The sequence below is a fragment of the Eumetopias jubatus genome, unplaced genomic scaffold (assembly GCF_037043125.1).
Source record: "Eumetopias jubatus isolate StellerSeaLion01/CBP00866 unplaced genomic scaffold, mEumJub1_p1.0 scaffold_3, whole genome shotgun sequence".
NCBI classification, from domain to species: domain Eukaryota; kingdom Metazoa; phylum Chordata; class Mammalia; order Carnivora; family Otariidae; genus Eumetopias; species Eumetopias jubatus.
Genome location: NW_028274809.1, coordinates 69,557,156 through 69,845,513, shown reverse-complemented (window position 1 = coordinate 69,845,513; position 288,358 = coordinate 69,557,156). Strand labels below are relative to the sequence as shown.

General features: G+C 35.2%; 1 protein-coding gene and 2 pseudogenes across 3 annotated transcripts; 2 read left to right on the top strand and 1 right to left on the bottom strand.

Moving 5' to 3' along the window:
- Positions 1 to 72,022: 72,022 nt before the first annotated feature.
- On the top strand, positions 72,023 to 281,839 carry SLC4A10 (solute carrier family 4 member 10). Of its 3 annotated transcripts, XM_088022143.1 has the most exons (26): positions 72,023 to 72,103; positions 98,818 to 98,899; positions 125,156 to 125,302; positions 143,070 to 143,208; positions 151,722 to 151,882; positions 173,848 to 174,036; positions 183,697 to 183,788; positions 184,753 to 184,842; positions 189,885 to 190,042; positions 193,323 to 193,410; positions 201,179 to 201,325; positions 210,777 to 210,877; positions 214,137 to 214,311; positions 214,896 to 215,029; positions 215,428 to 215,673; positions 239,906 to 240,011; positions 245,458 to 245,619; positions 247,263 to 247,376; positions 248,421 to 248,582; positions 256,549 to 256,800; positions 258,046 to 258,114; positions 263,574 to 263,747; positions 264,502 to 264,624; positions 273,478 to 273,545; positions 276,024 to 276,140; positions 281,773 to 281,839. In XM_088022143.1, the coding sequence occupies exons 1-26, from the start codon at positions 72,023 to 72,025 to the stop codon at positions 281,837 to 281,839; spliced, it is 3,444 nt and encodes a 1,147-aa protein (XP_087878269.1). The 3 variants fall into 3 exon arrangements, with proteins under 3 accessions (XP_087878269.1, XP_027968860.1, XP_027968862.1); XM_028113059.1 differs by lacking the exon at positions 184,753 to 184,842; XM_028113061.1 differs by lacking the exon at positions 72,023 to 72,103 and having other exon boundaries at positions 98,824 to 98,899; positions 183,700 to 183,788.
- Positions 201,597 to 203,274, top strand: LOC114216471 (UBX domain-containing protein 8-like; annotated as a pseudogene).
- On the bottom strand, positions 231,281 to 232,072 carry LOC114216472 (ribulose-phosphate 3-epimerase-like; annotated as a pseudogene).
- Positions 281,840 to 288,358: the final 6,519 nt, after the last annotated feature.

Genomic DNA, 288,358 nt, shown 5'->3' with positions numbered 1-288,358 from the left:
AGAGTACTCTCTGTTTAAACTCCTTGGCTTAGTCCTATTAAACACTAGCTACATTTCTTTGTGATGTTCTTCAATTTTAGCAGTTAAATTTAATAATTCCTTTAAGCCAAATGGACTTTTAGGGTGCTAAAACTAAAAAATTTCCCTTCAACTTGTTTTTATCAGTTTGAATTTTGCATCAAAAATATATGAGAAATATTTTGATGTTGTGAAGCAGAAAACATTAGGCTAAATTAATAGTTTTCCCATTATAATTCCTGGTAGTGTGGAAGACATTATATACACATTGGAGCTCAAATTCATACTTTTACAGACCATTAACTGATCTGGAAGTTCTATGTGGGAATCAGAAGAGATTGGAGGATATGTTTTCAGTATATGTGCTGCTGAAGCGAGCACTGGAGGATATGTTTTCAAATGTCTAAATAAGTAAATATATATTTTGTAATCAGCACTGCTGATAATGCTGTAAAATTTTAGCTAGCAAATGCTTTCTCTCTTGTAAATTAAATTAGTTCCTTCAAAATCAGACATACGCAATACCACAGATATTTTTCTTTGATATATTGACAAAAGCTTATGGAAAGCCTAGCTACTATGATAAAAAAGACATTTTACATTTGTTGAAATTCTTCCTTTTGCCTGGTTTTTCCATGTGTTTTTTCTGGAATTTTCAATATCTTAGGTAACAAGACTTTTATGATAACATAATTTCTAACTTTTTCTTCATTTATTCACTGTTCTAAAATAGGTACTATTCTTGTAGGGGTTGCATATCTTTTAGGCTCAGATTTTAGAACAGCTTTCTAAAAAATCAACTTTTTCTTTTTCTGGAATGATTATACAGGATCTTCTTAATTGAAGACTTAACAAAATCTATTATGGTTGTTCTTTCACTTGGAGAGATGAAATTACTCTGATTTAACTTTGAAACTAGGTAATTCTTTAAATGTCCTTGGAACCAAGTAGTTAGCAGCATTTATGTGCCTATCATGCTTAATCGGTTATAATTCTTCAAACAATCAAACTAATTTCAGGTATTTCAACATCTGTTAGGATGATTGTCAAGGAACATATTTATTTTCATGTCCAAATTAGAGGTGATTAAACCATGAAGAATTTGAAATATTAATTGATAATTAAGATGATAGTCTAAATCAGTGTTACAAGCCTCATTTTTTATGTACATGACTATAATAAAAGGAACTTTTGGATGTTGCTCGATCAATATTTGAGAACATTTAATACAAAGTGATTTGTATTTTTACACTAGTGTAGCCAGTCACCAAAATCTGAAATTAACTTCGAAGTCAATTTAAGATAAATGTATAAATTAATTTGTCTAAGAAAAGAACTGGAATAAGATGTAAGCACTACATAGTTAAGGGAATGATTAGTTATCTACTGTGTTGTTAGGGGAAAAAAGGGAAACCTAGGTTTATTGAGTTAAAAATGAAAGTGTTAGTATGGCATTATTGACATTTACAATAATCCTCTTTCAAGCTGTTTTTTTCTAGATTCAATTTCTTTAAAATTTGAATATAAGTAATTTCTATTTCTGGATTTCATACATTGTAAAACTTCTTTCCATCATCCAGACATATAGATAAGATGGTTGAGTTAGAGCAGTGGGTCTAGTGTCTTAGACCCACTAATAGTACTTGGGGCAGAGCAATGATACCAACCCAATTAAACAGCATGATGACTGTTTTTAAAAAGTTCTTCAGTTCTGGGGCACCTGAGGTGCTCAGTTGGTTAAGCGTCTGCCTTCAGCTCAGGTCATGATCTCAGGTCATGATCTCAGGGTCCTGGGATTGAGCCCGGTGTCTGGCTTTTTGCTCAGTGGGAAGTCTGCTTCTCACTCTCACTCTCTGTGCTCTTCTTCTCTTTCTGTCTCTCTCAAATAAAGAAATAAAAATCTTAAAAAAATAATAAAAGCTCTTCAGTTCTTTTACAAGAGCATCTATGCATTTTTCAAAATATTATTGTATCTATGAACTCATTTCTGCCTCCTCTTTCCATATATCTCTGAAGTAAGTAGCATAGGCAACATTATTTTCTAGAAAATGTGATCAACAAATTCAGGTTCAGTTGAACATTTGACCATCATGAAATAAGTTAATGGAAGAACCAGGGCTAGAACCCAAATGCCTTACATCTTAACTTGATCAAAATTTTTCTGTTACTCTGTGAAATGACAGAGTTCCCTTATAATTTCCTCAGGTGAGGCTGCAACTGTATTTTCCAAAACAAGTACCTTATGTCGTCTACTCTCTCACTCATTCACTTACTCATTCAGATATTTATCGAAGACAAACAGTATGTGCCATTGGGTGTTAAAGACTTGGCTCAGCAGATTTCAGTTTTGCGTGTAAGCTTGGTGCTTCCTTGGCAAGAACTTTGAGGGGATGATTGTGATATTTATTGGAGTATTGTTATTGCTGAGACTCTAATAATTGATAAGTAGGACTAAAAATGTTCTTAAAAACAAGACATTCTTCAAGCTTTAAAAAATTAATGTAATGAACTTGTAAAAACATAAAATCTAAGATTTCGACTGATCACCACGCTGACTGCTGGCCTCCTCCATTCTTCGCAGAAATAACCTTTGTTTTCAGTTTGGTGAGTATGCTTCCTGACCTAGCATGTACCCATGGATAATACATGACATTATGCACGTTTCTGAAAATGATATCATGCTATCGCCTTTATACACTGCTTTTTTATTTAAGCAATATTTTGGAGATCTATGCATGTTAGGTGATTGATCTACCTCATTGTTCATCTGTTGCATATTCCATAGTCTATGTAACTATTTCCTGTTAGGGACATTTAGGTTGTTTCAAAATTTGTTCCCTTTTTAAACAATGGCTCAGTAAAAAATTTATGTATGTTCTCTGGAGTAGGTGCTGAGATGTCTATTTGCATTAAAATTTTTAATAAATACTGAGAAAATTATGCTTCAGATTGACTAATCCAATTTTTATGTGTTCTTTGAGATATTTTGTTAACCTATGCCTTCTCTGAAATGTGATATTATGTAAAGAATTTATTTTTCCCATTTAATGGGTTAAAATATGTGATCATTGTAAAATTTGTATTTCCTTAGAATATTATTTAGAGATTTTTTTTGTTAACCCATGCCTTCTCCCGAACATAATATAAAACTTTTTGTTTTGCCAATCTAATGGATAATTTTTAAAAATTTATGTTTCCTTAGGATATATTTTTAAGTTTATTGTTCATTTCTTCCTTTGTGAATTGCCTATTCATACTTTTTGTCCACTTAAAAAAAGACTTTATCTTTTTCTTGTATATTCTTAAAGAATTCTTATAGATTCTAATATTTGTCTATTAATTATATTACACATTTTATTTTTCGAGTTTTATTTATTTGTGGTATTCTTTCTATAGAAGTGTTTCATTGTGATATACTCAAATTTATTAATCTTTTCGTTTGTCAATTTTTGCTTCTTGTATTTAACTGAAGTACAAAAATAATTTTTTTGTGTATCATATTAAAATTTTTTTGATCTTTAACCTAATTATACTTTTTTTGTAGGCTATGAGACATGTATTTGTCTTTATTATTATTCAAGCCTAACATTAAAAAACTAACCTTTTTATTTTGGAATAAATCGAGATTTACAGAAAAGATGCAAAGATACAGAAACTCCATATACCCTTCATCCAGTTTCCTCTAACATCATACGTGGCACATTTGTTAAAACTAATAAATTAACATTGATATATTAATTTCAACTATATTGCAAACCCTATTCAAGTTGCCAGAGTTTATCCACTCATGGTCTTTTTTTTGTCCCGGGATTTCATCTAGGATAACACATTGCGTTTAGTATTCATATCTCCTTAGTCTCCTCTGAGGAGACTCTCTTTCCTTGTTTTTTTTATGACCTTGATAGTTTTGAAAAGTATGAGTCAGATATTTTCTGGAATGTCCCTCAATTTGGGTTTGTCTGATGTTTTCCTATGATTAGACTGGGATTATGTGGTTTTTGGGAACCTCACACAGAGGTGAAATGCTTTTCTTATTACATCCTATCAGTGGTACATGATATCAACATGACTTATCACTGATGATGTTAACCTTGATCACTTGATTAGAGTAGTATTTGCCAGGTTTCTCCATGGTTAAGTTACTATTTTATTCTTTACATACTTTAGTTTTTGGAAGCAAGTCATTAGGTTCAGTCTACATTCAAGAGAGGAGGCTCTACTTCCTGGGAGGTAAGAAGTATTTATACATGTTATTTGAAATCATTCTTTAAGAAAGACTTATCCTTCTTTCCCATTTACTTATCCAGACATTTATTTATATTAATATATACTCATGCATATTTATTTTATACATTGGATTATAATACAATACTATATTACTTATTTTGTTGCTCAAATTGTTACAGATTTCACCATTGGGAACTTTCAGGTTGGCTCCTAATAACTTTTTGTTGTTGTTGTTAGAAATCATGTTGAATTAAGGGAAAAGATACATATGTACGTCACGGATTAAAAAAACTCAAAAGTAATAACATACACAAATATACCCATTTTTCCAACATATTGACATTTGCCTTAAAAATATTTAGAACTTTAGGGGTGCCTGGGTGGCTCAGTCGTTAAGCGTCTGCCTTCGGCTCAGGTCATGATCCCAGGGTCCTGGGATCGAGCCCTGCATCGGGCTCCGTGCTCGGTGGGAAACCTGCTTCTCCCTTTCCCACTCCCCCTGCTTGTGTTCCTGCTCTCCCTATCTCTCTCTGTCAAATAAATAAATAAAATCTTTTAAAAAAATAAAAACAGTTAGAACTTTAAGTAGTAGAGGACATTTCATTTTTCAGAATTCTTTTGTATTTTGGCAAGTCCCTCTGTAAAATTGTTTCAACTTATTACTGTCTAATTATATTTTAGTGACAGTATTAAATAGTGAATGATCTGTTTACTGTTTATAAAAGTTGGTAGATTAAATCAAAATATCTACAAACAAGAAATATAGGAAACAATGTTGCTTATGAATTATTTGTTTTTAAATAAGTGAGGATGTCTGGAATATATTAAAACAAATGTGACCACTACTCAATAATTTATTCAGAATTTTTGAAAATCTCTCACCTTTGAGATTGCATTCTAATAATATGTGTAAGAGTATAACTCATATATAATTGAATACCATTTTTGCATAAAAATGATAACTTTGAAATACTGTTTGGTGCATGAGTCACCTGTCATTCAAAAATTCCTAACTTGATGCTAAATATTCAAGCCAATAAAAGTTAGGCCTCCGAATTAGAGCATTCTTTTGTAAGAATTTTTTTAAAAAATGCTTTGCTTTATAAATATACAGCTATATTTTGAAATGCATAGATTTACAAAGATTTATAATTTGCTGGGTTCTAAGATACAGCATTTCAGATGATATTTGATATGTATTTGATGATTTTCTTTCTATTTCAGTTACTTAATTATCATTAAAATGTTGTCTAGGCTTAGCAAACTATGATAATAAAAACAATAAATTTGAAGCATTATAGAGTAAATGAAGTTCCCCTCTATTTTTTTATTAGTCAATCTATATGGATATATGGTGGAAAGATAAAGGACTCTTGTGTTAACTAGGTTACTCTGAACCTCAGTTTATGTGTCTGAAAAATAGAGCTCTAATAATAGCTATTTTGCATGGTTTTTGTAGGTATTTTATATGGCACATAAAAAAAGATCCACAAATGTTAATTCCTTCCTTTTCTGCTACACCATACAAGATTTATAAAAATAAAAATGTTTCATAGTCTATCCAGATTTTTTCTAGAGTTCAGCTATTAGTTGAGTAACATTAGTTATAACATTCCCTATATTTGATCTACTTAGAGCACTAGAATACATATAAAGAATCAATAAGAAGAAAAATTCCATAGGAGTTACTATAATTATTACTTTTTTTAAACAATGGGGTAAATGTTAATAATTGGTTGGGAACATGTTTTATCAAATTATAACACCAACTTTCTATTATTTATGATATGAAAATAGACATTTATAAATCTGTTAAAGTTGTTTCTGTTATTTGGAGATTATTAACATGGGGAACAAATAAGATCTTTCTATGACTCTAAAGAGCTATCTTAAGAAACTAAAATAGGAAGTTATAATAGACATGGGGTGAAGATGTAATGCTCAGGGCAATTGACATAAAGTGACAGAGTATTTGACATATTAATAACATGATACCCCACCCCATTTATGGTGAGCTTATGCCATAATTTCTTATATATTTTTTCTTTCCCTGCAAGCAATGTGTGGCTTTTAGATCTTATTGACTTGTTAATTTAGAAGGTAGTCATTCTGCTCAACAGATGTTTACATTTCTTCTGAGTTATCCAATTTTTTGGCATATAGTGTTTATAGTAGTCTCTTATGATCCTGTGTATTTCTGTAGTATCATTTGTAATGTCCACTCATTCCATTTCTGATTTTATTTGAGTCTTCTCTCTTTTCTTAGTCTAGCTAAAGGCATGTCAATTTTGTTTATCTTTTTGAAAAACCAGATCTTAGTATTGTTGATCTTTTCTATTGTATTTCCGGTCTCAACATATGTTTAGTGATTCCTTTGCCATCTTTACAAGTTTCTTAGTTGTTTGGTCTTTTGTTCTTATTCAAAGTTTGGGCTTCTTGAATCTGTGATTTGATGCTTTTCATTAGTTTTGGGAAATTCTTAGCAATTATGCCTCTTTTATCTTTATCTTTTGTCCTTCTAGAATTCCAATTCAAGTTACACTATCTCACCAGATCTGATGTCTCCTTACTCTTTCTCCTGTACTTTCTATAGATTGCTTCTTTATCCTGTTTTCTAGATAATTTCTTCTGACCTATCCCCCATCCAATGGGGACTTAGTTTCAGTCATGGTAGATTTTGGTTTCATATTTCTTTCTATCTAGTTAAATCCTTCATAAATATGCAATGTTACTTTTTATAATTCTAGTTCCTTGCTGAAAATAACATTTTTACTTTTATTGACATAACTGTAGTAATTATAGTTTTTTAAAAAACATTCTCTGATAATTCTTTTCCATGGGGAAATGATGGGTCTGTTTCTGTTGTCTGTTATTTATGGTGGTTCTTATTCATGTTATTATAGCTCTTCTTTGTCTGGTTAGGTTTGATCATGTGCTAAATATTGTGTTTATAAAATTATTCATAGAAATAATTTAAGGTCTAGGATGATGTTGTCTTCCTTCTGAGATGATTTTTTTCCTCTGTCACTGGCGGGCATCCAACGAAGCAGCAATTCCGGATGGTCTTAATACTATTTCAATATGTGAAATTTTCTGTGCCACTCAGATAACTCAGTGCATGACCGAAGTCAGTGCGAAGGCTATTTTACTTCTAGTTTATCCTTACATCTAGGTTACAGTCTTTTGACATCTCAGTCGTACCCACAAGTCCTCCAGATCTTGCCCTCTAATGCCAGGAGGTTACCAGGAATACAGTTGAGTCAATCAGATCAGAGCAGCTCAGAGCAGTAAGTGGCCTCTGGACTCACCTGTTTGGTTTAGAGTCTGTTTTTGTTAGTAATTCCTTACTGTTTCCATAGCTCTTCTGTGCTTTTAGAAAGATGTTAGTTATAGTTCATCCAGATTTTTTTAAGTTCATATAAAAGATTTTAGAGTTATCAGTGGGAGGGTTGGTCTGAATTACCTAGTGCACCATTACCAGAAGTGCAAGTCCCTTTACAATGCTTGTTTACACTGAAATGAAAATAAATCTCTAGGTGGTTCTTTGCAGGAAAACATAGACATAGACATAAAATTTTATTCTGTATTGAAAATTAAAAACAAGTCCCATGGCTATTTTTTTTTTTTTTTGCTGCTTCTTTGTTAGTTCAAATTAGGATCTATTCTGACTCAGTGTCTCAGAGGAGATGATTCCATGTGAATGGAAGGCTTTACAGGAATCTGTGTATCTGATAAGTAGTTAACTTCTAAGGCAAAGCATTTGTGGGTATATAGATGACCATGCTGTTCTGATAGAAATAAAACTTACAACACTTGTTTAAAAATTAGAGGTAGAGGGCGCCTGGGTGGCTCAGTTGGTTAAGCGACTGCCTTCGGCTCAGGTCGCGATCCTGGAGTCCTGGGATCAAGTCCCACATTGGGCTCCGTGCTCAGCTGGGGAGTCTGCTTCTCCCTCTGACCTTTCCCCCTCTCATGTGCTCTCTCTCTCTCATTCTCTCTCCCAAAAAAATAAATAAAATATTTTTAAAAATATTAGAGGTAGATTTGAAACCTTCTTTGCTCTGAAACTTTTTTAAAGATGAAATAATGTTGTGTCAGAAAATAGCATTACAGTAATGAGATTATGTCTAATAAGAATTTAAAAGGTTAGTTTTTGTTTAAGGTGTAAAATTTGATTTTACATCTTCCATTTGACAGCAATCATCCATGTGCATTGTAGCTAAAATGTCAAGGTCGTGATAAGCTACAATAAAATGATGTATTTAAGTTTTTAAAATAAAAAAAAGTTATAATTTACTTCCTAACTTGTATAGGCATAGGAACAATAAGCAAGAGTGAAGGAAATAGTGTGGTGTCTAAACGGGGTGTCTCTCAATTGGATAGGAGCTCCCAAATGTGGGTCATGATCAGGTGGAAGCTGGTGGCACGATAGGTGAAAGAATTCACCTGAGGCACAACAAAGGAGAGAGAAAGTTTATTGAATACATGGTAAGGGAGCCTTGGGCAGGACAGCAGAGAGACTATCTGCAAAGAGGCAGTGGGTGGGGGCTGCTTTTAAAGATGGAAGATGAGACAGTATGACCACATATGGAATTCTCCCTTTCTGGGCAACTGTGCCTGGTTGTAAGTAGCCCATTGGTTAGTTAGGACCTATGGATATGTTGAGGTGGGTCCCATGATGGACCTTTTCTACATTCCATTGCTCAAGCCTATCTGCCTGAACGCAGCCTCCACAAATGGTTCCTTACATGGTGTTTGAGAGAATCCTATTTGTTAGCTGTAGAGGGAGAATATCTTTAAATATAGCTTCATCATTTATTGCCAAGCCTTGTGCTCATTTGTTCCCTCTCCTGGGTCACACGGTTACCGTATATTTAGATTTTCACAGTTTTTTTTTTAAGATTTTTAAAATTTATTTATTTGACGGAGAGAGACACAGCGAGAGAGGGAACACAAGCAGGGTGAGTGGGGGAGGGAGAAGCAGGCTTCCCGCGGAGCAGGGAGCCCGATGCGATGCGGGGCTCGATCCCAGGACCCCGGGACCATGACCTGAGCCGAAGGCAGACGCTTAGCGTGACTGAGCCACCCAGGTGCCCCTGACTTTCACAGCTTTATGCGACCACACCACCTATCTCCGCTAGCAGAAGTGATTCTGTTGATGATCATATAGGGCAGAGGCAAGTCAGTGAAAAGTATTTTGGGTACTTTTCACAGGGATTCAGTATTGCTCGCTGCCTTGCTCGTGGTACTTTTGTACATTCTATACTTATAATGGGGACCAGGGAGTAGAGAACCAACTTGAGCATACAAAGAAAAGATTAGCAAGTGATATTAATTTGATAAAAGCTTAGTTGGTAAATACTTAGGCATTTAGGGAATATTTACCATTTCAAACATTCTAAAACCCATTTATCCTTGAATAACAAAACATTTGCCTTTTTGTGTTTCTTTCTCCTTTTCTTTTGTTCAGAAAAAAATAACAAGTTAAAAACATTTTAATGCTATATTACAGATAATAGGATTCCTGGGGAACTGAGGAGGGCTTCCAGAGCCAAGCACTCTTAACAGAGTAATCTGAATCTTTATAGGGAAAAAGGATAAGATAATGGAGTAAGAGGTTTAAAGGAGGAGTTAGAGGAAAATATGTAGCAAATAGGAAGGAGAAATATTTAAAAACAGCTGTGGGTGGTTCAGTAATTAGCAAAAGCATACAAAGGGCAAGAAGATTAGAGAAATTGGGACAAGCAGATTTGTGTGTCATTTTTGCAGAAGGCTGAGAGGAATAAAGAATAACAAAGGCAAAGGATTATGCCAGTGGATCCTCAGGTGACCAGGTGACATATCCGTGAATTACATCTACTTTTTCAGGATTACAAAGAAAGAAAGGACAGCATAGACTGTTACATAGACAAAAATTAGTGACTGATGGAAGTCAATAAATGTTCGATTGCAGAACTTAGGGCTTCATCACTACACTGCTAACTGTAGGGAACAGCTGCAGTCGGAGCTACATATATGTTTTCTTTTCCTTTTTCTCTTCCCTCCCCTCAGTTCTGTTGTTGAAGAGTATTGTGGAAAAGGTAAGAGGTATTCAAAGGGTGGGGTCTTGCCCTCCTTCTGTAGTTGAGTGGAATGTTAACCTCTGAATGGTAGTTTCTGTAGCTATAAAGTGGAAACAACAGCTACGCTGTGACGAGATGTTTTTGTATAAGCTGAAATATTTTTGAAAATGCTTTGAAAAATATACAAAATGTAAAGTTTTATTTCATTAATGATTTATGAGCAGTATGTTATTATTTAGAGTTTTAGAGATCTAAGTGTAAATCCTGGCACTCCCCTGTACACGTAGGTCTACTTACTCAATTGCTCTGATAAGAAATATTCTTATTTATACAGTAGAGACACAGTAACTCCCCTCACCAGATTGTGAGAATTAAAGATGGCACTGCATGGGAAGAATTTGTTGCAGAAGCTGGCACACAGTAGGTGATAAATGTGAGCTCCTTCCTTTACATAGTGACATTAGAAATCTGTTCCTTGGCCATCAGTCGATTTGTGTGGATCCATTTCCTTACTCATTATATATACCTACTTCATTTGCACTATGATATAGCGTGTTTTTATGTTCCTCGTAGCTTATATGCCATGAAATAATGTCTGGCTCTGCCAGTAAACACTAGGCTGCTGAAAGATGTTCACTTTATATTCTCCATCATGTGTAAATCATAGGCAGTTTGTTAATAAATGTTCCCTATATTAGATGGGTGACCAATCAGAGTCTGAATGAAACTTCTGTGCCTGGTAGTATCTTCAGTTTGACTCTAAAGAATAGGTAACATCTATACTACACAATGACGGTTATTTAGAAACGCAAACTTTTTTTATTTATCTACTTTCGGATTTTGTCATCAGGCATGTACATGTATGCAGTGTCTTCAGTGGACAGAGTGAGGTACTGGGCATCTTTGTAGTGTTGCTGCTTTGAGTTTTTCCTCTCTACATCCTCTTTTAAAGGGTTCACTTGAGGGCGCCTGGGTGGCTCAATTGCTAAGTGTCTGCCTTCACCTCGGGTCATAATCCCGGGATCCTGGGATCGAGCCCCGCATCGGGCTCCCTGCTCAGCAGGGAGCCTGCTCTCCCTCTCCCGCTCCCCCTGCTTGTGTTCCTTCTCTCGCTGTCTTTCTCTGTCAAATAAATAAAATCTTTTTAAAAAAAAGGATTCACTTGATCGGGTCAGGCCTTCCCAGAATAATTGCTTTTGATTAACTTATTATTAATTAGGGGCCTTAATTACTTGTACAAAATCCCTTCATCTTTGCTACATGACATAATCATGGGAGTTACATTCCTTCACTTTTGCCTTTTTTTTTTTTTTTGCTTAGAAGCAGTTACAGATCCTGCCCACACTAAAGGGGAAGGGATAACACAAAGATATGACTAGCAGGGGGTGGGAATCATGGGGGCCATCTGAGAATTCTGCTTACCACAGTGTTGATGTAATTTTGTTTCTCCAATTGAAAATAATATTAACAAATAAGAACTTCTATGACTTGAATTCAAGTTTGTGAATGCATTGCATTTTGCATTAGAATTATTTAGACTTGAATCTATTACCTTTTAGATTCGATATAGAACCCTGACCCAGAAGTAAAAAACAAAAAGCAATCAATCTAAAGAAAAATCCAGATGAATAGAAACATTTAGAATAAAACAAATGGTAGTGTTTGCCTTGTAGTTTATTAGGTTCATGCCTTTTAGGTTTATTTTAGGGAGCAGGAGATAAGAGTTTTTGAGGAACACCTGGGTGGCTCAGTCAAGCGGCTGCCTTCGGTCAGGTCATGGTCAGGTCAAGGGTCCTGGGATGGAGCCCCTTGCTCAGCAGGGAGCCTGCTTCTCCCTCTACCTGCCGCTCCCCCTTCTTGTGCTCTCTCTAGCAAATAAATAAATAAAATCTTTTAAAAAAAAGTTTTTGAAAAATTCCTGGTTTTGCTCTCTTGAAACTTGAATCTGGTGATCATTTTAATGGATAGTAATTTCGATTGACGTCAAACAGCAAAACAGAAGGGGAACTGGAATTGCATGTAGTATGGTGAACATTACTTTTATTGATTATCATAACCACCAAGAAAAGGAAATTGGGCACTTATACAATGCTTTTACTATGTGTTTAAGAAAATACTTTTATATAACTTTTTTTAAAATGAGTATTCAAAAATGGAATTGCAAAAGAAAACATATGCCCACAGAAAAACTTGTACAAGAATGATCATGGGAACATTATGCATAATAGATAAAAAGTGGAAAGATCCAAATACTTGTCTGTTGATGAATGTGTAAATAAAATGTAGTATATACATACAATGGAATATTATGTGGCAATAAAGAGGAATGAGGGCCTGGTACATGTTACAACATGAATGAACCTTGAAGATATTATGCTAATTGAAAGAAATCACAAAACACCACATATTGTATGATTCCATTTATATGAAATGTCCAGATTAGGCAAATCCATAGAGACAGAAAGTAGATTAGTGGTTGCCTAGGGCTGGTAAGGGGAGGAAGGTTGGCAGGGGAAGGAAATTAACAGCTAACAGACACAGGGGTTTCTTTTGGGGGTGCTGAAAATGTTTTGAAAGTAATTATGGTGATGGTTGCACAACTCTGAACATACTTAAAGATTGTTGAATTGTACGCTTTAAATGAATGGATTGTATGGTATGTGAATTATGTCTCAATAAAACCAAAAAGCATGGAATTGTATGGTGTTCTAGCATTTTGATGCAACCGATGTATTTACTGCTCTCCTTACCTCTCCTGAATTTGTTCTGAGCATTTTGTGTGACATGTTCCATCTGCTAAGGCCTGTGTATCCAAAATTGGAAAAGTGTAATTCTGTATTGATGAATTTTCAGTGAGAATGAGTGGAAGTATGTGAGAGCATAATTGTTGTTCAGGGCTTTTATCATATTTGGTCAAAAACAGTATATAATCCTCTTTGATGAAAGTAAGAACAAAAGTAATTGTGTATTTGTTAAATACTTCAGTACCTATTTTTATTAAATTAAATTTATATATAAACTCTGATTACATGGATAAGATTTCAGGTACACCCCATATCACATGTTGTCAATTCAAAATTGTAACCTTAACAATTTTTAATTTATGTTGCATATAATTTTCTTTTCTCACTACTGCTCGTTAGGAGCTTTTAATTTAATTTGTTTCTCTTCTAGTATAAGCATAGGAAGGCAAATAAAAATAATATTTAAGGACAATGTTGATGAAAGAGAATGGGTGGAAGTCTTTCTTCTGACTAGATTCAGAGTAGAAATCTTTAACACAGTCTGAATACTTACCTTCTGTTTGAAAATGCTTTGTGGAATTTTCTTGGAGATTTTCTTAGAATGCTTTTGAAAATATACTGCTTTGCCCTTTAGCACTATTTGTTTATGGATCTCTGAGGAATTCATTAATATTCTATTTGCTGGTTTCATTCCCATTTTGCAGATTGAATTACTTAAACTGCATAGCTAACATGATTTGTCCAAAACTGAGTAGGCAGTGGAAGTGTTGAAACTTAAGCTTTCAGCCACAAATGATGTTTTTTCACTATAAATGAATATTTTAGTACATTAGGATACTTTATTTCAGGCAACAGAATTGTATTTAAACTTGCAATATTCATAAAGCCAAACACAGGACCCTATCTGTTACTTTTAAAAAGTAAAAGTAGTAATCTTAAGAAATATGATTTATGGAGATAGTCTATTCATTAATAATTATTTTTAAGTGAATAATATCTTGACTCTATAGAGTCTTTAAGTTCTTCCCAATGCTATGACCTAATATGAGTGTATTGAGTGGTGTGTACATCCTTGATATCATAGATAGTTGCTAAAGAGACCCTAAGAGACCATCTAGTCTTTTGCCTTATCTCTGGGTAGATTAAATCTAAATTGCTTTAGAGATTGTTTTTTCTGTGGTAAAAAACATTGCTTACGTGTTCATTTTTTTCAAACTGTATATAAAATAACCAAACCTCTTTATTCATTGTTTGGAGGAGACAAATACAGAGTGGCTCTCCAGCCTCCTTAAAATTCTAATTTATTATAATTAGTTTGTATTTAAAAGATATTTTTCTCTAAGGAGATGGCAGTTTTGTTTTTTTAACATTATCTGCCAATAATTCCTGTGACTGGAAGTCATTCTACCCTGTCAAAGTAGGTATGCTGTGTTACAAACATGACATAATAATAGTAGTAATAAAAACCAACTACTTTCCACTTGTTCCTAATTCCCTTGTTTCTCTGTATTGTTCCCCTCAGACATCTTGAACCATGATTAATCAGATTCCCATACGATCTGCTAGTCAGGTGGAGGCTTGTATAGTTCAAATTGAAATGAGTACATTTCAGCCTTGGCCACCATAGGATCTTTCAAAGCCATATGCATATTTTAAAATTTAGCTCTTGGTCTTATTAAATCCGTAATCCAGTTTCTTTATGCAGGCAATGAACCAGTGAACAGATGTTCAATAACAGTTACCTATTGGTCCCTACACCGACAACTCATTGTTACCGCTGTATGTCCTAATTAAAGCTTCCTGGAAGTGTCTATTGTGTTTTGAAGTGGATATTAATGATAAGTAAAAAGTTAATGAGGATGATTGTGAGGTTGACAAAATGTTTCTCTTTAACTTCCAATTTAGAGGAAAGAGAGGTGTGGACCTGGTAGTTTTGGTAGTGTGTTTCTCCCTCTGCTTAGCTATGTGTCCTTGTGAGAGCCCCGGTTGCTACTCTCATAATTTGCTCTTGCAAATTAGATGAGAACTACAATATCATGCATACTGTTGCTCACAGTGCCTCACTTGCCTTTTCCGGATCTCCTTACAACAGTTTATTTTTAACTACTTATATCCTGTTTCGTTTCTGAAGGGACCGAAACAATTTTTAAAATACTGGAACTAAGTTTTCCAGAGGAAAACAGCCACTTAGTAAACCAATTTAAGAGAAATAGGAGTATCCTGCTCCCTCTCCCCCTGAAAAACCCCACGAAACACTGAAGTAAAGAACAAAATGTTTATCTTTGCTTATTTTGTGCTTACGCTCACTCATCTTTTTCTTTGGTGGCTTGGTGTTAGAATTGCATTTTTTCTACAAGTATTTTAAGGGAGTATTTCCCACTATTTTTGTTCCTTCTGGATTCTTGCTTTACCTTTTTAAAGGCCATATGTTAAGTTGTGGTATAATATAATATTGTAATTATTGCATCCCATTAGGATGTAAAATCCAACACTCCCTTTTCACATATTTGAATATAGACTTAATCCTTGTTAATGGACAAAGATGATATAAAGTGGAGGAAAATGTAGGTTACAAAAGTAGTTGAAGGAGGCAGAGGCCAGGAAAGTTGGAGGCCAGGTGGTAGTATGGAAGAAGCAGGAAACTCTTTGAACATATGATTGCATTATCTCTGTTGCAAAGTATTACAGAGTTGGAACAGTAATAAAAATTTGTTTTATCTGTACCTTATTTTTGTTTCAATTTGTTTCCAGAGATGTTGATAAAACAGCATAATATTGTCAAATTATTGCTATACTGTAAAGTGAATTTTTTTAACATTGTTAACAGCTGCTGGTTTAGTAAGAGACCTTGACATTTATGTAGAAATGTAAAGGCTGTATATTCCATTATTGTATGTGTTTTTGGTTAATAGAGAATTATAACATTTTTTTTCAACCTACCAAGAAATTTTTTGAGGCAAAGGAACATGATCTTAAAGAGCATTTCTTAGTCAGATTTGCTTTATTGCACTAGTGAAATGTTAAGCTTCATTTAGGGAATATTTTTAATAGTGGCTGTGGCCTGTTGGACATAGAAAAAGTAGAAACAAGTTGCTCTGGGATTCTAACTCTGATTCTTCATTTTTGATATTGCATGTAGTACTCTTTTCTTAATAAAATACATGAGAATTTTGGCTGTCTCTATGACTTAGTCTGTTTGAGCTGCTGTAACAAAAATACCATAGACTGGGTGGTTTATAAACAACACAACTTTATATCTCACAGTCCTCCTGGAAGCTGGGAAGTCCAAGATCACACAACACTGACAGAGAGTCAGTGTCTGGTGAAAGCCTGCTTCCTCGTTCATGGAGAAGCTGTCTTTTTGCTACGTTCTTACCTGGCCACGGGGTCCTGAGCTCTCAAGTATCTTTCATAAGGGCGCTAAATCCCATTCATGAGAGCTCCACCTTCATGAGCAAATGACCTCCCAAAGGCTCACCTCCAAATACCCTCACATTGAGGATTAGGTTGCAACATATGAATTTTGAGGGGACATAAACATTCAGTCTATTGCAATGATGGTGTCCCAAAAGTTAATATGAAGCAATAAACAGAATAGTTGAAACTTTTTTGCAGTTATTGACACAATACTTAAAAGTTACCTGGGCCAGGAAATAATCAGAGTAGGATTTGTGTTTAAATCTTGGTAAATTATAATGTTTTACAAGGTAAAATTGGATATTTGATGTCTAATGAGTGAACCAATAGGAAAGCATTTTTAGAATTTGTAATCAGAGATAATGATTCATACAGGAGCTATTATAGATCCCATTACAGTGACTTTGTGTAAATAAACTCCCCTTAGTATATTTAGAGACTATGATATCTCTTGCTAGGCTAAATTAGATCATTTAGATTTGTAGTTCACTTTTGAAATAGCCTTTTCCTAAAATATTGCTCTTTTGAAATGTACTGTGTAGAACATTAAGGATTTCAAAAGAAAATGAAAATATAAATGGGAAACATTGACTTCTTATTGTCTAAATTTAGTGGGGATTTTTTTTCTCCTTAGGTCTTTCTAATTTTTTAGGGGAGTAAGTTGATATAACATCAGAAAATTATATAGTTGTTTTTATAGGCAAAGTTAGGTCTGTTAGCTGACCTGTATTTCGTATTAATGTGGTTTTATATTTACACACGGTTTCCTTAGTGGAAACATTTTTTTGCGTGTGAGATTTTGAAGGTTTGAGAAACAGTCTAAGAAGAAGAGACAACACCAAAACATTGTATTTAATATTTTGACATTTATTTCACTTTAATGGATATACTACAATTAAATCTTGAAATCTATTCCTGGAAAAGTCTGTATGATGTTTCATTTGCAAATTATTTCAGAAACTTAAGAATGTATTTCTATAAGCCAAATTGTAGGAGCATAACTGAAATCATCCCATGAAAGACAGGTTTAATCCCACAATAGCAGCAGCTTTTGGTAAATGCTACTTAGAATGAGTACATTTTTCACTTAGAATTGACGATAAAGGAAATAGTCTTGCACTTCAACTTTTCAAAAGAGGTTATTTTATTTATTTTATTGTTTTTTTTAAGATTTTATTTATTTGACAGAGATACACAGCGAGAGAGGGAACACAAACGGGGGTGGGGGGTGGGAGAGGGAGAAGCAGGCTTCCGGCCGAGCAGGGAGCCCTAGGCGGGGCTCCGATCCCAGGATCCTGGGATCATGACCTGAGCTGAAGGCAGACGCTTAATGGCTGAGCGACCCAGGTGCCCCTTATTTTATTGTATTTTACTTTACTTTCCAGGACCATATATCTGATGACAAAGGTAGAAGATCAAATTTTAGCCTGGGCTATGGCATGGATAGATTCGTGTTTTAAATGGAGCCAGCTGTGGTGTTCTGTATCACTAAGTATGATATATATGTTCTAATCTTGGTTGAATCATTTTGTTTATGTAGTTAAATTCTGTGTGTAAAGTGGCAATTATTTTCACAGAAAGAAGAGGAAATTGGGGAAAACAACATAGGTGAAGTCCTAGGAGAAAGGAAGCATGTTTGAATATTGGTTTCAACTTGCACGTTGGGTTCTAGCGATTCCAATTAAGGACTGAATATATCATAGTAGATACTTAATTCTCAAAGAAGGACCAAATCCTTATTTTTATTTTTGTGAATAAACTCCATTTTAAAATAAAAATTAAGGATTCTGCATATGCAAACTTTCACATTTAACAATGAGCCATAGAAAATTGGTTCATGTAATTTAAACAGTCAGGTTTGAGGTAGCTAGATAAAACTAGAAGGAGCTCAGAGGACTTTTTTGCAGTACAGTTTGTCTGTTGGTGTGTCATGAGCCTCCAAATGCTTGCTTTTTCTTTGTTCCAATTCAGATCTTTCTGTGGAAAACCCTTAATATAGCCTTTGAAAAGCTACTTTGTTTATGAAAATTATTTTATTGAAATAACACTATTTGTGATTTTTTCCCCCTGATCTACAAATAAACATTTATGCTCTCAGGTATCTCAAATTGCAAGGTAAAAAAAAACCCAAATAATAAACAAGGACAAGCATCATATCCTTATGATATAGGCAGCTCTGAATTGAGATAAAAAAAGCCGTGTTACCGACAGTAATTGGTAACAATGAAATATTTTTGAGAATATCAAAATTAACCTGAAGTTTTCTTATGACAGAATATTGTACCAAAGAAAATTTTAGAAGCTTTGAAATGATACTCTCTTTGTTAGAGTGCCAGTTCCTTTGGTATGTGTTTCCTTTTGTCACCTGGGGCAATTTTTCCAACACGTAACACATGTGATGTTTTTTTCTGCATTTGGAATAATCAGCTTTTCCCTGTGCTCATTAAAGGGAAAAAAAAAACTGCAGCCAAGGTATTAGCACAAAGCAAGGTATTAACAGTGCCCAATCTCTACCAAATACCAAGTTCCTTTGTCTATTACCTAATTAACATACTTTAATGAGTTCACCAAGTTTAATGAATACTTCATGTAAAACTCAGCACTTCCTACCTCCTAGATTAATCTGACACCTGATGTAACAGATCTGGCTAGATACTATGAATAATTCATGATCTAGTATTTCTCAAATAACAAATAATAAAGAATATGAAACATTTAATATGGAAGGAATTCTTAAAGATTTGCTATACACTTACTTGAACATAGTATAATTCTTTCCAGCATCTATTGAAATGCATGCTCTAGTTAATAATAGCTTGAAAGAAACAATGTAGTTTATGTAAATGTATTTCTGTTCATGCTAATGATTTTTAAAATGCAATGAACCATTTAATAGTAAAACTCACTGCTTATAAGTTATATTCTATAAATAGACTTGGTTACTTCGACACTATTGGGTTTGTCTGCAAAGTGTTTTAGTTTTGTGATGTGAATAATAAACATTTCTTTCATAAAAAATGACTTTTTGAACTGTTGAAGTTGGACAGAATATTCATAATGATATTGATAATTTTTATTGATTTGTACTGACATGTAGTTTGTATATTCATATCCATGTGAAGCATTTCATTTACCATTATATTTGAGGGTATAATAGGTCTGAGAATTTTAAGCTCCCATCTTAAGGTAACATCTGGATGTTATAATCTTTTCCCCCCCATTTTCTTCGTCCTACTGAAAAAAAAAAGAGGGACTGAGAAGTATGGATAAATTGTTTAATTTTATCATGTTATTTTTGCAAATATTAAAAATATTAGTGAGTATTATTATTGTGTTCCAGGCTCTATTCCAGGAGCAGGTGAAACAGATGAAAATCAACCTCTCTGTCCTCAAGGAGCTTAGACTCTAATAGGGAAGACAAGTTAACAAATAATTGCAACACAGTTTGACAAGACCTATGGAGGTTGTTAAATGTACAATTATTTATGATTCAGTAACAAGAAGAAAGGTCTAATTTGACCTTGCACAAAGTGGAATATGAAGACATTTTGACATCCCTACTTACCTTTTCAGCTATATGTTCAATATAATCTATAACCATATGCTAAAGTGGATTTTTTAACATGTCAAAATATATCTATCACAATGTGTTGATATCAGTTACTTTGAGGAAAAAAATACATTCCAATAATACTGTCACCATTCAAACCACTTTCGCTCTTCTTTTGAACTTGTATTTGAACTTGTATGGCAAACTATTTTGACTGTGTTAGCAGATTTTCATGCTTTGAGGGTATTTAGTTTTTAAAAAAGCCAAAAACTATCCAGAACATATATAGTAGCTAACAATGCAAAATTATTTTTGTTGTTATTTAAAATAATAGACTAGAATAACAATAGAATAATAAAATACAATAATAGATACGACAGTCACACGAGAGTGTGACTATGAGGCAATGAGTCTAATTTTCTTCTCTACTGGTAAACTGACTCACAAGGCAGTTTTGAAAAGGGTATTATCAACATATATTGCACTGTATCAGCATTGCTGATGTAAGTTGCTTTAATAATAGAAAATTTATAGTTGAGGTATGTATATGTTAGTTGACTAACAAATAGCTCTATTTACAAAGCTTTAAACTACTTCACTGATTAGAGTAAGGAGTGTCAGATTTTCATGAGCTCTGTTCTGGTCTGACCATATACCTGGACTTGAGCATTTAAGAGGAGGGCAGCCCCAGTTGAGGAGTATGCCACTAAGGAACGGGTGAAGAGATGAAGAAAATTTCGTCTTGGGAAGAGAGAATTTGGAAAGGATATGATAGCTGTTTGGAATTATCTGAAGGGCTTTCACATAGAGAATTAGGTTTATTCTGTGTGTCGCTAGAGAACAATGTTAGAGCTTTGAGTGGTGTTACAGAGGAAACAGCTCCTCCCTAAGAGGAACGGGTGGCTTCAGAAGCATTGAGTTCCTCATATTGGAGGTATTCAAGTAGAGAACACATGATTGCTTGATTATACTGAGAAGGGAAGTGAAATATTAGATAATGGTGTTTTATCAACCCTGTGATTCTATCTTTGACAGCTGAAGATCTTCCTTTCCAAAATAGATTTTACTGGTGCAAGGAACTCATGACCTTCTTTTTATATGTTTCAATTCTCATATCTTGTTATAATACAGTCTTTTGGAACACATTACTTGATTTCTTTTTATCCACAGTGAATATGGATATGTCTATTTTTTCCCTTTGTAGAGAAGTTTTTTTATGAAAGATTTCCAAATGGATTAATTTATCCTTGTTCCTGGTTCTCTACATCTAGTTTGTGCACCGAGAAACAGACTGCCATTTCACCTTTCAATTTATTTCACTTTGAATGTTCTACAAGATGCCACCTTTCATTATTAAATGAAAGCATTGTGTTATGCTATCAAGTTCTAGCTTTTCATGCTTTATGCTAAGAATTTTGTGTAGAAGGGCTTTTCCCCCTTTTGCATGAATTAGTTTATATCTGCTTCATGTTGAAGCTTGCCTTCTGTCAGTATTTGTGATAAATTAGCTTCTGAGTATCACTTGGAATCCTTGATATAAACTATATGACTATAAAACAATTTCCATTTTATCAGATGCAGCAATTTGGTTTTAACCCACTAGGTTGACTGTCTCCCCCCCCCCCTTTTTTTTTTTAAGAAACAAGCTAAATTCAATGTCTCTGCTACCAAGTTGCGATTATGGGACTGGGTAGGATTTATGGCATTTGTAGACAAACATTTCCTATTCAGGAACACTAAAGGATGGATCCAAGTGAAAAGGCACTTGGTCTCTTTCACTTATTTGAGGTTATATATTTAAAAAATACAGATTGGTGTCTTTTTGGACTGCCCCTTTTCAAGTCTAAGCAGGTCAGTTTGGTAATTAAATGTGCCATGGTTACTTTTGGTGCAATTAATTTGGCATTCAGGTACTGTTATCATACAATGTGAATGTGATTTGGATTTAGAGATCATTTTATAATGATAAATACCTTTAATAGTGTTAAATTAGTAATAAGAATATCAGAATATCATATATATGTAGATATAGGTTGATATTTTAAAATATGATTAAACTTCACTATTCATCTAGAGGAGGCAGAGGAAAGTATGTTACTCTTATTTTTATTTTAAAGATGAGGCAACTGAACATAATAATAATAATAATAATAAAAAGATGAGGCAACAGATGCTCACTGTTGCTGTCACTGTAAAATAGTAGGGTGGTGAGTCATCATTTAGATTACCAACCTAGGCCTCCAGCTGGGTGGGTGGCTCAGTGAAATTGACTAGCTCATTCTGAAGCCATGGTCTAATGTGTTCCCCACAGGCTGACGGAAACCATGACCTCCTTTTCACGGATATAAGTGCAGGGTTTGGAGTCAAATGGTCTGAGTTAAGATCCTGGTTTTACTGCTTAATGGCTGTGGGTGTTTTGCTGTCTCTCTGATCCTCAGTTTTTGTATCCATAAATTTGTTGTAATAATTCTTAGGTTGTGGTGAGGATTAAATGAATTAATACATATAAAGTTTAACAGTGTCTGGCGCACAGTAGTAAATGATATTATTTACTATTTCATACTCCAGGGTCTTTCACAGTATCTAGTTGTCTGAGAAAAAGCTTTCTAAGTTGCTACTATTTAGAGACCTCCCTAGTTCCCTCCTTACCAATTTCCTCCCTCCCTCCCTCCCCTCTCTTCCTTCTTCCTTTCCTTCCTTATTTTTTTTCTTATTTTTCCTTCTTTCCTTACTTCCACAAGCATTTATTGAGCATTTACTCTGCTTAGGTATTGAATATGAGGGGAAAAAATTTTTCCTTACGCTGTCTGTTAGAGTGAACAGTTTGCTGGTGTAGACAGCAACTTGCTTTGAGTTATTCAGCACTTCCAAAATGAATGAGGCAAGGGTATTGCAATCTTTGATCCCCCAACTCTTCCTATCTTTCAAGTTTTGAGTCCTTTCTGCTCTTGGCTAGATTTTTGTCTTACGTCCACATAATTTACCCTGTCGCTATCCCCATTAACCTTGCTTTTAGATAATAAGGTCTCAAGACTAATTCTGTCTACAGAGTTTTTACAGTCTGGTCCAACTCAATTTCTCTTCCTTAGTTTTCCAAAAATTGTTTATTTCTCTTGAGCATGTTTGTGTCCATGCCTTTGCTCACATAGTTCCTTCTACTTGAGTATAGCATTTCCTGTAGTCAGGACATTAAATTCTCCAGAGTCCAGTCTTCTGTAAAGCTTTCTCAGACCATGCTAAGTCTAAGATACCTTTTCTTCCTCTGGGAGCCTGTTGTATTCGCCTGAATCTCCTTATGGTCCTTGCTGAGTATCCTTTGAATGCAGGAACCATTTTAATAATTCTTTGTATCCTTTCTCCCAGCATTTGATACTGAAGAGGTACAATGATAATAAATCTTCAGTAAATATCAGTGGATTCTATTTGTTGACACAGAGGGCAGTTTCTTTATATTACATATCTCAATGTAAATGTAAATGTAAAATATAATGTAAATTTAAAAATCATCTGAAAATAATTGAACTATGTGAAACTTTTTCATTGCATTTCAGAGTTTAGGGAAATTTTACCTTTTAAAATATAACCATAGTGCTAGGTACTGGGTGGCAGGACATGTAGATAGATAAAAATGGTCTCTGATCTCAAGGTACTTGCAATTCAGAAATGGAAAAAAAAAAAAAGCATAAATCAAGGCAGAAGGTAATAAGCTCTAAAGTGGTAATGTGTTTTGGTGGTGTGGGACTATTTAATTTTGGTTGCGTGAATTAGAGAATGCTTTATCAGTTAAGCTGAAAGAGAATGGGAGTGTGGACAAACTGTCATGAGCAGAAGATAGGGTAGTTGGTGGGATGTGCTGAGAAGGGAGGCAGCTGATGTAGTTTGGAATCAGTTCATTAAAGACTTGATGCTTTTGAGAAATGAAAATAACATGGGTCAAACTGTTTAAGTAGGATAGCCCTGGTGGCCTTTTTAGAGATAAATGAGATTTGAATTATTTGAAAAGGAAACTTTAATTTTATAATAAGTTTTTCTGGCTTTATGCATTTTTATAAATGTTAGAAAAATCTGAAGAGTGCCTTTCAAAATTCAATGTTGATAAAAACCCAGAATTTCTAATAAGAAATGAAGTAACAAATGTCCACGCCCCTCACTTGTTCTGATTAGAGACAGCACTCTTTCTGATTCACTAAGTTCTTTCTTTGCCTTACTGATTTTCTGTATCATCTTTCACTTTGAGGTGTGTTAGAAATATGGAAACATTTTATGATTTATTACTTAGCTTTTTGCCTATAGATTTGTGTCATTTCAAGATGATATATAAAGAAGCAGTTCACAATTCAACAAAGTGAAAAGCGGCACTTAAACTTAACAATTGAAGTTAATAGGCATTAACTTCATGATCCAAATTGTTGATCTACCTCTCAGTCAGAATTAAATTCTAATGCTGAATTATACCAAAGGGAATGTGTAATTTTATACTCCTTTAAGTATAAAGAATGCTGTGAAGGGATTTTTCACTTAAATGTAGTTATTTTGGTTATTTTAAAAATATGTGCTCAGAGGTACAAGGTAAAGGAAAACATCTTGGGATGGCGCAGTTCAGGAAATGAGGGCAGTTATTTTAGGTCATCAAAAAAAAAAAAAAAAGGCAAAGTACTGTGGAGTTATCTGTCTCAGCCCAATGCTTCTATCATCTGGGCGTGTTAGTGTAGTGTTATTGCACTGGGAAACTGCCTTGGGCAGGGAGCCGAGGAATGGACTGTATACTAATTATACACTAAACTGCCCAGGTAACATGGAGGAGCCATGGAATGACTAAGAATGGAATTTGCACCATGGAAGTAGCTATAGCATTCCTGGATGGATGTCGAAAGAGTCTGAGGTTCTATCTGGATTCTCCTTAACTCACTGTACCACCCTGAGATTTTAGTTTTCTGTCTTTAAAATAAAACACAAAATAATGGATTTATTGTGAAGGTCAGTTTCCTCAGGTCAGTGTACTTTGAAGTATTTGATAGACATACATTAGTGAAATTATATTCATTCTTTTGAATATTAGTAGTACTTTTAAAAAAGAGAAATTAGCATATATTTTGAACAAATGGCTGGACTTGGAGGGGGGGAAGAGGAGAAACTTTTTGTCAAAATTATATAAAACGTGAAACTTGGTAAGATTTTCCTAGCAGCAATAAGACCATCTACTTTGACAGATTAAATAAATAAAGCAACTTTGCTTCTATATTTCATTAAAATGCCACACAAAAAATTTTAAAACTTGCCTTGAAATGTGAGAATCTTGGATATAAAGTATTTAGGAGAAATGCATTTAAAAAGAATGAGGATTAGAACTTCATTGTTTTCCAGGTATGTTTGAAAAAATAGAATCTATATTTTAAAATAGATAAATTTCAACAAAATGATCACATTTATTATCAGATGAAATGGTTAAAAAACATTAACTGGATAAATATTTATCAGTGTTTCCTAAAGAGGCAGTGTGGTGTACTGAACGAATGCGGAATGTGGCAGGTCTGAATTAAGGGGGTGTGAATTTGAAAACCAGATCTAATATTCCTGGATGTGAGACTTTAGGAAAAAATCTTAACTTCTCTGAACCTTAGTGTCCTTCTCTGTTAAATGGGATAAAAATTCCTTCCTACTTCACAGAATTGTGGATTATGCATAGCTCATTTAAAGTGCCTGGTACCTGGTAGGTACAAAATGAGCGATGTCTTAGAACGGATATTTGATAGATGGCAAATATTATAAATATTTTCTTTGTTGCTGCTGCTAACCATTGTACTAGTAGTTGAAAATAAACATCTTTCTGTACCAAAGGGAAAGGATTTCCTTTCCTTTTTGAATACACTGTTCTAATGAAAGGGGAGATACCTCGTTGATCACCTAAAATTATATCACAAAATGTTTTAGTTCTCATAATATGATTGAACATAGCATTGTTGTCAAGAGAAGAAATATATACATAGCCTGTTTATGTATACCTTAATTTGAAAAGAAAATAGTCTTCCTCCCCTCTTTTCAACCTTGCTCTTTCCGACAGATATGTAAATGATTTTGTTGAGCACCTACTCCACACAAGCTAGACACAAGGGTTCTGTCCTGGGGCTATATCAGTGAACGAGACAAAAATGACTCCTGCTAGGAAACAACCTATTCTAATGAGACAGATAGATATAAAGAAGTAGGGGAACTAATTTTGTTAAGTTAATTCAAACAGTAAAAAAAATAAACCAAACACCTTTCAGCATGACATTTCTCAAAATGGGCAAACATCTAGTGCTTGTTTCTCCTTCCAAGTTATAGCAGCTTAATGGGACTTTTAATAAAAAGTTCTTAACACAGCAGACCTATCCCACTTCGATGATCTTAAGAAAATAAAATCCATTTCAAGATCGGAGAGGTGGAGTTGCAATGGGACCAGCTGACCGTAGCTGTAATTAACTCTGCATGACAGTGCCCTGTAAGACCAGAGCCTGTGTTACGTGATGAGGGGGTAACTCCCACTTGCCCACTCACTTAATTGTGCCTTTGAGCCCTTCTTGAAACCTCATGAATTTCCTCTTATTCTATTTTTAGATTTGATTTTCTTTACCATATGCCAAAGATGACCGGCATCGTGGTGAATATCTTTCTGACAGAAGGAAGCACACCTAAGGCCAGGCCACACAGTGTATGCCCAGTTTAGAGGGCTCTGAATAGCAAATAGCACAAACATGGCACCCAAAGGTTCCCAAGACCCTTGTTTTGCTCTGGTAGCTTTTTTCAAATAATTTTTACAAAAATAAAAGAAAATCACCTTCATTGCAGTTTGTTTTGTATATATATAAACTATATATATATATAAGAACATCTTTTTTAAAGATTTTGTTTATTCACTTGAGACACAGAAATACAGAGAGAGAGAGAGCATGAGCAGGGAGAGAGGCAGAGGGAGAGGAAGAAGCAGTCTCCCTGCTGAGCCAGGAGCCCCATATGGGGCTCAATCCCAGGACCCTGGGATCATGACCTGAGCCGAAGGCAGACACTTAACCATCTGAGCCACCCAGGCGCCCCTGTTTTTATATTTTATTTAGAAGACAGTTAAAAGATTTAAAAAACTAAGATGCAAGGAGTGCCTGGCTGGCTCAGTTGGTAGAGCATACAATTCTTAATCTCAGGGTCTTGAGTTGAAGCCCCACTTTGGGCATGGAGCCTACTTAAACAACAACAACCACAACAACCACAAACCCAAAAAACTAAAAAACAAAACTAAGATATAAAAGTAAAGAAACCATAATATATGCTACACTTGTTAGCTATGTGACTTTAGGCAAGGTTCTTAACCTCTTAAACTCTCCGTTTTCCTCATCTATAAAATAAAAGGACTCACCTAGATCTTTTCTAAGCTCCTTCTTAAGTCTCAAAGAATTTTATATTTTTATAATTCCATGAACTCTTTTTTTCTTACATTTTCTTTTACATTTCTTCATTTTATTTATTTAAATATAAAATGGTTATTTTTCTGCTCCAAATCACTTTTACTAAAAAATCATAAAAAATGTGTAAAGCATATACTGTTTATTTAAAAGATTTGTTTTAAAATAAACACCACATATCTGGATTTGCTCTTCTATACTTATTTTTTTATTCTTCTGTCACAACTATTTGAGTCCCTCAATGAAATAATGTATTTTTTGAATTTTTATTCAAAATTAGGATTCTGTTTTTGAATTATACAGTCTGGGAAAGTACCCTTTGTGTTAAACCTCTAGACTAGAACCTGAGGGCCAGAGATCATGGATGGGTTTCAAAGGTTCCATGAATTACTTGAAATTGTAGGTATAACACTCAGTGGATGTGCCTTGTATACTTATATGGGCAGAGAGCTATCATCAGATTATCAAAAGAGCCTATAATCCCTCCAGATTTAAGAACTACTTACTGCTCCAGGTAGATCAGCAAACAGTGTTACTTTGAGAAACTCCTGGTAGCATTTATAACACAACCATGGGATCAGGGTGGATAGGAATGATCAGCATAAGTCCCTTTTGAGAAGAATATAGGTTCCGTCATGGAACACAGATACAAATGCTGAAATGTCACTTAAAGGTAATTCATTGCCTTTTTTGTTATTCTTTTGTTGGTGTTGGTGTGTCAAACTCCTTTTTTCCCTTACTTTCTCATTCATGTGTGTAGTAGCATTTGATGTCTTTGCTAAATAAGAAACTCACTTGGTAGCCATTTTTTTTTTTTTTTTGAGAGAGAGAGAGAGAGAGAGCAAGAGTAGGGGAGGGGCAGAGGGGAAGGGAGAGAAAATCCCAAGCAAGTTCCACAGCCAGTGCAGAGCCCAGTGTGGGGCTCGATTTCATAACCCTGAGATCATGACCTGATCTGAAACCAAGAGTTGGATGGATGCTCAACTGAGTGATCCACCCAGGTGCCCTCTTTGTAGCCATTTTTGATTTTAATTTTAACACTTTTAATACTCTTATAGAAGTTATATATTCTAGAGGCTAAGACATTTAAGTTTTGAGAATCACAGTGAAATAAATTGAGTGTGACTAAATATTACAAAGTAGAATGATCTGTCCCTGTACTTTGGAGAGTTTAATTATATATAAGTACTGGGCTGGGGCTGGGCCCTACGGCCAAAAAAACTCTAAAAAACACACAAACAAAAAAATGATCATGAAATATGATGTCAAATATGTTGAAAAATACTGATATCAGAAATTGACCTTAATTCAGAATTTCTGGGGATTACTTTTACCTTGAGTTGCTTCAGAAAAAATATTCAGATATGTTTGGAAAATGCTGGGCTACCATGTTCTTGCACTGATGTTTGTAGTTCTATGTAAATGGTGCCTTCTGGAGTTGTGCTGTGTGGTAACCATGGGTAAATGCCATATACATCTCTTTTAGTCTTTTTAAGGCTCTGAGAAACCCTACAGTAACAGTTCTAATTTTGTTTATTGATTACACAACTTAAAAAATTTGTATCTGGTGAGGCTAGTGTTCTGAAGAACACCAGACAATTACTACAACTGGATTTACCAGACAATTTACTTTTGATGTATAGAATGCTATATACCTTGAATTGTTCAGTTCAGTTTAATGGATTGGGCAAATTTTCCCTAGACAATTTTCCCAGAATTACTATAAATTTTTGGTCAAATAGTGGTAGGTAACATTGATCAAGCACTTATTATGTATAAGTCACAATCCTAGTTACCTGAAAGGTGCTTTTGCTATTTTTATTTTATATATGAGAACACTGATACATAGAGAAATCAGATGACTTGACAAGATTTGGCACAGTTAACCAATGGTAGAGGCAGAAATGAACCTGGATGGTTTCACTATTATACATGGAACATAATCTATTTGTTTTCCCCCCAAGTCTCTAATGCTTACCATGGCAATACAATGCTACTTTTAGAGGAGGTCATGGATGCAGGGTGGGCAAAGGGTATGTCCTGAAATAACAGTCTTCCCTTTCTCCATTTACCTTACTCATGGCATTTCTCAGTTTCCAAAGGCTTCGATGGGAGGACTTTTTTACTCATTATCTTCAGCCATCTCATTTTCTTGCTTTTCTCTTTTTTTACTGTACACTGTAAAATAATAGTTTTAGACAAATTCATCTTTCCTTATAACCTGACTTCCTTTAGGCCCAGCTGAATTCCTTCAAGGACCCAGTCAGGATGATTGGTTTAGATAATGAATGGGGCGGGGTGGGTTGGGAGATGACTGTACATAAAATGCGAATGGAGCATTGCATTCAAGCTCTGAATACCTCCAAAGAGATGGAGAAAGTGCTTTACCTCCTTAGAACCTTGCTCACTTTTGCCATTTATAGAGAGGAAGTACTGGAGTATATGTAACATGATGCTCATCCATTCTCCTCAGATGTGACAAATTGTTTTTATTAATGCCAAAATGAAGGATTACACAGACATTTCAAAAATTTTACTGAATGTACACACAATAAAAGTGTATGGATCTTGAGTGTGCAATAAGTGAATATTCACATATACATATACCTGTTTAACCACCACTCTGATGAAGATCTACAACTTTTCCAACACTTTGGAAGGATTCCTCATGCCCCTTCCCAGTCATTGTCCTCTTACACAGAGGTAAATGTCCAACACCATAGATCAATTTTACCTGTTCCTGAGCTTTAAATTGAAATTATTCAGTATGACCTTTTTAGTGTCTGACTCTTTTTGATTATCATTATATCTGTGAGATTCATGCATGGTCTTGCATGTAGCAATATTTCATTCTTTTTCTATGTAGTATTCCATTATATGAACATATACTACAGTTTACTTATTTATCCATTTTACTATTAATGGATATTAGATTATTTCAATTTTTGTCTATTATGAATAAAACTGCTATGAACATTCTTACATATATTTTTGTAGACATGAACTCCTCTCTCTTGGGTATATAACTAAGAGTGATGTTGTTGGGTTGTAGGATATGCATACATTTTGCTTTAGTGTTTTTTGCTGAAGAGCTTTTCAAAGTGGTTTTTATTCCCACCAGTAATATGTGAGAGTTCTAGTTGCTCCACATACTTAATAACTCTTGGTATTGTCAGTCTTAAATTTTAGTCATTCTGGTGATTGTTTAGTGATATAGATATTTTATGCACAGTGAGGAATTCGAGACTTGTGTCTTCAGTTTGTTTTTCAGTTAAACAAATATTTATTTTGAGCTTATGTTCAAGGTGCTCAAATGTACTTAGAGCAAGCTTATGGTCTAAAGTAAGTCATGTTTTGCTTGATGGAGCATAAAATCGCTTATTTTGTAGATTTACTAATACTTGCTAAGCACTTAGTGTGCTTAGTGCTGGGAAGGGTATAAAAAGTAAAAGTAGAGGCCCAGTCCTTGCCCTCAGTGATTGTGTAATTGTAGGAAAATAAAAACAATGCACCTAAAATGAAATATCCAAAATGACATGATAGCATCTAAATGCTAAATTGTATGTGATGGACTGTAAGTAGTATGGGAAGAAGGAATTGACGGTGTTCCTTAGGTTACCATTGGAAGCTCTCTTCTTCAGCTTCACATATTGGATCAATCATTCAGTGCTTTCAGTTTTACTTTCTAAATATCTGGAGTCTATTTGCTTCTTCTACTGCAATGGCAAGTCAACATTTTTGATTTGTTTGTTTGTATGTAGTGTATTAACTACTGGGCGCCTGGGTGGCTCAGTCAGTTGATCGTCTGCCTTTGGTTCGGGTCATGATCCCAGGGTTCTGGGATCAAGTCTCACATGGGGCTCCCTGCTCAGCAGGGAGTCTGCTTCTCCCTCTGCCCCTCCACCACTCTCCCCTGCTTGTATGTGCTCTCTCTCTCTCTCTCTTGCAAAAATAAACTAAATAAAATCTTAAAAAAATAAAACTTCCTTGTAAGTGGTCTCTCAGCTTTCATTTTTAGTCCTCTTTTATCCATTCTTTTATCAGAATGTACTTCCTATAGGCTAGGTTTCATCACTTAAAGTTGTGCTCCTACTTAAAATTCTTTAATTGTTTCTCATTATTTTGGGGCAAAATCATAAGTCTTTAGCATGTCACCTAAGACTTTATTATACTCTAGCCACGGCCAATATTTCCAGCTTCATATTTTGCCACCTTTCACAGGTATACATACAATTTTCCATACACCCTGAATTACTTCCATTTTTCTGAACCCACTGTGACATTTCATACTTTTGCATTTGGTATTTCCCTTTGTATTTCTCCTCATTAAAGACTTCAAAGAAGGTTTACTTCTTTTAAGAAGCCATTTCTGATCTACCATTTATGTCTGTGCTACATTACTCGGAATTCTGTGCATTTTGCTCACAGAGTATTGTAATTGTTGGTTCATTTATTCATTTTCTCTGTTAGACTGTGACCTTCTTGAGGACAGAGCTGTTGTCATTCATAAACAGATGGTCAATAAATGTGTAGATTAGCTGGAATTTTAGCCACTCACCATATAAGATTTTTATAGGTGAACAGGATGGGATAATGTATTTCTGAGAGGTGGACCATATAGCAAAAGCCTGGAGGTGGAAATTAACATTGTGTATATGGAGAATAGGAGAAATTAGTAGAAGGGTGTTCAGAAGGGTGACCTCTGTTGCAAATACTTACTAGAGCGGATAGTTTATGTTGAAGAATACAGGAATAGAGACTAAACAAGTGGGATGAGGTCTGGTTATGGAGGGCCTTGAGAATCTGATAGAGATGGTTAGGCTTGATCTGGATAGCAAGAGGTTGTCATTATAGGTTTTCAAATAAGGGAATAATGTGATGAAAGCAAGCTTAAAGACATATTATTTTAATAACAATCTGCAGAGTGGATTTTAGGGGAGGGATTAGAGTTAGTGAGATGAAATAGAAGGCTTTCAAGATAAGAAGGGTGAGGTGAGAATTTAGACAATGGTAACGGCTGTGTGGATACAGATGAAGAGATAGATACACATAATATTTTAAAGGATGCATTGATCTGACTTAGCAATAAGTACATGACTTCATTTTTTAAAACCCTCCTCAGTTCAGTAAGAAACCAGGGGAATTGGCTTTCCCAGTTTTACTTAAAGAATATCAAATTGCAGCCTTCTCTCTCCTTCATCTTGTGTGAAGTTGATGGCACTTACTTCAAATCCTTATTATCATTTACTATCCACCCAAATCCATTTATAACTATCATAGAGAGCATAACAGACTCACAGTCTTCCTTTCCCTGCAGTTGGCTGCTAACATTAATGCTCATGACTCATATAATTCCTCACTGTCAGCACTTCACATCAGCCATGCACTGCTAAAGACTTAATCATCGTGTGGCATAAATTCACCTAGGATTAGAGGCTCACAGAATTCTGAAACCAGAAAGGATTACATATATAGTTCATATTCATTTTGGAGATGAGAATCTGAAGCCAGAAATATTAAGTGACTTATCTAGCATAACATAGCTAGTCAGTTTAAGTCTTTTGAATTTTAGTCCAGTATGCCTTCCACTAATTATATCATAATATATCTTGCAATCCTGAATTTTTGTGTTACAAAACATGATTAGCTTTTTCTTAGATCAAAAATTCAGCAACTGCTTTTTGTAGTCCTGTACTCACTGAACAATGTCCTTGTCTACCAGGATTCCTATCTTCAGGAGCTTCTTTACTCCATTAAACCCCTTCTTACTACATATGACTGCTTGTTTGGTCTGTAGGACATTTATGGCTATTTTAATACTTTTCTTACTGATATACTAGGATTTCTCATCTTTTTTTATTTTTTAATGTGATCACTATGGCTCCTTTTTCTTCCTCTCAATTTCTGTATTTCTGTTCTTACAATGCAGACCTAATGAGAAAAAAAAATCATGCAATTATGGTGACATGAACAACTACAATTTTATGCTTTTGGTTCTTAGAATTGTCATACTTCCCTATCTCTATTTTAAGCTAATACTTCTATTTTTCTCTACTTTTTATTAAACTATAGTGTACATAAAGAAAAATGTACTTTTGACTTTTGAGAAAAGGAAGACCTTCAGGAACAATCAAATGTTTCTTTCTTTCTTTTTTTTTTTTGAACTTAATATGTCTCTTTGTCCTTTGTCCATTTTCCCAAAATGTATTTTGTAAAAAACTAGTCTTACTTCATGGAAAAGAGAATTCCGTGTTGAATATATTTTAGAAATACTCATTTTGTATTCCTTTCTTGAATTTAACAAGCTCAATTACAAAGTCTCTAAAAAAATTTAATAAAGCAGTTTTATACTTTTACTTAACGAGTGTTTTTCAAATTTACTTGTCTATGGAACCATTTTTATTCTAACATTCATTAATATCCATCAGTACTAATATGCCATAAAGTGAGTGAGTGTAGATGATGTTTTTAGAGCTCTGTACTTGTGAGAATGGTGATTACTACAGGGAAAAGAAAGTTGGTTGGATGGAACTTGAGTGGGAAGACAGATGAATTCAGTTTTTAGTTCTGAGATTGAGGTGATGACATATTCATGGAAGTTGACAGGATTTAAGTCCAGTGAGTTGCTGTTTTGTTGACCTAATTCTGCAAAACATACTACCCCCAAGTAATAAACAATCATTTTATTTGCTCATGATTCTATAATCTGGGCTGCTTATCTGGATGGCTCTTTGGCTATTCTTGAGGGTTCTCATCTGGAGTTAGCTGGGGCCTGGGCTCAGCTAACATGCTGGTGGCTGGCTTTTTTTCTTTCTCTCCTCCACATGGTGTCTCCTAATAGTGTTTCCTTTAGGGCAGACAGACTCTACATGGCAGTGCTTGGTTACCAGCAGCACAAAAGTGGAAGCTGTCAGGATTCCTAAAGGTGTTGTCTCACAACTGGCACAGCATAATTAATGCTGCATTTCATTGCTTCAAAGCAAGCCACAGGCCTAGCTGAGATTCATGGTGAGGGAACTACAGAAGGTTGTGGACACAGGGTAGCATGGGTGATTGGGCGTCACCATGCAGCTGATTGCCACAGATGCCATATAGCAAATACAATAGAGAGTATATCAGCTTGAAAAAGAAGTTTTAAAAATTTCCTATTTAGTTATCGGTTTCTTTTTTTTATTATTATGTTATGTTAATAACCATACATTACATCATTGGTTTTTGATGTAGTGTTCCATGATTCATTATTTGCGTATAACACCCAGTGCTCCATGCAGAACGTGCCCTCTTTAATACTCATCACCAGGCTAACCCATCTCCCCCACCCCCTCTCCTCGAGAACCCTCAGTTTGTTTTTCAGAGTCCATAGTCTCTCATGGTTCATCTCCTCAGTTTCTTATACTAGAACATTGAGGCAAGGACTGTATTTGATTTACTATGATATTCCCAGCCCTTTGCGCAGTGTGAGGTACTTAGGAGGAATTCAATAAACTTTTGTTTAATAAATGAATATATATATAAAGAGAAAAACAGAGGGTTAAGTACTGAACCTAGAGAAATGATTCACAGAGTGGGGTATATAAGGAAGAGTTAGAGAACCAACCAAAGGGAGAATTTCAAAGGAAAGGACGGTGGATAATAGTATTTATTATAGCAGAAAAGTCAAGGAGAATTAAGGTAGAGAAAAGCCCAAGGGCTTTTATTAGAGTTCTTTGAAATTACAACTATCATCCTTTATTTTGTCTTCCTTTGTTGGTTGGTTGAAATGTTTTTAGAGATCAAGTTTTTAAATCTCTAGCCAAATTTTATGCTTTCAGGCAGTGTAAATTGTAATGGCCCCACTGAATTGGTATTATGGTAATTAGACTGAAGGAAGAATAATGCTTGACAAGTAACTAAAATTTTTATAAAATGTTACCATTCTATAAGATCTTTAATATATAGGGAAAATAAAAACTATTAAGATCGGAAAAGAAAATAGGCTCTAGAGTTACTATCAGAAGTAGAAATCATACCTATTTTTTAAAATTGAAGTATAATTGAGATACATTATATTAGTTTAAGGTGTATGACATAATGATTTGACATTCGTACACTTGCAAAATGATTACTACATTAAGTCTATTTACTATCTGTCACCATACAAAGTTGCAGCATTTTTTCTTGTGATGAGAACTTTTAAAAATTTATTTGCTTTGCAACATTTGAATTTGCAATACAATATTATTGACTACACTCCTCCTGCTGTACTTTACATTCCCATGACGTTTATTTTACAGGTGGAAGTTTGTGCCTCTTGATCCCCTTCAGCCATTTTGCTTAACTCCCCTCTACTGTGGCAGCCACCAATCTGTTGTTCTCTGTCTATGGTCTGGGTTTTGTTTTTTAGATTTTGCATATAAGTGAAATCATGTGGTATTTGTCTTTCTCTGTCTGATTTATTTCACTTAACATTGATACCCTCTAGATCCATCCATGTTGTTGCAAATGGCAAGATTTCATTCTTTTTTATAGCTGAGTGGTATTCCATTATATATAGTCACCATATCTTCTTTATTCACCCATTGATAGACTTTTTGCTTGTTTCTATATTGTGGCTATCATAAATAATGATGCAGTGAACATAAGGGTGCATATGTCTTATCAAATTGATGTTTTCATTTTTTGGAATAAATACCCAGAAGTGGAATTGCTGGATCATATGATAGTTCTGTTTTTATTTTATTTTATTGAGGAATCTCTGTATTGTTTTTTTATACTGGCCTCACCAATTTACTTTTCTACCAACAGTGCATAAGAGTTCTCTTTTCTCTACTTCTTTTTTTTTTTTTGTCCAAAAGGTGGACTTCTGATTGGCTTTATTTATTTTTTTTAAATTTTATTATGTTATGTTAATCACCATACATTACATTATTAGTTTTTGATGTAGTGTTCCATGATTCATTGTTTGCATATTAACACCCAGTGCTCCATTCAATACGTGCCCTCTTTAATACCCATCACCAGGCTAACCCATCCCCCGCCCCCTCCCCTCTAGAACCCTCAGTTTGTTTCTCAGAGTCCATAGTCTCTCATGGTTTATCTCCCATCCAATTTCCTCCCCTTCATTTTTCCCTTCCTACGATCTTCTTTTTTTTTTTTTAACATATAATGTATTATTTGTTTCAGAGGCACAGGTCTGTGATTCATCAGTCTTACACAATTCACTGGGCTCACCATAGCACATACCCTCCCCAATGTCTATTACCCAGCCAGCCCATCCTTCCCGCCCACCACCACTCTAGCAACCCTCCGTTTGTTTCCTGAGATTAAGAATTCCTCATATCAGTGAGATCATATGATACATGTCTTTCTCTGATTGACTTATTTCGCTTAGCATAATACCCTCTAGTTCCATCCACATCATTGCAAATGGCAAGATTTCGGTTTCTTTGATGGTGCATAATATTCCACTGTATATATACACCACATCTTCTTTATCCATTCATCTGTTGATGGACATCTTGGCTCTTTCCATAGTTTGGCTATTGTGGACATTGCTGCTATAAATACTGGGGTGCAGGTGCCCCTTTGGATCACTACATTTGTATCTGTGGGGTAATTATGCAGTAGTGCAATTGCTGGGTCGTATGATAGCTCTATTTTCATCTTTTCTCTAGTTCTTAATAACACCTGCTATTTTTTGTCTTTTTGATACTAGCCATTCTGACAAGTGTGAGGTGATACCTCATTATGGTTTTGATTTGCATTTCCCTGATGATTAGTGATGTTGAGCATGTTTTCATGTGCCTATTGGCCATCTGTATGTCTTCCTTGGAAAAATGTCTATTCAGATCATCTGCCCCCTTTTTAAATTGGATTGTTTTCCTTTTTGCTATTGAGTTATACAAGTTCTTTATCTATGTGGGATATTAACCCTTTATTGGATATATGATTTGCAAATATTTTTCTCCCATTCGGTAGGTTGCCTTTTTATTTTGTTGATGGTTTCCTGTGCTGTACAGAAGCTTTTTAGTTTGGTGTAGTCCTTGTTTGTTTGTTTTTGCTTTTGTTGCAATTGCTTCTAGAGTCAGATCCAAAAAATAGCACTAAGACCAATGTCAAGGAGCTTACCATCCATGTTTTCTTCCAGGAGTTTTTAATGGTCTTATATTAAAGTCTTTAATTCATTTTGCATTAATTTTTGTGTATTGTGTAAGGTAGTGGTCCTGTTTCATTCTTTTGCATGTGGCTATCCAGTTTTCCCATCACCATTTATTGAAGAGGTTGTTTTTTCCCCTTTATATATTCTTGCCTCCTTTATTGTAAATTGTTTGACCATATATGTGTGCATTTATTCCTGGGCTCTCTAGTCTGTTTCATTGATCTAGTGTCTGTTTTTATGCCAGTACCGTACTGTTTTGACTCCTATAGCTTAGTACTATAGTTTGAAATTAGGTAGTGTGATGCCTCTGGCTTTGTTCTCTTTCATGAGTGCTTTGGCTATTCAGGATCTTTGTGCTTTCATACAGATTTTAGGATTGTTTGTTCTAGTTCTATAAAAAATGCTATTGTAATTTTGATAGGGATTGTATTGAATCTGTAGTTTGCTTGGGTGACATGGACATTTTAGCAATATTAGTTCTTCCAACTCATGAACATGGAAAATCTTTCTATTTGTGTCTTCTTCAATTTCTTTCATTGATGTCTTATAGTTTTCAGCGTACAAGTCTTTTACCTCCTTTGTTAAATTTATTCTTAGGTATTTTGATGTAATTGTAAAGGGAATTATTTTCTTATTTCTCTTTCTGATAGTTTATTGTTAGTATATAAAAATGCATCAAGTTTTTTATATTGATTTTATACCCAGTAACTCTTTTGAATATATTTATTAGTTCTAACAGTTTTTCAGTAGAGTCTTTAGAGTTTTCTATATCTAAAATCATGGCGGGCTCCTGGGTGGCTCAGTTGTTAAGCATCTGCCTTTGGCTCAGATCATGATCCCAGGGTCCTGGGATCGAGCCCCGTATCAGGCTCCCTGCTTGGTGAGCCTGCTTCTCCCTCTCCTTCAGCTGCTCCCCCTGCTTGTGCTCTCTCTCTCTGTCAAATAAATAAATAAAATCTTTAAAAAAAATAAATAGAATCATGGTATCTGCAAATATGGACAGTTTTACTTTTTATTCCAATATGGATGCCTTTTAGTTATCCACCGCCCCCCCCCCCCCCCCGCCTAATTGTTCTCTCTAGGACTTCCAATACTCTGTTGAATAAAAGTGGTGAGAGTGGGCATCCTTGTCTTGTATCTGATTTTAATGAAAAATTTCAGCTTGTTGCCATTGAGTATGATATTAGCTGTGGGCTTGTCATATATAGCTTTTGTTATGTTTAGGCATGTACCCTTTATGCCCACATTTTGAGAGTTCTTTTTTAATTGTAAATGGATGTTGAATTTTGTCAAATGTTTTTTCTGCATCCATTGACATGACCATATGATTTTTTCCTTCATTTTTTTTTAAAGATTTTATTTATTTATTCATGAGAGAGAGAGAGAGACAGAGGAAGAAGCAGGCTCCCAAGGAGCAGGGAGCCCGATGCGGGACTCGATCCCAGGACCCTGGGATCATGACCTGAGCCGAAGGCAGATGCTTAACCATCTGAGCCACCCAGGCGCCCTTTCCTTCATTTGTTAATGTGCATCACTTTGATTGATTTGCAGTTATTGAACCATCCTTGCATCCCCAATTAAATCCCATTCAATTATGCTGAATGATCCTTATAATGTATTATCCACTATGGTTTGTTAATATTTTATTGAGGATTTTTGCATTTATGTTCATCAGGGATATTGGCCTATAATTTTTGTGTGTGGTATCCTAGTCTTTTTTTTGTTGTTGTGGTAATGTTGGCCTCATAAAATGAGTTTGGAAGCACTCTCTCCTCTTCAATTTTTTTGGAAGAGTTTGAGAAGGATAGGTATTAAATCTTCTTTGAATGTTTGATAGAATTTAGCAGTGAGGCTGTCTGGTCCTGCACTTTTGTTTGTTGGGAGTTTTATGATTATTGATTCAATCAACTTATCAGTAATTGGTCGAATCAGATTTTAATTAATTAATTAATTAATTAGATTTTAAAATATTTATTTATTTGAGAGAGAGAAAGCGCACATGTGAATGGGGGAGGGGCAGAGGGGAGGGAGAGAAATCCTTAAGCAGATTCCCTCCTGAGGCCGAAGCCCAGTGTGGGTCTCAATCCCGGGACCCTGAGATCACGATCTGAACTGAAATCAAGAGTCAGATACTTAACCAACTGAGTCACCCAGTTGCCCCCAGATTTTTTATTTATTTATGATTCAGTCTTGGAATAGTGTATGTTTCTAGGAATTTATCCATTTCTTCTAGGTTGTCCAATTTATTGGTGTATAATTATTTCTAGTAGTCTTTTATGATTCTTTGCATTTCCTTGGTATCATTTATAATTTCTCTTTTATTTATTTGAGACTTCTCTCTCTTTTTCTTAGTGAGTCTACCTAAAAGTTTGTTAATTTAAAAAATTTTTTCAAAGAATCAGCTCTCAGTTTCATTGATCTTTTCTATCATTATGTAGTGCATATCTTTGTCTTTCATTACAGTCTTTATATTAAAGTCTATTTGTCTATTTTGTCTGATATCGTTATAGGCACCCCTGTTTTCTTTTGCTTTCTATTTGCATGGAACAACATTTTCCATTTCTTCACTTTCAGTAGTGTAAGCAGCATATAGGTGGGTCCTGTTTTTTAAATACATTCAGCCACTCTATGTCTTTTGATTAGAAAATTAAGTCCATTTACACTTAAAGTAATTATTGATAGGTATGTAGTTATTACCATTTGTTAATTGTTTTTTTGTCTGTATGGTAGTTCCTCTTTGTTCCTTTCTTCTTCTTTTAGTTTCTTCCCCTGTGGTTTGATGACTTTCTGTAGTGTTGTGCTTAGATTTTTTTTTTTCTTGTTATCTTTTGTGCATCTACCATGGATTTTTGTTTGTGGTTACCATGGGGCTCATATATAACAGGCTTTATATATAACAATTTATTTTAAGTTGATAGCAAGTTAAGTTTGAATGCATTGTAAACTCTACATTTTTATCCACACCCTCTTGATGTTTTATGTTTGATGTCACATTTTACATATTTTTATTTTGTGTATTCCTTAATTAATTATTGTGGTTATAGTTATTTTACTAATGTTTTAACCTTCATACTAGCTGACAGGTGACTAATCCATTGTTTTTATTGGTAAGATTTTTACCTTTATCAGTAAGATTTTTAAAAATATTTTTCCTTGTTGCTAATTAGTGTCCTTCCTTTTCAGTTTAAAGAAGTTCCTTTAATATTTCTTGTAAGGCTGGTTTAGTGCTGATGAACTTTTATAGTATTGTCTGTCTGGAAATCTCTCCTTTAATTCTGAATGATAACCTTGCCTGGTAGAGTATTCTTAATTAGGAGTCTTGGTCATCCAGCATTTTCAAGCCATTTTATTCTGGTCTGCAAAATTTCTACTGAGAAATCTGCTGATCATCTTATGGGGGTTCCCTTATACATAACAAGTGGTTTTTCTGCTGCTTTTAAAAGATTCTCTCTTTATCCTAAAGTTTTGATATTTTACTTATAGTGCATCTTGGTGTGGGTCTCTTTGGGTTCATCTTGTTTGTAACTCTATGGGCTTCCTGGATCTGGATGCCTGTTTTCTTTACCAGGTTAGGGAAGTTTTCAGCCATTGTCTTCAAATAAGTTTTCTGCCTTATCCCTCTTTATTCCCCTTTTGGCACCACTATAATGCAAATGTTATTTGCTTGATGTTGTCCAAAAGTCCCTGAAAAAGTATTTTCATTGGCTAAAGAATTCTTTTTATTTTGTAGCTCTATTTGGGTGAGTTCCACTTTTCCGTCTTTTAGCTCACCAACTCTGTCTTCTGCTTCATCTAGTTGGCTGTAGAATCCCTCTAGTGTATTTTTCAGTTCCAGTTATTTTATTTTTCAGCTCTGCAACTTCTCTTTGGTACTTTCTTATATTTTCTATCTTTGTTGAAGTCCTTGTTATATTCATTCTTCTTCCAAGTTTAGTAACCATCTTTATGACCAAGATGTTGAACTCTTTATCAGATACATTATTTATCTTTTCTATTAGGGTTTTTGTTTCAGAGGTTTTATCTTGTTTTTTTCATTTGCAACCTGTTCCTCTGTCTCCTCATTTTGTTTGACACTCTGTGTTTGTTTCTAGGTATTAGGCAAAAAGACTATTTCTCCCAGTCTTGCAGGAATGTCTTTATATAGGAGATGAAACTATCATTCAATCTTGCCTTAGCTCTTAGTAATCTCTCAAACCTTTGTGATTGTCTAAGTAGCCTGATTTTTCTGGGTAAGTCCCAGTTGTTGAGGGTATGACAAGACCTGTGCATTTTCTAGAGTGAGGGATCTCAGTTGAGATCTCATTGGAAGCTAGACCTTAAGGCAGCAGCTTTAAAAGTATGCAAATATATATAGTACTATGGGATCACAATCATAGAACTTGCTGGCCTCCAGACCAAGTGGTTTGGAGGTGCCCCCTTAGCAACTGTTGTAAAATCTGGGCTCTTTTTTTTAAAATTTTTTATTGTTATGTTAATCACCATACATTACATCATTAGTTTTTGATGTAGTGTTCCATGATTCATTTTTTGTGCATAACACCCAGTGCTCCATTCAATACGTGCCCTCTTTAATACCCATCACCAGGCTAACCCATCCTCCCACCCCCCTCCTGTCTAGAACCCTCAGTTTGTTTTTCAGAGTCCATCATCTCTAATGGTTCGTCTCCCCCTCCGATTTCCCCCCCTTCATTCTTCCCCTCCTGCTATCTTTTTTTTTTTTTCTTAACATACATTGCATTATTTGTTTTAGAGGTACAGATCTGTGAATCAACAGTCTTGCACAATTCACAGTGCTCACCATAGCACATACCCTCCTCAATGTCTATCACCCAGCCACCCCATCCCTCCCACCCCCCACCACTCCAGCAACCCTCAGTTTGTTTCCTGAGATTAAGAATTCCTCATATCAGTGAGGTCATATGATACATGTCTTTCTCTGATTGACTTATTTCACTCAGCATAACACCCTCCAGTTCCATCCAAGTCCTTGCAAATCGCAAGATCTCATTCCTTTTGATGGCTGCATAACATTCCATTATATATATTATATATATATATATATATAATATATATAATATATATATATTATATCTATTCATCTGTCGATGGACATCTTAGGTCTTTCCACAGTTTGGCTATTGTGGACATTGCTGCTATAAACATTGGGATGCATGTACCCCTTCCGATCCCTACATTTATATCTTTGGGGTAAATACCCAGTAGTGCAATTGTTGGGTTGTAGGGTAGCTCTATTTTCAACTTTCTGAGGAATCTCCATACTGTTTTCCAGAGTGGCTGCACCAGCTTGCATTCCCACCAACAGTGTAGGAGGGTTCCCCTTTCTCCGCATCCCCGCCAACATCTGTCGTTTCCTGACTTGTCAATTTTAGCCATTCTGACTGGTGTGAGGTGGTATCTCATTGAGGTTTTGATTTGGATTTCCCTGATGCTGAGTGATGTTGAGCACTTTTTCATGTGTCTGTTGACCATTTGGATGTCTTTGGAAAAATGTCTGTTCATGTCTTTTGCCCATTTCTTGATTGGATTATTTGTTCTTTGGGTGTTGAGTTTGATAAGTTCTTTATAGATTTTTAGATACTAGCCATTTATCTGATATGTCATTTGCAAATATCTTCTCCCATTCTGTCGGTTGTCTTTTGGTTTTGTTGACTGTTTCTTTTGCTGTGCAAAAGCTTTTTCTCTTGATGAAGTCCTAATAGTTCATTTTTGCCCTTGCTTCCCTTGCCTTTGGTGATGTTTCTAGGAAGAAGTTGCTGCGGCTGAGGTCGAAGAGGTTGCTGCCTGTGTTCTCCTTTAGGATGTTGATGGACTCCTGTCTCACATTGAGGTCTTTCAACCATTTTGAGTCTATTTTTGTGTGTGGTGTAAGGAAATGGTCCAGTTTCATTCTTCTGCATGTGGCTGTCCAATTTTCCCAACACCATTTGTTGAAGAGACTGTCTTTTTTCCATTGGACATTCTTTCCTGCTTTGTCAAAGATTAGTTGACCATAGAGTTGAGGGTCGATTTCTGGGCTCTCTATTCTGTTCCATTGACCTATGTGTCTGTTTTTGTGCCAGTACCATACTGTCTTGATGATGACAGTTTTGTAATAGAGCTGGAAGTCTGGAATTGTGATGCCGCCAGCTTTGCTTTTCTTTTTCAACATTCCTCTGGCTATTCCGGGTCTTTTCTGGTTCCATACAAATTTTAGGATTATTTGTTCCATTTCTTTGAAAAAAAGTTGATGGTATTTTGATGGGGATTGCATTGGATGTGTAGATTCTCGAGGTAGCCTTGACATCTTCACAATATTTGTTCTTCTAATCCATGAGCATGGAACGTTTTTCCATTTCTTTGTGTCTTCCTCAATTTCTTTCATGAGTATTTTATATTTTTCTGAGTACAGATGCTTTGCCTCTTTGGTTAGATGTATTCCTAGGTATCTGAAGCTTTTGGGTGCAGTTGTAAGTGGGATTGACTCCTTAATTTCTCTTTTCTTCTGTCTTGTTGTTGGTGTATGGGAGTGCCACTGATTTCTGTGCATTGATTTTATATCCTGCCACTCTACTGAATTCCTGTATGAGTTCTAGCAGTTTTGAGGTGGAGTCTTTTGGGTTTTCCACATAGAGTATAATATCATCTGCAAACAGTGAGAGTGTGATTTCTTCTTTGCCGATTTGGATGCCTTTTGTTTCTTTTTGTTGTTTGATTGCTGTGGCTAAGACTTCTAATACTATATTGAATAGCAGTGTTGATAGTGGACATCCCTGCCGTGTTCCTGACCTTAGGGGGAAAGCTCTCAGTTTTTCCCCATTGAGAATGATATTTGCTGTAGGTTTTTCATAGGTGGCTTTTATGATATTGAGGTATGTGCCCTCTATCCCTATACTCTGAAGAGTTTTGATCAAGAAAGGATGCTGTACTTTGTCAAATGCTTTTTCTGCATCTATTGAGAGGATCATATGATTCTTGTTCTTTCTTTTGTTAATGTATTGTATCACGTGGATTGATTTGCGGATGTTGAACCAACCTTGCAGCCCAGGGATAAATCCCACTTGGTCGTGGTGAATAATCCTTTTAATGTACTGTTGGATCCTATTGGCTAGTGTTTTGGTGAGAATTTTTGCATCCATGTTCATCAAGGATATTGGTCTGTAATTCTCCTTTTTAATGGGGTCTTTGTCTGGTTTTGGGATCAAGGTAATGGTGGTCTCATAAAACGAGTTTGGAAGTTTTCCTTCCATTTCTATTTTTTGGAACAGTTTCAGAAGAACAGGTATTAATTCTTCTTGAAATGTTTGGTGGAATTCCCCTGGGAAGCCATCTGGTGCTGGGCTTTTGTTTGTTGGTAGATTTTTGATGACTGCTTCAATTTCCTTAGTGGTTATAGGGCTGTTCAGGTTTTCTATTTCTTCCTGGTTCAGTTTTGGTAGTTGATACATCTGTAGGAATGCATCCATTTCTTCCAGGTTATCTAATTTGCTGGCATAATATGTTCTTATAATTGTTTGTATGTCTTTGGTGTTGGTTGTGATCTCTCCTCTTTCATTCATGATTTTGTTGATTTGGGTCATTTCTCTTTTCTTTTGGGTAAGTCAGGCCAGGGGTTTATCAATCTTATTAATTCTTTCAAAGAACCAGCTCCTAGTTTCATTGATCTGTTCTACTGTTCTTTTGCTTTCTATTTTATTGATTTCTGCTCTGAGCTTTATTATTTCTCTTCTCCTGCTGGGTTTAGGCTTTATTTCCTGTTTTTTCTCTAGCTCCTTTAGGTGTAGGGTTAGGTTGTGTATTTGAGACCTTTCTTGTTTCTTGAGAAAGGTTTATATTGCTATATACTTTACTCTTAGGACTGCCTTTGCTGCATCCCAAAGATTTTGAACAGTTGTGTTTTCATTTTCATTGGTTTCCATGAATTTTTAAATTCTTCTTTAATTTCCTGGTTGACCCATTCATTCTTTAGTAGGATGCTCTTTAGCCTCCGGTACTTGAGTTTTTTCTGACTTTCCTCTTGCGATTGAGTTCTAGTTTCAAAGCATTGTAGTCTGAAAATATGTAGGGAATAATCCCAATCTTTTGGTATCGGTTGAGACCTGATTTGTGACCTAGGATGTGATCTATTCTGGAGAATATTCCATGTGCACTAGAGAAGCATGTGTATTCTGTTGCTTTGGGATGGAATGTTCTGAATATGTCTGTGAAGTCCATTTGGTCCAGTGTGTCATTTAAAGTCTTTATTTTCTTGTTGATCTTTTGCTTAGATGATCTGTCCATTTCAGTCAGGGTGGTGTTAACATCCCCCACTATTATTGTATTGTTGTCAATGTATTTCTTTGCTTTTGTTATTAATTGCCTTATATAATTGGCTGCCTCCATGTTAGGGGCATAGATATTTACAATTGTTAGATCTTCTTGTTGGATAGAACATTTAAGTAGGATATAGTGTCCTTCGTCATCTGTTATTACAGTCTTTAGTTTAAAATCTAATGTCTGATATAAGGATTGCCACCCCAGGTTTCTTTTGGTGTCCATTAGCATGGTAAATGGTTTTCCACCCCCTCACTTTCAATCTGTAGGTGTCTTTGGGTCTAAAATGAGTCTCTTGCAGACAGCATATTGATGGGTCTTGTTTTTTAATCTGATCTGATAGCCTGTGTCTTTTGATTGGGGCATTTAGCCCATTTACATTCAGGGTAACTATTGAAAGATATGAATTTAGTGCCATTGTATTGCCTGTAAGGTGACTGTTACTGTATATTGTCTGTGTTCCTTTCTGGTCTATGTTACTTTTAGGCTCTCTCTTTGCTTTGAGGACCTCTTTCAGTATTTCTTCTAGGGCTGGTTTCGTGTTTGCAAATTCCTTTAGTTTTTGTTTGTCCTGGAAGCTTTTTATCTCTCCTTCTCTTTTCAGTGACAGCCTAGCTGGATATAGTATTCTTGGCTGCATATTTTTCTCATTTAGTGCTGTGAATATATCATGCCAGTCCTTTCTGACCTGCCAGGTCTCTGTGGATAGGTCTGTTGCCAATCCATATCTCTTCTCCTGAGCTGCTTTCAGGATTTTCTCTTTGTCTCTGAGACTCTTAAGTTTTAATATTAGATGTCGGGGTGTTTAACTATTTTTATTGATTTTGAGAGGAGTTTTCTGTGCCTCCTGGATTTTGATGCGTGTTTCCTTCCCCAAATTAGGGAAGTTCTCTGCTATAATTTGCTCCAATATACCTTCTGCCCCTCTCTGTCTTTCTTCTTCTTCTGGGATCCCAATTATTCTAATGTTGTTTCGTTTTATGGTATCACTTATCTCTCGAATTCTGCCCTCGTGATCCAGTAGTGTTTATCTCTCTTTTTCTCAGCTTCTTTATTTTCCATCATTGGGTCTTCTATATCACTGATTCTCTCTTCTGCCTCATTTATCCTAGCAGCTAGCGCCCCCATTTTTGATTGCACCTCATTAATAGCCTTTTTGATTTCGACTTGGTTAGATTTTAGTTCTTTTTTTTCTCCATAAAGGGTTTCTCTAATAACTTCCATGCTTTTTCAAGCCCAGCTAGTATCCTTAAAATCATGATTTTGAACCCTAGGTCCGACAACGTACTAATGTACATATTGAGCAGGTCCCTGGCATTCGGTACTACCTCTTGTTCTTTTTGTTGAGGTGATTTTTTCCATCTTGTCATTTTGTCCAGAGGAGAATAGATGAATGAGAGAACAAAATGCTAACAGGGTAACATCGTCCCCAGAAAATATACTCTAAACAAATCAGAAAAGACCTGAAGCCAAGGGAAAAGAAAGGGAAAGGAAGAAAAAAGAAAAAGAAAAAAAAAAAAAAGAAAAAGATAAAAACAACAAAAACAGATCAAAACAAAAAACCAGAATATGATCAAATATGATCAGGCTGGTGGATAGATCAGTGCCACACCCTAGATTTTGGGTGTATTTTGGTCTTTTATAAGAAAGTGCTTCCCAAAATTTTAAAGAAAGAAAAACTTATATATGTACAAAAATAAGGGTTGATACGATGAAGGGATGGAATATGAGTGTAAAGATGAAAATTATAAAAAATTTTATAAAACGAATTGATAAGATAAGAATTGTTTGAAAAAAGAAAGAAGAGGATTTTTAAAAAAAGGAAAAAAAAGGAGAGAATGTGATCAGGAGGAGACTAGAACAAAGCCATACACTAGTGATTTAGGGTATATTTTGATCTGTTATAAGAAACTGTATCTCAAAATTTTAAAGAGAGAACAACTTATATATATATATGCCAAAAACAAGGGTAACTACTATGAAGGGATAGACTATGACTCTAAAAATGAAAAATAAAAATGTTTTTTTAAAGAAGGGATTGATAAGATGTTGGTTGAAAAAGGGAAAAAGAAAAATTAAATAAAAAAGACAGTTAAAAAAATTAACTTTGAAAGACTAAAGAATCATGGTAAAAAAGTCATGGATTCTATGTGCAGTATTCCCCTAGCTCTGGAGTTCTGCCATTCTCAGTGATCGGTCAACTTGGTCTTGTCTGGCTGTTCTTGCTGATCTTTTGGGGGACTGGCCTGTTGCCGTGGTTCCCAAAAGTCTTTGCCAGAGGTGGAATTGCCCCGCCCTTGCCGGTTCAGGCTAAGTAATCTGCTCGGGTTTGCTCTTGGGAGCTTTTGTTCTCTGCAAACTCTCGGTACAGCTTTGGAGAACGAGAGTGAAAATGGCGGCTTCCCAATCTCCGCCGTGGAGGAGCCGAGAACTCGGGGCCCCGCTCCTCAGTGCGCCCCCAGAGAAAAGCAGTCAATCACTCCCATCTCCCCAGTCTCTGGCCGCACTCCGTGCTCACCTGGCCTGTGACTGAGCATTTCTATCCCTGGCACATGACCCTGTGTGGAGTCTCCAAACCCAGCAGTTCCCTGTGGTGTGCTCCCGTGCCGCTCCTCCCGGGGGAGGAAGGGGAGTCTCTCCGGATCTGCCACTTGTTGGGTCCCTGCTGGAGGAGCAATTGCCGACTGTGCTGAGGATCACGGTTTATGGGAACCCCGAGCTGAGAGCCCAGTTCTCAGCTCCGTCTCTGCAGCTGGCTTCCCTGCTCCGATACCTGGGAGCTCTGCTGCACTCAGGCACCCCCCGTCTTTCTGTGACCCCGAGGGTCCTGAGACCACATTGTCCCATGAGGGTTCCACTCCCTGCTTAGCCACTTGAGCAACATCCCTCAGCAGAGCCGACTTTTAAAAGTTCCGGTTTTGTGCCCCGCTGCTCTATCACTTGCCAGTAGCGGCTGACAGAGGCCCCCTCCCCTCCCGTATATCTTCCTGAATATCGCCTCGGATTCACTTTTCCCCACGTCCTACCTGCCAGAAAGTGGTGGCTTTTCTGTTCAGAGAGTTGTTGCTATTCTTTTCTTCGATCTCCTGTTGAGTTTGTAGGTGTTCAGAATGTTTTGATCCTTATCCAGCTGAATTCCTGAGACTAGACGAAATCTAGGCCTTCTACTCCTCCGCCATCTTGCTCTGCCCAAAATCTGGGCTCTTGATGAGTTTATGAGCTCCTTTCTAGGAGGTACCAGTGAACTGTAATTCGTCCACATGAGAGCTGTAACCTCTTGATGTGTGGTAAACCTGAAGACTGCCTCTCAGGCTGAAACTCCAAGTCAAGTAGATATGCCTTTTACACAGGAAGACTCAGAGTATATTTCAGTCTGCTGTCTGTGCATTGCCCTGGGGGTGGTAGCCTGTCAAGAACTTTCTGCAATTGTTTTGGATTTATAGGGCCCAGAAATTCAATCCTTTTGGCCACCACAGCCAGACACTCAAGGGACACACTCCTCTGTGTGTGTTGCATATCTTGACAGGGAGAGATCGGGTGCTCACCCAGCTGGCTTACGCAGCACTGCAGGGAATGGCATGTGGGTGTGAGTTGTGAACACTAGGGCTAGCAGGTTAGAGATGGAGCAAAAATGATGTCTGCTAGTGCCAGTGCTAATAGGGTAAATGGAGAACATCAAAATGACATCCACCAGTATCTTTGTCCCCAGAGAGAGTTCCAACAGGGTCCTGCCCTTCCAGCAGATGCTTTAACATTAGCAGATTAATCTCCTTCACTAATGGTCTAGGCAGTATTCAAACTAATGCTTCTGCACTGGGTCTCAGGATGAGTGAGTCTGCATGTTGAGCCCCTTAAGAGTGGAGTCTCGATTCCCTACAGCCCCAAGGGTTTTCAAAACCAGATGTTTTGGGGGCTCATCTTCCCAATATAGGTCCCAACAGTTGGGGTGCCTGATGTGGGCCACAAACCTCTTCATCAGGGAGAAATTCCGTATTTGTGAGATCTCTCCCACTGTTGGTTGCAGGATCATGGGTGGAGTTTCTGCCTCTCCTACCTGGTTCAATGTGGCCCTTTTATTCTTTGTTATGGAGGAGCTTGTTTAGGGAGTTTTCAGGTCTTTTTAGAGGGAATTTGCTATATGTAGCTGTACATTTTTTTGTGTCTGTGGGAGGAGGCAATTTCAGGATCTTACTGCATAGCCATCTTAGACTGCCAAACTTCCCCATTTTTTTTATTGTGGTAAAATCTACATAAGATAAGATTTACCATACAATCTCACACTAGTCAGAATGGCTATTATCAAAAAGAGAAGAAGTGTAACAAGTGTTCGCAAGTGTGTGGAGAAAAGGGAACCCTTCTGCACTTGTTGGTGGGAATGTAAATAGGTGCAGCCATTATGGAAAATAGTATGGAGGTTCCTCAAAAAATTAAAAATAAAACTACCATATGATCTAGCAATTCCACTTCTGGGTATTTATCTGAGGAAAATAAAAACACTAATTTGGAAAGATAGTATGTACCCATATGTTCACTGCAGCATTATTTACAATAGCCAAGATATGGAAGCAACCAAATGTCCATCAGTAGATGAATGGATAAAGAAAATATGATACACACACAATACAATATTACTCAACCATAAAAAAGGTGAATTCTTGCCATTTATGACAACATGGACAGACCTAGAAGGTGTTATACTAAGTGAAATAAGTCAGAGAAAGACAAACATTGTGTGATTTCACTTATATATTGAATCTAAAACCAAAACAGATGAACAAACTAAACAGAAACAGACTCATAAAGACAGAGAATGCACTGGAAGCTGCTAGAAGGAAGGAGAGTTGAAAGATAAGTGACTAGGTGAAAGGGATTAATAGGTACAAAGTTCCAGGTATGAAACAAATAAGTCATGGGGATGTAAAGTACAGCATAGGGAATATAGTCAGTAATATTGTAATAACTATGTAAAGTGACAGATGATCACTAGCTAGACATTGTGGTGATCTTTTTGTAATATATATAAATGTCAAATCATTATGTTGTACACCTGAAACTAATATTGTATGTCAACTATACTTCATAAAAAGGATAAAATATATTGTTTTAACCTGTTTGAGTGTACAACTCAGTGGTGTTAAGTATAATCACATTGTTTTTTTTTTGTCATTAAACTTTTGTTTTAATGGGTCTCAGAATTCTGTGACAAATTTTGGTCAAGTTGTTTCCATTAAAAAGTACTGATTTTAAAAACTAATAACTTAAAACTGCCACACACACACACACAAAATATGGTCCACAAAACATTCTCCTTTCCTTCTGAAGGTTTTACCATTCTTTTACTATTAAACTTAAATGGCCAATTGACACAAACAGTTCTGAGACCATTCTTCCACCACTGATTAAGACTGGGGTGGCAGGTATTGGGGATAATATTCATTTAGCCTTCCGAGCTTTCTGGGCAGACTTGGTGACCTTGCCAGCTCCAGCTGCCTTCTTGTCCACTGCTTTGATGACACCCACAGCAACCGTCTGTCTCATGTCACGGACAGCAAAACGGCCCAGAGGAGGATAGTCAGAGAAGCTCTCAACACACATAGGCTTGCCAGGAACCATATCAACAATGGCAGCATCACCATTTTTCAAGAACTTGGGACCATCTTCCAGCTTTTTTCCAGATCGACGATCTATTTTCTCCTTCAGCTCAGCAAACTTGCAAGCAATGTGAGCCATGTGACAGTCCAGCACAGGTGCATATCCAGCACTGATTTGGCCTGGATGGTTCAGGATAAACACCTGAGCCGTGAAGCCAGCTGCTTCCATTGGTGGGTCATTTTTGCTGTCTCCAGCCACATTGCCACGATGAACATCTTTGACAGATACGTTCTTGACACTGAAGCCCACATTGTCCCCAGGAAGAACCTCACTCAAAGCTTCATGGTGCATTTCAACAGACTTTACTTCAGTTGTAACATTGACTGGAGCAAAGGTGACCCCCATCCCAGGTTTAAGAACACCAGTCTCGACTCGGCCTACAGGGACAGTACCAATACCACCAATTTTGTAGACGTCCTGGAGAGGCAGACGCAAGGGCTTGTCAGTTGGACGAGTTGGTGGCAGGATGCAATCCAGAGCTTCAAGCAGTGTGGTTCCACTGGCACTCCCATCTTTACGGGTGACTTTCCATCCCTTGAACCAAGGCATGTTAGCACTTGGCTCCAGCATGTTGTCACCGTTCCAACCAGAAATTGGCACAAATGCTACTCTGTCGGGGTTGTAGCCAATTTTCTTAATGTAGGTGCTGACTTCCTTAATGATTTCCTCGTATCTCTTCTGGCTGTAGGGTGGCTCAGTGGAATCCATCTTGTTAACACCAACAATTAGTTGTCTTACACGCAGTGTGTAAGCCAGAAGGGCATGCTCACGGGTCTGCGCATTCTTGGAGATACCGGCTTCACATTCACCAACACCAGCAGCAACAATCAGGACAGCACAGTCAGCCTGAGATGTACCTGTAATCATGTTTTTGATAAAGTCTCTGTGTCCTGGGGCATCAATGATGGTCACGTAATACTTGCTGGTCTCGAATTTTCACAGGGAGATATCAGTGGTGATACCACGTTCACGTTCAGCTTTCAGTTTATCCAAGACCCAGGCATACTTGAAGGAGCCCTTTCCCATCTCAGCAGCCTCCTTCTCAAATTTTTCGATAGTTCTTTTGTCGATCCCACCACATTTGTAGATCAGATGACCAGTAGTGGTAGACTTGCCCGAATCTACGTGTCCAATGACGACGATGTTGATGTGAGTCTTTTCCTTTCCCATTTTGGTTTAGGTTGAGCGGTGGTTTTCACGACACCTGTGTTCTGGCGGCAAACCCGTTGCGAAAAAGTACAATCACATTGTTATGTAACCATTGCCACTGTTCATCTTTAGAACTTTTCCATAATCGCATTCTGAAATTCTGTAGCCATTGAACATTAATTCCCCATTTTTCTTTCCCCCACAATCTTTGGTAATCACTCTTCTACTTTCTTTTTCTATAAATTTTATGACTCTAGGTTCCTCATAGAAGTGGAATCACAGTGTTTTTTCTTTTGTGTTTGGCTTATTTTATTTAGCATGTTTGCAAGGTTCACCAATGTTAAAACATGTATCAGAATTCTATTCCTTTATAAGGTGGAATAATCTTCTATTATATGAATATATTGAAATTTGTTTATCCATCCACTTTTGATAGGTTTTTGGATTGTTTCTACCTTTTGGCTATTGTGGCCATTTTTTTTCCTGCTTGGGAATCGTGATTATCCATTTTTCCCCTCCTTACAGTCTATTTGAGTTCTCCATATTCCTTTTTTTAGTTCTGCTCCTTCAGAAAATTTTCTGGAAAAGTGCCCTGCAGAGAATAATGAAAGATATATTCCCAGCTACAGCTAGAAAGTAGGGCCATACTTGAAGGGCTTGAATAAGGATTTGAGAGAAGATGATGTTTGGGGATAGGGTTTTATAAGAGGAAAGAGAAAGAATTTTGCCACTTAGGTAGCTGTGTGATCTTGGATAATATACTTGATCTATCTGAGCCTTGGTTTTTCTCAACTGTAAAATGTAGAAATAATATCCATCTCATAGGTTTATTGCAGGGATTAAATGCTCAGAAGAGGTTAGTAAATAAAATGAAGTTTCTTCTGTGTCTTTGTTCTTACATCATGCGTGGTGGTTTTTTACAAATATAAGCCAAAGGCTTGGGATGCTATAACCTAAAATACAGGTTTTTTACATAATCATTCAGGGTGCTGGGGAGAGGATAATAGAAACAGGTAGTCATCTTCCAGAATTGCTGATTATGAGTTCCAAAAAGGGGCCAGTTAAGGAGTCATATGCTATACATGTTAAGATGCTATAAGGAGAGAGGGTAAGCAACACATGGACTCCACAGAGAAACAATTGCAGGCATTGACTTGCAACTGAGCTTATCACCTGGGAAAGTCAATTTTGTTAGATCCATGGTGATTACCAGCAGGGATTTATATATTCATTTATGGTTAATGATTCTTTAAAGACACAGATCAGTTAAAAACTACTACTAATAATAATAACTAATAACAACTACCATTATCGAATGCTTACCATGTTCTAGATTCTGTGTTAAGTGCATTACATATGTCATCTCATATAATCCTCTCTATCATTCTGTGAGGTATATAGCACGACTAATCCCATTGTACGGATAAAGAAATTAAAGTTTAGAGAGATTAAATAATTTGTCCAATATTACACACTAACAAGTGGTGAGGTTGGTATTTGAGCTTGAGCCTTTGACTTAACTGTGCTTTTAACTACTACACAAAAATGAATTTTCACCTTTCTTTTATATCCTGATAATTATGATCCAAGATTCCAATTACATTTACCCAAAACTTATCAAGAACTTTTTCAATTACCTTATCAGGAATTTACTCAATATAGTCAAGTTATAAAAGGTATAATCAGGAAGCTTAAAATAACTAGACTTATTGTGGTGACCATTTTGTGATCTATACAAATATCAAATCACTATGTTGTATACCTGAAACTAATACAGTATTGAATGTCGGGTTATTTTTTAATTAAAAAAAGAATCAGTATTTTACTTAATGTTAATTTTCTTTTTGATTAGAAAAACTAAAGAACTTTCTACATTTCTAAGTATACATCAGAATGATTCAAGGTCGAAGATATTGTGGTTTGAGACTGGAGATGTTATGCAATCACTAAATATGATATTTTTCAAGCAATATTTTTGTTATTAAGAAGTTTTTTCCTCTGGAAACTTGAATACCAGAGCACTAGAGTGAAGACATATTCTTTAATTCATCTGGTATATATTTATTAAACATCTGCTAGAGATTATGTACTATAATATTAAGAAAGGCACATTCTTGTCTTCGTGGAGATCATAGTCCGATGGTGAGAATGGACAAGAAAGTACCATAATAAAATACAAAGTCCTGAGAGCACAGGAGGTAGGTCTCAATGAGAAGGTGGAGAAAGGAAAGCTAGAAGAGAGAGAATCTGTTTGAAGCTGAGTTACCTGAGGTTCAAGGGGGAAATTATTAAAAATAGAATAAATAAAATTAAAACTCAAATGACAAACTTGGAAAAAGATTTACAACATATGTGCTATCAAGGGTTGATATTTTTAGTACATAAAACACTTTATAAACAATCTTCAAATCAAATCCCTTAGACTTGAGACTTGAGAGAGGAAGTTTACAAAGCACATTGTCAATGTCCTTGTGGAAGAATAAAGAGAAAAAGCAGTTCTCAAAAAATTTGCAAATAGACTCAATAGCAATAGAAATAGGAATAGTAAGTTAGTACAAAATTGAGATATATTTTTTTCAAATATCAACTTGTTAAATATTAAAAGATTGATAATAACCAGTACTGAGGCAAGGGTAAGGGAAAGTGGCGCTACCATTTATTTACTTACAGCTACCAATTAAGTAGTTTCATTCTTCTTAGAAGATGCCTTGGCAACATGTACTGGAAGTGTTAATTTCTTCTGTCAGAAAAATTTTACTTTGGGGCACCTGGGTGGCTCAGTTGGTTAAGCGACTGGCTCAGGTCATGATCTGGAATCCCAGGATCGAGTCCGGCATCAGGCTCCCTGCTCAGCAGGGAGTCTGCTTCTCCCTCCGACCCTCCCTCCTCTCATGCTCTCTCTCTCTCATTCTCTCTCTCAAATAAATAAATAAAATCTTTAAAAAAAAAAGAAAAATTTTACTTCTAGTAATACTTTTAAAGGAAAAAAATAATCAGAAGACTGAGCAAAATTTTGAGTAGGGGCTATATCATAGCAATAGTATTTACATCAGCAAAATAATGGGAAATGATATTGGTTAATTAATTAGGTATGTCCTTGTGATAGATTGATGTGTTGCCATTAGTATTAGGTTGGAGAAGACTTTTAGAGAAAATGTCAGAAAGCATGTATGATGAATTCCTAAGTGAAAAAAAAGGTTACTGGGGCGCCTGGGTGGCTCAGTCTGTTAAGCATCTGACTTTGGCTCAGGCCATGATCTCAGGATCCTGGGATCAATCCCCCTTCAGGCTCTAGACTCAGCAGGTTGTCTGCTTTTGTCTCTCCCTCTGCTCCTCCCTCTGCTTGTGCTATCTCTCCAATAATAAATAAAGTCTTTTAAAAAACTTACAAAATTCATATATATTATGATTTTGTGTATTTAAACATCATAATGTTTGCAGCGGCTCTCTGAATGTGTTAAAACTGTAAATAAGTTTTTCTTCTTTGTGCTCTTCGTTTTTTCATGTTTTCTGTAATAAGAATATTTTAGTAATTAGGAAGAGATATGATTTTAAAATAATATCTTGGATTTATAAATTGAAATGAACATATAAGCCAATTTTGCAAGTGCCAGTTTATTTATGTAGTAAAGTGAATTATAATAATTTAAAACTTTAATATAGCCTTTCCTAATTTCACTGGTTTTCTCTCTCTAATCTATACTTTTTCCAAAGAAAATGCCTTGTAGATATTTATTAAGCAATGTTTTCATGTTAAGAAACATGGTAAGCAATGTTCATCTTTCTCCCAATGTAATTATTTTTTATTGTTCATAAAAAACAACAGTATAATTACATTTTATTTAGTGATCAGAATGAAAGGAAATGTGCTTAATTATAGTAAGGAAGTTACTTATAAACAAAGTTTAAAAGATTTTTGTTCTTGAAGTAAACACTAGTTACCAAGGAAAAAAATCTCCATTTTCTATCCTGTCTAAAAATAGGTTAGAAAAATTACCTGCTTTAGAAGGCTTAGGTGTTAATCCTCACTGAGGTAGAATCATTTGACTTAGTGACCTCTTGCTATTGCTTATAATTTTGTCATTTTAAAGCCTTGAATAAAGAATATTTTCTTCATTTTTTGTATCTAGGATAATGAAAAGTATATCATAGAGTAAGGATTATAAAGTTATTGACCCAAATAGAGTCTCTATATCTATCTCCTGTGTGAAGTCTGAAATGCATTAGCACTCACTGAGGTTTAATAGCTAAGACCAATAACTGCTATATTATTTCACATATTTTCCTTAATTTATTAGGTAAACTGTTTTATAATCAAAACTACATTTCAAAAATTATGTTTTAGAACTATCTCTTTAGTATTAAGGAAAAAATATTTTTATTGAGTAGAAGGTGACTAAAATATCTCTTGGTGCTTTTATGTCCTTTCTTTAGTCTTTCATTTACAACTAAAGAATAACTTACATTCACAATGTTGTGAATAGAATTTAGTGGTTGGCTTCATTAGTTAGGGAAAATTATGAAAACAAGTTAAGTACTGCCCTACCAGCGATTATTGATTTTCTGGTCGTTAAGATTTAGATATCATAGACTTATAAAAGCAAGATCTTTCCAGATGTTATAGTATATTTTTTATTAATGTTTTGAGGTACCAAATTTTTCTGCTAGTTAAATTAACATTGTGGTGGTGTGGTGGGCAAGTCAACTATGCAATAAGTATGGCAGACTCTTGGCAAAATCGTGAAGTAAAACAAATACATCTCTGCACCTTTTTTCACCTTTTCTTTTGTTGCATTCCCATTCAGATTCTTATCCAGGTTCTCTTTGGCATGCTCTGCTCTGAGCACCCCAGGCTACTTAAAACTTTCCTGTTCTCCAAAGAGAGTAGTGGATTCATGGCATATACTAATCTTCAAAATAAACTTAAAAGTTTAATCTAAGCAACATAATTTCTTAACCCAGTAAAATATGGAATGACAGCTGATACTGAGAATTTCAGGCACATTTGACATTTTTCTTGTGTCTTAAATCATAGTGTGTGAGCCTGCTTAATCTGTCTGTGTTGTCCCCTAACGACTAATACAGAACCTTGCTTATTTGGTGTTTTTTATACTTATGGCAGGTGCCATTTGTATACTAAAAGGTCTGGGATCAACACCATAAAATGAATTCTCTTATACTGGAATTTGAAAGAGGTAATAATCATATTAATATAGATATTAATTTTATTTCCATGTGAATATAGACTATATATATGTTTGTGTGTATATATAAAGACTATATATATTTTAAATTGTGCTTCATTTTCTGCAATCAGATATGAGGAAGTGAGATGCAAGTATAAACTGTCATTGTACATAGGAAAATGAAAAGTACATTTATACAAATTTAGCCCGAGTTTATTCTCTTAAAAAAGAAAAAATGTTTTGAATTTAATTTAAAAAATTAGAGTCTGTGTTCCTGTGGATATGTAATTAATATTATCCTCATTAAGAAAAAATAAATATTATTGAGCTTTTATGCACTCAATTCTATGATTTTAAAGAATCCTAAAACATATTTCCTGCTCTCAGGAGGTTTATAATCTTATTGAGGAGATAGCCTTTCATTCCCTCTCAGGAAACATTAATTGAATGTTTGTTAATGCAAATTAAAAATCCTTTCTCTTGAGGAGTTTATAGGCTAAGAAGTAAAACATGTACATTAATGTTATGAAACAAATTCATCAATGGTAAACTGGCCTAATAGAAATTCAAATAAAATGTTATGGGTTTGGAGGCCACATGAGTGGAGTTAATGACACAGAGCTCTAGAGAGAAGAGGAGTCATCACCTAAGTACAGGGCTGTTGAGGAAAATTTCACTTATGAAGTAAGACTTAAATTCTCCTTAAAAGAAAAGAAAAAGCTAAGTGGAGTCTACATTAACTCCAGAAGAAGGACTTGTAAACATGTGGTTCCACACATAGGAGTCTGACCTTTTGCCTTTTTATAAATCAGCATTTTTCAGAGACTTTAACAAATTTTATGTAGGTATACAGAAATATAAAATAATATAATTACTTAAAGAAAAAATATGCAAATAGTTAAATATTGTGGTACATTTTCCTATAGGCTAAAATTTTGAGCGTTGAACATATTTGACTCATCCCATTGTGAGAAAAATAATTCTTATGTGCATTATGATAGAATTTTGTTGCAGTGAGTTGCACCCTGAGTATTGAGTATAAGGAGGTGACCGTGCCTTGTGAGAGTCAAACCTTAAAGCCAACACAATACATAAAGATATGAAACATTGCTTTAAAGGAACCAAATGGATCCCAAGCCTAAAAAAGTTTATTAAAACCAATCTGAGTATTAACATTGCTAAAGAAGAAGGGGAAATAGTTGGCAGCTAGGAGAACATGGACAAAGGAAGACCACTAAGGCAAATGTTGATAGTTCCATTCAGTTCAGTATAGACAGGCAATTGAATGATTCACCTATCCAACACCTCCAGTGACCTACCTAGATATAGAAGGGATATCTTTACACAATCAACTTTTTTAATCTTAAAGCTAACTCATCTAGGTTTGGTGCTGTGCTTGTTAAACAAACTTCTCATTGCAATTTGGCTTTTCATAGGTGATGTACTGGAGACAGTACCTCAGTAGCTATGTATTATATACTAATAGATCTGAGCAAGCAAACAGAATTATATTTCTAAGGGTGCAAGTTTAAGAGAAATACTCAAAACTTGACACATTTACTAAGGTAATGCCAATCTTTGAGGACTTTTGAGAGACAGCTGACTTTTCCAGGTGACACCTTCTTTCCTTTTATTACTCACCTTTCCTACATTCTCCAATAATTTTGTTTAGAACACATGTGACTTTGAGACACATCATTTATTACATATGACCTGATATTATAGCTGCTTAGTGTAAATAAAAAAGATTTGTCTGGGGGTCAGTGAAACCAATAATTTGAACTTAGAAATTAACCATGAAAATCTTCATGAGAGTTCAGACCCCTCAACTCCCATTAAACTTGTATGTACAACTCATATGTTTGTACTATTCTTATCTGTACAGTTTTTTCCCTCAAATATACTTCATGATGCCTAAGGCCTGACCCATCTTTTACTTCTTATAGACTTCATGGTGTTAAAGCAGCACACCATAAAATGAATGAAATTCAAAAACTACAGCAGATTGTTAAAAAAAAATAGAAGACTAAAAGGAGTAGAGCCTTTCTGTTTCTGTGTATACTTTTTTATAGGAAGGAATTTATGTTAGAAGGAAAAGGAAAACCAAACATGGTAAGGACAAAGACCTTAACAGAGAAACATGGAAATAAAACAACTGTTTTGTTTATGACTGTGACCAGAATAATTCAGATTCTTCTTTGATCTGAGTTTGCTACTTCACTTAATTAATTTGAAACAGGATTTAAAACCTTCTTAACCCAATTTGAAACTTAAAAGTAACCATCAGTCAACAGAAAATAAATGTGCAGAATTTCTCTTTATCCAGATAATTGTTTTGGTTTAAAATTGCTGAATGTTAATGATATTGAGATGGCTTATTTAAAAAATCTTAGTATGTCAACGCTAAATACTTTTTGTATTTCTGTATTCAAAGTCATTGTGGCTTTTACACTAGAATTCAGTCATCTGTTTAAATCTCCATGTGTTTATACATGAAAAGGATTGAATGTGAAATTGTCACTAAGCAAAAATATTTGTGTATGTGAATATGATGTAGCAATTACTTTTTGTCCTCAAAGCAGTAACAGTAAGATATCTGGAGTTCAATAAAAATGGAAACTGAATAAATATTGTAACTTTCAAATACAGAGAAATTAAGAATCCTAAGGTCAGTTGATTGGAAAAAAGATTGTTTTTCTTCCTTCCTTATTTCCTGTTTCTGAAGTCTTCTGTGCCACAGACTGAAATTGCATACCTGTAATCAGCATTCATTTTGATGTTATTTACAAAGGGGCTCTTGTTGCTAAGGTTTTATTTATACTGTTTTATTTGTTCTTGTATACCCAACAGTGATTGCTTTTGGAGGGTAAGAGAGGAGTAGTGCTGTGATTTTTAAATTTAAAATTGATGTTTTGTGTTTAGTTTCATTTTCATCACTTAGGAGAAATAATTTTGGAGAAAGTCCTCCTTGGCCATCCTCTCCAACTAAAATCCCAGTGATAATAACTTTTAGCAATTTAATGTGCTCCCTTGAGGACTTTTAAGTACATATTTAAAACCATTTATGTTTAATTTTAATTTTTTTAAACATTTATTTATTTATTTGTGAGAGAGAGAGAGGATGTGCACAAGCAGGGGGAGGGGCAGGGTAGAGGGAGAGGGAAAGAATCTCAAGCAGACTCCCCACAGAGCATGGAGCCTGATGTGGGGTTCGATCTCATGACCTTGAGATCATGACCTGAGTCAACATCAAAAGTCGGATACTTGACCAACTGAGCTATGCAGGTGCCCCTAAAACTACGTTTATGTTTAACAAAACATTTATTAACATTTAGAGTTTTCCCAGTATTTTGCTATTATAAATACTGTTGCCATAAATGTCATTGCCTTTATATCTTTGTGCTCTCATTCATTAGAATATTTTTATAGAATATGTTTCCAATAATTGAAATTTAAAAGATTATTATGGCTCTATTTATAGTCAGGCTTATGGAACACGTTTTCATTAAATTAAAAAAAAAAAAGAGCTTCTTTAAAGGCTAACTCCTGCCTTCCCAACCCATAAGCACTAAAGAGAACTAGAATTTAACAGAACAAATATTTGGTGACAGCAAATATCATGGCTGCCATTTATCATATTTCCCTTGTTTGAGTCATCTTTGAAACTGTTCTTCTATTTGCCACAAGAGTACCAGTTTTGAAACAACCATCCCCAAATAGGTGTATTTTAGTGGTCTGAAAAATGACAATTAGACTTCATTCTTTCACTGATTCTATAAATATTTTCAAGTACATATTAAGTCAGGGAACTATATTAAGTGTAATATGAAAATGAATCATACACAGATTTTTGTTTTAAGGAGCTTAATAATTGAGAATGAGAGATAAAATAAGGCCATACATAACTCTAAAAGAAAGCGCAAATGCTTCAGAGAAGTCAGGAAGGAAAGTTGAGAATTCAAGAGCTGAGAGAGAGGTAAGACCAAAAGCATGTGATCAGGAAGGCTTCATGGGTGATGTGTTTTCCTAAACTTTGATCAATAGGTAAGATCTAGATCTATGGAATGAAGGAAAAAGCATGCATTTCAACGACAGCAACAGCAGTTGTTAAGTACTATGTTGTAGGTAGGCACTGAGTGAATTAAGCACTATATGTTTTTAATTCCTCTAATCCTCAGAGAACACTACGTAGATAGGTACTCTTGTTATCTCCACTGTACTAATAAGGAAATGGAGGTCCATATAAGTATTATAAGTTGTAAAATATGCCACAGTTAAAAAATGACAGCACCGAGATCTGAACCAAGATCTGTACTTAGAGGGACAAGCAAAGCTAAAGGCTTTCAAGTACAGAATGATCACTGGGAATGGTGAGCCACTGGATGTAATAGAGTAGCAGACAACTAATAGAGAAGACTGTTAAGATTGGAAAGATCTGGCAGCATGAGACCATAGAGATCATAAAATGCTAGAGTAGGACATTTGTAAAGCGTTTTTGACTAGGTAGTAACAGTAATTTTAGATAGGTTGAAAATAATAATAAAGACTAAAAGAAGTTGCTGGATTTGGTAACTACCGAATTTGGTCATTAACATATCGATTGCATTTATTTAGTAATTACCCTCTGCCAGGATTGTGAGGCAAATGTTGCCAAAATTGAGAATAATGAGGGTAGAGAAATGGCCACTGGATATGGTAAGGGGAAAGGAACTTGTTATATTCTATTATGTACTTTACCCCTAACTTTAGCTTATCAACTTTCTCAGTGATTCATTGATTCTTCTTTCCCCTGTCTTGATCTTTTATATTGGTAGACTATGCTAATTGCCTTATACATATTTTCTTATTTAACCTTATAAACAATTTTATGAGATAGATAACATTATTAACTATATTTTGCAGATGAGAAAACTGAGGCTAGGAGCTTAAGCAACTTGCTCATGGTCACTAATTGGTGAATTAAAGATTTAATCAAAGTTTGTCTGACTCCCAAGCTGGTATAGTATAAAATTTGTGTCATATCCCGAATTAAAAAAAAACATTCTTCTGTGTCTACATAGTTATCTGAAGTGTCTGCATTGCCATCTTCAGGTCTTGAAAACTCTACTCAGTTATGTATATACTACTGATTGTTTCATGATCTTATACCATTTTTTCTTTACTTTGTTGTCTTTTTTGGGGGGAGAAAGGGAATACTAAAACAAGCCAGCTTTCTTAGAATAAGAGCAAAGATTTATTCAGCAATTAGTCTGTGCCAGGCACTGTTTTAACTGCCTCACATATATTAATCACAAATAATTCTTGCAACAACCCTAGGAGGATATACATTATTTTACATATAAAGAATGAGGCAGAGAGTACATAGAGAACCCAAGGTTATAGAAACAGGATTTGAACTTCATAGTCTGTTTCTATAGCGTGTGCTTTTAAACACAAACCTATGTGTCCTTTAGACAAATAAAGGGTGAGCTGTAAGCTGTTTTAATTTTTTTCAGTATTTTTTTTTTTTTGCTGTTAAAAATTGTATTTAGGGCCACCTGGGTGGCTCAGTCAGTTAAGCGCCCAACTCTTGGTTTCAGTTCAGGTCATGGTGTAATGGGTTGTGAGACTGAGTTCCCTGTCAGACTCCATGCTCAGCGGGGAGTCTGCTTAAAGATTTTCTCCCTCTGCCTCTCCCACACTCACACCTACACACACACGCTCTGTCTCTTTCTCTTTAAAATAATAAAAATTTAAATTCAATTAATTAACATATAGTGTATTATTTGTTTCAGAGGTAGAATTCGGTGATTCATCAGTTGTATATAACACCCAGTGCTCATTACATCATGTGCCCTCCTTAATGCCCATCACCCTTTTACCCTATCCCTCCACCGTCCAGCAACCCTCCAGCAACCCTGTTTGTTTCTTATGGTTAAGATTTTCTTATGGTTTATCTCCGTCTCTGATTATGTCTTGTTTTATTTTTCCCTCCCTTCCTCTAAACTCTGTTTTGTTTCTTAAATTCCACGTATGAGTGAAATCATATGATAATTGTCTTTCTCTGATTGACTTATTTTGCTTAGCATAATACACTGTAGTTCTATCCACATTGTTGCAAATGGCAAGATTTCATTTTTTGATGACTGAGTAGTATTCCATTATACATTATATATTATATATTTTATATATATATATACACATACACACACACACACACACACACACACACACACACACATATATATATATCACATCTTCTTTATCCATTTATTGGTCAATGGACATCTGGGCTCTTTCCATAGTTTGGCGATTGTGGACATTGCTGCTATAAACATTGGGGTGCAGGTGCCCTTTCAGATCACTACATTTGTATCTTTGGGGTAAATACCTAGTAGTGCTGGGTTGTAGTGTAGCTCTATTTTCAAAATTTTTGAGGAACCTCCATACTGTTTTCTAGAGTGGTTGCACCAGCTTACATTCCCACCAACAGTGTAAGAAATTTCCCTTTTCTCCACATCCTCACCAACATCTGTCCTTTCCCGAATGGTTAATTTTAGCTATTCTGCCCTGTGTCAGGTGGTATCTCATTGTGGCTTTGATTTGTATTACCCTGATGCTGAGTGATGTTGAGCATTTTTTCATGTGTCTGTTGGCCATTTGTATGTCTTTGGAGGAATGTCTGTTCATGTCTACTGCTCATTTCTTGATTAGATTATTTGTTCTTTGGGTGTTGAATTTGATAAATTCTTTATAGATTTTGGATACTAGCCCTTTATCTGATAAGACATTTGCAGATATCTTCTCGCATTCTGTCAGTTGTCTTTTAGTTTTGTCGACTGTTTCCTTTGCTGTGCAAAAGCATTTTATCTTGAAGTCCCAATAGTTCATTTTTGCCCTTTCTACCCTTGCCTTTGGAGACATGTCTAGCAAGAAGTTGCTGAGACCAAGGTCGAAGAGGTTGCTGCCTGTGTTCTCCTCTAGGATTTTGATCGATTCCTGTCTCACATTGAGGTCTTTCATCTATTTTGAGTCTTATTTTTGTGTGTGGTGTAAGGAAATGGTCCAGTTTCATTCTTCTGCATGTAGCTGTCCAATTTTCCCAACACCATTTGTTGAAGAGTCTCTCTTTTTTCCACTGGACATTCTTTCCTGCTTTGTCAGAGATTAGTTGACCATAGAGTTGGAAGTCCATTTCTGGGCTCTCTATTGTGTTCCATTGATCTATGTGTCTGTCTTTGTGCCAGTACCATACTGTCTTGATGATTACAGCTTTGTAATATACCTTGAAGTCCAGAATTGTGATGCCACCAGCTTTGGTTTTCTTTTTCAACATTTCTCTGGCTATTCGGGGTCTTTTCTGGTTCCATACAAATTTTAGGATTATTTGTTCCAGATCTGTGAAAAAAGTGGGTGGTATTTTGATAGGGATTGCATTGAATCTATAGATTGCTCTAGGTAGTGTAGACATTTTAATAGTATTTGTTCTTCCGATCCATGAGCATGGAACGCTTTTCCATTTCTTTGTGTCTTCTTCAATTTCTTTCATGAGTGTTCTATGATTTTTTGAGTACAGATGCTTTGCCTCTTTGGTTAGGTTTATTCCTAGGTATCTTAAGGTTTTTGGTGTAAAATAAATAAATCTTTAAAAAATCGTATTTATTTATGGCCTTTGACCCAGTCTACATTGAAATTAAAAAGGACAGTCTGTCTTCAATTTTTTGTAACTGTCCCTTTATATACAATTTTAGTATTAACAAAATGACATTTTAATAATGGGTAAATCTATTAGAAAATTTCACTCAAAAGATCATTATTTTATTGATTTTTTTAAAGAGTGAAATCTTTTAAAGATCAAGCACATTGTGAATTTTTATTTATGTTCCCCCCCCCCCCATTTACTTAGGCCTGGAATAAATGATGCTTGGAGAGAATAAGTTTACACACACATAAAATTTGTCTTTACACATAGTATTTTCACTTCTCCTGAGTGGTTTCTTGGTTAAAGGTATATTTAATAACCATTTGAAAGATTTCCTAAGGCCACAAAAATCCATCTTTCTGTTTGTATGTTTGTGTGTCATATTTTGGAAGAGTGCAATAGCATTGCACTGGGTGAATGATTCTTCCTCTCTAGATTCATTTATTCTATAGACGTCACAGAGAAAAAATAAAGACTAATTTCCTATTTATAATTGCATTTTTAAAATTGAAGTATAGTTGACATAAAATGTTATATTAGTTTCAGGTGTACAACATAGTGAATTGACAATTCTATGTGTTACACAGTGCTCACCATGATAAGTGTGGTTACCATTGTCACCACAAAAGGTTATTAGGGTACTACTATCGACTATATTCTCTATGCTGCATTGGTTTTTATTTATTTTTTTAATTTTTATTTTTTCCTATGCTGCACTGGTTTTTATTTATTTTTTTAATTTTAATTTTTTCCTATGCTGCACTGGTTCTTAATTAGTTAGCTTTGCCATATTTTAGTACCATTTATTCTAAGGTTATTGTTTTTGCTTTACAGTCATTGGATATGTTCCTTAGGGACCAGTGTTAAATCTTTGTGTATATGTATAGAAACAGGGAAGCTTATTTTTTCTAGGTTTTTGTTATTGTTGTTAGAAAATGTATAAACAAAACTGTATTTTGTTTAATTATCCTTAATTTCAGCTTTTGTCTTAATGAATGCCCAGTTTTCTGTTATTTTGATATTAACATATCGAGACTATTATTCTACATAAAGTTTATGTGATAATACCCAGTTCTGGCAAGGCAATGAGGAAATAAGATATTTTTGTTGGAGAATGTAAATGGATTTAATCCTTATGGAAGGTAATTTGGCATTTTTTATCCAAAACTTCAAAAATGTTTATATTCTTTGATACAGTAAGTTTACTTACTGTAATTTATCTTAAGGAAATAGAGGATATGTATAAGGCTGTTTCCAGAAAGATGCTTATTATGCTATTATTTATAATATTTAAAAATGGGAAAAAAAACCTGAAATGTCTAAGAATAGGGATTTGTTCAAGTATGGTACCTCTATTTGATAGAATACCATTTAGCCATTAAACATTGTTATAGAAAATAATTTTTCATTTTTTTTCATATAACATTGAAGTTGGCGTGAGATCTGATTTGCCAGAAACAGTCTGTTCCAGCATTAACCCAAAAGAAATAGTATGAAAGTAAACAGTCACATGCATGTATAATAATAAATGATATGCAAGGCACATCAATAGTTTTTTTTTTAGAGAGATAGAGAGTGAGAATGAGTGGGGGAGGAGCAAAGGGTGAGGGAGAGAATCTTAAGCAGTCTCCACACCCAATGAGGAGTCCACTGTGGGGCTCCATCTCATGACTCTGAGATCATGACATGAGCCAAAATCAAGAGTTGGATGCTTAACTGACTGAGCCACCCAGGCACCCCTCCCCTCAAGAATGATTTTTAAAGTATAGATAATCTAATAGAAAGAGATTTGAAAATTTTCATTAAAGTAGAGCAGAAATATGAGTAAAACATTAGGAAGACTGAAATTTGAGGCATAATTTTAGTGTTAAGAGGGAGCACATGAGAAACAAGAGTAGCTGTTCAACTTTAAAATCCCTTTCAGAAACTTTTCCCTATTTTTTATTAGAAAAAACTTGAACTCTGGTGTATATATTTGTAAAATGAGTCATATTGGGGGCTGTCTTTTAAACTTCACTATTTCATCTATTTTTTCAGTGTATATTTACATAGTTGTAATTGTACCACATAAATATATCTGGAGTCTTGTTTTTCACTTAATATTCCATGATCTACATTTTCCTCTGTCATTAACATCTTTCATTCATAATATTCAGTGGTTACATGGCATTTCATTTTTGTTATATGATAATTTACCTTTTTTCTTATATTCCTGTTTTTTCTTCTTCTATTATAATGTGGCACCAAACATCTTTGTGCATAAACCTTAATCTGCATTTTTTACTTTGGACAAATTCTCTAAACTGGATATACTGGAAAAGATTAAATATTTTTAAGGGCCTTAACACACTTTGCCACGTTTCTTTGAAAAGATGAACTAATTAACACTTTTTAAAGCAGTGGTATTTAAACAAAGTGAATTACTTAAGTTTTTCAGAGGTATTCTTTGAAATAAGTTATCTAAATAAAAATAAAAAATAGATGCTTTATGATAAAAATAAACTTTAATATAAAAAACTTGATTCTTATGGATATGTTTCTGAAGTATTTACTGTTTCACAACTATATATCAAAAATATATGAAACAATATTAAAATGGAAGTTATTTTAATTAATGAAGATAAAGTATATTACTACAAAGATATAACTGAAAGACAGTGATTTTATTGTGGAAAATGTGAAACTAAGAGACAGGAATTCTGAATTCTGGCCTTGGTTCTGCTATTAACTGACCTTGGACAAGCCACTTTATTTCTCTAAATTTCAGTTACCTTATCTGGAAAATGAGGGCGTTGGATCACATGGTCCCCGAAAGGTGAAAAATAGAAGCTAAATATGTGTTAATTATTGTAAAGCTCTTGCTGTTTGTAAGATGCTGATCCTTTATTATTTGGTATAGTCTGATACTCAACAAATCATTAACTACATAAAGTTACTTTTGATTTATGCTTTTCACTGTTTGTTTTGGTTCTTTCTTCATTCAGACCAAGGGGTTCCTTTGTTATGCTTTGGCTGGTCTTCATCCCTTTTATCAAACCTTTGTTAGAGAGATTTCTTAGGGAAAATGTAGAAGCATTGTGTCTTACTATTACAAGAATACCTTTAGAACACTGCTAAGAGTAGAACATTGTATGAATAATTTTTTTCACAGAGCAATGGTCGTCTAAAAATGGGTATCTATTAGTTTTAAGTGGTTAGTCCATGCTAAATTATTATCAAGTAGGTCAAGTAATGAATTATGAATACATAACTTTTCCAGTTAAATAATTTCACCAACTAGGTGGTAGAGAATATGAAAGCTTTTTTTCCAGATTTTATATTTTTATTGCAGAGATTAAGTGTGTTGGCAAGAAAACACTGAAGAAAATTAGATTATATATACTAATTAATAATGGCCATGAAAACAAAGTTTATATCCATGTTATGACAAAATATGTGAAAGAAAAGCTCAATGTTCTGTTTATTTCTCATTTATTTAGTTATTTATAGTAACTTTGTAATGAACATTATGAGAAGACACAGAAGGAAAATAAAATGAGTCTTTTCACAATTTTCTATTTTATAAAAACCAGACATATACAAATGAAAAAGATAAATAACAATACAACAGAGCATGTGATGAAAGTATATTGATTGTCAAAATGAAACCTGTAATAACAGAGGAGGTTAGGGACCAATCTTACATTTCTTCCTCCTGCATTTTTCACATTCAATCCCTTAATCTTATCCCTTTTAACTAAAAAGCATATCTAGAATCTCTCAATTTCTTTCCATTTCTACTGCTACCACTTTTGTCCAGACCATAATGATCCCCTGCCCCAAATTATATAACTTGTTTTTCTTCCTCCAGTTTTGTTTTACACACTTGTTTCTATGCCATAGCTAGGGTAATGTGAGACTACAGGAGTGGTTATGTTTGATAACTTCTCGTTCCCCTAAGGATAAAGCTCAATGGCTTCTAAGTTCTAAGGCTTCCCATGCTTGGACTTTGGCTCATTCTTCTAGCCTTATCTCTCCCTTCTGTCCCACTTGCCCTTCGTGGTCCAACCACCTGTATTTACCATTCCTTGAAGGTGACCCTGCTTCTCAGTTTCAACAGTACTTGCTTGAGATACTTTCTGATCTCTAGACTGGGGTCGGATGCCCTATTACTGTTCTTATGTGGCCTCCTAATTCTTCTGTTATAACAAAACATGTTTAAAACTTGTTTAATTATCTGCTTTTGTGATGGCATATTTTGTGTTGTCATGGCACCTATACAGTGTCTGACACATAGAAGGTGTTTGATATTTTATACATTAAGGAATGAATATAGAACGGGAGATGATGTAGTTTAGGAGGATCTTATTGAGAAGATAGATCTTCAAGAATGAGTTCCTATTTTGATGACAAGAGAGGAAATACTGCACAGATAAATCATGTTTCCCGACATATAATTTTCATCCAGGTGTGTGATTATATACATAGAGCCAAAATCCCAAATTCTTTGTCTGGACTTGTGCAGTTAGAGGCAGTAACTTCTCTAAAGGAATAGTGTGGATCGGGCTATCAAAGAAGCCTAATTTCTGTCTTTATTTTTTACAAAAAATGTATATTTTTAGATGTGATAACTGTTTTCCCCGTATATATTGAGATATAATTGACATATGGCATTGTGTAAGTTTGAGGTATACAACATGTTGATTTGATACACTTATATGTAGCAAAATAATTACCACCATGGTGCAACTTTCCAGTATGTAATACTGTATTATGAACAATAATCACTATGCTATACATTAGATTCCCAGGACTTATTTATCTTCTAACTGGAATTTTCTACTCTTTGACCAACATCTCCCCTTTCCTCCCAATCCCCCCATCTTTTCCTCCACCCTCCAGCTTCTTAAAGAAGCCCAATCTTTAAGATTCATTTTGACTAGTCCCCACAATAATACATATTATGCTCATCCAATGTCATGAGTGGGAGAAGGGAAATTAAACTGAGTTATTAGTCTACATTGATCCAAAACATTTTCTGTAAGCACTTAAACTATCATTAAATTTCATTTAGTTTATTTCACAGGTATATAAACAAACTTTCGTAGGTCTATAAATAAAGTGTTCATTAACTCAGGCTATACATAATGTGAAGGATGTTTTAGGATGATAATACATTGTACTTGGTGTCCTAATTTTGAATTCAGTTAAATTGATTATAATTTTAGCTTATTTTTTGTTTTATTTCTAAAACACAATCTTTTGTCACATGGTAAAGAAAATATTTCCATTTATAATTTTAGAGGATGTTGTTTCTTTATCAGACTACTTTACCAATCTTAAATTTCATGATTCCACTATGTTGTGGTGAAAGAAAGCATTATAAGAACCTTGCTGAACACAAATAAGACGCAGTGAAAAATCACAATCAAAATGCCAATAGCTTACATAGGTATCGTTCCTATGTTTAACCATGCTGTTTTGGAATTTGACAATAGCACATTGTGTATGTGAAACTCTTTAGAAGAAGATATTAAAATATAAAAGGTATTTTGATTTGAAGCATGTTGGTCTAAAGAACATGAAATAAAAATGAAGTTCTTGAGGGGCCCCTGGGTGGTGCAGTCAGTTAAGCGTCTAACTCTTGGTTTTGGCTCAGGTTGTGATCTTAGGGCCATGGGATCGACACCTGTGTTGGGCTCCTCACTTGGCATGGAGCCTACCTAAAAGACTCTCTCTCTCCCTCTGTGCACCCCCCCAGCTCTCTCTTTCTCTAATAAATAAATAAATCTTTAAAAAAATGAAGTTCTTGAGAATTAAAAGTGAATATGCATTTACCTATTTGTCAACTGTTAAACACAGTTTTCAAAGATTGCCAGAATAAAAATTCTTCATTTTTAAGGACTTCTAATTTTGATGGGTTGGATGAATAATGATACATATGGTTTGGAGGGAAGTTTCCTTTAAAAGAGAGTACAATTTGCTTATTAAATCATTATACTAAAGCTTAGTCATGTATGAAGAAAACTGCCTAATAATTAAGAATTGATATTTTAACATGGCATTTGCAGCAGACATATTGGATACTTAATTAAGTAGAACATTGCTTATTTTTTAAAGGATTGACAAAATCAAACTCTTTTTGGCAAGTGAAATTTTTGTAGTAGCAGAAGTGGGAAACCTAAAGGATGTGGCTCATTCTCTGTTTGGATGATGCAGAATTGCTCCAAGCAGTAAGCTTACTGTTTTCAGACAGCATTAGCAGCTTCAGCAAATACAACTGTGTCATCGTCCCTTAATACGGGGTGTTTGTAACTGCAAAGGGGAGACGATAAACAATATATGTGATTTGATATCTTCTTGATGGCTTAAATAGATACTGATGGACAGATCTGCTCTTTGATGTTTTCTTCACTAGCCCTGAAGATGCTGAGACATAGAGATGCCTGTGATTATCTTTTATAAGACAGGAAATGCAATCTTTAGGGGTTTCTGGAAATAGAAAGGTCATGCAGTCTGGAACCTGTGAGCCTTTTCAATCTCTAAGTCATCAGGTATGACCTCATGAATTATGATGATACTATTAGATTGTAGAGTTATTGCTTTTTCTAGCTCTTAGTCATGTAGAATATATTAATCAATGTAATTATTTATTATTATCAGATTTTTCTTAGGATATTTGAACAAGTGATATTTATAGTAATAGATACCAGCTGAACAATATGAATTTTAGAAATGCATATGTGTGTTTTTGAGTTTGTGTTTACTTGAGCTTTCTTTTTTTGGGAAGTAGGGAGTAAGGAAAGATTCTTTTTTTGTGATTAAAAGCAAGGTTTGGGGCTCTCCAGATTTTTCCAGATTAAGCCTGAACGCAGTCAAACTGCATCTCTTATTTCAAATGATAAAAATTGCATAATTTGTTCAAACTGATAAGGATACCTCGTAGCAAGCTGCTTATAGATAGGGACATATTAAAAAAATTTTTATCTGGAATTTCGTAAGCAAAGAAATAGATGTTGCTACCATTGTAGTGTGCAACCACACAGCAATACAAGTTTGATGAGTGAAATCATGTTTACCAGCATCTGAGCTATAAGCTGATTTCCTGAAATTTGTGTTTCAGTATCTGAACTGTTTTAAAAGGCATAAATTTAAATTATTTCTCCGATCTCTTGAGATAATGAAGCTCTTGGTCCTCTTAATGTAGATATCTGCTTAAGGCATTGCTTATAGCTGAAAGCAGATGATAAATCTGTTTTTTTGTTTTTGCTTTTGTTTTTTACAAAGAATGCTTGTGACATTTAAGCTTGTTTAAGATTTTTTGATCCAGAGATACTCTGCATTAGCTTACTTTCATTTTCAAAATGAAAAGACTTGACTACATTAAACATGTTAATTATAAAGAGTAGATAATCATCAAAGCAAAGAAATTGGATTCATATTTCCATTTTATCCTGAAGCTCTGCTATTTATTTTAAACTATTTTATCAAGTTATAATGCATTTAACTTTATTTTGTTATAGCATTCCTTCAGAATGACGTAGTAGGGCAAGAAAATGTGCCTGTGTTTGACATTCCAATTTTGAAGAAAAGATTTTTTTTATATTATGCATATTTCTTTCTTAATTTTAGAGAACTTGTTAGATATTTGACCAGGTATTCCATATTAAATGAGCAAAAAATGGTTGAATGTTACAGCATTTCTCATCAGAAAGATAGTTTTGTCTTCATGATTCTGTAGTATAGTTAGGACTTAGTGCCTCATCAGGGTGATGCTATAGTAATAAAAATGAATATGTTTAGCAGAAGACAGAATTTGGAGTCTAAAACAATGATTTAATTCAGTTAAGGGGTTAGTTTCTCCTTTTTAATTAAAAAGACATTAAAAATTATACCTACTGATATTGGCTATAATTTATATGTTATTCAGGCTACTTAGCCAGCTTATATTCTTATTAGTAGGGAAGATTGCCATATTCTTAAGCTTGATTAGTTTTGGAATTATTTGAATATACCTTTTAGTTGCAACAAAACCTGTTTAATCTGTTAGAATTTATTTCCAGTATTTGCATGTATTAGTCACTATGAGTACATTCTGTTTCTTGGCATTGCTTTGGGATTCCTCTAGGTATTGGTTTTACAGCATTTTGCTATTTTTCACTGTATTTATGGCCTTTCAAAGGAACCAAACCATAAAGATTTTTGATAACTTTCCTTTAGTGGCACTTAAAGGATATCTCAATAATTTTGTAAGGTGAAAAAATTACTGCCTTAGAGTTGTTATTTCTTTTACAAATTGAAGAAAAATTTCTTTCGTTGCTATGTCAAAATGCATTACCTTAAAAAGTAGGGATTGTTCAGAATGTCACAGACAGTTAAATTTAATGTCAACCTTTTTCCCTTTGTGGCAAGATGATCTTGACCTTTTGAGTGGAATTGATTGTAAATCTGCCCAGTAATGATTGGTCATCTGCTTTTTACAATGGCTGCCTCTGTTTTTGCTATTTTACACAGCATTTCATTTTACATTATGAAGGTTTCTAAAGCTAAGCTGTCTATAAGTAACTGAGTATTGTTCAGTTCGGTCAGCATTATGTGGAAGCTGATCATTTGCACAATACTGTGTTTGGTGTTGTGAGAAATAAAGAAAAGAAAAAGTTGTTTCTTCCTTTCAAGGAGATTATGAGAAAATGTACACAATGAACCATGTTTACGTTTTGAATTGACTTTTCAAAGATGGTATGTACAATCAGTTTTAACCTCATGTAAACTGATGAATCCTTGGATAAGTTACATATAACTCTTTTTCTTTTCATGTAAATTTCTTGGAATTAGAGCAATAAAAGATTGGGTCAAAGTGTATAATTAAGCATTTCATAATTTTGACAACTGCATTAAATTCTTTTATAATGTGTAATTTGTTGTACCAAGGCATTATAAACTGTGAATCAATAAAATAATTTTGTATGTTTTATAGGCCATAGTTGGCAACTGATGTTGAGAGTAAGATGGATCTAGTCCGTTGGTAGGAAACAGAAGCAGGGACCTCAAGAATTAGCTCAAAACAGAGATGTGACCAGTCCAATCTAATTCTGTATTATGGAAGGGGGCTTTGACTTCATAGAGATTAAATTTTGGAAATAAAGAGTAGCAAGTTTGGGAATGTTTGATGCTAACTAGGTCCCTGGGGAGTTTTTTCAATAAAATCGGGGGACTAGGATTTTCTTCATGCTTTGAGAAAGGGGACTGAGAGGAACTTGTATGGATGTAGGCCTTAGCCAGCTAGCTGTTGGACATCCAGACACCACTTATCTCTTTCATACCAGTATGCTGGCTGAAAGTAACAGGGAGGTGGGTAGAGCAGATGGAAAACCCTTGTTTCCTCCAGAATCCTAAACTGGGGCATGCTGCCCAATAGTGCCTCCAAAGTACCTGTTTTCTTATATTAGAGTAACAAAAAAAAAATGATAAGCAAATTTTTCTGGTTTGTAATAGCTAGCTGGCTGCAGTAAGAGGTGGTGAGTACGGTGGTTAAGTATCTGGGCTGCCACATTCACTGGGTTCAGAGCTTAGCTATACCATTTACCGGCTATATGATCTTGGGCAAATTACTTAACCTTTCCGGGCATCAGTTTTCTTGTTTGTAATGTAGAGATAATAATTGTACCTACCTCAAAGAGTTGTTGTGAAGACCAAGTGAGACAATGTATATAAAACATTTGTAAGACTACCTGGTATATAACAAGCACATTATTACAAAAATTATTTGTTGACAAGACATTAGTATATACATTCTGTGAGATAAGATGGGCTATTGGCAGGTGTTGGTAATGGTAGTCATGCAGGTTAGTTTTGTTCTCTCTCCATTCTCCTTATCAAATAAGGAATTCAGTTAGAAACAGACTATACTGAAATAAAGATGGCTATAAAAATGCAAACAAAGAAAAACATCCTACATCTGATTAAATTCTAACATTTACTGACTATAGGAATTGTGATTTGATGAAAAGTGTTGTGTTTCAAATTATTTTGCATCTGCTTGCTAGGCTGACTTAAACTTTTATTAGTAGTCTATGTATAGATTCTTTGCTTTCTTATGTTATACCAACTACTTCATTCATGACAAAAAAGATTACTGGACCTTGTCAAGTCTTCTTTAGTTGTAGTTGAAGATTAAAATTTAGGAGTAAAAATCCAGGTTTAAGGAAAATAATAGAGAAGTTATACAGCTTAGATTTAATGATCTGCATTATTTTTAATCATTAAAAATGTCCAGGGCAAAAACCTTCACTGAAAGTTAAACACAACTTGTTTTGTTTTAATTTTATTTGTTAATGAATATTTTTATTCTAGATGAAAGACTAAAATGACATTATAAATAGTAGTGTTATAAATACAATACTGTATATGAATAGAACAATTCATGTTCCTATTTGATAGAGTATGCTATTTTGAATTAGTGGCTTTATTAATGTAAAAACATCCATAGTTGACCCTGGAGCAATGGACGGGTGGGGTTAAGGATGCTGATCCCTTGCACAGTTGAAAATCTATGCATAACTTTGACTTCCCTAAAACTCAACTACCAGGAGTCTACTATTGACTGGAAGCCTTACTGATAACATAAACAGTCAATTAACACCTCTTTTGTCTGTTATATGTATTACATACTGTATTCTTACAATAAAGTGAGCTAGAGAAAAGAAAATGTTGTTAAGAAAACCATTAGGAAAAGAAAATGCATTTAATGTACTGTACTGTATTTATATTTTAAAAAAATCCACATATAAGTGGACCTGTCTGCTTCAAACCCATGTTGTTCTGTCAAGCTCCAGAGTCCAAGTGAGTAATTTGATATTTGGATGAAATGTAAATGTTTAGGTATTACATTTTAGTTCTCTTTTCTTGAGCAATTTTCTCAATGTGCAAGTATTTCCCCCAAATTGGCACAGGGTCAATCAAATCTCAGCACAATGCAATTTTTTCAAATAAACAAACATACAAAATCTGGTGGTGTTCTAGTAAGCACAGTACGAGGCAAAGATATAAAGACCAATAGGCCCCTGCTTCAGGGAGTCACATTTAGTGAGTCATAAACACTAAATACATGTAATTGCAACAGAATGTGGAAAGTAGTGAGTGCCTTGGGGATTCAAAAGAGAGAAGAAAGAACACAAATCATTCTGCTGTGAATTCAGTGGGCGGAATATTTCAAGCTGAGTAGGGAGAAGAGAGGAGAGAGTAGATGAGGAGTTAGGGAAGTACAGAAAAGGTAGCACTTGAGGTAGACCTTGAAGACTGTCCAAGATGGGTAAAGGTCATTTTGGGCAGAAGAAACAACACGAACAGAGATAGGGAGACAGAAAGCAAATAATATGTTTGAAAAGTATGGAGTAGTTCATTTTGGCTATAGCCTGGTGGCGTAATTCAGGCTAACACAGGAAGGTTTTTTGGGACTAGATAGTATAGTCTTAAATTTTAGATTATGATTTCTAAACTGAGAACATTTCTGTGCTGATTTACTTATTCTTGGAAGAAAATAAAATAAAAAAACAAAAGAGCAGCACCTATATTTTGCAGTGCTTCTTAGAGCTCTAACCCTCTTGAGACTTTGAAAATGAAAATTAAATTCCTGAGTAGATTTAGTAGTTAGTAGACAAGGTAGGGGGTAGAAGCAAAATGAAGGATTTTAATAAAATTCTCTATCAAAATTGCATGTGAGAGCATTTCTGTCTATCCACAATCACTCAGAAGTCCTAGATTTCAGATCCTAAGAGACCTCCTGCTTGTCCCTGATGTAAACTCCATTTTATTGGTAGGTAATCTGATTTAGCTTTGGCTTTATTTTTGACATTTCCTAGATCAAGGACAATCTAGCGGGATCATTTTAATACAATGACTATACATGTCACTATGGTGAATATTTGGATAATAAGGACTTTGTCTTTGGGAAAATTGGAAATAGAAATGCTGTTTATAATCATGGAAATCGTAGGGTTATTTTAGCTTTACTCTTTGTTCATTTAGAGATGATGAAGTAAATCATCATTGCTAAATACTTTTAATATCGCTTTTAAATCTCCTCCATGCACCAGAAGCGTTTCGGTATTTCCTATGGTTAATAAAAAAGCTGGGTAACATCCAAGAGCAGATTTCCTTTAGATGTGACAGCTGGGGTGTGACTTTGTTATCAGACCCAGGAAGATGATGTTTGTGCATGGGAATTGTGAAAAAATTGGAATTGAATACTCTTACTAGCACATTATCTATACAAAGTATGTCAGACGTGAAACTCATGGAATACCACAAGTGCAAGTAAAAATGAAACCGGACACAGTAACTCTTTTGGCTCTATTTTTAGCAGACCCATATAAGTGAGAATATTCTGTTTCTTCCTATAGAAGTCTGAATTACTTGAAAACCCCATTTTTCTAGTTCTTGTGAGGTTGTTCTTATTAATCCTTGTGCTTCACATTGCCTGGAAAAGAGTTATATTTATAGTAGGGACCCAACAAAATTTCAGTACTTGTTTTAGCATCGTAGATCCATTTCTGGGAGAAACCTTGGAGATCATTGGGCTTTGGGTTACTTTAAAACTTTAAAAATTTGAACATGTTTTTCTCAAAAACAAGTAAGTAAAAGACATTTAGTGATGTGATCCTTTCCACACCCCACACCTTTCACCAAAAATGATAATATTGATATTTATATTGATAATGATATTGCTTTATCAAACTCCTCTTTCTAAAAGGCGAAAGAGCCTGGTTTCAATGAAGTACATTGCAAAATGTGCTGCATACAAATGTGTACATCTATTCCTATCCATCTATTTTTTTTTAAGATTTATTTATTTATTGTAGAGAGAGGGAGAGCACGAGTGGGAGGGGGAGAGAGAGAGGGAGAGAATCTTAAGCAGACTCCATGCTGAGCCGGAGCCTGACACAGGGCTTCGTCTCACGACCCTGAGATCATGACATGAGCCAAAACCAAGAGTCAGTTGCTCAACTGACTGCACCACCTAGGCGCCCCTCCATTTCTTAAAAAAAAAAACAAAACATTTATTCAGTCTCATAAGAATTTGTCTATTGCAAAGTATAGAGGGAGGCAGTATAGCATAGTAGTTAACAGCTAGTTATCAAGCTGGACTCCCTTGTTTGGATCCCATATCTTCTACTTCCCTGGCATTGTTTATTTTAGGAAAATTACCTGATCTCCATTTTCCTTGGTATTGTCTTCTGTAAAATGGGGGTGCTAAATTGCTAATCTCTAGAGTTCTAATGAGAATCAATTGAGTTAATCAATTAATACAAGTAAGGTACTTGAAACAGTGTATTAGAATTACTTCCCACTGGAAGGAACTTACATTATGTATATACACACATATTTAGCACATGCATATATACATACATACACATATATTTAGTACATATGTGTGTATACATACATATACATTATACTTTAATTATATACAGTATACTAAGTAAGACACTAAGTAGCTTGCCTAGGATTAAAATTACCAGCAAAGGATAGGATGATATGGGACTCAAACCCGACAGTCTAGCTCTAGAGCTCTTGCTCTTAACCACTGTGTTTGCTTAGGGTTATATACACTTGAATTAGATAACCATGATTAAGTTAGTATAGTCTAAATGCCAAATTGAGATAAGAGATGTCAAGGCAAACTGAAACTGCTGTGGAAGACTTCATGGAGGAGGTTTTAACTTACTTTCATTATACTCTTTTTTGGTTTCTCTTCCACTACAAAAAATACATGTAAAGTCATTAGCACGGTTCCTACCATAGAGCTCAATAAATTATAGTTATTATTGTCATAATCTTTCTGATAATTTCTTCTCAATCTCCCCTAGTTGGTGCAATCTATTTGAAAACAGTATTCATTTATACTCATGACTTACATTACCGACTAGTGATTCTTAATTGTGACGATGCATCAGAATTGAATGTTTAGTTTTCTAAAAACATTGAGGCACCAAGCTTATCTCAGAAGTACCAAAGTCTTCTGCATTTACAAAAAGCTTTCCAAGTGAATCTCATGAGCAGCCAGAATTGAGAACTGCTGCTTCACTTGGTGATTTCAGAGTAGAATAGAATAGTATTCCAAATCCATAGCTCAAATCTGCATCTTAACCTCATTCCAGTGTTTCAGACATTGCATCGTTAGACATCTCTGCTCATTTATTTTATAAATATCTCAAACTTGCTATATCCCAAACTAACTTATTACTTTCTCTTCAAAACCTTTTGTTTTCCATAGCATGATGACCTGATCATTTTTTTCAACTTTTTTTATCCTAATCTTAGATTCAATTACTAACCAAGTTATGTAGATTCTTTCTGCTAGGGAGTCTAAAGTTTATTCCTTCTTTCCATTTCCCATTGTCTTGACCTTAGTATGAATTCATATTCATTTTTCACCTGAACTATTATAATAATTTTTAACTGATATTTCTTTTTCTTCCCATTGCCCATCCCTAAAGCAACCTACTCATTATCACTCAGCTACCTTAGTACTCTTTCCAGAATGTGAACCAGGAACAGGCATTTGCCTACTTAAATTAATTCTAAGGCTCCTCATTACTTTCAAGATAATTTTCAGAGTTCAGATAAGTGAGAACAAACAGTATTTGTCTTTCTCTGACTTATTTCACTTAATACCCTCAGTCCATCCATGTTGGCACAAATATCAAGATTTCCTTCTTTCTCATGGCTGAATAATATTCCATTGTATTTATTTTGTCCATTTATCTACCTTTGGGCAAATTAGGTTATTTCCCTATCTTGGATATTATGAATAAAGTGACAGTGAGCATAGGAGTGCAGATAGCTCTTGAGATCGTGATTTTATTTCTTTTGGATATATACCCAGAAGCAGAATTCCTGCATCATATGGTAGTTCTATTTGTAATTTGTTGAGGAATGAGGAAGTGACATTTAAACTTAGCCATCTTTAGTTAAATTTAGTCTAAATTCTATTAGTTAGATAGAAACCTTTTTTTTTAAAGATTTTATTTATTTGAAATACAGAGAGACAAAGTGAGAGAAGGAACATAAGCAGGGGGAGTGGGAGAGGGAGAAGCAGGCTTCCTGCTGAGCAGGGAGCCCGATGTGGGGCTTGATCCCAGGACTCTGGGATCATGACCTGAGCTGAAGGCAGCTGCTTAATGACTGAGCCACCCAGGCGCCCCTAGATAGAAACCTGTTAAAATGCTGTCCTTTTTGCATATAATGTATTTGGCCCCTCATTTCTCTTATATTTGCCTGGCTCACTCTTTATTCTGCCTCAAGATTTATTTAGATTAAGCATTTGCCTCCTACTGAAACATTCCCTTAATTCCTTCAGAGTGAATTAAGTGTTTTTCCCTAATGTTCCTCTGGATTCCAGTATTTACCTTAAGTGAAGCACAATACATTCTATATTGTAGCCATGATTTTTCTTGTCTTGACTCTGAACTATTTAAGGGCAAAGGCAGTGTCTTATTTCTTTAGAGCTAACACAAATACAGTGCCTGGCATATGGTAACTATTTAATACATTTTTGTTGAATAACAGAAAGGGGAATTAGTATGAAAAGTTCATGGAAAATATGACCTGGACACATTAGGAATTCATATTACCTGAAGTATATAAGTAGGGTTGAACCAGACTATAGTTTTTAAAGTTAAATTAAGGAATTTTAGGTTTTATGATTAACTAATATAATGCCTTTGCAGTGTAGCATATTGACCTGCCTTCAAACCAGTCTCTACCCCTTAATAGTTAAGGGTTCTGGGAGAGTTTCTGAGCCTCTTTAAGTCTCAGAATACTCATCTGTTTTTGAGGATTTCTAGTGAGTAAACGTCTGTAGAGTTCTAGCACTGTGCATGGCACATTGCAAGCCTTACAATGAATGTTAGGTCTTCTTCTTCTTCTTCTTTTGTTAGTTGTTATGATTACTGCGATTATATGGAACACTGAGAAAAGTCAGACAGCTGAGAGACTAACGATATCAGAGTGCAGAGTTAGAATTATCCAGTGATTGACCATTCAGATTGCCATCAGAAAAACAAAATTTTAGTTTTAATTCTTTAAAATTTAATTCTTTAAAATTTTAGTTCTAATTCTAGCTCTACTATTGCCTTATTGTAAAGCTTGAATGTATCTGAATTTCCTCATACAAAATATTACAATAAAAGTAATAGTATTAATGCTTTCTTCACCAGGATGTTATAATCATTTGGGATGTCTAAAGAAAAAAAACCTGTCAAATTAAAAATAGTGGGGATTTGTATCTTTTGAAGTCACAGATATCACATGCTTTTGTATAAGTTGTGCCATTTGCTTGGAATGCTCTTCTTTTTATTCCTTGTAATCTTATTTGTCCTTTAAGATTCAGTTTAAGCATCAGTTAGTGGTATTATTGCATTCTCTCCAATATAATTAATATGTATGATTAATGTATATTATTATATATTATTCTCTCCAATATAATTAATATATATAATTAAGATAATATTAATTAACAATTATAAAAATTATAAAAATTGAAATTGTTCTGTAGAACACCTGTGTGACAAAATTAGGAACAAACACAATAAAATTAAGTGAGGATAGACACTAAACACTAAATATTGGGCTACAAGGCATTGTTTCACATATAAATTATGGCTTTTTGCTTTAAAGATGTATCTTCTTCAAACCATAATGGCAATCAGTACTTTTCAGTTACTTGATGTTAGGGTAGTCATAGCTAACTGTATGTGGCTGCTTGCCGATCATTTGATTGACTGAGTCAATCAGTATTATAATCAGAAATATTGTAATATTTCTGTAGAATTTGAGGTCATATCTTTCTTTGTTCTTCCTATTCCCCTTCCCTCCTTGAAAATTCTCTAGAAACTTGGAAATAAATGAGATATACATATATAATGCATGTTAAAGTATTATTTTCCAAGTTACTATTATTTAAGAAAATAAATTCTTATATAAGCTTTCATGTATATAAAATTCATATTTTATCTATTAAAAGGACTTTTATTCATTGGAGATGACCAGTTCATAATTAACTGGATTTTCTTTTAAATGTTTTCACATTTTTATTTATTTTTTAAATATTGTATTATTTATTTGAGAGAGAGAGAGATTGAGTGTGCACAAGCTGGGGGAGAGGAAGAGGGAGAAGTAGATTCACTGCTGATCCCAGGACCCAGAGATCATGACCTGAGCCCAAGTTAGATGCTTAACTGGCTGAGCCACCCAGGGCCCCTAAATGTTTTCACATTTTAAATTACAAATGCAACTACTACATGGTCAATGTTAATGGATTTTTCATCTCAAAAGCAGGCAATTTAGCAGGCAATTGTGTTCCTTTCTCTGGTCCTTTTTGTTGTCATCATGGACTTATGAAAACTGATTATTTGCCTAAAATGAGAAAAGCTTATCTTCAATGTCATATTAATTCATTTCTTGGTTTGGTGTGTGTTCTCCAAACAGACTGATTTCTTTCACAAACTTCAGAAGATGGAGGAATCTGAAGTAGAGAGGAAACGGAAGCCGTGTTGTGTGATTAACTGAGATTTTTGTTTAAACATTGTGGTGTCCTGAGTTTTCTCATCTTTAAAATGAGAATCATGGATTGGATGATTTTAGAATCTTCCCAGAAGCCATATTTCAAGTCCATTATTCTAATATTTCCAGTTTTAAAGTTTTAAGTCAATATTACCCTTTCTTTATTCACATACTTAAAATTACCTGTTGGGGGCGTCTACATTTTTTTTTCATTCTTTCCTTGTAACGTGGACCCTTTCTTTTAGACATTTTTCATTGTTTTTTCCTCACAGTTCCATTATTTTCATCCCTTTTCATTTTAAAATCTCTGCTCTCACTTAGCTATTTCTACACCAAAGAATATGTTCTTTACTCTCTGTTTCCTTAAGTTCTTCCTTTAAGACCTTTCTTCATTTCATACAAAAGCACATTCTATCATTCTATTGCATTTTAAAGGACTACTTTTAAATGGCCCAGACATGACACACCATAACTTTTGCTTATGCCCCTTTGGTCAACACTAGTTACTACAAGTCCCTGAGAAATGTATAATATTTTTCTTGTATCCAGGAAGAGAAAGAGGACAACACAATATTGTGAACGTTAGTAACAATCACACTTTAAGATTAAAAAATCAAAATATATAACTGTATATGCATATATATTCTTATATAGATTAGAGGAAAATGTAGAAAATTGTAAAATTTAGAAAGAAGCTTGAGTGCCATTTAATTTTTTTCCTAAAATATCTATTGTTACTGTTAATGTTATTTATGTGGTATATTAAAATTGGGAGAAAAATGGCTAAGTTTTGAGAAAATGAAGCAGTATGTCACACAGTAGAAAGAACATGAATTTTAAAGTCATATAAAATTTGATTCAAATCCTAATCCTGTCTCATATTAGTTGTGCAAGTTATACTCTTGGGCAAGTCATTTAGTCTATCTTAACTGAGCTTCAGATTCTTCATCTTTGAAGTAGGGATAAAAATATTTACCTTCTGAAACCATTGGGAGGATTATATAAGATAAAGTGTATTTATTTAACTAATACTAATGTAGAACTCCCAGGTACTATTTTATGCAGGTTAGCAATATGTAACTCATTTAATCTTCGTAAAAACCATATAAAGTAAATACTGTAATCCCCATTTTGCATTTGAGGAAACCAAGACAGAAAGAACTTGCTCAAAGTCAAATGGTTAAGTAAGTAGTAAGTATCAAAACTGGATATAAATCCTGGTTGTCTGGTTTTAGAGATTTTCTTAGCGACTACTCTGCTTCCTCTTACGGACCTTTTCTAAGTGCCTATCGACAGAATGAGTTTAATAAATAAGAAATATTTATAGCTATAATGCTAGGTACAAATCAGTTTTGGCTGTTTCTATTATATAATAAGTAGAGGAACAGATTATTCACATAAGTTTCTAATAATTGGGCTTTGGTTCTTCTACATAGAGGAAATTCTAACATCTCAATTGAACATCAATAATAGTCTTTGGTCTTGTGAAGGGAATAAGTAGTTAAGCAAATATAAGAAGTTATTCATCTTCTTAAGAGAGTTGAACAATGCAGGGGTTGGGGTGCTAACCCCCACACACAGTTGAAAACCCATGTATAATTTTGATTCCCCCAAAACTTAACTACTGATAATCTACTGTTGACCTGAAGCCTTACTGATAAGAGAATCAATTAATTAACATATTTTGTATGTTATATGTATTATATTCTGGAAAGTGCTATTAAGAAAATCATAAGGCAGAGAAAATACACTTAATGTATTTATTGAAAAAAATCTGCGTATAAGTGGACCCACACAGTTCCAACCCGTATTGTTCAAGGGTCAACTGTATACATTTTTATTCGTCCTTTGCCTTTTTCACATTTCCCATTTCTAATTTAATTCCATTTCCCCCCACATTTAGGGTTTTTAATTTTCTTTCTATATAACCCTTGAATTTTAAAATTTTGAGTTAAAGAATTTAAGAACACAGGTTGGTTGGTTTTGTTCTTTTTTAGATCTAAAGGGGAAAGTAAATAAAATGGCCCTCTCTTCTCCATTTCTCACATTTTTGGCATTTGTATAGGAAAATCACTTTGCTTAAAGTTGGTATTAAATATAACAGAAGTCGATTTTTTGTAACTGCATCACTAATCAGGTTTCTACCACTTTATTAATGATACTGTAGAGCATATCACTAATAAACAATCACTGAGGTTAAAGAAAAAAATCACCAAACTGCTTAGACTAGCTTATTTTGCTTTTTAAGTATTTAAACACTACACTTTTCATCACTCATGGGTATACTCAAAGTATCTCCTTTCACTGCTTGTTTTCTTATCGCTGAATTTCATCTTCTAATGTTTTATTTATCTCACTCCTCAGTACCATTTTATTTACCTAAAAATATCTTAAAATTTTTCTGTTTATTTAATCCATAATGCCTTATAAATATTATTTTATTATCCCCATTCTCTGGCTTGGTTTGGTTTTGCTTATATTAGGAAACTTCTTTCCATCTAATTATTGAATATGCAAGCCCACTTCACCTATAAATCATTAAAATACAGACACTATGAGCTTATTTCTGTTTAAATAATTCATATAATTTACTATTGTGTATGTAGGACAACTCAGAACTGTCCTAGTTTATGATGAGAAGGCCAAATACTTCTGTAGTGCTCGAATTGTGTAGATTCTTACTAAGTTGTAAAGAACAAGTCCTTACTGTGGAAACGGTAAAAATTACTAATTGGGGCTTCTGGGTGGCTCAGTCAGTTGAGTGTCTGACTTCAGCTTGGGTGGTGGTCTTGGGGTCCTCAGATCAGCCCTGCACTGGGCTCTGCACTCAGTGGGGGAGTCAGCTTTTCCCTCTCCCTTTCCCAGTGCTCCTCCCCCTCCCCCTGCTCATGCTCTCTCTCCCTCAAATAAATAAATAAAATCTTAAAAAAAAATCAAAACCACAATGAAATACTACCTCACACCAGTCAAATTAACAACTTGGGAAACAACAGATGTTGGTGACAGTGCAGAGAACGGGGAACTCTCTTACACTGTTGGTGGGAAAGCAAACTGGTGCAGCTCTGGAAAACAGTATGGAGTTTACTCAGAAAGTTAAAATTAGAACTACCCTACAACCCAGCAATTGCACTACTAGGTTTTTATCCAAAAGATACAAACATAGTGATTCGAAGGGGCACATGCACCCCAATGTTTACAGCAGCAGTGTCCACAATAGCCAAAATATGGAAAGAGCCCAGATGTCCAACAGATGAATAGATAAAGAAGGTCTGGTATTAATTATATATATATAAAATGGAATATTACTCCACCTACAAAAAGAATGAAATCTTACCATTTGCAATGACATGGATGGAACTAGAGGGTATTATGCTAAGCAAAATAGGTCAGTCAGAGAAAGACAAATATCACATGATTTCATTCATATGTGGAATTTAAGAAACAAAACAGATGAACATAGGGGAAGGGAAGGAAAAATAAAATAAGGTGAAAACAGAGAGGGAGACAAACCATAAGACTCTTAACTCTAGGAAACAAACTGACGGTTGCTGGAGGGGAGGTAGGTGGGGAGATGGGGTAACTGGGTGATGGGCATTAAAGAGGGCACTTGATGTAATGAGCACTGGGTGTTATATGCAACTGATGAATCACTAAATTCTACCTCTGAAACTAATAATACACTATATGTTAATTAAATTGAATTTAAATAAAAAATTTTAAAAAAGAAAAAGATTGCTAATTCTAAAATGTATACATATACTTTATCCCCTTCTTATAATTGATACTAATTGATACTATAAGTCTATAGTATATCAGTAAAACTATCAGGATTTGGGGTGACAGCAGTGGAGAAGGGTGCTGATATATGGAAGAGTTATAAATGTTATTGTCTTAGGTGAGAGCACAGATAGCTACATGAATGCAAACCAAAAATGACCCTTATTTACACTGAAGTAGAAAACAGTATAAAAATAAATCAGCTATTGTACAACTAGAAAGGATTCTAGAAATCATGAAGTTGGTTTTTAAACTCATTTTTATTTTCTTTATATTTGTTCATGTCCTTCAGTTTCTTGGCTCAGGATTCCTTCTTGCATCTCAGACATCCTCTCTGGGATTATTGTTTTTCTGAAGTATATACTTTTAAATCTCTTTACAAAGTATGCCTTAGTGATAAATTCTCACAGTTTCTGTTTATCTGAAGTGGGTTTCTTGAATGATAACTTAGCTGGGTATCCACTTCTAGATTTACAATGATTTTTCCTTAGCATTCTGAAGATATTATGTTACTGTCTTCTGGCCTCTATTTTTGTTAGTTTGTCATTCCTATGTAGGTTATCTTTTCTTTTTCCTTTGCTGCTTTAAGATGTGTCATTCTGCAGTTGCACATGGTATGTGGAGGTGTGAATTGTTCTTTAATTATCCTGTTTGTGATTCATTGTGATTCCTGAATCTGTGGATTCATGTGTTTTATCAATTCTGGAAAATGTTCACCTATTATTTTCAAATAGTACTTCTTCCTCATTTTTTCTATTCTTATCTTCTAGAAATCCATTTAGATATATGTTAGTTCATCATATTATCCTCATTTTTAAAATTATCTATATTAGGGACACGTGGGTGGCTCAGTCGGTTAAGCATCTGCCTTCAGCTCAGGTCATGATCTCGGATCTTGGGATCAAGCCCCAAGTTGGGCTTCCTGCTCAGCAGGGAGTCTGCTTCTCCCTCTCCCTCTGCCCCTCCCCCTGCTTGTGCTCTCTTTCTCTCTCTCTCTCTCCCTCTCAAATAAATATATAAAAATCTTTTAAAAATTATCTATTTCATATTTTTCATATCCTTATCATTCTATGCTATGTTCTGTGTAATTTTTTCAGATCTTTTTGCCAGTTCCCTAATTTGTATATCATTTGTCCAGTCTACTTGTTTTACTCATCTATGGAGTTTTCAATTTTAAGGATTATATATTATATATATATATATATATAATTTTTCTAATTTCTAGAAGTCCAACTTTTTCATATTAAGATTTTCAGTCTTGTCCTGGGTTTTAGAAGTTTTCTTTGCAGGCATTTGGATTGTTAGGAGAACAAAATCAGTAGCTTGGTAATTTAGTATCCAATCTTGCTCTGGGTCCAACTAATATCTTTCACCCTTCTTCAAATAACCAGGATCTTGTCTTGATACTTGTGACTGAACTACTAATTTGCCCCCCTTGTCTGCCTGACAAAGATGCAGTGATTTTTTAAAAAATCAGCTCAAGTGTCCCTTTCGATGGAGTCTTTACTGACCTTCTTGGAGAAAAATAGTAACTGTTATGGTTGAATGTCTCCTATATGAATTTCTTTCATAATGCCATTGTTGTTATACTTAATGTGAAGTCTGTAAGCTCTTTGAGGGAAGCAACCGTGTTTTATTTATTTTTGTGGCCCTAATGATACAAATAATCATAAAAATAACATAATAATAAATAACATTTACTGAGAACTTGATTAGCAAATTCAAGAACTTTACATGTATTAATAAGTCACTCGACATACAGATTACATAAGATGCCTAAAATCACACAACTAGGAGTTAACTGAAACAACACTTAAATTCAGGTATAGTCCCACATACAAACCTCAGTGTTTATCCAACACTGCCTTTCTCTTGACCTCCTAAATGGGAGCATCAGCAGTAAAGGGATAGCCATACCAGCAAGAACTTGGACCTGAGCACCAAACAAGCCCATGGGGATGTGTCAGATGCTTAAAGAAAGACACAGCGGGACAAATGAAGGAAGGCCTACAAGACAGATGGAGCCTCGTAGGACACTTATGAGCAAGCAACATGAAGAGAGAAAAGACAGAATGAAGCAACAATAAGGAAATCTAGCAGCCGTTAATATCATTTTCTGGGTACCAATTGGGTTCATATGCAGAACTGAGGCTCTAGAAGGACTCTTAAGAAAAAGGCTGGAATCATCCACAATTCAAAACAAATTGGGGGCTTCAGGTGGACAAAAAGGCAGGAACTCAATTGCACGGGTATTAGTGCCTTTTAAAATACTATCGGCTAATTAAAACTGGTCTTAACTTCTCAAATACTTTTTATCCTTAAACTTTCAGATGTTAGGGGTGCCTGGGTGGCTCAGTCGTTAAGCGTCTGCCTTTGGCTCAGGTCATGATCCCAGGGTCTTGGGACTGATTCCCTCATCGGGCTCCCTGCTCAATGGGAAGCCTGCTTCTCCTTCTCCCACTCTCCCTGCTTGTGTTCCTGCTCTCGCTATCTCTCTCTGTGTCAAATAAATAAATAAAATCTAAAAAAAACCCCACAAACCCAAAAAAACCCCATCAGATGTTAGGACCAGTAGGAGAGATAGTATTCTTTGGATTACAGTGGCAGTAATAATAATAATACTGTATGTGCTGATGAAGTTTATCCTGAGCCAGAAATAACTTACCATTGGAAGGTTTTAATTTACTGACTTAACTGTGTAGTCTACCAACTGGTCTTTAAGGTTTACATGGGTGGAGTGTTCCAAGTAAATGAGATGAGAAAAATCTTGAAATTTTTACATGATGATTTAGTTTATGCCACTTAGCCCTATTCCTCTGATAGCATTTTATTCTCCAATTCTTATCCTCAGTTCCATTTTTTTTCTTATATGCCTAAAGATGAAATAACGGGGCACCTGGGTGGCTCAGGTGGTTAAGTGTCTGCCTTCGGCTCAGGTCATGATCCCAGGGTCCTGGGATTGAGTACCACATCAGGCTCCCAGCTCCGTGGGGAGTCTGCTTTTCCCTCTCTCCCTGCCTCTCCCCCTGCTGTGCTCTCTCTGTCTCAAATGAATAAATAAAATCTTAAAAGAAAATAAAAAAATAAAAATGAAATAGCACATTTATTTTGTATAAGTAAATGAAACCTAACTGCCATCTCCCCAACTCAGTATTTTGGAAAGGAACTCAACTGACTGTTAAAAATACAGGGGGGAAAGAGTGATTTATTGGGCTATTTTATTTTTTAAAAAATATTAAAAAGATTTATTTATTTATCTGAGAGAGACAGGGAGAATGAACAGGAGGGGCATAGGGACAGGGAGAGAGAATCTCAAGCAAACTCCATGCTGAGTGCAGAGCCCGAGCCTGATGTGGAGCTGCATCCCAGGACCCTGAGATCATGACCTGAGCTGAAGTCTGGAGTCGGATGCTCAACCAACTGAGCCACCCAGGTGCCCCTGGGATACTTTAGAGTAAATGTTTCCTATAACTCAATTAATACAACACATAAGACAGATTTAACTTGTATTACCATGAGATAGTATAGTCTACATTTTAGAGTAGATACCACACTCTACCTAGTTTCAAAGCAATATCCTAGTAAATAGGTGGGTTTATTTATTTTATGAAAATATAATAAGCTAAATGAAATTTAAAGTTAGGCTTGGCTTATGCTTAGATTCCAGTTTGGCTAGCATTTATTGAACTCCTATGATACGTTAATTTCTGACGATGCTTTCATATCTCTTGTCCTATTTAATATAGCATAGTAAAATTAGAGATTAAATGGTTGACTTTTTAATACTTGTATAATACTTTAACTTACATGGTAATGAAAAAATAGCCTCTAGAGTAAATACAGATGCATATATTGAATATTAATGTTGAATCCAAGTGTTAATGTTCAGTTTTCTTAGTTTCATAATTTAAAGTAAAAGATAATAAAAATAACAAACACTTAAAAAACTAACTCTCAGATCATGTTTATAAAATATGTGTGTCTATATATTTCTCCTCATTAAATCAGTAGTGGAAAATGTTTCATTTATATTAGCCAAGATATTAATCCATAGGCTGAGAGAGACCCTGTAAACTGAATTAAAAAAGTACTTTTTTTCTCCATCAGACTTAAATGGAAAAGAGGAAAAATTAACTGTTTGCACTAAAATGTTTTGTTTTGTTGCAACATAGAAAAATAACCAAGCACAATATTCCATACTTTTTATTGATTTTTTTTCTATCTGTACCATCTGCTATATTCATTTCTCCAATCTCACACCTACCTTGATGTGGGAGTGGGGGCTGGAGTTAGAAGGATAATCTTATCAAAAGGCACCTTGGTGCATGTGTTAGCTCACTTTGTTCACGAAAATATTTTATGATACTAAAGAAAATATTTTGAAATGGCAAAAAAGGCACCTCATGGGTAGAAATGTATACATACATTTCTTGAGTTATGGGGAACATTCTTTGCCAGTGTAAAGTACTCCTAATTGATTATTCTTTTTTCACTCCCTCTCACACATCTAGAATTTTATTCTATGTCCTCTTTTCATTTCTTTCAGAAATTAAGTATTCTTGAATTAATCATGCCTATTGAGAGTTCTTTGATGACTCAGAGTCTGTTTCCCACCATTTTATCCTCTACCCTTCATTCAACAGTATTTTTTAATCAGTATTTCCTAGTCAAAGTTTTGTGCATAGGTTGCCATTTTGATTATATGTCCATCTCCACAAAATTTAATGTCATGGATTTTATTCACTAAACATGACACATATATATAGGTTAGGGTCACAGCAGGAAAGAGTCACTTGAAAAGCATGATAAAAAGTTTTAATGAAGGGACTATTTTTTAAAGGCATAGACAGGATAAAGGGAAATCAACAGGGTTGATGAAATTTCAGGAACTTGTAGCAACAGAAAACTGTCACTATTTCTAGGCCTGAAGGCACAAGATGTGGGAACAGTTAATGCAAACTGGCAAGATCTAGAGCTATAGGGGAGTCAGGTGACAAGATTTTGTCTGTGATAGAGAAATACAGCTATTGCCAAATTATGGCTCAACAGGGCCCATATCTCTCGCTCCCATATCCAGTCTCATTCTCTCTCACTGGCTGAGCTCAATAGGAAGTTAGATTGCAAGGGAACCTGGTGATGCAGTCCACAAAGATACAGAGAGCATGGTGGAAAAGAGTGGAAAGTGGTTCTGTAATGGCTAGTGGAGTATATATAGCATACCATATTATCCTAATACCTAATAAAAAGTCAGAAAATGTTGTTGCTTTTTTTAAATTTGAGTATAGTTGACACATAATGTTACATTAGTTTCAGTGATTCGACAAGTTTATACATTATGCTATGTTTGCTGCAAGTGTAGCTACCATCTGTCACCATACATCCCTATTACAATATCATTGACTATATTCCTTATGTTGTGCCTTTTATTTCCGTGATTTATTCATTCCATAACTGGAAGCCTGTATCTTCCACTCCTCTTCATCTCTTTTGCCCAACCCCCACCCACCTCCCCTCTGGCAACCATCAGTTTGTTCTCTGTATTTATAGGTCTGATTCTGCTTTTTGTTTGTTTAGTCATTTTTTTAAAGATTCCACTACAAGTGAAATCATATGGTATTTGTCTTTCTTGGTCTAACGTATTTCATTTAGCATAAATACCCTCTAAGTCCATCCATGTTGTCTCAAATAGCAAGATGACCTTTTTTATGACTGTGTAATATTTCATTATATATATACTATATACCATATCTTCCTTACTCATTTGTCTATTGATGGACACTTAGATTGCTTCTATATCTTAGTTACTGTACATAGTGCTGCAATGAACATAGGGGTGTATATATCTTTTCAAATTAGTGTTTTATTTTCTTTGTGTAAATACCCAGTAGTGGAATTACTGGATCATATAGTAATTCTATTTTTAAATTTTGGAGGAATCTCCTTACTGTTTTCCACAGTAGCTGTGCCAATTTACATTCACATCAAAAGTATATGAGGCTTCTTTTTTCTCCACATCCTCTTTAACACTTATTATTTCTTGCCTTTTTGATTTTACCTGTTCTAACAGGTGTAAGATGATATCTGATTGATTTGCATTTCCTTGATGATTAGCTATATCGAACATCTTTTCATGTGTCTGTAGGCTATTTGTATGTCTTCTTTGGAAAAAATGTCTATTCAAGACTTCTGCCCATTTTCTTTTAAGATTTATTTATTTATTTATTTGAGAGAGAGAGAGAGAGAGAGAGAGAGAGAGAGAGAGAGAGAATGTGTGAGAAGGGGGAGGGGCAGAGGGAGAGGGAGAGAATCTGAAGCAAACTCTCTGCTGAGCATGGCCCAACATGGGGCTCAATCTCACGACCCTGGATCACGACCTGAGCCAAAACCAAGAGTGGACCCGCAACCAACTGAGACACCCAGGTGCCCCCTTTACCCATTTTTAATCAGATTTCTTTTCTGGTGTTGAGTTGTATAAGTTCTTTATATATTTTGGACATTAACCCTTTATTGGCTATATCTTTTGCAAATATCTTCTTCCATTCAGTAGGTTGCCTTTTTGTTTTGTTAATGGTTTCCTCTGTTGCACAAAAGTTTTTATTTTGATGCAGTCCCAGTAGTTTTTTTTGCTGTTGTTTTGCTTGCTTAGGAGACATATCTAGAAAAATGTTGGTATGACTGATGTCAGAGAAATTACTGCTTCTGTTCTCCTCTAGGAATGTTATGGTTGCATGTTTCACATTTAGGTCTTTAATCCTTTTTGACTCTTCTAGGATTTTTATGGTTTCATGTCTCACATTTAGGTTTTTAATCCATTTTGAGTTTATTTTTGTGTATGGTGTTAAAGGTGGTCCAGTATCATTCTTTTGCATGTGGCTATCCAGTTCTCCCAGTATCATTTATTGAGGAAATGGTTGCTTTTTAAAAATTGATATGATAAATAGTTCTAGGGAAGAAAGAATACTGAAATGAAAATGAACTGCTCACTCTTCTATTAACCCAATCTCAAATGGGATGAGAATTTTCAAAAGGACATGAAAAGTTTGAATTGTCTTGCTAATGGGATTACTGTTAGATTTTGTTTTATAAAATTAGGAAAGTTTATTTCTGTGAAGACTGTGCTCAAGAGTTGTGGTAAATCAGAAAAATATATGTTTTATACATTTATAGAGAGCTTAATGGTATTTTCAAACAATTCTAGAAGAAATTGTTGATATATCTTTATCTGACTATTTTAACACTTAAATGTGCTAGCTGATATTAGTTGCTTTTTCACGAGAGAGTGTACTTGTTCAAGGTCACTTCAAATGTGAGAGCTGAGCTAGAAAGCTCTTTTTTCTGCTATTGCTCTCTAGTAATTGTTCAGTAAAAATAATGACAGCAAAACTCTTCCCTCTAAAAACTTTCCTTGGGGGTAGAAATATTCCCAATTTACATTTATATACATTTGTATTCAAAACACAAATGTCTTAATGTTTAGAAGTAATCATATTGTAGAAAATTATAAAATGCATTTGGATTATGCCAATTATATGGTGTTTGCCTTTAAAATAGCTGGGGGTGCCTGGGTGGCTCAGTTGTTAAGCATCTGCCTTTGGCTCAGGTCATGATCCCGGGGTCCTGGGATTGAGCCCCTCATCAGGTTCCCCACTTGACAGGAAGCCTGATTCTCCCTCTCCCACTCCCCCTGCTTGTGTTCCTGCTCTCACTATCTTTCTCTCTGTCAAATAAAAAAAATAATATAAAATAGCTGAATACAAATTCAATTTAGTCATAAGCAGGTTTTAACTGGAGAGGATCATAGATAATAGTATTCCTTCTTTCTTGGGAAGACATGGAGAAAAGTACTTAAGTCGAACTAGGTAGAGCAATTACTTTCCTGGTGGAAAGAAAAACAAAGTAAAAATAGTTTAGCAAAAGATATGTAATATATGTAATTATAATAATATATCCCTACACTTAACATGACAGAAATTTCAAAAATTGAAAAATATTGAATTGAAAGGTATAGTATTATTGTTTGTTCGATTGGTTAGAGTCCTGTGTAAATGGATTTAAGATGTGATTTCTGTGTGACTTAATTCCTGTTACGGTTTCAGGGCCATAGTTTGTATCAGTGTTTTTCAAATTGCAGGTCACAACTCATTTTTAAGTACTGAAATAAATTTAAAGGATAGTGACTAGTATTTTTAAATGAAATAGAATACCCTGGAATAGAAAATATCATACTGCATTGTTTATAGTTAGAATAAATGTTGGAAATCGAAGGGGGAGATGAACCATGAGAGACTATGGACTCTGAGAAACAAACTGAGGGTTCTAGAGGGGAAGGGGCTGGAGGATGGGTTAGCCTGGTGATGGGTATTAAAGAGGGCATGTAGTAAATGGAGCACTGGGTGTTATATGCAAACAATGAATCACGGAACACTACATCAAAACTAATGATGTAATGTATGGTGATTAACATAACATAATAAAAAAAAGAATAAATGTTGGTTTGTGAAAGTTTTGTTTTGTTTACACATATATAAATATGTGACTGTGTTGAATGTATATTTCTCACCATGGGTCATCCCCCCCAACACACAAATTTTAAAACATTGTTTTATTCTATTTACTGGAATAAATCATCTTATAAATGTTCACCCAATAGTGTAACAAAGGTCAATTGTATTGAGAGGCAATGTAATAGATTTATGTGTTCTCTCTCTACATGGTGATAAAATTTGTTCCAAGTGAGTAAATACATATGGACATTAGGGTACATTACTGTATTTGATCTTCAACAAATCCGAAAAGGGGCAGTAAAAAGTGAAATAAAAATTTTCTTACTAGTGTATTTGGGATTATTGCACAGCCTGGATTCTCTTCATCACACCCATGTTTACTCGCTCTTGGTAATAAGGAGGAAGGGAAGTACTCTATTAAAAATTCTTTAATAATATTGAAATAAGCTTTTGAACTATAACCAAAGTAGAGGAATTTCAGTATATGTCTTGGTATTAAGTTGTATCTTGGGAATTTTCAGGATAAAAGATCATGCATTTGATGTTTCTCTGGCCTATCTGGAGAGTATTTACAGTTATTTAAAACTGCAAAGTGAGTCACTTACTTTGAGTTACATTCATATTCTAGTTTCAAGTTCTTTCTTTTTAATCAATGAAACATTAAAATTAGGGCACTTCTACTTGTAATTCATATTGTAATTAAATAATCAACTATTTCCTATTTAGATTCCACATCTACTTCTGCTGCAAAATTTCCTTTTATCTCAATATCCTTTTTTTTTTAAATTTTATTTATTTATTTCAGAGAGAGAGAGAATGAGAGATAGAAAGCACGAGAGGGAAGAGGGTCAGAGGGAGAAGCAGACTCCCCGCTGAGCAGGGAGCCCGATGTGGGACTCGATCCCGGGACTCCAGGATCATGACCTGAGCCGAAGGCAGTCGTTCAACCAACTGAGCCACCCAGGCGCCCTATCTCAATATCCTAACATTAGCTATTGTGTAGAATTATTTTTTGTGTGTGGACAGTTTATATGCCATATAAAAATAAGAAGAAAAACCATTTTGTATAAGTTGAAAATTGATTCAGGCCCTTGAAATAAGAATTAAATATTTTATTGTATAGGGGGAAACATCTTCTTATATTTTATATAAACCTTTCCATTTTGCAATTGTTTTAAGAGGCTGCCATTATGAGATACAGTGGAATAGTGCTTCTTCTGACCTCTGAACATGGATGCATGACTTAGTTTTTGGCATTCTTCCTAATAACACTCCAGAGGGCAGAGATACATTCCAATGTGACATATATTTGAATATGTCCTGTACAGAGGATAAATGTGATTTGTAAATGAATCAAGAATAGATTCTCAAGAGGCTGAAACTTGCATTTGTCTGGTTCAGGAAAATTATATAAATATATAATTCTGTAGTTTTTTCTATTGCTATTTTGCTCAGACCAACAGATTTTTTTAAAAGATTTTATTTATTTATTTATTTATTTATTTATTTATTTTTTGCGAGAGAAAGAGAGAGTGAGCACAGGCGGGGGGAGGTTCAGAGGGAGAAACAGGCCCACTGTCGACTGAGCAGGGTACCCAATGTGGGACTTGATCCCAGGACCCTGGGATCATGACCTGAGCTGAAGGTGGACACTTAACTGACTGAGCCACTCGGGCGCCCAGACCAACAGATTTTTAAAACTTTGCTAAACACAAGAGCAGTAGGCTCAGAATCCTATCTCAATTTTCATTTATTCCTTCATTTGTAGTATAGGTTTCTTTCACTCCAATTTCAGACACTTTGCCCTGACCTGTCTCAGCAAATTCTGAAAGACACAGGACTATAGGGTATAAAATATGTTATTCTACTTATGTTTTGCTGCTTGTGAAGCACATAAGAGCTGATATTTCTAGGTTGAAATATGTCTGTAGTCAGTAATCCTACAGTTGACAATACTGATTTGTAAGACACGGAGGCCAAATCTTTATCAAGATTATGCCTGGGAATTAAAAAGCTTTCAAAGAAGAAAGAGAAATCTATAATTTTTCTGCTAGTCAAATACTAGAACAGGCTTAGAAATAGATGTCGGAAGATTCATTCATCTTCAGTCTACCTTTTCATTTCTCCTTTGTGTTCGGTGTTCACTTTTAAGGCAGTTTTTACATAGGTGTTTGCAATCAAAAAAATTTGGAAATAATCTGTATTTCACTTTGTTCAGTATTTTGTATCTTGTTCACTCCTGTATGGTTAAATGGATTATACTTATCCCTCCCCCATTATTTTATTGAGTACCAAATGAGTGAGTGTATCATTTTGAGCATATGTACAATGTTAAGAGTCTCCATCCAGCCATTTTAAATAAGTAAAATATACATATGTATATACATACTGAATGAAGGCTTAATGTATATGATTATAATTAAAAGTTTAGTTTGAATAAAATGTATTATACTGAAGCAAAGTAATTAAAATTGTAGTTTACCTAATAGTTGCTACTAATTGCTTTCAAGAGATTAGATCCCCCCAACCTCATTTTAAATGGCAGTGGAATTACTTCACCTTGCCATAGCATTAGTAGTGTTAATACTAATGATTTCCATATTTTCCTTGTAGAGTTCAAAATGCCATCTTGTTAATGAGAATTCTTTATCAGAGATAAAAATGCATGTTACTAAATTGTCAGGATAACTGTTTTCTGTTTTACATCTCATTAACAAATGATGGCAACTGGAATGTATGACTACCTTTGATTTCATGGAAAATCAAATGACATTCCTTCTCTGAATATGTGGTCAATTTAATTTTAGTCTCTTTCTTTTTAAACTAACAATTGATAATCAAATAGAATAGTTGTGTACAAGTAGGTTCAAGTGATTGAATTAAATCCCTAAAATATTAGATTATATTATTGTTTATTCTCTGAAATTAAGAGAATATATGTATAGTAGTCCACTCTTACCTGTGGTAATTGACCTGAGGTCAACCATGGCCAGGAAGCAGATGATCTTCCTTCTGACATACCATCAGAAGGTCGATAGTAGCCTAATGCTATGTCACAGTGCCTACATTATTCACCTCACTTCATCTGATCACATAGGCATTTTATCATCTCATATCATTATAAAAAGGGTGCGTATAGTACAATAAGATATTTTGAGAGAGAGACCATGTTCACATAACTTTTATTACAGCATATTGTTTTAAGTGTTTTATTTCATCATTATTATTGTTAACCTCTTACTGTGCCTAATTTAAAAATTATACTTTATCATAAGTATATATGTTTAGCAAAAAACATAGTTTATATAGGGTTTGGTACTATCTGCGAGTTCAGGCATCCACAGGGGGTCTTGGAAAGTATTCCCATGGATAAAGAGGAACTATTGTAATATCATTTAATCTTCTTTCTTCCCATTCTACAGAGAAATGATGAAGAGGCAGTTGTGGATAGAGGTGGAACTCGTTCTATTCTCAAAACACACTTTGAGAAAGAAGATTTAGAAGGTAAGACCTTTTCTCCCCCTTGGGATAGTTTTGGTTACGCTTTCTTAAAGTTTTCAAAGAAACTTCAAAGAAAAATCTTAAAGATCTCAAAGAGAAATATGAAATTTGTCTCAATCTGGAGAAATGCAAATGTTGATAATCGGAGTAATGGTGGTGGTGGTGAGTTGTGGATATGATTGCTTTGATGCAGCCTAAAATGCCAACGGGAAGACCTACAAACATTCATCCAACAGACATTTATTGAACATGTACTATCTTCCAGGAGCTGTGTTGTGTGCCAGTCTTTCAATAATTATTGTGTCAGGAATTACCATCAGTGGGGGAAATCTATGACAGACCAGCAGGTTATGTGCTACGTGAGAGAGGAGATTAGGACAGGAAGGGCATTGAATCCTGCCTATGCTGTCAGACTAGGCTGTCACTGGAAGAGAGTTAAAGACAACGGGCATTCGAGTTTTACTCAGATACATGTGAGAGAGAGGTGGAAGCACCATTTGAGTATGTTCTTTTCAATAGAAAGAAGGTCAGATAAGTCAACTAGGAGGTAGTATGATTTAGTAGTTAAGTGTACGGGGTCTGAAACCAAACTGCACTGGATTCAAATACCGGTTCTGCCCCTTATGTGCTATGGAAACTTCAGCCAGTTAATTTCTCTGCACCTCCGTTTTCTCAGTTGTTAAGATAAGGACAACAGTGAAATAAGTCAAGCAGAGAAAGTCAGTTATCATACGGTTTCACTTATTCGTGGCACATAAGGAATAGCACGGAGGACATTAGAAGAAGGAAGGGAAAAATGAAGGGGGGAATCGGAGGGGGAGATGAACCATGAGAGACGATGGACTCTGAGAAACAAACTGAGGGTTCTAGAGGGGAGGGGGTGGGGGGATGGGTAAGCCTGGTGATGGGTATTAAAGAGGGCACGTTCTGCATGGAGCACTGGGTGTTATGCACAAACAATGAATCATGGAACACTACATCAAAAACTAATGATGTATGGTGATTAACATAACATAATAAAATTAAAAAAAAATAATGTAGTTGGACTCTCCCTAATTCTACAAGGGGCAACTGAGAGGAAGAGAAGGGGCATGATGGACCCAAGGTCACTCAGGCAGCTGGTGGCAGAACTGAGACCATAATCAGGGTCTTTTCCAGATGTAGTCCACTTCCATGTCCCCCAAAACTGATGGAATTTGGCAGAGGTGGCACCAGGTAAGATTAGTGAGGCACTACCTTCTAGTGTAAAATGTAAAGGGGCACGAAGATACTTGGCAATCAAGATTAATACTTGAATTTTTTAGGTCAGCAAACTACAGTTTGTGCAGCCAACCATTTTTGTAAATAAGGTTTTTTTGAAAAAAAAAAAAAGAACAGTGGCCAAGATATGGAAGCAACCTAATTGTCCATCGATACACGAATGGATAAAGATATCACACACACACAAATATTACACAGCCATAAAAAAGAATGGGACCTTTCCATTTGTGACAGTATGGAGGGACCTAGAGGGTAAAAAGTGAAATAACTCACACTAAATAAGATATGTTTTCACTCATATGTGGAATCTAAAAAAACAAATGAATAAATAAGCAAACAAAAAGCAGAATCGGAGCTGTAAGTACAGAGAACAAACTGGTGTTTGTGGAGGGGGCAAAATGGGTAAAGGGGAGTGGTAGATCTAGGCTTTCAGTTATGGAATGAGTGAGTCAAGGAATAAAAGGCACAGAATAGGGAATATAGTCAATGATACCATAATAGCATTGTACGGTGACGGTTGGTAGCTATACGCATAGCATAATGTATAAATTTGTCCAATCATTATGTTATAATTACTGAAACTAATGTAATACTGTGTGTCAACTATGCTCAAATAAAAAAATTTAGATTTAAAAAATAAAATAAAATAAGGGTAACAATGGAATATATTTCATAAAGTTTTTATAAGAATTAAGGGAAAAATACTTAGAATAGTACCTGGCATAAGACTCACATAAGTCTTGACAGTTACTACTGAACCACAATTTAATGTATACATGTTATTGCTTCATTTTAATTTTTAAGCAGAAATTATTATTAGTGGGATACAAGGTATATGATATTTTTCATCTTTTGGTTAAAAAATAAAACCCAGGTAATCTTAAGTAAAAATAATCAGAGTTAGTTCTTAATAATCCACCACAGCTGAGAAGTAAGGAGTAGTCCTCCTAAGAATCGTCAGGTAACTAATTAAATTACAGTGAAATTCATAGTTCTTAGGTCTTATCTTTAGCTACAACAATTAAACAACAGGAGAATTGATACAATATTTAGAGTAAACTTTCAACAACTGTACCTACTCAGTACCTGACGTTTTTGCTTGGTGCACAGAAAATATGCAGGTCCAGGAAGGTTATACTTACTGGGTGGGCATAGAGATTTGCTATGCTATCCATATGCATTACATAAATTTAAGGGAGCAGAAACTTGAAAAATCTAAACTGATAATGGAAACTATAAAGATAATTTCTCCTTGGATTTGAAATGCCATTATATTACATTTTTTCCCCAGCAGCATATTTACCTTCTTACTTAGGTCATGTCATGGCTTAAGCTATACTTGTATTCAGTAAGCACATGTAAGAAAACTCAATAAAGCAAGAAGTTATTCTAAAAACATAATTGCAGGAAAAAGCCATCTTGGGTTTAAAGATTGTGATGGATAATCTGCACACAGATTATTGAAAGTTAACAGTGGATAATTTATAAATAATTACAATAAAATATTGAATTTTCCCTTTGGTTGGAAAATACATAGTACAAAAATAGGATTTAATATGTTTATTCTAATTATTATATCAACATGTGTTACATACATTTTCTCTTACTGGGCATGGTACTCAGGTGAGGGTATATGATGCTTATTAAAATAGATTTATGATTGGCAAACACAACTGGATAAGTCAGATTTTGTTCTGTTTATTGATGTCTATAGTGGGCATTTTAATCCCAGAAGTGAATAATTGTTACTAAGCACTAAGTCACTGGCGATTAAAATTAACATCATAGAATGGAAATGTAACATTACATTTTAGAATTTTGAACTAAAATAGGAAAAACGTATTTATTTTGACTTTCTCAGTATTTTTTCTGCTCCCAGACCATACTAAGTAGATAAACATCCTAGCATCTGAGGATGCTATCCAGGATTCTGCTGTGATGCACACAAAGAATTAATAGATCTGTTAGTGGTTCCTGGATTGATTACTCTGAATCAGAAAATAATGCAGGGACAATGTGTTGAATATCATGATTCAGGAAAAAAATCAACTGACAGCATAATATAAATTGGGTAAAGGGGAGAGTGCCAGTTAGAAAGACAGCATTGCTGAGTGTGATGTGGGCAGGAGTTTCTCCTTTTTTGTAATTAAGGAAAAAGACCAGAATTCCACATTTTAAGAACTCTTAGTAGTGTATACAAAACATACACATAGATATTTATTTTAAATAAAATAGAGTTAGGAATTGCTGTTTAAGAAAAACACATTTTATAAACTCCTCCTTCAATTAAGATTTTAAATTTGAAAATTAGTGTTTACAGGACTTAATGGATATATAAGAATTATTAATAGCTAATAGAATTATGAGTATACTTTAACATCCTGTGCACAGCTTGTAGAAATGCTAGGTGGTTAAAAATATCTATAAAGTCTCAGGTAAATATGTTTAATGGAAAATGATCACTTGACCAATATCAACAGCTTGGTATAGTATATTAGTTAATGTATTCACATATATTATACATTCGGATGAATAGAATGTCAAATGTATAATTTCTCCCTTCAAACCTATTGGTTTTGTTTTACATGTATCTTTACCATATCCTCTCTTTTTTTTCCTGTTACCTAAAATCAAGAACATACAATTTTGTTAGATACTGTTCACCTCCTGTATTTCTGTATCATATAGTTAGTAAATTCTCTGAATCTATCTCAGGGGCGTCTCTTCTCCTTTCTTCCCTTTCATTCCCACTGCCACTGCTCTAGTTCTTTCCCTGTCTGTATACTGTGTGCTCTCTTTCCCACAATCCGCCCTCCTTAAAACTGCTAGTGTTCTTTCTAAGCCTATTTCTGCTTCCTATGGTAAAAAGTAGTGAGCGGCATTGAATCCCTATAATTAGACCAAGTCAGGATTGTGAGTGGAACAAAAATTGTTGAGGTTAACCAATTTTTATTTTTGGTCTCTCATGTCCATGTGGGATTACTACTGTACAGAGTATAAGATTACAAAAGGAGAAATGCATTAATCCCCTTGAAATTATTTCTCCTACTTGCCCTTTATTACGTGTGTAGTGGACAGAGTGGCCAGATAAAATAGACAATACTCAGTTATATTTGAAATTTAAGTAAGTAACGAGTATCTTTTCAGTATAGGTATGCCATGCGATATTTTTATTTATTGCTTTTTACTTGCCAAATCCAGCAACCTTAGTAGTGGATGTTACCACTAACCACCAAAATCCCCTCTTAAGGATGGTGGTGCTTATTTCCCCAGTTGCTGTGGGTGTTGCCTGCTTTGCCCCACTCCTGAGCTCCTCCCCAGAAATTTCCTTCCTCTGAAAGGAGCTGCCTCTTGCTATGGGAGCTGCCTCCCCTGGGGCACACTGAATTCAATGAAGAAAGAGAATAAGGGCCCGGCCCCTTTGCCTCAATGTGTTACAACTCTGAAGGGTGGTCTCAGCTTCAAAGCCCCCTGTGGAATCAGCGGAGGCTTTCACAGCAACTGTACCATAATTAAACTTCCTCTACCAAATGCTGCTGCCGGTATTTCTGCACAGGTGTTATTGCTGACAGCTTTCTTCACTAAACTCTCTGAACACAGATCTCTATCTCAGAGTCTGTTTGATGAGGAACCTGACTCACTCATTCATCATTTTCCTGCTCCCTGAACAGTACCAGTAGACATACATACTTGGTAACTGGCAGGACATCCACATTACATTGGTGTCTTAGCCTATGAGGCTAACAACTATTGTAGTGGGAGAGAAGGCTCCCAAACTACTTGCCTTGGCCATGAGAGTACATGAAAATCAGTATTGCACGTGACAGAAAGTGGCAGAGATTAGTGTCATCTGTATTTACTTGTTTGTTTGTTTATTTTTTAGAGTGAGAAAGAGAGAGCATGAGCAGAAAGAAGGGTTAGAGGGAGAGAGAGAATCCCAAGCAGACTCCCTGCTGAGCGGGAAGTCCGATGCGGGGCTCAATACAATGACCCTGAGATCATGACCTGAGCCAAAATCAAGTCGGATGCCCAACCGACTACCAACCAGGTGCCCCTAGTGTCATCTTTAAAAACCTAAAGTATATACCAGTCTAGCTATTGCAGAAATTGTCAAATCATAGAGGATGGTAGTGGGTGACTACAAACTCAGCCAAGTGGTAGCATCAATTGCAATTGCTCTGTCAGAAATGGAATCTTAGAGCAGGTTAACATGGCCTCAAGTATGTGGTGTGCAGCTCTTGACCTGGCAAATGCCCCTTTTCCTATTACTATCAAGAAGGACTACCAGAAGTATAATGATATACATGTATGGTCTTGCTCCAGAGCTGTTACAGTCTCCTACCCTTTGTCATAATAGAGTCCAAAAAGACTTGAACTGAGTGTATACTCTACAGAACATTACATTGTTTCATGTATCCACAAAATGAACAAGAAGTGGCAAATACGTTGGCGGTCTTGATAAGACAGATGGGTTCCAGAGTCTGTTTCCAGTGAACCTGTTGAAAGGACAATGTGAGAGTGTCAACACTGTACTGAGTCTGAAACTCCACGATGGATGGATGGATAGGTGGGGTCAGTTTCCACAGGCACAATAAAAGTAACCAACTGCCCCTTCAGTTACTCTTACTCACCTTGATTCTCTCTTCATGGTGTGCCCTGGTTCTGCTTTTTTTCCCAATTGATGCCTGCACTTTTTAAAGATTTAAAAATTTTTTTTCAGATAAGACCATTGTTGTATCTTCTGCAAGTGTAAGAATAAATTAACGGCAAACCTCTAAAAGTAGCATGTCTTGTTAATAACTAGATGATAATAAAGAGAAGAAAGTTTAGTAGCTAAAGATGACATGCTATTATTTTAGTAATTTTGACTGAACTGATCAATTTCCAGTCAAGGCAATACTACCAACAACTGGATTGTCTTTTGCTAAAATTTTTTAAAATGCTTTTCTCTTGCTAAAAGAAAAGCATAACATAGAATTTACCGTTTAACCATTTCTAAGTATACAGTTCAGTAGTGTTAAGTATATTCACATTGTTATGTAACCAATCTTCAAAACTTTTTCATCTTGGAAAATGGAAACTTTATTCACATTAAGCAACTCTCCCATTTGCTCCCCACCCTATCCTGTAACAAGCACCATTCTATCTTCTGTTTCTGTGAATATGACTACTCTAGAGACCACATGTAATTGAAATCATTCAGTATTTGTCTTTTTGTGACTGGTTTATTTCATAGCATAATGTCTTCAAGGTTCATGATGTTGTAGCATGTTAGACTTTATATCCTTTTTAAGTTTATAATACTCCATTATATGTATGTACTACATTTTGCATCTGTTGATGGACATGGTTGCTCTTTATCTCTTGGCTATGGTGAATGGTGCTGTTATGAACATGGATATGCAAATATTTCTTTGAAATCCTGCTTTCAAGTCTTTTTAAATATATAGCCATAAGTGGATTGCTGGATCATGAAGTAATTCCATTTTTAATTTTTAGAAGAACTGCCATACTGTTTTCCATAGCAATTCACAATTTTACATTTCCACCAAGAGTGCACAAGGGTTCTAATTTCTCCACATGCTTGATAAAACTTATGATTTTCTGTTTGCTTATTTGTTTGTTTTTGATAAGCAGCCTTCCTAATGAGTATGAAGTGATATCTCATTGTGGTTTTTACTTGCATTTTCCTAATAATTCGTGATATTGAGCATCTTCTCATATGCTTGTTGGCCGTTTGTTCATCATTTTTGGAGAGATGTCTGTTCAAGTCCTTTGCCCATTGTTTAATTGGGTGTTCTTGAGTTGTATGAATTGTTTATATATCTTAGATATTAACCCCATATCAGATATATGATTTAGAAATATTTTCTCCCATCCCATTGGTTGCCTTTTCACTCTGTTGATTTTGTCCTTTGATACACAGAAAATTTTAATTTTTATGTAGTCTAACTTGTCTAGTTTTACTTTTGTTGCCTGTACTTTTGGTGTCATATTCAGGAAATCCTCATTAAATCCAATGTCATAGTTTTTCCCTATGTTTCCTTCTAATTTATAGTTTTGGGTTTTACATTTAGGTCTCTGACCGTTTTGAGATAATTTTGTGTATGGTGTAGAATGCTTGCACTTTTGCCTTTCATATCTCTTTGTTGCCTAACATTCTACCTATTGTCCTCACAGGTTAAATATTTCCCTAAATCACTGATACATAAAGAACCTATTTAGTGAGAGACTATTGTTTTCCATATTTTTAGCGAGTATTTCTATTTTTCTATAGTCTGGGGACATAGAAGACACAGTAAAACCTCAGGGATATTATTCTATTTCATTTAAGGCCTTTTGGATTGCCCCAAATTGGAGCCTTCCCATCTCCACCATTTGCTAGTGATTTCCTTCCACACAGAAATAGAATGCCCATTCTTCCTATCCATTAGTGTTACCTGATCCCTCCTAGAAGAATAATTATTTTCTTCCTTCCTCTGAGTTTACATCTATTTTATATTATTGTTATGTATATGTGTATATATATATATTTTTTTTTTTGAGAGAGAGAGAGCGAGCACATGAGTGGTGAGGGATGAAGGGCAGAGGAAGAGGGAGAGAGAGAGAATCTTAAGCAGGCTCCATGCTTAGTGTGAGCCCAACATGGGGCCTGATCTCATGACCCCAAGATCATGACCTGAGATGAAATCAAGAGTCAGCTGCTTAACCAACTGAGCCACTCAGGCACCCCATGTATATATTTCTTATCATTTTATTATAAGCTTGTTGAGGGACAAATTGTCATCTTACACATATTTGTGTTCTCCCATGTTATCTAGCCCTTTTTCTTGAATTAGATAGGAACTAGGAATGTGTTGCATTGAATCTCGTTTATATGTTATTCAATAATATATCACTAATCATGTAAGAAGTTAAATTTATGTAATGTAATTAGGTGCATAATTAATGCTCATCAAATATTTAATTACCTTTGAATTACATGTAAATACAGAAATTTCTAATTATATTGCACTGCACTAAGATAAGTCAATCTAGTTATAGTTCAGTGATTTTCAGGAATTCATAAATTTAAAACTTTAACAGAACAGTTAAACTCATCTTTAAATCTTGGCCTACAAGTTAAATCAAAGAGACATTTTCTTTATCCTATATTGATTTTAGCAGACAGTAAAATACTTTTCACTCAAGGATTTAATAAAGAAAATTATGTTGCTATCTTGATATTCTTTTGCTCATTCCATTTGGGGAAAAAATGGTTCACTAGTTTATTTCCTTTGGGGACCACTTAATAGATTGTGAACCCAAAATGCAAAGATAAGATAATGTAAGTAAAGCACCTAGCACAAAGTGAACATACAACATAGTTCTGTCAATGGTAGTACCCTCCCACTTTCTTCCTTTCACCCCATTCCTGAGCTCTTATGATAACTGAAATGGTTTTCTGACTATAATCATCATAATGTCACAAGTGGTTTCCTCTGAAAAACTAAAGATAATGAGTACAGGTCCTATATTTATGACACAGTATTTTGCCACCAAGGTAAAAAGTAATTGAAAAAAATGAAGACAAGAAAAAGCCAAAAATTAGGCCTATACCTGTTCTTTCTAAACTTTTATCTCCAAAAATTGCCAAGCTTTAAAGGATGAATGGGGGTTCTGAAGGCAAAGAAGGAAGGATCTTTTATATTCTGGAATAGTTAATATGGTGTGGCTAATGTGCTGGAATTGTGTGCATGGGGGCAAAGAGTGACTGCAGATGAAGTTTAAATATTTTCATGAGGTAGTGGAGAATGAATTAATGCTTGAAATTACCAAATGAGCTAAGTACTATAATGATCTCCATTTTACAGTTAAAGTAAAGCACACAAGATTAACCTTCCCAGGCCTAAGGACTAGCAAGTGGTAGAGCAGGGATTCAAAACCACCAGGGTCTGGGCCTTTAACAACTATACTGTAGAATTAAAGATGATGCTCAGTTTTATGTTGTAGGGGATGGAATGGGGCAAGGTGATTATTAATTGAAAGACCTGGGCATATTTCCTCACTTGATCATGACTATATATAAAAAAGTGAAGACTTTTATGTCCTATTATGAAACAATACTGAATTAAAAAATCAGTACCCATATCACAGTTGTTTTCCAAATGATTTTGCAAAAATGTGAGAAGCTTTGTAGTTAGTAAATCCCCATTAAAGAGATTCATTTCCACAAATAGGAGAGCCTTTCTCCCACTGGTAGCCAGTTATATTATAACCCCATGTTCCCCTATTTTAAATTCTCATCTCTCTGCACCACATAATGAATAATCTTATTGTTTCCTTATTCCAAATGTCTTTTCTTTGAAAAAGATTCATTTTTTCCTACCATTATTGGTTGATCAGCAATTGATCTGTGCAATTTTGTGTTGATATAGGCTCAATGTCAATTGATGGGGCAATTCTAAGTGATATTTGGTCCATTGGTAATGAGTAGTGAAATTAGTTAATTACACAGGATCCATCTGAAATTGGACATTTTGCTTGCCAAATACTTTGGATTTTTGAGGATGGGAATTAGGCATATAGACTAATACTGAAGATTTCAGAAAAAAATAGTCAATATTAAATTTCATTTCCTTATTGAGCAATCTTTGCCACCTGAGCACATTTCATAATGAATGGTTGTATTTTCCCCTGGGTATCCTAAGAATAAGAAACAAATATGAGAATATTGTTTTTAATACTTTTATTTCTAAAATTAACTGTCAGGTGAGCTATACATTGTGTTCCATATTTCTTCATTTTAGGCATTTCCTGTAATTTGTATATGTGACCCACATCAGTATATTTTGATATATAATTTATTTATGATATTTTATCTATTTGAAGTGAGTGGTGACTTGATAGTTATTTATAATCTGTTTTTATAGTATATTGTAATTCCAAGTAAATTTGAAAGATCTTAAAGTATTTTTTAAAATTTGGTTGTGGTTTATTTGACCATTTATAAACAGTTATAGACATGTGTTTGCATCATGAGGGCAGTCACATATATTCTAATGTGTATATGTGACTAAGAAATCCTGTAAATTTATGGTTTCATAATTTAGGGGTCCTGATTATACATTTTGCATCCGTAGCTTAGGATGTCAGTTTTTTGGTAGCTGATTTTAGAATAAAAGCCCTTGTTTTTAATCTCCCTTCACTATTCTTGTAAGTCAAGCTCTGTTTAATATGATTTTCTACCATCAAAGATATGGTACAGCATTTAGGCTATTTGCTTTCTTTTTTGAGGGAGGAGGAAGGTATTTGCTTTCTAATGTGACTTAAATATATCATCTGTGAATGAGTAGAATTGTGTGTTTGTGTGTGCATATGTAACATTTTCAATCAATTACTATTTCAGAGATATAATAGATGAAAAGAAATTCCTTTTCATTACATTAAGTATAATCCTATAAATATTAAAAGAAGGAATTTTACAGTAAAGAAAGTATTCATTTAATCCTTAAATATTTGAATCCTTAAATATTGAAAACTTTGAAGACAGACCACAAATGACCAAAGCTTCTTAGTATATACTACATAGGTTTATATTAATATTATACTTTTGTTTTGCATTTTCCAGACATCTGAGACTTAAGGGTGTTCATTATTTAGTTACACAGTTTAATAGTGCAGGACTAGTACTATTAAGGTGACATTTTGAAGTAGATGAACTTAGTCTACTTCTTGATTAAATTCTTAAATCTCTACTTCAGCTGCTAATCTTTCCCCCAGAACTATCCAACTTTATTTATTTATTTTTAAAGATTTATTTATTTATTTTAGAGAGAGAGAAAGAGTGTGAGCCGGGGGAGGGGCAAAGGGAGAGGGAGAGGAAGGGAAATCCTCAAGCGGACTCCCTGCTGAAAGTGGAGTCCCACCCCCGCTCAGTCCCAGGACCCTGAGATCATGACCTGAGCCAGAATCAAGAGCCACCCAGGTGCTCCGTAGAGTGATCCTACTTTAAAGCTCCCAAGCTGCATGTGATTGCAGCCTCCTCAGGTTGTCGCCTTTCTATAGAATTATCTCTCAGTAGTACACTCAGGGATAGGTTACTCGTCAGTTAGGATCTTTCTAGGGATGATTGTCATCATTCGCCAATATTTAATTAAGTGCTCATGTCTACAAACACTGAGCCATTTTCTGTTTTATGCTCTTCATTCTCTAAGGAGGTTTAGATACTGGTGCCACCAATAGGGCACTTCAGTCCTACATCCCTTTGGAAAAAAATGTCAGTGGCCACTTTGCACATAAATGTTTACACTAAAATACAAATGGGTATAAATAAGGATAATAATAAGTATTAAATAATAATTGAAAGAGGTGATGTTCTTAATTTTTTGGATAATGCACACCTATAATTTAGTAGTACTAGTATCACTGGTACCTTAATAGCATTAATTCCATTTTGGGTACCAGTATGCTGAGTATTTTTTTGAATGCTCTTTTATATTTTCTCCCAGTAAGCTTGTTTATGTCATTCCTATTACCTTTAATGTATCAGAACTGCTGAAAGCACGATGAAAAAAATCGATTCTCTTTCTTTCCTTTCTCCATCATTTCTACCCCTTAATGAGCTTCAGGTGGAATGATAAAAAGGAAACAAAATAATTGAAATTGTGATTAGAAGAAAGTAAAATTTTAATATTCTGCTGGTAAATTAAGCTTTTGTCTCTGAGGCAGGAAGATTATGAATATTCCTTTTGACTACTTTCTTTTTTTTTAAGATTTTATTTATTTGACATAGAGAGAGACAGTGAGAGAGGGAACACAAGCAGGAGTGGGAGAGGGAGAAGGGAGAGGGAGAAGCAGGCTTGCCGCCGAGCAGGGAGCCTGATGCGGGGACCTTGGGATCATGACCTGAGCCGAAGCCAGACGCTTAATGACTGAGCCACCCAGGTGTCCCTCCTTTTGACTACTTTCAAAACTGCTCTGAATTACCTTAGGAGCATTTGTAATAAAAGTATTACAGTCTTACTAGCAAAAGGATTTCTAATTTCTAGCTAAATTATTTAGAATTATGCCTATTTTTTCCTTTACATAACTCAGTTTTTTTTTCTTGTGAAGACAATTGCCATGATTTAATTAGACGACAATATAGCCCAAAAGCATTTTATGACATCACAGTGATTAATACAAAATTATAGTGTCAGCAACACCAATGCAGTTAATAACAGTGATCATGAAAACAAAAGTCTTGTTCAGTAAGTTGAGATACCGACTGTTTATGTGAATGGCTTATTTCTCTCATGCTAAGATTTATCAATATGTATCCTATCTATTAAAAAGTGCTCTTAATTGCCAACTGTAATGGCTCTCCGTCCTCATTCCTTTTGAATTCTCTGTTGCTTTTAGAACTCTCACTGTGCCTTAGTTTTTAGACCGCTCTTCTCTCATTTCTGTTCCCTTGGCTGATGATTTTCTCAGATCATGGCTTCCTTGATATTTTTTGTGTTTTACCCACTGTCCCCTCTTACTCTGCCTGACATTTCTCTACTTTTTTTTCTAAAATTACATTAATTTTAGTGTTTTAAAAATTATTAAAATAGGGGCACCTGGGTGGCTCTGTCAGTTAAGCATCCATCTCTTGATTTTGGCTCAGGTCATGATCTCAGGGTCATGAGACTGAGTCCTGTATTGGGCTCTGTGCTGGGTGTGTAGCCTGCTTAAGATTCTCTCTCTACCTCTCTCTGCTCCTCCCTCCCCAAAATAAATTAAAAAATAAAAATTATTAAAATAATATGTATTCCATTAGAAAAATCCAAGAAATATAAAAAGTATAAAGAAGGCAAACAAACAAAACAACAACCCTGAAAACCCACCACCTAAAAGTAATACTATTAATAGTCTGAGCAGAATAATAATGGAATTAATATTATGAACAGAATATTAATTAAATCATGTGTCATAAACAGATACATGATTATAACTAAATTATATATAAGTGGAATTATGGTACCTTTTAACTTAAATTCCTCTCATTTCATTAAAAAACATCAAGATCTTTCCATGTTATATAGATACTATTCATATAAATTGCTACTTAGCATTTTATTGAATGGCTGTAACATGCTTTATTTAACTAATTCTTTATCAGTGGAAATTTTGATTATTTCTCATTTTCCTCTTTTAAACAAAGTGGTTATTAACATTATTGTATAGGTATTTCTGTATGTTTGACCTTCCTGATGTAATTCACAGGAGCAGAATCACTACCTCAAAAGGTTATTAAATTAAGATTTTGATACATGTTTTTATATTGGCTTCCAGCACTGAAATACACTCCCATTAACATAATGTGAGAAGTTCCATCTATTTCTTCAAACCTTTGACAATTACAATTCTCATCTATCTTTGAAATGTTGGTTTCCTTCCACATCTATTCTTGGTTCTTTTTTCCTTCTTATTCTTCATACTTTCCCTGGATGAGTCACTTCCTGGAATATTATTTCCACCTATAGGTCCTGTAGGGGTCTATATGGTCATAACGAAAATGCTCCAGATGTGTCCTGTGGACCTTCATACATTGACTACATCTAAGGTAGACACACTGGAGAAGATGGATTTGACCTCAGGAGAGGTCATCTCATACAAATATTAGTTGAGGAAAATGCTAACAGAATACTTACAAGGAACATGACTGGTAAATTAAAGTATTCAAAAGATTGTTATATAGAAGATGAAATATATTATCATTTTATCTTCTATGGAAATAGTAGAGTTTCATATAAGGAAAAAATGTATTAAGTTGTTAAAATTGCCCTATTGGATATGGTTATTTAACAGTGTTTAGTTTTAGAAATGTTGAGTTAACTTCTTCAGCTCCTATTTATTTTACATGTTAAAAAGAGATTTTAATCAGATGATCACTGAAGAATTTTCCAGCTCTAAATTCTGTGATCTTTAAAGTGAACTTCTAGAGTATGCTCTAAAATATAAATTCCTTGTTAACTTTGCTTAATATTTAAATACCTTGAAGTTTTTAAGTTTTCTGACTGAGAAGAAAAGTTCATTAGTTTTAAATTTGAAAAGGAATCCTCATTCTGTATAAATGAAGGGGTTAGAAATGTCCTAAAAGTTATTTAAAACCATAGAAACTTACTTTATACCTCTCTTGAGGAAGAAAGTAATTTGAAGTAGAGTAATGTGACATTATATACCTGATTATACAATTAGTTGCTTGAATTGAAATTTTGAAAAGTGTTATAAGGAAGTATAAGGTGCTAAGAGAGTATACACTGGCAGTTCTGTGTGGTACAATTAGGCAGGTTTGATAGATCTGATTACATGGTAGCATAAGAGTTCCCAGAAACAACAGCAGGAAAAGCAAGTGTACGGGTACTCCCCAAGCCTTTGTATCACATTTGCTGATGTCCCAGAGGTCAAAACAAGTCACACACCCAAGCCGAGATTCAAGGATTGGAGGAATAGATTACACCTCAGATGGGAGAAACTGCTAAAATATTTGTGGCCATTAAAAAAAAAATCTACCATGTTATCTCTTATTTGTAAATATCTATACAGAAGTGCCAGGTTTTTTTTGTCTTTGCTTTCCGATGTTTTATTACTTCAGTTCTACACTTGCATCCCACTCAACTTCCTTCATGGAAATGTCCTCTTTGTCTTCTCAATGACTCTTTGTTTTCCCAAGCAAGCCTCTTTGTCCTTAATTACCATAATTCCCAGAATGAGCCACTTTCTACATGTGCACATGTCTCTTGGATTAACACAATACAAAACTAAATCTGGAATATCTTACAGTTTTACATTTTTGCTCATTTCCTAAACTGTTTCCCTAAAGCAAAGTGGCAGGGCTGTTCAGAAATCATAAATTAATTAAAATGGGTTGGGGAGGTGGGGAGTACCACCTTCTCTTTTGTGTTCATTTTTTAAAGTATCCCAGAACATATGTTGATCTATTTTCTCTCTCTTCCTTACAAAATAAAGCAGCAAACATAAATATTTTAAAATAATAGTGAAATTGATGGGGCACCTGGGTGGCTCAGTCAGTTGAGCAACCGACTCTTGATTTCAGCTCAGGTCATGATCTCAGGGTCATGAGATCAAGCCCCACCTAAGTCAGGCCCTGTGCTGAGCACTGAGAATGGATGGAGCCTGCTTAAGATTCTGTCTTTCCCTCTCCCTTTGCTGTATCCCTCCCCCACTCCTGTTTGCGTGTACTCTCTCTCTTGAAAAATGAATAAATAAATAAAATAATAGTGAAATTGCAAGATCCTGTGATCATAAAAGTATTCTATCCTACCTTATTTTTTCCCGTCTTAGCGTGTACCTCACATTATCCCCCAAAATTGCTCCTCTGCTTTCGCACACATTATCCCACTCCGCTGCTAATGTAAAACCTGCTTATTGTTTAAGACTCAAGTCAAGTTCTATCTTCTCCATGCAACTTTCCTTGATTGCTGAAGTTATGATTGATTTCACTCTAACACAAATTCCTACAGCATTTAATGGCTGATACCACACAAGAACATTCGCTTTAATGCAAATTGGTATTGTTTCCTGCTTTTTATTTGTATTCTAATTTGTATATTTGCTGCTGTTTTCTTCACTGGATTTGAGTCCTCCCAATTGGATAATTATCTTTTAAGTGCAGGGATCATGTCCTCTAAGCATTCCTTATTATCCCATTTCTTGATTGATTTAAATTCTAGCCTCTCTTTGAGCACTGTAAACATCCAACATCAAGCTGTTTTACAATCTACCAGAACTGGGAATTCTCCTGTTTTTTTTTTTTTTCCTTAGAAAATACATATTATTAGGATTCATTCATTTATTCGAGAAATGCTGAAGCTTATGTTGAGGCTTTTCATGTTCCAAGATGAAAAATAACATGGCTATCTCAAGATACAAAGTAAGTTAGTTGCTATGTTTTGCTCAAGACAATGTTATAAACTTATAAAAAGAATTTTTTTGTTTTGTTTTTTTTAATGTCACAGTAGTAAACTAGTAAATCTCAGATTGTGGCTTTTTTGTTGAGTAATATTAGCACAAGATTTCAGGTTTTTTTTTTTAAGATTTATTTATTTGAGAGAGCGAGAATGAGAGAGAGTACATGAGAGGGGAGAGGATCAGAGGGAGAAGTAGGCTCCCTGCCGAGCAGGGAGCCCAATGCGGGACTCGATCCCGGGACTCCGGGATCATGACCTGAGGCGAAGGCAGTTGCTCAACCAACTGAGCCACCCAGGCGCCCAGGTTTTTTTTTTTTTTTTTGATAGAAGAGTCACAATCATGTGACCCTTTGTTTTGCAATGATTACAAATATAGCCCTGAGGTCGGGTGACTGTGACCAGCACTGGTTTGACACTTTTTTTTCTTTCAGTGAAGCAGTCCAAGAAACAGCAGTGCAATAGCCCATACACACACTCACTCACACTTTCTTGGTCTCTTTCGTTCTATTGCTCTCCCTCAGCAAAGAATTTCTGTCGGAATTAGAATTCTTTGATATATTATGATAAATGATGGCTTGTTGTGTTTCCTGACTCTGTTAGAATCTCCATGGAATTAAAGATCACATGCTTATTCAGCTTAATATACTTGACCTTTTCCCATGATTGACACATCTTAATGGCTGTAGCAACTCGGTAATTATGCACCAGCTGTGTTATATTCATTTCATGGAAAAAAAAAAACAAACCCACAGTTCTCTTCAAGAGTAGGTAGCTTGGCCCCTTCTCTCCTAGCTAAAGAAGAATAGTTTATTAGTATGATTATTAATTATAGTAGGAGTCCATTCCATTCCCAAATATACCTCTAATCTCACTGCATTTGGTAAACACTAAAAATGCTAGGACCACAGCCACATTGAGTTGTTTCAGTACTGATACCTCTTACATATGAAAATATCTACAGTAATTCTGTATCTGCTTAGCAAGATTGTATCCACACAATTTAAGTGTCAAAAATCCAGGATTTGTTAGCAAAATTTTACTCAGAAAGCAATGTTACCTTTAATGAACCCTGTTTTTCTAATGGGGAAATTGTGTTTTCTCTCAAGTGACATATAGGTAAATTCTGAATAAATTCTAGTGTTCTGTGCTTACCTCCAAAAAAATCTTTTAATAGCACTGTCCTATTCTTACTAATATTTTTGAAACATATTTGTATCTAAATGATTTTGCATTTTTATTAATTTTGGAGTTTTGACGTGATATGAAATTAATTATTGACTATTTTGATTAACTTAAGAAATGTTCATTTGAGTAGATTCCCTCTTTTAATTAAATTTTTGGACTTTGTATATCACAAAATAAAATTGTTCCCTATATAATCTTAAAAATAGTTTAGGTTTAATAATACTCAAATGATTTCTGAACAATGACATTTATCATTATTCGGATTCTTTGTCTTCTTAAGTGATGTCTCCTAGGATGGAAAATTCAATTTTGGATATAATGTTTTTGGAAAAATTTATGGAAATGTTAACCTGGAAATTTTATTTGTATACTGTTTTCCACAGGATCTAATGTGATTCCCTAGTTGCTTAAGCCAGGGTTATTACAGTTGGGATTAGAAAAGCTGGCAATATAGAAGGAAACGGGAAGACAGTGAGATACGACAGGATAATTTTATTCTGTCTTCTTATTCCTTTGAGCCACTGAGGGGTGAGCAGTATGAAGGGGAAAGGGAACTAACAAGTATGAGTGTCTGCTGTGTAATAGGCCTCATGTTTAATATTTTATATCTATTATATTCTCATACAGTCTTTGTAGAAAGTCTCTTAAACCCATTGATGTTTTTAATATCTACATCTATTAATTTTGTTCTAAAAGCAAACATAAGGTGGTTTCTGGATTGGAGGCTGTTACTACTTATAGCAATAACCACATTGGTTCTTCATGCCCCCTTCTTTCCCTTTAAGGTGATGTGATGAGAACCAGATTGTTATATACCCAGGAAGGGAGCCCTAAAATTATGAATCTGGGAGTTTATATAGGAATTTATCTACAGCTGCCTTTTCCCCTCCTGAGAGAGAGAGAGAAATCTTATCTACCTTATATAATCAAATCTCAAGGAAGAGAAGAGGAAGGTCCCTAGTTTAAACCCTTTGGAATATAAACCAGTTGCTTTGGGGATTTATTATTTTTTGCAATGTAAAGACATAAATCTGGAAGATAAATGTCTACATCTCTTTAGAGGTCTCTATCTTTTAGTCAAAGTTTAACCTCCAAAGCTTGTCCTTTAATCCAGATTCCAGTTTTCTTTGCTTTAGAAGTCTAACCATGCAGAAATAGGAAATATTTTCTCTATGGTTTCATAGCCATAAATTGTGACCTTTTCATTACTGTTGCTTTGAAATCTGTGGCCATACCTTTTTTTCCCATTAAGTTTTTTAATGTGTTTAGTATCCGATGCATTATTATGTCTGTTATCTATATATTTCACTTAAAAATATCATCTCTATTTTTTGCAAAAGATTTATATACTCAATAAGAACTTATTGAGCATCAAGAACTATCAAGTAGTGTTCTAGGTACTTTTGGGATACATCAGTGAAAAAATGAAAAATCCCTGCTCTTCTTATGTTGAAAAACTTTGGAGGGGAAGTAGAAAGTAAACACTAAATATAATAAGTTAATTACATGGTATGTAAATGCCACAGAAAAAATAAAAATAGAAGAGTCTGAGAAGCATAAAGGGTCAGAAAAGGTAGGGTGTAATATTAAGTAGGTGTTTAGTGTAGGCTTTGCTGAGAAGGTGAAATATGAACAAAGGCTGGAAAGAAGTGAGGAATTACCTAAGTAGGAAGAATATTTCAGGTAGTGAAAAATACAGAGGCAAGTTCCCAGGATGGGCAGTGAGTACAGCAAGGAGGCCAGTGTGGCTGAAGTGAATTGGGGTGAGGAAAAGATGAGCAGGAGAAGAGATCAGAGACCTAATAGGAGTGGGGTGTGCAGATCACACAAGTCCTTGGAGAGCCCTAGAAAAATCTTGTCCTTTTCTCTGAGTAAAATAGGGTAACATTAGAAGGATAGATTAATGATATGATCTAACCTGCATTTTAAGAGGACTACACTAGCTATTGTGTTTGGTGCAGACCATGGGGCTAAAGGTAGACTCACAAAGGCCTGTCAGGAGACTGTTGCAGTCATCCAGGTTGGGTATGATGTGGCCCTGACCCAGGGTGGTGAAGTGAAATAATAAGTGGACAAATTCTGTATATATTTCGCAGGTTGCTCCAATAGGTTTCTTGTTGGATCAGTTGTAGGCTTAAGAAAAAGAGAGGAGTCTACAATGACTCCAAGACACTTGTTCTGAGCAACTAGAAAATTGTTTTGTCATCAACTGAGATGGACAAGATTGTGGGGGAGCAGTTTATAGGAAGGAGTTGGGATGGAGAAGAATAAGAGTTTAGTTTAGTACGTGTTGATTTCCAGTTGTATTTTAGGCATGCAGTGGAGGTGTCAGATGATTGCTTGGATATGTTAGTTTGGAGTCTGGGAAAGAGGTTTGAGATGGAGACACAAAATTGGGGGCTACTTACCAACAGGTAGCCTTAGGGCAGATTTAGGTTTTGTGGGGCCTAGAGCTTATGCATTTTTGAGGGTTCTCTAGGGGGAAAAAAGTCAACATTTGAATATAAAGTAGGTACAAAAGTAGATATTTATTTAGAATGAGAAAAAAATCAACAAATACTTATTTGGAAAGTGATAAATAGCACAAAACTGTACCATTTGGAGAAATAGCATACTTTTAAAAATGAACTGACATACCTCTGTAATACTTTTTCCCCCTACATTTTTGACCCCTAATGTCAACGATTTTTAAATATCATTTTCTGATGGGGATATGGAAAATTAACTCTATCCTTATCATTATTAATTTTTTTAAATTTATTTATTTGACAGAGAGAGACAGCATGAGAGAGATCACAAGCAGGGGGAGTGGGAGAGGGAGAAGCAGGCTTCCCGCGGAGCAGGGAGCCCGATGTGGGGCTTGATCCCAGGACCCTGGGATCATGACCCAAGCTGAAGGCAGTTGCTTAATGACTGAGCCACCCAGGCGCCCTTTATCATTATTAATTAAAATTTATTTTTTACTAACGTAGTCTAGAAAGGTTTCTTTCATCTTTACAACTTATTTATAATTTCACAAAAATTTTTGGGGTGGTCTTAAAATTTAAGAAAACTTCTGTCAAGTTTCTTGTATATATAACCTGTAAGATTTAGAATTTTCTGGAGATGAACTCTGGCTCTATACAATTGAAATTTTGCTTCTTCTCTACTACTCACATACTTCCAATGTGAGGAAGATTGTGATTCTCTGCATCTTGTAATACCACTTCAGCCCTGAACCTTGGTGTCACGATGTCAGGTGAATTTAGCACAGTGGGTACAAGGAGTATTCCTGGAAGCTATTCCAATTCTATGATAGCTAACAATAACTTACTCATATATGGAGGTGCCTGCAAATCACGTAAATACATTCCATTAAATCCAACCTAAACGTATTTATGCCTCTATTTCCTCTTAGTTGCTCAACATGTCCGCAGACACTCAAGTATCTCCCATCATGAAGATATTTTACATTAATAAATTTTCATAAAATATATTACCATGAGAACACAGTGTTAGTCCTCTCCCCCCTTACATGTAATTTACTCTGAGCTATGAGTCTTGACTTCTTTTTTAATTAAAAAACTATTTTTTAGAGCAGTTTTAGGTTTGCGGAGATAGTGCAGAAAGTAGAGAAAGTTCCCATATGCCCTTCTCCTCCCTGCACACGGTTTCCCCTATTACTAACATTTTTCATTAGTGGAATACATTTGTTACAATTGATGAACCAGTATTAGAAGATAATTTTTAAATACATTTCATAGTTTACATTAGGGTTCACTCTTTGTTTTTTTATATTTCTACGGCTTTTGACAAATGTGTAGTATTACATATCCACCATCACAGTATCATACAAGATAGTATCACTTCTCTAAAAATGCCCTGTGCTTTACTTAAATATCCCTACCACCTATCCCTGAACCCCTGGAAACATTTGGCAGTTTTACTGTCTCTATAGTTTCACCTTTTCCAGAATTTCACATAGTTGGAATCCTAGGGTACATAGCTTTTTCACTGACTTCTTCAATTAGTGATATTGATTTAAGGTTTCTCCATTTTTTCATGGTAGATAGCTCATTTCTTTTTATTGTTTAATAATACTCCATTGTATGCCATACCATAGTTTGTTTATTCATTTAAAGAACATCTTAGTTGTTTCCCATTTTTTGACAATTATGAATAAAGCTGCTATAAACATTTGTGTGCAGGTTTTTGTGTGGACATTAGCTTTCAACTCATTGGGGCAAATACCTAATGAGTGAATTCAGTATTTAGATTAGAATCTAGACAGAGATCTTAATACCTTTCATAAAAATTAACTCAAGATGGATCGTAGACCTAAACGTAAAACACGAACTTGTGCAACTTACAGAAAATAACATAGGAGAAAATCTAGGTGACCTTGAGTTTGATGATGACTTTTTAGATACAGCACAAAAACACAATTCATGACAGAAAAATTGATAAATTGAACTTCGTTAAAATTTAAACATACACTCTATGAAAGACTGTTACAAGAATGAAAAGATAAGCTAAAGAGAAAATTTTTGCAAAAGACATATCCGATAAAGGACTTATATCCAAAATATAAAAAGAACCCTTAAAACTCAACAATAAGAAAACAAAAATCCAATTACAAATTAGGAAAAAATCTGAACAGACACCTCACCAAAGAAGAAATACAGATAGTAAATAAGCATATGAAAAGATGCTCAATATTGTATGTCATTAGGGAATTGCAAATTAAAAGTGAGATATCACTACACACCCATTAGAATAGCTAAAATCCAAAATGCTGACAACATCAAATGTTGGCAAGAATGTGGAGCACCAGGAACTTTCATTCATTGCTGGTTGGGATGCAAATGCCACTTTGGAAGACAGTCTGGCAGTTTCTCATATAGGTAAACATAAGCTTACCATGTGATCCAACAATTCAATCATAGTTATTTACCCAAGTGAATTTTGATATTTTAACCAGCCTTGCAAGATTCTGCCTCAGGAAACTCCTTCAGTTTGGTCTTCCTTGCATTTAATGTCCTCAAGACATCAGTTCAGCTGTGTGTCTTGGCATCCTTTTATCTGATTATGCTTGGATGTGGTTTCAGATGGTTTATTTTAGCCTTGACTTGGCAACTTTTTAGGATGTTACTTTTGGCACATGCCCATCAAATCTACATTTCATAAACAAAGACAATATTCACTATACCCAGCCAGGCCCTCTGGACTTGCCCTAAGGTGCCTGGTGCCCCTTATCTTTGTCCATCTGGGGAATGGTTATCTTAATCAGTAATTATTAGAAACCTTTGCAATCTTGAGATTTAGTTCAAGTACTGCCTTCTGTAAAGCCTTTATTTTCAAGTCTAGGAAATATTTATTGCCTAAACTTCCTCAATTTTACTCATTTCCTAATTCACTGAAGTTACTTTTATGAAGGTAACAGATAAGCATTAATTTCCAACTGTAATGGCTAATTTTTAGTCTTAATCTTGTTTGACTCCTTTATAGCACATAAACTAGTAACTGTCCCCTTCTTGAAACTCTCCCTCTTTGGTTTCTTTAATTTTTTTAAATTTTGAAATGAAACATACATGCAGAAAAGTACAGAAAGCTTATGTATAAATTTTAAGTATTATTGAAGCAAAAACTTGTATGAAGAAACAGAACATGTCTAACACCCCAGAAGCTCCTCATGTGCCTCTCCTCAGTCACAGGTCCTATTCACCTTTATGCGAGAGGTAACAAGTATTCTGACTTTTGTACTGATCTTTCCTGTGTATGTATCTCTGAGCAATATATTTTAGTTCTTCTATTTTTAAAGCTTTATAAAAGAAATTCTATTATATATATTTTTTTGCTCAATAGTATGTTTGTGAGATTCATCTATATTGTTATGCATATCTCTGCTTTGTTCATTCTTGTTATGTATATCCCACTGTGTGAATATCTCCTTATAAATTTTGTTAATGGATTTTGGGGGTTGTTTCCAGCACTTTGTCTTTATAAGCAGTGCAGCTGTAGAGATTCTTATACATGTCTCTTATATTTTTATACATCTTCATGCAATTCTCTAGGATTCAAGGAAATTGCTGGGTTGTAAAGAATGCTATTTTCAATTTCAATAAAGAATGCTATGCAGTTTCAAAGTAGTTTTGTATAAGACTACTGGTACTATATGAGAAACTGGTCTGCACCACACCAAGACATAGAATTGTCAACCATCTCAATTTTTGCCAAGATGGTGGGAGTATAGAGATATCTCATTATGGTTTGAACTTCTGTTTCCCTGAGAACTAGTGGAGTTGAGCACCTTTTCCTACATTTATTTGCGATTTGTATTTTCTTTTTTATTAAGTGCCATTTAAATTTTTGTCTATGTTCCCGTTGGGTTTTTATCTTTTTCTTAGGATTTGTAGGATTTCTTTTTATATCTTGTTTATTAGTCTTTTATCAGTTATTTGTGTTAGAAATATATTTTTATGCCTTGTGGCTCCCCAACTCTTATAATGAAGAGAAGTTCCTGACTTAAATGTAATAAAACTTATTAATCATTTCTTTTTTGATTAGTGTTCTTTAAGAAATTGTTTACTAACTTGGCATTAAGAAGGCAATTTCCAGAGACAATAGAGATAAAAAGCAGATGTCTAATCTCCCATATTTAATTGGAAGTCTGTGACTTCATTTTTTTTTTTTTTTACTTTTAAGCATTTAATTTCTTTTTCTTTCTCTTAAATGTTAGTTTTACACAAGGGTCCATCTGAATTCTCTTTCTTGCTCTGCACATTCCCCCTGATTAATAACCTTCAACATATTAGAAAATAACAATGTAGTGATGGTCCAAGTAATTTGACATTACTAACATTTAAGATGCCAAAATTTGTGAATTATTTTAAGTATACAACTTTGTAGTATATCTTGATATTTCATAAGGTAAATTCTCTCTCCTTGAACTTCAAGATGTTATTGGTTATTTTTCTTTTAGTTTTTCCTTATAGATTTTAGATTGTTTGTTCTAGTTATATTGAAATAATAATGTCGGAAATTTGTGATTGTGTTGAATGCATAGGTTAATGTATGTTTGTTCTGGGGTTCACATCTTCTCTTCCTTTATAATGATATGTTTGTTCAGGGAAGAGATACCCAGGACAATAAATCACACTTGTGAGTCCCACTTTTTACATAAGTTGGGGAGGGCTGAAACCTGCTGACTTATAAAAATAAAATAATTTCTTGTTTATATTTGTATTCTTGATACCTAGCATAATACCACTCAATAAAATGTTTGTTATTTCAGTAAACATTTGTTAGGCATCTGCTGTATGCCAGGTACTGTGTCAGGTGCTAAAGATACAAATGAAGTACACAATGTCCTTCTTGGGGAAGATTTGTAAGAAGAATACTTTAAGGTAAATAATTACAATCAAGAGTTATTAAGTACTAGAGGAAGTACTTAAAGAAGAAAGTGGTCAACTGTATTTAGAGTGAGAGGATATGGAAAATTTTATAGGTGGCATAATCCTTAGAGACCTGAAAGGTGAGTAGGTATTCACCAGATAGTTAAGAAAGACAAAGACATTTCCTACAGTTGGAAGAATAAGAATAGTATTAAGTGAAAACAGAGTTGAGAACATCTGGCTAAAGGGATTAAGGGGCTCACACTGGCTTATAGTATGTGAGGCAGAGTATATTTAGAAGCCTGGCCAGATATGTAGGCAGAGGTCAGATTATTTGGCTTTAAAGAGTATTAAAACTTTATCATATAGGAAACAGAGAACAATCAATGGGTTTAAAGCAGGGGAGTAATGTAGTCACACTTGCATTTTTAGGGAAAAAAAAAAAGCCATCAGCATTCAGGATGGATAAAAGGTGGGACAAGAGTGTGGTTAAGAAAGAAAAAAAAATCCGGAAGGAGAATGTTCTTACAACAGTTCTGGTAGGAAATGATCAGAATCCAACTAAGACAGTAGCACTAGGGATACTGAAGAGGGAATGGATTCTAGAGATATAAAGGAGAACCTGGTGATAAATTAGATGGCCTTCTGGATAGATGGCACACTTACTAAGATATATGATAATGGCTGGTACTTGGGAGTCAAAGAAAATGATGAGTTCCATGGACGTGTTGAGTTTGACGTGCCCGTGGGAAGGATACGCAAGTAATATGTCTAATAGGTGGATGGATATATAGGCCTGCAGTCCAAGAGAGCAATCTGTCATTAAGTTTTAGGCCTCAGAGCCTGTAATAAATATGTATCAGCTGAAATCGTAAGGTCAAAGATAGAGCCTGGGGATCTTCGACCTTGAATGGGTAAATAGAAGAAGAACCAGCAAAGGAAACTAATATGAACAAAACAAAGGAGAAGAAAGAGTACCAAGAGAAAGTGGTCATAGAGAAGGGAGTGGTCAATTGTATCAAGAGCCACAGAGAGAAATAATGGAACGAAAAAAATTCCACGGTATTTGGCATTACTACGGACATTGGTGAAACCTGTTTTATGGGATAGTGATTGTTTCACATACTTAACTGTGAAGGGAAGGGAACTGGTAGTATAATACTGTTGAGGGTAGGGAGAAAATAGAATAAATTTTCTTAATGAGAAGAGTATAATTCTAACTATGAGGAGTAGACACAGAGAGATTAAGACAATTAATAATTTAATGGTGATTATAAGATATATAACCAAATAATTAGTATTGTAAATGTTTGTGATAGATCTGTGGTATATTTCAATAGGTCTAAGTGCCAAAATAAATGCCAAGTTGCAAGCTTTACATACCATAAACACTCAAAAATGGTTTGCTGGATTGAATTGAATTGAGTTCCATTGATACGTAAATCATCATCTTCTGTGCTTTGGAATAATTCAGAGTTTAATTCATGCATTTGCTTCTGATGAAGGTCATCGGACACTATTTATTGGAGTTCATGTGCCCCTGGGAGGAAGAAAAAGCCATCGACGTCACAGGCATCGTGGTCATAAACACAGAAAGAGAGACAGAGAGAGAGATTCAGGATTAGAGGATGGGAGAGAGTCACCTTCCTTTGGTAAGAATCTTTCTTCTTGTTTTTTATTAAATTTACAATGGTAATAATATTATACTTGCTTAAATCCATAATTAGCAGTCATACCTCATACTCATAAAATTGTTTATACTTTATAAGAGACGCTGGTTGGTCCGATGGGGGAGAAGTGAGAGAGAAAAACCAAACCTTGTTTATTCTTCTTGAGTTGTGCTTTGTGAAGGTGAGAATTGGCTTAGATTTGTGATTGAGGAAATACACATAAATTGTAAAACTTAGTTGTATAAACTATTGATAATATATACAAATAATAGTCATTTCTCTAAAACCCTGGTGTTGGGGGGAATGCCTTTATTAAGTTCCCACATACTGTTGCTGATGCTGGCCAAATTTCCCCCTTAGGATGTGGACATTCTACTATTTTGAATGTTCTTCCTCTGGAAGTAGATACAGAATATCAAAATATAGCGATACGGTAGTTGTTAACAATTTATGAGTGCTATGAAAGCCTGTGTCCATGACATAACCAAGAACCTGGCTTTCAGTTTCTTGACACTCCCATCTCCTATGACCCTCTCCTTCATTGCACCTAGCTCCCTTCTCCTCGGTAATTACTGTGCCTCTGAGGTAAGTGCATTCGCTTTGCTTTCTGACCACGCATCTCTCCTGCTTGCCTGCTCTACTTCTTTCTGTCCATACTATCATCTTTCTTTCATTGTTTTCTTAGCCTACTCTGATTTCATAGCCTATCATTTTAGTAATACTTCTGCTAATATTCTAAATATCATAGGGTCCCTGTTTTAATTTTATTCATACCTTTACTCCCACTTAACCATACTTATGTTGGGGTCCCTCTGTGTTCCTACTTTTCCTATGTAGCCCCAATGGGCACGCTGTGCTGTATGTAATCAATCATTCAACAGGGCAGGTTGTAACTATTTAAATTCATGATATAATTGACCTTCAACAGCACCTATTGAGTTCTACTACATTTCTTTGATCTTTAAATTAACTGTTTTTCAAACTTTTTCATCATTCTCTACCATCTTTTTTTTAACCATCATTTAGCAGATGCTTTCTCCTTTGCAGGGAAAGTAGCTCATCAGAACGAACTCATTCAACTTCTCTCCTATTAAACATACCTATGTGCCTACATTTAAAACTTTCTCTTGATGCAATAAGGGAGTTTTTCTTTTCAATTTTGTTTATTTCCTGTTCCCTCCCATTTGGAAGTGTACACAATTTATAATCTAGTTGGCTTCTTCCTCTCAACTGGATTTTTCTCACCATCTCTTAACCATGATTGAGTCTCTGTCATTTTAAACAGTCCCTGACCTCCCACAAACCCACAGTACCCCTTTAGTCATTCCCATATATTCAGATATGAAGTTAGTGGCATAGCAAGTTTGGGGTAACAATTTTACTTTTAATATTCTATATATATTGCTTTATTCAATATCTGTTTTCAGTAAGTGTTGCAGAGAAATCTGTAGTCTCTATTTTTTTTTTCATTTTTAAGGTTATATCTTTTAAGCCTGAAAGCTTATAGACATTTTTCTGGGTCCCTTTAATTAAGAAAATTGCTAAGACAGGCCTACTGGTGGGTGTCTTAAAAGGCCTTTCCAATGTGCATACACTGGTATTTTTCTGCTTACAGCACATTTTCCTGTTTTATCTGATTCTGTTCCACTTACTTTGTTATCTTCTTTGTGAATATTAATTATCTACATGTTGGAATAGTGATATCTGTTCTTTGTCTTTTTCTTTTGTAGTTTGAAGTTAGTTTCTCATATTATCCATTTGATTCTCTGCAATATCAGTTCTGCATTTTACTATTTCTATTATTAGTTTTGATTTTGTGGTTGCATTTTTAATTTTCTTAAAGTTCTTTCTTATCTCATACTATTTTCTTTATATTTCTTCCCATTCTTTCCTAATTAGTTTTTCTTATTCTGCTTGATAGAGTCTCTATTTTTATAGTCTATTGATGATTCCCAGCTATTTCTGGGCATTTCCTTTCATTCCCGAAGTAGATAATTTTCAGAGGTATGATCTTCCTTTGGGCCATTGAGATTATTTTGATTCTTCACTGATTTGTAGTATTTTACAGTTTCCCAATTATTTTTCATAGAGAGGCACTACCATCAGTATGCTCCTTGTTTCAATCACAATAAGTACAGTTAGGGCATTAAGCTTACTCAAATACCATGTACTTCTGCCAGAGGTAGAATGACTATTGTCAGGACTGTGTAAAGAAAATACTCTTGTGTATCTTCGCCTGCATGATACAAGGATGGTCGTCTCTGTGTCAGTGGATAGAGAGTGGAGGTGTAAAAGTGTCCTCGATATTTTCAGGATTTTTTTTTTTCATGAGGTGGAGTCTGGGAATGTAATAAAGAGACAATTAGGTAGATTTTTCTCATTCAATCCTTCATCTGCTTATAGTTAGTCCAGATTCCCTCTTAGATTCTGAGAATGGATTACATATGTTGGACTAAACCTTAATGGTTACTTTGAATTTTCATTATCTTCTAGTGTTTGAGAAAATATGTTCACATCACCTGACAAATACTTAGTAAACAAACATAAATAAACTTGTTCCCTCTGCTTCTGACATCTTTTTTTTTCCCTCATAGCTGGATGCAGTGTGTCAGTTTTTCAGAACAGTGGTTCTCAACATTGACTATATCTAAGAGTTTTAAGAACATAGTGATGGCCAAGCCCCATACCAATCAGAATCTCTGGGGGCAGGGCCTAAATGTAGGTATTTTTTTAAAAGGACCACCGGGTAATTCTAATATGCAGCCAAGCTTGAGATCCATTGTTCTAGAAACTTTGCTATTTAAAGTGTGATCCAGGGCACCTGGGTGACTCAGTCAGTTAAGTGTCTGACTCTTGGTTTCAGCTCAGGTCATGATCTCAGAGTCAGGAGATGGAGCCCCACATTGGGCACTGCGCTCAGCGTGGAATCTGCCTGAGATTCTCTCCCTCCCCCTCCTCCTTTGCCCCTCCCTCTCTCTCTCTCTCTCTCTCAAATAAATAACATTTTTAAAAAATATTTATGCTGGACTCCACCCTTAAAGACTTTAATTAATATTTGGTGTTTACTTAAACACTGGTATTTTTTTTTTTTTAAGTATCCCAGGTGATTTAATATCCAGCTAGGATCAAGGGCTATTGATCCTGAGAAGCTTCTGCCTCTTTATTTAGTGAAACTTGGAAATAAGTCAGGTGGCCTAGATTCTCCCTCTGATGTGTCAGCCACTATTTTTGGATGCCACCTACTATCTTTCCTCCTCCAACCATCTGAGTACCTTTATTGAAATTTAGACCTAAGGTCTGTTTTATCAGGGACAAATATTTGGCACCCTGGTGGTCTCTAAGCGGTAGAATTTCCTAGATTTCACTTTTTTCAGTAACTTCAGGACAGTCATCTGTCTTTATTCCTAATCCACGGTCAGTTCAGGTGCCTTGATAATCAAGTACCCAATCATATATTGAGACTGAAACCATGTTATAAACACCATCCCACTTGATTTGGGCTTTGGTATTCTGCATAGTGAGGCTATATGAGATTACTATGCTGAGAACTTCAAAGAAAATTTCTGAGAATATTTATTAAGCATATTTATTTTACTTGAAAGGATTTCAAAGAAAATATTTCAAAGATGTTCTTATAGGTGCCTGAGAATTCTTCAGAATTCAATTTCCAAAGAGGAATAAGATAAAGGAGGATGTGAGGAAGTATCACGTTCTCTATTGGGAACTTGGAGGTTTAAACTGTAAATTGGAGTATGGGTCTGTGAAGACATGCAATAATTTAGGTCTCATATTTCTGGAGCAAGCAACAATTTAACAAAAAAGATTTTTGGGGAAATGTTTGAATTTTAGTACTCACAAAAAGTTTTGTCACCCCAATATATGAGAAACATCAGCAGAATCCTAGTCTATTATATGACCCAATTGTGTATAAGGCAGTGTTGTTAGGAACCTGGTTGTGTTAGTGCATCCAGGTAAAAGTGAACAGGTCTTTACAGTAGACAGAAGAGATTATGCTTATATTGCAGACCTGCAATGAGAGGTTCCAGTCTGCCAGATTCAGTGATTGGAATGTGATTACTAGAGAGTCCAAAGATAGAGCCGGCTTTACAGCTTTGTGCTAATGGTGGTGGTGATGCTTTGATTATACAAAAAAACTTTTGATGCCAGCAAATAAGTTCAACCTATTTTTGTTACAGTATTTAATAAGCATGAAAGTTCGTCTAAGAATGTGATGATTATTCTCCTTCCTATTGCAATCAATCCTGATATTAGAAAACTGCTAAAATTTTGCATCTTGTTATTTTTCATGTCATCTTTCACTTACCCTGTATAATTTGAAATTATATTTTCAACTGGGAATAAATGAGTTGTTTGAAAATGGTAAGTTTGAAGCATAAACTTGAAGTCAGTGAAAAAATGAAAGATAATGAGGGAAATTCAGAACACTTTAATGTTTATTTGTTTCTCAGTCTCCCAACAAAGAATATAACAAGAAAGATGATAAGAATAGATCAATTACAAGTAGTTAATCTATAAGCAGTAGAAATAAGTCTAAAAACCATAGACTCTATTAAATGCTTGTGTAAAATATGGGACACAAATGTACTGTGTAAATTAGCACAACCCTGGAATTAAACCTAGGATTTTTCTAGTTTTAGATAGTATATTGTACATATGCTTCAGGAAAAATGAAATAAATATAGAACACATGACTTCAAAAAGCTATTTTTTGATGGGCAGTGGCTTTCTGTTCCTATTTAATTCCAATTCCCGGTGGCTGAACTCTCCGGTGACGGCACGTCCGCTCTTCTTGTCACGGTGCTCACGTGCCCCCGACCCACGGCCGGGCTGCACCTGGCAGCCCAGGCTCCACGTGGGGCAAGAAGCCTGCGCGTCTGGAAAATCCCTGGGGCGTCTGCCGTCCTTAGGGCCGCCCTGAGCAAAGCTGGTGACAGCGGGGAGCGTCTTGTGAAGTGTCAGACTTGTTAACATCAGAAGAACCCACAATTAAACGTCCCCCTGCTGCAAAAAAAAAATTAAATTATGTTTAATATTATTTTATTAATATTTTATTTTATATTAATATTAATATTTTAAAAATTATGTTATTGCAAAGTATAACACAAGTATTTATAAATGTTAAAACATGGAAACATAAATGTACAACTCAATGAATGATCATCAACATGTGTGTAACTACCATCTTGATAGTTAAATTCCACAAACCCCTCTGAGTGCTCCTTTCTAGTCACTATCTACCCCTCCTCCCCAAAAGGATCTCTAGCTTGTCTTGTTACACTGGGTGTTTTGCCAGTTTTTGAATTTTATATAAATGAACTCATATGGGGGTGTTTGTGTCTTTCTCTATTGCTCAATATTGTTTTTTGTGGGATTCACCAATGCTTTTGGTTATAGCTTTAGTTTATTAATTTTCATTTTTGTGTAATATTCATTTGCTTGTAAATGCTGTGCATTCTACTACTGATGGACATTTGGATCATTTACATTTTGAAGCCACTATGAATGATGTTGCTGTGAACATTTTTATATGTCTCTTGGTGCACACATGTAGTTCTCATACCTAGAAATTATTGTTGAGTGGTAGGGTATGCATATTTTCAATTTGAGTAGATAATGCCAAATAATTTTCCAAAGTGGGGTACATATTTATTCTTCCACCAGAAAAGTATGAGGGCTTATGTCATTTACACTCTTGTCAACATTTGGCATTCTCTTAACATTAGCCATTCTGGTAGGGTGTATAATGCCATTTGTTTTAATTTACATTTCTTGAATACGAATATGATTGAACAACTTTGTGTATGCTCTTTGGCCACTTGGATAGCCTCTTCTATGAAGTGCCTATTTAAGTTTTATGCTTTAAATTTTTGAAAATTTAATTAAAATTAAATTAATAAATTTTAAATTGAAATTGAAAAAAATTTTATTGGATTTTTTTCTTATTGATGTGTAGAGTTTCTTTATATATTAGGAATATAAGTCCTTTGTTGCTTTTACGTGTTTCAAATATCTTCTCACATTTGTGGCTTATCTTTTCACTATTTTAATGATGTCTTTTGATGTGTCTTGCATATTCCAGAATAGACTACTAAAAGCCTGAGACCTTTATTCCTTAGTGTAATTTTATCCATGCTTTTATTTATATCCATTATATATTTTAGTAAATATAGAAATAGACCCATATTTTGATCCTCCATATTCTTGGCTACAGTTTTTATTATAATGCTCTATGTTCTCAGTTACCATCTTAAAAATAAATAAAATATCTATCAACATAAAAGAAATATTTATGCCTAGAAACTTCTTTCTGATTTTGGTAGTACTGTAAATCACGATTTCTGTCATGCAATTTTAAGGTGCATAGACATGAAAAAATAGTCATTAAATAACACATTTGAACATTTTCTGTATTAAAATATAACCTGAGCCTCTCGTTAAGATGTTAAAAGTATCTTGGTAGGATAATCATGAAAAGACTTCTGTGGGCATAACCTAATACCTATAAAATCATTTCTACTTTAAAGAATGAAAAGCCAGATACAGGAAGTCATAAGTTATTTTGAATCCAAATAAAATACCTCTTGTCCTTGACAGATTATCTTACTTTAATAAATCATCATTTCCTATACTATTATTGTTATCAGTGTGTTTTAGAGAAGTCTTTAAATACCTAGTACCCTACCTCAGACTTTCAAATTCTCTTCATTCATAATTGCCCTCATGTTTTTTTATGACTAATATTTTAAAGGCGTGTGGTGAGTGGTCCTCATGCTTTATGAAGGGAAAGACTAATAAGTCTTAAATATATGGTTCATGAGCACAGCAATTGAGTTTTCGGGGCTGGATGCATGGTATTATAGATCCCTGGATTACTGATGCAGAGCAAACTGAAAAAAGTCATTGAGAACAGCGATGAGACAAAATGTTTCAAAAACAAGAGGAACAGTGTTGAGGCATAGCTGCTCTGGGATGTGGTTGCTGACAAGTGAGTGAATAGTTAGAACAGATGTGATGCAACACAAAATGACTCTATCTCCTCACTCTGGGTAGGTCTAATGGAAAGATTTAATTGATTTCTTAGTGTAACTCTAAAATTGCAATTTATGCTGTTTTTTTTTAATGGCATTCAAAGTACTGATTTTTTTTTTTTTTGGTCCAAAAGAGCCAGCCATAAAAATAACAGCTAATTAGAAGTATTTTATTTGATTCTGATAAGATTTGGTTTCGTAGGTATTAGATAACTATCACCCAGATTGTGTACTTTTAGGAAAAAGACAGTACCAGGTTCTTATTTAAGATAAACTGGATCAGAAACGTACATGTTGCACTGTTGATTTTCTTAAGTACATCTGATGTTTATAGGAATTCATCAGTCTCATTTCAAATAAATATTCATGTTCCATTCAGGAAATTGGCATCTTCCTTTGAAGAGGTAGTGAAGCACAAGATTTGGCTATTGACTCAATTCTTGTTCATTTTGCTGTAAAATTTAGTTTGACAAACTTCCTAAAATATTTGGTAATAAAACCAAACCTCACATTATTAACATTCTAAAAAAAGAAATAATGTCTGAAGCAAATATGCTATATAAATGTAATTTCTTTTTTCTCCTTCTTCTTGAATGTATATAACCATGTATAAGATATAGGCTGCATATTGGTGTGAACAATAACATTTAAAAACTGAGATGCCCTATTTTTTAAGACTTTATCTTTTAGAGCAGTTTTAGGTTTAGAACAAAACTGAGAGGAAGGAATAGAGATTTCTCATATACTTCCTGCCCCCACATATGCAGAGCCTCCCTCAGTATCAGCACCGCCCACGAGAATGGTATATTTTTTACTGAGGATGGGCCTACATGAACACATCATAATCACCCGAAGTCCAGTAGTTTACTTTAGGGCTCACTCTTGGTGTTGTAAATTCTGTGGGTTTGGACAAATGTGTAATGGCATATATCAAGTTATAATATCATACAGAGTATTTTCAATGCCCTAAAAATCCTCTGTGCTCAGCCTGTTCATTACCCCTCATGCCCCCTACCAAACGCTGCACATTTTACTCATTCCATAGTTTTGCTTTTTCCAGAATGTCATGTAGTTGGAATTATACACTAATATAGTCTTTTCAGATTGGCTTATTTCACTTAATAATATGCATTTGAGTTTCCTTCATGTCTTTTCCCATCTTTTTTTTTTTAAGATTTTATTTATTTTATTTTTTTGACAAAGAGAGACACAGTGAGAGGGGAACACAAGCAGGGGGAGTAGGAGAGGGAGAAGCAGGCTTCCCGCTGAGCAAGGAGCCCGATGCGGGGCTCCATTCCAGGATCCTAGGATCATGACCTGAGCTGAAGGCAGATGCTTAACGACTGAGCCACCCAGGTGCCCCACCCCCCTTTTCCTATCTTGATAGATTATTTTTTTTAGCACTAAATCATATTTCATTGTGTGGATGTACCACAGTTTATTTATCCATTCACCTACGGGGCAACTTGTTGGTTTCTTCTCAGTTTGGGCACTTATGAATAAAGCTGCTAAAAACATCTGTGTACAGGTTTTCTGTGGACATAAGTTTCTAATTTCTTTGAGTAAATACTAAGGAATGTGACTTCTGGATAATATGGTAAAAATATATTTAGTTTTTTAATAAACCTCTTTTAGGTGCCAGTACCATTTTGCATTCCCACCAACAATGTATGAGACTTCCCTTTGCTCCACACCATTGCCAGCATTCAGTGTTTTGGCCATTTTAATAGGTGCATAATGGTATCTTAGTTGTTTTAATTTCACTTCCCTGATGACATACGTTGGGGAGTTTTTTCATATGCTTATTTGCCATTTGGTGAGGTGTCTGTTAAGATCTTTGGCTCATGTTTATTTGTTTATTCATTTATAGTATTCTTCTTTCTTTATTAAGTATTTATTTTATTTCCAGTATAGTTAATATACAGTGCTATATTAGTTTCTGGTAAATGATATAGTGATTCAACAATTCCATACAATACCCAGTGCTCATCACAACAACCCCTTACCTATTTCACCCATCCCCCCACCCACCTCTGCTCTGGTAACCATCAGTTTCTTCTCTATAATTAAGAGTGTTTCTTGGTTTGTTTCTCTCTCCTTTTTTTTCCCTTTGCTCATTTGTTTTGTTTCTTAAATTCCACATATGAATGAAATCATATGGTATTTGTCTTTCTCTGACTTATTTTGCTTAACATTATACTCTCTAGCTCCATCCATGTCATTGCAAATGGCAAGATTTCGTTCTTTTTTATCAATGAATAATATCCCATTGCATATACATACCACTTCTTTATCCATTCATTTATTGTTGGACACTTGGGCTGCTTGCATAATTTGGCATTGTAAATAATGCTGCTATAAACATAGGGGTGCATGTATCCATTTGAATTAATGTTTTTGTATTTTTTGAGTAAATACCCAGTAGTGCAATTGCTGGATCATAAGGTAGTTCTATTTTTAACTTTTTGAGGAAACTCCTTACTGTTTTCCACAGTGGCTGCACCAGTTTGCATTCCCACCAACAGTGTAAGAAAGTTCCTTTTTCTCCACATCCGCCAACACCTGTTGTTTCTTGTATTTTTTATTTTAGCCATTTTGACAGGTGTGAGGTGTTATCTCATTATAGTTTTGATTGGCATTCTCCTGATGATGAGTGATGTTGAGCATCTTTTCATGTGTCTGTTGGCCATCTGAATGTCTTCTTTGGAGAGATGTGTGTTTGTGTCTTCTGTCTTTGGCCCATTTTTTAAATTGGGCTGTTTGTTTTCTTATTATTGAGTTTTAAATGTTCTTTGTATATTTTGGATCATAGCCCTTTATCAGATATGTCTTTTGCAAATATTTTCTCCTAATCTGTAGCTTGTCTTCTTATTCTCTAGACATTATCTTTCACGGAGCAGAAATTTTTAATTTAATTTAATTTTTAAACTTTTTTTAGAAATTTTTAATTCTAATGAATTCCAGCTTATTAATTCTTTATTTCATGGATAGTGTCTTTGATGTTGTATCTAAAAAGGCACCAACATACTGAATATCATCTGGGTTTTCTCCTATGTTAACTTCTAGGAATTTTACAGATTTGTGTTTTACATTTAGGAATATGATCCATTTTTAGTTAATTTTTATTAAGGGCATAAAATCTGTGTTTAGATTAATTTTTTTGCACGTGGATGTCCAGTTGTTCCAGTACCATTTGTTGAAAAGATTATCTTTGCTCCATTGTATTGCCCTTGCTTCTTTGACAGAGATTAGTTGACTGTATTTATGACATGGATGGAGCTGGAGAGGGGGTCTATTTCTGGGCTCTCTATTCTGTTCTATTGATCTATTTGTCTGTTATTTTGCCAAGATCACACTGTTTGGATTACTGTCACTTTATAATAAGCATTGAAGTCAGGTAGTGTCAGTGTCAGTCCTCTAATTGTTCTTCTTTTTCAATATTATGTTGGCTAGTCTGGATCATTTGCCTCTCCATATAAACTTTAGAATAAGTTTGTTGATGTCCATAAAATAACTTCCTGGGATTTTAATTGGATTACATTGAATCCCAATCACATTGGGAAGAACTGACATCTTGACAATATTGAGTCCTCCTATCCATGAACATGAATGTATGGTTTTTTAGGCTCCTTTATTATTTGCACTGAATTTTAAGATTAATACCAGTGCTCTTTCAACTAGGTTATTGTAAGACATAGAAAAGAGAGTATACGAAAATAACCGACCCATAGAAGGTATTAATAAATTAAAAATCTGTTTTGTCTTTTTTCTCTTTTTATAATCTCACTGTAGTCAACTACTATTTCAATAAAAGAGTTTAAAGGTTAATGGTCCATTTATGAATATCAAAAAATTATGATCATTTGTAAGATTCTTGTAACTGTTATATTGAATGAATACTCCTTGTGGGATTTAATCATAACTATTGTAACTATTTCTGTCTTATACCATCTCTTTGTATTTATTCAGTGGGTCTAATTGTTATTCTGCTCCTGAATGAAAACACTGGTAGGCTCCCAGTTTTTCTAGTCACTTTTAGGTAACTCAAAGTCCTCTAATCGGTAATTAAAATATTTAGTCTCATGTAATAGTGAAAGTTTGAACTTGGCTTTAACCATAAGGATTTTTCCACTTCTCTTGCCCAGGCCTGCTGCAGTTGAGTAAAGAGGCTGTAGTTGCCTTTTTTTTTCCCCCTCCGACCTTGAACTTCTCCTTCTTCCAGATGCTCTATCATTGTCTTAACTCTGGTCCCTTTAGATTTGGAGCGTAGGAAATGAAAAGAACTAGAGGGGGTGGGGCAGGAAAGTTTTGATTTAACTAGTACAATTGCAAGCTGATATCACACTCTAGGCTTAATAAGGATTTGAAATTACTCATTCTCCCCTGGAGGGTCTCTCACCTGCACTCTCTTCTGCCTTATTGTTTATTCCTCCTCATCCCCTAGGCATTCAGCTATAGCGACATAGTCTCTCTGCTGAAGTCTTGTTGCTGCTGCATGAGAGACTCTTGGACAGAATCAAAGATAAGCCCACATTCCACATTCTCTCTCTCTTCCTCTGGTTCTCTGTCTCTCTCGCTCTCTCATGTGACCCATATATGATTCACAGAAAATACACACACTCTCACTGCCTTGATAAATACTAGAAGAGTATGTTATTTAAAGCAGCAATCTCAGTCATCAGTAGCTGGGCAAACTTTGTGTTTCTCAGGCAGAAATCATACTCCAGTCCTTTCTAGGAGGCATATCAAGCCCTTCTGATGCCCTTGGAGCTCTACTTGCTTGACTTGAGGGAGGGGCAGACACCCCCCGTCCCTATCTTTGTAGGGGAGCAAGAAGACTTGGGACTCACACTATAGCTTTCTCTGAAAAAGTCCTTTCCAATATGTGTCTATGTTTTCAACTTATGACTCTTTATAGCCTTAGTGTGGATGAGGAATTAGATAACTAGGTTTTCAGGAACATGGTTTGTAAATTCTGCATCCTTCTTACATCCTCTTTGGAGAGAAATACCTATTGGTTCTTGGTGCTTCAGCTGAAATATTTATTTTATTAATCTGTTACCTTAGAATGAGCTAATTAGCATTAGTAGCAATAAATATATTATTTCAATTATGTAAATGAATTAAATGTAAGACTGTAAATGAACAGATTGTATATAACTTCAAAAAACATGAGCAAAATTTTAAAGTTCAAATGAAAAATGGAAGATATTGATCTGCAGAGACTGAAGACATGAATTTGAAACAGAACCATTAAAATAATCACTATTTAACAATTTCATGATATAGGTTATCTGAATATTGATTTACCTAAAGTGCAACAAGGATAAAGAGGAAGAAACAAGAATACAGTAATTCAGAAATGCATAATGGTAAACATTTCATTGTGTGAATCTGCTTCCTTGAGCTAAATGTTATAGTGCAAGAGGCTTCCTGTCTTCATGACAGTAAGATCATCTATGTAAAATGCAAATTTTCCGATTCACTTCTGTCATTGTACTTGTTATGTTGTTATAAAAAATATATTTCTCAACATATTTGTTGACTACTCCAGAAAGTGCCTAAAAAATAGAGAACTTTGGAACGGGGCCGACAGAAAGGAGAATATTTTCATTCATTGTTAGGAACAATGTACTAAAGAACCTGGTATTAATATGTAATTATAACCATATAATAACATGGCTAATAATGGAAAGATGAAACTTTGCTAAGGAATTTGTTTATTTGCAATTACAATTCTATTAGGGGTTTTCTTCCAGTAGTGTAACTATGTAAGTTTGATTTTCTTACCAACCATTTATTGAAAATATAGTATATATTCGAAATGGAAACAGCTTATTTATTTCTTTCTGATTGTAAAATAATACATGTCCTTTGGAATTCTAGTGCTAATGTACATTAGACAAGCCAAATCCTGTAGTTCTTATTCAGTTCTCATCATTGATTTTATAGCATCTGACATTATTGACTTCTTGTCCTTTTGAAGTCCTTTTCAAACATGGCCCCTGTTATATTATTCTCCATCAGCTTCAAACATGGGCCCCTGTTATATTACTCTCTCCATCAGCTCTACGATCTATAAAGGCAGAGATTTTTTTCTGTTTCCATCAGTCTAATTCACTGCCTAGAATAGTACCTGACCTATGGAAGGTACTCATTAAATATTTAATGTATTGATTCTTTTACGTATCTATCTATTCTTTTTCTGATTCTTTTGTTAACTCCTCTTCCTTCTCCCAAATCTTAAAGCTGATTATTTCCCCAATGTTGAGACTTTCTCTCCCTACTCTTTCATTTTTGAGTCCTCATTCATTATAATCATATGACTTCTCTAAGTGCCACCCATGTCTCTATCACTTACCTTGTCCTCTTTTCTAGAATCAAATCTCCAGGTTCCCTGTGACTATCTTTATATGTTTGTCCTGGTCACCTCAAATTTAGCATACCTAAAATTTGTTTTTTGAGCTCCCAGTCTGTGATAGTGGTTCTCATTCTGACAACCATTTTTTTCTCCAGTTTTTTTTTTTTTTTGAGAAATAATCGACATATGTCACTGTGTAAGTTTAAAGTATACAGCGTGATGGTTTGATTTACATATATTGTGACATAATTACCACAGTAGGTTAATCAACATCCACCCTCCATTATCTCATATAGATACAATAAAAAAAAAAAAGAGAAAAAAAATTCTCCTTGTGATAAGAACTCTTAGGATCTACTCTCTTAACAACTTTCCTAAATATCATACTGCAGTGTTAGCTTTAGTCATCATGTTTACATTACATGCCTGGTACTTGCTCATCTTATAACTGGAAGTTTAAACCTTTCAACCACCTTCTTCCAATTCTCCCAGTCCCCACTCCCTGCCTCTGGTAACCACAAATCTCTTTTTCTGTGAGTTTGGTGGGGGCTTTTGTGTGTGTGTGTGGATTTGTTTCTTTGTTTGTTTGTTTGTTTTGATTCTACAGGTAAGTGAGATCATATAGTATTTATCTTTCTCTGTCTGACTTACTTCATTTAGCATAATGCTTTCAAGGTCCATCCATGTTACAAGTCTCTTTTAATCAATGACACTATTATTTTCTCATTCTCCATACTTCAAATTCTTAATCATTTTGGCACACCTATATTATCATTATAAACATCACCACTACCATGATCATTAGCATCAATCATCCTCCGTAATATTTATATAATGCTTTATAATCTGAAAAGTAGTTTTGCATGCATAATTTTCTCTCTTGGGAATTGTTCCTAACTTTTTCTAAGAGACTAATTTTGACTATTTAAAATATTTAATTTACTATTGTGCAATAAATTTAAAATTACAATCAAGGAGAAGTAAAGAGTGCTGTGAATTGGGATAACAGATGTCTAATTTAGTTGTGTGCATATGAATGTGCTCATACGTGTGTTTGTGTGTGTATTTTGCAAGGCTGACTGGATAGGCTTGCTGAAGTATATTACATTGAAGTGGAGGCTGAAAGATACACAGGGGAGCTAGAGAAAACAGTGAGTGCAATGACCCTGACATGGAAAGGAACATGGTATTTTTAAGAACCCAAAAGAAGCCTAATGAACCCTGAATGAAATAATAAGGGAAAGAGTGGCAGAAGATAAGGCTAATGAGATAGTCAGGGTTCAGGGCCTCACCACAAACATTTATTTATATGGAAAGTATGATGCTATATTATATTTTATGTTGTATGTATATTTTTCACTTTTGACTTCTGAAATCCTCTCAGTTGTGACTATTATAACCTAATCTTTTAAATAACTGATTAATTGGTTTATTTTCACAAAAATATTTAATATTATAGAATTCAGTAATCATTGTATGTTTGTTACTGATTTACTCATTCTTGTGTTTTATTTATTTATGTTAAAGATTTTATTTATTTATTTGACAGAGAGAGGCAGAGGGAGAGGGAGAAACAGGCTCCCCTCTGAGCAGGGAGCTTGATATGGGGCTCGATCCCAGGACCCTGGGATCATGACCTGAGCGGAAGGCAGACGCTTAATGACAGAGCCACCCAGGCGCCCCTTGCTTTATTTCTTTAGAGAAGATTACTTATTTAGTTGACAGGGAGAGTGAGAAAGAGAGCATGAGCAGGGGGAGCAACAAAGGGTTGCTTGTCTGCTTCTCAGAGACAAGCAGACTCCCCGCTGAGGAGGGAGCCTGACAGTGGGTTTGATCCCAGGACCCTGGCATCATGACCTGAGCCGAAGACAGATGCTTAACCGACGGAACCACCCAGGTGCCCCTCTTTTGTGTTTTAAAAAAATATTTGAGAATACCAAATGTTTTCTTGGAATACCATTGAATTTATGGGTTTTTCTGCAATTGAATGCCTTTCCATTAGTATACATTCATTCATTTAAGTCTACTTTTATATAATTTAATAAAGTTTTATAATTTTCATCACAAATGTGTTGCATAATTTAAAAAATTTATTCCTAGGTAACCTTATATTTTTGCTTCTAAAATAAATGGAGATTTTTTTTCCTATTAGGCTTTTAAATAATTTTTACTATAGTATAGGGATAGAATAGATTTTGTAGTTTGTGTCCAGCAACCTAGTAAAGATCTCTAGGTAAACAATCAGATAATCTTTTAAAAGTATAAACCAAAAAGGAGACAATGAAGGCAAAATCCCCAGGCATCCTTTTTTTTTTTTTTTTTAATTCTGAGAGTGAATTAAAGAATGGACAAATAAAGTTGGGAATATTTAGAGTAGGGGATAATTGGAAAGGAGGTGAAGTTATAGCTACTGGAATGGAACACACTTGATGAAGGGAATGGAAGTGAATTTAATGATCTTTCAGAACTTCCCCTGGAGTATTCCTAATAAAAGAAAATACCTTGATGTGGATCGCAAGCTGTGACAAGTGCCTTAAATTTAATTGACTGCTGGCTTGCCATTCTCTGCTAGGTGACTCTTATCATCAATGCTTTTAACCTTAAGTTTATCAGAAATGCAGGGATGAGGGATGTGGTATATATATATATATATATACATATATATATATATATATATATATATATATATACACAATGGAGTATTATGCAGCCATCAAAAGGAATGAAATCTTGCCATTTGGAATGACGTGGATGGAACTGGAGGGTGTTATGCTGACTGAAATAAGTCAATCAGAGAAAGACATGTATCATATGATCTCACTGATATGAGGAATTCTTAATCTCAGGAAACAAACTGAGGGTTGCTGGAGTGGTGGGGGGTGGGAGGGATGGGGTGGCTGGGTGATAGACATTGGGGAGGGTGTGTGCTATGGTGAGCACTGTGAATTGTGTAAGACTTGAATCACAGACCTGTACCTCTGAAACAAATAATACATTATATGTTAAAAAAAAAAAAAAGAAGATAGCAGGAAGGGAAAAATGAAGCGGGGGGAATCGGAGGAGGAGATGAACCATGAGAGACTATGGACTCTGAGAAACAAACTGAGGGTTCTAGAGGGGAGGGGGTGGGGGGATGGGTTAGCCTGGTGATGGGTATTAAAGAGGGCACATTCTGCATGGAGCACTGGGTGTTATATGCAAACAGTGAATCAAGGAACACTACATCAAAAATTAATGATGTAATGTATGGTGATTAACATAACAACAACAACAAAAAGAAATGCAGGGATGTCCTCAGTGCCTTCAACTCCTACACACAAAAAGAAAACCTATTAACAGCTTTGGATGTCTTCCCTACCCTCTTTTCTGTAGCCATCACACAGTGGAATGCCACCTCATTTATAGAATGGGCAAATAAGTCAGATTAGACTAACTGTCCTCAAGCAGTCCCTCTAAAAACAGGGTCTAGACCCAGTTAACCGAACTGGAAACTCTAAGGCCAAATAGCTGGACTAGAAGCCTTGTAGGAAACACTGTCAATCTATGTCCCCAAATTATATAGGTCTCTACTTCAGAACCCCCCAAATTGTAAACAACATGTTCTTTCTAGGAACATCACGTGCACCCTTGAGATTGTGTGTCTTGTGTCCAAACCACACATTCTCTTCCTCCCTTACCAAGAACATAGTGACTTGTGCCATAATCATGGTCACAAGAGATCTTTGAATGTTTAAGCAAATACTACCAGTAGATGATGTAGGGCACAGATGATTTGGGGTTTGGTTTCCATTTATATAGCATTCTGGAAAAGGCAAAACTATAGCAATGGAGACCAGATTAGTGGTTGTCAGGGGTTGGGGAAGGGGCAGAGGTGTGACTATAAAAAAGCATCACGAGGGGGAGTTCATGGTAAATTACACTCAGTGTAAGTGAATTTTATCATAGTGTGTTCTGAATATTACCATAAAGTATAGCATATATGATGAGAGAAAATGTGTGTATGTGTATGAGGGAGATACAGAAATAGTTTCTATGATGAGTCCTATAAATAATCCAAAAATAATCATAACATTCAATATTATTTTTGATAATGTATATATCCGATATTTACATTTTAAATAATTATCTCCCAAATTATACTATACTTCATGTAATGCTAAATTTAGTTTTAGTTTTTGTTTTTTTCTAAATTTAGTTTTAATTTCCCAACTCTACTCTGGATGATTGTCACAGTCAGGGGCAGGGAAGTGTGAATTTGGAGTGGTGTTGAAGTTGGTGACCAGGAAATTTTAAGCTTGAAGTCATGGTAATGCATGTTCATGTCTCTCACTTTCTATAGACACCCCATCACAGCGAGTACAGTTTATTCTTGGAACTGAGGATGATGATGAGGAACACATTCCTCATGACCTTTTCACAGAACTGGATGAGATTTGCTGGCGTGAAGGTGAGGATGCTGAATGGCGAGAAACAGCCAGGTGAGGATTTTTGTTGAAGGGTGAAGGTATACTAAATAATGTTCATGCTATTGGAAAAGAGATTTGTAAAGCCACGATTTTGCAAACATCCGTGAGTGCTGTTGATTTCTGAAATTGCTCGTCTGGCCTGGGCATATCTTAAAATGGGATATGGGTCAGAATGAAATCTGAAGGCAGCAATTATAGTAAACAGTGATGCAGAGCCAGCAACAGCTGCAGCCTGAAAGATAAACAGTAGCATAATTTGTGTGTCATCGGGAAAACAATAGGAATCTAAAAGTAATTTATTTCTGTTTTCAACTGTTGGCCTGTGCCCAAACTAGGGATATTATATGATAATTTGAGTGTTGGACTTTTTTAAAGAAAGGGAAAACATAAGAGTCTTTAGGTATACTCCTGGATTTATTTATATACTACTTGATGAGGGTAAAAATTTTTTGTAATGTGTTTCTAGGATATATATACATCTAAGCATAGGGTTTTTTCAAAATAACGTCTCAAAAATTACTTTTCTGTCAACTGTAATTTTTCTATATTGCCATATAATTGATGAATTACTATGAAAGAATAATAAGCTAAATTTTGCATTTGCTTTTCATTTATTCATTCTTACCTTTTTGCTCATTTATTTAACAAACATTTCTGAATATCTGTTATGTGCCAGGTATAACGGATAGAAAACAACAAAAATCTTAGATCTTGCCTTTAACAATCTCACAGTTTAATGAGGGATTTAGACAAGTAAACAAAGCTGTAAATACTGTATAATGAATGCTGTGACACACGTGTGCACAAGGAACTGGGCACACTGAGGGTTGTCCTTTAACCACTGCTTCCCAACTTTTAATATGAATGCAGATCACCTGGGGTCTTGCTGAAATGTAGACTCAGTATGCCTCAGGCATGGAATCTCAGATCCTGCATTTCTAATAAGCTTCCGGCTGATGTCACACCAATGTTTTTGGTTTGAGGATCACATTTTGAGTAGAAAGGATCTAAACCACAAGGGTGAAAGAGAAGGGATCAAGACAGCTTTCCTGGAGGAGGTGATTCCTGAGCTGGCTCTTGAAGGACGAGTTAGAACTAGCTAGGAAGAAAGGCAGAACGGGCGGTACGCTAGGAAGAGGAGGCGGGATATGCTTGAACACGTCCGTTGACACAGGTTTGCCTGTTTTGTTAGGTTATTCCTTCCGTGGTCACACAGCTCTCCTTGTTAGAAATTCTTTCTGTTGGCCGTATTTGTTTGTGGCCCAGGGACTGACAGCGCTTTAAAAGCCACAGTACACCACTGGATCATATTAAACTTGTGGTTGTATTTAATCATTGCCTTAACTCTACCCAGGGTTAGTGTGAAATTAAATGTTCAGTCATGATATTATAAATAATAGTTAATTCTTCTTTGATGTATTTTGAATGGTCTTTACAGGTCCCTTTTACTTAAAAAATACTAGAAGTAAATAGAAGAAAATTAAAATGGCTCTTTTACCTAGTTCATCTCTCTTAACATTTAAAAAAATAAAATGAACTGCTAGAATTTAAAATTCCAAAAGTATAGGGGCGCCTGGGTGGCTCAGTTGTTAAGCGTCTGCCTTCGGCTCAGGTCATGATCCCAGGGTCTTGGGATCGAGTCCCACATTGGGCTCCCTCCTCGGCGGGAAGCCTGCTTCTCCCTCTCCCCCTCCCGCTGCTTGTGTTCCTGCTCTCGCTATCTCTGTCTCTGTCAAATAAATAAATAAAATCTTAAAAAAAAATAAAATAAAATTCCAAAAGTATAGAAAGATAAAAAAGCAAAAATATCCTCTACTCTTGTTCATATTACCTCTCTTCAAAGGCAATCACTGTTCTTGTGTCTCTTATAAAAATTTTAATACCTAGATCTGCATGAAAATACAATAGGGATTATATACAATGTTCATGCCTCACTTTTTCACTTAATAATATATTTGGACCATTTTCTGTATTAATACAGATTATTCAATCTTTTTAATGATTGCATTACATTTAATAATATGAATGAACTTTATTTAGCCACTCTTGATAAGGATTTAGGTTGTTTTATACTTTTGCTACATACAAACATTGCTGCAGCGATCATTCACATGTATGTTTTGGGTTATTTTGTAGGTATTTAGGTAGGAGTTCCACTTCTACCAGTGGAACTTATGTACCAATGAGAGCAGGCTTTCAAATTTTGATAAGATATTGCAAAATCGCTTTTATAAAATGTTTTAGTAATTCATATTCTATGAAAAGTGTATGAGAGTGCTTATTTTCCTCAAACCCTTGTGAGACTAAATCATCAAACTTTTACATTTTTTTGCTAATTTTATAGATGAAAAATAAATCTCATTGTAATTTACATTTTTAAAATTATTGGTGAGATTGAACATATTTTCAAAAATATGCTTTAATTTCTTTTCCTGTGAACTAAGTGTTCATTTCCTTTACCTATTTTATGTCAAATCATTTTCTTTATTTGCCTTTTTTAATACTTTAAGTTAATGTTGTTATTCTGTCTGCATTCCCCTTTTTAGTGAAAAAATCATGTAAGTTAATCATTTTCTTCCTGAAGCTTCCTATTATAATATTTTAAATATAGAACCAAACTTGCAATAGTTTTTATATGACTTGGTAGATTTTAAGATTAAGAACCATCTATCCTGTTTTTTTTCTTCCAACTGCATCAAAAACTAAATGCTTTGGACTTTTTCATGTATATAATATGAATGCTCATTTTTTTTTGATGACAAAAAAACAATATATGATCTTCTCCCCCAATTAGCATTATAACTTTTGCTCTCTCATGATTGAAGAGTTGTTGATAAAGGAATTTAAAGTGCAAACCTCCCTGTTTAAGGCTAGAAGCATCTGTCTTCAACTGGTTAGAAGAAATACTAGGTATTCCTGGATGTCAGGAAGAAGGGATATCTGCTGGGTATGATGACTATGAAGCTCTGGTTAGTTTGAGACTCTTTATTGCTGAGAGGTACTTTTTGGAAGCATTTCTTTTATATTCCTTTTTTCACTGTCATCCTACATGATAGAACTGAGAAGTAAGATTGGAATGTGTATTTTGTCAGGAGTAACTCCTTTATTCTTAAAATGGCTGGCGGTTTTTCATCCTCCAGATCAAATAGTGATCTGTTCCTTTTAAGCAGTAACTTCCTTGTGACTTGCTCACTCTCATGAAGCTCTGTTATGGCAGAGCTTTCTCTTTATCATAGTTGAGCAGGTAGGATTTTATCATGCTCTCATGGATTAACCTGTACAACATGTTTATCCCAAACCAATGAAATATATTGCTGTTCATTTATAAAGAACAGAAGAGTGATCCAGTTAATTATTCGTATTCTCTAATGTTATTAAATAGGACCTCTGTTCTTAGCCATGCTTCTGGAACCCTATGCATGGTACAGCTATTTGGGGTTCAAGGAGACATCTGATGAGCAATCAAAACAGTAACAGACATTGAAGAGGAGGGTAGATGAATTTTGGCTGAGACACAATACGTCAGGGAAGAACAGAGTGTATTTATTGAGGACTTAGAAATGTAGTGAGTTTTAGAGTGGCAGAAGTAATTTTGTTCTGGTTGCCCTAGTTCATCTAAAAAGACTAATTTTAGTTAATTTAGGACTCCATCTGATTTTCCAAATGCAATAAATCATTAGCATAACTATTTGAAGCACTTCTTTCTTTTGATTAGTATTCCAGTGGAGATTAATAATTTTCTACCCTAAGAGTAGAAATAAAAAGGATATTTTATCAGCACATTGCACCTGTCACATATCACATCTTGAATAATTCATGCCCACTGTTGTTGCCAAGCAAAACTTAAGCAAAGTTTTAGATTTTGAAACTAAATTTTTGAATCATAGTTATTTAATAAATGTTTGTGAAAACCAGCAGTTCACTTTTAAAAACCCTAAAAGAAGCCATATGAGAAGAGCTAATGAAATCAACACAATTACAATGTCCTGCTTATAATTCTATTAATGTTATTAATAGAAAAGCATGCAAAGATACCACAGCTGTGCAATTATGAAGACAACATATTTGACTCACTGTGGTTGCCCTTTAAAAGTGCTTCCCACAAATGAGCTCAGAAGAGACAAAAGCAGGGGGTAGCAGTTGGCCTCTGATACATACATGGTAGTGTCAAAAAGGATTATTGCATCAAAACAGTTGTATTGGTTCTGTGAAGGCATTTGATATTCAAAATTAGGAAAGGTTAAAGTCGTCATTAAGATTTTCCCAGGAGATGTGAGATGTGAAGATAATATGGATTAAGAACAGCGAGGGGAACCTGGGTGGCTCAGTGGGTTAAGCACCTGACTTTAGCTCAGGTCATGATCTCAGGGATGGAGCCCCTGTGTCAGGCTCCCCTCTCAGCGGGGAGTCTGCTTGTCCCTCTGCCCCTCCCCCTGCTCGTGCGCTCTCGCGATCTCTCTCTCTCTCTTGCAAATAACTGAATAAAATCTTGAAAAAAATCTCTGTAAGAACAGCTAATATTTCTAGGTTTGGATATATTTCACTTCCCCTTTCCCTTTAAAATAGGCACTTTATGGGCGCCTGGGTGGCTCAGTTGGTTAAGCGACTGCCTTCAGCTCAGGTCATGATCCTGGAGTCCCGGGATCGAGTCCCACATCGGGCTCCCTGCTCAGCAGGGAGTCTGCTTCTCCCTCTGACCCTCTTCCCTCTCATGCTCTCTATCTCTCATTCTCTCTCTCTCAAATAAATAAATAAATAAATCTTTAAAAAAAATAGGCACTTTATGATTACATATGTTATTGTCTAGCCTCCACCCAAACCATGTCCCTCCTCCACCATCTGTAGCCTCAACTCTACCCAAAAGGGGATGTTTTCTCTTAAGAGTCCATAACTTCTCCCAAGGCTATAATTTTGGATGATATTTTACTTTCTATTTGGGTAGAACCAGAGAATAAAAATTCCTAGAAAAGTTAAAAGGAATTAGTAGGAATAGAATAAACAGAAGGAGTTAATTTCTGAGGAGAACATCTATTTCTAATTTGCAGAAGAATTTTATTTTGTAGATTTTTAATATGAGTATTGTAGAAGAGATTATCATTTCTTAATCCTCAAAGAATTCATGAAACACCTATTTTATGTTGCTGCTGTTTAGTAGAAGGAGATTCCAATGTGTTAATCATGGATGAAAACAGATCCAGACACACTGTAAGAAAATCAAATAATCTCAGAGTTTAAATCCGCCCCCCAAGGAAAATGTCATACAATTGGCCTACAGTTTTTATTTTTTTCATTGTTCATTACGTCTCATTCATGCCTGTGAGACGCTTGTTTGCTATTCAAACAAATGTCAGCTGAGTTTATTTGAAAACTGGAATAAATTGCAGCACTTTAGGTCATTAACTGCAATCAGGCATTTTGCAACTGACTGTCTATTCAGTGACTACAAATCTTTAAACAGGATTTGGTGTGTTACCAGACCTCTTAATTTCGATCTTTGAAATATGAAATGTAATAAAGAAGCAGAAAAGAGAGATATACATATGTATTTGTGTGTGTGTGTGTGTGTGTGGAGAGAGAGAGAGAGAATACATGTATAGGATATATACATATATATTTTTAATATATATGTCTTTTAAAAATAATTATTTAAACAGCTCTTAATGCTTTTGGCATCATTCTGGAGTTGGCCTAAAGCACTGAATCTTGAAATGTTTAGACTTGATATTTGTAACTTGTGAGTTTCTTTTTATGGAAAGTATCTTATGCTTCTTCCTATAATATTCATAAAATCTATGGCTAAATCAAGCTAACATCCATATATTTGGTTACCTTAACTATCAGACTGGAATTCCCAGATATTACATTCTTCTTTTCTAAAGGACTAAGCTTCCAATCTGAAGGAAATTATGCTAAAGGAAGGACGATACCTTTAGGTTTGTTTTTAAAATTTTTTTCAGAGAGACATATAAATCAATGGAATAGAATAGAAAACTGAGAAAGGCCAACCCAAGTACAGCTACCTGATTTTTGACAAAGAGCAAAAGCTATTTAGTGGAAAAAGAATTGTCTTTTCGTCAATGGTACTGGAACAATTAGAGATCTACAGGTAAAAACATTGATACCTCATAGTGTCTACAAAATTAATTCAAAATAAATCATAAATCTAAATGTAAAACATAAAGGTATACAAATTTGAGAGAAAAATATAGGCAAAAATCCTAGGAGGACCTAGGACCCAGATGATGAATTTTTAGACATGATATCAAAAGCACAAACCATAAAAGAAAATATTCATAAATTGGACTTCACCAAAATTAAAACCTTTGTGCTGTGAAAGATCCTGTTAAGAGGATAAGGACAAGCTATAGACAAGGATAAAATATTTGCAAACCGGGGCGCCTGGGTGGCTCAGTCGGTTAAGCGGCTGCCTTCGGCTCAGGTCATGATCCCAGGGTCCTGGGATCGAGCCCCATGTCCGGCTCCCTGCTCAGCAGAGAGCCTGCTTCTCCCTCTCCCTCTGCCTGCCACTCTGCCTACTTGTGCTCTCTATCTCTCTGTCAAATAAATAAATAAAATCTTAAAAAAAAAAAAAAAATATTTGCAAACCATATATTTGACAAAAATATTATATATAAAAGATACAAAGAACTCCCAAATTTCAACAGTATGAAAACAAATCAATTAGAAAAATGGGCAAAAGCGCAGTCTGGAAGTGACACACATAATTTCTGCTCACATTCCTTGTCCAGAACTAGTCAATAGTCATATGGTCTCACCCGGTCAAAAGGGAGCCAGGTAATGATAACGTAGGTAGAGAGGGACAACTAGTTGATGAACAGTGCTAAAGACCATCACATGATTTATGAAATATTATGGCCCTATCAAAGCCTGAAAATCATTAAGAATCACTAATATGAAAAATTCTCAACAGTATACACAAAAATATTCTATAAAATTGCCAGCATGAAGAAATATTGTCAGTGATTTGGGGCTTAAATGCAAGTTTTTTCAACCTTCAAGTGTCTTATAAACTCATGATAGGTATTGGTATTCCCTGTTTGTCAACTGTTGGCAGGCATACATATTCTTCCCTATTGGTTTCCTTTTCATTTCGTGACAACTTTTTTAAATTTTTTTTTTATTTTTTAAAGATTTTATTTATTTATTCATGAGAGACAGAGAGAGAGAGAGAGGCAGAGGGAGAAGCAGGCTCCCAAGGAGCAGGGAGCTCGATGCAGGACCCGATTCCAGGATTCTGGGATCATGACCTGAGCCGAAGGCAGACACTTAATGATCTGAGCCACCCAGGTGCCCCATTTCCTGACAACTTTTTGTTTCCTGAACAGTGAGGATGGATACATAGTTTTCTTTTTCTTTCTTGGAACTTTGCACATTAATCATTCTGATTAATCCTTTTGGTTGGTTATTTCTGGCTGATCCACCGCTTCCCTAACTAGTTACTGCTGGAGTTAGATCATTTGATTACATACAACAATAATATAATATTTTATAGAGAACCTGAGTGGTATTGCATGGAGAGAGGAAGTTAGAGCAAAAATGACGAAGGAGAGGAGAAATGAGAAAAATGGTGGAGGGAATGGGAGGAAAAGCAATTTAGGCTTTATTTAGGGTTCATTAAAAGTGGTGGAATTAAACTGGTCATCTATTAGGATTAGAGAACAAGTCTCTAAAAGAATAAGAGATTTATTTAGTGCTTGTGCCAGAGCAGTGGAATCACTGGTTTCTTTTTATTCCTTCCATTTATCTTAGTTAAACAAACTCAGATATTATTAATGATTTCACTCTAAGAAGGCAGTGGTCTCCCATTTGGCATCTTGACATCAAGGCTCTTCTGTTCTCCATCCGGGCAGCAAGGCCCAGGGATTGGAGGCTAAGCTCCATTCTCATAGGATTCTGTAGTCCCTAGGAAATTACTGCAATCACTAGATTTCATCCAAGCAGGCCTAATGAGTATTTTTCTTATAGAATAGGCCCCAAATTATACTAGCCTTCCTATCAAATGGAAAAATTACCAAGAGACTCAAATATTCCATTTTGAGACCTCCCACTGGGGAAAAATGAATACTCTTTTCATTTTCTTTTGCATCTTTTCCAATTGCCATTTTTCTTCTATGAAGTATATTCTATTAATTCTACAGCAGATTCATTTTGACCACTGAATAAACATTTATATTAAGATAAATCACAGACCTGTACCCCTGAAACAAATAATATATTATATGTTAATAAAAAATTTAAAACTATTTTTTCAGAGCTCAACAAACTAATAAAAATAACATTTGAGTTTTTCTTTGTCTTCTATACAACTTCCAATGACGAAAAGAATGCTTGTTAGATGGAATTAAAATGAAATAAACCAAATGACTGGGCTAGTTTTTATTTCCAAACCCACAAAACCAAGAAGGAATATGAATATCTTTCTGTTTCTACTTTTTATTTTTGGGACAAAGGATCATTCATCTACAATATACTATTCAATGTGCTGATAATGTTTATTTGTGTAGGTGGTTGAAGTTTGAAGAAGATGTGGAAGATGGAGGAGAAAGGTGGAGCAAACCCTATGTGGCTACTCTTTCCTTGCACAGCTTGTTTGAGCTGAGAAGTTGTATTCTGAATGGAACTGTGTTGTTGGACATGCATGCCAACACTTTAGAAGAAATTGCAGGTATATCTTTTTTTTTTTCCCTTAGTCTATTTCACTCATATGGGCATAGCTGATTTCTGTTATTCCCTTTTCCTTATAATTCTCTATATGTGTACCTTTGGAAAATTAATTCTATGATCAGCATATGAGACCTTAAAAATAACTTTCTCCTACTCCCTTATTTAAGGTAAAAGAAGTTGAATCTCAGAGAAATGTGGTCCACCTTGTCAGTGGCAAGTCTAGAACAAGAACCTAGATTTCTAGAACCTAGTCTAGAACAAGAACCATTTAATACATATTGTTTTTCTCGCAGAACACTACATCAAAAACTAATGATGTACTGTATGGTGACTAACATAACATAATAAAAAATAATATATATTGTTTTTCACTACCATGCTTAATTAAGCTGTCACTATTAGGAAATTGAAGAAAAAGAATTCATAAACCTAGAGATGGATTTTTTCAATATTCAAATGCATGAAATAATCAAATAAAAAATCAGTAGGTAGGGAAAATCTTAATGTAGAATAGAACAGAAAGATATGGTCATTTATTTTAAACCGAAATAAAACTCATGAATTCCAGAGGATGCCAAGCAATGCAGTTGAGATTAGTTTGTTATTTAATATTATGACTAGCCCCTGGGATGAAGGATTTGTATTAGAAGCCTATTATGTCTATATAACACAAGCAGTTATGTTTAGGAAGCATCTTACTGTTACTCTAGAAATAGAGGAAAGAACTCCTGTATCTTTTGATCTGGAAGACAAACACATTTTAGTAAAAACAAAATAATACAAAAAGAGTTTTGAAAGAGTATAAATGAAATAGTTAATGGAGATTTTAAAAATAAAAATAAAGCAAGGACTCAGGTGGTTTTTAAAAAATTTCTAGTTTGGAAAAAAGAAATAAAAGCAGTTCCATGTAGAATTTATTTGTAAAGTAGAAGGACTTAAGGGAAACTTTAATGTCTAAATTATATTGTAGAGATGGGAAAAAAAAAACCTCAAAAACTCTGTGTTTTTTGGATTCCATAAGTGAAAGAATATTATACAAAAAAAATAGACATAATTTAATCTTCAGAGTAGTCTCATGAAGTAAGTGTCATTCCCATTTTCAATAGGAAAATAGACATTCTGAGACTTTCAGGGCCCTTGTTCCATCTAAAGGCGTCTGACTGTAAGCTGTGTGTTCTTTATATTACACTACAACTGCTGTCTGAAGAAAGAGAATGGCTTGAAGTGGATGTTGCCCACATTTTAATGATAGTTTAATTATTTTAAAAATTATTTATTTGGTTATTGGAGCTGATAGGCATGTGTACATTGCAGTATGTGTGGAAAGGAAAGTAAGTATGGAAAGATATCTTGGCCTACAATATTAAGCAAAAACAAAATCAAAACAGAAAAAATGGGTTAGATAAGCCTTCTTTTCCTTCTTTCTAGAGTTTCATACTACACCTATAAAGAGCTTTCCCTTTAAAATACATAACTAGAAAAAATAAAATAAAATACATGAGTAGAGCCAAAAAGACTATATAAGTTAAATACAGTATATTTTTCAGAAAAACACAGGATACAGTGATGGATAACACTAAATCAAGACTTTGAGAAAATGGTTAACTTAGGAATTAGCAAATTTCTTGTGAATGCTGGAATAATAGCTACCCAACTTAATTTCTTAGCTTTACATTATGGGGTCCTGCGGATAGCCCATAAACATTTTTATGTTTTAATTAGGAACCAAGTGACATTTTCATTGGTACTTTGCAATTTAGGAAGCTCTTTTTAGTAATTCCCTGCTATCTTTTTGATATTCAGAACAAAATTGGAGCTTACTATTATGATTGTTTATCCTTCATAAATGAAGAAACTGAGATTCAGAAGGTTAAAGGTCTTGCCCAAAATAAGTTTATTTCTTAGTATTATGATTGTGTATCCTTACTTCATAAATGAAGAAACGAGCTTCAGAAGGTTAAAGGTCTTGCCCAAAATAAGGAGTTTATTTATGTCAGTGATGGCATTACCTTTGAAAATGGATTAATCCAAATGATTTTTGGATTGGCTATATCTAATGAGACTGTCAGATTCTTCAACCTGGAAAAATTAACCTCAGAAAACACCCTTCATAGTTTTACCAGGTTTTAAATTTCTTAAAGCATGTAATTTCTAATGCTTTCTTTAGAAATTTACTTCTACCAGGAAATATCCCATGAATTTGACAGAAACTCTGTTCATCTTGTCACCTTAGTTCAGTTTTATTGTCTAAATTTATGTTTCATTTTCCTACTGCTGCCCTCTTCCCCAAGCTGAGTTCTATGGAATATGGGAGGGTTGTTAGCTGTGTTAATTCTTGCTCTTGAAAGCAAATTACATTTTCTGAGTCTATCCTTACAAAGGAAAGTAGTTCAATGGAAGTCTTGATACCCCAAATAGCTTTTATTCTTTCTGCTCGTCTAATTAGTCTGTATCTTTATGTCTCCAAAGTAGCTCAACTTGAATGTCCCATTTTTCAGTGTAGAGCAGTCTGTAAAATGCCATTCAGAAGATGTCAGTAGTTTAGAGATAATACCACATTAAAAAAATATGATTAAAAATACTTGATCATTATTACCTTAAATTTCTTTTCACACATTAATGAGAAGAAATTTCTTCTCTTTGAGTAATTGTAATGTGACTTATTTAATACAAAGGTATTTATTTCTGGCCTCAATAAAATCTTATTAAAACATTTTCTCCCTATAGTTCGTAATTATTTTCTTGCTGTTTACTTATTGCTATTTTTACTTTGTGACAATGGAGCTGTATTACTAAGTGTGTATTAAGTATACTTTACATTTTTAAGACTTCTAACTTTGTATTTTCACATTCATTATATTTTATTATCACAGTAACCTTATGAGATAGGGAGGAGGATATACCCCCTGTTTTATAAACAGATAAACAGAAAGTGATGTATCATAGGTGATACTTGCAGCGATGGGAATAATTTCTTTTATTAACCTATAGTCATAAGTTTTGTTTTATTCTATTTCAAGATAACTTGTGACCATAGTGATTAACAATAGGACCGGGAACTCTTCTGCACCTCTTATTGATCATGTTTTTCTATATGTTAGGCAGTTCCTCACATATTAGTCACTAGTTTCAATTTTCTAAAAGCTAGATATAATATCAATCTTTAAGGGCTCTAAACTCTTAAACTTTGTGAATACATAGGTTCTGCAGCATTAATATTTTCTAAACATTTTCTAATAGAGAAATATGACCCAGATATTGTTTTAGAATAATCAAGGATTTTTATATCAGTATTCTGATATGTTTTTAATAGAGTCTTAGATAATTCTTTAAAGAGATTTTTGTAGACTTAGCAGGAGAAAATCCCATTTGTATCTGGCAGGTTTGTCAAGAATGTCTGATATAATTAAAGTAGGATTTTCTTTTGGACAAAGTTCATTTAAAAAATGTCTATTTCCCAATGTTTCAGGGAACTGAGAATAAATTTAAACTTCTTCCTTCAAAATATTATTTAACCTTTTCAAATCCAAAATTCTTCAGATACGTTTTTTTTACCATGATTTATCCTGATGGAGATTAATTGTATTTAAAATGCTTCTTAATTATATTTATATAAATTAGAGGCGATTTTATGGTCTCTGTCAATCTCTTTGAAATTCAGCACTGTAAAGATTAGTAATGGAAATATTCTCTCTGTAGTTATATGCTTTAACCCAATTCTGTCAATTGGAGTAAGAAATGAAAACCAAACCAAAGTTAGGACCATGGAAAGATTATCAATCATAGCTCTCCACTCATTTAAACAACTTTTGTTGTTGAAAATATTCTACTGAAGGAAAAAAATCGAAGTTTGTTCCACTGAGTGCAATCTGCAGATTTGGGAGTATAGGAATACTCACTGATTGTTTAACATGTCCATACTATTACCATCCATGTTCTGGAAAGTAAGTATTCTTAGGGTAGTTTACAATTTTCATATATACACTCCTTTTAGTGCTGTCAACAAAACTGCTGAATTTAGACCCTTCTTATTTCTCACTCCCCCTCCCCCTACCCGCAGCATCTTTAAAGTTAAGGCAATGGGTTTTTAGGACAAAGAATGTATATGATTATCTTCTAAGAGGCAGAGATTTCTATAGAATCTGTAAAATCTCATGATCTCTGGAGGTTTTCATTCAGTGCTCAGGATGGGTTGATCATGATAAAATAATTGCCTGGTTAGAATGAAAAATAATTTTTCATTTTTTGAGGACTTTTTACAGAAATGCTACCAGCATTCCTAGAGCTGGCTTGGTGCTAGAAGAGTGTGACCTATTTATCCTTCTTGTTCTTGCTTCTCCTGCTATCACCCAGATCCTGGCATTGTGCTTTGGCAGGCTAGACTCTGTTATTTAGACATCATTGCTGGCTGAGATTGTAGGACTTGATTTGGGGCCCAAAGCCATTATAGTTCATTATCCTTTCCTACTTTTCAAGGTTAATACTAATACATATTATAGTGGTGAAGAGAACAATGAAAGTGATTAGTGAATCAGGCTCCCCGTGGTACTTAAATCTCACCTCAGTATAAGTTATATTCTTAAGCAAGATGATTAACTTTTCTAGTTCATTAAGATATATTTGATGCAGTTATACCTCAGAGGAGTTTACTGTGTATTTCTGTGTGTCTAATGAGCAGATGAGCATTTTTTTTTCTATTTACTTTCTCTTTTGTAACTGTTTCAAATGAAGACCTTAATTCTGAAAGACCGTGAAGCTAGTGACTTATGGGTTTTTGTAGTGCTTAAGCCAGGAAAGACTGTACTTTGGTAAGAACTAAAAATCATAACCATGTACCTGGGGTTTTATATGATTCATTTGATTTTGATTAGTATATTGAACTGGGGCTATACATTACGGCTTACAGATGAAGCTGTGGTACAGTGGTACCCTTCTGGTGTTTTAATAACCTACTTTATAACTCCCATTATGAAGTACATGTGATGTATTTTTTTAAATTTTATTTTATTATGTTATGTTAATCACCATACATTACATCATTAGTTTTTGATGTAGTGGTCCATGATTCATTGTTTGCATGTAACACCCAGTGCTCCATTCAATATGTGCCCTCTTTAATACCCATCACCAGGCTAACCCATCCCCCCACCCGCCTCCCCTCTAGAACCCTGTTTGTTTCTCAGAGTCCATAGTCTCTCGTGGTTTGGCTCCCCCTCCGATTTCCCTCCCTTCATTTTTCCCTTCCTGCTATCGTCTTCTTTTTTTTAACATATAATGTATTATTTGTTTCAGAGGTACAGGTCTGTGGTTCAACAGTCTTAACACAATTCACAGTGCTCACCATAGCACACACTCTCCCCAATGTCTATCACCCAGCCACCCCATCCCTCCCCCCGCCCACCACTCCAGCAACCCTCAGTTTGTTTCCTGAGATTAAGAATTCCTCATATCAGTGAGATCATATGATACATGTCTTTCTCTGATTGACTTATTTCGCTCAGTATAATATCCTCCAGTTCCATCCACGTCGTTCCAAATGGCAAGATTTCATTCCTGTTGATGGCTGCATAATATTCCATTGTGTGTGTGTGTGTGTGTGTGTGTGTGTGTGTGTGTGTGTGTGTATCACATCTTCTTTATCCATTCATCTGTCAATAGACATCGTGGCTCTTTCCATAGTTTGGCTATTGTGGACATTGCTTCTATAAATATCGGGGTGCATGTACCCCTTTTTATATACATATATACATATATACAAGGTTTCAGTGTAAAGTCACATATGTTGGCAATTTATCATTTCTTTTATTTCAAATTAATTCAAGGATATTATAACTATTCATCTCCAAAGAAGTGAGGTATAGATTTGAATGTTCTATGCTATAAATATTTTCAGAATTGAAAGGGACTTTAGAGGTAATTATAGTGAATGTTATGGCTGATTCCTGAACATACATTCTACCTCTTTCCATTGTAAACAGCAAAGTAACAGAGCAAAAGTTAGCAAATTATACTCAACCACTATCTGATTTTGTCAGGCCTATGAGCTAAGAATGGCTATTACATTTTACACAATTGAAAAATAATAAAGAGAAGATTAATAATTTACAACATGAAAATTATATGAAATTCAAATTTCAGTGTCCATAAAAAGGTTTTATTGAAACACAGCCATGCTCATTTGTGTATGTGTTCTTTATGGCTATTTTCATGCTATAATGGCAGAGTTGAGTAGTAGTTACCGAGATTGCATGGCTTACAAAACCTAAGATTTTTATCTGGCCCATTACAGAAAAATTTGTTTACCTGTGGTTTAGAGAACTGATTCCAGAGCAAAGGATAATTCTTGATCAGCCTCGTCCAGTCATAGGGGTGCTGTTCCTTTAGCCAGGGATTGTCTCAGCGTGGGCAGGGCTATGCCAGTTGGATTTAAGAGAATTTTTCCTCGGTAGAAGAAAAAGAACTTCCTTTTAAGAGAAAGTCACAAAAAGTCAAAGAATATATGGATATCAACAAAGATATGTATTTCTTTGCTACTGTTGGCACTTAACTTTGTGACCATAAGGAAAATTAGCCTTAGGTTAAACTCACACCTAGGAGGTGGAGGAGGAAGCTGATAGAGTTTGAGGAATAGAATTAAATCCAGCCTAACTTTGATTTTCTGTTACGTGAGCCAATGAAATTCATTATTTTATAGCTTGATTGGGGTTTCTGGTTTTTCAAATGGAAGTATTATGGCACACATATTAGTTTCAGGTGTACAACATAGTAATTTGACATTTATATACATTTTGAAATAATCACCATGTAAGTCTAGTTACCATCTCTCTCTATATAAAGTTAATACAATATTATTTATGTTCCTTGTGCTATATATTACATCTCCATGACTTATTTATTTTATAACTGGAAGTTTATATCTCTTGATCTCCTTCACCAATTTTGCCCTCCTCCAACTTGCCTTCTCCTAGGGGACTATCAGTCTGTTCTCTATATCTATGAGTCTGGTTTTGTTTTGTTTTGTGTGTTCATTTGTTTTATTTTTTTAGATTCACATATAAATGAAATCTTACAGTATTTGTCTTTCTCTGTCTGACTTATTTCACTTAACATAATACCCTCCAGATTCATCCATTTTGTCACAAATAGCAAGAGTTTGTTCTTTTTATGACTAAATAATATTCCATTATTCTAGATAAATAGATAGATACCATATCTTCTTTATCCATTCATCTGTCAATGGACACTTAGGTTGCTTCTGTATCTTGGCTGTTGTAAATTATACTACAATAAACATAGGACTGACTATACATTTCTGAGTTAGCGTTTTCAATTTCTTTAGATATATACCCAGAAGAGGAATTGCTGGATCAAATGGTAGTTGTTTTTTTAAATTTTTTGAAGAATACAGTTTTCCGTAGTGGCTGCACCAATTTGCATTCCTACCAACAGTGCACCAGGGGTCCCTTTTTTCCACATCCTTACTAACACTTGTTATTACTTGTCTTTTTGATACTAATCATTCTAACAGATTTGAGGTGATATCTCACTGTGGTTCTGTTTTGTATTTCCTGATGATTAGTGATGAGCATCTTTTCATTTGCCTGTTAGCCATCCATATGTATTTGGGAAAATGTCTATTCAGGTCTTTTATTCCATTTTTTAATTGAATTTTTTGCCTTTTGCTATTGAGTTATAGGAGTTCCTCATATATTTTCAATATTAGCCCTGTATCAGATATTTGGTTTGCAAATATTTTCTCTCATTCAGTTAGGATGTCTTTTTGTTTTGTTGATAGTTTCCTTTGCTGTGCAAAAGCTTTTCAGTTTGATGTAGTCCCATTTGTTTATTTTTACTTTTGTTGCCCTTGACTGAGACATAATCTAGAAAAATGTTGCTACATCTAATGTCAAAGAAATTACTGCCTAAGTTGCCTAGGTTTTCTTCTAGAAGTTTTAAGGTTTTAGGTCTTACAGTCAAGTCTTTTGAGTTAATTTTTGTGTATGGTGTAAGATAGTGATCCAGTTTCATTCTTCTGCATGTAGTTTTCTTAACACAATTTATCGAAGAGATTATTTTTCCCTATTGTATGTTTTTGTCTCATTTGTTGTAGATTAATTGACCATGTATGCATGGGTTTATTTCTTGGTTCTATTCTGCTACATTGATCTATGTGTCTGTTTTTGTGCCAGTACCATGCTGTTTTGAATACTATAGCTTTGTAGTATCATTTGAAATCAGGGATGATGATACCTGTAGTATCATTTGAAATCAGGGATGATGATAACTTTATTCTTTCTCAAGATTGCTTTGGCTTTTGGGGTCTTTTGTGGTTCCATACAAATTTTAAAATTACTTGTTTTAGTTCTGTGAGGCCATTTTATTTTGATAGGGATTACATTGAATCTGTAGTTTGCTTTGGGTAGAATGGAAATTTTAACAATATTAATTCTTTCAATTAATGAGCATGGTATAATTTCCCATTTATTTGTGTCTTCTTTTTTTTTTATTAATGTTGTATAGTTTTCAGAGTATAAGTCTATACCTCCTCGGTTAGATTTATTCCTAGGTATTTTATTCTTTTGGATGCAATTGTGAATGGGATTTTTTTTAATTTCTTTTTCTGATAGTTTATTATTAGTTTATAGAAATGCAACAGATTTCTGTATCCTGCTACTTTATTGAATTCATTTATTAGTTATAATAGTTTTTGGTGGCATCTTTAGGGTTTTCTACATATAGTTTCATGACATTCACAAATAGTGACAGTTTTACTTCTTACCAATTTGAATGCCTTTTATTTCTTTTTCTTATCTAATTGCTACGGCTAGAACTTCCAACACTATGTTGACTAAGAGTGATGAGAATGAGCCTCCTTGTCCTGTTCCTGATCTTGAAGGACAAGCTTTTAGCTTTTCACCATTGAGTATGATGTTGGCTGTAGGATTGTCATATATGGTCTTTATTATGTCAAAGTACTTTTCCCTATACCTACTTTGTTGAGTGTTTTTGTCATAAATCGGTGTTGTATTTTGTCAAATACTTTTTCTGCATCTATTGAGATGATCATATGATTTTTATCTTTCATTTTGCTTATGTATATCACTTTGATTGATTTGCAGATGTTCAACCATTCTTTCATTCCTGGAATAAATACCAGTATCTTTTAAAGTCATTGGTGTATCTTCTTATCCATTCCCAGCCTGCCCTATTTTGTAATTATTCTCTATTTCTTTTCTCTTTTCTTGTTTTTTTCTCCCTTGTGATTTGATAGCTTTCTTTAGTGTTTATATTCCTTTCTCATTATTTTTTGTGTATCTAGTATAGTATAGGTTTTTGGTTTGTGGTCATGGTGAGATACATATATAATAACACATATATGGCAGTCCATTTTAAGTTGATAGTCACTTGAGTTTGGCCACCTTCTAAAAGTACTCTATTTATGCTCCTCCCAACCTGTTTTATCATTTTGAGATCATATTTTACATTTTGTGTATTTCTAAACTATTGTAGATAATAGTTGATTTTACTACTTTTGTTTTTTAATCTTCATACTAGCTTTATGAGTAGTTTATCCACTACCTTTACTATATATTTATCTTTACTAGTGAGATTTTATTTTATATATTATTTCTGGTTATGGCCTTTACGCTTTAGCTTAAAGACGTCCCTTTAACAATGCTTCTCAGGTCAGTTTAGTGGTGATGATGAACTCCCTTAGCTTTTGCTTGTCTGATAAACTTTTTTTTTTCCAATTCTGAATTATAACCTTGACAGGTAGAGCATTCTCGGTTGCAGTTTTCTCCTTTCTGCATTTTGAATATATTATGCCAGGATCTTCTGGCCTGCAAAGTGTCTGCTGAAAAATCAGCAGATAGTCTTATGGGGTTTCCCTTGAATGTAAATAGTTGTTTTTCTCTTGCTGTTTTAGGATTCTCTTTTTATCTTTAGTTTTTCGTGTTTTAATTAAAATGCATTTTGGTGTGGATCTTTTTGGATTAGTCTTATTTTGGACTTTTTCTGTTCCTGGACTTAGAAGTTTGTTTCCTCTCCCAGGTTGGGGAACTTTTCAGCCATTGTCTTTTCAAATAAGTTTTTTTTTTTTTTTTGTCCCTTTTTTTCTCTCTTCTCTTCTGGGACTCCTATAATATGAACGTTAGTATGCTTGCTGTTGTCTCACGGGTCACGTAAGCTATCGTTATATTTTAAAATTTCCTTTTTTTCTTTTTGCTGTTTTGTTTCAATGGTTCCCACTATCCTGTCTTCTAGGTCACTGATCTGTTTTCCTGTGTAATCTAGTGTGCTTCTGATTCCCTCTAGTATATTTTTCAGTTCAGTTATTATATTCTTCAGCTCTGTGAGTTCTATTTAGTACTTTCTTATATTTTCTATCTCTTTGTTGAAGTTCTAGGTGTGTTCACTCATTGTTCTCCTGATTTTGGTGAATATCTTTATGGCCATTAATTTGAACTCTTTATTCAGTAAATTACTTCTCTCTGTTTCGTTAAGGTTTTTTTCTAGGGTTTTATCTTGTTACTTTATGGAACATGTGTTCCTGTTTTTTCTCATTTGGCTTGATTTTCTGTGTTTGTTTCTGGAGTTATGTGAAACAGTTATCTCTAGCTGTCTTGAATGAGCAGTTCTGTGTAGAAGTTGAACCTTGTCATTTAACTTTACCTTAGTTCTTGGTTGACTCTTGAGTTGTCTCTTAGATTGTTTTAGAACTTTGTGGTTCAGAAATTCAGTCCCCCTGGCCACCTGAGCCTGCCACTCAAGGAGTATCCCTTATGTAGGTTGGTTGTGCCCCTTGGCTGTGGTGGTGCTGGATGAGCAGCTGGGGGATGTGGGGGGGCCAGGGCTGCTTACTTCTGCTGTTAGATCATTAGAGTGAGGGTACAAAAGTGGCACCTACCAGTGTTGGTGTCAGTAAGGTAGAGGGAGCCAATAACAGTGCATCTGCCAGCATACCATCCCGGAAGAGAGTCCCAACAGACTTCTGCCTCGCCGATAGCTTTAAGTTTAGCAAGTAAATCTCCTTCACCTATAATCTAGGCTCTTTTTTAAAATGCTGCTTTTTATGCTGGGTCCCAAGGAGTGTTGTTCTGCACATAAGCCCTTTGAGAGCAGAATCTTCATTCTCTATGCCTTGTGTTTCTCCTGAACATAATCCCCATTGGTTTTCAAAGCTGGGCATTTGGAGCTTCTTTCTCTGGTGCAGGACCTGAGGGTAGGGGTGCCTTGTGTGGGGTATGAACTTCTTTCCCTTAGTGAGAAGTGATCTATATCTAAATTTTTTTTTTATATCTATAATGAAATATGTGTGTGTGTGTGTGTGTGTGTACACACACACATATTTTTTGAGCTCCCTCCTGATTGTGGGTTGCCCCTCTGGGGGTGGGGTCTTTGGTGAGAGCATGTCTCTGCCTCTCCTACCAGTCTTGATGTGGTCCTTTTATCTTTTGTTGTGGAGCAGGTGTTCAGCTAGTTCTCAGGTTCTTTTAGGGGCTATTTTTCCCATATATAGTTGTATATTTTTTTTGTCCATGGGAGGAGGTGAATTCATATCTTCCTACACCACCATCTTGAACTACTTCCTCTGAGTTTTTTGTTATTTATAACCCCGACTTTGTCTCCACTTGATATACTGTTATAAAATAAATGTGAGTGCATTAAAGCCACCACAAACTCCAAACCAGGGACCCATAACCTACTTAATGGAAATTGCAAAAGAAATCTTATACTGGGAACTATTAACTGAGGGTCTCAATATTCTGATCAGTCCATTAGGTGATTTATGTCCTTAGGACTACAACATATGAGATAGATATTATCTCCATTTTATAAATAAGAACCCTCAGGTTATCCAACTTTACAAGATCACACAGCTAGAATGTGGTACAGTGACCCAAGTCTGTTTCCCTAGTCCTTCCCTTTTATGCTGAAGTAAACATTGTTTGTACGGGAGAATTCTGCTAATATTCAATTTTTTGTTGCACTCAGTATGACTGTGGAAGGCAATTAATTCACTGTGATATGCCTGCTTTATATAAGGAGTTAGTGCCTCAAAAAATTAAATAGAGTTAATATTTGATCATCTGCGAGCAGATTAATTATACTGAAGTTGTTTTTAAATTATGAATTTAGTTTTTAGAGCAGCTTCAGGCTCACAGAAAAGTTGAGGGGAAGATACAGAGATTTCCTATAAACCCCTGACCCCACACATGCATAGCCTCCCTCTTTATCAACATCCCTCTCCAGAATATTATGTTGGTTACAACTGATGAACCTACATTGACACATCACTATCACATAAAGTCCATGGTTAACATTAGGATTCACTCGGAGTGTTATACATTCTATACGGGTTTGGACAAAAGTATGATGACATGTATCCAATATTATGATATCATGAAGAGTATTTTCACTGGCCTAAAAAATCCTCTCTTTCATGTATTTCTCTCTTCCAAATCCCCTCGTTTTGAAAAAGGAGATACTTTTGGATTGCTTAGTGTTCTTTAATATTTTTTATTACATAAAACTCCTCATGCAAAAAAATAAAATGTTATGAAACTGCAGATACCCGTTTTTGACTTTCAAAAATGGCAGTTTTATATGGTTCAATCTAATTCTAAGGCCAAACTTTAGTTTCTCTTTACTCCTACCCCTACCCATTCTTACACAATTTGGTGTGTATCATTACAGTGTTCTTTCTCTGCATATGAGTATATGCCATAAATGGAATTATACAATATAAATTCTTTTGCAACTTTGATTATTTCTTTAAAAACAGAATTGACTATGTTTTTTAAATTAAAAAAATTAAAAATTATTATTGAAGTATAAAAATTATTGAAGTATAATTGGTATACAATGTTGTATTACTTTCATGTGTATAACTTATTGATTCAGCAATTCTATACATTACTCAATGCTCACCCCAATAAGTGCAGTCATTATCTGTTCCCATACAGTGTTATTACAATTTAATGATTATATTCCCTACATTGTACCTTTCATCTTCATGACTTACTTACTTTTTAAGTAGAAGTTTGTACCTCTTAATTTCCTTTATCTATTTCATTCATCTCTCTACCTACCTCCCAGCTGGCAACCAGCAGTTTGTACTCTATGTTTAAGAGTCTATTTGTTTGGGAGGAGGAGCAAGATGGCGGAGGAGTAGGAGATTTAAATTTCGTCTGGTCTCAGGAATTCAGCTAGATAGGGATCAAAACCATTCTGAACACCTACGCACTCAACAAGAGATCGAAGGAAAGAATAGCAGCAACTCTCTGAACAGAAAAGCGACCACTTTCTGGAAGAGTCATATTCTATCCCTTCATAGTAGTTAACCTTATTTTTGGTATATATATATATGTGTGTGTATATATACACACACATATATATATATATTCTCTTTTTAAAATTTTGGGATAGAGTTTCTTCTAACAGACCAAAATATACCCTAAATCTCTAGTGTATGGCTTTCTTCAAGTCTCCTGCCTGATCACATTCTCTCCCCCTGCCTTTTTTTTAAAATTCCTCTTCTTTCTTTTTTCATCCAACTTGTTATCTTATCAATTCCTTTTATAAAATCTTTTGTAATTTTCATCTTTACAGTCATATTCCATCCCTTCATCGTATTTCCCCTTATTTTTGTACATATATAAGTTTTTCTTTCCTTAAAGTTTTGGGAGGCACTTTCTTCTAACAGACCAAAATACGCCTAAAATCTAGTGTGTGGCACTGATCTATGCACCAGCCTGATCATATTTGATCATATTCTGTTTTTTGTTTTTTGTTTTTTTTATCTTTTTTTTTCTTTCCCTTTCTTTTCCCCCGGTTTCAGGTCTCTTCTGATTTCTTTAGTGTCTATTTTTCTAGGGTCATTGTTACCCTGTTAGCATTTTGTTCTCTCATTCATCTATTCTCCTCTGGACAAAATGACAAGATGGAAAAAATCACCTCAAAAAACAGAACAAGAGGCAGTACTGACTGCCAAGGACCTAATCAATATGGACATTAGTAAGATGTTGGAACTAGAGTTCAGAATGACGATATTAAAGATACTAGCTGGACTTGAAAAAAGCATGGAAGATAATAGAGAAACCCTTTCTGGAGAAATAAAAGAACTAAAATCTAGCCAAGTCAAAATCAAAAAGGCTATTAATGAGGTGCAATAAAAAATGGAGGCTCTAACTGCTAGGATAAATGAGGCAGAAGAGAGAATTAGTGATATAGAAGACCAAATGATGGAAAATAAAGAAGCTGAGAAAAAGAGAGATAAACAACTACTGCATAACGAGGGCAGAATTCGAGAGATAAGTGATACCATAAGACAAAACAATATTAGAATAATTGGGTTCCCAGAAGAAGAAGAAAGAGAGAGAGGGGCAGAAGGTATATTGGAGCAAATTATAGCAGAGAACTTCCTTAATTCGGGGAAGGAAACAGGCATCAAAATCCAGGAGGCACAGAGAATCCCTCTTAAAATCAATAAAAATAGGTCAACACCCTGACATCTAATAGTAAAACTCACAAGTGTCAGAGAAAAAGAGAAAATCCTGAAAGCAGCTCAGGAGAAGAGATCTGTAACCTAAAATGGTAGAAACATTAGATTGGCAACAGACCTATCCACAGAGACCTGGCAGGCCAGAAAGGACTGGCATGATACATTCAGAGCACTAAATGAGAAAAATATGCAGCCAAGAATACTATATCCAGCTAGGCTATCATTGAAAATAGAAGATAAAAAGCTTCCAGGACAAACAAAAACTAAGGGAATTTGCAAACAGAAACCAGCCCTACAAGAAATATTGAAAGGGGTCCTCTAAGCAAAGAGAGAGCCTAAAAGTAACATAGACCAGAAAGGAACACAGACAATATACAGTAAGAGTCACCTTACAGGCAATACAATGGCACTAAATTCATATCTTTCAATAGTTACCCTGAATGTAAATGGGCTAAATGCCACAATCAAAAGACACAGGCTATCAGATTGGATAAAAAAACAAGACCCATCAATATGCTGTCTGCAAGAGACTCATTTTAGAGCCAAAGACACCTCCAGATTGAAAGTGAGGGGGTGGAAAACCATTTACCATGCTAATGGACACCAAAAGAAAGCTGGAGTGGCAATCCTTATATCAGACAAATTAGATTTTAAACAAAAGATTATAATAAGAGATGAGGAAGGACACTGTATCCTACTTAAAGGGTCTATCCAATAAGAAGGTCTAACAATTGCAAATATCTATGCCCCTAACATGGGAGCAGCCAGTTATATAAGCCAATTAATAAGAAAAGCAAAGGAACACATCAACAACAATACAATAATAGTAGGGGACTTTAACACCCCCCTCAATGAAATGACAGATCATCTAAGCAAAAGATCAACAAGAAAATAAAGGCTTTAAATAACACACTGGACCAAATGGACTTCACAGTTATATTCGGAACATTCCATCCCAAAGCAACAGAATACACATTCTTCTCTAGTGCCCATGGAACATTCTCCAGAATAGATCACATCCTAGATCACAAATCAGATCCCAACTGGTACCAAAAGATTGGGATCATTCCCTGCATATTTTCAGACCACAGTGCTTTGAAATTAGAACTCAATCACATGAGGAAAGTTGGAAAGAACTCAAATACATGGAGGCTAAAGAGCATCCTACTAAAGAATGAATGGGTCAACCAGGAAATTAAAGAAAAATTTTAAAAAATTCATGGAAACCAATGAAAATGAAAACACAACTGTTCAAAATCTTTGGGATGCAGCAAAGACAGTCCTAAGAGGAAATATATAGCAATAGAAGCCTTTCTCAAGAAACAAGAAAGGTCTCAAATACACAATCTAACCCTACACCTAAAGGAGCTGGAGAAAGAACAGCAAATAAAGCCTAAACCCAGCAGAAGAAGAGAAACAATAAAGATCAGAGCAGAAATCAATGAAATAGAAACCAAAAGAACAGTAGAACAGATCAACAAAACTAGGAGATGGTTCTTTGAAAGAATTAATAAGATTGATAAACGCCTGGCCTGACTTATCCAAAAGAAAAGAGAAATGACCCAAATAAATAAAATCATGAATGAAAGAAGAGAGATCACAACCAACACCAAATAAATACAAACAATTATAAGAACATATTATGAGCAACTATATGCCAGCATATTAGATAATCTGGAAGAAATGGATGCATTCCTAGAGATGTAAAAACTACAAAAACTGAAACAGGAAGAAATAGAAAACTTGAACAGACCTATAACCACTAAGGAAATTGAAGCAGTCATCAAAAATCTCTCAACAAACAAAAGCCCAGGGCCAGATGGCTTCCCCGGGGAATTCTATCAAGCATTTCAAGAAGAATTAATACCTATTCTTCTGAAACTGTTCCAAAAAATAGAAATGGAAGGAAAACTTCCAAACTCGTTTTATGAGACCACCATTACCTTGATCCCCAAACCAGACAAAGACCCCATCAAAAAGGAGAATTACAGACCAATATCCTTGATGAACATGGATGTAAAAATTCTCACCAAAATTCTAGTCAATAGGATCCAACAGAACATTAAAAGGATTATTCACCACGACCAAGTGGGATTTATCCCTGGGCTGCAAGGTTGGTTCAACATCCACAAATCAATCAATGTGAAACAATACATTAATCAAGGAAAGAACAAGAACCATATGATCCGGGCGCCTGGGTGGCTCAGTTGGTTAGGCGACTGCCTTCGGCTCATGATCCTGGAGTCCCGGGATCGAGTCCCACATCGGGCTTCCTGCTCAGCAGGGAGTCTGCTTCTCCCTCTGACCCTCTTCCCTCTCGTGCTTTCTATCTCTCGTTCTCTCTCTCTCTCAAATAAATAAATAAAATCTTTAAAAAAAAAAAAAAAAGAACCATATGATCCTCTCAATAGATGCAGAAAAAGCATTTGGCAAAGTACAGCATCCATTCTCGATCAAAACTCTTCAGAGTATAGGGATAGAGGGTACATACCTCGATATCATAAAAGCCATCTATGGAAAACCCACAGTGAATATCATTCTCAATGGGGAAAAACTGAGAGCTTTCGCCTAAGGTCAGGAACATGGCAGGGATGTCCACTATCACCACTGCTATTCAACATAGTACTAGAAGTCCTAGCCCCAGCAATCAGACAACAAAAAGAAACAAAAAGCATCCAAATTGGCAAAGAAGAAGTCAAATTCTCACTCTTTGCAGATGGTATGACACTTTATGTGGAAAACTCAAAAGACTCCACCCCAAAACTGCTAGAACTCATACAGGAATTCAGTAGAGTGGCAGGATATAAAATCAATGCACAGAAATCAATGGCATTCCTATACACCAACAACAAGACAGAAGAAAGAGAAATTAAGGAGTCGATCCCATTTACAATTTCACCCAAAACCATAAGATACCTAGGAATAAATCTAACCAAAGAGGCAAAGGATCTGTACTCAGAAAACTATAAAATACTCATGAAAGAAATTGAGGAAGACACAAAGAAATGGAAAAACGTTCCATGCTCATGGATTGGAAGAACAAATATTGTGAAGATGTCAATGTTACCTAGAGCAATCTGCACATTTAAAGCAATCCCTATCAAAATACCATCCACTTTTTTCAAAGAAATGGAACAAATCATCCTAAAATTTGTATGGAACCAGAAAAGTCCCCAAATAGCCAGAGGAATGTTGAAAAAGAAAAGCAAAGCTGGCGGCATCACAGTTCCGGGCTTCCAGCTCTATTACAAAGCTGTCATCATCAAGACAGTATGGTACTGGTACAAAAACAGACACATAGATCAATGAAACAGACTGAGAGCCCAGAAATTGACCCTCAACTCTGGTCAACTAATCTTCAACAAAGCAGAAAGGAATGTCCAGTGAAAAAAGGACAGTCTGTTCAACAAATGGTGTTGGGAAAATTGGACAGCCAAATGCAGAAGAATGAAACTGGACCATTTCCTTACAGCACACACAAAAACAGACTCAAAATGGTTGAAAGACCTAAATGTGAGACAGGAGTACATCAACATCCTAAGGGAGAACATAGGCAGCTACCTCTTTGACCTCAGCCATAGGAACTTCATAGAAACATCACCAAAGACAAGGGAAGCAAGGGCAAAAATGAGCTATTGGGACTTCATCAGGATGAAAAGCTTTTGCATAGGAAAAGAAACAGTCAACAAAACGAAAAGACAACTTATAGAATGGGAGAAGATATTTGCAAATGACATATCAGATAAAGGGCTAGTATCCAAAATCTATAAAGAACTTATCAAACTCAACACCCAAAGAACAAATGATCCAATCAAGAAATGGGCAGAAGACATGAGCAGACGTTTTTCCAAAGAAGACATCCAAATGGCCAACAGACACATGAAAAAGTGCTCCACATCGTTCGGCATCAGGGAAATCCGAATCAAAATCTCAATGAGATACCACCTCACACCAGTCAGAATGGCTAAAATTAACAAGTCAGGAAATGACAGATGTTGGCGGGGTTGTGGAGAAAGGGGTACCCTCCTACACTCTTGGTGGGAATGCAAGCTGGTGCAGCCACTCTGGAAAACAGTACGGAGGTTCCTCAAAAAGTTGAAAATAGAGCTACCATATGACCCAGCAATTGTACTACTGGGTATTTACCCCAAAGATACAAATATAGGGACCCAAAGGGGTATGTGCACCCCGCTGTTTATAGCAGCAATGTCCACAATAGCCAAGCTATGGAAAGAGCCACGATGTCCATCGACAGATGAATGGATAAAGAAGAGGTGGTATATATATACAATGGAATATTATGTAGCCGTCAAAAGGAATGAAATCTTGCCATTTGGAATGACATGGATGGAACTGGAGGGTTTTAGGCTGAGTGAAATAAGTCAATCAGAGAAAGACATGTATATAATCTCACTGATAAGAGGAATTCTTAATCTCAGCAAACAAACTGAGGGTTGCTGGAGTGGTGGGGGGTGGGAGGGATGGGGTGGCTGGGTGATAGACATTGGGGAGGGTATGTGCTATGGTGAGCGCTGTGAATTGTGTGAGACTGTTGAATCACAGACCTGTACCTCTGAAACAAATAATACATCATATGTTAAAAAAAAAAAAGAAGATAGCAGGAAGGGAAAAATGAAGGGGGACGGATATCAGAGGGGGAGACGAACCATGAGAGACAACGGACTCTGAGAAACAAACTGAGGGTTCTAGAGGGGAGGGGGGTGGGTGGCTGGGTTAGCCTGGTGATGGGTATTAAAGAGGGCATGTACTGAATGGAGCATTGGTTGTTATATGCAAACAATAAATCATGGAACACTACATCAAACCTAATGATGTAATGTATGGTGATTAATATAACATAATAAAATAAAATTAAAAAAAGGAAATATTGTTCATTTCTTTTGTTTTTTAAGATTTCACATGTAAGTGAAATCATATGGTATCTGTCTTTTCTGACTTATTTCCCTTAGCATAATATCCTCTAGGTCCATCCATGTTATCACAAATGTCAAGCTCTCCTTTTTTATTGCTAATATTCCATTATATATATATGTGCATATGTGTGTGTGTGTGTGTGTGTGTGTACCACATCTTTATCCATTCATCTATCAATGGACACTTGGATTGCTTCTATATCTTGCTTATTGTAAATTATGTGGCAGTAATCTTGGGGAAGCATTTATCTTTTTTTTTTTAAGATTTTATTTATTTGTCAGAGAGAGAGCACACAAGCAGGGGGAGCGGCAGGCAGAAGGAGAAGCAGGCTCCCTGCTGAGCAAGGAGCCCGATGCAGGATTCCATCCCAGGACCCTGGGATCATGATCTGAGCCAAAGACAGACGCTTAACTGACTGAGCCACCCAGGCGCCCCAGCATTTATCTTTTTAAATTAATGTTTACGTTTTCTTTGGGTAAATAGCCATTAGTGGACTTACTGAATCATACGGTAATTATATTTTTAATTTTTTGAGGAACCTCCATACTGTTTTCCACAGTGGTTGCAGCAACCTACAAACCCACCAACAGTGCACAACATTCCCTTTTCTCCACATTCTCTCTAACACTGGTTGTTTCTTGTCTTTTTTGATACTAGCCATTTTGTCAGGTGTAAGGAGATATCTCATTGTGGTTTTGATTTACATCTCCTGATATAGTGATGTTAAACATCTTTTCCTGTGTCTGTTGGCTACCTGTAGTCTTCTTTTTAAAAAATGTCTATTCAGGTCCTTTGTAATCAGTTTGTTTATTTTTTTGGTGTTGAGTTGTATGAGTTCTTTATGTATTTTGGATATTGGCCCCTTATTAGATCTATGATTTGCAAACATCTTCCACCATTCGGGAGGGTGTCTTTTTATTTTGATGATTTCCTTTGCTGTGTAGAAGCTTTTTAGGTTGATAGAGTCCCATTTGTTTATTTTTGCTTTTGTTGTCATCGCTTCTGGAGTCAGGTCCAATCAGTAACTGCTTTGGAGGGTTGCCTGCAGAGGCAAGAGGGTTGGGTGAAGTGGATCCACATGAGAATGCTCAGGTGGGGAACACAGTGCTAGCAGGGTAGATGGAGAATAGAGAATTGGCTCCCACAAATGTCCTGCTGGAGGAGAGGAAGAGAAATGGCACCTGCCAGCACTTTTGCTCTCAGAGAAATCTCCTGTAGATCCCTGCTTCTCTGGTATACTTTCTAAGATTAGTCAATAAGTTTCCTTCACCTATACCCCAGGCACTTTTCAAAGTGTTCCTTCTGTGCTGTGTCTTCAGCTCAATTATTTAGTATGCTGTCTCTTTAGGAGTGGGGACTCAAGTTCCTTATTGCCCTCAGGCTCCCTTGGAATTAAGCCTGTTAATTTTAAAGCTCCTAGGGTTAAGCCATGCTGGTTTTCAAAGGCAGAAGTTAAGAGGACTACTCCTCCCAGTGTGGGTCCTCAAGTGCCAGGAGTGCCTGGTGTGGGGTCTGATCTCTTGCATTTCCATGTTTGTGATTTCCCTCCTATTTGGGATTAATACTGCCAAGGGTTTGGTTCCCAACAACGTCTCTGCCTTTCTTACCCTTTTGTATGTGGCCTTCTCTCTATGACTGGCTATGGAAGGTCTGTTCTGCCAGTCTTCAGGTCATTTTCAGAGTTAGTTGTGTAAATGTAGCTATTGCCTTGATGTATCTGTGGGACCAGGTAAGCTCAGGATCCTCCTACTTCCCCATCTACCCTCCTTCTCCCTACAATGAGGTTTATTGAAGTGATTTTGTATTACCAAGAAACTTAAAAGTCCTTTACTCATCTACTTATTTTATAGGCATTTCTGACACTACATATGGTAAATATCAATCTGCTTAATTATAGCCTTCTGAAATCTCACCTTTATTCTTTGTTTTATGGTTATAGAAGACCTTTTTAATATAAATACATTTTCAAGGAAGTTTTGAGAGGTCTGACTTTATATCAATGTAAGAGTTGTTTACTCTCCAAATGCAACCAACTAGATAGCTGCCTAAGCCTCCCTGCATCAGATTTTTACAGATGGACTTCTTTTTACTTAACGAGGAAACATGGAAATCATTTTCTGCTAGAAAAAGGGGAAAAAACATTAAAATATAAGTATAAATCACTTTACAATTTTAAACATACTAATTATATTGATATTACCCCTGTTACTCTTTCCTCCCATCAGTGTGAATAATTGAGAAAATAAAGTGCTTGTTCTCAATGCAACTATGTCCATTTAAAAAATAATACTTCATGAAATTATTACGTATTTAAAATTGAATGGTTTATAGTAAAAATTTTCCCAAGTCTTTTTTTGTGTGCAACATTTTAACAAAAAGTCACAACTTTTTGAGATTTTTAAAGGAATTCATTCTATTTTAAGATGAATCGTATTATCTCGGGTAGTGTGTTTGGACTCAGTGGTTTGCTGCTTGCATACTATGCTAATCTACTGTGCTAATCTTTTCTTGCCTTCCTTCTTCAGATATGGTCCTTGACCAACAAGTGAGCTCAGGTCAGCTCAATGAGGATGTACGCCACAGGGTTCATGAGGCACTGATGAAACAGCATCACCACCAAAATCAGAAAAAACTCACCAATAGAATTCCCATTGTTCGTTCCTTTGCTGATATTGGCAAGAAACAATCAGAACCAAATTCCATGGATAAAAATGGTAAATGTTTCTTAATTGTACTCTTTGTGTTTATTATAAGCATCTGAAATTTCAAAGTGCTTCTAAATTCTTTAAAACATATTTTATTTGAAAATTATTTATTGAAATACAGATTGTTGTCGTAGAATTATTTCTTTTTTATACGTATATAGACTGATTTTCAAGCATCAAATTGTAGAAATTTTAACAAAGAATTTAAATTTCCTGAAATTCCCATGAAAGAATGCAAAGGAAACTTATCTAATAAGAAGTTACACACTCAAATGCAACAAACATGAACAGCATCAGTTGTATCCCAGTCAAGGTCCTAGTCTTCATCCCACAACCTGAGAATGTAATATAATGGTTTGAATTATGGCTTTTTAAAGTTAAAATGAATAAAGATCACCAATTACTGTTGGTAGAAAAAAGATATTGATTTCATGTTATTCATAGTCAACAAATTCCATGAGAGATTATGATTGAAAAGACCAACCAGTGCCTTACTTGTGGCTCTACATATGTGAAGCCTGATTTCCAGTTCATAGCTCATTGCTCTTTGCAGGGCTACATCTTCAGTGTCCATGGAGCCACGGTGTACTTACTATCTTTGCACGCCAATCACTGTTTTTTAGCAATTGTGACTTACTCTTTATGGCTTGTGCTTCAGACTGTTTTATCATTCTTTTGTATTTTGTTCTCTCCTTGCATCTATTTGAACCTTCATCATTTACCCTAAAGAAGTTGCTTAGGAACCTCTCATTAGATCCATCCTTTCTACTAGTATTGTGAAGGAAAATAAAATTATCGTGAGGATGATATGAATTTGTTAAACTTTCATCAGCTATAAAAATTCCCCGTTTTAAAAGATAAAAATTAATGAAAAGTAATTTCAAATGCTGTACTAGAAAGACTCTGACTTGCACAAATGCACTAAAGCATGTATATTTCTGCATGGACTATTTTATGTCATTTCACTCCTACTTTCAAAAGCTGTAGTGATGCCTTAAATACAAACGCATGAAAATGAGTTTTCTCCACATTGTGCTTTAAATGGGATTTTTAAACCAATTCTCCTACTACTGAACCAAATATATACATATAGAAGAAATGCTTTAATAAATCAATGAAGATGATTAGATGTACTATTTTTTCAGAGCACGAAACCAGTTCTTAATGGCAAATGATTTTTGAAATACTTACTTGATTTTTTAAATCATTGCCGTTATATAGCAGTCTGTAGTTGTGCATACACAGGTATCCCCTGCTTTCTGAAAATTCACGTTATGCCACTTCACTTTGGTTCTTTTTAAAGATTTATTTATTTGAGAGAGAGAGAGAGAGAGCATGCACGTGTGGATGTGGGGGGAGGGGCAGAGGGAGAGGGAGAGAGAGAATCTCCAGCAAACTCCCTTCTGAGCATGGAGGACAATTCTGGGCTCAATCCCATGCCCTTGAGATCATGACCTGAGCTGAAACTGAGCTGGTCGCTTGACCCACTGAGCCACCCAGGTGCCCCATGCAACTTCACTTTTATGAAAGACCTGCATTAGTACCTATTTTCATTAACCAAAAGAAATCCAAAGAGGATTTTGCTTTTACAAAAAAAGCTGTTACTGTACTCTTGTAGGTCTTAAAAGTGAAGTGGCATAAGGCAAACTTCCAGAAAGTGGGGGATACTCTTCACTTTGTGCCATTTTGGCTTATGAAGGGTTTCATAGGAACACTACTTTTGTGTAGCAAGGGAAACCTGTAGTCAGTTCAGTTAAGTACTTTATAACATATACCAACTTGTATTTGTAGATTCCACTGAGGATTTTGAGAATTTATGACTTGCTTTAAATCACATCATATATTCAAAATATATTCTAAGTCACAATTTGCTTTAAAATATGTTATACATAAAAATGACAAAGTGAAGGTTTTATATTCTGAGACTTAATCTAAATGTAGTACTTTTATTATGCTTATAATACTAGAACTTATTTGGGTATGATGATATTAAAACAACAGATTCAGATATTTACTAATTTTGACATTGGGCTTATGTCTACATGATTCTGAAGACCTTATTAAAATATCTCTATGAACTAACTCTATGAATGCAAGCACATTTTTAAAAATTCTGCTTTCATTTAATTACTTTTAATAGAAATCATATAATAAAATATATGTCTTTAAGAAGGATTTGTGTTTGTTTAAAAATGCAAGGCTCATGGATTGTGAACTAGCTGTAATTTATATTTCAAATTTCAATGGGAATAATGTTTACCATAAAAATAACGTTATTGCATTTTATTCATGGAGGGAAGAAGGTAATGAATTTACTGGATGACTAATTTATTGAAATATCATGTAGACCTAGACACAGTATTTGATACTGCTTTAAACTTCTGGTAAACGTAAGAAGAAATGATAGAAATATAGTCTTGAATCACAAGTCTACATATAGATACATAGAGATACAAAGTTTTCTGAAAGCCTACTTTCTGCCTTACTGAGGCAAATGCTTAGTTTTTCTGAAAACTAGAATGTGAGTAGTTCTGAAGTGATTCTGTCACCATCTGTCTAATCAGCCTTTATCTAAACATGTAGAGATCTTTTTGAGGCACACATTAGGGTAATAAAAACTTGGAAACATTTTTAATAGGATTCATATACCCAATTAAGTATTGTTGTAGAGTATGCTGTCAGAAATGGTTTTCTAAGCCTAGGCTTATAACACCTCCTTGTGACTCTGTTTTGCTTCTTCATACACTTTGCATAATTATGTGTGTTGAGAAATCTGAAAATATGTATAGACTTCACCAATTTAGAGATAAATCTCCTATCCAGAAGTGAAAAAAAGTGTGAAAGACCTTTATTACTAAGGTTCTCATTCTACTTAGGAACGCTAAAAACTGACAAATTCCAGATAAACAAACAAATCGAAATTCATAGCCATAAATATAGATTTGACATTGTTTCAAAATATGCAATGGAGATTTATTTTTTGTGTACAGTAGTACAGAGAGATGCAGAAGGATTTTAAGAAATCCAAAAGGGTGAAAATAATATCTCATTGTTAAAAAAAAACTCTTCAGCAGAGTATTTCATGCAAAAAGATTGACTTTTTTCTTCTAAGATTCTAGAATAGGAATTAAATGGAATGAGGATTTTCTAGAAACTTGAAAACAGAAAATATTTTCCTTCCCCAGCATAGGGATAGAAATAAGCCCCCTCTTGTTTTTAATATACTTTCACTTTTGAGGAAATTTTGAGGAAATTCCCTCAAAAATGAACTGATATTTATATAAAGAAGTCTAAAAAAGAGAATAAGGTTTCTACTTCCTTAATTGACTTTTCCTTGAGCATTATTACCTTGGTAGTAATTCCAAGAGTTAACTAAATTCAGATATTTCACTCTGAGTCTCAAATGTGGATCTTCCCCATTTTATAGATTTGATAGGCAAGATAGTGATTTCCTTGCTCCTTTCCTCCCCAAGTCTGCACTATTTTGTTCAAAACTTTTTTAGTGATTTGTGATAATTTGTCAGTCTTACCTCTAAATACGTTAGCTTTACTTTTTTGTATAATTCTTTTTTTTTGGTGTTTTGCACATTCTCTTAAGGGCTAAGTTGCAGGATGCTATGGATTCACCGTGCATTTGAATGCCGCCATGCTGTGTTTAACTTTCACTTTTCATTAAGCATCAAAACTGTGAGAATTAAATGTCTGATTCTGATGTTTCAATAAAAAGTGACAGTTACATTTGGCAAAACAACAGCAAAAAATAATAGAAAAATAATATCTTCTTTAACATTAAAACTCTGAAAAAGATATGGGTAGAAAGTACTCAGAATAAATATATCAAGAATAGTCAGTAATTCCTTGAAACTAGAAGGACTTTCTAAAAATAAAAATAACACTTGTGTTTAAATGATCTGAAAAGTAAATATATCAATATTTGTATTTATCATTTAGGTCATGCATTCAATTATGTTTTGAATTGAATTGAACATTGGATTACAAATCTAATATAAAATATTATTAACTTACTGATAATACTTTTATGTTTTAAAAATAATTTAACACTCATGTGTTTGCTTAGGTGTAGATTATTCTCATTCCACTGTATTCCACTAATAATTCTAACTCTATTTCTTTTCCTTCACATATCTTTTCTCCCTCTGTTATGAATATTTTCCAGTTGCATCTTTTATTTAGGATCACAAAAGGAGTTACAGAGCAGAAGGTCTCTAACTTACTTTCAAAACCATAGGTTACTGGAGCACATTTAGATTTGGAAGGATTGGATATGAGTTGATTCTGTAGGCCTGCGTAGATTACAGCCCTTAAAAAATGTACACATGTGTATTGTGAATGATTTTTATTTATGGCTTTTGGAAATCAGTTTTATTGCTTTATAATCACTTCTTTTACAAATGCTGTACTTTTTATTTTCAGATGTATAATGTTTTTATGTGTTGAGATATTTATATGCGTTCATGTTTTTTAAATACTCTGGTCTCATAAATAAGATAACAAAGAGTTAAGAAATTTTTCCACATAATGTTTTACCTTTGAAGAAAAAAAACCTAGAATTATGTCTTGAATTTCTTAAATTTTTAATTTCAAGAATTACTTGAAAGAAAACATGTTAAAAGATTCATATAGATGTCAGAAGTAAACATTGTTATTCAATAAAGGTATTTTCCATTGCTCCAAAAAAAAAAAAAAATCAAGGTGACTTGTTAACAAAACTGATGTTCTGTTCAGAGGCTATATTGTTGTAACTGAGTTTTGGAATATCAAGACTAGATATTAACAGCAAAAGTAGGTCTAATATGATGTGTTTAAATTTATTATTTCTTATATTACATTAATTATTGTCAGGCATACTAATTTTTCTCCAAGTTTAATTATGTGCATACTTTTTATGTTTTTGAAATGTAGCTCACCTAATCAACATTTTCTAAATATTTAGCCTTTCTTTCTTCATGTTTTCTATTCCCATGAATAAATGTATTGTTACACATGTATGTACTTTGTCATTCATCTTTATATTTCTTTATTTTGCTCTGTCTTGTGTCTGTCTCTAACAGGCTCATCTCATCTCTGTACCTCCCTCATCTCCTACCCTTTGGGTACTCTAAATGCGTTGAAGGTTTCTGAGGTAGTGTAAATCAGCTTGGTCTCAAGGTTAATAGTAACGTACCTTTATGTCTTCATCCCAGTTTCCTTCAATATACATGAGTTTCAGCAGATTAAGCAGTAGCAAATAATGCTATTCTTAAGTGATATGTTATTCTCCTATTGATTTGAATTTGGCCAAATAGAAGTTAAAAAGCTGCTGTTTTATACAATACTTATGTACATAATTTATTTAAAGAAGAAAACTATAGTAAGGGTTTAAATGAGTTAATATGATACTTTACAGATATTTTGAGAACATATTTTACACTTGTGTTTCCATAATGAGATGCTTTAATGATACTGACACTACTTAAAATAAAAAAATAATACTTTTGACATAATTTCATGTTCCCTCCCCACAACTTTATGAAGAGGAAAATGACTATGCCAGTCTCATAATGGACTTAATGAAAAATTTATGAGGTAACAAGTAGAATGGCAGAACTTTCATTTTCTAATTAGCAGTTACTTAAATTACTCTCAGTTTTCTCCTATGCTTGCCCCACATATTTTATAATTTGCTTTGTAAAAATACGTGGTCTATAATAACTTTTTTATCTGACTGATATATGCTCCCTCATGGAAGTCCAGAGGAAAGAATGAATTCATGACTCAAAGGAAAATTAATTCAAGCAGTTGCTAATATGAATACTACATAATATGCACTTCGATTAATAAGATGTATGACAAATATTAGAGTTTTGGATTTAAGATGGTGAACTAGTTGAGTTTAAAAGCCTGGAAAAATAGGGTGCCTGGCTGGTTGAGTTGGTAAAGCATGTGACTCTTGTCCTTGGGGTCATGAGTTCAAACCCCATGTTGGGTATAGAGACCATTTAAAAAATAAATAAATAAATTTATAAAAGCCTGGAAAACTAAACATATGTAGGATGATGTTAGGTTTCTTTAATGTTTACATTTAAATAGTCATGACCATCTCCCAGTTAATACTAATGGTGTCCATTTTTCATTTGTTTTTGAATAATTTACTCTTAATATAATTAGGCTGCTGAGTTAATGTCTCTCTCTTTCTCTCTCTCTTTTTTGAGTAGTCATCTTCATGCCTCAAAATTATTTAGATATTATAATGACAGATGTGATTAAACATTACAATGACATTTATTTATAGGATATATTAATATGGACAGTGATCAGTGGGTAAAATGAAGGTAATATAAAGAAGTAGATAAAAAGATGTAAGTTCAAAAGCATTGTGGCATCATGATTAGAAAGAGTATCATGAAAATTAGCATTCATAAAGCTTCCACACATATATGTGAATGCTAAATCCTACCATTATACCATTTTCTCCTGGGGAAAAATATCCTAACAAATTCTTTGTTATTCTATTAGAAAAAATACTCTCACTTTTGGTTGAAGGTAAAATCCTATACCTGAAAATTGGCATTCCATGAATTACTATTGTTTTAAACATCAGAGAGAAAATAAGGAATGCCCTTTCAAAATCTGTATTTACTGATTCTTCTTATATAATAGTATTTAAGTTAATAAAAGTTGTTTTGAAATCCAAGCCCATTCCCTTCTGAAAGGCAGTAATTTTTGGAAAAAACTAAAGAGATCAGTTTACAAAGACAAAGTCATAAAATTTATTTTAATTTATGGAATTTTTGGTCATCCAACAGACTACGCTTCATGATTTAGTTATATATATATTAATATATTAGATAGAACTAGATATATAACAAATACAATTTTAAGCCCCTTAAAGACTTCTATTTTTTCAAAATAACCCAAACCAAGCTTGTCAGTTTAATTATTAAATAATAATATCTATGTATTTTTCTGCATCCTGCTAAGTTTTCAGAAACTACCTTGAAGATACAAACATTCAATGCCTATTTCATTTTAACAAATTAATGTACATATTAAGAAATAAAATTTGGAGTTTTCTTTAGACTTTGCAGGACTGATGTGATTAAATATATTTATTACTAATAATTACCTCTATTATTTAACTATTACCTCTGAAATATAAAACATATCAAATTTGTGGCTTATATTTCTATAGCATAGGTTGATAGTTTGAATGCCTTTCTCTTATATTAGCATACATTCTATTCACATCTCTAGAATTTAGAACTTGCAAGAAATATCATATCACCTCCTATGTCTTCTGCTAGTTAAGTACTCTTCCTGATTATCACCTTTATGAGGTAATATTTTGTAATATTTTCATCATCTTAGAACAAGAATAGAATAGAACAATAAATCTCAAAGTGTTAATATTTACAAGAGGAAATGCAAATGCCAATGGTTTAAAGATAGCACATGAGCTGAAGGTAATTTATAAAATATTCTGCTTTTAAAGTATATATATGAAAACACAGGCTATGCAATTTCTTCAGATTTTAAGTCATGGCATATTTTCTATCCAATTAAATCTCTTCAAAGTGGTTGATTTTGCATTGGGTTGATTCTCTTTTTGTATGTATTTGCTGATCAAATTAAATAATTGTCCCTCCATGCAGGTTTATATAACATGAAATAAATTATTATAAGAAAGCCAATATATGTTTATTTAATTTTTCCACGCCTTGAATTTCACCACTCAATTTTATGGAACATTCAGTAAATTTAGGTTTAAATATATCTAATGTTCTAATTCGTGAAAATATGGAGAAATGATGTGAAACTGGTGATTGAAGACATCTGTTAGTAGCACAAATGCATTATGTAAAAGGTTTTTTTAAAATTACAGTTATTATTTTGAGAATGATAAATGAAATGGCTGCTAATGAACAGTTCACAGTCATAGCCGCACATGGCGGTTAGAAATGGGAGAATGAAAATAACTGATGCAGTTTACGTCTATCATTTCTCTGAAGCTCATGTATGTCTTGGAATATGATATAATCAGAATTTGTGCACATGGTTGGAGGTAAATTTGCTTTAAAAATTCATTTTCAATATGCTGGCTAATTGAACATAATAATAATAAAAAATAAAAATAAAAAATAAAAATTCATTTTTAAATCTTCACCAAATGTATTATTTTACTTTGTGTAGTGAAAGCAGAGAAATATTGAAGTTTTGGAAGAATCTTAAATCCATTACTTTCTGGCAATATAACAATTTAAAAACATAACAAAATTGTACTTATGAATAAGCAACACCTGCCTGAGAGGCTTAATCATTCCAACAGCAAAATTATAGTTAATATTTGAAAGCAAATTATTAGTATTTTAAGTCATACTTGGTAATTTCTAGGTAACAAAGAATAAGTGGGATTTCAGGAGAGAATTTAAAGAAAAGGTTCTATTTGTATATACACTAATAGTTTAGAGAAGGTCGGATAAGTACAGATTCTAGTAAGTGGAGAAGATGAGACTAAAGGTGAACTTTGAATAAAATTGGGATTTAGGTAGGGTACAGAGAAGAAGCAGGCAGAGAGAGGAGAGAGTATTTCTGTCTAAGGCTGAGGCAAATAAGAGTAGTAATTTGGAGTCACTGAGTTATGGTCATAAATATGGTCAAGGCTTCAAAGCTGGGTTGCCATTACTCATTTCACAGCAAAAGTATTAAGTGAGGGGGGGTGGGAGTTTAGGGAAGAAGAAAGATGCAAGTGAAAGGAAGCAGAGCTTGTTAATCTTTATCACTTAATTGCTGAATATGGACAGATTTCTGATAAGCTGTGATTGAAAAAGATGTTTCGTATTTCGTGAATAGTGGAATTTAACTACCCATTGTCACATCCCCACCTCTACTGTCCATTTAACTAATATCATAATCTTCCCTATAATGGGGAAAAGACTACAAAGTACTTAAGTTGCTGGTTAGTGTTAATGGAAAACTAATGCAATTCAAGTTTATTGGTCTTTTCTCATGCAGGGCAATATCAATATACTTACATAATTGAAGAGTAACAAGGATAAAATCATATTCACAGGGTCTGTACTGTGTAAGGGAAAGGTATTTCTAACTGCCCCTGTCATATAGAAATCTCTAGAAGTTTTTGTCAAAGCATTTTTTGTCATTGTCTGTTTTCTTCAGATGCAATAGAAGCTATAAATATGTTATGTATTCAGATATATCTGAATAAATATTCAGATAAATATTTGCCCTTTTAAAAAAGTACATTTTTAATTCTTCAGGTTGAGCTTAAATCATAGATCTTGTCATATATATATATGTCATACATATATATCATTAGTTTTGGGTGAAATTTAGAAATCAATGATGTTTCAAAACCATGATTAGATTTAAATATTTTGTAGATGATCTTCTTCATAGAGAATAACCACTTAGCTATGGAGCTTTAATCTGAGAATTGGGTTTTTTTTTCCTTGACTGAATTCTCCCATTTCTATCTGTAACTGACAAATAAGAGTATTTGTTTTGATATTGATCTATTTATATTGACCCTTCATGCTTACCTCATAAACTCATTAAGAAACCTATGTTAGCCTAGATTAATTCATATTTCACTCAATCTGTCTAGAATTATGTAAGTAATTGTTTGTATTCTGTAATAACAATTTCTTTTAGCAGGTCAGGTTGTTTCTCCTCAGTCTGCTCCAGCCTGTGTTGAAAATAAAAATGATGTGAGCAGAGAAAACAGCACTGTTGACTTTAGCAAGGTAAGCTTTTCTCTCTCATTTAAGTAAGCCACTGAGTTATTACTAGAAATTACTACCCATTTTAAGAGGTGTTGACACAACTTTTTGCATGCACTTTTTTTTGTTTCTTAGCCAAAGCTTGATACTGTTATATATGACGTTAGCATTTAAGTTCACATGTTTTGCTTATTCACGAAACCAAATGTGTAAGATTTATGTATAGTCTTCAGGTTTCAGCCACTTGGTATAGTGTATCTCTTTGAGAAAAACAGGATAGCTGGACTTCACAGAAAATTTAACAGAAGTTTATTGTTTAAAACTATTGCTAGTTTTTTTTTCCAAAATCATTTTTCTTCTATCTGTGGGAAAACAAACCATATGATATAAACTTAATTGTCATAATCGAGGAAGGTCTTAGTGTAAGGAAACACTAGACCTGATAAGACTGAACAGAGTTTTGAATAAAAATATAATAACAACTGATTCTGTTGAGGGATACATCTAAATAGAGACAATTCAAATGAGATCATTTACTTGAACATGTTCTAAGAAAATAGAATACACGTGACTTTGGTTAGCAAATTCCTGACAGTGTATATGTGCTGTCGAAGGCTATGGCAAACTAACACTTGACCAGAAAAGAGGAGTTTCCACATTGATGAAAAATAAAGAGGGTCAACAATTCTCTTTATCTGAGTGGCTGAAACAGTAGTAACCAAGAGTGATTTTTTTCCCCCTTGAAAGCACTTAGGACTGGCAATGACTGTAACAGTGGGAGGAGGTGGGAATGGGAGGCAGAGTAGAAGTTGCCTGCATCGAGCTTCTGAAGATTAATGGCGATCAGCTCCTTGTTGCTGTTTCAGAATGCCTCTGCCAGTGCCTAAATGGTCTAGGTCTAGTCATGTGCATGTTATTCCTCTGGTGCCTGGTGGAGTCTCCGTGGGAGCACAGTGTACCAGCTTAAGTCTGTTAATTATGCGTGCAGGGACTGGGAGGCCAACAAAAGGGGCATACTAGTCCCTGTGGGATGAAACAAAGGCATGAAAAAGGACCTCCACACCAGCAAGAGAGAGAGGTGAGGGCATACTTGGGCTGTCTTTCTACAGTGGTTCAAAGCTCATATCACCATATGGAGGCATGTGATTCAAATATTAAGCCAGTTCAAATGTATTATTCCATTTGCCGCTCCAAAAAAAACATATCTTTTTAAAGCATTACATCTTCATTCATCTGCAAGTTGGAATAAAATTGTCGCAAGCTGCCATACATTTAATTTCTGAAATTCTTCATTTGAAACAATATCTTTTTAAAAACAATGACATAAAAAGTTGCTTACTTATTTATGCAGGCACTAACAGTATAACAAGGGCACATTTAACACTCTCAAAAACAATGATAATGCATCACATCCTTTGAAATAAACTACTTTTTAACTTTTTTAAAAGATATAACCCCTTGACACTGAATTTTATATCTCCATATCATTTTTTTTAAGATTTTATTTATTTATTTGACACAGAGAGAGAGAGAGAGAGAGAGAGAGAGAGAGAGAGAGAGAGCAGGAACACAAGCAGGGGGCGTGGGAGAGGGAGAAGCAGGCTTCCCGCCGAGCAGGGAGCCCGATGCGGGGCTCGATCCCAGGACCCTGGGATCATGACCTGAGCCGAAGGCAGCCGCTTAACCAACTGAGCCACCCAGGCGCCCTTCTCCATACCATTTTGCTTTTAGTTCTCCGACCTACCTTTGCAGCCTTCGCAAATGCTTTGTTACAACTGAAAGAAAATGAATACTGTCAATCGGGGAGAATATTCTTATCTTCAGTTCCCCCCAAACAATTAGAACTACAGAAGAGAGAAAAATATATATCTTTCCTTTAATCCTTGTCTTCCTTACTGCATTTCCAATCACTGGTGCATTTCATCTTTTAACAGGCAAGTGAAATTTCTATAGCCCTCTACTCAGTGCCCACCATCTCTATTCCCCAGTCTCTTGTCCATATCACGGCACATTGGAAAGAACATGGCTTTTGAGAAAGAACATCAGCTCTTGAATCCTAACTCTAGCATTTATAAGCTATCTGATCTTGGAGAAGTTCTCTGAACCTCAGGTTTCTCATATGTAAAATAAGAACAATATTACCTATTTCTAATTTTGTTGTAAAGATTAAATGAGATAATATAGAGAGAGAGCCTGGCAGAGTCCTGAGCATATAGCAGATATTCAATAAAAAGTGGTTATTATTATTGTCGTTGTTGGTAATATTAGTGGAAATAGTATCAAAAATAAATACTAGACCAGAATTTAATATGTTTTGGTCTCCCCTGGATGTCTAGTGCCTTGAATGGTGCTTGGGATGTATTTGTTGAATGAATCCTATGAGATTTAATGTAATTTAAACCTTTAGTTCTGGAACTTTTTTCCAAGTAATACGTCTTACCTGATGACCTGGGAGGGCAGGGTAATAGGGTTTGAAAAGAACAAATGTGATCCATCATTATGGAGACAAATTTAGTGCCAGATTTTACAGATACATGAGTTAAGGGATTTTAGCTCTGATGATTTCAGTTTGGTGGTGAATTTATGAAAGCTCAGCTAGTCTCCAGGTTACTTTGGCTATGTTAATATTTAACCTTTAATACTTAGATTCCAAACCCGAGTAGAATTTTGAGATGTAAAGGGGGAAAAAAGTCTTTATTCATTTCATGTGACTTAATACTGTATCCTAGGTACCTTTAATCTACATATTTTTAACCCTTCCAATGGATAAGCTCATCAAATCTATTAATTTGAGGAATGTTTTTGAATATAATCTGAGTTGTCAGGTTTTTGCTTCCCAAAATGCTTTTAAAAAGCAAAGGTGTCAAAACACTCTATATCTTTTTGTTTTTTAAACTGCCATGTAGAAGATGGCTATTTTAGTATTTCCCAGATGTTGGTGGTGTTTCTCTTATTTCAAGTGACCCAAAGAAGACTTCATGTTATTTTCTATGTAGAAGGAACTTTCTTTCGCATCTATCTTTAGTATGTGAAACATATTACAATGAGTGGATTTGGTTCAATGATAAATCCTTGAACTATAGGGAACCTTAGAAATCTTCTCATTTAGAAAGTGAGAAAGCTGAATCCTAGAGAAAGTAAGAGAGCTGCTCAAGATCACTGGCTGGTTAGTGTCACAACACCATTTCTCCCCAGAGAATCCCTATTAATTTTCTTGTACTTTCTGTAATGGGCTTAAGACTTAAACTTTCTCCCTAAAGTCCCATCACTGCTTCCTTCACATCTCAGCATGTGGCTTGTCCAGACACTTCTTGTTCTGCCATGATCTTCTGTCTAACCTTGTTCCCCAGAGATATATCTGTTTCTCACCTGCAGCTTAAGTACCAAATGCCCAGAATAAAGCTTCTTTCTCTTCTTAGCTTAAAGGTCTAGAGAACCCAGAAGCATGAGTGTGAATCCATAGTCATAAGAGTATATACCTTGATTTCTTCAAGTTCCTCTTCAGAGAACCAGAAAATTCTGGTTTCTTTATGTTCATTCCAGCTGCTCGAGTCCACGTAAGGATTGTCTTAAAGGTATAATTTAGCCTAGTTCTTCAGAGCAGTTTTAGGTATTTGTAATTTTATAAAAGGTTAAATTGTGGTTCTTAAATATGATCTTTTGTTATATTAAAAGGTAGTTAGATTGTCAGGGTTCTTCTGAATAATATATTAGCACAAATACAAAAATATAGGGCTAATGCAAGAACAATATAACATATAATTGTATAATATAATAATATAATTAGATAATGTATTATATAATCTATTACTCCCAAATATATGACTACCCCAAGAATAATATAATGTAATGAGTATAATATAATGGCTATTCCATATATATATTATTTAACTATAAATTATTACATTTTAAATCAAAAGACAAATTTGCTAACCCTGAAATTATGCTTTTTCTAAATAACAGATATAAATCGATGATATGTTAGGTATTATGTAATGCAAAAAAAATTCAAATGCTAGGATCATATATTTACTTTTGTAAAATTAGACTATTTTAGCACACTATGTATTCCTTGATTTAATTAAATGGCCTCTTAAAGCATTTATTTTTATGATTGCCACCAGACTGAGGCACAGACATCAGTAGTTGAGGCTACAGCATTTGTCAAGCAGTAAATGAATTTATAGAGAGTTTTTTGGGTAGAATTTAAATTTCTCAGTAAAGTTATGACAGGTATTACCAATATAATTCATATTTATCAATTATAAATTTTCTCAAAAAGCTGCTTTCTCACTTTAAATTTTGTTCCAGTGTATTAACATTGTATAATTGTTATTTCCATTGGGGGAAAAAAGACCCTAAAAGACTTATGAAGATATATTATGCTTTTCTCACAGGACTAATAGTATATAGGTAATCTTTTATTCTCTTCTTGAAAATTTATGCGTTATTGTAAAATTGTAAAACATTACTAATTTAAAGCATTTTCAATGTGTGCATTTCTTCTAGCTACAAAAATAAAAATGAAAATATGATAATAATTCCCATGAAATTTAACCTTCTATTATTAAGGTAAATAAATACTTTGTATCTATAAATTAAAAAGTTAGATTCCATAAAAGGAAAATATTTACCATGTAATATCCCAATGTATATGTTTTATGAGTTTACAAATTTATATTCGGAAGTATTTTTGTAGAATAAAAACTTTAGAATTTATAATATTTGTCATAAATTTTATAGGCAGTTTTGTTTTGTTAAATCATTTTTTTTCCTTTAAAATAAAACCTTGGTTCTATTTAATGTTTTTAGTGGAGTACTGCAGATTATTTTTATGTTTAATCCTTGTGATAAAATGTGTATTTCATATAATAGGATTTATGTTTTATGGCACCCTTATCTTATAGAAAAATTAGGTAGTTATAAACCTTCTAACTAGCTATGCTGAGGTCTTGATTTCTGAAAGTAACATATTTAATGTAGTCACTACAGTCTGGCTATGGACTTCCTAAGGTACTCATTCTAAAAGTTGTAATTTTTTTCATCTTAAACTTCTTGGAAAAAAATCTCAAATCATTGAATTTGCAAAAGAAAAAAATCTTCTTAACCTCACCTATATTTACCAGAGCTCTTTTCTCTCTCCCTTGGCTATCCCGACTTTGACCTTCGGCCCCCATTTCATTAACATGAGAGCATAAAACCAATTACTGTAGCAGATAAACTCTTATTCTCCCTACAGATACCCATAAAAAGCAACTCAAATGAATTAGAAACAAGAAATAAGCCTTGTGAAATTGGCTATAGAGTCACTATTTGGTTTTTACTGAGGCCCTGTGCATAAAAATTGATATTTACTCTTAAGAATGTTTTACAATCATTTTCCAGAATTCACCTTTTAAGCATTTCTTCTTGTTAATGATCACTTTTGTTTTGTGTACGTTCATTTCCATCACAGACATCTCATATCAGAAATTTAACTGTGGCTCTTCAGCAACTTCAAATGTTAATACCTTTATTGTTTTCTTTACTCTGCTATATCTAAATTCTAATTTCTGATGAGAAATTGAAATTGAAGAATGATCAGGCCAAGTATAGAATGTGAAGGGTATAGAAAAACTAGAAGAAAGATGGAGACTAAAGTCATAATTTATACTGTAAGGAGAAACATGGTTACATTTCTTTTGAAATAGGCATATTTTGAGTATTAATTGAAATGTGCACAAAATTAAGATAACGTAGTATAAAATATCTAAATTTATTGGTGAATACTCATTAAATTATGATTAAAGTAATTCATTTACTTGAGCATGTAAGTTTTTCTCCCTGAAAATTTCAAGATTGCTGATGCCAAAGAAGTGTCTTTTAAAGACACGAAATAGAAAAACTAGAGTATTCAGCTTATTTATGAGAACATAGAAAAATATACAAGTAAAAAATAGTTACTATTTTTAAAGGGCAAATGAGATGGTTAACTATCTTAAAACTTTATTTACATTATATTTATATAAGCTATATTTATTTTACCTACATTTATTGATGGATTACCATGTGTGAAGCACTGTGTTAGGATATGATTTAGCAAATTTTGATTTACCTTATTTTACTTTGTGATGCTCTCAGGTTGATCTGCATTTTATGAAAAAGATTCCTCCAGGTGCTGAGGCTTCAAACATCCTAGTCGGGGAGTTAGAGTTCTTGGATCGGACTGTAGTTGCGTTTGTCAGGTTGTCTCCTGCTGTGCTGCTTCAAGGGCTGGCTGAAGTCCCAATTCCAACCAGGTAAAAATTATCAGAGCATCTTTTGCATTTTTCTTAAACCATTTTTTGGGTAACTCCTCCCCCCAAAAGCAAAACAAAACAAAACAAAAAACAAGAAGTAAATATAATTTCCTTTGAAAGTTTTTTCTAGAAACTAATGGGTCATTCACAAAATTGTTTCTTCTTGTTTGTGGAAGAGGAGAAAAAGTATTTTAAAAATTATTCGGTCCTTTCCTCCCTCATCTCAAACTCCAATGTTTTCTTTCAGGCTTGCTCCTCAACTCTGAATACCCTGGTCTATATTGCCATATAAAACCTTTCTTATAATGTTGGTAAAAAAGATAAAGTGTTAGGTTTGCCTCAAAGATTGCATTAGACTATGGGCTAAAAAGAGGATCCAGCAGATGAGGGTGGTCAGACTCAAAAAGGTAAAGGTTTCGAAGGCTTAGCTTATGCTTGACTGAGTAGGCCTTCTGAATACATGTAAGTACCAACCTTAGGAAATGTCTATCTAATGTACCATGTATTTCCATCTCAGGCACAGCATGCTTCCCATACACGGAGTCTGAAAAATCACTGGTAGTAGATTTGTCATACTGTGGTTGAATTCAAATCAAAAGTACAAATTTAATTTGATTACCTAAACTTATTTTTCATTTAACTATACATAAAAACTAACAACTTAGGGATAACACAAACTGAATTACATTGTTTATCACTTATTTCTATTTTATACATAAAATATATTTCCAAGGGCAAAACTGTGAAGAAAAAGAAGACTATTGACTTCAGCATGTTAGGTTCCTAGCAGTTCATCCAGGGGACCTTGCTTTCTTCCTTTTTCTCTCTATCGAATGGGATTTCTATATACACATAGCCTTTCACTCCATTCATATTCCCGTAGCAAAACATACTTAGGCAGGGCTCCATTTCCCCCCTGTTGGGTGCCCTTTGATTGACACTATAACTGTTTCAGATGCTATTAGTATGTCTCCTCTTCCAAACACTGAATGCCTCAGCCAATTTAAAATGATGAAAAGTTCAGGTGCTATGGTACTGGGTTTGTAAAATATGTTTCCTCTATGGACCTTCGGCCTTAACTAAAAACACAGCAGATTATATCACTCTGTGCTTTGATTATGGATAAGATATTCCAAAAATGTGGAACAGTTTAGCCAGGAGAGGCCTCATTTCATAAGACCTCAGCTGACTAATATGGGATTTGGTGTTCAAGTACCTATCCTTGGCTGCACATGGGTAGCTTAGTTGCTTAAGTGATCAACTTTTGATTTCTGCTCAGGTCATAATCTCAGGGTTGTGAGACTGAACCCTGGATGTCAGGCTCTGCACTGGGCATGCAATCTGCTTAAGATTCTCTGCCACCCTCTGCCCTTCCCATCCCCCAAAAGTACCTATCCCTGAATCTGTGACAGGAACAGATTTGAAGCAGGAACCTGGTTACCACTCAGGTTATAGAAAGAAGTGTCTGTTCATCCTGTTGGAGGGCTACTGAGAGTTCTGATACATGCCAACTTCTATTAAAAAGAGGGATGATGACCTGAGCACATTAAAATGACATCTGAGTATGATTAGACTGCATTTTTCTGTATACAACTTGTAACCTATTCAGAGTTTCTGGGAATTTGGACTTCAGATTTAAGATGTCAAACTTACTAATTGTAGAGGTATTATTTTAGTAGTTTAAAATTCCTTTTCAGTCTACCAAGCAGCACATTCCCGTTCCACCATTAGGAAGGTGTCTGATTCTGCGTCAATGATGGCTCTTTATGACAAGGATAGTTCCTGTATTTCAAAAGAAAGAAAAGAAAAATTCCCAGGAGTAGAGAAAAGCCTTAATGGGGTTATACACCCTCACTTTGAAAACTGTCAAGGTTTAGGTGACCTCATTTCATACTGACATAGCAAAATATGTGTAGAGAACAATGGAGGAGAAATTAGGGGCACAGGAGAGCCACTGTATAAGGAGAGATTAAAAAGACTAGACTATTTAGTTTGGAAAGGTGAAAAATGGAAGAAGATTAGTTAGACAAATAGAATAAAGAAAGCTGTTCGAGGTTCCTAATTATTCTCTCTTAGGAGGACAAAAGGGCACACCATGAATATAATAGCAACACATAGTAAAAATGTCAGAGAATAAATTTTTAGGACTTTATAAATAGCTCATGGAGTAGAAGCCTGAAAAATGGCAAGATGTACATAGGTTACAAAATTTCTTGAAAGTATTATAGTTGATAAAGCACCTGCCACCACATTAAGCTATTTCTGTTTTAAATTTATAGTGGACATTTCTGTGTAGTAGAAATTGACTTGGATTCAGGTACAGCTGACACAAAAAATCAATGTCAAACTCTCTAGGACTATAATATATGCTTTATGTAAAAACATGCGTAATCACTAAAGTTTGTAACTAAATGAAGGGGAGGGTTATAGTATCTGTTTTACTTACACCTTATAAAGCTATTAGTCTTCACATTTAAGACTATAAACCATTTAACAAGTGGATACCACTGAATTATATTGCAAAATATATGGCATTTTAAAATTTTCACGATTTCACTCTAACATTGAAAGCATCTCTTTTCAGAGATAATTACCGGCCCTCCAAAATTAGAGCATGTACTGATTTCTTCAGAAGCTCCAGTTGTGCTGATGACTTTGCTAGGCTTTCAGTCTGATTTAGATAGAATACCACAATGCAGTCAGTATTTTTATTCCTCCAAAATTGGAATTAATAGATCATTAACTCCCTATTTTTTTCTTCCTAACTGATCTTTGATTCCTGACAAAAAAATTTTTATTTAATGTAAATTTAACATATATCTACTGTTTTTGACCATATGTTCTTTCTTTGTTTATAATACTATATTACTTTTTTCCTCTTTACCTCATTCTATAATTTGCATATTAGTGAGTTCTTCCTTATAATTCAGAAAAGTTTAATCATATTTTACTTTTCTCACCTTCCTCCTCTAAGGATTATAATAAAGATTATAAAATTCTCACTAACCACCATGTAGGCTCTACAAGTAATTAAATGGGAAAACACTGAGATCAAAATAACCATGGATTCCCTTTGTTCAAGGGTCTTAAGTATAAAAGTCAATCATTATAAAGTGCTTTAAAGTAGTAATAAACTGTGAAAAAATGTGTAAGTATTTTACATTGAAGTCCTCATCTTAAATAATTCCTTTGAGCTGAGTGATTCTGTAACTACTAAAGTTATTTTTTATATTTCTACCATGAAACTTTTTGTTTGTTTTTTTCTTCTTCTTAATTACAGATTTTTGTTCATTCTTCTGGGACCCCTGGGAAAGGGTCAACAGTACCATGAGATTGGCAGATCAATTGCAACCCTAATGACAGATGAGGTATTTATTCAAGTTCATTGGGAACATTTTCCCTTACTAGGTACACTTAACTTTTGGAGTTCCTGTATTCATGATTATTTGTTGTGAATCAAATTTCTCTGTATTGAATCCCCCTTCTTCTGTGCTTCCACTATAAAATTTCCTTTGGAAATATTTGTTTGAAAGGGGTAATAAATTCACACACATGGATATAATGCTTTAAAACCTCATATCCTAAAGAAAATGATTTAGTGACACTTTTGAATGTATTTATTAATATTCCCCTATAGTATATGTGCTGCTAAAGTGAGCCCCGTTGTTAGTATCATTACAAATCTTGTTTTGGGCAAAATAATTTTAGGACTTGAAAAAACATTGGTAGTTATCTGAATAGTATATATGATACCAAAAGCTATGCAACATCTATCAACTCTCTTTACAGTTGCCTGAATGTTCTTAACCTGAGAGTCTTTGAACCATTAGAGGAGCTATAGATGAATTTCAAGGCGTCTGTGATCTCTTTGATACAGCACACAAATTTTTCTATGTAAAAAATTTGTATGTAATTTTTTTGGACTGGAAAAAGCTTTTATCAGCTTCTCAAAGAGGTGTATGTCTCAAAAATGTACAATCATAAAAATAAGAAATAAGTACTAACATATAACTGGTTATGGAAATCTATTGTTTTTATTGTTAAGGAAGAGTAGATACAAAAGATCATGGAAGGGTCATACATTCAAAATTCAGTAGTAAATAACAGATTATGCATTTTTTAGAATCTCATCTAAATAATTTAATGTATTAATTGAAATACATGGCTTTGGATACTTGAAAATCTGTTAAAAGAGCGAATTAGTATTGTATATAACTTTCCCTAGGTTTACGAAACCTGGAAATTTGAACTTGGTTTGGAGTTTGATATAAATTCTATTATATCTGTCCAGATTATGTTTTAAGGTTTTATATGGATCCATTATTGATATTTACACATAGGAAACCAAAAGCTGAAAGAAAAACACATTTTTTTTATCAATTTGAGAAAGAATCAACTTAATGAGTGTATTCCTTTCCTATGGCTGCCGTAAAAACTTAGTGGGTGATTAAAACAAGAATAATTTATTTTCTCACATTTTGGGGGGCCAGAAGTGTGAAATCAGGGTGTCAGCAGGGGGCCACATTCTCTCTGAAGGCTCTAGGGGAGAATGTTTCCTTGTCTTTCCAGCTTCTGGTGGCTCCTGGCATTTCTTGACTTGTGGTGGCAAAATTCCAATCTCTGCTTCCATTTTTACATGGCTTTCTTCTCCCTTTCCTCTGTGTGTCTTCTCCCTTTCTGTCTCTTAGAAGGATATCCATCATTGGACTTAGAGCCAACCCTAATCTAGGATGATTTTATCTTGAGATCTTTACCTTCATTACATTTGCAAAGACCCTTATTCCAAATAAGGTCACATTCTGAGGTTCAGGTGGACATGTTTTGAGAGGACACTACTCAGTTCACCACAGTGAGTATCACGTTATTGAGGAAATCTGGAACAGGACAGGGGAGTTGGAAAAGGGCTTCATGAGGACCACAAACCTGCTCTAGTGGAACTCTCTTGAGAAGACACTCACGGTATCTTTGCTTTTAGTGTTTCCATATTGATTAATATTTTGCAGTTTTTACAGTATTGCAAAATATATGCCACTGTGATTCGCAGTCCACAATTTAAGTACTGTCACTTTTATGCACATATATTTCATGTTATGTTATGTTTCTATATCTACCACAATAGGACATAAGATATTTCTGGGGCATGGGATATATTATACGATGAGAGGAGCATGTTGTGTCATGGGAGGTTCATATATACGTAAGGTATCTCTCTTCCTAATTCTTCTCTTCCCCAGTTAGGAGTCAAGGTTTTCTCAACCGAAAGATGTCAGTTCCAAAGTCTTTTTGACTAATCAGGTGGCCATGGAACAACAGGGAAGCACCCATGTTTTTTAAATCATAGATTTAGAATGAGAGCAATTTGAGAGCAAGCATTAGCCACCTAAATGCGGGCTCAAACATAAATCCCTTTGACTTGAAAGTTTAGAGCTTAGTTTTAGGGCGATTTGTAACTCTCTGTGAGCAGTGGGATAGAGAAGCAGAAACAGTCAGAAAGTTACTCCAGAAAATCAGAGCAATTGATTATAATAGTAGATCCATTGAATACCAAAACAATGTTTAAATACTTTTAAAAGAGAAAGAACTTTTTTTATTGTTCAAAGCCCAGGTAAAGAGGTTGTTCTGCTTATCTGATTGCTTTGAAGGCAATGAATAGTTATACTCATTAAGAATAAAATTTAACAGGTTGGTTCATAGTTTAGTTAAGAAAGTGGTGAATCAGATTATGGTATCAAACTGTAAATTCCATGATAGCAGTTAACACTTATCATTCATTTTTGTGCCCTGATTTTGTCAGGTGCTCAAATAAGTATTTGTTGACTGACCTTTGTTGGTTTTTCTCCTCTCCATACTGGAAATTTCTTGTGGGTAGTCATTCTGTCTTTTCTTTTGTATTTTTAGACTTAGCATAGTGTCAGGTCTTCAGTCAGGGTTTAATCTTTTTTTTTTAATGAGTTAATAACTGAATGTGCTAGTCATCTTAGCAATACCTGACATTGAATCAATTCAGTAAGCTATTTCTTCCTTTCTGTTGAGCATTACTAGCGATAAATCATATGATTTTGCTTATTGGCACTACTACCAACTACCATTGGCGTTACTACCAATGTTAATCCTTTAACATTCTTAAACATTATTAAGCACACCAAAGAGCTTTTGTTTATATAAATAGTATGCTGATATTTATCATAATAGAACTTAAAGCTGAGAATTTAAAAAATCTGTATTTATGAAATTTATTTAAAAATAATAAAATCAGTATATATTAACATAAATGACAGTTTTATGAAAACAAAAGGAAAAACAAAAACAAAACATTACTAAGAGTGGCATTGTTTTTCGTCTTCTTGTTCTGGATTTTTGAGCCAAGAATTCTCTCTGTTACCCAGATTTTAAGTCAACACTGACTCTTTCTCTTCAATGAGCAAACAGGCCCAAATATAGTAGCTACTTAAGAAATACATATCAAATAAATGTCCAGGTTTTCCCCATCCTTAAAGGGAAATCCCTTACTGCTTCACATAGCATCTACCATTGAAGAACTGTTGGCTGAATCTGAATTTCAAAAGCTTTGAAAAGGAGTAGCATCTTCCTGGACCTGGTTATTTTAGCTTCATTCATCTCAAGGTATTACAGTCTGATTTTTGTCACTACCACTCTATGAAAACTGCTTTCAGTAAGGCCACTATTTATAGAATATACTATTCCGTGTTCAGCACTCATATCACTTGATCTTCTATTGGCATTTCACATTTTTGAACATCTTTTATTCATGAAGAACAACTAAAATTAATTGTGTGCTTTGTTTTGAAACTAAAACTTTGAAATGTGTACTATTGCTTACCCCAAGGTCATAAATATATTCTTTTATTTTATGCTCATGAGTTTTATACTTTCTCTCTCATATATAAGTTTTTAATATACCTAGAATTGCTTTTAATATGGGAGGTGGGTAAAGACCCAATTTCATTTTTATATAGTAACTTGGCTTAGCACCATTTATTGGTTAGTCCATCATTTATTCAATGGTTAGCAATGAGTGCTTTTCAAACAACAACAACAACAACAACAAAACCACCCATCTCTGTGCCATAACTATTTTAATTATAGTGTCTTTACTATAATGAGTCTTGGTCTTTAGTATGACAAATTCCTCCTTCACTTTGTTCTTTATTTAATTCGTTTAATAAATATTTATTGAATGTAAACTATTTATCAGGCACTCTTGCAGTTGCTGGGGATCTATCAGTGAACAAAATAGACAAAAGCCTTTTCTTTCATTGAGCTAATAGTCTATTGGAAAGATGAACTAGCATATAAATAGGTAAAATATATGGTATGTGTGATAAGTGCTATAGAGGAAACCCCCAAAGCAAGGAAAGGAGAGAGGAGTGGGATGGGGAGAGTTTCAAGTTAAAATCAAGAACCTAAAAGAGGAGAGGGAGCAAGCTATTCAGATATCTGAGGGAAGAGCTTCCCAAGCAAAAGGATAAACAAGGGAAAATGCTTTGAGACAGGAGCATGCCAGGAATATCTGGGGAATAACAAAGAGGACAACCTGGCTGGGCAGGAGGTTTTGGAAAGGGAGAGGGCAGTAGGCAATGAGGTCAAAGAGACAATAGGCCAGTCTTTGTAGAGTATTTGTAGGTCATGTAAGGACTTTGAGTTGGGAAGCAAATGGAAGGTTTTGAGTAGAGAAATGACATGATTTATCTCACATATTAAAAGCATCACTTGGCTTGTGGAGGAGCAAGGGAAAAAGCAGAGAACACTTAAGAGGCATCGTAACAATTTAGGCAAGCAATGATGGTGAGAAAACCATCATTGCAATTCCACTTAAAATCCCGTTGGGATTTATTGAGGAGCTTGGTAAGTTTATTCTATGAAATATATGGAAGAACAAAGGCCCAAAAATAGTAAAAGCAGGCTTGAAGGAAACAAACACATTTACTGAGGTTCCTCCTAATTCATTGCTGCTTTTTTATCAGTCTCCATTTCTGGATCCTCCTTCTTCCCACCCACTGCATTGATGGGAAATTTGCTCCTAATTATCCACTCCAGTTTCTACATTATCAGTTTCTTCCTACTCTATCATTTCTATCACCTTACAAAGATGATCTAGAATCTCCTCTTTTAAAAAGAAGAGAAAGGAAGGGAGGAAGAGAGGCAGGGAGGGAGGAAAAGAATGAAGAAGGAAGGAAGGAAGGAAGAAAAGGACAGTTCCTAGTTGTGTGATAGAAATTAAAACTGTGGGGCGCCTGGGTGGCTCAGTCAGTTAAGCATCTGCCTTCAGCTCAGTCATGATCCCAGGGTCCTGGGATCGAGCCCTGGGTCAGGCTCCCTGCTTAGTGAGGAGTCCGCTTCTCCCTCTCCCTTTGTCCCTCCCCCTGGCTTGTGCGTGCTCTCTCTCTCTTTCTCTCTCTCTCTTCCCCTCTCAAATGAATAAATAAAATCTTTAAAATTTTTTTTTTAAATTAAAGACATGGTCACTGTCCTTATGAAGTCCTCCTTGACTCCTCTATATCTTTCACACTCAAATCTGGTCTGCCAATAAATCTTCCTGGCTCTACTTTCAAAATATATCTGGAATCCTACTACTTCTGACTTTCTGAACTGTTATCACCTTGTTCTTACCCATATCACCTGTTCTGTGCCACCATTATTATTCTATTATTGCAATAGATTCCTACTTGTTCTCTCTGCTATTGCCTATTTCATTCTGTTCTCAATAGACAGCTAGAGCTACTCTTCTGTAGGGCCTTCTAATGGCTTCTTATCTCATTCAGAGTAAAAGTCAAAATTCTTATGATGATCTACAAAATCCTACAGGATGACCTTTCCTCTCAGACCTCATCTTCTGTTACTCTCCCTCTAGCTCACTCCTTCCCTGGATCTGACCTCCTAGCTACTTCTCAAATATGACATGCCTCCTCTCACCTGAGAATCTTTGCACTGGCTCTGCCCTCTGTCTGGAGAGCTCTTGTTTCCAATACCTCGGTTTTTGCTAAAGTGTCTCATTGAGGCCTTCCTTAATCACCCTACTTAAATCACAGCATCCCCCAATCATACCCTTATTCCTCTTCCCTGCTTCATTTTTCTGCATAGAACATATAACACCTTCCAACAAAATATATACTCACTATATTGTTTACTTTCCATCTCTCCCCTCCCACTAGAATGTAAGCTCCATGAGGGATGGATTTTTGTTGGTTTTATTCACTGCTGTATCTTTAGCATATAAGTAGTTTGATAAATATTAAATGAATGTTCAGAGCTCATGTTTTAGCAAGGAAAATAAGCATGAAGCAACTAACTATATAATTACAATTACAGTGAAAACTATCAAGAAAAAGAAGAAGGTGTTAGGAGAATATTAACAAGATGTCTAATCTTGTTTGAGAGGGGATGAGGGAAGGCTTCTCTTAAAAGTCAAATGTATGTTGAAATCAGAATGTAGCTTAGCTACATAATGAGAAGGGAGAGAAGCTGTTTAAAGTAATTAAGATATTGGGGAAATTGGTGATTGGAAATCAATAGTAAAGAATGCTTTTAATTTAAAAATCAAACCAATTGTGGTATCTATACCTCTGAGGAGTTTTAAGATAATAGGAAATCAGCTGTCCTGGATGAATTTGGACATTCATTTATCTAAAGCAGGTATAGGATCATGGGATCTCTTGAAGCAATTTTTAAATTAAGAGATCAACTCAAGAAAGATTTCAAGAGAGTTTAGTAAAGTAGCTAAACTCTCGTTGGGATTAAAAACATTTGTAATTCTTAAATGTTCAGATTAGGTCTCATGGCCATATAAAACTCGTTAGAAGAGGATAAATATTCTGGGCTATAATCTCAGTGGCTTGTGGCAGGGAAATCAGTGTTGTCAATATTTAAAAAAAATATATATCTTTCCCAAATACAACTAAACCATTAATATATCTTCGGTGTCTTCAATTTATCCTAAGCAAAGACTGTATATTTATCACACCAGTAATCTTTTGTGAAAAGTTCTTGGCTGGAAAGTAAACAAAAAGCTTTTGAAAATAATCATTATCTCTTCTTCAGCAGTTTAGATTGAGTATCAAACCAGAAACTAAAACAAATGGTCTAAAAGTAGAATAAAACACTTGAAAGCACAATTTCCCTGGAAAATTTGGAATATGTAGCCATTGTAATACATAGCTCAGCATATAGAATAATTTACTAGCCCCAAGCCTGAAATATTTGTTCCATTTCATATTACATGAAATACAGAAAGTACCAGAAACATTTATATGATGTTTAGTATAGATCAATTTTTCCAATTTATCTTTATTTTTACTTTCTTCATTTGTTATGTTAAGTATATCATTTCTCTGTGTGTTAGTCAGAAGAGATTAGGTTATGCTGCAGGAATAACCACCTAAAATCTCAGTGGTTTAAAACAATGAGGATTTCCTTCTATCATGCTCGTTGTCTATCATGAGTTGGCGCAAGCGTTCTGTTCGTTATAGTCACTCAGGCACCCAGGCCCATAGACACTCCATCTCGACTTGCTTTTTCTCAGTCACTATAGCAGACAAAAGGCAACGTGTTTAACTTACACTTGAAAGTGACATGTTACACCTGAATGGGTGTATTAGTCTGCTTGCTACACTGTGTAGATATGATATATGCCCAGAGAATACTAATTTATAACTTTATTATTATTTAAAAATTAAAACAAAATAAGCCTTTTTAATTGGTTTATATGTACCGGGGTATAAATATTGCTAAAATTTTTAACATATTCTATAAATATTATCTCTATTTTTAAGCAAGGGCTTCTTTCTGAAAGTTTGATTTACCCACACACAAATAACCTCTGCCAAACTTGAATCCTTAATTCTAGTTTAATGAGCTTCCTTTCTTACTCCTTTCCCTTTCTCTTACTCCTGCCTCCAGAAATTTCAACATTCATTCTAGCATTCTAAGAAAAATATATATCTGTGTGCATTCATAGAAATAAACTAAATTATAATAGTTTAAATTAAAAACTTCTTTAGTTAGAGCTGCCAATTTTTTAAAATTGTGAGATAACTAGGAAATGAAAACACTGAACATGTTGTTTTTATAATTGCTTTTTTATCTTTTACTTATTGTTTTTTTCTTTTCCTCCTATAGGTATTTCATGATGTTGCTTACAAAGCTAAAGATCGCAATGACTTGGTATCAGGAATCGATGAATTTTTGGATCAGGTTACTGTTCTCCCTCCTGGAGAATGGGATCCAAGCATTCGTATAGAGCCTCCCAAAAATGTTCCTTCCCAGGTATGTTTTATTTGAAAATACTCTTAAAAATGCCATCATTTTGTTGTCTTTTAAATACACGTACTGAAATGGTATAACTCGTTCAAAAGATTCAAAGTGATTTAAATTATAACCTCTGTGATGTTGTGATTCATAATAACAAATATATATTTGGTATTCATCCTGTTTTTTGTCACAGAGCTCCTAAGCCCCTTGAAATTTCCTAAGTGAGGAAAGCAACAAAGGTGTCTTTTGTTATGTTAATGAGGTGACTTTTAGAACTCACCACAGGATGGGGGCTGGGGGTCAGCGGAGCCAAGCATGTGATTAGAGGGCTGGAACTTTCAGTCCCACCCTCTCACCTCCAGTGAATGGAAGGAGCTAGAGATTGAGTTCAATCACCAGTGGCCAATGGTTTAATCAATCATGCCTATGTAATGAAGCCTCCATGGAATCCTAAAAGGACAGGGAACTGAGAGCTTCCAAGTGGTGAACATGTGGAGATTGGGGAGAGTAGCATGTCTGGAGAGGGCGTGGAAGCTCCTGTGCATACCTTGCCCTGTGCATCTCTCTACCTGGCTGTGTTCCTGAGGTATATTCTTTTGTAATAAACCAGTAATCTATAAGTAAAATGTTGCCCTGAGTTCTGTGAGCAGCTCTAGCAAATTAATTGAACCAGAGTGGAAGGTTGTGGGAACATCTGATTTATAGCCCCACTCAGAAGCTCAAGTAGCAACCTGGGGAGGGGCGTGGGGGCAATCTTGCAGGAATGAACCCTCAACCCTGGAATCTGATGCTGTCTCCCATTAACTAGTGTCAGAATTGAGTTGGATCGTAGCATTGCTTGTGTGGTTGATTGTAGCATTGCTTGTTGGTTGATATAGCTCTTTGAAATTGGCAAGTATTAAGAAAATTCAACCTCCTGCACAGAATATGGGGCTCCCACCACTATAGCTTCTCATGGGGTTATTGGCATTTTCCTCCTCTCTGCTCTTCCCTTCTTGTGTCTGGAGCTCAGCATAGGATCCCTGATCTAGGAATTAAAGATCTAATTTTGCTGTGTGTCCAGAATTTCTTACCACTTGCTCTTCTTACTTTAATTATTTCTGTGACTACCTCATGGCTTAATTCATTTAAATCTTCCCAAGAGTATCTGAAAGAAAAAGAGAAGAATGAGAAAAGGCAAAAACTTGGCAGAAAAAAACACAAAGCACAGGGTGCAAAGGCCAGTAGATACATAGAGAATGTTCTAAGACCTCACCAGGAAATGAAATTGAGAAAACTGGAAGAGTGCTTTTATCAGATAACAGGTGAAACCTGTTAAGCAATGGTCGTAAACTTGTGGGTGATGAAGATTTGGTGCTTGAAAACAAGTCAGACATCTTTTGAAACATCACACAGAGAAGCAGCAGAGACACAACTTGCCTAAGCCTTTATTTATTTATTTTGAGAGAGAGCACGTGTGTGGATGAACAGTGGGTTGGGGCAGAGGGCGAGGGAGAGAGAGAGAGAGAATCTCAAACAGGCTCCCTGCTCAGCCCAGAGCCCATTGCAGGACTAGATCGCACCCTGAGATCATGACGTGAGCAGAAATCAAGAGTCAGTTGCTTAACTGACTGACTCACCCAGGCACCCCAACCTGAGCCTTTAACCAAAGTTTCATCATCTGCTGAAGAGCCCACACAGAAGGAGCTTCTTGATCTACCTGAAGAATCTCCTGAAACAGCTGAAAAAGTAGTTGTTGCCCTCCAATGTCCAAGTGGGTCCTGAGAAGAAAGTTTGTTTAGTGTTGCAGTTCACAGGTCTTATTTGACTGGATGATAAAAATCAGGTACCACACATCCCTATACAGTCTTTCTACTTTCTTTCCCAGAAGGCCCCTGGAAGTGGAGGAAGGCTGGTCCCTGCAGCATATAGGAATAACTGTGGATACTGTACTCAGTACGAAAGAGAAGGAGCAGAGCAACTAATTAAGAAATGAGAACTACATGTTCTACATAAAATCAGTTATACCATGACCTTATAGAACACTAAAGGATTCACATTAAAGTCATGCAGTACCTCGATTGAGCTCAAGGCAATGAACACTCTCATGTTGATATCTATGGGAACGTACGGACATAAAGGATTGGAAAAGGATTGTTCTCTGCAGATAATAGTTTTTGGAATGTGCCATCTTATAATATACCAAATGAAAACTAGATAAAAATGTATACAGTAAGGCACTCAATAATTTATATTTTTCCTAGCTGACATCATTTATCACTAAGTTGAAAAACAAAGACATATGACCTTGTTTTCTGCCTCTTCAGACCTTGCCACGCTGAGCATTTCATTACTCAGTCAAACTCTTTAAAGTCTATCGATTAGAAATGTTTATTCTGCTGTATTTCTAGAAATTAAACTTTAAAGACATTTCAAAGTTTTTTAATGCTTTAAACTTTTTTTTGATATTCCATAAAGGGTTAGTATCCAAAATATATAAAGAACTTATAAAACTCAATACCCAAAACCCAATAATCCAATTAAAAATGGGCAGAAGACATGACCAGACATTTCTCCAAAGAAGACATCCAGATGGCCAACAGACACATGAAAAAGTGCTCAACATTGCTTGGCATCAGGGAAATCCAAATCAAAACCTCAATGAGTTATCACCTCACACCTGTCAGAATGGCTAAAACCAAAAACAAGAAATAACAAGGTGTTGGCAAGGATGTGGAGAAAAATGACCCTCTTGCACTGTTTGGGGGGAATGCAAACTGGTGCAGCCACTATGGAAAACAGTATGGAGATTTCTCAAAAAGTTAAGTAGAACCATCCTTTGGTCTAGTAGACACACTACTGGGTATTTATCCAAAGGATACAAGAACACTAATTCAAAGGGATACATGCACCCCTGTGTTTATAGCAGCATTATTTAAATAGCCAAGATATGGAAGCAGCTCAAGTGTCCATCAATTGATGAATGGATAAAGAAGTGGTGTATATATCTAGCTAGCTAGCTAGCTATATATATATAAATATAAATATTACTCAGCCATAAAAAAGAATGACATCTTGCCATTGGCAACAACATGGATGGAGCTAGATAGTATAATGCTAAGCAAAATAAGTCAGTCAGAGAAAGACAAATACCATTCGATTTCACTCATTTGTGGAATTTAAGAAACAAAACAAATGAGTAAAGGGAAAAAAAGGAGCAAGACAAAGAAACAGACTCTTAACTGTAGAGAAGAAGCTGATAGTTATCAGAGGGGAGGTGGGTGGAAGGATGGGTAAAATACATAATGGGGATTAAGGAATGTACTTGTCATGATAAGCACCAGGTGATTAAAATAAAAACTTTAAAAAAAGTAAAAAAAAAAATTAAAAAAGTTCTTTTCGATATGTATGTATTGTTTACCTAATTAATGTCAAGATTTATTTAATTTTGCCTTGCACTAAATTGGAACACTTACAAGTTCCAATTTAGTGCAGGTGGATCCAGGTGGATCAATATTTTTAAAAATAAAACAATGACTACATTAAAAAAAAGAGAAAATTCAATGGCCGGCTTAATCATATTATATAGAAAATTCCCCATTACTGCTAATCATATTTATGATCAGGAATAATTTTTAAATTATAATCTTATGTATTAACTTTGTGTGGACATATGGTACAAAAATTATAAAAATTTTGCCTATAAAAATCCAGTGTGCATTTCACTCATTATATAATCCAGAAAGGTAAAAAGAAAGATTGTTGCTATTATTTGGTGTCACATTTTTTAATTGCAGGCCTGACTTTGTTGAGATTGGTGGCCAAATGTTTGTTAAGCCCACTCATATGGCCACCTCTGTTCCTCCTGAATATGCCTCCTGAAACCCTCCCAGTTGTCATCTACTCAGCCTTGTCTTGGGTTCTTGTCCCTGTGGAGTACAACCTGTCAGACTCTACTGCTTTAGTTGACTCAGCCCTGGACATAGAAGTTTTCCTGGTTAGCCAGAGGTGGGCAAATGAACAAGTGTACCACTCAGCCATGAGTATTTAAAAAGGTCAGCTTAATCTCACTATCAATTTAAGAAATATAGAAAGAAAGAAGAAAAAATTCTGGTCATTTCATAATTATTAAAGATTATTTGATTTCCTTTTCTCAACAGTGACAATTTTCTGATTCTATACCTACAGCCACATAATTTCAGTTGATTTCAAACTACTAAAATAAAAGAAGTTGTTTAAAGAGTAATTTTAGGTAATGATTGACTTATTTTTGTACTTGTAAACATCTTTGCACTTACAATATTAGACAAGGCAATATAATGCTTCTTGAAGTAATAAGAAAGAAATTAATCAGAGAAAGACATGTATCATATGACCTCACTGATATGAGGAATTCTTAATCTCAGGAAACAAACTGAGGGTTGCTGGAGTGGTGGGGGGTGGGAGGGATGGGGTGGCTGGGTGATAGACATTGGGGAGGGTATGTGCTGTGGTGAGCGCTGTGAATTGTGTAAGACTGTTCAATCACAGATCTGTACTTCTGAAACAAATAATGTTAACAATTTTCTTAACAATATATGTTAAGAAAAAAAAAAGAAGAAGATAGCAGGAGGAGAAAAATGAAGGGGGGTAAATCGGAGGGGGAGACGAACCATGAGAGACGATGGACTCTGAAAAACAAACTGAGGGTTCTAGAGGGGAGGGGGGTGGGGGGATGGGTTAGCCTGGTGATGGGTATTAAAGAGGGCACGTTCTGTGTGGAGCACTGGGTGTTATGCACAAACAATGAATCATGGAACACTACATCAAAAACTAATGATGTATGGTGATTAACATAACAATAAAAAATTTTAAAGAAAAAAATAAATAAAATAAAATACAGACTGTTTTGGAAGAGAGACAGAGAGAGAGCAAGGGAACGGTGATACTCATTTGCATCCCCCTAATTTTGATATATTTGTGTTTTCATTTTCCTTCAATTAAAATATTTTCTAATTTCTCTTGTAAAAAATATTAATACATTGAGAGTGAGACTTTAAAAGTCACTTGTTAACACCATTTAGTTTTTTAAACATTAAAACTGAAGTCAAGCATTTTTTAAAACATCTTGCCTTTGAGGAATGATATTTTTGAAGCAAGTTGAGGCCTGGGAACTCTATTTTTAAAGTTATTTTTATGGGACTCTTTAAAATCAGGATTAATTATTGGATTCTGAGTATTAAGAGGGAGTAGTAGAAAGAACATTGAATTAGGAATCAAGGCATTTGGGTTCTGCTATGCTTCTTTACAACATTAGTATTTTTTAAATGTGTGTTGTAATTGAATAACAGATACTGTGAACTATGGTTTCTTTCATTAAATGAAGCAAGATAAATTAAAAGATATTAAATACTCTGACTTCATACTCATTCAAATACTATTTCCCCCCCATGGGATAATTTCCATGGTTTTTATGTTCTTTTGAAATGTGTGAATCACAGATTTTTTTTTTTTTTTGAGAGAGAGCACACACATGAGTGAGGGCCGGGGCAGAGGGAGAGGGAGATGTGGGGCTTGATCTCACAACCCTGAGATCATGACCTGAGCCAAAATCAAGAGTCAGGTGCTTAACTGACTGAGGGACCCAGGCACCCCATAAATCACAGATCTTTAAGCACTTTTTCCTCTCAGTTAAGAGAAGAATAACTAGTCACCTCAAAGGATAACCTTGAAAATATTCATCAGAACTTTATGTCAGGCATTATAATCTCTCCCTTCTGTATACCCCAAACTTCTTTGCTTTTCTCTCATACCATTTACTTGCTTGTTGAAACCACAACCTTGTGTGAATCCAGCTCTTTAATCTGTACCTGCATTGATACAGCTGAGAGTAGCTGAAGGGAAACGTAACTACACTGACTGATTTCATTAATTCATGACCACATACTTCAAGTGGGTCCTTAATGTTGCAAGTTCATCATACTATACTCCCCTAGGCCAATAATTCTCTCTAGATGACTATTTCAGACCCGTTTTCTGTCCTCAAATCTTCAGCACATCCTTCCTGACCCTCACTTTCAGATTTGACTTGCTTCCCACTTCACTGAGAAATTTGAAATGATCAAAGAGAACTTCCATAGACTCCCACTACCATGCCTATCTGCCTACTGGCACCTGCACCCACATAATCTGCCTTCCCATATATTACTATTGACGAATTATCCGAAGTTAGCATTCTACCTTTGCACTAGATCCCATCTCTTCAAACCTATTCAAAGACATTACACCACCAATTCTCCTCTTTCTCTCCTTTATCAATTCTTTTGTTTTCACTAGCATGCAACCTTATTAATTTGCAAATCTTAAAAAAAAAAAAGAACTCTCTTTACTGCTACCACTATCAGCTACTCACCCATTCCTTTTTTTTCCCCCTCTGCAACCAAATGGCACAGGAGTTCTCTGTACTACCTGCTCCAGTTCCTCTCCTCCAAGTCTCTCTTAAACTTTCTCCAATAAGGCTTTTGTCCCCATCACTTCACTAAAATTACTTACATGAAGGTCACCAAAGATCTCCACAATGCTCAGTCCCATAGTCAACTCTCAGTCTGAATTTCCTTTAGCCTGTCAGTGAACAGCATTTGACAGAATTGATGACTTCCCTTTCCCTGATATGCTCTCTTTGCTTAGCTCCCAAAACATCACATTCTTGATTTTCCTCCTAGGTCACTGGTTACTCCTTCTCAGACTCCTATGCCAGTTTCTTCTTTCTATATTTTGAAATGATGCAGGCTCAGTCTGTAGTCATCTTCTCTTCTCTACCTACACTCATTCTCCTGATAATATCATCCAATATTATAGCTTTAAATCCTCTCCCAAATTTATTGTTTACTTTGAACTTGAGAGTTATTTATCCAAATGCCTGTCCCATGTCTTTACTTGGATGTCTTATAGATATCTAAACCTTGACGTGTCCAAAGTTTGAACTGAATTGTAGATTGTCTCATTTCTGTTCCTGTCTGCATCTTTGCATTTATGTTAGAAAAGGCAATATGATGCTTCCTGAAGTGTACAAGAAACTGATCTTTTTGAAAAGTCTCTTCTATCTGCACTCTCTTTTTTGTTAGGTCCTAATTCCAATCTTACTGTTGATCAAGCCCAAATTACTAATTTTTAATTTATTCTTAGATTTCCATTCTGCCAGGAAATACTCTTGGTTTCGCCTTTAATATTTATACAGAATTACACCACTTCTTGTTGATGCCACTGCCACCCTTCTAGTTCAAGCTACCATCATTTTTCTCCCGGATTATTGAAATAGTTTTTTAACTGGACTCCTTGTTGCTGTCCTTGGCCCCTGTGTTCTCAATACAGCAGCCAGAGTGACTCCAAATGAGGTCATGCTACTCCTTTCCTCAAAACCCTACAACACTAACTCATTTCACTGAGAATTAATCCAAATACTTACAGTGGTTTACTAAACCTACTCTGACGTCCCTTTACCTCTTCAAAGTAAACTACCACTTTCTGCCTTGCTCGCTCCTCTCCAACTATTTGGCTTCTTTGTTCCTTGTTCTTCAGACCCTATAGCCATACTCCTGCCTTGACACTGTCCCATTGGCTCTTCTTTCCTATCTGGATATCCCCCAGTTATTCTCAAGGCTTAGTCCCTTGACTCCCTCAGATTTTTCTCAAATGACACTTTCTCACTGATCCTACCTGATGGTTCTGTTTATAATTGCCACTCTTTCCTCCCTGCCCACCCGGCCCACACCTCAGACCACACCTTACTCTACTATAAGTTTTTATTTTTACATAGTTTTAATCTTTCTAACATACCATAGAATTAATTTACTTACGTGTTTATTTTTTTATTGTTGGCATTCCCCATTAGAATGTGAGCTCCACAGACCTGATTTGTCCACTGGTGTATTAGTGGTGGGGCCAAGAACCTGACACAAATTGGCTCTCAATAAGTATTTGTTGATTGACTAAATAAATTGTATAATTTGAGTAGTCAAGTACATACTCACTCATTGATTTGTTTTAAAATATCAAAATACCTGTGTTTCTGAACAAAAAATATTTCCTATATTTTCCTCAGAATATTCGTCAGTACTGTTCACACATCTCTTTTCACACACCTTTCCCTCTTACTATAAGATGAACACTCCTTGATGAAACAGGTGCTTTAGAATGGCTAATATCTTTCATGGTTTATCATTTGCCTTATCTAAGTATAGCTTTTTCCATTGTAAGATCATGAGTTAACACAGCCAGTAAGGGATAATGACCCAGAAGACCAAATAATATCACTTGCTTTCTGAGATTTGTGGAAGCTAAGAAGTGTTTCCTGGGTGACTGTTGGGTATTGAAGGTACTGAGGCCACTCTTAAAGCCCTTTACAACAGATAATAATTATTTATATGTAAAGGCAGGTCCTCCATCAGTTGACAGGCATCCTCTCTTTTATCTTTGAACTTTAGTTCAATGTACCTATTCATATACCTGGAAAGTTGTAAAAACATTAAACAATGAACTTTTCTATATTTTGTGCATTTCAAAGCCTATTTTTCTCATGTTTTAAACCTGTGCCGTTTTACCTAAATGTCCCATTGTACATAAGAACATTTGATAATGATTTTACACTATTTTGGAATGGCAGTCAAGTAAAAATTTTAATTGCACCACTTTAAAAATTTTTATGATCCTTTTAAGTCCTTTTGAACACACTGGCATGCTCTAAGATAACTGATAGGTAGGATTTTCTGATTTTTAAAAATCTCTGTCACTAAAAAAAGTGGGTGGAAAAGACTTGTGAATAAGACCGCACTTACATAAGCCTCAGCTAATTTTTCAATGGCTCAACTGAAGTCTCCTTTTGTAAAAATCTTTTGAATCTCTGTGAGTCAGAAAAAACCATATTGTAAATCATTCCATGGGTAGGAAGATACCAGCCAGAATAAAAGAGGGAACTACCCTCAAAAATAGCTAATGGTAATAGTTGAAGTTTATTGAACAGTTGAACTATGCCAGGCATATAACACCACCATACTTAGTACCTCTTCACTCCAACCTACCCAGCCCTCATCTCTCTGTCCCCTTCCTTTCTTTCATTTATCTTCATAGCTCTATCTCTAATTGACGTTAGAGATTTGTTGTTTGTCTCCAGTAAGAATGCTTTTTCTTGCTCATTTTTGCCTCTCTAGCATCCATAACAATGCATGGCACACGAGGCACTCAATAAAGATTAGTTGAAAGAATGAACAAATGCCCATCACGTCATTTAATTTTCTCAATCACACTGACAGATGTCATTACTACTGGTAAATGGAGGAGGGAACTGAAGCTTTAGGAGGCTTAGATAACTTGCTAGAAGTCATGCAGCAAATAAGTAACAGAGCCTGGGTTCTTAGCCACTCTGCATATTGCCTCAAGGGAAAAAAATCTGTTTTTGTTATTTACAACTAGCACCTGAAATTAAAAAACAAAAACAAAAAACTTCCTGCAGGAGAAGAGGAAGATTCCTGCTGTACCGAATGGAACAGCAGCTCATGGGGAAGCAGAGCCCCACGGAGGACATAGTGGACCCGAACTCCAGCGAACTGGAAGGTCAGTGAAAAGCACTTGTATAGGACTTCAAAGACCAAATGAGACACCGCTCTTTGTGTCAGGAATTGCTGTTTTGAGATGTAATTTTTTTTAGACTTTGAGTACTTAGTGAATACCGATTTGTTTGAATACCTGTTTATTTATTTGAATACCTAGTACCTGAATACCTATTTAATGCCAATTAATTTGATTTCCCAGTATTTGCTAATGATTTTTGTTACTATTAAGCCAGAACAGTGGATACATCATTCCATTTTATCTTACCTAGTCTTTCATTTTGCTGTGCATAAAATGCATTCACAGATTCTTAGAATGAATAAGAAAACTGTCAGTTGCCCCTTCTAAAAGAGCCTGTTGAAAGCTTCAAGTTCAATGTGGAAATAAAAATAAATATCAAGAACTCAGTCTTATAGACCCTATCTCATTACATGCAAGTAGGATGTATATAATAGTATTTTTTATTTTTATGGTTGTAATTTGAAAGAGCTGTATGATTTATTTTTCTAATCACACATCTTTGAAGAGATGAAAGCTTCAATTTATTTCTTAAAATGGTTCTTTATCGTTTTTTGACAGCTTGTCTCTCTCCAAGCAATGTGTGAGCAGAAAATCAGAAAGCCTTGGGAGGGTCTGTCTTCAGGGAATATGTGCGCACACAGCCTCCATTATAATTGAAGGCAATGGCAAAGGCTTTGCAGGATTGGTACTCCCTTCCTCTCAAGGCCATTTCCGGGACTGCTTTCACTGTGTCCTCTAAGCCGACTTTCTGGTTTCTGACAACTCTGTGCATTTTAATTCTCTGTTCTTTCCCTTTATCTATGTTTTGTCTCTGAGGAAATGTCCTTGAACGTCTTCCTCGGGCTCCACACATAATTTGAGATGATTCAAACAATTTTTTCCTTTTCCCTTTACTAGAAGTGCGGTTACTCCTTCTGTTTGCTTTCATATTTTCAAATGCTGTCTTTTTATTTTTGGTGGTTCTTTTTTTTTCTCTCTTTCTCTCTCTCTCTCTCAGGTGTAACATGCCACATAGCTTAGATTTTTTTCGAAGTTCACTTTTCCTTACTGCTTCCTAAATCCTCCCAGGTCACCAATATCCGGTATCTTCGCTTCTCCAGAGTTCTTCCACAGATTCTGTTGCTGACATGACTTGAAGTATCCATTACTCATCTGCTCTCCTGGAGTTGCTGGTGTACATCTGGGCTGCCCTTGCACTGTTCTCTGCAATGACCTCCCACTTCCGGATTTAGATTTTTGCTGCTAAAAGCACGTTCATTACACAGTAATATAATAGCTATTTAGACTAATGTATGCCCTAATAAGTAATTAATTAGAAAACAACGGTCTAATAGGAAATACTATCAAACCTATAAATATTAACCACTAAGTAACAGTTCATAACCATCTCAAAATATTTTGGGGATTAGGTGGGGTATAAATTATAAATGAATGAATAAATAGTAGATTAAATCTATTTTGAATTGTGACTTTGATAAGTTAACACATCATTCAGAAATGATCCTCCCCAAATAAAAACAATGCATATGTTTAACAAACATAGGTAGGGGAAACTAAGGTGATCTCTGTGTGTGTGAGTTTCACAGGTTCACTGTAAGCTTCTTTGGATTTAAATGTCTTTTTTTCAGTTAGAATTTCATCCCACTCAGTTTCTCCTACTCCTATCTCCCTGATGGAAGCAATCACTAGAAAAACATAGTGATTCTATCACTTACATAATAGTAAGATAGTTACTAACATGTTACTATTGTGTCTATGTCAGTCAGATCAGGGCAATTAAAAATGATAGTCAAAATTTTCAGTTATCCTGAAGATATACATTTTTCAAGGCAAACCAGAATTTGCTTCTCAAGAGAACAATAATTTTTGAGGTGATTCTTAGATTGCCAGTGAATATATCTCTCTAGAAGATAAGTAACAAAACAATATTTTTGCATAATCCAAATATATTCAGCATACTGGCAGTATATTAGAACACAATGTGTTTTTTTAACCTTCCCGTAGGAACTTAATCATGGTCTTATTCATTTTAATATGACATCTTTATTCCATGGAGCACAAAGAGCTCTTAGTAGCCAAATGTTAAATCCACATATTATTATTAAATGTTCAAAGAATGAGAATACTTGTTCATTAATACTCTCGTTCCTAGTCGATTGAAAACATTTTGGTCCTTAAATTTTAGGGAGCATTTCACAATTTAATGCCATTTGCCCCTCCTCTTTCAAGTGTTTCAATGTGGTTTTTGGATACATTTAGAATAAGTGAATTTATAGCAAGGAAGGTCACTATTGTCTTATGAATGATAGATGTTGGGATATGTCTAGATAAAAGTGGATCAAAATTACATTTTTCTAGGTTGGTTATTTTAATTAATTTTTTTAAAAGATTTTTTAATTTATTTATTGAGAGAGAGAGAGAATGATAGAGAGCATGAGAGGGGGGGAGGGTCAGAGGGAGAAGCAGACTCCCCACTGAGCAGGGAGTCTGATGCGGGACTCGATCCTGGGACTCCAGGATCATGACCTGAGGTGAAGGCAGACGCTTAACTGACTAAGCCACCCAGGCGCCCTCTAGGTTGGTTATTTTAAGGTCCCCTTCCTAATTTCCTAAAAATGGAAACAATTATGGAAGCAATCTGTCTTTACTAGATATTCCTGTCATCCATAAGGCCATTTAGATGCCTGGAAACAATACATGGTGAGGAACATTTTGGCAGAGAAAGAGAGAAAGTAGGTAACTGGAGCCGTGGTTAAACACTCCATCTTCTCTCCAGGGTAATGCTCACTATTGTAGAATACGAAAGCCAGTTTACCCTCCCAACCTTCACTTTCTGCCACCTAAATGAAATGTAAACAATTGGGAAATACTGCCAGTGATTGAGGGTAGTAGACCCGAGTTTAGGAGGAATTGATGGATACAGAAATGGCACGGAGATTAGAGTAATCCTTAAATCTCATTACTTGAATTTTGTTGGAGGAACTTCTCTGAACCTTGTTTAAGAGAACCTGGGGTTTTTTGGTTGCTGGCCCAATATTTGGTTAGGACTTGAAGTAACACAGTGGTGCAAAGCCACCTCTGTAGATCACGATAATACAATGTAGCAGGTTAAAATGGGTCTCATCTCTGCTGATGGAAAACGTATACTGTGACCTGGCAACAGAGTAAATGAGGGTTTTGATTTGTGTGGGTTTTTTTTTATATTTGGATTTCACTCTTGTGTTTCTCCCCCCTGTCTTAGGATTTTTGGGGGACTTATTTTAGATATCAAAAGAAAAGCTCCATACTTCTGGAGTGACTTCAGAGATGCTTTCAGCCTGCAGTGCTTAGCATCTTTTCTGTTTCTCTACTGCGCGTGTATGTCTCCTGTTATCACGTTTGGAGGACTGCTGGGAGAAGCAACTGAAGGTCGTATAGTATGTATTATGCTCTCCTTGGATTTCTAAAGCTCAATCAGTGTTTAAGATTCATAGATAATTGTCCATTAGCTTTTGGATTCCGTCATGAGGAGAGATTTGATGTGTGGTCGTAACCGGTACACTTCATATGAGTTTCCTGGATGGCAGGTAGAACTGGTAATCTGGGAGTGGAATACCTCAGAAGTTAGCTCTCAGTCTCATACAAGGTTCTGGTCTCATTCCTGACCCCCAGTCCTTGGCTAGCTTTTCGCTCTGGTTCTCGCCTCACAAGGAGCGCATTTCCTATTTATATAGGCCATGCTTCTGTCCTGACACTTACCATGAACACATGTAAATTGTTAGTAGGAGGGAAAAAAGCAAGATAAGGAATGTGGAGAGGACGTATCCCCACTGAGTACCACTCATATTCTGCTGACTGCTTGTCCCTTTTCTTATCCTCCTACCCCACATCCTGCCCAAGGTCGCTAGGCTTTTCAGAGCAAAGGAGAAAGAATATACTCATGTATTTTAAATATTTTCTCCCTAGTTATAATGGTTGCCTGTACAGCTTAGATAATGGACTTATTTGTATCTCCACACAGAGTGCAATCGAATCTCTCTTTGGAGCATCTATGACCGGGATAGCCTATTCTCTCTTTGGTGGACAGCCTCTTACCATATTAGGCAGTACGGGACCAGTTTTGGTGTTTGAAAAGATTTTGTTTAAATTTTGCAAGTAAGTGTCACAAACTTTTGGCCCTTAGCCCCTTTCTATTTCTCCACTGTATTTATACTTCTCCCAACATCACATTCGGAGTCTGCTGGGAGAGGTAGAAGTGGCTGATTCGATTCAGTTTGCCATTTTTGTCTCTCCATGGAAATAAAGGAAAAATAAAAGATTTGTGTAATATGTTAAGTAAAATTTCTAAAAAATGATGCTCTGTTTTAAACACTGAGAAACCCCTTTTAGTTTTGTCCCCTTAGATGTTCATTTTAGACAGTCTTGAATTTAGATAGTCATGGGATGTGAAGCTTATTTACTTTCACGTCCTGAATTAGACTTATTTCCATCTCTTTAAAATGGTGGCCAGCTGTTAAATGCCCTTATTGCCACTGTTCTTTTCCCCCTTCTAGAGAATATGGGCTGTCATACCTATCCTTAAGAGCTAGTATTGGACTGTGGACCGCAACTCTGTGTATCATACTCGTGGCCACCGATGCAAGTTCCCTCGTCTGCTATATCACCCGGTTTACTGAAGAAGCTTTTGCTTCTCTTATTTGCATCATTTTCATTTATGAGGCCCTGGAGAAGTTGTTCGAACTCAGCGAAGCATATCCAATCAACATGCATAATGATTTGGAACTGCTGACACAGTACTCGTAAGTAGTATTTCCCCTGTTGGCTGTGGGTTTTTCTCTTTACAAAATTGCTATTGTTTTAAGAAATATGAGAAACTTACCCTGCAGATAAAGTGACTTAAATTGATTCACGATCTAAATCCCTGAACAGACTCTCTGAGTTGAACAGGATTTTAAAAGTCCTCTCATTAGCTACTTATCTGATATTTGAGTTCTCGTTATACAAACACAAACAAAACTCACTGAATTTAAATGTAATTTTGCTTTCAGAACTTACAACATTTATGATGGAGGTACTCAGGCTTTGCCTGTTGAAGGTGATATTACCATTTAGGATTAAAGATGGGACTATACTTCCTGCACTTTCTAGTTTTAGTACGCCAGCCGTTTGAAATTTCCCTAATGCTGTGTTTGCAGAGTGTATGTGGACATTACGTTGCGCCTTTCTTTGATTTAATTTTAGGATTTTTTTTTGTTGCATTTGTATATACACATTTTTGTACAACAAGTATTTGAAGCAATATGTTCTTTACAAGGCAGTTAACTATGAACGTTCTTCTTATAAACTGCTTAGCTATAGCTTCAAATCCTTTGAAGGTTTATTACCTTTACTTACTAGTGGAAGACATTGGAACTGTTGAAATTAGGCCAAAATACTATATTGTTAGAATTTTATTAAGAATGATGTAATAATACAGTGTTGGGAAAATAGCACGATTTTTAGTACCTTAAATTTTTCCTGGTCATCAGAGATATCTTTAACGGTATACCTCTGTTTCAGACAAGAAAAACCAGAGTGGAAATATAAAATAACTTTCCCAAAAGGCAAATAGTTAGGGTGTTGTGAACAGGACTCAGAAGTGGATGAAGGAGGTGTCAAGGACACTCAGGAAGCAGGCAAATCAGGAGAATGATCAGCTTGATCAAAATGAGGGATAACCCTTCCATTTCTCTTTAGAGAGCAGTGTCACCTAATTTGGATATCCTTGCTAAGATATATATTTATCTGCTTGTATTTTTCAAACATTACATGCCAAGCACTACGCTAGAGGTATAAATAATATTCTGTCCTCAGTGAGCTTCCAGTTTAGTAGGGAATGTAGACAAACAGACAACACAATGAAATAAGTGCTGTGTTAAGAAATTGATACAGAATGCAATGGTACCACACCAGAAGAACACCCTACCCAGATTTTGAGTTCATAGAGGACTTCCTGGAGGAAGTGACATAGAAGACCAAAATATCAGTAGGAGTTAGGAAGGTGCTGAGGAATAGGGTAGGAGAGAGGTCCAGATGGAAGGAAAGGCACAGGTCTGGATGTAAGAAATGCATTAAAACTTTGTAATATTTGTCAAAAGTCATAGAGATAGTGGAAAAACAAGAAATTAGATTCAAGTTTTAGGATTTTGATGCAATTTTCAGTACACTGGTGAATACAAATAAACTCTCCAAGAGAGACAACATAGAACAAGTAAATCAGGTAAAAGCAGAACTATTCTGTTTGAAGTGGTGGGAGGCACCACCTGTCCACCCTTCCAGTTGTTCCTGAACTCTCAGTGGCCACTTCTAAGTACTTCCGACTGAGGAATACCATTAAATATCTCTCCGGGTTTAAAAAGGAAAAAGATCAGAGAAGCAAAGACTGCCCTGGATAATGGTCATAGCTTGAAGGTAGAAGAAAAAATAAGAGAGAAGGATCAGAAAAAGAAAAACAAAAACCTGGATAATGTCAGGTTGTCGAAGACAAGGGATGAGTCTTTGCCAAGAGACCGTTAGAGGACAGTGGTAGAGATCAAACCGAATGAGGGAGAGATATCATGATTAACTTAAGAAACAGCATTGGGTGGGGAGGGGAGGTAGAACTACAAGCTAGTTTGCAAAAGATGAAGAAGGGAGTAGGCGGTAACGATGTGGAGAAAGTATGCCCAGACCATTTTGGTGTCAAAGAAACTGAAAAACAGTGCCTGCTGGAGAGGGCAGTGAGATCCTGCGAATGGTCATTTGTGACAGAAAAGAGGTATGTGTGTTTGGAAATGAGGACATAGAGGCAGAGGAAAGAGAGAGATTAGAGATGATGGTGAGAGAGTAGATAAATGTGGGATTGAAACCTCCCCAAAAGTGGTGAGATCAAGACAAATTGTGGGGTTCAGTAAGACAAATGCTCAGAGGATAATTGGAGAGCAAAAATAGCTTTGTTTGTCCATGATTCCTGCTTTTCAGGGCAATCAGGAGGAGAGCTGCATGGGTCTTGACTCTCTCAATGTTTCCATCTCCACTTTTCTAAAAACAGATCCCCACAAGTTTAAGTTCAAGTTATGCTTTATCACAGTGTACGCATCCAAAAACTAATCATCTGAAGGCTGAGCAGGAATGTGTGCTAATCACTTTGTTCCATTGCCCAAGTGCTCTTCTCAACCACAATTAGGAAAGACTGGTTCATCCTGCTGGGTGCTGAGGTTTTAGTATCGTTTGGTGCTGAAATGGGTGTAAGAGAAACAGGGAGGTTGACGGTCTCCCTGGGAAATGTGCTGATCAGATATCTGTACTGTACCATCCTCACTTTAATTTTCACACTGTGATTCCCAGGCTCCCAATACCACTCACATTGTGCTCATGAATCTGATCAGTAGTGCCATTACCTGGTCTTCGGAGAAGCAAAGCTATTATTTTGCTATGCATATAACACATATATTGATCAATGTACGTTTAGTCATGTGCATTTAAAAAAGTAAGTAGAATATTGCTAACGAAAATGTCTAATGCATTGTATAACCTCATACATGTGCTCGAAAGCATTTTCTGTTTCATGGATTCCATATAACACTTTTGGTGGTTTTCTTGTTCTTGCCACTGTGACCTTTTCACACTAATCAGTTTGTAAGTGCCATTATACTCATGCTCACCTAAAATTTTCTACTGATGTTGCTGGCCTCATGCTTTCACAGTTTTTATGAGAAAAATTCTTAGAAAATGTCATAGCTAGGATGCAATATATCTGAGATTGCAATCTTTGCAAAATTAATATGCCCATGCTTTCACATATCTTGTTTAGGTGTAAGATATTGAAAAAGGCATCATATTTAGGATCTGTGTTTCAGATATTCTTTATACTTGGGCCTCCTATATTCAGATTTTCTTAAATTCATAGTTTTACCAACCAAATAACAAAATGTCTTTGATTTTTTTTAAAAAGACTTTCCTAGTTTCTCTGGCATCCTAACCTTATAATGTGGTAATATGTAGACCTTATATTTGAAGCTATAAGCTTTCTTTTCATTGTGCCAAGTGCAAGTGTCAAGATAATCAATTTAGTTTCAAGAATATATACATTACACCAGATGATCAAGCTGAATATGTCAAGTTAGCAATAAGTAATGAGTTTGTGGGAATAACTTTTTCTAGGTTGCTTTGATTTTAAGAAATGGCAAAAATAGAATAAAACATTCTGCTTATATAAGATGGAATGTTCCTTCAATATATAGTAATAATCTAAAGCTCTCAAAGATGGCTAGCTAAAGAAAGATTGGGGCGGTATTAATTCTTTGCAGCTGGTTGGGTCAAAGCAAAGAGCAGGGTCTATTACTCTAGTTTCCAATATGCTAGCAGACTAGAGTTAAATAATATCCAACACTTACCATGTCATTAGGAGGAGTGATTTCACTACTGGGTTACTGAAAGATTTTTTGTTTGTTTAGTTTTGTTTTTTTACCCCTCTTTGTTGTTTATTCCAACTCCCAGCCTTCCACATAACCCAGGACTATTCTGGATAAATGTTATTTATTGACTGACCTTATACTCATAGAAGAATATTATTTTTCTTATCTCCTCAACTAGATTTGAGACTCCTTGAAGGTAGAAAACATGCAATAATTTTATCCCTCCAACCCCAGCATAATACCATAACTATAGTAAGTGATACATATTGATTAACTGAACATGTTGTAAAATAATTGACATCACCTGGCCAATCTTGTCTGGCAAGTAAAGACAGCTGTGCTCTTTGACAGTAACTTTAACATGACTCTTAAAGATTTCAACCACAAGTTTTGAATAAACTTGAGATGCTATGAAAATCTTAATGTGGGATAAAGATGTACAAATCCAGATCCATAAAACTAGTTCTGACTGAAGATTTAGACAGGGTGCCAATATGGTGGGTAAGTCATCTGGAAGAACGATAGGCAGGATTGCAGCCTCTAGCAGAGATTGAAAAGTTTCTCAGAGATGTATGGAGAAAGAAGATGAAAGGGAAGTTCTCATAGCTCATTGACCTTATAGTATTCTCTAGTCAAAACATAAAGAATAAAACTCAGCTTTAGAGAAACCCCTGTGTTTCAGCTTTTTTAAATCAGATTTTTGCTACATATACACATGACAAACTTACCCAGATTTCTTGCAACATTAGTTTATAATTATACTTTTATGGTTATGTATTTATTTGTATAATGTATGTGTAACTTCACCAAGTTAATCTCTGTAATGCTAGGTCCATGACTATTAGGCACACTTTTGAACTTGCTGTCCTAGCAAACTGCTTTGCACGTATCATAAAATGAGCATTTTCATATTTTTACATTTCTGGAAATGCCCCTTACAACTGATATACACATTTAACATAGAGTTTTTTCTCCTTTAAAAAGCTGATAGATTATCTGACATCTTAGAATCAAATAAATATAATTATAGGCACTCAACAAATGACTATTCAATAAAGAAACTTCTGGCAACCCATCTCATTCTTTATTTTTAATCCAAACACTTGCTATCTTTGTTTTCCCTTCTCACTTTGAGCTAAATTCTTATTTTAATGATAAAGTCTTATCTTCACCAGCAATAGCATCCAATGTAAGTTTATCATTCGCCTGTTTTATCCTCATTGTTTCTGATGGATTATGAGCCTTTAGTGTACTAGATTAATGTCTCTTCATCTTAGTGCCTCCAGAGGCCAAGAGGGTTGGTAGATATGAATAAGCCTTTCTTAACTGTCTTGCAACAATGTTACTTCCCAGATGCACCTTTAGCTATTATTTTCTTTCTCTATAACTGTAGATTTGAAGACATTAAATAGAATTATCTTCCATGCTTTCTTGTCAAATAGCTGCAAAGGACAGAAATTTACATGAGCAGCCAACATGAGAGGGAGAGTGATAAGCAAAAAATGTTGGTTTCTTAAGATACATCGAATGGCTTCAGTCATGAGGCTGTTTATCAAATACACAGCATTTCACTTAGTTGAGATGTGATGAACATTGTCAGAGAGTTTACAGTCTTTGAAGTACTGACCTCATTTCACTTCCTGAATTGACCTAGATTTAAGGATACAATCTGAAATATTTAAAATGGAATATAATGATGTTTCAGTTTATATTAAAATATCTCAGCCCAGATACTGCAGTAATGTGTATGTGTAGGTTAACCCACAGCCATAGGTAGCTCGTATTTTAATCAGGAGTCTAAACTCCAGAGTGGTCAGGTAACATTAAAGCAGAGAGCCTAAACTCCAGAAAAGTTTACCACAAACCTACCTACTAGCCACATGTCAATCAACCCTAAGGCTTTGCTGAATCTCAGAAATGGATTTTCATTGGTGAAAGTATTGATTTGTTAATCAGTGTAATGAACTGCACTGGTATAATTAAAGGTAATCATTTTGAACTAAATGAAAATGAAAACACAGCTTATAAAAATTTGTGAGATGCAATAATAGCAGTGCTTAGATAGAAATTTATAGCACTGAATGCATGGATTAGAAAAGAAGAAATATCTCAAATCCATGATCTAAGCTTCAACCTTAGGAAACTAGAAAAAGAAAAGCAAATTAATTTTAAAAATTAGCAAAAAGGAATAAATAATAAAAATCAAAGCAGAAATCAATGAAATTAAAAATGGGAAATCAATGGAAAAAATTAAAGGACCAAAGTCTGGTTCTTCAAAAAGATCAATAAAATTGATAAGCCTCTAATTGGGCTAACAAAGAAAAAAGGAGAGCATATACAAATTGCTAATATCAGAAATGAGAAAGAGGACATCACTAAAGATCCTATGTGAACTAAAAAGAAAATAAAGTGATACTATGAACCCACAAATTTGATAACCTAGATAAAATGGACTAATTCCTTGAAAGAGACAGTCTGCCAAAACTCACACAGGAAATAGATAATCTGAATAGGCCTATATCTATTAAAGAAATTGAACTGATAATTAATAACCTTCCAAAAAAAAAGCACCAGGCTCAGATGAATTCACTGTTGAATTCTGCCAAACACTTAAGGAAAACTTTATACCAATTCTCTACAACCTCTTTCAGAGGATAGAAGCAGAGAGGATAGTCCCTAACTCATTTTATAAGGCTAACATTAGGCTAATACAAAAACCAAAGAAAGATATAAGAAAAGGAAACTACAGACCAATATCTGTCATAACCAAATATGCAAAAATCCTCAATAAAACATTAGTAACTCAACTTCAACAATGTGTAAAATAATTTTACACCACAATCAAGTGGGATTTATTTAAGTATGCAAGGCTGGTTCAACATTCAAAAATCAATTAATACAAGGCATTCCATCAACAGACTAAAGATGATAAATTCCATGATCATATCAATAAAAGCAGTAAAAGCACTTGACAAAATCCAACACCCATTCATGATAAAACTTTTGGTAAACTAGGAATAGAGGGGAACTTTCTTAACATGATGAAGAATACAGAAAAACCTACAGCTAACATCATACTTAATGGTGAAAAACTAGAAGTTTTCCCACTGAGATCAGGAACAAGTCAAGGATGTCCCTCTCACCACTCCTTTTCAACATCATACTGGAAGTTTGAACAAATGTAATAAGACAAGAAAAGCAAATAAAAGGTATACAGATTGAAAAGGAAAAATAAAACTGTCCTTGTTAATAAATGACATGATTGTTAAGTAGAAAATCTGGAAGAATCAACAAAACATCCCTGGAACTAATAAGTAATTATACCAAGGCTTCAGGATACAAAGTTTATACACAAAAGTTAATCACTTTTCTATATACCAGCAATGAACAAGTGGAATTTGAAATTAAAAACACAATACCATTTACATTAGCACACCAAAAAAAAAATACTTAAGTATAAATCTAACACAACATGTTCAAGATCTATATGAGGAAAATGACAAAACTCTAATGAAACAAATAAAAAAAACCTAAATAAATGGAGAGATAGTACATGATCATTGATAGGAAGACTCAATATTGTCAAGATGTCAGTCCTTCCCAATTTGATCCATAGATGCAACACAATCCCAAGTAAAATCCTAGAAAGCCGTTTTATGAATATCAACAAACTGATTCTAGAGTTTGTATGGAGAGGAAAAAGACCCAGAATAGCCAACAGAATAATGAAGGAGAGCTAAGTTGGAGGACTGGAACTATCCGACTTCAACACTTACTATAAAGCTACTGTAATCCAGACAGTGAGGTATTGACAAGAGAATGGACAAATAGATCAATGAAACAGAATAGAGAGCCCAGAAATATATCCCCATAGATATAGTCAACTAATCTTTGACAAAGAAGCAAAGGCAATACAATGGAGCAAAGATAGTCTTTTCAACAAATGGTGCTGGAACAACTGGACCATCCACATGCAAAAAAATGAATCTAGAAAATCTAGGAAATAAAAAATATAAAAATAGAGGGATAAAAAACAAATATTTGAATAATAGTAGAGGTAAATGGATTCTTATTTTAGAGCTTGTTAGAACATAAAAGTACTTATTTTGATTAGCCATACATAGGCATTTGACAAGGAGAGAGAAAAATCTTGGCTAGAGATGAGTTTTGCTGCATCACATTGAAGCCCTACACCACTTGTTATTTTTAAGAAGCTTGGTAATAACTTGGCTTGAAAGATTGGGATAGGAATCTGCACCAATATCCTTTTTTGTGGCCTTAGGTAAGTCCCTGAGAGCAGACTTCTAGAGACAATGTCTTAAGTCTCAAAAATGCATAGGAAGTATATTTGAAATACATAGGAAATAAGAGATCTGGAAGCATACATACCAAACCTATAATATTTGGGGGGAGCACAGAAGATAGGATTGTGAGGGAAAAAAGGCTTGTTTTCTCTGTATATTTCAAAGTGTTCGATTGGCATTGTGTGCATGCATTATTTTATAATTTCTTTCTAAGAATAAGTCTTATGATGGGAAATTCATCCTACGGCAAGTCATAAAAGATGAGCTAATTAGGGCCAGGTGATGCTCATCAAATCAGTTCCCTATAACCAAATTTAATTCCCATTTCAAGGAAATAGCAACCAACAAAATTCAAGGGTAGAATAGAGCAGAATGTTTAAGGTATAATAAGTAGATTTGCCATTTTGTTCATACATTTTCTTATTCACTCAATGATTGGTTCATTCCATCAGTATCCATTGGTCTTCTCTGTATTGTGTTAGCATTGATAGTATGAAAATGAGTGTGATATTGTTTCCACTCTCAAGGAGCTCAGTGATTATCAAGAAGAGCCTAGAGATGCACTTTGAACATTGTGCTGCACATTGAGTATTTGTTGAATCTAATAAATGAGGAGGGAGCTAGATGCAATGCTACTCAAATAATTACAGCATAGTGTAGTATTTATACTAGATATATGCATAATGGCCTGGAGGAAGAAGTAAGAAACGACCCTGGGGAGTTGGGAAATATTCATAGAAGAAATAAACCCTAAGTTGTCATGCTATCTCTGTTGTACCTGTCACTTGAGTTTATTATATATGGCATATCTATGTTTTACCCTTTCTTTATTGTATCTATATGTTCAGCATAAGCAGGTCATAATTAGAGCCGAGGGCGCTGAGGTAGAGAGAATGGGCTCCTGGAACCAATTGGCAAGGATCCTTAAAAATTGTAGTAAGTTTTATCTGGTAAAAAAATTGGGGCATTAACAAGGCTCTGGGAAGAATTATGTGATAATAGATTAGAAGGTGATCATAGGAAGTGGAGCAAGGATCAATAACCTAGGTATGAAATGTTTAAGTCTTTACTATTGACTCAGACAATGATAATGGGAAGAAAGTGAATAAACCAGGGGGAAAAAAGGAAGAAAATCGAAAATTGACAAGGCTTTGTTCATTTATTCAACAAAAAATTATGGAATACTTTCTAATTTATATGAACTATAACAAATTTTGCATACATGACTTTATTTAAACTGCATAAAACCTGTGGAACAAATATTACTACTGCTTTACAGATGATCAATATGAGGCTCCAACAAGTTAACTAATTTGTTCAATATCACATAGCCAATGAATGATAAATGAGAGTCAAACTCAAATCCATCTGGTTTTAAAGCCCATGAACTTTCTCCTACAACATATTAAAATAAAAATAATAGGATTATTATTATTATTATTATTACAACTCCTTAAAGACAAGGACTGTCATATATTTCTATGTATTTCCCCATAGCAGTTAGCAAAGTATTCTGCACAAAATAATTTTAAACCATTATATATCAATGAATGAATAAACAACATTGCCTGCTCTGTGCTAGACATTTGGGTGTAAAAGTAACAAAATAGGTGGGGTCTTTGCTCTTCTATAGCATATTATCTAGTGAAAAAATTAGACATTAAACATTACTCAAAGAAGTGCTTAATTATAGTTGACATAAGTGCTAACATATAAAGGTGCAGAATGTCATGAGAGTGAGAAATACTTCCAAAGTTATGTATTTCGAAGCCAAGGAGAGGATATGGCTATTTGAATGAAAATGAAATTCAGATGAGAACAAGTTTAAGAATTTAATGGAGTATTTATGTTTTCAGTATTAGCTAGCTGTCATAGTGTTTTATAGAGTTATTTTGCATATTTTTGAAAAGTTCTTTTCTTCGTGATAATAGCTATAAGTTTAGATAATTTCCTAGAGAAATAAGTATAAATACTTAGACAATCTCTTCTAAGAATAAATTCTGAAATATGGAAATAAATATATTCATAAAAGACTTACCACTGTGTTATTTAGTCATCTTGATAGAAACAAATTAAATGTTTAATAATAAAGAATGAGTAAGTAAACCATGTCGCATCCATTAACAATTATAGTTATGAAGAATAACATAGCCACATGGAAAATGCTTTCATTATGGCCCTATATAGGAAAGATTAAAGGGGCACCTGGTTGTTTCAGTAGTTAAGTGTCTGACTTTTGATTTCGGCTCAGGTCATGACCTTAGGGTGGTGAGGTCAAGCCCTGTGTTGGGCTCTGTGCTTGGCATGGAATGTGCTTGGAATTCTCTCTCTCCCTCTTCCCCCGCCACCTTAAAAAAGGAAAGTAAAGAAAAGATTAAAGACATTGTATGCTTATATATATGTTGAAAATATATGTAAGAACTATGAACAGAAATATGCCAAAAATATTACAGTAACTGGTGGAAATACTATGAGAGATTTCTTTTTAATTTTTTATTCTGTAAATATTCTGTAGTGTGCTTTTATTATTTTGGTAACTCAAAATACTTTTGGAAAGAATAGGCATAAAAATGTGTTTGACTTCTTCAGATGGGTCATAGTTCTCTGATTTTATGCCCTATATCAAAACCTAACTTGCTATACAGCACTCTGGGGGTTAATTTAGTCAATAAAGAGACTTCAAAAAAATGAATCATAAACCATTATTGTTCAGTACACACAGGAAGGTACTAATAATAACTACAAAGACAAAAGGAGAGCATCTGCAACCCAGAAACTAAAATTAGTAATAATGTTGAAGGGAGTTCTACCAAATTATGTTTTCCAGAAGACAGCCACAGGCTCTTCTCATGTAAGGGAGACTGATCACCTCCATTAGCCTTGAAACAAAAGCAAAGACTTCTGGATAAGGGCATTTAATTATAATGTTTATCTAATCACTCTGTAGCCATTTATATAAATAAGATGGCATAGAGCACATGCTTTTCTTTGGGCAAAGTAAGTAGAGGATGTGTTTGGTGAAGCGTGTTTCAAGCCAAACAACACAACACCACAAGTCAAAATTATTGGCATTTTATACTGGTGTTTTTAGAAATGTAAAAAAGTGCAGGTACTGCCCATTTTTTTGCCTTTGGATTGTTGAACTTCCCAGTCTGTGAGCTGGTAGTAGCGACACTTGTGTAACAATAACAACAGTGATGATACCTAATACCTGGTTAGCATTTCCTCATGCCAGACCTTGTTCTAGGTGCTTTTATCTATATTAACTCTTTTTACCCTCATAATACTCTCATGTGGTTGACTGCCCTCATTATCCCCACTTTAAGAAAACTGTAATGTGGAGAGGTTAAGTAACTTGTCCAAGGTTGCTCAACAAAGTGCTTGGATTTGAATGATACAGGAATTCTGGCTGGAGAGTCCCAAGTCCAGTGTCCTAGTCATCAGCCTATCTTATGCAGTTCAAGAAGTTTTTTTCATTAATACTTCCATCTTATGGCCAGAGTTACTAAAAATTATTTTGGACAAAATTAACAACAGAGCTTATTCCAAACTCATATTCCATCTCTTCACATTGCTGTCTCTGGTTTTCTTTTCGTTCTTCTTTTCCTTTGGTAGTTTTGGATTAGAGTTATTTGGACTAAGTTCATCAGTATAGGTGAAGAACAGAAAAGTGGGGTTTTTCTCATTTTATCTTGATTTATTTATCTAATTTATCTAGAATATCTGCTTTTGACATTTAAGAACATAAAATCTAAATATCCAAAGCCTTCTTTGAGCTACCAAGGGTTGGTACAGATACTTTTTCAAACTTCCTGTACAAGCGTAGAACCTCTGAGAACTAACTGCTGAGATTTCAAATATCAGAGGCACAGACTCAGGGAAAAACAATGATTTGATTGGTGATAGGTGATATCTGCGATGTATAACATAAGTCTTTTACGTTGATAAATGTATTTTTCCTTTTTGGAACTGATTTGTGGGTGAGCAATATTATGAACTAGAGGTAGGCCTGACAAGGAGGTGTACGTGACTAACATCCACTTAGAGACCTGACTCTCCAAAAACAAATCTCTCCTATGAGCTTGATATTTTTATACCAAATTGCTTAGGACCTTCAGAACAAATTTTAGTACTTTCTAAGTATGTAGTCATTTTACTGTTGAAATGTAAATATCCTTCCAGGAATGGAGTAACTCATTATGCCATTGTCCTCACTAACAATACAATCACTTTGGAAAACAGAGACCTTGACCCCGAGGGGATGGTGCACACAGCAAGCCAAGTGAATGGAGATGTGATACCAGTCCATGGCCAGGTTTAGATGAGGCCATGAGAAATAGGAATCTGGCCAGGTGGGCCAAAGGAGGTGGTGGTAGGACATGTGGAGCTGCCAGGACATGAGGGCAGGGCTGCAGGGTGTTTTGGGCCGGGGCGGGGGGAGGGAGGAGGATATCTTAAAGGAGGAGTGTCTGAAAAGGGGAACCTGAGATGATCATACAGTGTAATTAGATTACCCAATTTGTTCTCGAGTCATCTCACTCCTCTGGCTGTGCTGATAGAAACGCCACAAGTTACCCCTGGAGGAAACATACTGTAGCAAAAAGAGCAGAGGTTTCAGGGTCAAGCAGACCTGGATTCAAATCTAATCAGTATGGCCTTGAATAAGTTACCACTCAGTTTCCTCCATCTATAGAACATAGAAATCAAACTATGAAACTACGAAACAAAGTGCCTCCTGTCATGCAATGGTAGCTGTATGTATATGATCTCTGTATGCATAATATACAGTAGCTAGAGAAAGCACACATGTGTATGTATTATACACACACTTTTATACATAGATGCATTCATTCGCCTGTCGTAGTGTTACCTTTCTCCCTTGTTACCTTACTTCTGCAAGAAACTTAACCATGTTTTCTCGAGTTTACATTTTAGCTTCCTTTTGTCATATATAAATTTACTTTCACCGGATTTTCAGAATATTCAGATCATTTCCTATTAAACTAGGGTGTTGGGCCCTTTTTGTTCTCGTGAGGTAAATTAACAAAACGACCAACTTAGAGAATTCTAATTGTTAGCTACCTAAAAAGTAGAATGTTGGCCACATGATGTAACAGATTCAGACAATATATTACTAATTTACTCTAACAAGAAAGAGACTATTGCTCCTAATGAACACTAAGCATTTTCTTTTCAGCAGCACTACTGTGCAATAGTCATTTATGTTATTACTTGAAATTTGTGATAAGGTTCGGTAAGGATTTGAGGCAGTTCTTCCGTATGTTCAGATGAAACCTGAATCGTAGCATATATATTACCTAGGTAAATATAATTAATCTCTGTAGCAGTTTAAATATTTTTTTTTTATGATTCTAAGAAGGAGACTTTAGGAAACATACGCCAGCCTAAAGCTAGGCATATGGTGTGCCCAAGGCCCTAAGTTAGGGATCTCTGATCAGTGGATTAGATACCATCTATCAGGAGGACCTTGAAGTCTTATTTGGCAGATCTCCAAGCAGCTCTCTAGTCCATTTGCTTCCTTACTCACATGCTTAGTTAGCTGGGAATCCCAGTGGGGTGGGGCAGGGGGGCGGTGGCACAAAGGGAGACGGCGTGTTTGTTCCTCCCCTCACTGCCTTCAGTTTACTTTATTTTCAGAACCATCCCTAGGGATCTAAAAGACTTCAGAAATATGAAAAATATCTCTTCCTTACAAGTTTAGAGGCCCTAGACCTGACCATTTAGATTTACTTTTACATTTTTTTAAAAAATTCTAACAATTTATACAGAGAAAAAGACTGCAGATACCTGTCCTTTTTACAAAATTTCTTACCATACTGACATAACAAGAATTTTTAGAAGAATAAAATCATTGGTACATATTTGTTTTTCTAAATATAATTTTGAGTGTAGTTATAAATATTTTAGTTTGTGGATTAATGCTGTACCTTGTCATCGCCTAACCTGCCTGGTCTTTCTTGGAATAATAACATAGATATCCTTGGGGCCAATATCCATAGTTCCAGAATATTCTCAGCCATCTGGCTCTGCTACACAATAAAGTTAGACTGGAAATAAGACAATGGTAAATAAAAGAAGCTTCCTTTGCCCAGCCCACCTCCCGAGGGCTTCATTTGTAAAAGGAGTACAGACCAGAAATCCTGTGCCCTATTAGATCCTTTTCTTGGTACCAGCCTGCAGCTGAGCTTCAGTTTCTCATTTTTTTAAATTTTTTTATTATTTTTTAAAGATTTTATTTATTTATTTAATTGACACAGAGAGAGAGACAGTGAGAGAGGGAACACAAGCAGGGAGAGTGGGAGAGGGAGAAGCAGGCTTCCTGTTGAGCAGGGAGCCCCATGCCGGGCTCAATCCCAGAACCCCGGGATCACAACATGAACCAAAGGCAGACGCTTAACCACTGAGCTGCCCAGGCAGCCCTAGTTTCTCATTTTTAAATGAGGACAAAGATACCTGTCCTACTAGTCATAGGAGTGATTTGTAGGTTTAATATTATATCAAAGTACTTTATAACCCACATGGCAAGCTTATATAATGACAGCTACTTCGTATTGAGTACTAAATTCTAGGAATAGTACTAGAAGCTTTACATATTATATGGTACCTCTTCTAAGCCTCAACACAACCCCACACAATTGTTATAATTACATTTGATGTATAATGAGTTAATAGAAAGTCACAGAGGTTGTGTGATTTTCTGAGGTCAAATAGGTTGAAAGGGATGAGTCAAGATTCAGCTCAGTATTTCCAAATGGAGGCTTTAATTTTCTTTCTACTCAGAACTCAGGCAACAACATTATTTAATGTCCTTAAGAATGGTTAGGTGGCATTAAGAAAAGGGGAAGAAAAAATACTGAGAAATCTGTCCCTTCAGCAAAGCTGACATCACCCTGATAAAATCAATGCTTTTTTTTTTTTAAGATTTTATTTATTTGACAGAGAGAGAGAGAGAGACAGCGAGAGAGGGCACACAAGCAGGGGGAGTGGGAGAGGGAGAAGCAGGCTTCCCGCTGAGCAGGGAGCCCTATGTGGGGCTCGATCCCAGGACCCTGGGATCATGACCTGAGCCAAAGGCAGAACCTTAACCAACTGAGCCACCCAGGCGCCCCAAAATCAATGCTTATTTTTTAGAGTAGACCACATGAAAACTCCTGGGCTTTATACATTTTTATGTATTAAGTATTGTGTAAAAAAGGAAAAATAGACGTTTAGATGCAAGAAGACTATGGTATACTACCCAGCCAGATCCAAGCTTGGATTTTTCATATGTTCCATTCTACTCACATTGTTAATCATATACACAAATCACAAGTAACATGAAATAGGAAGAACATAAGGACTTCCTTTGCTTTTGGAAAACAGATGGGAAACAACAGAAAATTCTTTTCAGAAATGCAGAAAATTATTACTTCTTAATAGCTAATATGGCTTCTTTAGGCAGTAGGAGAGATACCTTGCATTTCTGTTTATAATCTTAATATAGCCCTATTTTTATTCTTTATAAAAATCAAGTCTCCCAGTAAAAACAGTATATTTTAACCACACTAATCTTTAAAGTCCATCACTAAAAATATAGGTATACACACTAATTTCTAACCCCCTAGAGCATTTTGCACCACCGGTCTTAGACATTGGAAATGAGTTGCTCAGGAGAGCAGCACTGCCTCACACAATATGATTTGGTGGCCACCATTCTTGTTTTCCAGTAAGAGGAAAATTTCATGAGCAGAAACATTAGGCTCTTTAAGATTGCACTGATGAAAAGAATGTTTCTGAGCCACTTCTGAGCCAATGTCTTAACAGGTCGAACACAGACCTGTGGTGTTCATTCCTCATAATAGCACTGCCAGACACCGACATGTTAGCATGGGTGTCTGCAGTCATGGATTGTGTCGTACCCACTTCAGCATTGACCTCTATGTCTAAAGATGGACACTGAGTCCTCCACTGATGAACCATTGACATCGTATCTCCCATAAATTTCTGCCCTCCAAATTCAGGTTCCACGGTCATAAAAGAGATTGTATCTATCTGATTAACGCATGGTGCTAAATATTCCCCTGTAGTTCCAAGTTTGATGGCAAGTCTAACCTTCATCTCATTCTCCCAAGTGTCTTTAATCAAAGTCCCAGGGTTCTTAGTATCCTCAAGATGAAAGGTAAATTGATTGGCTCCTATTGCAACCATTGGCTTTGTCCCAGTGTTCCATTCCGGACACCATCCTCCTCATGCTGAAGAAAGGATCCTGGCCTAGCTGCTTTTAGAAACTCTATCACAGGGTGACCAGAGATGATGTGAACAACAACAACAACAAAAAAAGCTGTTACATCCAGGTGCAGATAATTAGCCTGGAGGTCAATATCTGGAGGCACTCACTACCCAAATTTGGCCAGGTTGCTGTTGAGGATGGATGGGCCAGTTTTACAGCTGGACATCATGGTACTGGTTCCCAAGAACCAAGTTATTCCACGAGTACCCTGGCAAGATGAAGGCGTCATCACAATTTGCCCTTTTTTTTTTTTCCAATGTGTTGGTACTTTAATTGTTAAGCAGTGACTAATTCTTCTTTTGAAATAATGATTAATTTTCCAAGTGTAAATCAAAGTAAAGCCATGAGTTACAGCTTTGAAGAATTTATTTTAGAGTCAGTTATGTCTTAAGTTGACTTGCCTATTATTCAAATGAGTCAGAACTAGCAATTTGCTTTGTTTTTCTTACTTAGGTGCTGCATGATAACAGAAGAGCTGGCTTGTTTAGTGATTTCACTAAAATATGCAAATGAATAACCTCAATTCTCCATTGATGTGCCCTTCGTTAGTAATTTAAATGGGATCAAAGGGCTAGTAAATGTTTTTGTTCCCAACTTCCTTGTAAATAAAATTCTTTCTTTCAAATAAAATTCTATATATGTGTGTATGTGTACACACATACACACACACATTTTCCCTTTTAATGTACACCTCTACTATAATGCTAATTCTCGCTTATGTTACTCCTACAAGAAATTTGACCTATTTTCCCTATTTTTCATTATACTTTTCCTTTTATCATCAATAAATTTACTTTTAACAAACATTCAGAGTGTGAAAATGTTTTCCTACCAATCTCCTATGGTGTTGGGCTTTTTTTTCCTGATGCATAGTAACAGAATGTTCAACTTGGGGGATTTCCCATCATGGGAACACACTCCCCCTTACTACTAAACTGATTTATAGACAGAGAGAGTTTGGCAGGTTCATTTCTGTATGAGCAGAACAGTAGCAAGACATTTCAAGGCCTGTAATCCTTGCTTTTTCATCTAATCCTGGCACAACTGTGAAATTGGAACCAGAGACTCTGAACAAGATATTGTAGACACAGTTGGGTATTTTGAAGGCTACCATAGGTGTAATCTCTAAACCTTCATTTGGAGGATCCAAGATCAATGTGAATACTTTAGGTTCTACTTTTTTCTTCTCCAAGTTTTTACTTAAATTCCAGTTAATTGGGGTGCCTGGGTGGCTCAGTCTTTGGGCGTCTGCCTTTGGCTTGGGTCAAGATCCTGGGGTCCTGGAATTGAGCCATTCGTTGGGCTCCTTGCTCAGTAGGAAGCCTGCTTCTCCCTCTCCCACTTCCCCTGCTCATGTTCCCTCTCTCACTATCTCTCTCTCTGTCAAATAAATAAATAAATAAATAAATAAATCTTAAAAAAATTTAAAAATTCCTGTTAATTAACATACAGTGTAATATTACTTTCAGGTGTAGAATTTAGTGATTCATTACTTACATACAACACCCAGCACTCATCACAAGTGCCGTCCTTAATACCCATTACCCATTTAACCCATCCCCCCACCCACCTCCCCTTCAGCATTTTAGGTTCTACTTTAAAAAAATAACAAATGATCATATTTCAGACTATAGACACGTTACTGGCAGCTCTCCTGTAAGTTTTTAGTCCCTAGACCAGTGTCTGAGTATCTTCATTAAGTATGGAAGGGTCATTCATGTTAAAATTTGTCTTTTTAGTCTTGCCATCCTGTTGAAGATCTTTTGACTGTGTAAGTGAGGGTTTATTTCTGGGCTTTCTATTTAGTTCTATTGGTCTATAATCTGTCTTTATGCCAGTACCATACTGTTTGATTATTCTAGCTTTGTAATATGTTTTGAAATCAGGAAGTGTAAATCTTCCAACTTTATTCTTTTCTCTCAAAATTGTTTTGACTATTCAGAATCCTTTGTGGATTCATATGAATTTTAGGATTATATTTTTCTATTTCTGTAAAAAATGCCATTGGGATTTTGATAGGGATTGCATTAAATTTGTAGGCCACTTCAGGTAATATGGACATTTGAACAACATTACATCTTCCAATCCATGAACACATGTGTAGCTTTTCATTCATGTCCTTAACTTCTTTCAGCAATGCTTTGTAGTTTTAAATGTGCAGGTCTTTCATGTCTTTAGTTACATTTATACCTAAGTATTTTATCCTTTTGATGCTATTGTAAATACAATGGTTTTCTTAATTTTCTTTTTGGATTGTTCATTGCTAGTTTGTAGAAACTCAACTGAGTTTTGTATGTTGATTTTTTATCTTACAATATTGCTTAATTAATTTATTCTAACAGTTTTTATGTATAAAATCTTTAGAGTTGTCTACACGTAAGATTATGTCATCTGCAAAAGTAAAAATAATTTTACTTTTTCTTTTCCAATTTGGATGACTTTTATTTCTTTTTCTTATCTATTTGTTCTAGCTAGGACTTCCAACTATGTTTAATTAAAATGGCAAGAGTGAGCATTCTTGTCTTGTTCTTAATCTTAGAGGAAAAGATTTTGGTTTTTTTCCTATTGATTAGGATTTTAGCTGTGAGCTTGTTATATATGGCTTTTATTATGTTGAGATAATTTCATTCTATTATTTGTTTGATGAGTATTTTTATTATGAAAGGCTGTTGAGTTTGTCAGATGTTTTTTATGCATCTAATAAGATGATCCTGTGATTTTTATCTTTTGTTCTATTAATGTGATATAGCACACTGATGGATATCTGTATATTGAACCACCCTTGCATTGCAGGGATAAATTTCACTTGGTCTTGATGTATGAACCTTTTAATGCACTGTTGAATTTGGTTTGCTAGTATTTTGGTAGGGATTTCTGCATAAATATACATCAGAGATATGAGCTTGCAGTTTTCTTTCCTTATAATATATTTTTCTTGCTTTGGTATCAGGGTAGTGCTGGCCTCATAAAATGAATTTGGAAGTGCTCCTTCCTCATCAGTTTTGTGAAAGAGTTTGAAAAGGATTGACATCAATTCTTCTCTAAGTGTTTGGTAGAATTCAACAGTGAAGCCATCTAGTCATGGGCTTTTCCTTTTGGGGAGATTTTTTGTTACTGATTCATTCTCTTTACTAGTAACGGGTCTGTTCAGAACTTCTATTTATTAATGTTTCAGTTTTGGTAGATTGCCTGTTTATAGGAATTTGTCCATTTCTTCTAGGTTATCCAATTTGTTGGCATATAATTGCTCATAGTAATCTCTTAATAACTCTTAATTTTGGTGGAATCAGTTGTAATGCCTCCTCCTTCATTTCCAATTTTGAGTCTTCTGTTTTTTTCTTAGTCTAGCTAAAAGTTTGTCAATTTTATTGATCTTTTCAAAACACAAACTCCATTTCATTGATCTTTCCTATTGTTTTTCTAGTCCCTTTCATTTATTTCTGCTCTGATTTTTATTATTTCCTTTCTTCTGCCAACTTCAGGCTTAGTTTGTTCTTCTTTCTCTGGTTCCTTGTGGTTTAAAATTAGGTTGTTGATTTGAGACTTTTCCTCATTTTGAGGCATTTATTGCTATAAACTTCCCTCTTAGTACTGCTTTTCTGCACCCCATAAATTTTATTATGTTGTGTTTTCATTTTCATTTGTCTCAAGATATTTTCTAATTTTTCTTTTGGTATCTTCTTTGATGCACTGGTTGTTCAAGGGTGTGTTGTTTCATTTCTGTGTATTTGTGAAATTTCCAGTTTTCCTTCTCTTACTGTTGTCTGGTTTCATTACATTCTGGTTGGAAAATATATTTAGTATGATTTAATTCTTTTTAAATTTGTTAGGACTAGTTTTGTGACCTAACATGTGATCTGTTTTGGAGAATGTCCTTTATGTGCTTGAGAAAACTGTATTCTGCTACTGTTGGCTGAAATGTTCTGTATATGCTGTTAGGTTCATTTGGTCTGTAGTGTTGTTCAAATCTTGTTTCCTTTTTTCTCTTCTGTCTGGATCAGATCCATTATTTAAAGTGAGGCATTGAGAATTTAGGAAATAAAACAAATGAGCAAAGGGGAAAAAAACAGAGAGAGACAAACCAAGAAACAGACTCTTAACTGTAGAGAATACACTGATGCGTAATCGGAGGTGAGGTGGGTGGAGGGATGGGTGAAATAGGTGATGGGAATTAAAGAGTACACTTATCATGGTGAGCAATGAGTAATGTATAGAATTGTTGAACCACTATATTATACATCTGAAACTAATATAACACTGTATGTTAACTATACTTGAATTAAAATTTAAAAATTTTAATTAAAAAATTAAACATAATTATAAATAAATAAATAAATAAATAAATAAATAAATAAAGTGAAGTATTGAAATCTCCTAATATTATTTGTTACTGTTTATCTTTTCCTTAGTTCTGTCAGTATTTCCTTTCTATATTTCAGTGCTCTGCTGTTAGGTCAGTATACGTTTTTAATTGTTATATCTTTTTAGTGAATTGACCCTTTTATCATTATATAATGTCCTTCTTTGTCTCTTTTTACAATATTTGACCTAAAGTCCATTTTATTTGTTATAATTATGCCCCCCTCCCTGCTCCCTTTAGGTTACCATTTGCATCAAGTATCTTTTTTTATTCTTTAACTTTCACCCTATGTGTATCCTTAAATGAAAAGTTCCTTCTAGACACATTTAGTGGATCTTGTTTTTTATCCATTCAGCCACTCTTTGCCTTTGACTGGAGAGTTGAATCCATTTGCATTTCAGTAGTTCTTGATAGGGAAGGATTTACTATTCCATTTTGTTATTTGCTTTCTGTCTTACAGTGTTTTTGTCCCTCTTTTCCTCTTTTTCTGTCTGTCTTTGTTTTTTTTGAGGGGGGTGTTTTTAGTGACATTGATTCCTTCACAATTTTCTTTTGTGTTTGTTCTACAGGTATTTTCTTTGTGGTACCATGGGGCTTACATAAAGCATCTTATAGTTCTAACAATCTATTAATAAACTGATAACAAGTTCAATTTCATATAAATACTTTTTGCTTTTACTTTCTCGCCTTTACACACTTTATATTACTGATGTCACAAATCACATTTTTATATCATCTATCCATTAACATATTTTATAGTATTAGTAATTCTTTAATTATTTTATTCCAGAATTTTATACCAGAATTAAAAGTGATTTTTTACACACATCCATTACAGTATTCTTTTTTGTCTGTATGTTTACCCTGACTAGCAAGCTTTATACTTTCTTGTGCTTTTGTGTTTCTGTTCAGGGTCTGTTTGTTTTAACTTAAAGAATTTCCTTTAGCATTTCTTACAAAACAGGTCTAGTGGTGATGAGCTCCCTCAGTTTTTTTGTTTGTTTTTTGTTTCTGTTTAGTTTTGTTTTCAGATCTGGAAAGGTTTTATTTCTCCTTTATTTTTGAATAACAGTTTTGCCAGACATAGCATTCTTGGTTAGTAGTTTTCCCTTTCAACACTTTGAATATATCTCCCTTCTCCCTTCTGGCCTATGAAGTTCTTGCTGAAAAATCCACTGAAAGTCTTGAGGTTCTCTTACACATGGTGAATTACTTTTCTCTTGCTGCTTTCTGAATACTTTCTCTGTCTTTGACTTTTGACAGTTTACTTACAATGTGTCTCAGTGTGGATTTCTTTGAATTCACTATGGTTAGAGTTCTATGGGCTTCTTAAATCTGGATGTCCATTTCCTTCCCCTTTCTTTAAGTGAGTTTTTTTTCCTTATTCTCTTTCTTTTTCTTCTGGGACTTCCATACTGTATATATTGGTCTGTTTAATGGTATTTAGTATGTTTCTTAGCTTTCTCCATTCTTTTTCTGAGTCCACTGATTCTTTCTTCTCCTTGAGTGAGCCTAGTGTTGAACTGTTCTAGAGAATTTTTCAGTCTAGTTATTATATTTTTCAGCTCCAAAATTTCTGTTTGGCTCTTTTTAGTATTTTCTGTCTCTTTGTTGATATTCTCATTTTATTTGTGCATTGTTTTCTCAAGCTCCTTGAGTATCTTTATGATGGTTATTTTAATTTTATGTCAGGTACTTCATATACCTCCATTTCTTTAAGATGAGTTTCTGGTGGTTTACTTTGTTTTTTTTTGTTTAGGCCAGGTTTCCCTGTTTCTTCATGTGTCTCATTACTTTGTGGTGGGATTGACACATTTGAAATAACAGCGTCATCTCGTAGTCTTTATGAATTGGCTTTGTACAGCAGAAGACCTTACTAATCAGCCTGACTAGAGATTCGGGGGACTCTAACCTTCTTTCTGTTAGGGGTAATGTAACTTTTCTGGAGAAGGGATGTATTATATGTAATAGTAGGAAGATTTCTGGAATCAAGTGGATAGAGTCAGACTCTCAATTAGTTTCCACATTCACATCTTCTTCTCTCACTATATTTCTTTGTTTAGTATGAGCCCTTGTCTTAGTCCAGGCCCTCTTTGGGATTCTACTGGGCAGTCCTTTACTAGTGTTGGAAATCAAGATTTAGAGTGCTTGAATGATATTCCCATGGCCGTGCAGCCAGTAAGTAACAGAGCTTTATGTACAGCCTATCTGGGACTTAGGAACCTATAGTTTTAAATAAATTGCATTAATGTATGTCTATTACTGCATTTTAGGTTCCTTTGTTTCCCTTTTGCTGTAGCTTCTCTCTCTGCTACCATGGAGGTCACTGTAGCTGCCCATAGTAGCTAATGCTTCCATATCCTATCTCTTAAAACCCTTGTCACCAGCTTTCTCACTGGAAACCTTTACCCTCTTAGAGGCCTAGTCCAGGTGAGCCCCGCTAGGGAATATTCTAACCTTCCTTAGTAAGAGAAGGAAGGATGCTTGTTTGTATTGCCCAAGTCAAGTAGAGTTTCTTGCTGTAATAGACACTCAATATTCTTTGAAGCATAAATGAATGGTGTAAAGACCAAATTCCTGATGTAGAAGACACAAGAGAGACTATTGCTTAGGCAGAGGGATTTACCAAGTAGAAACTGTATGATATTTTTCTATAGAAATAATGTTAGTAATGGTAGTTAGATTCTATAGTTTATTAATACCATTAAAACAGCAGTCCAACTAACTTTTGTTATGCAGTATATATGGGTTAATGTGGGAGCCCAACCACCATTTTTATAAAATGCTTCTATAAGAAAATGCTTTCTGAAGGACAAATAGTTTATGAATGAATTTTTTGGAAACAAAACCATTTGTAAGTTGAAGTTAACATCTAAGAACATTAATCTGTTGGTAATCTTTGCTTGTGTTTCCTTCTGATTTATTTATAAAGTTATAAAGAACCATGAGAGCAATAATTGCTTTCTATTACATAATAATACCACTGTACCCAACTCTTGGATTTTCTCTTTGTTCTTATGCCCATCCAACATTCATTATGTTACCTTCTATGTGGTAGGTACTCAAAAATCTTTTGTGTATTTATTTATTTTTTTTAATAACACTGTCACTCCTCACGAAGAATAGTATATCCTGAGATACCTAGGGTTCTTCAACCTAATTTGCAAAATTATAAATGACCTTTAGAGTACAGATTAAGAACTACAACTTTAATTGATATAGTTGTATAATATTAATAAAAATAAGTAAATTATAATAGTAGATTTGGATGTCTATCATTTTTTTCCATTTAACTTATAGTTTAGGGGTAGATTGTCATGGCAAAGCCTAGAAGCCATCCTGGTTTCAAAGGCTCCAAAAGCCTTGTGCTCTAACCTACACTTTAAGAATTGCATCTTACTGAGATAGAAAGGGAATGACCTCTTTCATTAGAGAAAATACTGTAGAGTAGTCTAATGTCCTGACAGTATATCTATCCTGCTTTCTGGAAATATTGTGTCTTGGAGTTTAGGATGACCTAACTACTTTTCTCTCAGATGGAGAAAAGTTATGACTGGGGAAGAAGAACCCATCATACATTTGTTTTGAGTATAGTGACAAAAAGCTACTTAGTTCACAAAAGACACTATTTTGCCTTTTCAGGTGTAACTGTGTAGAACCACATAATCCTAGCAATGATACATTGAAGGAATGGAGGGAGTCCAATATTTCTGCCTCTGACATAATTTGGGAGAATCTAACTGTATCGGTAAGTGAAACTTACAGGCTTTTGTTGACATTTTGAATGAATTATTGCCACTAAAGCAATAATATTTTGCATGGTTAATTATTATAAAAGTCTTATCTTAATTTTAATTTCATTTTTAGGTTTTCATTAGTAAACTGGGGTTTTCTTTCATTATTAAGTTTTACTAATAGTAGGCCTGAATTACCCTAAAATCAATCATAATATGACAAGATTAACTGAAGGCACATTAAATAAGAGTGGTGTTGACCTAAATGAAACCATATGGCAGAACTAAGTCGGCCTTCTGTGTAAAGAACCCAGAACTCTTTTACTGTAATACTGCTCTAGCTGTTTGGAATGTGCTGAGGGGGAGGGGATGTTTGTTAATATTTCAGTGTAAATATTGAAGTCTTTAGGAAGAACAAAATTCACTATTAACAAAATTCTGGCACCTTCCTCAGGAAGGGCTTTCTTTCTTTCTTTCTTTCTTTCTTTCCTTCTTTTTTTTTTTAAGGATCTTTATTTATTTGACAGAGAGAGAGAGAGAACACAAGCAGGGTGAGCAGGAGAGGGAGAAGCAGGCTTCCCGCTGAGCAGAGAGCCCAATGCGGGGCCTGATCCCAGGATCCTGGGATCATGACCCAAGCCAAAGGCAGACACTTAACCAACTGAGCCACCCAGGTGCCCCAGGAAAGGCTTTCTTACTTACATTTTCTTCTTATCTCCCTCTCAAGAAAAGGAATGGCAAAGATTTTTTTTCCCTATCAGGGTTAAATCCTGTACCTAAAAATTTTGGCTCCCTTTGTCTTGTGATTTCTTTTTTCTATCTCCTCATATATGCATTTCTCAATTCTTCCTAGTATCTTATAATGTTTGTGCTCCTCTTTTTCCATCTATATTTGCATCCTTCTGTTCAATCTAATCTCATAATCGGAGAAATTGAATGTTTTGATTTTAGTAAGTATTAGAATCTGAATTATTCTAGTTATGAACATTACAATCTAGAGCTCCTGCCACTTTACTTACCTGTATAAGCTCAAATCCCATTATAACCATCAGCATAACTCTAAATGAATTCTAGTTCATTTTATGAAACACATACTATTTTAGCAAGTGATCCAGTTAGTGGAACATAGAAATCTTTTTCTGTTGTACAAATATCACAAAACTCTAAGTATGATTCTTATAAGAGCATTTGACTTATTGCCTATTTTCTCAATTTTTCCCATTAAATGTTTTCTTTCAGAATGAAAATCAAATTACTTGCCCTTAGTTTAAAATTCGATCTTAACCTATATTTTATGACTTTTTTTCTTATCCTAATCATTTTCTCTAGAATAAGCTTTCATTTATTCTTGTTTTCTTCTGTTATAATTAATATTTATTATGTTCCATCTATTTGTCCCTAGAAAAATAACATTAACAGACTGTTTCTTTTCAGAGAGCCATTTAAATGGACCAATAAAAGAAATGTTGAGCAAGAAAGAATGCTACAGTTATTCAGAATTTAAGCATGGGATCATGGTTGATCTATTCCGCAGTGTATCTTCCATTTACATTCCCTTTGTGTAAACTGTAGAGATAATATGTCTAAAGAGCCTCTTGCTTGTGCACCTCATCTTGGTGTTCCCTTCAATGCAGAAACCCAATAATCCCATCTCTAGGTTATTTAGCATGATAATTTATTCTATGTGTTATGTATTTCCTTAATAATTTACTGTTAAATGATAGTATTTATTCTATGTGATGGCAAATCCTTAATAATAAACTTCCAAAACACTCATAGCACAAGTGATCTGGCTAGTCATGAATTAATTTTAGATGTTAAAAGTTTTAGGGTCAAACAGAGTATAGTAAAAAATGTTTTGCAATCAAAGCAAATCTTGCACTTCTTTTTTATTTTTAAGTTCTGTAGTAGGTGTTAACATTCTGGCAGAAATTTTCATATTATTTTTCATTAGTTAAAAGCAGTTTTTGCAATGGAAAATTGCTAATCTTGACCAGAAATAGCCTTTATCACCAAAGGGAATGCTACATAATGAAAAAAACTTGTAATTTTTAAGTCAATGAAGACCATTAAATTGTGCTCTTAATTATTATGCTGGGTTTTTGCCCCAGCATAATCATTAGCATTTTATTAACAAAACACTGTGCTAATGGCTATTATAACTGGTTTTATAAAAATGGTGATAGAACATTTACTTTACATATTATTCATTTGAAAAGTTTTTATTGAATTGTTATGTATCTCATGAATTATAATTTACACCTTGCTAACTCAGCAAGAGTGAAGAATTTTAGCTTTCTTTGATTCTCCCACACTGCTATATGCATAGTAAGTATTCAATAAACATTTAATGATTGTTTTGAAAAACAGTTTCATATCACAAATTTACTATTTAATACAAGTGTTTTGTTTCGATTCATTTTGTTTTCCAGCTTTTGAGGTATGTTTGACAAATAAAACTTGTATCTATTTGAGATGTATAACATGATGTTTTGATGTATGTATAAATTCTGAAATGATTACCACAATTAAGCAAGTTAACATATCCATCACCTCACATAGTTACCTTTTCCTTTTTTTCCCATTCTTCTTCTCGCTCTCTCTCTTTTTTTTTTTTTTTTTTTTTGGTGAGAACCATTAAGATCTACTGCCCTAGCAAATGTCAACCATATAACACAGTATCATTATTCATAGTAATCATGTTATATAATAGATCTTCAGAATTTATTCATTCCCCATTACTAAAGCTTTGGGCCCTTTAACCAGTATTTCCCTATTTTCCCTTCTTCATCCCCACCAGCCCTTGGTAAACACACCACTCTGCTCTTTACTTCTATGAGGGTGACTTTTTAGATTCCACATATAAGTAAAATCATGAAGTATTTGTCTTACCATGTCTGCCCTTTTTCACTTAGCATAATGTCCTTCAAGTTCATTCATGTTTTTTGCAAATGACAGGATTTCCTTCTTTTTTAAGGGTAACTGATATAACTTTGTATATTTATACCACATTTTCTTAATTCATTCATCCATCTACAGAAATATAGGTTGTTTTCATATTTTGGCCATTGTGAGTAATGCTTAACTCAGGTCTTTTGTGGCAAGCTAGAATATGTAAGTTTCTCTTATATAAATAAATAAATGTATTTAACAAAATCTTAAAATCAGTCATTACAAGGAATCCCTAAGCAAGGTTTAAAATATTCACATGCAATTAACTAGCAATTGTCTCAGAATTACATATTTAGCTTGTACATATATAAGGGGGAATATACTAATGCCAACTTTAATTTCTTCTTATTAACAAAATAAATATATTTTATTTCTTACCGAACTAAATTTTTGTAAACTTATAAAATTGAAACTTAGAATGTGTTTGAAGAATAATTAGTAGAAATGAGTTTGTCAACAATCATTTTTTAAATTTTTGTATGTGAAACCATATGTTAGATTCAAAAAAGAGAACAGAATTTAGATTTGGTTTTCACTCTTAAATCTTAGGACTGGTTCGTGTGTGTGTGTGTGTGTGTGTGTGTGTGTGTGTGTGTGTGTGTGTGTATGTGTTAGGGGTAAAACCAGAAAATAAATGTAGAATTTTGTAGGTCATAATTTTTCTTTTTAAATAACATACTGCCCCCCACAAAGGAAGAAAAAAAACCCACCCTTTTCAAATTTGCTTTGAATTAAAGTAACAAGGCAAGCTACTGGCAATTTATTATAGATTATATGACTGTTAAATGATCCTTTAAGTGGCATCTATGTTCTTAAGGATTGAGAACAAGACCCAGCCAAGTCCAAGGAATATTTAGAAGACTTTTATATCTGCACAAAAGACTGAAGACAGCCACAAATCTACAAATGATGTGTTTGCAGTGGAGCTTCTAGCTCCTCTTTGTGTTTTGCCATTCTACTTAACCATTACTTTGCTTAATGATTGCTCTACTAGCATCTCTGGACAGGGGCAAGAGAAAAGACTAAAAATGCAAGGATTCATTTTTGATGCTTTATTTTTTAAGAGTTTTGAGAGAAGGAAAATAAAACCATAATTATGGCTAGGTAAATGTGGTTTCTTTGGTCTTTTAATTAACCAAGTTATTGTGCTCTGTCTTAGCTTAATATGGATAACTGGAACTCAACTTTAGCTTGCAAGGAAAATATTTGGGGCTAGATTAAAAAAGGGGACAATTCTTTTAGATAATCATAAGGTAAGTTAACAATATTTTTCAAGAATCCTAGCCTTAGGGGTAGCTGCTCTAAACAGATTTTACTTGTTGTTGGTTTGTTTTTAGATAAAAATGTGGCTATCTGTGATCTATTCTAAAATCTTTTGAAGGTACAGAAGCAGAAGGATCCTCAATAAATTCAATTTCTCTTTAGGTCCAGAATATCTCAAGTACTACTAATGAGGTCACCGGATCACTTAAATCATGATTTTCTCTTTTGAAAAAAAAAAAAAAAAAGTAATACTTAAGTAATCTAATCTTCAATATAAAATAAGAGAAACCAAGATGAGTTTAAAAGAGAATTTTTTATTTCATTTCAAAATATTAATGTTTTAAAATGCTCAGTTTTTCTTGGAGAAAAGAAATTTTTTTGCCTTTGCTGCCACCTCATGGCTAAGGTAGTAATTAGGATGATCCTTCAGGGGCTTATAAAAATATATATCAGGAAAAAACCAAAAAATGAGAAATCATAGTAAATATGAGCTTTGCCTTGCTCATGTAGTAATTTCCTCTCTTTTGTTCTGTGATCTAAATTTGAGCCACATCTTTGACTCCCAATTTTATTCTACTAAGAATGTATCATGGTTTTCTTGTTGCTTTCTCATCTTTCTTGATAGCTTTTGGATAAGATAATTCCACAAAATTACTGTTTTTCTTTAATGTGCAAAAATATTCCCACCGTAGGCACCATGTTTGTACCAAAGCTCTGCTGTCCAGCAGCGGTGAGGCCACAGCAAATTACTTAACTTCCCTATGTCTCAGTTTCCTCAGACAGGAAATAGAAATAATGACATCTCCCTATTTCATAGGGTTGATGTGGGAATTAATTAAGATGATATACTTAAATGTCTTGGTGTAGTGTTGACCCTAGTAACCACATACTATCACATATGTCATATTTCCAATAAATCTAGTGTTAGGAACTTAGCGGATATGAGGTTAAATATACATTGATTGGTAGATCAATTAGTTATATAGATTTAAATTTAATTTGAAAAAAGCAAAAATTTTAAAAGTGGTTCATGTTCAATTTGAACATAATATAAATCTCCAATATTGCTCACTACCTATCCAAAGAGAATTCATAAAGCTTACTCGGATGTCTATTAAGTCGTTGAGAGCCACAGATGAAGAGCTTCAACATCTCAACTACAGTTGATCTTAGACGATAGTCTTCTGAAAGAAATGTGTCCTTTCCTTTCTTAACTAGCTCCATTTGTTTTACTTCCTCTGGCAGGAATGCAAATCATTGCATGGAGAATACATTGGACGAGCCTGTGGCCACGATCACCCATATGTACCAGATGTTCTGTTTTGGTCGGTGATCCTGTTCTTTTCCACAGTTACTCTGTCAGCTACCCTGAAGCAGTTCAAGACTAGCCGCTATTTTCCAACCAAGGTACTTAGACTAGAATTTTCCTGATCCAAACATAAACCAACATAAAGCATGTGATAGAGTCATATGTGTTTTAAGACAAAAGAAATAGCAATTGCTGCCATCAAAGGAGCCACTAAAAGGCTGTTTGTGTGTGTGTGTGTGTGTGTGTGTGTGTGTGTGTGTGTGTGTGTGTGTGTGAGGGAGCTGCCAGGTTAGGAGTGAGGTGCGGGGAAAGAGGTGAAGAGAAATCATTTTGTGATACAGGTGCTAGGACGGCACATGCCCTCGAAGCTTTTATGCTAACTTCAGATCCCAAAGATAAACTCCCACCCTCCCACTTACGCTTTTGGAAATCCGAAGCCCACACTGCATTCCTGATTGTCACTTTCTTGCCCAGTGAACAGTGGGAGCTATTCCAGCCTGACAGATACCTCCTAGGAGCCACAGTTACATTCTCTAATTGGGAAAGCCCCTGCAAGACTCATTGGAACACTATTCTCTTTTTCATTTTTAAAGTGTCAGTCCCTCCCCCTAACCCACCACGTTTACATCTGCATATTTGGAGAGGAAAGTAAACAGAGAAACAGCTTAGTTCAATATTTAACACTGCAAAGTAACACCTATAATGTCTGACTCAGCCAAAAAGAAAAAAAAAGAAAAAAGAAAGAAAAGGAACAAGAAAACAAGCTTTTTAGGGATGAGCTAAAGATTATGATCAAAATTCTACTCTAAGAAAATGTTTTAAGAACTGTTTCTTCCAGAGAAAACTTCTGTTTTTGTCACCTCTTCCTTCCCTAAGGCGGAAGATTAATTCTTTCCCCTCCCAAAGCTCAATTTGATTGATACAAATTTTTTTTGGTAAGTTGAAACAATAATCTCCTCCATTTTGTGTGGGTGTATGTGTCATAAGGTCATCCTAATAGAAGCCATACCTAGTTGATGTTTGTAATAAGGATTTTTTTTCTCAAAGATGGCTTTATAAATGAAAAATGGCTTTAAAAACTGGCATACACTTATCTTGATGAGCACTGAGTAATATACAGAATTGTTGAATCACTATATTGTACACTTGAAACTAATATAACACTATATGTTAACTATGCTGGAATTAAAATTTAAAAAAAAAGAAAAAATATCTGGCTTACACAGAATAACTTTAAAATTTTCCCACTCTATTGTACACATTCCCTGCTGCCATACTTAACATCCCAGATAAACCAGCCAAAATATTGTGCTTCTTCAATATAAATAGATTCTTTTATTATGCTTTAGGTTTATCATATTAAAATGTTACCTGTGGGAGACAAAATCCTAAAATTCAGCCAGATTCTGGCCATGCAATCTTATTCTGTGTTGTAAATATTCACACACTTGAGCTCATAATAAACTTACATTTTAAAAACTGAAAACAACGCAATCACCATTGTAGCTATTACATAATGCCTCATTCTAGAAAGGTTGAGTGCATATCCATCTTAATAACAGAATACATAAGTATATATTCAGGTTCTGACAGAGCTAATGATAATATTATAGTAAGTATAAAATATAATATTATGATACTGTGTCATAAACTAATTATAAATTGTGATTCTGGATTATGTTCTTGAGTATTCCTTACTATTTATAGTTCTTTAAGTGACAAGTGTTTTCATTATTTTTAGGTTCGATCCATAGTGAGTGACTTTGCTGTCTTTCTTACAATTCTGTGTATGGTTTTAATTGACTATGCCATTGGGATCCCATCTCCAAAACTACAAGTACCAAGTGTTTTCAAGGTGAAGTTATCATACCATTTATAATCTATTTCTCCATCTCTAGGTCTAATCTTCATTTAGATGATGGTTATAATCCTACTACTTGAGGTTTTCATGAAAATATAAGGAATATAGATTAATAGAGCATTCATTAAAAGGCCCACAACGTGGCTAAAATTTTGGTCTAATATTAAAAAGAAAAAAACAGAAATGGAATCTAGAGGCCACTTGAAAAAATTTCCTGTCAATTATTCCAGTAAGAATATCCATACACAACACTCCTGAAAGATAAGGAAGCATTTTGAAAGTAAAGGAAAATGCATTATCTTGAAAAATTGCACAGTGGATAGGGCTTTGGAAAACATAAAATTAGGTCTGGAATAGAATTTTGACCATGTGACTAACTAAGTGTGTAACCTTGGTCCAGTTACTTAACCTCTTTGAGCCTCAGTTTTTTCACCTGTCAAACGGGACTGGGAGGTCCTCAAAGAATGTCAAAATGAATTTCTTTGGGACTCATCTCAGGCACTGGCAATGTTTAGAACCAATCCCGGAGCTCCTGATATGACCAAGTGTCTTTTTGCCATTTTCACATAATGACCTGTGGACACATCTAAAATAAGAGTTATATACAGTTGTCAATGTGCTATTTATAAATGTAAATAAATTTGCCAACTGTAAATGGTAAATATTAATATTTTATGTACTATAGGTATTCATTAAGAACATAGATTTTTGAGCCAGTCTGTCAGAGTTTAAATTGTTTCCACCACTTACCACCTTTGGGACCTTGGGCAATCTACTGACCCCGCTATGCCTCGGTTTTACTATCTGCACCTTCTTTAGAGTGTTGTGAAGGAAAAACGAGTTAAAATATTTAAAGTGCTTAGACTGGTGACTTGTATCTTATAAATGCTTTGTAAATATGACTATTATTATTAAGTATAGCTCATTTAGCATATCAATTTATAATTAGGGCTTTCCTGGTAGCATCTGTAAGACATAATTGAATTAGGTATTCATTAATCCAGTTACTAACTGTATACATTGTTTTATTTCTTGCAGCCTACCAGAGACGATCGTGGCTGGTTTGTTACACCTTTAGGTCCAAATCCATGGTGGACAGTAATAGCTGCTATTATTCCAGCTCTGCTTTGTACTATTCTTATTTTTATGGACCAACAGATTACAGCTGTCATTATCAACAGAAAAGAACATAAGCTAAAGGTATATTTCAACATCCATTTTAATGTAAATCATTGTGGCTTAACCGACATTGATTGACGTTCATTATACTTTACCTGCACTCTCTAGTCATTTATACAGTGAAATATTAATGTTTTCAGGTTTGTAATTTTTATTGTCTATATTCATGATGCTTTGTCTCACAATGAGCTTAAAATTAATTTTTAATTTTTTAATTAATGTATTTATAGCACTTGGCTGAGCCTAAACTCTGAGACCTTACTTTCAGGACTTAAAATAATACACTTTGCAGAGGTTGTAACTTTCTTCACCATGTTTAACATATTTTAATGAAATAACAGTCTATTCTGGTGAAGGGCAGCTTTACCAATTTGTCTTGTATATACGATTCCTCTACTTCTCTATTTGACTCTAAGTATGCCTATTAGATTGCATTCATTATTGGAACAAATTATATCTTCTCGTTTGGTTTAGTTATTCATCTGTCCTCAATGACTATGACAACAAAACCTGGCCATAAATGTTAGAGTTTCTAAGCGATATCTTTGTTGAGTTTTATTGCAGATTTCAATACTTTTTTCATAAACTAAGGGAATAAATATGGATATATCTTATGTATTATATTCTGACCCTGCCATTTTACAATTGTGAATAATCAAAGTTGTTCACTGGTGTGCAATATTTCTGAGATAATCAATGTGGGCACTATCACTTACAAAAATATGTTAAATGAAATCCATGATATCAATGAGTGGTCAAAAATAATCCACATCAGGGACACCTGGGTGGCTCAGTCGGTTAAGCATCTGCCTTTGGCCCAGGTCATGATCCTGGGGTCGAGTCCCACATCAGGCTCCCTGCTCAACGGGAGCCTGCTTCTCCCTCTGCCTGCCGCTCCCCCTGCTCGTTCTCTCTCTCTGATAAATAAATAAATAAATCTTTAAAAAAATAATCCAAACGAAATCTTCTAAAAGCAGAATATGTACAATTAATCAAGTTGTTTTGTTCTGGTATCCTGAGATAATCCCCAGCTACCTTCATATCCTCTTTAAATTCTAGGGAAAGGCTCCTTTTCAGAGCAACAGAAATCATACTTTAAAGAATTTTACAAGTATGTTTGTTAGAAGGATTAAACAATCTCTGATTGAGCTATTTGGTGGAAAATAATAATGGCATTAACACATAAGAAAGCACAATTATTTCTAATAAATCTTACTAAAAAGGAATTTTATGTATATGTTGGAGGAGAATGTGTGCCTATCTGAAAACAAAGAGCATTCTTCATTCTCTTTATAGAAAGTAACTCAAGTGCTCAAAACTTTTTCTAAAAGGAGTTTGTTCAATTCACTTTTTGCTTTTGTCAAATAAAATTCTTAATTATGTGGAATTTAAGAAACAAAACAAATGAACAAAGGGAAGAAAAGAGAGAGGGGGTCGCCTGGGTGGCTCAGTCGGTTAAGCATCTGCTTTCGGCTCCAGTCATGATCTCAGGGTCCTGGGATTGAGCTCAGGGTCCTGGGATTGACCTTCCTACTCAGTGGGGTGCCTGCTTCTCCCTCTGCCTGCTGCTCCCCTGCCCCACTTTTGCTCTCTCTCTCTCTTTTCTCCTGTCAGAGAGAGAGAGAGAGACAAACCAAGAAACATACTCTGGACTGTAGAGAACACACTGATGGTTACCAGAGGGGAGGTGGGGGAGTGGGTAAAATAGGTGATGGGGATTAAGGAGAGCACTTGTTGTGATGAGCACTGGGTGTTGTATGGAAGTGTTGAATCACTATATTGTACGCCTGAAATTAATATCACACTGTATGTCAACTAACTGGAATTTAAATAAAAACTTTTTTAAAAAGGTAATTTTACAAAAATATCTCACAAAGTCTTAGGAACTAGACAAGTAGTGTGCTAGTACATGCTTAACAACCAGTTCTCTGCATTTAAAAGAGAGACCCTGTTTTATAATGTTTGCTGATTTTCATGGTGTGAATACTTCCACCATGGCCCATTTCAAGTTACCAATGTGATATCAATTGGTAGGAAAAAAATTTTGAAAATTAAACAATTGGTTCTCATAAGCCTATATGAGCTGGATCTAAAACTACTCCATTCAATATTGGAAACTATGAGTGATATACAGCCCTCAAAACAAGGAATTCAGATTTCCAAGTTTAATAGCCTACTTATTTAATAAGAATTATTTAAAAGTATTATTTGCTTTTAAGATATCAGTCATCTGCAAAAGCAAATTCTACCACAACGTAATTGTGAAAGTTACATAGTTGATTAAATAGATCTATAAAACATGTGTTCATACTTTAGGTTGAAAATTATTAGTCTGTTAACTCTCTAAGAAGTAGGAAAACATTTTCCTAGACACCAATTTATTTTTTAGAACTGAAAATATCTCTGTATTTCTCACAAAGTAATATATAATTTTGGTTTAAAAATTAAACAATATAAAAATTTAAAAGACAAAAATGAAAAACACCATCATTTTATTTCCCAGAGATTACATTGTTAAAATTTTGATATATAGCCAAATACATGTTTTCAGACTACATATATTATTTGTATTATTTTTCATGTCAGAACATTATCATGATAGTCATCCCGTGCCAACCATACAAATCTGATTATCCTTTTTAATGGCTGTATCTATATATTTCATTATATGACATATTTTAAAATGAGCTCAAAGGCTCCTATTTTTAGGAAGAAAGTAAGCCTTATAATTATTGTTTTCCTTTCAAAGGAAGTTAGATTTTTTTGTTTTTGTTTTTAGCCTTTATAATTAGGCAGAAATCCCACTGATTTTGCTGAAAAATCATTCTTTGTAATGACTATCAGCTAAACTAATACAGGCAGTATTTTTTCCCTACATATTAATGGAATCATATTGAAACAAAATGCAGGAGTGAGTGAAGATTTGCTGAGAGTGATATAACCTTTTGGTTCATTCTGTACCCTTTTTTTTCTAGGTCTCTCAACCTTATAAATCACATAACAGCTGCTCCTTGTTCTTCATGAGCCTGTGGTAGGCCCTTGACATTCATAGCCTTTCCAAAGCTCTAAATCAACAAATATACTATATTTCCCCCTTTACATATCATGTAGAACAGCTAAAATACCATAAAACATCCTTTAAGTGGTCTTTTCAAGGACTTGTATATGTAGAATTAAATGTAGCTTTAAAGCATTTAATATTTTTGTCACTGAAATAAACTTGAGGCTGTATAACTAAAATATATTACATGATTTATAATTAATTTTTATTATACAAATAAATGACTATGCAATCAAAAGATTTATATTTTATCCCTTAATAGGCTGGATTTAGTAAACAATAGAGAAAATGATTTAGTCATAAGTTCTGCTATATTGCCATGAGTAGAATTAATCTTTTTCTAAGATTTATTTATTTATTTGAGAGAGTGAGCATGGAGGGGAGGGGCAGAGGGAAAGGGAGAGAGAGTCCTAAGTGGACTCTCCACTGAACCTAATAGAGGCAGGGGGTGGGGGGTGGGGTCTCAATCTTATGACCCTGAGATCACGACCTGAACCAAAACCAAGAGTCGAACACTCAACTGACTTGCACCACCCAGGTGCCCCATGAATTAATCTTTTCTTGGTCACTGTAAGTCTGAACATCCCATCCTCCTCCCCAGATGTGGATGTTTGCAAAGCAAATTCCTTCCAGTGAAGACATATTTTATCTACACTGAACACTTTTTTATTTTTATTTTTTGCCTATAATCATTGTCTTCTATAAGCTTCAGTATAGTGCTGTCTGCTGCCGCTGATTTTCCTCCTAACAACAACAAAAGATCACCTTCTCAGAACAGTCTTGACTCAGAGTAACTGTTTGTTCCATAGCCGCTCTCCCCACCTGTTGCTTCACTGAAATGTTTGCACAGTCCCCTGGCTTTGACTTGAACCACAATGTCAGGAAAAGATATGTGTTTCTTGAGTATATCCCCAGACCACAAGTTAACCACATTTTCAGCTTTTACTAATTTTTTTTTATCACTTGAAAACCCATTTTTGCCTTGGTTGGATCATGCCCTGAAATAGTTGAATGAATCAAGTTTTCTAGTTTCTGTATCAAGCACCCTGTTGACTCTACCTCATGTATCTTAGTCCATATCATATATCCAAGTCACCTTGGAGTTCATCATTTTGATGTCTCCCAAACTTACATTTTCACCTTTTCTTCACTTCCATTACCAAAGCCAGTTGTTTTCTTATAGAGCATTTTTTCATGCCATTAAAAATATTTTTATCATTTTGAGAGTGTTACTACATACACAGTAAAGCTGTGTTGAGCTAAAGAAATTGGCCCAGCTCACTAAGTGTCTTCCTCCTCCCTCAGAATGAAGAAGCTCAAATTAGCAAAATTCCAATTCACTGCACCTCATGATCTTTTGGGTCATTCAAGAGTGATAGAAGCTGCAAATGTAAAAATTTGAGAAAACAAATTATCATCTATATTATATATAGGTATGGATCCGTACTCCAACATTTTTTGTTTTCTTACCTAGAAAAGTGGGATAGGCATAGGTTCACTGACTCCCTTTGAAAAGCATTAGAAATAGCTGCTTTTTAAAAAAAGCACATTCTCTAAAAGTGGAAAGAAAGATACTATCTTACAGAAAAGAAAGTTTCTGTTAAGCTACAAACTGTGGGCTTTTCTACATGTTTCTGTAGACAGTTCAGCCTTCTTTTGACATCATTTTTAATAAACAGCAATACAATCTCAGATCACTTGAGTAAATGAATGCATTTGCAACATTCATTTGGCACCACATTCTCTTGATGATTATGGCATTTGATATGTTCTTTTTTGCCCTCTTTGTCAGCCTGGTTCTTCATGTCAATCTATAGTCTTTTATGTGGTTAACTTGACAGATGCAGGAAATGGCTGCCAAGCTTTGAAATGAATTTTTTCAGCAGTGGCATCTGGGTATCAGATGGTCCCCTTGGCTGGCCTCTTGTCTTGCTGCATGTTGGTTTTAGTGGGGTCTGGTGTAGCATCACCTGTTGCTATGTTCCCTTTTCCTCCCATATGTCCATTTCCTGTGATTCGTGGATGAAAGTGAGAATAAAAGCTCTGATTCTGTCTTTATTTCAGAAAAAAAAATCTACAGAAATATGTTAGAAGGTACAGAGTTCTCTCTCTGACAAAGGGATACTTCCCTTTGGCTGTCACGCCTCTCAGCTAATGATTTGGGTACAAAGACCAAGTTTTAAGATATTTAATGAAAGGCAAGAAGGAGGATGATGATTAATTAGTGGAACTGCCAGAACTGCTTTATTTCCTTTGATTCTCATTACATTAAGATGCTCCCATTGCTGTACAACATAACTAGGGGGAAATTGTATTTCTGTTTTTATTAGATTCTTGTACAAAGCTAGCTTTCTAAATTTAAAAATGAAATTATTCACTTGGAAACCATTATTTTGTCTGCTTCCTGCAATCCAGAAGCCCACTGTTTATGTTTGTATTGTCTTTTTAAAACACTAGGTAAGAGCTATAGGAAATCACCATCGTGAAGAAGGCCTTTCTTCTATTATTAAGCCCTAGAGAGCTTGGATCTTGGGAGAGTCCAGGGTGTGCTAAAAGGACAAGCCAAACTCTCAGAGCCCCTGTCCTCTGCCCTTCCCTGATGTTTATCTCATGGCTGTTAGCACCTCTTCCATTCTCTCCTAGCAGTACCGTAACTTCGCAAAACAGCCCAGGGGGCACCATTCACATCACCGGTGAAGACATGCTCCTTTAAAGGGACCAAAATCTGGGTTCTATTTTATGCAGCCACATCTTCCAAATTGTTCATTCAAAAGGACGAGAAGACCGTAGTGTGTCCCTGGTTAAGCTTCTTACTATGCCGATTTGCTGGCAGCGGAGTGTTTCTCTTCCCACTCTCCAGCTCTTAGTAATAAAGATCTTTGCCGAGTTACTTGCAAAAAGAGAGTTTCTAGAGTCACATTGACAAGGTTAGGCATTCTGGTGAAGCCAACCCAAGGAAGGGCACTATGAATTGGTGACAACACAAGAGGAAAATGTCCTTGTGTGGATAGCTGCCATTTTGTCCTCACTGTTGTCTCCTGCACTTTTATATTTGACAGGGGTAAGCAGAAAGGACAGGAAGCACAGCCGACTTTAAGAGTGTTTTTCTTAATCAAACAATTAACAAAACAAAATAGCAGAAAGAAAACCCTACCATGACAAATATGCACAAATACTCAAGATGTTTCACACTCTAGGCTATATGAGCTTCATAGTAACTAGAAACTGCTTGCAGTTGGGTAAAACTGCCTGTAAAAAAAAAAAAAATCAGAATTATTCTTCTTGAAGAATTGGTAATTTCTGCTCATATTCATAATAACAAATGTAATGGCTATATTTATTTTAAATTATACTTATTAAACCTGATTCTGAAAGATGTTTTAATGAAGCATATTTCCCTTTAAAAAAGTCAACCTGTACCTTATTGATTGCTTATTGTGCACCAATGATTGTGTTAAAAACTATAGGAAATACTGAGAAATTTTATGATACGTTACCTGCCCTTAAGAAACACATCCTTCTATTGAGGAGCCTTGAAACAAATGAGTATAAATAAAAATTTATTGTTCAATTGCCAGAATGTAATAGCCCCTAACATTTATGGAATGCTTACTATATATCAGACATTGTTCTGAGTAATTTTCAAAATTAAATAATTTAATTCTCACAACAACCAAGTGAAGTGACTCCTGTCATCACCATCATCTTTTTTCATCTAGGGAAACAGAGGCACGAGAGGTTAAATGATTTGCTCAAGATCATTGGTTGAGCCAGCATTTGATCCCAGGCCACCTATCTCCAGAACCTAAGCCCTTAACCACTGTATTATACTACCTTTCATGAAGTTAGTCCTTACGAGTTGGAATGTAAAGTAGGCCAAGCCATTTGCTACCTGGGAGGCTTTCCACTGACGATTTCCTATGGGGGGTGGGGTGGTGAAGGGAGAGGCAAGCGCTGTTTGCCCTTCAGTTTCTTTCCTCGGAGCCCTCAGCCACTCACCCATGTCTCACTTCCCTGCATCTCCACTCCACGTGCCCCCTGCACCTGTTTTTTTTCTCAATGACGTTTCCTGCCTGGTCCTAGAAAGCACTGAAGTTTGCAACACGTGGAGGTCAATGACAGTGGAGTAGGATCACAGAGAGAGAGAAAACACAAAAACTTTCATTTTTAGGGAGAGGCCAAATTTTTCTCGTGTTGAAACTGAAACAAATGAGAACAAGATAGCAAGAGCTGTATCAGGATAAAAATAGGTATGTATAAGGAAGCTTAGATTTCATGGTATTATTTTCCCCAGTAAGACATTGAGACACCCACCCACTGAGACAAAAGAGGGCAATTGGAAACACGGTGTTTGAGAAGAGTTTCTCTTTAGGAGATCTGATACGTAGGCCTCCTTGAGCATTGTCAGGAAGCGGTTCCTAGTCACACTCAGGCCATCTCAGCACTGTTGTGGATACGGTCCTTACTCTGTTTTTCTCTGTGTTCTACCTGATGCCTGGTATATGGTGTTTGGTAATTTCTTGTATGAATTAATAATGAATGAGTAGATATATGAATTGTGAGTTAACTTGCCCATTTAAGGAAACTAAGAGAAGTGACTGTATTTGATAATGACTTTAATTATCCAATAGAAATAGAATGGAAGCTAATGTAATATTAACCCAGACATACATTAAACCTATTCAAGTAGGTTGAAGTGACTATAATCATAATTGTAATAGGAACATCTGCAACTTTTCTTTCAGTGGATTATATATTTTCAGACTGTTACTTTTTTATCTTTAATTTATTTTGCATTTCAGAATCAGTTGTCTAAGACTCAAGATAGTATCTCTTTTCTATTCTTACTGTTCCATGGTGGTGGCGTCATTTGTCTCTATACTAAATTCAGTTCCTATAAGAATCCTCTTTTCTTTCTTTTAACAGAAAGGTTGTGGGTACCATCTGGATCTATTGATGGTGGCTGTCATGCTTGGGGTGTGCTCCATCATGGGCCTGCCGTGGTTTGTGGCTGCCACTGTCCTGTCCATCACTCATGTCAACAGCTTAAAACTGGAATCAGAATGTTCAGCTCCAGGAGAACAACCCAAGTTTCTTGGCATTCGGGAGCAAAGGGTTACTGGGCTTATGATTTTTATTCTTATGGGTTCATCAGTCTTTATGACCAGTATTCTGAAGGTAATGAAATCTGCCTGTATGAAATTGAGAGGAGGCAGAATATATTTATTATTGCTTAAGAAATTTCATTTGAACCGAAGCCATCAATTTGCAAATATTGTACGGCATGGGACAAAAGTGATGAATTTCTTTACCATGTTTATATAACTTCTCAACGGGGGAAGTTATGTGCTGTGTTTTGGAAACTTTAAATACAGAAGAAATTTAGCCTGGCAAAGTAAAATTTGATGTGTAAATTATTACCGTAATTTTGAAGTAGTTACCAAGTTATGGGGAAAAGTCACTCATTATTTCTAACTGACTTGTGACCTGAATTCACTGCAGGCCTACATGAACTAAAGTCTCTATTTTCTTGTCAGATGTATTTGCAATTAACATTACCTAGAATAAGATAGAGGTGCAGAGATGAGCCACGTAACAGTCATGGCCATATATGCAGTTTTGTCTGTTAAATGTTTCAGACACTACTGCATGAACATCACCATTGTGTATACTTATTTTCTTCACATTTAAAGTAATTGAGTCCATTTTGAAGAGCATTAAAGAGTAATTATTTTGTCAAAGAATTTTGGCAGATATTACCAAGGTGTGTCAATTGTATTCTAAATTATAACTCATTTAATTGTCTATAATTTGAAAGTTGTAACAGAATGATTTAATCACATAAGTTTATTTATATTTAATCATTTATGTAAGTACATTTGCAAGAATTAATTTCTATGTTATATAGGTAATTAGAGAGCTAAAATTATGCTGAGCTATTCCAGTAAAAAGAGAAAAACTGAACAGTCCACATGTTTGCAAATATCTGGTATAATGTCAGAACATCTAGATGTTAGTTCCATTCTTCATCTTTAAGCCAATATCTTACCATTGTGAAACAAAATTCAAGTTTCCCTAAAGTAGCATAATAATAATAGTTAATCTTTATTGTTTATTATGTATTTTATATGCCCTTTTATAGGTTTTGACCTATTAAATACTCATAACAACCCTATTATTACCATCCCTTTTTATATACACACAGGAAAACTAAGGCACAGAGAGCTTAAGTAATTTACCTAAGGTTATGCAGCTAAAAAGTGCTAGAGCTAGGATTTGAACCTGGGGCTTCTGGCTCTGCCCTATATTGCTTTTAAAATATTTATTTTTCTGGTTTTTTTTTTTTTTTTTGGTAAGTGAAAAATAGCATGACCATTTATTTGAAAAATAACTTGTATCTTTTCTCTAATTGTTCTTTTACAGTTTATTCCCATGCCAGTTCTATATGGAGTGTTTCTTTATATGGGTGCTTCGTCTCTAAAGGGAATTCAGGTAAATTGCTTACAGTAAACCACGCACATCTGTGATGACTTATCTTAAGTCTATTGATGCTAAATCATGTGATAGTTAAGAAAATGACATCATCTGAGGAGCAGCTTTCACACCACAGTTACATTTCTTCAAGCTCATTCATAATTTTAAGGTATTTTTGTTTACCATAAGTTATATTAAAACTGTATAAAGTTTAGACTTTACAACCCTCTTAGAAAACTAATAGCAGTACATTTCAAAATATATCCAAATACTTTTAATCTTTGATAGTGTAATCATGTATATGGAACAGAAAAGAAGAACTGTATGCACAAAGATGTTCATTGTAACACATACTATCAAAATATTGGAAATAACCCAATTATCCATCAGCAGTAAAATAATTAAGTGGTCTATGTTACAGTCATTTAAGATTGGTAATTATGATGGCCATTAAAAGAAAATGGTAAAAATGCTTATGGCTTCATGGAGAGCAAAAAAGTAGGAAAACAAGCTCTACCTACCATATAGGTTTATAAAGCTGTGAGTGTGAATGGATCAAAAAGGAAGGCAGAGAAATAAAAACAATTTATTAAGGTAGTGAGATCCTGGGTGATTTTTTTTCCTTTCATGTTTGTCTTTCTACTATTGATATAATTGGTACAATTATATTTATAGAATTCTTTTTTAAAATTAAACTAAAAAGAAAGGTATAGAGTAAGGCAATTTCAAGGTATAAAGGGAAGCTTATTAGTTGTTTAAATAAGTATTGGTTAAATATAGTTGTATTAATTTTCTATTAGCAAATTACATAACAATTCATAACAAATTACAATTAGTGGCTTTTAAACAACAAACATTTATTATCTCACAGTTTGTGTGGGACATGAATTTGGGAACAGATTAGCCAGGTGGTTCTGGCTCAAGATGTCTCATGTAGTTGCCGTCAGGATGTGGACAAGGGCTGCAGGCACCCGAAAGCTTGACTAGGACTGGAGGACCTACATCCAAGATGGCTTATCACACAGCTGTGGGGAAAAAGCATCGGTTCCTCTGTGGCTGTTGGTAGGAGGCCTCAGTTTTTTGCCAGACAGGCTCTCTATAGGACATTTAGGTACCCTCATGACCTGAAAGCTAACTTCCATCAGAGTGAGCAATGTGAGAAAGAGTGAGGGTGAAGTCACTGTGCCTTTTGACTTCGTCTCCAAAGTTACACATGGTCTCTTCCATTTTCTTCTGTTTGTTAGAGGTGAGTCATTATGTCCAGCTTGAACACATGGAAGGAAATTAGACTCCATCTCTTGAAGAGAACAGTACTGAAGAGTTTGTGGACACATTTTAAAATGACCACAATTGTATTCTAAATCTTTGCAGAGGCGGTGGGCAAATTATTTATGCTTATCATACCATGGTGGTTTAAATAGTGTTTCCCGCAGTCATGTCCACCTGGAATCTCAGTATGTGACATTATTTGGAAATAGAGTCTTTGAAGATGGATTAGTTATGGATCTCAGGATGAGCTCATCTAGCATTTAGGGTGAACCCTAAATCCAGTGATGGGGGTGCTTATAAGAAGAGAGGACACAGAGAGACACAGGGAAGAAAGAGGCAGATTTCTACTTAAATTTGCCTTTGGGAAAAAATCCTGTCTTATAACCTAACATCATTGATCTAAAACACTTAAATTTTCTTGAAAGGAGACTAATTTTGAGGGTTATTTATTGTAAAGTAGAGTTTATTTTTTTCTTGACCAAAAGGAAATCATAAACTGCTTTTTCTATGACACAGCTAGTCTCATTGCTGTTCAAAGACATGAAAAGTCACCTGACTATTATGAATGTCTCAAATTAACACATGTGAAGTGGAGCACAGGGTGCTGGATGGCGAGCTGTGGTTCAAGGATAGACTACAAGAGAAATTGAAATAGATAATTTATTACTCACAGGTCCTGGAGGAAGTACCTGGTGTACCTTAAGGGTCTGAATAGGGAAGTTAAGGCAGAGGGCAGACAGAGAAAGAATCAAGACCTGGGGCACATGCCTTTATTAGGATTCGTGGGTGGAGTGGTTTGGGGTTCCTGGTCTAAGGCTGATTGATCAATTCAAATAAAAAGCAGGGTTTTGGTAAGCCCCAGGTGGGTCTTATCTAAGGAGCACATAAGGGGAAAGCCCTGGGAGTTAGGCGAGACTGTTGACTGCAAGGACATTTGGGGTATTCATCTCAGGAACGTACATTTACTTGTGACTCTGCTGGCTGTTATCCAGGGCATGTGCCTACATGAGGAGCTAGTGTTGATTCAGGTGACCACAGGCTGCTTAGCCAAACAAAATGGATGCTGAGGCAGCAAAACCATGGGGTAGCTTAGCTAAACTCTTGATACTGAGGGACAGACAGCACAGAAACTCTTTTCCTGAATGAACAACCAACCGGTTTCTGACTTTGAGAGAAGAAAAAGCACTTCAGCCTTAGGAAAGTACTAGATGTCAGAACTGAGGCAAAATTTTAATATGAAGTCATTGAAAGATAATTGGACACCCACAAAGGTACTATGACTGTTCTTCTTGACACTTGGGTAAAATTTACTTGGGAGAGGGAAATGGTTGGGAAGTGTGTTATGCATTTAAATTTTACTCTAATTAGATTTAATTTGCTCATTTATAATTTCATGTATGAAAAATGTATTTTGAAAGAATTGGTTTGGTAAGGCAGGTAGGGAAGAGTACTGAAGAGGTTTTGTTTATTTGTTTTACTGTTTTTTGCCTTTGGCAAAAGTTCCACGAGTACTAATTTCATCTGTAAGTGAAAAGTATTTATTATTAGGCCCCAGGCTCACATAAATACAGCCGCAGAAATTTAAGAAACAAAGTAAAATCATTTTGATAGGTTTCAACAGATTTTTCCCCCTAATTCCACTCACATGATTTTATACCCACGAGGTTTAGAACTAAACAAGAATGTCAAGTTTTGGAATTATTTGGGGTGTGAATCTCCCAAATGAAAATTGAGGAAAACATTATTAAAGGCCCATGAGAAAAGTATAATGAGTTTTAAATAGCACAAATGAAACAGTAAGCAGGGTCTCACACTGAGAAACAAGATTAGTGAAAATTTAAGTGAACCCTGAACTCAGGAAGTTGAAATTCCTATTTGCGATTTTGTGGCTAACTGCATGGGGGAATGGAATATTATTGATATTAGGACAAGATAAAAGCCAAGTGCAAAACTCAGGATACATGTATCATGATTATCATTACTTGAGTAGTAACATGCATGCACTGAGTACCAACAGTTGAAGGAGCATGTTAATTATATGTTGAAGGAATTTATATGCTACCTGATTGTTTGGCAATATTATGAAACATATTATCTGGGCTTCTCACTGTGCAACATGGCAGAAAAAACAGATCACAGTGTTCTTACGAATGCTGTTTCTGTACTCAGATATATAACCACATCTATATTCATTCCAACACTTCAGGATTCCAAAGTAAAGCAAATGTGCCATTTAAACAATAACAATTGAAGCACCCACACACTGAAGTACACTTATGCAATAACAGCTTCACAAATGGAGAAATGGTGGCTGGGAAAAATGAGTTCTATAGAAACTGAAATATTCAGTTATAAGCCAGAGGATTTTACTTTATTTCTTCCCTATTCCCACCTCCACCAATCACCAAATTTTGTTTGTTTAACAACACTGTATTTTAAAGAGATATTTAGGACATAGGAATAAGAAGACCTAATGAAATATTTAGAGACAATATGGAGAAGGATGAACCAAGAAAAAGAAATTCAGCACTTGGTACTTGCATAGAAGTACATTTCAATAAATGATTTTGGAAGGCATTAATGAGTACAAATAAGTACATGAACAGTGGATGAACTAGACTGTGTATGATTCTGGTTTGGATGACTGAGGGAAGAAGGGTAAGGCAGGCTATGCCGTAAGTCAAGGGACATAGGAGAAAATATAGGTTTATGTTGAGTTTGAGGTTCCTATTACATTGTTAAATATACTAACAATATATTACATATTATATTAACATCCTTTTTATTATTTTATTGTTTTTATTTTTATATTTATATATTTTTATATATTTTATATATTTATATTTCATTTTCTTGTTAATTATATATTATATTAACATCCTTTTTTGCATATATATATATATGTATATATATATATATATATATATATACACATGCAAGTTTTGGTAAAAAGAAAAAAAAGAATGTTCAACCCTAACATTTAACCCCATGGATATTTGTCCCTTGGCGTATTAGAGTAATTTTAGAATATTTGATGAGAATTGTTTACAATTTTTTCATAAATTAGCCAAGAAATAAAATCAAATATCATTCTTTTGAAGATGCACAATAGATATTACTATAGGAATGGCATGAAATAGAACTGACAGTGCTTGAAACCATCATTTCCTAAATAATCACTTCTTGTTGGAAACATTGGAAACTGTAAAAATCGACCTGAGAAAAATTAAAGAAAATGATCCATGTAAAATAAAACTAACACACAGCACAATTTGTTAGTGAGTAAAATATGATTGAAGTTTTAAGCTTCTTGTGAAAATTTAATCTATAAAATTTGAATTGAGAAAATTTGCTTTGGTATATAAAATCAAAATCGAAAGTGTAACAATAATATCATATAGTCCAAAAATAATTTTACTGTCTTCATGGTAAAATTTAAACAGAAACAACTGTTCCAGATGAAAATAATTTTAATAAAATACAATTGAAAAAATTGTAATTGACTTGACAGTGCACCAGAAGAAACTGAACAAGAAATCAAATTAACAAAGTTTGCTCTGGAAAATACTTGATTAACAGTAACTCATCTATGTTAAATCTTTGTGGCTAAGCTTGTTTGTAAAGACAGCCTCAAAACCTCGTTGGGGGTCAATGTGGTGAGGCCAAAACAGTAGAGTCAACACATTCCACTCAGCAGCAGGATGTGGGTGGGATACTCTGGCAACAGAGAGAGAGAGAGAGAGCTCGAGCGCTGAAGTAGAGACCTAGGTCTGGGAGTCTCTACCAAGCATGTGAAAGTTGAAGCCATGGGTATGGATGAGCTCTTCCAGGAAAGAAGAGGACAGAGAATGGACCATGGTGTTTAATGGGCAAATAAAAGGAAGAGCTTTGTGATGTGATAATGAAAAAGAGGATGATGATTACATTTTGTCTCTCAAGTCTACACTCTCCCAGGTAGCAACGTTTAGCATTGGCTTTAATATTTTTAAACTCTTCTAAGTTATAGCCTTAGAAGACTATATAAATGTGGGATATTATGAAACTGAAATTGTGCATTTCAGAGTGTATGCATAACAATCCATTGTCCTGATGCCCAGCTGTCAACTTAATCATGTGATTCCGATGTATGATATTTTGGACCATATTAAACATCTACTTGTCTCACTTTTATTGTCTGTAAAAAGCAATTTAGTCTGTTTATCTTTTAGTTCTTTGATAGAATAAAGCTCTTCTGGATGCCTGCAAAACATCAGCCAGATTTTATATATCTAAGGCATGTACCACTTCGAAAAGTCCACCTCTTCACAGTGATTCAGATGAGTTGCCTTGGCCTTTTGTGGATAATAAAAGTTTCAAGAGCTGCTATTGTCTTTCCCATGATGGTATGAAACTTCTAAGTCAAGTTTTTTTCTCCTCCTCTGATTTTCTGCTCTATTTGGAAACATATAAAACTGAAATTGGAACAGTAGAGTCATTTTGAACAATTATGGGAAACCATGATGTAAAGTTTAGCAGCTAAAGCTAGTGACTAAGACAGGATTTGAGATTATATATGAATTTCAGTGATTCATATTAGTTTAGCCTCTATCATTCTAAATACTTGAAATGGTTTGAATTAATTGAAGTTGGGTAGAAAAATGTAGACTTTCAAAATGTAACATTAAAGATATACTAGCAAATCTGAAAAACTAGGGGGTTTAAAATTAAATTGTATTAAATATTTCAGATAAATTTCAAATACTTCCAAAAATATAGTGAATTTGAATAACTATAAGTCAAAATACTATCAGCATAGATAAGAATCGTTTAATGTTCATTTATAATAATGCAAACTATTAACTACATCTATTTAAGAAACAGTCAAATATATTTTGTAGGTTTTTCTTTTTTTTCTTTGAGATAGCTTCTTTAAGTGACTCCCTTACTGGGTAAAATCAGAGCTATTATTCTGGGGATGTGGTAAGAAAAGGAAATGAAGAATGCAAAAATACAGTGTCTATTATACACGTATGTCTTCAAGTTTCACTTGAATCTCAGTCCAAATTGAAGTTGACTTGTTTCCACCAAAAAACAAAAAGCTACCTCTCCCATTTTTATTTTTTTCCATGTTTTAAATTATTTTATTATTTGCTTCAGGTTTTAGCTCTGGTATTTGTAAGAAAACTGATGGACTTTTTGTTTACGAAACGGGAACTCAGCTGGTTGGATGATTTAATGCCCGAGAGTAAGAAAAAGAAACTAGAAGATGCTGAAAAAGAAGTAAGTCAGAGTGAAATCAGTATCAAAGAGAAGCAAATGGGACACTTGCACAGTAACAGCTCCTTGCAAAACCAAATCATTTTGTTTATCTTTAGTTAGTGATTACTAACAACCACAGGTGGACTATTAATATTTGGAAGATGAATGCTTAAAATCTTAAAGTTGAAACTTGAACACAGAGAGAACACAGATCTTACATGAGAAAACCAAACCCTTGTGAAATATGCAAATACTTTGTACTTCATTATCCAAATTGTGAGCTTTGCTTTTCTATTCCCTCCCTTGTGGATGGCAGAACCTTACTGATGCTTAACTATTTCTGAGTTATGGTCCAGCAATGGTTGCTTTTTGGTTGAATATGTGAGAAGGAATGAAAGAGACAGTATTCTTGTTGATATTTTTCTAAGGAACAAATTTTTAATGGCAAGATTCTAATTCTAATCAAAAGATAAAATTAGTTATTTTTGAAATAGATGAAATGTTTATGATCTGATCTGCTTTCAAAGTGATTTAAGATCGAGTAAATGTAGTTTGAGAAAATTTGGGGATTTAATTATTTCCGTGGACTAACTGATCTATCCTATTCTGTTTCGTGCATTAAGATGATTTGTTTTAAGTTTTATGGCATATCTAAAGTTCATATGTAAGTCTGGGTCTCCTTTGAAGGCTGGTAACCATAATATTTTAAAAATGTGCTTTCTATAAAAACTACAAAGTTTAAATGAAAACAAAAAATGACCAGTATACCTTTTACTGGAATGATTGAGTCCATAGATTGTAAAACGCAAGAACAACATTTCCATGTGAATAGAAATGAAGATGAAAGAAAATATTTGGTGAGAATTCTTTCCACTTTTCCTTCTTCTACAAGGTGATCTGTAGATATGCTCTTTCCTGTCTACAGCATAATTTCTCAAACCATGGATATATTCCTCTCTCCTTTGGGGAATTTGTTTGCAAACATTTGAATGGTTCTAGGTTTTACTCAGTCATTAGGTGAAGTCAGATTAGGCCACAAAGTCTGATGAAATTTCTCCTCAGAGGTTTTTACAAATATGGCTATTGAGTATGTGACGGGCAGGCATTCCTTTCTTTTTTCTGTGGCGTCCCATCGCAGACAATGGATTCCCACTTTAGAGATCGATCACGATGATGTATCTTAATTTTGCACAGTTATTTCAATTTCCCCAAATAATGGAGAAGGAATACTTAGAAACATACCTCTAGTAATATTAATACAACATTAAAAATATATAAAATCATTATTTCTTTATTTTTCTGTTTGACATATTCTTATTTAAGTATGAGAGATTTTTAAAAACAATGCCTTAACTAGGATATTTCCTTTTAGGACTTTAGTAAAGGTTTGGCCTCTTCCTCAGATACCATTCAAGAAGAATATGACAGAATTTGGTGTAAATTAAATGTAAATAAGATGGACACTGGAATATAAAAATTCTGCAGGTTTAAATTATCCATACTTGATGTGATTAAGATTATGCACATTGAAGATAATCCTCAAGAAAGTTTAAATTCCAAAGAAGACAATTTTGAATATAAAACTCATTGACCATGTCCCTTCAGTCTTTCTGATAATGAGAATACTATTAAGTATACTAAGGCAGTAACTTACAAATGTAATTTTGCTTTATTTTCCTGCTTTGATTTCTTGTTCAAATGTCTCTACTACTTCTATAGAAAAAGTTAACAAGAGCCCCAGCCATATAATCATCCCTTTCATAGCATTCTCTTTAGGCCATATCCATACCATGGAACATTCTTGCCCTTCTAGAACTTTGTAAAATGAAAAATGATATGTATATATAACATATTATGTTTAATATTCTCCCCTTTTGTCATTTAAGGAAAATTTTAGATTCTCCCTTTATATGTCTATGAAATAGGGGAGAACAAATTTGATAGTAATCATAACTTTATTTGCATCTGCCGTTTCCTTTGCCTAAAACTACTCCTGACACTTCATATGTACAGTATATGTATGTGTGCTAGATGTCCATTTTGAAGTTTATTAATCTCAGATAGGCAGAGATCCTATTCAATAAGCTTCTAAATTTTTTCTGTCATAGATCCACTGTACTCCAATGGGTGTTTACTGTTTTCTGATTATGAAGATACATATTTTAGAAGTAATCAAATATTACTAGATCTCCTAGAATTCATGTTTTCCAAAAGGATGCAAAAATAAAGACTTATTGAGGCAAATTTACCACTGTATCCTTCAGATCTGAATATCAGAAAAAGTAGGGGAAAATGCCTTGCAATACCTTAATCAGGAAGATGTATAGACCTTTAAAATCTGAAATAGATTAATGTGATGATGCTTGTGTGTGAATCTCAGTACATGGAAAGAAACAAGAGAATCAATAATACAATGAAAACACAATTCATTACTGAACATTTAAATATAGTCCCTACGAGTGCAAAGAAAGATTATTCTCCATACGACAACTGGAGAAAGAAGAGGAAGTTTAAAGATGTTCACTTTCTAACTTGGAATTAGTTACTAAAAGTGTATGATCAGTATAGCAAACTGGAAGATTTAAGAAGGATTGCACTAGAACTTAAATTCTGGTTGGTTTTCCTTTTGGTCACGCAGATCTCAGTATTTCATTTTCTTGAGGCTATGGACTCCACTGATGGATGTGATCTTCTTACTGTGGCATCTTATACCAAGGCCCAGTCTTCTAAGAAATTGTGCATTCAGGTGGTAAATGGACAAGTTCTCCAGAAATGCAGCATTTCTGCAATTGCTCAAATTAATTGAGTAACTTTGATTGTGATCTGGAGAGATGGTAAATAGCAGAAAATGTTCAGCTCCATGAGACTCGAATTTAAAGTAGGCTCACCTCTTGTCCTTTCGATGATAGTTACAAGCTTGTACCTTTATCTTCCAGGGTTTTCTTATCAGTAGCCCGCTTCTGGCCTTATGGCATTGAGAAAACATTAGTTTGACCTTAAAATTCAATAATGAGTTAAGCAGAATAAATAGCTACACAGGCCAGTCCAAGGTCGCAGAGCTTCTGTTCCAAATTTTCATGTACTTCATGCATATGCATATGCATATGCTTCAGTTTTTAGAAAGAAAGGATTATAATCAGGATAGAAATGAATATTGGAACCCTGACATTTTGCACATTGCTCTGTGTAAAGGGAAGACTGCAGAATCAAATTCTGGATGTCCAAATGTGCTCAGAGTACCAACATGCCTTCCTTCCTACTTAAATATTCTCTAGGACATTGTACACATTTGACAAAAGGGCGGCTGTTAAAAGCAGAAAGCCCCAGCAGAACGTTTGCTCCTGGGTGGGGGGGGGTAGAAGGCAGTTAATGTTAGATAAATTCTGGAAATTCAGCTTTGGGCAGTGATCATGATATTGACACTTCTTGGTTTACAGGAGGTTCACTCTAACATATAATGCTATGGAAAAAAACAAAAAGAGGCAAGTGAGACTTGTGATCTGTATGAAGAAGGATCATGAGCAAGGCCAAGAAGATGCAAAAGCAAACTAAGAACAAGTGCAATTAATGCAATTCAACAAATTACAGAGCAGGTCTTACTGCTTAGAAAGATGAGAATTGGTTGTGGATTGGGGAAGCATGGCCTAATTATTACACAGGCAAATGTTATTTCTGATTGAATCTTAGAGTAAGGTGAGCATATTCTTCGTCAAGCAGTGACTTTCAAAGTGTAGTTCTAGGACCTCTGCTGCATCTGCCAACACCTGGCAACTTGTTAGAAATGCAAATTCTTAGACCACATTCCAGACCTGTTGAATCAAAGCTCTGCAGATAGGCCCAGAAATCTGTGTTAAGGAGACCTCCAGGTCCTTCTGATGCATGCTAAAATTTGAAATAAAACCTTTTCTAAAACCATAATGTCTGTATCTCCAGAATATAATCTTCTAAATCCAAGTTTACTCTATCAAAAGTTGTGTTTTATAATAACTTAGATAAGTCACTTAGAGATATTGAATCAAATATTCTGATAAAAACATGTCGCATCCAATTATTTATATGAATTCTGTATAGACTACTCCTCCTCCCCATTTTTCCTTTTTAGCTTTCATTGTTAAAGTGAGTAGTTGTATGTACTGGTTCTTCTATTGGAAATTTTAATACATACCTCTTAGACACATCACATTTTATGGCTTTCAGAGTACTGTGGGGGGTGTGTGGGTGTGTGTTGAACATTTGCAGCATTATCTGTTATATTAGTAATTAAAGAAGAAAGTGGTCTGAGTTCTATAGACTTTGTTTTCCTTTTGGATAAAATAAAGGGGTCAAACTTGATTGCTGAAGTCCCTTCCATTTTTTAAGATCTATGAATTCTAAAATTGCTGAATATTTTCTGTAATACTCTAACCATCTTTGTGAACGGTTAGGATATTACTTGGCTCTCTGCTGTTGCTCTTACTTTGAGCTATTTGAGGGTTCCTACATAGATACAGATTTTACCTCAGACGTGGATATAGTAACAGATGCTACCTATTTCACTAAAGGTAGAGCATTTGTCATGATATATGAATGATTTTTTATGCTCACAAAATATAATTCAGATCCATACTTCCTACTAATCCAAACACACCACAGTTTTTTAAAAAGACAGCATTTATTTATTTGAGAGAGAGAATGCGCGTGCAAGAGAGAGCAGTGGCGGGGAGGGGCAGAGAGAGAGGGAGAAGTGGACACCCCACTGAGCAGGGAGCCCTACACAATGCTCATCCCAGGACTCTGGGATCATGACCTGAGCAGAAAGGCAGACACTTAACTGACTGAGCCACCCTGGTGCCCCAAAACACACCACAAAGTAACTCCAATTTTATTTTTCACTTACTATAGGCCTTTGGCTCTAGCCAGGCTAGTTGTTATTGTCATATTTATTTCTACTTTTTATTCTTAGCCTACATTGTTTCTAGAGTTTCTTCCTTTCTTCTACCAAACTTATCAAATAAGACTGGCTCAGATACTACTTCCTCTCTTCCTGTATTTTGTCCAGTGATCTTTCTCATCATCTGAGAGTACAGTGTGTGTCTTTTCATTGTTCTGTCACCAGTACCTAGCAGAATACTTCATGTAGATTATGCCTAATACATGTTTGATAAATGGATTCATGAGTAGCTCCTGGATTATTCGCTGTGTGCCTAGCACATAATGCATGCTGAGTGTTTTGAGTTGTTTTTTGATTAGATTTTCTTTTTAAAGCCTCAATTTTCCTACCTTTTGTAGAGATAGCATTAACTAGCCTTCGCTTATGTAGTATATGAAAAATGCTTTGACTATCTTAATTAAAAGATGGCATTCACATCACAGCCTGAGTAGTCCTCTAGTCAAATTGGTGAAAGCCTTCTCATGTTCTTGGTAAACTCAGATGCTCATCCTTTAACATCTTCACCACGTCGTAGAACTCGAGTATTTTTGACAGACCCCCGTGTAAATGAAGTGCTATGTGGAACTCGTTTTAAGGTACTGCTGACTTATAAACTGATGGATACCCAGTGAGCTTTGAGCTCTCACTCTCTCTTCCTGTATGATTGAGATAAACTGGGTTGTCATTGTCGTGACGGCCAATGCCTGATTTGACTGTTCCTCCCCAGAAAGTCTCAAATTTTTGGCTTCCTCACAGTGCTGCCTGGGATGCAGCCGGCCCTCCATCCCCGAGCTCTGGGGCCCACCCAGCTCCCTTCTGGCACTGAAGGCAGCGGCGGCTCTGCCACCCTTCTCCTCAGATAAGCATGGCTTGGAAATGCTATCTTTAGAGGTGATGAGTTTTTGTTTGGATAGAATTATGACTAGTATAAAGCCCACACATGCTAACAAGCCACAGAGTGCAAAATAATTATTGAAAGCAATTTGAGAGAAAAGTGGAAAATCATCTGAGGAAAAAACAAAATTGTTCCCAAAGCTTTGGTCCAATTTTTTGCTGTTACATTGAATCTTGAGCCTTAGTTCTCTGCTGCCAGGTCACCTAAGCATTGATGGCACTGTTCTCTGTCTCCCTCTCTCTCTCTCTCTTTTTAATTTTACTCTTTATTAAGCCTTTCTACATGCCTTCTTAACGTTTTATTCCAAGTTACTCAGAAAACGTATTATATACCAAGCTTACCTTCCAGTGGACAACTGAGAAAAGAATTGCATTTTGCTTGTATCTTGGTTTTACTTAAATAGCATTTGGGATCACTGAATGTTTTCTCTTTATGTCCCTCCATGTGTATTAAGGTAATGTTTTCTCTAGAAAAAGTAAGCTTTTTTACCTGAGAGAATACATATGCTCAGTCCATTGCCTCAATGTTGCGCATATAAGTTAATATGACATATGTATTATGTTCCATATGTAGTGACTAACCCATTTGCAAGGCATGCCCTATTCCAGGCTGCAGATTAGCTTTGATCAAATGCTAAAATGTGTAATTTCAAACCAATGGTACTGTCTACTTCTTTTTAATTAGTTTTAATAGTTCTGCCAATGACAAGAGAAATAGGCATAATATACATGTAATAAAGTATATCATCTCTTAAAAATATTCTTTTTTTTTAAAGATTTTATTTATTTATTTGAGACAGAGAGAGAGCACATGAGAGGGGGGCGGGTCAGAGGGAGAAGCAGACTCCCTGCCGAGCAGGGAGCCTGATGTGGGACTTGATCCAGGGACTCCAGGATCATGACCTGAGCCGAAGGCAGTTGCTTAACCAACTGAGCCACCCAGGTGCCCAGAAAAAAATATTCTTGAAGAACAACAGAGAAAGAGAATAGGATTAGTTCCTGTAATGTAGAAGGGTAACAGACAGGTGCCATTGATACCACAGAGTATAAATGTAACAAAGGGTTTGTGGTTGGCCACGGCAGGAACTTATAAGCAAAGAAGTAGCAGAATCATGCAGTTCCCTGACTTCTCCATTATTACCCAGCATAAGCTGGGCATAGGTATCTGTATGCAGCATGGTTAAGGTCCCAGCAGAGGGGAGCCTGCCTTGGTCAGTAGGTTGGATGTGTACAGAGAGCACTCCAAGACTGAAAATGAGAGCTGCCCCCACATTACATTTTATATTTGTAGATTAGCTGAACAGGCTCTAGAAAACACTGTTTCTTTAAGTAACAAGAAATATGGCAAGGACTCTTCAGAGATAGCATGCAAGGTGAGGCCAAGGTCTGGATGGTGGTAGGAATGGCCTTGCCTGCCAGAAATGACATCATCCAAAGGTCATGTCTTCCTGGAAGCTGATTTAGCTCAGCCAAGCTCCTGCTAAGCTACTAAAAGAGGGATGAGCCTCCAGGGTCATCCTATTTTCTCTAGCTCTTCATCTCTAACTTAAAGTTCCATTTCCAGTATTACGCATCCATAAAAAAGGAATAAGATCTTGCCATTAGCAACAATACAGATGCACCTAGAGGGTAGTATGCTGAGTGAAATGTCAGACTAAGAAAGACAGATGCCATATGATTTCACTCATACGTGGAATCTAAAAAACAAGACAAATGAATAAACAAACAAAAAGCAGAATCAGAACTATAAATACAGAGAACAAACTGATGGTTGCCAGAGGGAAGGGGCGTTGGGGGGATGAGGAAATTCGTGAAAGGGAGTGGGAGATACAGGCTCTTGGTTATGGAATGAATAATTCACGGAATAAAAGGCACCACATAGGGAATATAGTCAATGGTATTGTAATAGTGTTGTGTGGTGACAGATGGTAGCTACACTTGTGGGCATAGCATAACATATAGAGATGTTGAATCACTATGTGTACACCTGAAACTTCTGTAGCCTTGTGTTTCAGCTATACTCAAATAAAAAAAACAACAAAATAAATAAATTCCATTTCTGGAGTTAGAACTAATGATTCTAACACTTTTAAATGGCCCCAAGTAGTTCTCTGAACTTGAGCATTGCTAATTGACTCATTTGAAAATAAATGCATTATGTAGGAGCTATAATCTATAGATAACTAAAATTTTTTTGGTGCATGGAAAAAGTTGGTAACATTATTGAAAACTAAACCAGGATATTTCCATATGGTAGGATAAGATTTTCCTTATCCTAAAGATATGGTTTTAAAGTGTTATATATGAAGAAATGAATATATGAAGCATTTCTACCTTTCAGGGAAGGGTAGGATATTGTCGTTGTAAGAAGAAATCTGAGGCATAAAACAAAAGCTTAACATGTGTCTAGTGGAAAGCACACCTGGGTTCTGGTCCATACAGAAAGGTATCTTCTCCTGTCTCGGAAAAAGTCTCTAGAGCACTTATTCTCAAAGTGTAGTCCTTAGACCAGCATAATCAGCATCACCTGGAAACTTACTAGAAATGTAAATTCTTGGGCCCTACTCCAGACCTACTGAATCAGAGGCTCTGGAGGTGGGGCTGAGCGGTCTGCGTTTTTTTAAAGCCCTCTAGGTGATTTTGATGTAAAGTAAAGTTTGAGAACCGCTGCTCTAAATATACCCCTCATTCCCTTCTAACAGAACATTCTGGGATTGTAACTTAAACTTTATAACAATGAAAACAATTACATTGCCCATACGTTTTTTCCCTTTAAAATTTGGATTTTTTTTTTAAATCTGCTTGGAAATTAACCACGTTTTACATTGAGTGACATGAAGGAGATTGCTGTTAGCATTTAAATTACTTTGTGGTATGAGACTCTCATTAATTACTTATGTTCTTGGTAGCTGGTGCTTTCTTGAAAGGACCTGTGCTAGCATTAATAAATGCAAACAAAGTGGAAGGTCCTGAGGTTAATGAGATAGTGAAACATTAATCTGTGTTTCTTCTTTAATGTAAAATGGAGGCTCATCAGGTTCACTTAGTATATTTTACATTTGTCTTTCCAGGAAGAACAAAGTATGCTAGCTATGGAAGATGAGGGCACGGTGCAGCTCCCATTGGAAGGGCACTATAGGTAAGTAAGATACACATGTAAAAGCTTTGAGTCATGGAACATGTGCTTATATACTTAAGAATTTCCTACTGTGTGGATTCCTACAAAGGTTTGTTGGAGCTGTGTTAGAGTAGAAAGAACTGAAACTAGGAATTAGATTACCCTGTCCCTAGTACTAAGTTCTGATACTAATAACTGTGTGAGTATAGCCAAGTAACTTAAAATGAAGGGGGGGGAGGGCGGTGGGAAACTGTTGTCCGTAGTCTTTTCTTCTCATATTTTCTACTGTATACCAAAGCTCTCTTTCATAACCTCTAAAAGTAGCAATTGAAGACGGGTTGAGATTCAATGCCAGGATGAATAAGCTAGGTATTCACTGAGTTGATCCCAGATAAATGCTTGAACTCTGGGAAGTTACCCCTAAAATATGGCACTTCCAAAGAGATGATCTATTTCCTGAGTAGAAGGATTCAGTTGCACCAGTCATTTTAGGAAATATTTATGTAACTCTCCAAAACATGCTGATCTTCTTTAGGCACAAAGACATAGCGAAAGAATGCAAATTCCTATGCGTTATAATAAAGACTTATGAAAGTATTTGGCCAAAAATTGTATGTATGAATATTATATAAATATATATATGTGTATATATATATATACACACATATATATATAGGGTCTCAAAGTGCTTAAGGATAATTTAAGGCCATGCCAGTAAAAAAAAAAGGAGAGAAAACTTTCTCTGAGGAGGAAATTTATCATAGTATTGACAAAAAAATTGGAATCTTCTAGATCTTCAGAGTCTGCTATAAAATCACATTCCCTAGGTTTTTAAAATATAATTATCTACCATGAAATCATGGGAAGTCATTTTATCTTTTTTTAGTAATATTTAAGTCTTAGAATGCTGTTGATTGTTTCCTCAAATCAATATATTTCCACGTGTATGTTGTAGAAACTTAGTCTCATGTGGTACCCCTCCTGAAGGGATTTTTTGGTTAGACGCATTTCCATACTGCATTCCAGTTTGGAGATTCACAACGCATGCTGGAATATTAAAGAACCTAAGGGGTACTGTATTTTTTTTTAAGTTTAATTTTATTTAATCCAGCATTTTCTAAACTCTTTTGCTTTCAAGACTCTTTGTCATATAATATCATGAAAAACATGTATTCATATAATATTCTTTTGGAAACTGGTTGATCTCATGCTTTGAGTCACTAAGGGCTGCTGGATTTGAGGAACTAAAGAACTTGTGTCCAAACTGGGAAAGGAGAGAACCTGTGAGACCCAAGGTTTTGCCCCCGACCTTTGGTGTTCCTCTGAAAAGTCTAATTTGTTGCCCTCTCTGAACAACCACCAATGAGGGTCATGTGAGGTCAGCCTAGGATTTCTCTAGAACATGGTTTTTTTACACCGCAGGCTATCTTTTCCACGAGTAGTAAGAAGAGTGCTGTTTTCTCACTAGAAACTTTCTTTGACTTGGCCTGTGATTTATCTCTGCTGCTATTTGGTTGTGTTTCTAGCCCTGGGAATATTTTAGAGAGTTCTGAATGTCACCTATAATTGGTGCCATTTTAAAATGCTAGAAAAGCACCCAGCATTGTACATGTCCTGATATTGGAAAGACTTCTGCCAAATACACACACTGCCTTCATTTATTCAACAAATATTTGTTGAGTGGGTACCAAGTGTCAGGCCCTGTTTGAGTCTTGGGGTATCGGTTGCAGACAAATGGTCAAGAAATCTCGTCCTCATAAAATTTATGTTCGAGTAGAATAGACAGAGGTAGGGGAGGCAGAAAATAAACAAATGAATAAGTAACAGACTATAGTACTTTGGATGGTAAAAAGTGCAATGAAAACAAAAAGCAAAAAAGGATGAGGGTATTCTGAGGGGATGGAAACAGAAATTTTATATAGAGTAGTCGGCAAAGGTCTCTCTGAGTAAGCGACATTTAAACAAAGGAGGGAAAGAGTTGTACTATGTAAAGGAGCATTATGGGCAGAAGGAAGAACAAGTACAAGGCCCCGAGGCAGTAGCAAGCCTGTAGTATTCCAGAACAGTCAGGAGACCATTGCATTGTGGCTAGACAGGAAGGAGCCAGGGGTGTAATGGCAGGAGACCAAGCTGGAGGGTGAGGGAAGGGTCAGAGCCTATGGTCCATCTACCAGGCTCTTTCTGAGCGAGTGAGAGCCACTGTCAAGGCTGAGAGTTATGAATGTTGGGGCAAGAGGCTAAGCCGTGAACACGCAGAACCCCATCTCTGTAATTTGAAATGAATTAGGAAACAGTAGCCAAAACCAGTTTCTATATAACTAGAATCTTTGATTTTGATTTTGATTTTTCACAGATTTTTTAAAGTAATTATGAGAATACTCCTTATTTTATAACTATCAAAAAATACAGGCACAAGACTGTCCTATATTTAGTATCTATTTCTAGACAACTGCAGTTACTTATTTAATTTTTTAATTTCATTTTGGGTAAACTGTCTAGAGATGATCCATCTGTGATCAATATTTCTGATGAAATGTCAAAGACTGCCTTGTGGAGGAACCTTCTGATGACTGCCGATAACTCAAAAGATAAGGAGTCAAGCTTTCCTTCTAAAAGGTTTGAATTCCAAAGTAATGTGAATTTATACTGACCCCAGTCATTTTTTGACATAAGAATCCGTTAGCAAAAGAATAGTATTGGTTTCCATTGAATTTAGGTCTAATATATTTCAGAAAGTTCTTTTAAAAGTAGGTGGAAATTGTAATTGGCACATCTGTTGGTTTGTTTTTCAACATCTCCCTTTCAAATTAAAAGCTCATTCCAAAACTATGACAGTGGGGAGAAACGGTGCTATAAATGAGTCCTGATGCATGGCATTTTTGGACATTCATTTGGCCTACTCTTTTGCAGTAAGATTCCATTATATTCCCTCATCACCCACTTTCCAGGACCCTCTTAGATGTCTGATCACATTTTGCGCTCCCCCATTGTCCTTTCTGAAACCTCATATGCACATGCAATGGTGATTTCGTATTTAGTGTATTTCCAGGTCCCTATTCCAACCCCCTGAAAATCTTCCCTAACTTCCTTATTCTGAAACTTTTGGCTCCAGAAAGTTCTATGCATTCTTATTTCTCTGTATACAAACATTACAAACAACTCCCATAGTTCCTAAGTTTTAAATGCATGCTGGGGGAAGAGTGTGTCCTTAAATATAAAGAGTCATCACAGGATTCCATTGAATTTTCCAGAATTTATAAATAAGAGTTCAAACCATCCAGTCTTCTTAGATGCTGATCTGAAGAAAAATCTCTATGTTATGCTAATAGCTCTTCTTATTAAAGAGTGATTGAGGGTTTTGGGACAGTGTTTAATTATTAACTTCCTTTATTTTCATGACCTTAAATTAACTTTTTCTACTTAATTTTTATATTACATTTTTGTCATAAGCTCCCCTTCCTAATCACTCTAGAAGCTGATTCCCCAAAGGTAAGACCCTCTCCCTCAAACCTATTCCTTAGTTGTATTTCCTTATGTTAAATGGTGTCTTCTAGAAACCTGGTCAGCCTATGTTCTCTGTGTGAGTTTTGGGGAGGCAAAAGGCATGGAGAGTCTTGGGCTTAGATTCAGTATTGGACTGAGTGTTTATGGTATTCCTATAACTACTCAGCTCTTTAAGAAGGTTTGAAGCTTGAGTGAACTTTTTTCTCCACATGACTTGTACAAATGCATCATATATGAATCAACAAATCTCACAGAACTGTATTAGTAATGACATCAAATTTCTATATTGGAAAAAAGAAAATTTTATCCTTTGAATTAAGAAATTGCAAAGCTGGGAGCTTCCATTTATGCACCACATGCTTCCAAACCTGTAAGCTTTATCTGGCTTCATGAGAAATGTTTGGAAACATGGGCTCGGAAAAGATGCTACATTAGACTTACAGACTATCTCTTGTTGCTGGTTTTTGTCACCCCAAAATGGCATGCTGCTTCTGTGTCATCTCTATCCCAAAAAGACAAACACTGGATATGCAGAGTCTTCATCCCAGAAAGCTGGGGATTAGTCATCTCTCTCTCTCTCTCTTTCTCTCCTCCCCTCCCCACAACTACCTCTAACACACCAGAGGTTAATATAATTTACACAGTCAGCTCCCTCAAAGACTTCTGATTGATGTTTTCTGTCTTTAACATGGCTTTAAAATCTTCATGCATTTCTTTGCTTGGCTCAAGCAGAAGTAATATCTTATTCTAAAACATGCTTTATCTTCCTTTCCCAAAGATCCCTGCTACAGTCTGATAGAGTCATCCTCACAGTAACTGTTTTGGTAGAAGTCTTGGAAGAAAATCAGAGTTATGAGAAGGGTAATTGCTCAAACGCATTGGAATATGTGCTTGTGGACTCTTTCACATTAAAAATATGGCATTTCTCTGATTTTTTTTTTAAATGGGAACTCCAGGTTTATGAGCCCAAAATAAAATGCCAGCCATGGGAATATGTGGAAAATTTGAGGCAACTGAACTTACAGATTACTTTTCTTCCTGCACTAAATGGATCCAGAGTACAAACACTTTCTCTGTTTTTCTTTGGTTCAAGCAAAAAATTTTATGTCATGGTATTTTAGGTACTCCTTAAAGTAAAGGCAAGTGAAGCTTTTCATCAGAAAAACCTAGCTGTTTTAAAACAACTTAATGGGCTTTAATCAGGTCCAGTTTTAATTAGGACCATCCTTTATATTTTGATATAACCACTTGTTTCTTATTCTTTGAACGTATGTTACCACTAACACGAGATTCAAACTATTGTGAATGAAAGTTTACCCTTAGATGTGATAAAATCTGTAGATTTCCATGTGAAAATATCTCTTGGTTCATGGCTAATGTCGCTTATCTTCATAACAGTAGAAACTGGCAGAAACAGTGTGGCTTCCAGAAATCCTAAAACCACCCATACCAATGACAATACCCTCCCAAAGCCATTGCTTTCTCATGGTGTGTCTGTCGAAGGCATTGAAGTGTGATGACCAGGAACTCTAAAAATTCTGTGCCTGCTAGAGTATCTGTTGGCAAACAAAACAAACAAAAAAACCAAAAACCTAGAGACCCAGGTTACCGGGGTCTATATCTCTTGAGACCTAAGCTAGCTTCCTGGCAGTTTTTGACCCCCCACCCACCCTGTTCTTCATCCTGCCCTTGTTATTGGTCCTGCATATGCCTATTAGAGTATCAGAGAAGCCTAGATATTTTTCCTTAGTGGAGTTTGGAATAGCAGTTGTATTTTCTCCATCATTTCATTCACTTCTCATTGCTAAAAATGTTTTATCCAGTCTGACTGAAAGAAGGATCTAAGAAACTAATTGCAAATTTGACCACATTGGTAGGATGTCTAATTTGATCCTTATTCAACAGTGCAATGCATACATGTGACAGGCTTCTCTGTGGCTTACTGAATTGGATTGGCAGAAATAGGTCTCATTAAAACCACATTGCATCAGAATAGGTGAGCAACTGCTATGTTTTATAAAACTGACACCCAAGATGGACATTTCTTGGGAAGGTAGCCTGCAGCATTGGAAAACCGGAACTTGATTTTGCCCTGGTGGCAGAGGTTAGGCTCTGGGGCCACCTTCTCTGCTCCCCTCTGGCTACCCACTCCCACCACCTTCTTATATCCCAGATTCTCCTTCTTTGCCCTGATTTCCTAGGCCTATGCCCTCTCATGACTGGTAAATGTTGTTCATAACAACTATTTTGGATGTTCGAAACATAACAGTTTCATAGATCGCTTGGCAGCATGAAGGCAGCGGGTCATGTTCTGCTCTCTCCTGAAATATTATTTCCTTCTATTTTAAATTATAACTCCTCAAAGGGTGGGGCGCTGTCTCATCTACCTTGTATCCCTTGGTCTTTGCAGAGTACCTAGCATACAACAGATAGGTAATATATGTCTATTAAAGTTGATATCACAGATATGATACATATTTAATAAGTATAAGTAATATGTTTATTACAGTGAAAGTTTAGAATTGATTGGAATCCTGAAAAATGAATGTAACAAGGAATAAAGAGAGTAATAGCCATACAGTAAGAAGATAGGTTCAAGTCAATAGGATTTTTCGTAGACGTCCTGGTTATAAAATTTCTGCTTCGTAGTTTGTTGAAATCTAACCTGATACCCAAACCACTGGTTTTAAAGAGGCGGAAAACCCCCCGATCATTTCACTGGTTATTGTTTTGTAACCAAACAACCAGTATGACCAAAGCAGGACATCGGGAGGAAGCACACCTGTGAGTTAAGTCAACATTCTGAATCCTGTCACTGCTTGGTGACTAATAGTGCCATTGGGAATGTGCTGGTCTCTAAAAAGGTGGTGGAGCAGAGCATCATGCACACAGGAACTGGGCCTGTGTCGAGAGACCTGTATGTCTCCGTCCCTGCCATCTCCTACAGAGACGATCTTTTATTCTAGCTTCCTTGTAACTGAGAATACCAGCCTCAGAATTCTGGCATTCGAGCTACAGGAGAATTTAGGGACCATATAGTCCAAAACTAATATACAGATGAGGAAACCAAGTCCCAGAGAGATCAAATAACGAGTCCAAGGTCCCACAGTTGATCCTGGGCTTCCGGGAACTGAACGTAACCATCCCATTTCCAGTCCAGGCTTCCTCCACTGCCCCCATGCTGCCCTTTTCCACTGGCTTTGTGTGGGAGCCAGGTAAAGCCCAAGAGAAAGTTAATTTGGAAAGTAGGGTAGCAGACACTTGTCATATGAAATGCACTTAAAGTAGAAGAAAGTGAGTCATGCAGATAGGGTAGTTAAAAATACAGAGTTAAGGCTCTCAACACATCATGTGCACACTGTCATCTCTTCTTGTGGAAGAAGGAAAGGAAAGGGAGAAAAGTTGCTTTGCTCTGACCTGTAAGTAGTGTGTGCTGAGAAGTGTGGCAGGCGTACAAGCGGGTGCCATAGCACCCGCTCACACCAGCTCTCAGCGCTGGCGGCCTGCCACACACGGCAGAAGCTCCGGCACTTCTTACCTGATGGTGCCGGGTGGCGGTGACAACTGAGAAGGGCTGTTTCTAGCTTGAATTGGAGGAAAAACAATTTTAAAAACACACTCATAGAATGTGTCTGAGTTATTGACCACTAAGAAAGCTGTGCAGGAGGCCGCATAGAGAAAAGAAGAAGAAGAAAAAGAAGAAGAAGAAGAAGAAGAAGGTTTTAACTGTCACTTTATTACTTTGAGAAGAGTTATAAAACTGAGGGTTTCCCCACCACCAACTAGTTCATAGATTTATATTAAGGGACAAAGTTACCAGTAAAAACGGGTGGGCTCTTCCGACTTAGGGCCCCAGGTGACAGGGAGGGCTGCAGGGGGGCCGCAGGTGTGGGGGACTCTGCCCCATGCTGGGAGTCACTGGGGAGTGAGCGCTTCTGCTCCTCTGGAAGCACGTATTTATTCTTGCTGGGAACTTCCCGCTTGTGAGCACATTATTCAAATTTTCCACGAAAACTGTCAACACGAGAGTAGGAAAAGTGTTCATTGGACAAGTATCGGAAAAAAGCTTAGACAAAAACTGTAGAATCTTATTACCAGCTTGCCCAGCCCATAAAGTTCACTGGAGAACAGACAAGACAGAAATCACTTGGGAATGAGTTGGTTCTGGAAGGAATGAGGTGAGCGCCAGGACGAGGGCTGGTCTGCACAGGTGTTTGGAGGGCGGTGTGTGGGGCTGAGCACATCCCCTAGACCAGCGGAGATGTCTCTGTCCTGCTGACCACAACACGGTGCTCACCAAAGATCAGGACCCAGTGTGTGCACAAAGGACAAGCGACTCGCAGCGAGCCCTGAGATACCTCCCGTGGCATCTCGTAGTGTTATCGGGGTCAGTGCTTTCTTAAGATGGGGGCAGCACCGGCATTTTCAGCAACCATCAGTAATTCCTTTGGCCAAATGAGGACGATGGTATCAATCTTGCATGCTTTTGGAACTGTTTTAAAATGTCTGGTTTTTTAGTTCTTATTTTTCGAATGTCCCCCTTTCTGCAGTGTTTTGTTTCTACCTCACTGAGGGCAGAGGATTTTAATTGTTGCTATCTATCTATGCTTCGCAGCATGAAAGAGCCATGCTAAGGGCCCATGTGTGCTTTGGGGTTGATGGGTTTTGTGTCTGAGCAAGCAGATCTCACAGTAGCCGTGCGGGATTGCAGTAATAAATTTCTCCTTTTTCCCCCCCACCGTAGCACTGAAAGCCGAAAAGAGAAGAAAGCTGACTCAGGGAAAGGTGTTGACAGGGAGACTTGTCTATGACTTGATCTTCGATTTATTTTTTACATATATATGAGAAGAGTGCCACAATTATTAATAAAACTGCTTTGATCATGTATTGTAAATTCTGTCTCTCATCCCAAATCCACCTTCATACTGTAAGTAGTGCAATACTTGTTTCACTTCTGTGTTTAAACTTCTGAACAGTGAGACACCCTTGTGAGCATATACAATAGCTAATGCAAGAATCTGTGTTCCTTTCTGTATGTTAGACATTTGTAAACACTGGATTCTCATGGTTAGTTTTATGAGAGCAATAGCTTTCTTAAAGAGATGTCACATTTACCTAGTTTGTATTTTCCTACTTTAGTGACCTGAAGCTACCTGATAATTTCATTCAGAAGAATTTTGAAAGGTAGTCTTACTTTTTATTTTTTATAGCTTAGCATTAGTGACTTATTTCAAAAGACCCAAATCGAAAAGTTAGTTTGGAAGCATTTTTTAATAATTGTATTTATGCATTTCCTTGATTTATTATGATACATTTAATACTTAAGAGTTTATATGTAACTAAAACTTAAAGTCATTTGGAAAAAATATATAGAAACCCGTTCACAACTTGTTTAGAAGAATCAGAAACTAATGCAGAGTCAAGTAGTGTTTGCTTAACAATTCAAGTTGTGATTACACCATCAAACACTAGGCTTGTAGGAAATGCTTCAGGAAAACTTTGTAAGTTTTGTGAGATTTTCAATATAAACCTTTATCAGAAATATGCCATTAAATTTCTCTCCCGTTAAAAACAAATGTTTTCCAAATAAACCTATTCTACACACACCCGTGGAAGGCCACATGGTGAGTCCTTGTACATGAAATTTCACTCCTGTATAGTTATTCATTCTGCTGCTAACGGTCGCGTACTGCTTAATGCTGCTTCTGAATCATGTTCTACTGTTAGGCTGACAGGTCTCCAACTATATTTTTCTCTTCTGCAAAGCTCTTTTCCACTTTTTAATTGAATGCATGTTGTAGAAAAATAGTCTTTTCAATGAATATTTCAGATTCTGTTCGAGAAGATTCTGTAGGCATTTCAGTCCACATGAAAGAATCCATTTTTACTAAGCTTGCACAAGAGGAAGGAAAGTTAAAAATTGTTGAGCATTACTAAAAATACAGTATTTCATTTCATTTTAGATAGTGTGAAGTTAATAAAGATGGAATCTTGTAGTGCTCTTATTTCCTAGGAATGACCAGTGATCATCAATCTTATGATCTGCACTGTCCAATTTTATGATAATTCAGAGCCCCATGGCTTTTCCAAACTATTAATTACATATTTTCTGTATAAGTGCACATGAAAGGTGAAAAAAAAATCCTCCTGTGATCAAGCTTATGAGGGAAATAAAAAAACCCAACAAAGCCTCCATAAGACTCAACATTTTGATATTTCTGAAAACTCCCCTCACAATCTTTTAAGGAGCCATTTCTTTTATAGAATGTAAACCTAAAAACTATAAGCATAATTTGCAGTTAATACAGTCTGTGTTTATAAATGCCAAGGAAAATACAGAAACTTTCCATTCCAAGTGTGTCGCCTTTGTGTGTTTTATAATACAGATACCATATTGTAAACATTCCCATTGTGTATGATTTAGACTAGCTGTACATGCCAGTCAGTCCCAAAAGCAGCCTCCTAGTATTTTAATTATTAATAACTGTTCTGTTACAAATGATCATAGTGAGTTAAAACCTTCACATGATCACTTATTTGAATAAGCAATCATACCCAATGAAATTCTGTATTTCTGAGTATTTTTATAGTCATTTTGTTCTTGTGTGAATTTTAATGCTCTCTCTATGTTAATCCTGATATTCTGCAATCATATAAAATATAAGAAAAAAATGTAGTGTTATATATTTCCTCCTAATTTCAGATTCCTGGTCAAAATTACTGAATATCTTGAATGTAATTTATTGCAAAGTTCAAGTAATGTGTAAATGTGACTAGGATATTGTGTTTTTCACAACTAAGAAATGTTATGTGGAAATAAATATTTATCCTAATTAATTTCCTTGCACATTTTAAATTGTGATGCAAAGTGTCTTGTCTTTTTTCTCCTTTAGTGTTAATCAGTAAATCAATGTAGAACATTTTGACTGAACATAATATTTGAATTTAAACACCCCTGCTAAGAAAATTTGGTATTGTAGACATTTCAAGAGTATTCAGACAATTTGAACTTTATGAAAAGAATATTATGGAAACTATAGTAGGATATATCTCTTCATTTTTCCAGAAAGCAGTGACTTGGGTGCAAATGGCATTGCCCCCAAGACTAGTAAAATCTTCCAAGGTCATTAGTAGGATTTCCCATAAGTGGAACTCCTTAGACTTCTGTTTTCAGCCCCACCCCACCCCCCACCCACCATGGGAAAAGCATTTCCTAAAATTTCTCCCCTCCTTTTTTTGTTACTATGGGTCACACGGGACCATTATTCTTTTGTAGCCATCTGGCAGTATGTTGTGGGGGTAATTACATTCAGAACTCTAATGTACAGGTTAGTATTTTTCTTTTGACTCGTGAGTTTACTTTATAATTCCTACCATTTAACAGCCTTTGATATTGGGAAGTTTTTCCTAAATTTAATCTGAATATCTCCTTCGTATAGTTTAAATCCACAGCTTAATAGAAACCCTCCACTGACAATTCACAAGCCACTTGTATTTCAACACTATCCCTAGATCTTTTAGGATTTTTCTTGTCTCTTAAAAGTGTGGCTCATTCTTTCTTTCTTCTTTCTTTCTTTCTTTCTTTCTTTCTTTCTTTCTTTCTTTCTTTCTTTCTTTCTTTCTTTTTCTTTCTTTCTTTCTTTTTCTTCCTTCCTTCCTTCCTTCCTTCCTTCCTTCCTTCTTTCTTTCTTTCTTTTTCTTTCTTTCTTTCTTTCTTTCTTTCTTTCTTTCTTTCTTTCTTTCTTTCTTTCTTTCTTTCTTTCTTTCTTTCTTTTCTTCTTTCTTTCTTCCTTTCTTCCTTTCTTCCTTTCTTTCTCTTTTTTTTTTCTAACTGCACTACTCTACCTCTATTCCTTTTTAACTTTAGCTTTAGCTTAGTTCACTCCTGGTCATTTGACTATTTTACGATTATGTCAAGATTGCAACCCAAATGTTCTAATAATATCTTGTATATTCATTCATTGAAATGAAATGAGATTTACAAGCACTTGAAAATTTGATGAGAGTAATTTGGATATGACGGTTCTCTAAATATCTATTTGGAAAGGTTATTTGCAATCAGTTCCCTTGAAGAAGCCCGATATTCAAGGATTACTGGTAATACTTGATTTTCCAGATCTCCTGAGGTGTTTTCCTCAGAAAGCTGCAGTTTACTGTTAGAACTGTCACTCCGCTTCAGTTCTATTAGTGTATGGGCCACTACTTTTTGAGCTGGAACGTTGAAAATAGAACTGTGCTCCTTGCTTTTAAGGTCCTTGCTTCTAAGGCTAAGTAGACACATAGCTGTAACACAATGTAATAATGTGATATGTACTGAGTTGGCTGTATAATGAAAGCAGGGCGGAGTTTGAGGAAAATGTTATATAAGAGGTAGCATGTGAATTAGGATGGAAGTGGGGAAGGAAACCTACTCCAAGAGCTGCAAAGATTCTCAAACACATGCCAGTATTGAAATAAAAATGAAATAAAAATGAAATAAAAAAGTAAAGATATATGGTGTAACCGGAGCCTGACATACTTGATGTATGGCATGTTTGGGACCAAGGAAACAGCCCAGTGTGGTGGGAGTGTTAGGAGAGCAGTGAAGACCTATAAGAAAAGGTAGAAATACAAGTTGATCACAATATAAATGATGTTAAATTCTATCTTAAGATATTTGAACTTTATCCATTAAAAGTTTTGAGTAATGGAGAGGCATGAATTTTTGGAAAGAGTAGTCTAGCAGCACAGTGGAGAATCTAGTGGGGAAAAGGTGGAATCATTTCCTTGGGGATCCTGTACCAGGATGACTCTGAGGCTCAAACCAAACTCTCTGTGAGTGGTCTATAAACTTTTATTGCGATTGAAACCAAATAGGCTTAAGCATGCTCCTTAGGTACTTAAGTAACTCCAGACACAATAGTATTATTATAAATCATTTCATGTAGAACAAGATGGATAGATAGATGATAGATCGATGGATGGATGGATGGATAGATATAGGCATATATAGAGATATAAATAACGTCTTGGGTTGTATTTGAAAAGAAATGTTCTGAAAAGCATGGTATCAACAGTAATCCTGAGACTATTCAAGAAATCTAAGTGTAGTACAAAATTCAGCCAATGGCAGCGCGTATGGATCCAGAAACCACCTTCCCCCACTCACCTTTTCACCCTTTTCATCTCATCGTTCTTACCATAGACTTAGCTTTTGTGTCTAGGTACCCTTGCCTTCTGCTGTGTGTAGTGATAGATTTCTGCCATGTGACTTATTTCTTCCATTTGTTTATAAGCTTCTTAAAGATAGAAATAGTGTTTTATCCCTTCTTTGTAATTCTCCAGAGCCTAGGGCTCGGCTCTTTATCCAGCTGGGAAAGACTGTGGACAGACCCCTAAGTAAAATAGATCACAAGATCCTGCTGTTCAGGTTATTAAGAATGATGAAAGATCCAAAAAGGATTCTCACTGGCATGTCAGTATGGAAAGAAAAGCAGATGTTTATCGAGCACCTTCATGTGCCCAGCATCTGGAGGTAGATGCAGACACCTAAGGTTGGGACCTGGGTATACTGAGGAGTCATCAATGGAGTCATCAAACCAGGATAAAAAGCTAAAGCTTTGAATAGGGGGAGGGAAAGGGAGAGAGGAAGCTCCCGGGCATGGATACGATGCCGGCCGAGGATATACACAAACCTTCACAGCAATGGCAGAACTCTGTGAAGTAGGTGCTTTTGTGCTTCTTTCAAATTAAGAAACTGAGGCTCAAAGAGGCTAAGTAATGTTCTTTAAAATGTTTCTTACGATGAGTGGTGACGCTGAGATTCTAACCCACGTCCCCCTTATCTAGGGTGCAGTGCACTGAGTCTCCAACAGGAGGCGAAGTGTGACTGGCTTCCTCCTTAACAGGCTCCTCATTCTGGGTCGCGCAACCAGAATCAAGTTACGATGAATAATATTTCTTCCCAGGATGTTTCTTTGTGACTCATATTTCTGTGATCAAGATTGGAAACCCGACTTAGCCAAGGAAATACTGTGCTCACAAGTCACAAGTATCATGACTTTGGATAGGAGAGGCTTCATGAAATAATCAGGGTTTTGGTCATATGATGGGTCACTCTTCTCACCAAATATGTGTTTTAAATAATCTGACAAACTTGGTATGAATTGTTCAGATGAAAGATTATGAACTTAATTGAGTTGGTTGAAATTTAAAGTCTGTAACACCAGAAAAGATACTCCTCTTGCTTTAGCAGTAAGGAAATTACCTTTTTATTAATTCAAATTCTCAAGTACAAATGTTAATATTGTCACAGAAAGGTGACATACAGGAAGATGATAAGTTTCTACTGAGCACCTTCTGATGGGCTCTGAGCTTTTCTGATAGGCAGTGACGTTATGCTTTATTACTCATGTTCATTTCTCATTCTCAATCGCCTGGATCCCTCAGCCATCCTGAATACACACGTCAGATCATTCAGGATGTACATAAGAAGGTTCTCAGACACTGCTGGAAGAATTGTCACAAAATTGGCAGAACAAAATTCTCTTACTCTATGAAAAAAGCCATCCTGGTGTTTTTGGTGTTTTTCATTTAGAACTCACTGAATCTTATTGTACAAATCTAGTTTTATAAATTGGAATTCTCACATCAACTTAGAGCAAAATGCCATGTAGTAGAACTGGTAGCTTCAGTGACCACCTTGTCAATAAGAACGAAAAGACCCAGAATGACACACAGCCTGAGGTGACCCTTGATTTTTATGGTGGTGGCTTTGAGTCATTGAGTCAGGATGCACTGAATTATGTTCTATGCCTTCTATTTAAGGAAACATGGAGGTACGGAATTATTTTTAGCAAGATTTCCAACAAACGTGTTCAAAAATAATTTTTAGTGATTTTCTAAAAATCTTGAGCAAAACTTAAACTCTGTATTCACAGAAGAGATGTGAACATCGCTCCTTTGGCGTGTGCTCGCTCCAGGCGCGGCGCGCTCCCACAGGTTGTGTCTGATAGGAATCTTAGCATCCCTGCACTTGCTGAGGCTGCAGCTGTCAATGGCAGGCAAGTCTGCCCCTCTGAGTGCTAGGATTAGTCCGTGTGAAGTTTCCAGCTTAGCCTCAGACTAAGTTTCTCTCAAAGTTGTTAATGTCTTTACCTTCCTTTTCCAATCAGCCAATTACAAACTCTTATTGGAGAGTAAAACGTGTCCTGTGAGGGTTGAATGAAATCTACTTTAACTTCAATCACATCATTACCATTTGTAACCCTCATTATGTGAAAAATATGCGCTAGCATTTTTTTTTTTTTTTTACCTCTGGGCTCCAGAGAAAATAACATGTTTAGAAACTG

What these genes read in the sequence shown, in the direction of transcription:
- SLC4A10 (XM_088022143.1), top strand. Translation starts at nt 72,023, where the DNA reads ATGCAATCTTTAGGGGTTTCTGGAAATAGAAAGGTCATGCAGTCTGGA. An exon ending in AAATTCCATGGATAAAAATG is followed by an intron (nt 174,037 to 183,696) that starts GTAAATGTTTCT and finishes AATTTCTTTTAG; the next exon opens with CAGGTCAGGTTGTTTCTCCT. An exon ending in CCATTGGAAGGGCACTATAG is followed by an intron (nt 273,546 to 276,023) that starts GTAAGTAAGATA and finishes TAAACTGTCTAG; the next exon opens with AGATGATCCATCTGTGATCA.